At 48.3% G+C, this 288,358-nt stretch overlaps 1 protein-coding gene and 3 pseudogenes across 1 annotated transcript; 3 read left to right on the top strand and 1 right to left on the bottom strand.

The window, feature by feature from the left end:
- The first annotated feature begins 54,106 nt into the window (after positions 1–54,106).
- Positions 54,107–227,185, top strand: LOC146209879 (solute carrier family 41 member 3-like). The gene is made up of 10 exons (XM_084581421.1): positions 54,107–54,415; positions 106,608–106,715; positions 124,589–124,660; positions 127,802–127,946; positions 131,260–131,406; positions 154,660–154,795; positions 156,231–156,304; positions 187,598–187,878; positions 223,079–223,266; positions 227,062–227,185. Exons 1-10 carry the CDS (start codon positions 54,107–54,109, stop codon positions 227,183–227,185), a joined length of 1,584 nt encoding a protein of 527 aa, XP_084437547.1.
- Positions 92,358–93,277, top strand: LOC146209881 (uncharacterized; annotated as a pseudogene).
- On the bottom strand, positions 107,734–122,835 carry LOC146209880 (uncharacterized; annotated as a pseudogene).
- A 43,658-nt stretch (positions 227,186–270,843) lies between the features above and the next one.
- Positions 270,844–274,838, top strand: LOC146209878 (uncharacterized; annotated as a pseudogene).
- The last annotated feature ends 13,520 nt before the right edge of the window (positions 274,839–288,358 follow it).

The following is a 288,358-nucleotide window of genomic DNA, read 5'->3' as shown; positions in this document are numbered from 1 at the left end:
ATGCCCTTCATTCTGTACTTTATCTTGGCAGCCTCGTCCATAGACTGGTCGACACGCTTGCATAAATCCATGACGTCTTCAGTGTAACTTGTGAAGGTTTCCTTTTCATGCTGAACTCGTACGCGCAAGACTTCTTCAGCGCGTACTTTCCGCTCTGTGGGAGACCGAAAACGTCCGTGAACATTGCCTTGAAGTTAGGCCGAGATGGCATGCCGGCCTCATGATTTCGATACCATAGGTTAGCAATGTCACTCAGGTAGAAGATTACGCTGTTGACCTTCATGCGGTCATCCCAGTTGTTATGACGACTCACCCGCTCGTACGAGGCCAACCACTCTTCAACTTCCTGGTCGCAATGCCCGCTGAATACTACAGGGTCTCGCTGCCGAATGGCACCGGAGCATGAGATGGAATGCGAAGGGGCTGCAACTGGCCGTTGGCCTACGTCGTTTGTCGCCATCTGTATTGCATGGCTGCGGAGCTCCACGGGGTTTATTGGGGGTTATTTGGAGGACTGGAGACGGCGCCCGGTGACATTTATATATATATATATATATATATATATATATATATATATATATATATATATATATATATATATATATATATATATATATATATATATATATATTGAAGGCTTCGCCTTCAAAAAACGGGTCCGCGAGCGATGGTCTCGACCGACGAGTGACAAATCCAGTCTCTTAAAAACACCGGCTTATTCCGGATAAACAAAAAAAGCACAACAGAGAAACATAAGGCGCTACTGCGCTGAGAACAGGCTGTTCATGCGCGTGACAATAGAACAACGGAAAGCGGCAAGAATGTCAGGGCCTTACCGCGGCGAAACAACACACACTGCGGAGCGAATAAAACGAGCAATGGGGCCAAAGCGCTAATGGCGAGACATGAAAGATTGCCCCTCGCGGCACAGCAACTCACAGAAATACGCCTAGGCTGTTCCTGCAGGCACTGCTTCCATCTTCGCGTCGGCGATCTTTTCTCGGTCGTCCGTGCACACCCTGCTGGCCCATGACGCTCGCCGGTTGTCCCGCGCCGGCCTTTCCGCCGGCGCAAAAAAGCCCCGCGCCTCGCTTCTGACGCGCTTATCTACCCTCGTCTGTCGCCGCTAACATCACGCCCCCCCAAGATTATCTGCTTGCTCATGCGCACTCGCGCTGCTCGTGCAAACACAATACAAATAGAAAGACGCGCGCGCGGTTTAAAACACCTAAAGGGGCTGCGGAGCCCCACACTCCCCCCTCTCAAGACGGGACACCTCCCGAGATTTATAACAACGAAGCAAAGAAGGGCACTGGGAGGAGTACAAAAACAATGCTGGTTCTGACGAGCTGCCCGCTTGAAGGAATCCGCTGGATTGGTGGCATTCATCAGACGATGGTCCAGGTGGTTCACATCTGGTAGACCCGAGTGCCGTTACATACTTTCTGGCCGCTCGTAGTACTTTAGTACTTTCTCAGGTCGGCGACGTTGACTGGTCCGATCTCCCGGCCACCCTGCACATGACGAAGCATGTAACCCAGCCGCGAAAGACGCTTTATTACTACAAAAGGACCAGTCCATCAAGGAGCGAGAGCGGCGGCAAATCCTTTTGTGGCATCACTTAGCGGGTGCGAGCGGCGGAGTACTTTATCCCCAACGTCGAACTGCAAAGGACGCCTGCCCTTGTACTGGCCGCAGTGCTCCAGGCGGGCGAGGTCCAAATTCTCCCTGGCCTCCTTTAGAGTTCCAGCGAGACGACTGGAGAGATCCTGGGTGAACCTGGAATAACTGGGAGCCTGTAAATCAGAGTCATGGGTAAGGGCATATTCAATGGGAAATCGAAGCTCACGGCCAAGAAGAATAGCTGCCGGCGTAAAACCAGTCGACCGGTTTACTGTGGTTCTTGTGGCGAAAGCCATCTCCTGCACTCGCAAATCCCAGTCTTTGTGACGTTCCGTGAAAGCCACGAGCATGTTTTTCAGGTTTCTGTTGACCCGCTCTGTGATGTTGGCCTGAGGATGGTAGGGCGTAGTCTTTTTGTGCTGCACGCCAAGAGCTTTGCAGGTGTCAGTAAATATCCTGCCTGTGAAATATGTCGCATTATCAGTGATTAGCTGCGCCGGGAAGCCGAACCGAGTGAATGCGTCTAGGAGTTTATCCCAGACTACTTTTAAATCCAGTTTACGCAGTGGGTATAATTCAATCCATTTAGAAAAATGATCAATGACCACTAGCAAGTAGCGATTTCCTTTCACAGATCTAGGATAAGGGCCCATTACGTCGCAGGCAACAATTTCCCACGGGTAACGGCTCTCCACAGGTTGCAAGAAGCCCGGTGGTTTACCTCCCCTTGCCTTCGCTGTCTGGCATGTAAGACAAGTACGGACGTATGCCACGACATCCTTTCTCATGCGGGGCCAAGTCACGATGCGACCCAACTTTTCATATGTTTTCTTGCCATCACTGTGGCCTGCAAGGCGTGTGTCGTGAAAATACTCTAAAAAGAGCTTGCGCAGGCTCCTTGGTATAACAACACGAAATGGGGACTCGCCACCATCTGTGTCTGCAGCGGGTATAAATCTCAGGAGAAGTCCATTCTCTGCTTCCAGGTAGCAGTCATAGCTGCCGGTAGGCGCTGTGCTTCCTGCAGGGTTGGCGCTGTCCAGGCTCTTTCGTATTTGGATGCACTGAGGATCGCTTAGCTGAGCTTGGAGCAGCTGTTGACGGGAAACCAGCGTTCCCCAGGCATTAGCGGCTTCTACGATCACCAGGACTTGCGGAGCTTGCTCGCCATCTGCAGGTAACGGAGCTCGGGACAGGGCGTCGGCTGCCTTGTTGAAGGTGCCTTTCTTGTACTCCACCCTGTAATTATATTTCTGAAGAGCGAGCGCCCAGCGGGCTAGGCGGCCGGCTGGGTTCTGCAGCTTTGACAACCAAGACAGTGCCTGATGATCTGTCTCAATTGTAAACTCAGCCCCATCCAAATACATGTCAAACGTTTTTAGCGCCAATACAATTGCCAAGCACTCTTTCTCTGTTACCGTGTAGTTTCGTTCCGGCGATGAGAGAGTGCAACTTGCAAATGCCAAGGTGCAAAGCTTCCCTTCGTGATCCTGAAGTAAAACAGCACCTATTCCAGACTCACTCACATCAGTCTGCACTGTAAAGGGCCGGTTTAGGTCTGGGAGCAGCAGACGAGCAGTATCGGCGATAGCTGTTGACAGCGCCCGAAACGATTCCTGCTCCGTGTCTGTCCAGGACCAACGGGCGCCTTTCCGGAGAAGCTGATGAAGGGGTCTTGCCAGGTCCGCACAGTTTGGAATAAAGTGGCGGTAGAAACCGACCATGCCCAAGAATCGCTGCAGGCTCTTGACGTTTGTTGGTGATGGCAGCTGCAATATGGCCTGCAGTTTCTCCTCGTCAGGTCGGACTGTGCCCTGTTCAACAATAAAACCAAGCAGGTTGATTCTGCGTGAAACCAACTGCACTTTGCGTGGTATAATGGTGATGCCTGCGTCATTCATTCGTTGCAAATCAGTGGGTAAATGGATCAGATGCTCATCTAGGCTTTCTGAAAACACCATGACGTCGTCCATGTATGCCATTGCATAGTTGAATTTCGCGTCTCCGAGCACTATACACATCACGCGCTGAAAGGTAGCAGGCGAATTGCATAAACCGAAAGGCAGTCGAACAAACTCGAATAAGTCCCGATGGCAAGTGAATTCAGTTTTTTCGATGTCACTCTGGGCAATAGGTATCAGCAGAAAACCCCTGCTACAGTCTAGAGTAGTGAAGAATTTCGCTGATCCAAGCGTATACATAACAGAGTCGACTGACGGAAAAGGGTACGAATCTCTGACTGTTACAGCGTTCAGCCGCCGATAGTCGACGCATAAGCGTGCTGTGCCGTCTTTCTTAGGTGCAAGAACCACGGGAAAAGCCCAAGGGCTCTTTGAGGGTCTTACTGCACCGGTAGCCACCATTTCATCCAGAGCGGCATCCAGGAGTCCTCGCTTGTGGACGCTCAACGGCCTGGGGTTGAAACAGATCGGGCGGGAGCTGCCGATGTCAATCCTGTGCGTCAGCACGTTAGCTTTTCCAGGAGCCTCTGTGAACATGGTAGCGAAGGGCTCGAGTGTCTCCTGGATTCTGGATCTCTCCGTTTGTCACCCTGTGAAAGAGTGCAGGACAGTGAGAACACCACTTTCTGCCACTCTGACTGAGGGGGGATCTGCGACCAGAAGATTTGAGTGACGCTCTGTTATCTTTGTAATGAACTTCAGTGGTTCTGCATTAATGCCGTATCTGTAGCTGCCTGAATGTAGGTCGACAATGATTCCTGCCTTCGAGATGAAGTTACGGCCCAAAATTACCGGACAAGAGAGTCCGCGAAGATGCAGAAAGCGCTGCCTTATTTTGCGACCATTCACGGTAACTGTTAGATGTGCTGCAAAGGTTGCTGACGCTATCTATGGCGATGCCATCTGAAGCTTTGTAGTCACTTCTCGACTCTGCAAATGTCTTGAATCGCATGCTCGCTTGACCTTACCGCCAAAAACAGAAACAGTGGAACCTGTATCCAGTAGAGCGGGAACTTCTATCCCCGCTATTTTGACAGCCACCAATGGTGCATTATCAGGACGGGCATCCTGGAGGCGGAAAGTGGACGGCAAATCACTTACCGGTTGGTACTTGATGTCCTCGGGCCGTGATTCGCGTTCTAAGGGGCCGCCAATCACCTCTGGTGCCGGGGCTGTCTGGGCTAGAGGAGACGACTTCTCTCCTCGTCCCTTACGTCGCTTAGGCTGATGTCTGCAGCAGCCCCATACCCTGGCCGCCGGGTGATGAGATGACCAAAACATCAGGCTCTGTGTTGGGCACGCTCCTTCGCCCGCATTGTAACAGGCAGCAGCCAGAAGAGGCCCGGTCCAGCCTGCCACAGCCGACAGTCTGCCAGTCACCGGAGGAGGCCTGCCACCCCTTGCGCTCGGCCACTCACCGTAGGAGGCCCGGTCCGGCCTGCCACCCCTTGCGCTCGGCCACTCATCGGAGGAGGCCCAGTCCGGCCTGCCATCCCTTGCGCTCGGCCACTCATCGGAGGAGGCTGAGTCCGGCCTACCACCCCTTGCGCTGGGCCACTCATCGGAGGAGGCCTAGTCCGGCCTGCCATCCCTTGCGCTGGTCCACTCATCGGAGGAGGCCCAGTCCGGCCTGCCACCCCTTGCGCTCGCCCACTCATCGGAGGAGGCCCAGTTCGGCCTGCCACCCCTTGCGCTCGGCCACTCATCGGAGGAGGCCCGGTCCGGCCTGCCACCCCTTGCGCTCGGTCACTCATCGGAGGAGGCACAGTCCGGCCTGCCACCCCTTGCGCTCGGTCACTCATCGGAGGAGGCCCAGTCCGGCCTGCCACCCCTTGCGCTCGGCCACTCACCGGAGGAGGCCCAGTCCGGCCTGCCACCCCTTGCGCTCGGTCAATCACCGGAGGAGGCCCAGTCCGGCCTGCCACCCCTTGCGCTCGGTCAATCACCGGAGGAGGCCCAGTCCGGCCTGCCACCCCTTGCACTCGGTCAATCACCGGAGGAGGCCCAGTCCGGCCTGCCACCCCTGCGCTCGGTCAATCACCGGAGGAGGCCCAGTCCGGCCTGCCACCCCTCGCGCTCGGTCAATCACCGGAGGAGGCCCAGTCCGGCCTGCCACCCCCTGCAGTCAGCCAGTCAGCGGAGGAGGCCCGGTTCGGCCTGCCACCCCCTGCAGTCTGTCAGTCAGCGGAGGAGGCCCAGTCCGGCCTGCCACCCCTCGCGCTCGGTCAATCACCGGAGGAGGCCCAGTCCGGCCTGCCACCCCCTGCAGTCAGCCAGTCAGCGGAGGAGGCCCGGTTCGGCCTGCCACCCCCTGCAGTCTGTCAGTCAGCGGAGGAGGCCCGGTCCGGCCTGCCACCCCCTGCAGTCGGCCAGTCACTGGAGGAGGCCCGATCCGGCCTGCCACCCCCTGCAGTCTGCCAGTCACTGGAGGAGGCTCGGTCCGGCCTGCCACCTCCTGCAGTCGGCCAGTCATAGGAGGAGGCGCACCAGGGATTGCGACCTCGTGCAAGTCGCCTGTCCCCATACGGCAGCTGGGAGCCATCACGCTGCGGGCTGCCAATGATCCGAGCCATGCACAGGATGGCTCGAGGCAGGTCTCGGCTGGGGGAGGTGGCTTGTAGTTGAGCTCCGCCAGAAAAGATGCCTCGATGCGGGAGGCCTCCCTGGCCATGTCCTCGAAGTCCATGAGCTGGCGGCGCCGGAGGTATGGCTGGCACCTCGGATGGCACCGATGTATGGCATGAGCCACCTTCTCTGGTTCCGGAGCTCCAGGATCTGCCCGCTCGTGCAGCTCTTGAAAGCTGCGCAAAAACTCGAGCAAACCCTCGTGTTCGCCTTGCGTCCTGGCACAAAGCTCATCCTTGATGCGGATGACGTAGTCAGGCGGCAAAAACTCTTCCCGAAAATGATGTACAAAGTCCTGTTGTGTTGTGAATGGCCGCTGCCTACGCCTCCAGGTTGCTGCGGAACCTACTAAAGCTACAGGAATCACACGTGTGACCAGAGCACTGTCCGAAATTGCCATTGCCATCTGATAGTCATCGAGTTCATGTAGAAAATCGCAAACGGATTTCTTGTCGGCGTATCCTTCAAACCTCGGCACGGGCAAATTTAGCTGCAGATTGTTATCGCGATACAAGGGAGTGGGCGTTAACGAAACTGGCTCGTTTCCCATCATTTCTCTAAATTGTGCCTTTGACGCAAGTAGCTGGGACAGTAGGCCAATAATTCCGCTTTGAAAATCCGACGGTCCACTTTTCTGGTCTCCTAATTGCTCATGCATAGAACCCGCATGGGTGGGAGGTGGAAATTCAGCTTTCAACTGGGTGCTTCCGCCAGGTAAGTTGAGATCATCAGCCATAGCTACGCATGAAAACATGGAATGTTCTCATTAAAGTTGCGACACTCTCGCGGGGCAAACCAAAGCTTGAGCAAAAATCACGTTGGGAGCCAGATGAAGGCCTCGCCTTCAAAAAACGGGTCCGCGAGCCATTGTCTCGCCCGACGAGTGACAAATCCAGTCTCTTAAAAACACCGATTTATTCCGGATAAACAAAAAAAGCAAAACAGAGAAACATAAGGCGCTACTGCGCTGAGAACAGGCTGTTCATGCTCGCGACAATAGAACAACGGAAAGCGGCAAGAATGTCAGGGCCTTACCGCGGCGAAACAACACACACTGCGGAGCGAATAAAACGAGCAATGGGGCCAAAGCGCTAACGGCGACAAAAGAAAGATTCCCCGTCGCGGCACAGCTACTCACAGAAGTACGCCTAGGCTGTTCCTGCAGGCACTGCTTCCATCTTCGCGTCGGTGATCTTCTCTCGGTCGTCCGTGCACACCCTGCTGGCCCATGACGCTCGCCGGTTGCCCCGAGCCGGCCTTTCCGCCGGCGCAGAAAAGCCCCGCGCCTCGCTTCTGCGCGCTTATCTACCCTCGTCTGTCGCCGCTAACATCACTCCCCCCAAGATTACCTGCTTGCTCATGCGCACTCGCGCTGCCCGTGCAAACACAATACAAATAGAAAGACGCGCGCGCGGTTTAAAACACCTAAAGGGGCTGCGGAGCCCCACAATATATATATATATATATATATATATATATATATATATATATATATATATATATATATATATATATATATATATATATATATATTGCCACGTGCCTAGCGCCGCGCGACAGCCGTGTTTGGTGCCGACGACGACGAGGCGGTTGTTGTTGGCTCGAGCGGCGCGCTGGTGCTGGACTCTGTGATCGGAACGACAAGCCGACCTTATTCTCTGGTCCTCGACTACGTGTACCTTCACGGCTCCCTGTGACTTCAGTCGTGACACTGGTGGAGGTGCCATCGATGATCCCTTCTCCTGCGGACGATCCTACGCGGCCGCCTCTCGTGACCACTCCTGTTCATCGTACCAGCCGATGGCTCCGAGGCTTGGCCCCCGAGGCCTTCGCTCTTGACAAAGAGACCCTAGCTGTGGCAACGACACCGCCCGCCCGTACCATGACTGTCCCCCACCCCTTCGTCCTGTCTCATCCTTCAGACCCCACGTACCCCTAAACCATTTCACGGTGAGCAGTTTGAAGACGCCGAGGACTGGCTAGCTCACTACGAAAGGGTCGCGACGTTTACCGGCTGGGAGGACGCTGCGAAAATGCGGAACGTCTACTTCAGCCTTGAAGACGCTTCTGTGACATGGTTCGAGAAACGCGAGGCCACATTCTCTACGTGGCCGGCCTTCTGAAGTCAGCTCCTCGGTGCGTACGCCAACAGTGACCGCCGAGAGAATGCCGAGCGTGCCCTGACCTCTCGAGTTCAGCATCAGAAGAGGGGGTCGCAATGTACGTTGAAGACGTCATGCGCCTTTGCCATCCCGCCGACCCGTCCATGAGTGAGGAGAAGATGGTGCGGCACCTGATGCATGGCGTCAAAGAACAGCTTTTTTCCGGCCTCGTGCGGAACCCGCCCACCACCGCCGCGGCGTTTCTGGCTGAAGCTGTGACCATGGAGAAACTGCTACAGCAGCGATGCAGCCAGTACGGTAAGCCGCTTAATTCCATTTCCACACTACCGCCGTCTGACCGAACCGACTACAATCCCGGGGCAGATATGAGCTCCCTTCGCGACCTCATTCGCACCGTGGTTCGCGAGGAGCTCCAGCAACTTCATGGATCATTTACTCCTGACGCGGCTTCCCTGGCCAGCATCATCCGTGAGGAGGTCCAGAACGCACTCACGCCACCAAAAAGTACAGTCGTTCCACCACCACCCACGGGCCTCACCCAGCGGATGACTTATGCTGATGTCACACGCCGCCCAGCCCTGCTACCTACCCCTCCGCCTTACATGCCGCCACAGGTCGCTGTGCACGCTGCGGAACCGCTGCCCCTTTGGGCAGATCGGCGCCAGGCGCCCCGGAAGACTGATCTCTGGCGCGCTCCAGATAACCGCCCTCTCTGCTACCACTGTGGCGAGTCAGGTTACCTCTACCGGCAGTGCCCTTACCGCCAGATGGGCCTTAGAGGATTTTTCCCCGACAGCCCTCGTCCACGGCCTGGTCAGCGGCCTCAGGACATCGGCGAGTACGTCACCCGCCAGCGTAGTCTGCCACATGCTCCTCGTCGCTCTTCGCCCTCTGGGCCACGGTATACCGCTGGACGCCATGGTTCCTCGAGCCCTCATCGGGAAAACTAGCTCCGGCGACCTTTGGGGGCTAGGCCGCCGCACACCGATTCGCCGTAAAGCTTTCACCGCCGCACCGGTCGACTCGCCCCGACGTCGAACGCCGAATTCCTATCCAGTTTTCGCCGCACAGACCAGATCGCCCCGACGTCGTCCGCATCACCGACCAGTTATCACCGCCGTGTCTCTTAAATCGCCCCGACGCAGACCACACAACTGCCGCCCAGCTTCCGCCGCCGCACCGCTTGCTTCACGCCAACCTGACGTCGACATTGAATTGTCCCGACTCCTACCACCCAACTGCCGTCCAGCTTCCGCCGCCACACCGCTCACTTCACTCCGAACCGACGTCGACAGGCCCTGGTCTTGGCCAGGTCTCCCTGGAGATCCCTGTTATCGTCGACACGAAGGAGGTCAGCGCTTTAGTTGATACGGGAGCCGATTATTCGGTCCTTAGCGGGCGGCATACAAGGACACTGAAAAAGGTGATGTCGCCATGGAACGGACCAGACATACGGACGGCAGGCGGACATGTGGTTGCACCACTGGGTATGTGTACAGCCCGGGTTACGGTGCGAGGCTGCACATTTGTTGCGACTTTTCTTGTTCTACGCGGATGCTCTCGTGATGTTATTCTTGGCATCGACTTCCTTCGTGAGCACGGTGCCACTATAGATCTACCGAACCGCTTGGTGACGTTTTCCGCCAAACTGGCCACTGAAAAGCATGAGTACCGCGGGTCCCACTCCACGCTGCGAGTCGCCGATGATAGCCTCACAGTGCCACCACGCGCCAGCATCCTCGCCAGAGTTACTTGTGACAAGCCACATCACGGCCTCCGGGTTGTTGAGCCTAATGTCTCCCTCTCACTCGCCTTGGGAGTTTCTGTGGCAAGAGGTCTGTTTCCTTCGTGAAAGAGAGACGGAGGTACTTGTCACCAATTTCTCCAATGAACATCGACATCTGTTCCGTGGCACTGTCATCGCTTACGTCGACCATTTGCACGAAGTCGCCGAATGTTTTCCTTCAGAGGAAGCTACGCCTAGCACTGAACCGGATGATGCCGTACACGCTGTCGACATCAATTCTATCATTTCCTTCGTTGAAAAGAGGCAAATTCAAGATCTGTTGCTGGAGTTTCGTGTGTGCTTCACGTCTTCATCTAAAGTGCAGCAAACGTCGGTCAATAAACACCGGATTATCACGCATGAAGGCACTCGACCCATCCATCAGCAGCCCTATCGTGTGTCTCCTCGGGAGAGAGACGCTATCCAACAGCAAGTGAAGGAGATGCTCACCGATGGCGTCATTCAACCTTCAAGCAGCCCATGGTCGTCGCCTGTAGTCCTCGTTAAAAAGAAGGACGGAACACTTCGTTTCTGCGTTGACTGTCGGAAACTTAACAGTATGACAAAGAAGGACGTCTATCCGTGCCACGGATTGACGACTCTCTCGACTGACTTCGCCGAGCAGAGTACTTCTCCTCCATTGACCTCAGGAGTGGTTATTGGCAAATTGAAGTTGATGAGAGGGACCGTGAAAAAACTGCCTTCGCAACACCAGATGGGCTCTATGACTTCCGCGTCCTCCCATTCGGGCTCTGCTGTGCTCCTGACACCTTCCAGCGGATGATGCACACTGTGCTCACAGGTCTTAAGTGGCAGACATGCCTTGTTTATAACGACGACGTGATATTTTTTTCACCGACGTTCACGGAACACCTGCGTCGCCTGAGAACTGTTCTCGAAGCCGTCTGATCTGCCAACCTTGCTCTCAAGCCTCAAAGGGGCCACTTCGGGTTCACCGAATTGAAGTTTCTTGGGCACATCGTGAATGCTGACGGCATCCGAGCTGACCCTGAGAAACTTGCTGCCGTTGCTGCCTTTCCCGTCCCCGCCCACAAAAAAACACTCCGACGGTTTTTGGGGCTGTGCTCCTATTATCGTCGCTTTATCAAAAACTTTGCACAGATGGCCAGCCCTCTGACTCTCCTGACTCGAGATGACGCATCATTTTCCTGGGGCGCCGAGCAGCAGATGGCTTTCGACGAGTTACGACGCCGGCTCCAGCCACCACCGATCCTGGCACATTTCGACGATGATGCCGACACAGAGTTACACACGGATGCGAGCAACGTCGGCCTTGGTGCCGTTCTAGTTCAGCACCAAGACGGGGTCGAGAAAGTAATTGCCTACACCAGCCGTCACTTTCCCGTGCTGAGTGTAACTATTCCACCACTGACAAAGGATGTTTGGAGGTAGTATGGGCCGCTGCCAAGTTCCGCCCGTACCTTTATGGCCGACCGTTTCGTGTCATCACTGACCAGCACTCGTTGTGTTGGCTGAAAAACTTAAATGATCCTTGTGGCCGCTTAGCACGTTGGGCATTGCGCCTGCAAGAGTTCGATTTCGATGTTATTTATAAGTCTGGCCGGAAGCACACCGATGCTGATAGCCTGTCCCACGCGCCCGTCGGCCCTCCTTCGTCAGATGCCACCGACGACGATAGCTTCCTCGGAGCAGTGACTACGTCCGATCTCGCCTCCAAACAGCGTGCCGACGGCGAGCTGCGACTGATTATTGACCATCTTGAAGGTGGGCATCCTACAATACCCCGGTACCTTGCTCGGGGGTTGTCGTCGTATTGCCTCCGCAATGGGGTGCTTTATAAGAAGAATTCTATGTCGAGTGCGCAAACATACCTGCTAGTCATACCGGCTGATCTAAGGCACGAAACCCTCCTGGCCTACCACGACGAACCAACTTCAGGGCATCTTGGCTTTACACGCACCCTAAACCGAGTCCGGCAGAACTATTACTGGCCACATCTTTCTCCGAGCGTTAGACGTTACGTACAGACTTGTCGACAATGCCAGCGGCGAAAAAACCCACGCTCAAGCCATCCGGTATGTTACAATCTATTGAACCACCCCTCACACCCTTCGAGGAAGTGGGCATGGACATTTTAGGCCCATTTCCTTTATCCTCGAACGGACACAAGTGGACCGTAGTCGCCACAGACTACTTAACACGCTACGCTGAAACGAAGGCCCTTGCCCGAGGTACTGCCGGAGAAGCTGCTGGATTCTTTATGAACGACATTGTGCTCAGACACTGTGCACCGTCGACCATCATTACTGACAGAGGAAAGGCGTTTACAGCTCGGCTACTGCAGGAGACCTTAACTCTCAGCCATACCGAGCATCGCACAACAACAGCGTATCACCCTCAGACAAATGGATTAACGGAACGACGAAACAAAGCTTTGGCGGACATGATCTCAATGTACATCGACGTCGAACATAAAATGTGCGACGAGATCCTGCCGTATGTCACCTTCGCCTACAATACGGCGCTTAGGAAACCACGAACTATACGCCGTTCCGTCTCGTATATGGCAGAGAAGCCCGCACGATGTTGTACGCGATGCTCCCGTGCGGGGAAGAAGCGGTCGAACCCGATACCGCCCATTTCGCAGAACAGGCCGAGCAAGCCCGTCAGCTGGCCCGCTTGCACATCAAGGAGCAGCATGCCACCGACGCTCGACACTATAACCTCCGGCACAGGGAAGTCCACTACGAACCAGGGGTCCAAGTGTGGGTGTGGACCCCCGTGCGCCACAAAGGCTTGAGCGAGAAACTACTCCACCGCTATTTCGGACCCTATAGAGTCCTGCGCCGCTTAAACAGCGTTAATTACGAAGTCATTCCTGATGGAACTGTGACCGTCAGTGTTCGACGCCAGCGGCCTGAAATTGTGCATGTGGTGCGCCTAAAGCCGCACTTTTCGCGTGACTGAGCGCTTCCTGCAAGTGAAACCTTGCGTTATTGTACAGGTCACCTCACGCCTAATTTTTTTTCTCCTCTCACCTTGTCATCGGGACGATGTTTTCTTTCACGGGAGGGGGGGGGGCGGAATAATGCCACGTGCCTATCGCCGCGCGACAGCCGTGTTTGGTGCCGACGACGACGAAGCGGTTGTTGTTGGCACGAGCGGCGCGCTGGTGCTGGATCGGAACGACAAGCCGACCTTATTCTCTGGTCCTCGGCTACGTGTACCTTCACGGCGCCCTGTGACTTCAGTCGTGACAATATATATATATATATATATATATAAGATACACCAAAATGAAATCTTGGCCACATCAATAGTAGTTGAAAATGAAGACCAACTTGTGAAACAATTTATTGACGTTTCGGCTGTGGAACAGCCTTCGTCAGAATGTTGCATTCTGACGAAGGCTCTTCCACAGCCGAAACGTCAATAAATTGCTTCACACGTTGGTCTTCATTTTTCACTATATATTTATATATATATATATATATATATATATATATAGAGAGAGAGAGAGAGTAATTGCAATTTTTAGACATTTGGTAATTAAAGGAGCCAACAGTCTACTAGTCCTAGGCATACTTTCGTGATATTATCTTTCTTTAGGAAGGGTGATTCTTGGCAATACCAACAACACAGCATAAAACAAGAAAAAATAGTGAAAAAAATATCCCCACAGTTTGCCTTGGTCGTGTAGACTGCAGGCTCCTTGAATTTCTATAATAACGAGCACCTCATTTCCCCTATATGGTGTTACGGGGATGTATTTAATATATCTTGCGGTGTGATTGGCGAAACTCGGCGCAAAGTCTTCAGGGGCCGTGCAGCATCCACACTCTCAGCGTCGTCTTCTAGAACACTTCGTCGTCAACGCGTTCCTCGGTTATCGTCTTCGTCTCTGAACGCACCACTTCATCGGTCACACGATTGCCGGTGACACTATACCCTCGGCAAACGACAACATCCTGGTGCGTATTAGGTGTGCGATGCAGAGGAGGAATAGTATGGCTTGAGGTGGGCCACATTCACTATTTAGGAAGTGGCTGTAGCGGACGGGGACTTTGGACGGAACGGTGTAAACTCAAATATTACGTCGATCACTGGGCGTAATACACGATAAGGACCTGTGTAGCACGGCAGAAGGGTTTCACGCAACCCCACATGGCGGGAACGCAGCAACGCAGCCAGAGCAAGATCAGAGAAATGGGAAGATACTGAACATCAGGGTGGTGAACGTTGTAGCGACGTTTCTGTGCTTCTTGAGGGACAGACAGCTTGTGACGAGAAATGTGGTGTGCGGCATCGGCTCGGGCGATGGTATCGCGGGCATACGTTGTGACGCGGCCAGCTGCGGGAAGCAAAGTGTCGAAAGGCAGTGAGGGGTCCATTTCAAAGGTAAGATAGAATGGTGAGTACCCAGCAGTGTCATGGCGTGAAAAGGTATTTGCGAATGTGACAAATGGCAGACTAATGTCCAAGTCGCGGTGACTGTCAGATACATACATAGCGAGCATGTGTGTGAGCCTGTGGGCAAGGCGTTCCGTAAGGCCGTTCGTCTGAGGGTGATACGCCTAGGGAAACTTGTGCCGAACGGTGCAAAAACGAAGTATTTCGGCAACCAAGGTAATTGCAACCCACTCCAGTATTTCCTGCCAAGAAAACCCTATGACCCGTGTGCTGTGCGTTGTCAGTGCACGGTAAATAACCCCAGGTAGTTGAAATTTCCGGAATCCTGCACTATGGCATCTCTCATAGCCTGAGGTGCTTTGGAACGTTAAACCCCACAAACCAAACCAAAACTACTATGACCAGTCAAAATAGCATTAATAGTATGGCGCTGGAAGATGAGCCCCCCAGGTTGGAAGGTGTCCCACATGTTACTGGGGATGAACAAAGGGCGATTCCTAGTAGCTCCAGGACGAATGAAGCGGCTGGGCTAAAGCCAAAAGGACGCTCAGTTGTGGATGTGTCAAGAAGCGACCGGAAAGTCCGATGTGGCAAGGAGATATATCACATAGCGACATGGAATGTAAGATCTATGACCCAAGGTAAACTGTATGTCGTCAAGCGAGAAATGGACAGATTGAACATTGATACCTTGGGTATCAGCGAGCTCAACTGGACTGGAATGGGAGAATTTAATTCCGGCGACCTATGTCTTCTATTGTGGGCATGAATCCAGGAGAAGGAGCGGGGTCGCTCTCATAGTAAACAGAAGAATGGGCAAAGCAGTGCTAGGGTACAGCCCCAAAAAGAATGAATGATTTCACTTTGGATCCGGTCTTGGTGAGCCAAATGAAGCTGGGCAGAGGCAAGGAGAGTTTTGTCAAGAAAACAACCTGACCGTAGCGAATACTCATTTTAAACAGCACAAGAGGCGCCTGTACACATGGACTTCACCAGACGGTCTGTACAGGAATCAGATTGATTATATTCTTTGCCGGCAGAGATATAGAAGCGCTATACAAGCAGTAAAAACAATGCCTGGGGCCGATTGCGGCAGCGATCATCAGCTTCTTGTTGCCAAATTTAAGCTTCGATTGTGGAAAACGCAGAAAACTAGAAGGCCTTTCAGGTATGATCTGGATCAAATTCCATCAGAATATACTGTGGAAGTGAGGAATTGATTTCAAGAATTAGATCTAGAAGACAGAGAGCCTGAAGAGATCTGGACTGATGTTCGTGATATAATACAAGAAGTTGCTACTAAGTAGTTCCAAAGCAAAAGAAATGCAAGAAATCAAACTGGTTATCTGAAGAAGCTTTGCAAATCGCTGAGGAAAGGAGGATGGCAAAAGTTATGGGAGAAAGGGAAATATACAAGGTTCTCAATCCGGATTTTCAGAAAATACCAAGAAGAGATAAGAATGCCTTCCTGAACATACAGTGCCAAGCAGTTGAGGACAACAGCCAATTGAGGAACACAAGAGCTCTGTATAAGACAAAGATATCAAAAGAAGCTTCTGTGCTGAGCTGGGCGTGATAAAGGACAAACAAGGCAGGGACCTCACTAAAGTCTCAGAAATAAAGAATATGTGGCAGGAATACTCAAAAGAACTATACAAGAAGGACCCGGACATGCTAGCCGAACATAAGACGGTTGTGATTACTGATCTCGAGCAGGGTATCCTGAAGAGTGAAGTTGAATGGGCCTTAGCCAGCCTAGCTAAGAACAAAGCTTGCGGAATAGATGGCATTCCAGCTGAGGTGCTTCAAAACCTCAACCATGACGACGCTGTTAACGTTCTGTATACATTATGTCAGCAAATTTGGACAAACCTGCAGTGGCCACAGGACTGGAGGAGGTCAGTTTACATTCCCATCTCAAAGAAGGGCAGTGCCGAAGATTGTTCCAACTACCGCACTATCGCGCTTATTTCGCATGCTACCAAGGTGATGTTGAAAATCCTCCAAGGTAGGCTGCAGCAGTATGTGGATCGGGAGCTGCCGGACGTGCAAGCTGGGTTTCGCAAGGGGAGAGGAACTAGAGACCAGATCGCCAACCTTCTCTGGATCATAGAAAAAGCTAGAGAGTTCCAGAAACCCATCTACTTCTGATTCATTGATTATGCGAGTGTTTCGCTGCGTAGATCACGCAGATTGTGGCAAGCTCTCCAAGAGATGGGAGTTCTAATTAACCTCATCTGTCTCCTCAAGAACCTGTATGAAGGGCAAGAGGTCACAGTCGGAACTGGGTATGCTCTTACTGATGGGTTTCCGATTAAGAAAGGAGTGAGAGAAGGCTGCATACTGTCACCCTGCCTATTTAACCTATATGCTGAGTGCATCATGAGGAAGGCCAGTCTGTACGAGTCTTCAGCTGAAGTGAAGGTTGCTGGGAAACGTATCAGCATCCTTAGATATGCGGATTATACAACTTTAATGGCAGAAAGTGAAGTGGAACGCAAGAGACTTCTGATGCGCGTACAAGGAGACAGTGATAAGTGTGGGCTTTAAATGAGCATTAAAAAAAGATCATGGCGTCTTTCCTACCAAGTCCTGGAGTATCAAGGGACAAGATGTGGGAGCTGACAGATTTTCTCTTCTTGTGCTCCAAGATTAGCCCGGAAGGAACCTGCAGCCATGAAATTAGGAGATGCCTGCTTCTGAGAAAGAGAGCCATGGCTAGCCTTGACAGCCTAGTAAAGAGCAGAGACATTACACTGTCAACCAAGATCCGTATAACTCGTGCTATGGCCTTTCCAGTCGTGATGCATCCATGCGAGAGTTAGACTTCGAAGAAGGCTGATCGCCGAAGAAATGACGCGTTTAAATTGTGATGCTGGCGGAGACTCGTGAGAGTACCATGGACGGCAAGAAGATCAAATCAGTCGATATTGTCGACCATAAACCCTGACTGCTCATTTGAGGGTCAAATTCTAAAGTTAAAGCTCAGCTAATTTGCTCATCTGATGAGAAGAGAGGAGTCGCTGGAGAAAGATTTGATGTTGGGAAAGGTTGAGGGTCACCGGAGAAGGGGTAGCCTGCGAACGCGATGGTTGGATGGCATCCTCAAGGAGCTGCAGATGAAGTTAGGTGATGTTAGGAAGATAGCGGGAGACCGGAAAGCGTGGAGTGATATGGTCCATATGGTCACGAAGAGTCGGATACGACTGAACGACTGAACTGAACTGAACTGGGAAAGAAAACAGCGAGCATGGTCAATAAGTAGGGGACGGGGAGCACCATGGTGAAGTATGACGTCGTGCGTAATGAAGTCGGCAACGTCAGTGGCGCAGCTAGTTAGAATGGCGCGAGTGATCACGTACCGCATGGAATAATCGGTGACCACAGCGATCTATTTGTTTCTTGACAAGGACTCCGGAAAAGAGCCCAGTAGGCCAAGTCCAACACGAGAAAACAGCTCAGTCGGGATAGCAATCGGTTCCAGGTGTGCAGGAGGCAGAACAGGGGGTTTCTTCTGGCATTGACAGAGGTCGCAAGCGGCTACATAACTCCGCTGACCTCTTCATAAAGACGACTGTCTTCATAACGTTGGACGGAGTGCTAGAGTTCAGGCCAGAAGAATCACCGGCACACGCGGTCGTAGGTGCGTGAGAGGCCATATGACCAGCTGTAGGGACATTATGCATTTGTTCGAGAATGGCAGAGCGTAGGTGTTGGGGAACGACCAGCAAATGCACAGCGCCATCAGGTCGCATGTTGCGACGGTACAGCGTGTTCCCATACAGGCAGAACTTGGCGAGGGAAGAGTCACGGCTATCTGTGCGGAGGTGGTCGATGAGAGACCAAGGGTTTGGGTCCAAACGCTGTTCGTCAGCGATCTGGGAAAAGTCGGATATAGAGAAGACACAGGGTTTGTAGGGGAAGGGGGATTGCCGGGATAGCGTGACAGACAGTCTGCATCACGGAGGAGCTCACCGAATGTGTGTACAACCGAAAAGGTATACTCCTGCAAGTGCAGTGCTCAGCGGCTCAGCGGTCGAGGCGGCCAGTAAGATCCTTGAGGGAAGACAGCCAACATAAGGCGTGGTGGTCGATAAAAACAATGAAGGGCCGGCTAAATAAGTAGGGTCAGATTTTTCCAATGGCCCAAACGAGAGCCAGGCACTCGCGTTCCGTAATAGAATAGTTCTGTTCCGCTGAAGACAGGAGCCGACAGGACTACGCAATCACGCAGTGCTGACCGCGTTATCGCTGTGCAAGAATGGCACCAATACCGTGACCACTGGCGTCGGTGCGGAGTTTCGTCGGGGCAGACGGGTTGAAATGGGCCAATACAGGAGGATTGGTGAGAACAGCGATGAGGCTGGAGAATGCGGCAGCCTGCTCTGGTCCTCAAGAGAAAGGAACAGCTTTCTTCAGCAGATTGCTGAGAGGGGGAGCAACGGCGGCAAAATTTGGGCAAGCCGGCGAAATTAAGAGCACAGTCTTATAAAACTGCGGACATCACAGGGTGAACGGGGAGATGGAAAAGCAGTGCAGCGCGAACTTTGTCGGGAACAGGTTGAACACTGGTGGCATTCGCCAAATGGCCAAGCACTGTAAGTTCTCGGTGACCAAAACTGCACTTCTTTGAGTTCAGTTGAAGTTCGTCATGGGGGAAAAGTGCCAAGATGGAAGAAAGGCGACGGAGGTGGCTTTCAAATGAGGGCGAGAAGACAATCACGTCATCTAAATAATAGAAACAAGTCGTCCTTTTCAAGTAAGGAGTCCATAATTCGTTCAAACGTGGCAGGGGCGTTACAAAGTCCAAAAGGCATAACCATAAATTGGTAAAGTCCATCGGGTGTGACGAAAGCTGTCTTCTCACGGTCTTGTTCGTCAACAGAGATTTGCCAGTAGCTGCAACCAAGGTCGATGGAGGAAAAGTAGAGGGCTGCATGCAAACAATCCAAGGCCACGTCTATTTGCGGAAGCGGGTAGACATCCTTCTTTGTAATATTGTTCAGATGTCGATAGTCGACGCAAAAGCGCCAACTGTTGTCTTTCTTTCTAACGAGCACGGCAGGAGATGACCAGGGGCTGTTCAAAAGTTCGATGATATCGTTTTTCAACATCTTGTCGACCTCCTGCTGGATGACTTGGCGCTCAGGAAGGGACACACGATAAGTAACGCAGAAATCTGGGCGAGTTGGTGGATGTTTATGATGTAAAAAATAGCGCGAAAAACACATGGACAGAAAGGGCGACGCAGGCAAGCGCTACAGTGTTATCGAGCGCTTGTCTGCGTCGCTCTTTCTGTCCTTGTGTTTTTCGCGAAATTGTTTACACCATGAACACATGATAAGGCCTCCGATGTACAGGTCTTGCATCGCCGGTGTCAATGTGGGGAGTCACAATTGATGTTTGGCCCAAAGAACCGGCTGCAAAGTTATATATGTCGAGATGGAAGCTTGGACGAGTTGATGACGGTTTTCTTGCCGCGTAGCGCTAAACAGACACGGACACAGCGAGACACACGAGACGGGCGCTAACTTACAGCTGAACTTTTATTGCATGAAAGAAGGCAATATAAGCACTTTCTTAACAATGAAGAGGAGACATAAAACGATTGAAAATACAAGGAAGCAAGCAAACAGTGTTATGGTCGAGCGACATTCACAGATTGGCAGAGAGGAATAGCATTTCTTTGTCAGATAAAAACACTGAGGCGGCACTGACGCACCTTTCTTCTTTTTGGGATAGTATATGGAACACTTCTTCGATTTCCCTGGTGAGCTGATCTTTGTGGCTGTCAATGACAGAAGAGCTTTTAAAACCAGGATGATAATCAAGACACTTTTTTTATTTACCATCTTTTTCTTTTTTATGGATGTGACCAGCCAGATGCCCTCTTACACATTTCATGACATCATTGTTATGTTCCTGTAACATATCACTGAGGCATCTGCCTGTCTGCCCTATGTATTTCCGGCCGCATTTTAGTGGGATAGAATAGATTATATTATTCTTACATGTGACATACCGGTCTTTGTGCTTCTTTTTACAACCTGTGGCTTTATTAGGACGATGACTCACGCGACTACATAGGTTTAATAACTTGTTTGGAGCGGAGAACACCAATTGTACTTTCGCACGGCTCATTATCCTCTTAATATCATTGAAAAGTTTGTGGCGGTAAGAAATAGCTGTCAATTTTTTTTGGTCTCTCTTTTTGTTCCCTGGTGTCGGCTAACTAGGTTCGATTTTTCTGAACTCAGACACGGTATGTTTCAGCAACCTCTGAGCAACAGATACCAGAAGATACGGCGGGTAACCTGCTCCCTTTAGCCTGTTACACTGATTAACAAACCTACGTGCGTGACAATGTGTACAAGACGTTTTGAGTGCATTGGAGAAGCATATGTTTGCGAGAGCCTGTTTCACTACCTTCGAATAAGCCGAATGGAATGGACGGACCGGTTTTTTGCACCGTGGAACAGCAGCTGTGACGTGCCTGAAGGTGCATCTTTATGTCCACCAGAAATTGAATAGTTATAATTGAATAGTTAGACCTGCTGGCATCTCATGAGTTAGGATTAAAGATAAGAGCGTGCTAAAGTATTCTAATATTTATTGTGCAGTCGGATGAAAGTTCTGTTGAGCTACATTCGCCAAGACTAAATAGTCGTCCACATACCGAAATATTTTAACCACAGAGAAACTTTCTAGAATTTGAGCTGTCTGTCCGCAGAAGCCAGAAAGATGTCGCTTAAAATTGGCGCGATGCAAGAGCTTATCGGAACTCCGGGTTTTGAAGGTTTGTGGTTCCATCCCAGGAGCAAAACGTCGAGGACAGGTACGTTTTAAGCAGTTCAAGGAACCCTCGAACCGAAACCCCTGAGGCGTTTTGGAAGACTGTGGAACCATTACGATCTATGCACTGTTCTACGTACAAAAGTAACTAGTCTTGGGGGATAGAATAATATAAATCTTTGACGTCAGTAAAAAAGGCAAGTAACCCATCAGTTCTAGTTTCATCATCATCATCACCATCAGCCTGATTATACCCACTGCAGGGCGAAGGCCACTCCCATAATTCTCCACTTAACCCGGTTCTGCGCTAGCTGCATCCACTTGACCCCTGCGAACTTCTTAATATCATCCGCCCACCTAACTTTCTGCCGCCCCCTGCTACGCTTTCCTTCCCTTGGAATCTAGTTTGTTACCCTCAGCGACCATCGGTTATCCTCTCTTCGCACTACATGGCCTGCCCATGTCCATTTCTTCCTTTAATTTCTACTAGAATGTCGGTAACTTGAGATATTTCTCCGACCCACTCTGCACGCTTTCTATCTCTTAATGTTACCCCTACCATTTTTCGTTCCATAACCCTCTGGGTTGTCCTCAACTTAAGCAGAACTCTCTTGGTTAGCTTCCAAGTTTCAGCCCCATAGGTGAGTACAGGCAAGATGCAACTGTTGTATACTTTCCTCTTGAGCGGTACCGGTAAGCTGCTAGTCATAATCTGCGAGTGCTTGCCAAATGCACTCCATCCCAATCTTATTCTTCTTGTTATTTCCTTTTCATGGTCCGGATCTGCGGTTACTACCTGTCCTAAGTCGACATATTCGCCTACTACTTCCAGTATTTCGCTACCTAATGTAAACTGCTGTTCCTTCCCGAGGCTGTTGAACATTACCTTAGTCTTCTGCATATTGATTTTCAAGCCTACCTTTCTACTTTTCCTGTCTAGGTCATCAATCATTATTTGCAGTTCATCCCCCCAGTTGCTTAGTTCTAGTTTTGAGATATTTAACTGTGTCATAGGACATGATCATGTTATTAGGCCTGCACAGTGTCTGGCGATCCAGAATGGGTTTAAGGCATGCAGACGTTGATGCGAGGAAAATACGGCAGTATTTTCTCGAAGCCGTTGCGAGTGTTATTGAAGTTCTCAAGACACAAGACGAAGTTCCTGAGTGGCTTCCGAGAATGGAAGTGTTGCTGGAAATGACTGATTTGTAATGAATCACGCAGCCCAAATCACGTGGTTTTAACCAATGTAGTGTATTTGTCGCATAATATTTACTCTCTTTGTGTGTGTGTGTGTGTGTGTGTGTGTGTGTGTGTGTGTGTGTGTGTGTGTGTGTGTGTGTGTGTGTGTGATGTTCTATATGTGTAAGATCTGATAATAAATTAGGCAATAAAGAAAAAAAATTCAGTGGGGCAATGGATTGACACTGCTTACCTGAACGCTGATCGAATGAAGAACCTGTTCGAATCTTGTAGGTATAACTTTTTTTGCCCTTTTTTTTTAAACGCGACGTTAAAAAACCTAAAAGATCATTCCCGGGGGCTATTCCCCTTTAGGTGGCATTATGTGATGTGCGCAATTCTTAATAGCCGCAAAGCAGCCGTGAACAGAACAGCGAGGTGACGGTATGACAACGGTAACGCTATTCAATTAGCTTCACCGTAATCGTTTCCTGCCTTCAGTGAGTGTACGTTACCTTTAGGTTGCGTTCAGAGACACCTCTCGGTAACAATCGTCGTTTAACCCGCTCAGAGGCAACTAGTGAGGAGAAAGAAGTTGCGGGACCCTACCCTTGAGGAGACCGAATTACGCGTCCCCATGTTGTTTGCGAACCGGGCTTCGCACTCTTCCAGCACCGTGGCGCCACCAACTCGCACAGCAGAAGGCGGCGATAGAACGCAAGACAACGCTGCAGCTGTACAGTGCCCACAAGTTTGCTGTATATATCAAAGGAGATGATATATGACAACACCAAGGGAAGCGTCCTCCTCTTCGAAGCGCGTGCCGGAGCGTTACGAAGTCACCAGCGACTATACACCAGTATCGTCGCTAGTTTGGCCAATGCCCGCAGTACAAGCTGCCGTGAGCCGTAGCTGCGGAATCGAGACGGAGAGAACCGAGCATGTTGCGCTCCGGTGCACCAGTCTCACCCCGCGATATTAAGAGGGCGTGACGCTGCCACAGGCGCTTGGATTCGCAACGGCAGAGGGCCAGCCGGATTTCGCTGCCGTATCCAGTATCAAAACTAGGTTCAAAACTGGTGGCACATGACCGCAGCTAGACCACGAACGCCTGGTGACAACAGTGGCACATGACGTGAAAAAGTAAACAGGAGTGAGGACGAAAAGCCTGCTCCCCACTGTGACTGCGCGGTCATTTTTTCTTTTATATGTGTGATTTTAAACTGACACATTCGTTGTGACCGCCCAATACGAGGGACGAGCCCCATCCCCTTTACCATCATTCGCTAGCCAGCCAAAGCCGGCGCTGTATGCTGGCAGTGCAAGTTTTAATGGACGCGGAGCGTACGCGCTACTGTAAGTATATGTGGGATGGATAAGAGGCCGACTAACAGTGCGGAACGTTCGTATGAGTTGTCTTCTTTCTATACAAGTGCGGATGGTGTATCTATTTCTACTCCTGCTCGGGTGCCTTCTACGAGTGCGTACGGTGCATAAACGTTGGTCCTCGCTGGCGGAGTCGGCCAAGTCTGAAGCCGACAAGGCGGAGATAAAGGCTAGGCGAGCAGAGCCGATAAGAGTTAGGCGGCGCGAAAAGGACAATATAGGGACACGAGAGGCGGAGGCAATGCGATAGAAGTGTAGCAGGGACGCGGATTATAGTGAGACCCAGGCGAAGGCAAAGCGACGCAAGCGGGCCGAAGAGGCTGACTACTGAGCTACAAACTTGTACATGTGCAAATAACAGTGCTTTGTCTTGAGTAGTGGGCCACTATGTGGCTTAAGAGCAGGAGAAACAAATGAGGATGCAATGCCGGCGGGGTCAGGTAAAGCTATTGCGTACCACTGTTAAAAGCAGAGCTTAAGCGTCCTACCAATTTTTTCTGCTCAGCTATCAAATTCCCGGTCATAAAATGTTCTTAACAAGACGCTTGCTTCACAAATTCTTAAATATGCCCATGTATTACCTCAGTAATACTCATTAAAATACAATACTATGGCAGAAAGTTGTCTGAAAGGCTAGCCGACATAGATATAAAGCCCCGCTTTAACAAAGCAATAAGAACAGGACTGCGTCGCCTGTGAATAGTTTGTTTGCCTGGAAATACAGGAGATCTCAGTTCTATCTATTTCTCTCCGTCTATTCTAGAAAACTCACTGGAATGCTTAGCAGGTTTGTAATACTTAGATTCCGCGCAAACGTTGTACATAGTTATGTACCTCATTGTACCTCATAGCCATGGCGCATAACAAACACGTAATTTGGGGTGACTTAGCACTTTCGAAAGAACATCTCAGCTCATCTTAATTATACTCGCAGAGCTGCGATATGGTCACCGTGTTTATTGTCGTTGTCTAGCTTTTGTTTTTCGGCGAAAGTGTGTCTCAATGGTAAAAAGCCTTCCCTCTGAATTAACACAATGTTTCGTATACATAATAAATATATTGAGATTGATGTTTACTTTTTTACGCTACCTGGAGGATGGTTTCAAGTTTTACGATATAAGGTCATGTAGTCATGAGCTTTCAGGTGACGATGGCTCCAGAAGGCGTGCTCTTTTGGGAGTCAGACGGTCTTTTTGGCAAGTGCTCGTAGTAAGCGAGATATCTTTGCTCTGTGAAGTATTTTCATATATGTCCTTACGCATATTACGTGCCAGTGTAATGCGTATTCTTAACTGTTCGATTTTATGCGACCGTGTTATTGAAGCCAAGTTAATGATGTAAATTAATTTTTGCGGGCGACGACGTGCATTACGAAGACTTGCAATATTTGTCATGCCACAGATGTTTCGGCCCGAAAAAGGGCATTGCACAGGGGACCACTGAGGGTGGACAAGCGAAGGGTGCGCGCCAATGAATCTTTTCTCCAATGTTGTGTTGCGCTTCAAGGCTTACATCACTTCCTTCTCTGCTTAAATGCAGGTTCCAGCACGCAGATCTCTGCCTCATCGTTCTTGACATGGATGACATCTTCTCATCAGTTGCGTTTCTTTAGAATGAAATGTTTGCCTTTGTCCCACTCAGTGAGGTCAGTTTTTGAAATATCCTTTAGACCTACATTTCAAAGTCTGTAATTACTGCTTGTGGTTAGGTTGCGGATACCAAATAGCAACGATGCGCCGCAAAGAATCCATTATTGTCGCCAGAACAATAAAAAGAAAACGGAGAAACACGTTTCGGGTCTCGTAGGAGTGAGGCGACAGCTAGAATATTTGAATAATACACGTCCATATCACCCTCGTGGCATCAAGCGAGCTAAAGCAAAACGTGTGAGAATGAAGAACCCGGTGCAACCTAATCGGTGTCCCGGAACTGTTCGCAAGATTCCGTGCAACAATTAGGAAGCTGCATATATCAGCGAATAGGCAATTTTGCCACATGTTTGAAGCAGCATCAGAAGACCGTCGCCAATGGTCGGATGAAAGAAAACTCCTAGGCGCAATTAACATAGCGACACTGCGGAGAATAGCATTGATTGGGACAACGCCTCAGTCATCCCGACTACATTTTGAGCCACTGCGCATTCAAATGACGACATATGTTTTTAACGAGACGCGTGGCAATCTTCCAGAAATTCAAGCACATAAGCCATTTTCTTTGTCCATCCGCTTTCATTGTGAACAAGAGACCCCTAGGGGCCCCTAAACGTCAATGTTTGTTTTTTCTTGTTATTGTTTTGTCGAGTGCTCTTTTTCCTATTATATTGCCGTCTCGCCAGATGGAGTTCCGTCAAACACTGGGTTATCCATTATGCTATCTGTTCTTGGTTTGATAACTAGAAGTAGTGGCTATGAACAACATATGTGAGATCCACGTCTAGAAAAAAGCCAGACATCAGGCCGCCTCCGACTGTCTTTTATCCCCGTCTGTTCCCTGCGACTATCAACATAAGATAGCATTCAGTATCTTTCGCGCGCCCCCATTCCCAAATTTTGTATTCCTCCTCCTCGGTAAGACAGAAGACGAATACGGGTTGCTGGCAGGTACTTCTTTTCGCTTCTGTTTCTATTTTGGATTTTATATTAATTGCCGGGCGCCTTAGATCCATGTTACTTTAATTGCATAGATAAGACATGGGGGACTCTCTGAGTGGCCTCCTTCCTGGCGGTCCGTGAATTCGGATCGATTTTTCCCCGTTCTGGTTTCTGGCTGCTGGTGGGCTGGGCCTATCGGCTGCTTGTTTGGCCATGACCGACCGGGCTACACCAGGCGGGCCACCGCCTCCATGCGGCATGTCCTCATGTCGGGAGGCTTCTAAAATCGTTGTGGACCAGACCTCCCACCATCCCGATGTCGTTGCACCTCCTGGTGAGCTCCCGGAGCCGGCCCCTGCCTCCCCATTTGCCAGTCCCCATTTAGAATAGTTTTCAGCAGTCGAGAATGAATGAATGAGTCTATTTCCGTCAAAGTGACGGGGTTCTAGCACCCTTTGTATAGTGGCAGATAACGAGTATTTAGAAAAACAATGCATATGTGACACACAAAAAAACACCAGTTGTACAATATTTATGCAAACTTCACTTTGCGTTAAAAATGTCTTTATTGTTTTCTTGCTCACATATACAAAGGAAATATTATAATCGTTTAGACAGTTGAGAATTTCTGAGATCGCATCTATACCCTTTGGCTAAGGTAAACAAATAAAAATTGCGAACAGAAACAAAGCCTAAATTACGGAATAGAGGACTTGTGTGCGCGCTAGCTTCCTAATTGGTAATGTGTCGTGCAGCCTTTTTCCGCAATACATGCATCTGATTTGGACTAGTTTATGTGGTATTGCCCTATACAAGAAAACAATAATTTATTTCAGAAAGAAACAGACTATTGCATATATATAGCTTGACTGCAAGTGGAAGAAAAACCTAAATTTAGCCAGCATGCCAAACACTCTCGCCAGACTAGGAGTTATATAGTTTACATACTTATTCCATGTCATATTTTTATGAAAGTCCACACCAAGTGTTTTTATCGAAGCCATTACCTCTGTGATCGTATTATCAAGAATAATATCTGCGCACAACGTTGTACCTGATGTTCTTGCAGTTAAAAGAATTGCTTATCTCGTGGTAACGTTTATTTCTAATGAATGTTTTACACTTCAAGCACGCAAGTGAATTCGTGTTTCGTTTATATCTGGTACAATATTTCGGCGATTAGAACTGCGAAAGAAGAGCGTCGAGTCATATGCGTGTATTTTGCATTCTAAGACGACTGATCGTTGTTATGTAATTATTATGAAAATTTAAAGAAGAAAACCTGAAATGCTACCTTGTGGAACACCTGCTTGTACCCATTGGAATGTTGACAGATTTTCTTTTATACTAATAGCTTGTATGCGGTTTTCTAGGTATGAAGTTATTAAAGCTATTGTAGTGCCTCTTATGCCACATAATTTCAGTTTCTTTAGTCAGGTTAAGTGGTTCAATCTGAGACTGTTCCTTGGGCCTTCTCCTGCGGTCAACTGCGGACTCGGAGTCGCCGCAATACAAACACTTGGAGCTTGGCGCAGGCGCTGATGCCATGACGGTGCATAAGCAAATCGCTGCGGCTATTCTGGACAAGGATAGCAAGATTAGTCCTGCAACAAGGGCAGTCCTCTTGCCTCTGGTCTGTGCCATGCAGCTGCGCACTTCGTATGTGTGGACGCCGAGTTGTATCATTCCCAAGTGCTTCGGATCTCTTTGGCTACTCGACAGAAATAAGTGGGTGCCCTCCAAATGCGGCTTCCTGAAGTGCTCCCTCATGACAGCGCGGCTCGTGCGCACCTTTGCGACGTGAGGCGGCCCCCCAAGATCCCTCGGACATTTGCTTCAGCATCTCATCTACAGAGGGCGCAGCCTAGACACTCTTGATACGTCCTCTAACTCTTTTGAGTCCCCTACGTCCGGAGGCTTTTGCCCAAATCACCAGCCGCACCAGAGACCACGTCGACAGCGAGGTGGTGGCTCTGCTCAAGGTCCAGATTGATCCAGAAGCAGAAGGAATCAGATTGTTACAATCCAGGCGGCATCCCGTCGCGCACTCACTGTTAACTCCACGGACTCTGATGACCTCGATTTTCTGAATTCCAGCATTTCGCGGATAGAGGCCACGGCAACCTCCGGCAATGTCCGTGTTAAGTTGCCGGGCCGTTGTGGAGGAGGGGAGCACTCCAAAACAGCCGGCTCCTTTCTCCTGTTTGTCTTTTCTTTCTGATTAACTTTGTTGTCAAGAGTTTTTTATGGGGACGCGTCCGGGCGCCCGTTGAACTTTAAATACGCGAGGAAGAGAGTATCTGTGCGTCGTCTCCACAGTGGGAAAGGGCGAACGATTGGTGGGAGGCACGCGGTGCTCGCGAGGAACCAATCTCGGAGGTGCCGATGTTGCATTGGCTATTTAAAATGTGGCTTTGTCATTCTGATTGGCTCGAAGAAGCTCTTTTCCTCCGATTGGCCACGAGGTTGGTCAGCAGGATGTTGAAAATGTATACTTAAGAGGGGTGTTTGGGCGCGTAAGGGGACAGACGGAGAACAGACTGACTGCCGACTTACGACTGGTGGCAGGAAGCCGCGAACTGGGTACTCGCGAAAGCAAAATGTGTTTTTGACCCGTTCAATAAAGTGCCCGTAGCGCTCGAAAAGTTGTCCCGTCTGTTTCCTACAACGTGTCCCCGGATCAACGGACCATCCGGAACACCACATCATCCTTATATAAGGAAGTTAACTGGCGCAGTCGAGTAGGATGATCCGGCGGATCTCTGCGGAGCGGACAAGGACATCGGCGCTACGGGGCACGAGCTCAGGAGGACGACACCCTGAAGAGAGGTCCTGCAGTCACGGTTTGGACGGCGGCAACATCCTGGTGAGCGGCCTCGCAGCTACAGCTGAACACCACAAAGCCTGGGCGTTCGCTGGAAACAAGAAACGTCTTCGAGAAGGCCTCTGTAGCTCGAAGAAGCGAAGAGGTGGAGCTTGGAAGGAGACCACCAGACCCTGGCGGAGCAACGACCAGGTGAAGACTGAAGTTGTGGTGCCCCGTGGATCGATGCCACCGACAGCAAAGAATCGGCGAAAGTAGAGGCTTCAGAAACCAAGGCTTCATTCACGACAGCGCGGCGAGCGGTAGGATGCCGAGAAAGTGAGTGGAGCGCTGCGACAACGAGGCGACATCCCAGCGAGAGGCCTCAGAAGAAAAGGTGTCACGACAGCGCCGACAACTGAGTGAGTTTCTCCGCTCTCACTTTACTTGCCTCAGCGTATGCGCATAAGCCGCAGGGTTGATGTAAAGCGCCTCGCAATGGGTGCATTTTGTTGGTGGGCGGAATATGACGGTGCACACGACGCTTGATATGCGCCGATGTCAGAGACTGAGCGAGCTAAGGAAAAGGAGAGAAGCGAAGCGCATATCCGCAATCTGCTGCGGCAGTTAGCCATAGCCGATGAAGAGCTCAGGCAGGAAAGGATACAGTTTGAAGAAGAGCACTCACGGAGAGCGGCGCGTGAGCTACCGGTGCAGATTTAGGCAAACAGTAGCGTAAATTGCCCTGATCAAACGCTGATTGAGTCAGTTGGTGAGGTTGGCAGCAGCAGGGGCATTAAGTTCGTTCTTGCAGAGAACGTATAAAAGGAATGCCAGATTCCTGCAGAAAGTGCTGTTATTTCCAGTTATCCGGAGAGCGCAGTTGATGTTTGCGGCGAGGAGCCTCGGGTTGTGGAAACAACCGGTGTTGAGAGAAACAGGCAGTATCCTATCTCTGAGGCAGAGGTGTGCTCTACGGAGGCGCCTGCAAAAGTGACCGCTATTGATCGAAATGTGGAGGTCGAGTCTTGCGAAGTAGCCGAATGTGCTCACCATGCTAATGACGCGAATGAGAGCAAAGACGCGAAATGCTTGGTTGGCGCGAGCGCTGAACTTGTGTTCCCAAGAGGAGCGGCAGTATGCCAGGCAGGATGTGCCGAGACTGGCACAGTAAAAACAGTAATCGCGATATCGGTAGTAACATCCGAGAAGCCAGCAGGCGCACAGCTGGATATACGGGGCGATCCTGACCCACAAAACACGGGTTCATGTCAAGATGTAGATGAGCGGAGTCCGAGGCATGCTCTGAGCGATGGCAACGGAAATTGCGTCCCACGCTTTGAAAACAGCAGAGTAGCATTGCGCAGGTAGCCATGGAACACGACCAGTGTTGGGACCTCGTTGCGCATCTGCGCAAAAGATGAATCGCTAAGGCGGAGCCTCCTGAGAGTGAGCCCGTTGAGCCAGGCTAGATAGCCCCAGAGACAAATTTTGGGTGCATTCTTGTTCGCGCTTTCGCGGAAGCGTGTGCGCCGAGTAAACAATCAGCTCGCGTTTTCTGCGATGCAGGAGAACAGCAGGGTGCGTGCAGGGTGAAAGCAGGGTGCGTGCGATTATCTTGCACGCTGCGGCTCGTCTGTGTCGTGCGAGAAGTCAAGGCATTTGATCCCGGTGGTAAGCGCTGTGCGCTGAATGGTGGCGGCCTTACCCCCTCTGCCACTGCCAGTTCGTGACAGGCGTAAAGGTCTCCTGTGGCTCGACCACGCGCTGAGGCAGTGACTGAGAGTGGAGGAACGTTGATTATTGATAGACTTGGAACAGGGAGTGGATAGGCATTCCTGTGCAGGACATGTGTATTGTGTGAACCTCTGCTCTCTGTGCTTGATCATGCTGTGTTTATTGCTTGGTTTGATTTTGTGCATGCCAAGCTGTGTCGAATTGTATGCCGTATGGTTTATTTACTGTTTGCAAACGCGCACGGAATACTTTCGTTCGGGGGCACACGTCGTGTCCGATACTATTTAGGTTCGTTTTTTTTTTGCTGCTGTTCTTTCTTTAGAGCTGTGATTGTGAATTGTGCTGTACCCCTGTAAGCGGCGATTTAATGTGTCAGCCGGTGCAGTAAGGCACGGAGTTGTATGGCGCTTCAGTAGCAATTTTTCAGATTTGTACTTCAGACCCCATGGTCACGTCGATGGGCGAAGCTTTGTTTTACGCTTTTGCTCTGTATGCCCAAGGTGTTTCCCATGTAGCGCGGGACAAGTGTTGTGCGAACAGCAAGTGTACGCACAGCATTCTTATTGGGAAGGTGTTAAGTTGCCGGGCCGTTGTGGAGGAGGGAAGCACTCCAAAACAGCCGGCTCGTTTCTTTTCTGTGTCTTTTCTTTCTGATTGTTAACTTTGTTGTCAGGAGTTTTTTATGAGGACACATCCGGGCGCCTGTTGAACTTGAAATACGCGAGGAAAAGTTATTTGACCGGGAGTTCGGGGCTGAGACCTTGGGAGGTGGTGGTCGGACTGTGAGACAGAGTAGGCATCATGGCGCCCGACACGGGAATTATGACTCTCGGGGAAAAGAACCTACGCCGCATCTGCCGCTCTTACCACGTAAGGGGCCTACAAATGCGCACGCCGCAGTGACCTTTGTCCTATGCGACCGGAGGAGTATGCTGGTTACTGTTGCAGACGCGAGGGATACCCAGGGTCGTCTTAGGGGTAGCACACGTTGTTTCAGATTCAAAGACAGATCCGTACAAGTCAGGCGTGCCGGCGACGCAGAGACTGCGGAGAGCGAAACCATCTCCGTGTCGTCGTTTAACCTGCCAGCTCAGACCAATAACGGGCGAAGGTTTATGACTTCCCTGCTGAGCGCATTACCAATGGGACGGCACCGACGCAACCGTAAGATGTGAAAACAAAGCATGAAAACGGACGGTCGCTCGGGAAGCGCGACGTTTACACACAAGCGGTCTCGTGTTTCTGGCTGCGCGAGCCGGGGGTGCCGTTTCTAATGCGATGCCTTCGTAGTATTCGAGCGGAAAGGCGCGCACCGCGCCGTCGAGCTGTCGACTCTCGCGTCAACATAAATATCCCCGCGGCGGTCTCGCCGAGCCGGCCAAGACGCGGGAGAACAGTAGGGCACATCCGGTGCTGTCGGTTCTAAAGTTGACTGAAACATCGCCGCAGCACACGGCGCTCGTGTTGATGAGCGTGGTAGCAATAAATTTTCTTTTTCCCGCTCTGCTGACGGCCAGCGGGGTCCTGACACTACCCTCGTATTTCTTGCTGCCCTGTGTGCCCTTGCGCGTGTATGCATTGCTGGTGAAAGTGAAAGTGGCGTTCTTGTGTCTTTGCTAATTTGTTTTGTCTCGTCCCTCATTTTGAGAGAGTATCTGTGCGTCGTCTCCACAGGGGGAAAGGGCGAAGCCCTGTGTGCCCTTGCACGTGTATGCATTGCTGGTGAAAGTGAAAGGGCATTCATGTGTCTTTGCTAATTTGTTTTGTCTCGCCCCTGATTTTGAGACAGTATCTGTGCGTCGTCTCCAAAGGGGGAAATGGCGAACGATTGGTAGGAGGCACGCGGTGCTCGCGAGGGACCAATCTCGGAGGTGCCGATGTTGCATTGGCTATTTGAAATGTGGCTTTGTCATTCTGATTGGCTCTAAGAAGCTCTTTTCCTCCGATTGGCCACAAGGTTGGTCACCAGGATGTTGAAAATGTATACTTAAGAGGGGTGTTTGGGCGCGTAAGGGGATAGACGGAGAATAGACTGACTGCCGACTTACGACTGGTGGCAGGATGCCGCGAACTGGGTACTCGCGAAAGCAAAATGTGTTTTTGACCCGTTCAATAAAGTGCCCGTAGCGCTCAAAAAGTTGTCCCGTCTGTTTCCTGCAACGTGTTCCCGGATCAACGGATCATCTGGAACACCACTTCATCCATTTATAACAAAGTTAGCTGTTCGAATCCCCAAGAAGCAGAAGAAGCACGACGACGACGATGAGCTCATCTCGGTGCGTAACCATGGGAACCGCACTCTTTATTTGGACCCCTCATCCTGTAAGGTCAGGCTCTCTTCTCAACGTTTCGCACAGTTCATGTACATGGCAAGTCGAGTAATCATCGGGTGGACTTCCTTCTATCGAGGTGCGCGATGACCTGCATGTTCCTCTATGCACATTTTGTGCGCAGTATGCGCATGCTTTGAATGAGTGCAAGCTAAGGATTGATCCTTCGAAGGCGCGTTGCACCCGCTGTGTGGCACCACATGCCTTGGCGCCTCGCCAGAACTTCATGAGGGACCCCAACATTAAGTGTGCCCCTTATTCTACTGCCGGTCGCCTATCGAATCATCATGCAGGACGTGAGTCGTGCTCTATTTTGCAGAACGTTCGGGCAAGATCCGCACCCAAACTAAGTATGGACCGTGCAAGGAACATATCCAGAGGGAAGATGGCACACAATAAGACGACGCGCCAGTCCGCAGCCTCCAGAATCACAATCTGGCAATGAAACTGCCGCAGTATTAGTCGAAAAAAAAGGCATCACTACACTTCAACATTTAGAACCATGCAACTAGTCCGGATGCCGCAGCCCTTCAGAAAACAGGATCCTCCCCAACTTTGACAGGATACGAGACCATCTCCCTATCTGCACGCACTGCGGTTTTCATCAAAAACACTCTCACGGCCATTGACCATACACTCAGCGACCAAATTATTGAGCATACGCCCAGTGAAAGCCTCGCGCCTATACCAGACGCCCAGAGCCTCTTCAAAGCGAACATTTACGACCCATCCCGAGCCACGGGCCACAGCTTCCTTACATTCCTGGCCGACATCAAACGCATATCTGGGTCACATACATTATTAGTAGGCAATTTCAAAGCCGGACACATCACCTGAGGATCCTTAAATATACACCCAAAAGTATACGCCTGCACAATGTCTTTGTGCAACACCCCCTCACCTTCATTATGGTCCCCGACGCTGTTACCCGAATCGCCACTAGCACAACTAGAGAAACCACCCTCACCTTACGCTGATCAACATAAGCCTACTTATTTCCTACAAACTACTACCAGACACACTGGGCAGCGGTCGTTGCATTATTAAAACTCAACTGCAACATGACACCAAGCCATTCACACCCACGAGTTAGTATCTCACAAATTGAAATGAATTTTGTGAGCAACTATTGCGGCAGCTACTCCCAAGGACATGCATCCCCCATGAAAGCCTGGGTAGATAAGATCCAGTCAGCACTCAACCGCACCACTAAACCCACCAAAACACTCCGCAAGCATCCCAAATTTATCCTCACCTTGTGCATCTTTGGGGTTAAGGCGAAGCCTCGTTAACAGATGGAAAAGACTAGACACAACAGAAAACTCCGCCTCCAGATCGCACACATTGTCACTGAGGCTGTAGGGTACGCTGGCAATTTGGCCAACTTCAACCGGCGAGACCTGCGCAACAGCCTTTGGGTACCTTAGGCACACGAAAAACCTAAAATATCGTCTGAACCTTACACGGCCCCACCACCACCAAACAACAGACAGCCATCAACACGCATCGCCTGATTCACACTGAAGTACAAGGCACAGACATCCTCCAGTATCTCACACAGCAATACATTTTATGTCCCCTCCCCTCTCTCCACGCCACTATCTCCTCGCCCCCTTAAACCGAGACTGGATGAGAATATAATCAACGCGGAGGTATGGGCCACTCTCGCCCACATATTTCATAACAGCTGCCGGGGGCTCAACAAATTACGATCTCTTTCGTAACCTCGATAATACCTCACGCTCCCAACTCACAGTTTACTACAATCAACACTGAAGGGAGTGAACTTTACCAACATCTTGGAAACATGCCGCAATCAGCTTCATTCCTATGCCCGATACTCGAATTGGCACTAGCACAACTAGAAAAACCACTCCTCACCCGACATACGCCTACTCATTTCCTGAAACCTACTACCAGACACATTGGGCAGTGGTCGTTTAATTATTAAAACTCAAATGCAACATGACCCCAAACAATTTACACCAAGACTTAGTATCTCTCAAAATGAAATAAATTTCGTGAGTAATTAGCTGCCGCTACTCCCAAGGACATCAATCCCCCGTGGAAGACTGGGTAGATAAGATCCAGTCTGCACTCAAACGCACCACTAAACACATCCAAAACACTCCGCAAGCGTCCCAAATTTATCCTCACCTTCTCCATCTTTGGTATCAAGGCGAAACCTCGTTAAGAGATGGAAAATACTTGGCAGAACAGAAACCTCCGCCTCCAGATCGCGCTCATTGTCACCAAGGCCATAGGACACGCATCCAAATTGGCCAACTTCAACAGGCGAGACTTGTGCAACAGCCTTCAGGGTACCTTATGCACACGAAAACCCTGAAATATCCTCTGAACCTAAACCGAACCCACCACCACCAAACAACAGACATCCATCAACACGCATCGCTTCATGCACACTGAGGCACAGACATCCTTCAATATATCACACAGCAATACATTTTGCGTCCCCTCCCAACCCCCTCCACGCCACTATCCCCTCGCCCACCTAAACCGAGACTAGATGAGAAGATAATCACCGTGGAGGTATGGGCCTACCTCGCCCACATAATTCGTAACACTGTTCCCGGGCCTGAACAAATTACAATCTCTTTCGTAACTTCGATAATACCTCACTCTCCCAACTCAGTGTACTACAAACAACACTGGAGGGAGTGAACTTTACCAGCATCTTGGAAACACGCCACAATCAGCTTCATTCTTAAGCCCGGGAAATGCCTTTCTTTAGATAACCTACGCCTCATTTCTCTCACAAGCTGCCTCGGCAAACTCCAGTTCAGTCGTTCAGTAGTGTCCGACTCTTCGTGACCCTATGGACCATGTCACGCCACGCTTTCCGGTCTCTCACAATGTTCCTAACATCACATAACGTCATCTGCAGTGCGTCACAGTCAGGGTTTATGGTCGACAATATCGACTGATTTGATCTTCAGGCAGTCCAAGGAACTCTCAAGAGTCTTCGCCAGCGCCACAATTCAAACGCGTCAATTCTTCGGCGGTCAACCTTTTTCACAGTCCAACTCTCGCATCCATACATCACAACTGGAAAGACCATAGCACGAGTTATACGGATCTTGGTTGGTCTCTGCTCTTTACTAGGCGGTCAAGGCTAACCATTTCTTTCTTTCCCAGAAGCAGGCGTCTCCTAATGTCATGGCTGCAGTCTCCTTCCGAGGTGATCTTGGAGCCCAAGAAGAGAAAATCTGTCACAGCTCCCACTTCTTGTCCATTGATGCTCCAAGAATTGATAGGGCAAGACGCCATGATCTTTGTCTTTTTAATGTTCAGTTTAAGCCCAAACTTCTCACTCTCTTCTTGTACGCGCATCAAAAGTCTCTTGAGTTCCACTTCACTTTCTGCCATTAAAGTGGTATCATTCGCATATCTAAGGTTGTTGATACGTTTTCCAGCAATCTTCACTCCAGCTGAAGGCTCGTCCAGACCGGCCGTCCTCATGATGCACTCTGCATATAGGTTAAATAGGCAGAGCGACAGTATGCAGCCTTGCCTCACTCCTTTCTCAATTGGAAACCAATCAGTAAGACCATGCCCAGTTCTGACTGTGGCCTCTTGTCCTACACAGGTACTATGAACGTGTAATCCTTACACGTCTTTAGCCAGAATTCGAATCTACAGCCTTTTGCTCACACTTAAATTGACTTCCGCCCGCATCTCTGCATCTCCGCACTCATCTCTGCTGATATTCTTTTATGATGAACAAACGTGTCCGATACGAGCACGGCATCTAGGTCATGTTTTCTACTCAGAATCTATTCTCTCTTTGCAGGTGAGGCACCTGTTGAAGTTTGATCCGTACAAAGACATGATGGCCACGGCTCATTTGGCACTGTGCATGGTATAAATGCTGGTGTGCTTTACCTTATTGTCTTTCTCGGCGGCTGCTGTGACCAGGTCTCACGATGACCCACTGCCCCGAGTGAACAGCTTGGCAGCTGTGCACTGTGCCGTCCCGGACCCAAAGCATAAGATCATTGAGCAGGCCCTCCTCCTTGCGTCCCAGATGCAGACAAAGGGCGTCTGTTTGACAGCCTGGAAGTTCCACGACATTGATCGCAGCACGGTCATTACTACGTTGGGAGGCACAGCGAAATACGTCGCATTTGTTTGGCAGATGGATCCCACTTTCACAGAGGGCTCCAAGCATTGAGATACGCAGTTCGCCTCTGAATCTGGCAGCGCCAAATTTAAGGCGCAAAATTATTATCTGAAGTGCATGGCCAATTAGGGGCCAAATCACTGGCTCCTTCCTGTTGTCATTAGTACGAACTCACTAGATAGTACTTAGTATTAGTATTTACTAGAAAGGCCAGCACGAAACCGACGTCCGTCAACGTCATACCGCACTCACCTCTGTAATCCTAAGTAAATCTTAGTGTGCTCAACACATCAACTCTCAGTCTGAAAACCTCGAATACACAAAAGTTGAAAAGACCCTTGAATTTCACCGCTAGGATGCATATAAGAGCCCTAGATTTGCAGGCTATTGTCGACACTGAAAATATGCAGGATGATTAGAGGCGCAAAATTCAGAGAATGAAAAAGGCTGCACAATAATAAACAGTGGCTTTTCAGTTGTTGCCGCTGACAGTGATGTTAAATGTCGTGCGCCCGCTAAATACACATTAGAAAGTAAATGAAAGACAGTGCTTATGGCATCACTTCCTCAAGGTTGACAGGACAGATTTTCCACCAAGCGTAGCAGATTTGTCGATAGGTTTAGGCTTTGCAACCACTCCCGGATATTACAAGTTCTAATCATGTACAAATCGCTAAAGAAAACGGAAAGGTGTATCTATTATTGTTCAAGAAAAAATAATAATGTAGTACGAATTGATGCCTATGAAGAGTTACTCGGGAACTGTTGAATGTAATGCTAGCGTGAGAATTTACTTTCACCTGATTATACAAGATGAGATACAAAATTTTAGACGTTTTAGCATAGCACGACTGGTTATTGTATGAGAAAGCAAGTTGTGAAAGGGCCTATTCAGAGCGTTGGAAATAGTTTTGGAAACCTTCAACGAAAAACAGTCAACGTAAAGTCTAGGTCTAACTCCATCCACTCACATTAACATTCACTCACATTAACATTCACGAGATAGCTTATCAGAGTCGCTGGTAACTCGATTGCGACTATTGGTCCTTCTCAATTGCATTTCCAGCAGCTGCTGCTGCTGCTGTTTAGCTTGTTTTTTTTGTGACACTTTCTCTGCTTATCAATATATCTGCATGTAAAGATAAGTGTTTATTTCGATTTCTAAATATATCTTTGCTGCGCTACCTCTTGAAGCGCATTCTGACGACAGATGTGAGCGTTCGTATATAGAGCGATGCCAGCTGAACTTAACTGAAGTTGTTTACAGCGCGATTCTTGTGAGCCCATTCGGCAGGTGAGCCGTGTCGTGTGTCGTTGCCGGTGCAACCAAGCGAGAGAGAGTCGCGAGCCAAAGAGCATTTCTCAGGAGGGAGATAGCAGCCACGAGCTTTGCGCCACTCGCTCAATGGACACCCTAGACAGCCTGTCACGCCGTGTGGGCCTCACCGAGGCCGGTATCCCCGCTCTCTCTCTGGATCCCCGCTACCTCTCCCTCCCTTATTGTTCTTTTTCTCTTTACGGAAAAAATAGCTAATTAGTACCTATCAAATATAGGGTTAGGAATGAGGAATCGTCAGAAGCACCTTTCGCAGCGCCCAGCGACCGCTACTCAACAGTAATGACTAGGCGAACGAAAGTATGAGAGCGACTCAGCAGGGCCATGCACTTCACACAGACGGTACAGTGAAGAAACGGGTGCTTCCGTACTAAAGTTTGCAGATATTGATACAGAAGCGGCTGTATAGAGATGCACATACCTTACGCGAATATAACTTCGAGATCTGATGACAATTATTTAATTGGTTTTATTCTGAAAAATGATTAGAAAAAAGGGAGAAATAAAGTGGAATTAATTCAAAATTTATCGTCACCAGACAATTTATATTTTTGTGTCGCGGTGTTCCTAGCCGACGGAACTGCCGACGGGCATGGCTACAACAGGGGACCATGCAACAGCGGTTGGTAACCATTTTGCTTGTTGCATGAGATGCCATGATTTTCGGTATAATGTCCAGTCATTACATGAAAATATTGTAGTGCCCGAAGAATAAGCAAGATCACTTCGACGAAGACGACACTGCTGTTGTGATTTGCACGCGTGCTGGTTCCGCTGCTGATGTGCTTCACTGTGCCGTTGCCCTGTTACGCCCAGGTCTGTGCTGCCGTCGTTTTCCTGTGCGTCAGGACCCTACATTGGGGAAGGTCCTGGGTATTGATTCTCATGCAGTGCACACCAACACACAATTCGAGCCCAGTATTAAATCCTGACCGCCGGAGTTTCTTGAAGTCCGGAGAGGCAGGATTGTCGGAAGGCGAGGGAGGGTAGTGACAGAGAGTGGGAGGTGGAGCCTTTGTGTCTAAATCTGTGAATAGGTAGATTAGCAAAATACAGTGATGTTTGCGAGTTACACATAGGTAACATAGTATATAAGAGAAATGCGCATCAACTTAGACAGGACACAGGAAGAAACACATACAACAGTACAAAAGTTCACGTGAACTGTTGTATGTGTTTCTTCTTGTGTCCTGTCTAAGTTGTTGCGCATTTCCTGTGTCCTGTCTAAGTTGCTGCGCATTTTTCTTATATACTATGCAAAAACCAACTAGCCCGACAACAAGCTCTTCTGAGCATAGGTAACAATGCGTCGGCAGTATCGTTCAACTTTCCCCTCAATCTTGGTACCACGACCTTTCCGGTCAGTCGTTCTACAAATGAGCTAACCAGGGGTCAGCAGATCAGATGGTCGGGCAAGAGGAAATTTTATCTATAACTCGAATTGAGAACGCACGTAGAATATTTTATTGAAGTGGAGCCGATTTGTATTAAGGGGGCAATTACAGATCTGTTTTGTGAAGAACTTAAAGAACTACAATGAGTATGAGCTTCCCACTAATAATAGGCTGAACTTTTTAGACATGAAACTAAAAATTTCTTACTACCATGTTTGTTGCCATATCGCCGTGGTATAGGAAGAGCATTCTGTCTTTCCTGTCAACTTATTGTAAGGTCAGTATCGCCAAGACATGCCTACAACCGCACTGCAAAGATCATGTGTGAATTGGACCAACGCCAGTTTCTTCGCACAAGTGAATAGGCTCTCTGCAGAAGGATACCCCGAGAAGATTGTGTCTAGTTTTCCTGAGTCCTCGCTGGCCGAATGTAGACTACGAAAGAACAGGCTCACCGATGCTGGTCTAGCAGAAATAAAGAGCACAGCGTGTAACCGTACTTGCACAACGTTTCGCACAGTCTAAAGACAATTACGAGTGAACCGGGCATTATTTTGGTTTTTTTTTTTTTCGGACAAGAATGAACAGCGGATTGTGCAAACGAGAGATCAACAATAGATGCAAGAGGCTGCCACAATAAGCTCAAGACGTTTATCGACTTTTGCGTTAGTGCTGTTTACAGGATCCCTGCGTCATGTCGTCATTTTTTACATCGGTGAGAGGGGATGCTGCATCAACGATCGACTACGTCAACATGCAAAAAATATAGAAAACAGGTCAATCGGAAACAACTTTGGAATGCAATGCGCAGAGTCTAAAGACTGCGAAGCGCATCTCAATGATACCACCTTCATCGCCTGATATAAAAATGAAACTTGCTTTCCGATTTCTCAGGCTTCCAATATAGAAAAGTTAGGAGGCAGCTGCATCAGCCGCCTGTCGATAACTTTGTTTCCTAAAGAGTATGAGTATCTAAATTAGTGACATTGCACCATTTCAAGCTGTAATGTGGTTTTGCGGTTCCTTTTTTGGCGTTTTCTCATGCTTTCTTTATACGCTGCCTCACTAGTAGCAATAAACCATTTAGTTGCTTGTCCGCGCATGCGGGTGTCCTTAACGTGCCCCGTTTTGTTTCTCGCACCATAGCCTAGACGGTTTGTGCGGATATATAACAGAGCCACAGGCGAAGTATATTGATAATTATGAAACAGAGGTGCGCAGGAATTTGACATCCCGCTGGTAATGACAGAAATATAATAAAAATCTTAGATGCGACGCAAAGCAGGAATGGGTGAATATCTTAAAAGCATTGAGCATAGTACGGAATATGTGCCAAAATATTTGTATATAGTGTATAAGCAGCGCATCCTGCCTTAGAGTACATAGAGCGCTAACGTCTTCAAGAAATGGGATATGCCAGGCCTTGGAAAATAACTGTCCGGTGAGCCTACTATCGGTTGTCTGGAAGTTATTTGCTAAACTATTAGGTAACAATGCAAGACAACCTTAAAACCCTATTGGAGAGCAGGCCATGCTAACATTAATCAGATAATAAGAATTATGCAGAATACTAACGACACTTTTTGTATAGCGTCTCAGATTAGAAATAAATAAGAGAATTTAGGCCTGTCGAAAGCTGAGGATATTATTCGAGCATTACGGAACCAGGGTCTTGGATAAAGGCTAATGAAGATATTGTGCAAAACGAATTCGCTACGAATGCAGTGTAGAAAACTAGCCCAACAATGAATTCTCGTATGTAACTTAGGCAAGGAATTCTCAAGTATGACAAAAGACCTAGACAAGGAGCGATGAACTATTGTTATGAAAATAAAGTTATGATAATAATAATAATGTTATAATGATGATAATATTCATCATCATCAGCCGGACTATCCCTACTTGAGTGCATGGCGAAAGCCTCTCCTATTTTCCTCCAATTAACCTGGTTCTGTGCTAGCTGCATCCACTTGACCGCTATGAATTTCTTAATCTCCTTCACTAAACTATTTTTAATTTAAATATTTTTTGCCTCAGGGCATAATGGAGGAGGAGGAGGAGGAGGAAAGGCAGGGAGGTTAACCAGTAAAAGAAACCGGTTTGCTACCCTGCACTGGGGGAACGGGATGAGTGGATATAGAGGTTGTGAGAGAGGGATAGTTGAAGTTAGTACAGTCACGTAACAGACATGCCCCATCACATCACGTCACAGTCATATCATAGCGAACTCGTAGTCCTTCGATTAGGCGTGTGCTTTTCATAAAGCGGAGCAGGGCCTGGGAGGCCTTCACCGCAGACGATCGCCTTGGCCAGGGACCTAAAATCTTAATTTCAGTCAATGGGCGTCCATCTAGATGTTCCAGCATACGGCACAGACACTGCATTTCCTCACTGTATATTGGGCACTCACAAAGAATGTGGCCTATAGACTCGTCGCATTCACAGTTTGTACATGCAGGGCTGTTTGCCATGCCTATCATAAAAGAATACGAGTTTGTGAATGCTACACCCACCCACAGGCGGCACAGCAGTTTCTTCGCGTCAAGGGGTAGGCCAGGTGGAAGGCGTAGCTTCAGGTCAGGATGCAAGGATTTTAAGTGGCAGTTCGCAAACTGGCCAGGATTCCACAAGGAGAATGTGTATTTCTGCTCAAGTGCGCAAAGCCTGCCCGCTGCGTCTGCCCTGGAAAACGGAATCAACACACAATCGCCATCTTGGTGGGCTGTTCGCGCGACCTCGCCCGCCCGAAGATTGCCCGCTATGCCGCTGTGTCCTGGAAGCCATTGGAAGATGATGGCATGTCCTCTATTAATTGCACAGTGATGAATTTGTCGTATTTCCGCAACGACTTGTTCATGGGCTCCGCGGCGAAGAGCCGCTTTTAAGCCTTGCAGGGCTGCTTTTGAATTTGTGAAAATAGACCACCGCTGGGGGCTCTGCGGACTGATACGCCTAATTGCGACACGAAGAGCGGTTAGCTCTGCAGCTGTTGAAGAAGTCTTGTGAATTGTCATAACTCTTATTTCTGTATTAATTGAGGGTATGGCCATGAAGCCTGAAGAACTCACTGCATTCACTGAACCATCGGTGTAGACCTGCAAACGATTTGCATGGTGCCCATGGAAGTATTCAAGAGTGATTTGTTTTAGTTCTGTCGGCGATAGCTCGACCTTCTTCCTGATGCCGGGTATTGAAAGAAGCACGTGCGATTTATGCAGGCTCCATAGTGGAGAGGACGGTCTAGATGCGGATGTAAACTCGGACGGCAATATAGCGCGATGCTCATCAACGGTCTCTGTAAACGATGTACGCGGCCTGATAACAGGAAGACTGGCCAAATGATGGCAGGGAACCCGAGAGATGTGTCGGAAATGTGCCCTCAGGACGTCAACGTTTAGGTAGGTAGATATGGGATGCTCAGGGCATAAGAGAATATGTAAAAAATAAAGAGGGTAATAAATGAGAGAAAAAAAGGTTAGCTGTTCTAATAAAGTTCAAGAGAGAGCGATGATAAGGCCATTGAGCCCATGCAATGTATGAAGATGAGTTGTTCGGGGAAAGGCTCACTGCTGTCAGGTGCCGAATTCTCGTCGGTTTCAGTGCCGGGCAAACCCACAAGTGGTGAATATCTGCCTCGTGATGTGGTGACTTGCAGACTGGATATTCTGGACGGTGATGTAAATATTGATATTGAGGATATGTTCGTGTCACCGCAGGTATGAGGGCAACCCCGACCCGGATCCTCCGTAGCGCAACCTCCTCAGCGCAGGTAAGACCACTGGGAACGGTTACCGCACACGGTGGGACAAGAGCTCGTGTGCGACGCCGGAGGTGCTCCTTTCTTGTGAGAAGCAGAGTGGCATCATCCATATTGGGGAAGCGTGTCATTGATGCAGTTAGAGTCGCCTGCCGGGTTACAGAATCTGCAGAGGTTTGCGAACTGAGAAAGTTACGCGGGACCTACTGAACTCGAATTATCTGCGAAATGCGAGCCGCCAGACGATGTATAATCTGGCAGATTTCTGGGCTGCGACTGACGCGTCGGAGCAGACGTATTGCTTGTAGGGCGTCGGTGCGGATGACAATTTTAGCTGTAGGTAGTAGGGTCGTGACAGAGAAAGAGCGAAGAGCCTTTTGGACAGCAACCAGCTCAGCACAGAAAGAAGGAGGTTCTGCAAATTGATATCTGGATGTTCTATTAAGCGCCGGCTTACAAGGACAATGAATTCCAGTTGTCGTTTCACATCCGTCAATTCGGGCATCTACATAGGCAATTATTGAGCCTTGGGGCAGTTTGGTGTCTTGCTCTGCGATCCTTTCAAGAAGGAATAATGCCGCATAAGATGCCGTTGGTCTATGAAGATCAGTGGGTTTGTTTTCGCTCAGCTGAACAAAATTCCAAGGGGGAAGAACTGGTGATGTCGACGGCAATGTGGTGTACGATGTAGGCTCGGAGTGCTCGGGGTGAGGGCAAAAGGGTCGCCTTAAAGCTATGAGCATCACGGCGTTGCTGTACTAGTTAATCTAATGTGTTGAGCTGAGTGTTCTCTTGTAGTGCCACGACCGGTGTGATGAGGGGGAGACAAGTACTGGTTCTCATAGCCTCTCTATTTACTGCTTCTAGATGATGCTATTGAGCTTTTGTCAAGTGCTGAAACTGTTCTTGATTAATGATGCGTGGCTGCCGAACCGCTGCCACCAAATGCCGTGCGACGTGGGAGCGAGCGCCACCGGATTTAGGAGCAATACGTCTTATTAGGCTCAAGGTCTGCATCGCCTGCTTTTTAGCCTGAGAAAGCCAGGCAGTTCCCTTTTCCGACTGATGAATCGATAATCCAAAAAATTTCAATACCCCACTTTCGTGAAGGGGGATTCCAGATAGTTGGAGACGGATCGGCTTCGCTTCGAGTTTACGGCGACCCTAGCGGTTGGCGACCGACGTGAACATAGGCCGACAGTTTTAACATAGTTGGCAGTAATATCCAAGGCTGGCTACAAGGTTGCCGCTTGAGTAAACATGTCATGGTGTATACTCCACATCGTAATATTATCAGCATAGTCAAAAAGTTGACCTCAGGGACATTATGTAAGTGCCAAGCAAAGGGAATGAAGGCAATATTAAACAGCGTTGGTGACAGTACCGAGCCCTGGGGTACACTGCTAAAAAGGACAAATGATCCGACGGAATCGCCATTAAGCCGTATTGCAAATATTCTGTTTTCAAGGAAGGATTTTACGAAACGGCGTACCCTAAGAGGGAAATGCAGCGTGTCAATACAATTCAAAATGGCTTCGTGGCTAATGTTATCACACGCCTTTTTGACATCCATCGCGAGAATGGTGCGCACATTGCGGCTGCGGGTTGACGACGGAACTTGCGAGACCAAAACAGCCAGCCCATCTTCAGTGCCTATGGATAGACGGAAGGCAATTTGTGCGGGGTGGTAAAGACAGTCCTGCTCCAGCCACCAGGACAATCGTGTGGCTAGCATCTTTTCAGTCAGCTTGCACAGTGTTGATGTTGGAGATATCGGCTGAAAGTTGCCGAGATCCATCGGTGGCTTCCCTTGCTTTTGAAATGGGGTCACAATGGATAACTTCCAGGTCTCGGGCAGGGAGCCGTCTAGCCATACCTTGTTAATATGTCCAGAAGTTGAGGTAGTACAGCGTTACTCAGGTTCTTGTACACTTCATATGGAATGGCATCCAGACCGGGTGATGTCTTCTGTTTTTGGCCTCATCTATTGTGGCAAGCAACTCAGGCATAGAGAAAATACTGGCAATATCATCGGTGTCGTGTGCTGTTGAAGTTTTCCTATGTGTGCTGGAATTCCTACAACGTTAGAAATGGTAGTAGAGGGAGGCAACACATCATAATTTAAAAAGAACTTCCGTGCCGCTTCTGTGGCGAAATCATCCGGAGACAAGTTAGCTGCGAAGCATGCGGTAGTCGCTGCGTCGGGACGACGGCAACCTTGTTCCATTGCCCGGAAAGTTCGCCAGAGAGATGCATTTGATAAATTGGTATTAAACTGCTCACACCAAGTATACCACTGCCGTCGTGCTAGATCCCGTTCATACTTGGGAGCTTTAGCTGTAATATGGTTAACCCTTGTACGTGCCTGAGCTGATGTAGGGTCTCGTGAAGCTGCTAGCTCGGCTTGTCGGCGAGCATTCCACAAGATGAGCAGACCGATATGAGGAGCCTGTCGATCGCATCTGTCCATGTACTAGTTGTAGCCTTGTCTAACGCGCATTTTATGCGGCCAACAAGCAGTGGTGACGACTCCACAGGCAGATCTTGCAGAATAGTGCTAGCCCAGTTGACTACCGTGCAGTTACGGCGTAGCCGGCGGGCCCGTGATAGATAAACACCAATAATGATTGGGTGATGTTCACTCCCCCAGCAATCAGGTTCAATGCGCCACGAGGGAGTGCCAGGGCCAGACCACCACGTCAAATCAGGAGCATATGTGGCAGTGCTGCTGTTGCAAAAAATCCGCGTTGCTGTGCCGGGATTGTTCAGAAGAGTAAATAACCATAGCCTTCTTTACACACTATGTGCCTGGCAACTCCGCGCTCCGCGGCCGTCGCCGCCGCTCCTCCTCCGTTGACAAGTTACGCCGCTGGCTGCTGAGAGATGGCGACAGCGACGTAGGGTCACCCTCGCCAGGCGAGTGTCGGGTGCGCCGTGTTGCAAAGCGGTCCGAATAGCCGCGCGCTGCCGCTTTCTCGCTGTTCCGTGGACTCTTTTGCAGTGTGCAAGGTCATGCTTCTACTTTTCTCTGGCTTCGTGTGCTGCAGGAATACAGCATTGCACCAAGTGGTAAGTGTGAGGTTTGCTTTGTCCTTCCGGCGATCGCTGCGTAGTGTTCAGCTGTTTTGAGGCTTGTAAAAATAGTGACAGCACCAAGCACTGTGTTTATTGAGCGTCAATACTGCAATAGTAATGTTAGATGTGCACTTGTGCTTTCTGGACTGCAATGGTAATTGCTTCCCTGCCTAGCTCGTCTGCGTAGTGTGTTAGATCTGCTCCTGCGAAGTTGTTTGTTCAGTATACGCTAATTACAAAATTTAGAATTGCTTAGAATTGGCACGCCGAATCTTTTGTTTTGCATTCTATGTTTTGTTGGGCAAGTTGGAGAAGTTATATCATAGTCGTCAGCTTTGCAGAGGCGACATCGGTAGGTTGGTGCGCCCCCGGGCGCTGCTTCTTGTTGTAATGGAAAAGGGCAGGATTTGCGCATGTGGCCAGGGCCGAGGCAACTGCAGCAGTAAAAAAACACTGGGCTTGTACGGGCGAGGCCGTAAAATGGAGCCGTAATAGTACAAGCAGGCTGGTAGCGTTGGTGGGCCTTGAAGGGTGACAATGCAAGAGCGCCCCCTTTACCATGTAACGTGCTTGAATCACTCGGTGTGTAGTACAGTACAAATAACGCTGAAGGGCAGCCTGGTCTTCAATGATGTCAACATTGTAGACAACGCAGCGTTGTAAGTCTGACCCCTCAGCCAAGTACACCTGTACTGGCACCGATATCTCACTGGTAACTGTAATACACCGTAGCGTTTGCAGACGTTCTACAGCAGCCAAAGTCGGGAGCCACAGAGCAACGGTGTTGGATTTCATTCTGGCCGTAAAGCCGCGAAAGAGACATTTTTTTGTATTTTATTCGTCCTCTCGACCTGAGAGAAAAAATAAAAAATACAGGGAGCCCGGACCACCAAAAGCTTTGCCAGGCTAAACCCAATTAAAAATCTTGCCTGTACTCACCTATGGTGCTGAAACGTGGAGGCTAACCAAGAGAGTTCCACTTAAGTTGAGGACAACCCAGAGGGCTATGGAACGAAAAATGGTAGGGGTAACATTAAGAGATAGAAAGCGTGCAGAGTGGGTCAGAGATAGTGGAAATTAAGAAGAAGAAATGGACATGGGCAGGACATGTAGTGCGAAGAGAGGATAACCAATGGTCGCTGAGGGTAACAAACTGGATTCCAAGGGAAGGAAAGCGTAGCAGGGGGCGGCAGAATGTTAGGTGGGCGGATGAGATTAAGAAGTTCGCAGGGGTCAAGTGGATGCAGCTAGCACAGAACCGGGTTAAGTGGAGAAATATGGGAGAGGCCGTCGCCCTGCAGTGGGTATAATCAGGCTGATGATGATGATGATGATGAAAAGGGAGCAGAAGCTCGAGATAAAAATACATTTTTTAAAAAGCGTAAGAAAGTACTTAAAAAAAAGAAAAAAAAACGAGGTCCATGTTGCGAGGTGGTCCACGCTGGCTTAAGAAGAATAAAAATAAGAAACCAGAAGGTGGCATCCCGACCTGCAAATGGAAAAAACTCAGGAACCAGAACCAGAAAAGCAGGGAACAGCAGCAAAACAACAGCCATACGAAAGGACAAATAACATACGGAGAGAACGTACAAAACGCAAAACATAAGAAAAAAGGGAGACCGAGGTAGAATAGTAAACAGGACAGTCCCCAACAATGAAATAAAAATCGTGTGAAAAATGCGGAATTGCAGCCTCCTACGACATTGCATTCGTGGGTCTACCTTTTCGCAAAGAGAGCAACAATACTAAATTAAAGAGCAGAAGAATCAAACAAAAATTGAGAAAGTGACGACACCACAGACAAGAGGGAGGGGATGAGAAAGAATTGTAAAACGTAGACAAAACATTAAGAGAAAAAAGCTATTAAATCTAGTCTGATGCGAAAAGTCGTCCGTCACTAAACCAGATTATATTAACCGCGAAGTGCAGAGGTAAGAGAAAGAATGAAGGAACATACATAAAAAACTACTGTACCAATATACCAGACTCATGTGACAGCCGCCGCTGAGAGGGCAAAAAGGTATCATAGCACAGAGGAATAAAAAAAAAATGACTCCACTCATTTCATAGCAGTATGCATGCTGCCCATGCGGACCTGGCTCTGTAGGCAAGAGTGACTGCAGTCACGGGGACATCCAGAAAAACTGAAAGGCACTCATAAGCACTCTTCTCAACACAGAAGCACGGAGCCCTCCCCTGTGTAGAGCATGGTAGGGCGTCTTCAGGATCCTCCGACGAGACCCTCGCCCCCACTACCGTCAGGATCAAGCACAGGATCAGCAGGTCATCCACTGATGCTTGTAAAGAGACATGCATTAAGGTTCGCCTGTACAATCCTGTGAAACTCTTGGTTGCCAGATATTTGATTGTTACTTTGTAGCTCACTGCGTTTGAGGTAGCCAGATCAGCATGGTCAATCGTTAAGCAGGAGCGCTTGCCCTGAGAGCAGCCGCTGGCAGGGCAGGAACCAGATGCAGCGTCAGCCGAAGGACGCTTTTCAGATGCACGAACGCCCGGCGACACGGATAGCGGAGCCGATGACAGGTCCATAGGAGTGCGCGGCTCTTCGTGCAGTGCGGGTGGAGGTCGATCCAGGATTATAGGCTGAGCAGGCATAGCCGCGTTCCGCCCAGAGGGCAAATCGCTCACTGCTTGGCGTACATGTGCGGAAGGCGGGACAGGCTCTTTAGGGGGTGAAGAGGTAGCACGAATCTGCACGTCTGGCCCATGCTCAGGAAGTGCAGGTAGTGCCGTTGAGGCCTGTGGCGTCGACGAATCTAGCTCCGCCAGCGAGTCACCGAGGGCGCTAGGCCTAGCCTCGGTGCACAGTTCAGCTGCAGAAATTACTGTGTGGCATTTGGTGTAATCCACGCAACCAGATGGTAACTGGACGTCTGGAGCCTCCTCGGATGGTGTGAGTGAAGATCTGCTGCTTAGCGAACGGATTTACGCGGCTGGCGAGATGTTTCACAAGGGCGATGAGAAGCCACCATATCAAGGACACTCCTCCCCTGCTACGCTTACCTCTCCATGGAACCCTTTTGGTTATCGTTAGAGACCATCGGTTGTCTTCTCTATGTCCAATTTTGTCTTGATTTCAGCTAGAATGTCAGTAACTTGGGATATTTCTCTGATCCCTCTGCACGCTTATCCCTTAACGATACACCTACCATTGTTCGTTCCATAGCCCTCTGCGTTATTTTCACCTTAAGTAGAATCTTTTTCTTTAACCTCCATGTTTCAGCCCCATAAGCGAGTATACAGTTGGGATGGAACCATTATACATTTTCCTCTTGATTGATATAGGTAAGCTGCTAGTCATAATGTACCTTAATGTAATATTCGAAACTTATTGTAACATTCAGCGGTCTTGAAAAGAAACAGCCGTTTTGGATTGCCCGCAGAGCGTTAGAAGTCGTAAGGGTACATCGATTTATGCTTTGTAATGACTGCCTAACCACACCGCGTGACAGATATAACCATGATAATAAACAAAAAAAGATACTCGTAGTACACGTAATCGGTACCCTCATGATATAGGTGGTATTTTGACAGTACAATTCAAAATATTTGTCGCAATGGCACTCACGTAGAGAACACAAACAATGAGACCAACAAAAAAAAAAGAAATTCAGAACAACACTGCGAGGCATAAAAAGGAAAATGATAGATACAACTTGAGAGGTGAGATGAGGGCAATACGGATGAGGGAATAAACGCGCGTGGCGATGTTATACTGGAAATGAAGAATAAATGGGCATGAATACGGCAAGCAATGGGAAGGTAAAAGAGCCAGCGGTTACGTGTAAGGGATTCGGAGGGGAGAGAGAAATTCCGCTGAACGGATGAGAGTAGATAAGTAGTCGGCATGCAGCTTGCCAAATTAATATTGATTTGAGGGAGGAAGCAACTTTACTAGGCTATTATAGAAACGTTGGGAAGAATTGCGGCAATGATGTTGATGACGCTGCGTTTCAGCTTGATGGTAATAATGTTTCTTTATTACTATCGAAATCAAATTGTGTAATTCAACCTTATCGCTATCAAACCTATTGCAATACATTGTGCAGAATTTGGTCATATGAACTGAATTTTTCGATTTTGAATCCCCGTTGTTGGGCCTGGAAGAAATTCGATGATGCTAACTAGTGCGCTCGTAAGAAAGTAAGTAATGCCGTGCACTTGCGAACGTGGCAGAAAAAGTGGAAGAAGAAGAGGAGGCGCGCCTCCTGTCAAGACGGAATCGCCTGCAGAAGGAAGCAGCATAGCCCTCGGGTAAGGGAGTTCTCTTGACAGCGGGTCCTTACGTAAAGAAAAAAAGAAAGCAGCAGATGGTCGCCAACGCCTAAAGTAAGGGCATTTATTGCTTTACCATAGATTATCAGATGGCGTCGTAACAGAAGGTGGATATGTGCGAGGATGCTGTGCAAGTTTATGGATGAATGAAGCTTTTTTGATATGTCATCGAAATAGTTTAACAGAGTAGCAGAGCGCCAAGAGTCGGGAATGGCAGAACACTTGTATTACGCTCTTTACTGGACAGTGTCATCAAATCATGGGATGCGGTCAGATAGCAGACGGTACAAAGGATCTTTTTATTCTGCTTATATGGAGTGAAAAGGAAGGAACGCATTGATCCTGTTGATGGAGAAGCGGAATAAGTGCGCTCGGACAAATAAGATTAAGCCCTTCGGCTCAGTAGAAATGGCCGGTGCCTTTAAATGATCCAGAAAGAAACCTTAAGAGACGATAACAAGTATCTGTCGCTCCGGCTTCTTGCTTTATGTTCAAGAGAGACCACCCACTGATTGGATTGGATTGGAAAACATTTATTTCGTCGCTCAAGCAGGTCGATGGAGAGACGTACTAGATGGCCGCTAGTCCATGGCTGGCGGCGACCTTATTAGCCCGCTCGATGGCCCGTAGTTGAATCTGCGTGTCCGAGCTGAACAGCACGGCTTCCCACTGCTCGGGAGAAGGAAGCTGTATTATTTCCACCGCAGGTCGATCATTTGCGCAGTTCCAGAGAATATGATCGTATGTCGCTCTTTCGCCGCATTTACTGCAGGTTGGATTGTACTGGCCTGGGTACATCAGGGCAAGCACCGCCGGATTTAGAAGAGAGCGTGTTTGTAGTCGGCGCCAGGTAACTTCCTTTGCCTTTGTTAAAGATTTGTGGGGGGCGGATATGTGCGCCTTTCCAGCCTGAAGTGATGGGTAATGTCATGAAAAGAAATTAACCCGTCCTTCGTGAAATTCGGGTCGGAGGGCGCGCTCACTGCCCGGTCGACGAAACCTCGGGCTTGCGCGTGAGCCGCCTCGTTTCCCGGATTAGACGAGTGGGCCGGGACCCAGATTAGTTCAATTTCCCTAACCGGAGTAGGGGTGCTTTGGAGGATGCGGAGGGAGGTAGACGTGATGCGACCCCTCGCGAAATTGCGAATGGCTGTTTTAGAATCACCGAATATAATATCGGCGGACGTGTTTGCAATAGCTAAGGCTATGGCCGCTTCCTCCGCCGTCTCGGAGGAGGTGGATGCGATTGATGCGGCCTCCAACGAAGAACCGTTCCCATTCACAGCGGCCAGTGCGAACGCTTGTATCTGGGTGTGCCGATATTCCACCGCGTCCACGTATGCTGCATTGACGTGTCGGCCGTACTTGGCATGTAGGGCGCGAGCCCTCGCTATGCGTCGGCCTTCGTGGTGCGCGGGGTGCATATTCTTGGGCAAGGGTTTAATGAATAGAGCTGTCCTAATGTGTGTAGGTAAGTGTGTTTTCGCGTCCTTCTCTGGAAGTTGTTCGCACATGTGTAGTCTGTACAGGATGGACCTTCCCGCGTTCGTGCGAGTGAGTCGTCCGAGCTGGGAGACAAGGTGTGCCTCGCACAGCTCCGAAAGTGTGTTGTGAACCCCAAGGGCCACTAACCTTTCCGTAGACGTGCTGTGCGGGAGCCCAAGGGCAGCCTTGTAGGCCTGTCGGATTAGGCTCTCGACCTTCATTCTTTCCGCGAATTGCAGTTTCAGGTACGGGAGAGAGTAGACAATTTTGCTCAGTACGAAAGCCTGGTCTAATCGACAGAGATCTTTTTCTTTCATTCCTTTTCTTTTGTTGGCGATTCGTCTGATAAGTCGTACAGTCTGATTCACCGTGGCAGTGAGTCTGTTGAATGTTTCGGTGTTTTTGCGATTGTTTTGTATGTACATTCCCAGTATGCGCATGGTTTGAACCTCCCTGACTGGTTGGCCTCTCAAACATACGTTCAGGGCGATCGGAGGGGCCTGGTTTGCATTTCTTCCTCGCGGCTTGTCCCTGAAAACCAGCAGTTCTGATTTTGCGTGCGAGCATTCAAGGCCCGCTCCCGACGCGTAGGTATCGACTATGTCGACTGCCTGCTGTAGCGTATCCTCTATTTGGCCGTCATTCCCCGTGGTTACCCACAGGGTGATGTCGTCCGCGTGGAAGGTGTGCTGCAGCCCCGGCAGGGCAGCGAGCTTTGGGGGAAGTGTAATGAGTGCAAGATTAAATAGGAAAGGCGAGAGCACCGAGCCTCGTGGTGTGCCCCGGCTTCCCAGAGGAATGGGATCTGATTTAAGGCTACCTAGAGTGAGCTCTGCTGTCCGCTCTGATAGGAATGATCGGACATAATTGAATATCCATTCACCAGGGTCCAATTGAGAGAGATTCGTGAGGATATCTTCGTCTGTGGACACCTGAACCGCGCAGTAAGGGAAGGGAGAAAGGTGGGTACGAGTGGAAAGAGAGAAAGAGGAGCCGTAGTGGAGGGCTATGGAGTAAACAAGTGTGACAGATACTGCGCCTTTCCCTTCCTGTAAACCAATTATTATTATTGTTATTATGATATCTTCGTTCGCGCCTCTCCGCCAAAATATTCAGCATGCATTGGATAGGGACTAAGTTCATGCTCGCTTTGAATTATTTTTGCTTATGCTATAGTTATTCACGACATATAGAAATCAAACAGCCCAATAACGTTACTTTCATGTCTCCTGCATTCATCCAACCGCTTCTACCCCACTGACATCCAGTTCGTTTTTTTTTTACAGCGCGTATGATAAGCAAAGCCAGCCCGTCATCTTCACCCCCGCTAAGCACGGACGAGAGCCACATGTCGAAGAACGACGAAGAGCGGGCTATGGTGACGTGCACTGCCACGCCCTCCTCTCTGGTCTCGACACCACCGCGTTCCGATTCACGCTCACCTCTCACTGACGCCTGCGTCGGCACCGCTGGCGTGGACAGTGGCATCGACCCTACACTGGGCGCCCACCTCACCACCACCACAGCGCAGGTATTCGTGCCATTCCTGCTGGCTGGTATTGGATCTACCTTTGCCGGAGTATTGCTCGACATGGTCAAGGTACGCACTCTCTGAACAAGAGCTTGCAAGGTTCATACACCACCCGCTGTCGAGTGGCGCTTTGTCGCCGCGCTGACAAAACAAACGAGGAGCAAAAATGCGACTGATTGCGGTGCTGCTTTTAACAAAGTTTTGGTACTTTGTGGCAAAGCAGCTTTTTCTCGCCTTTTGCGGCTAAGACGGCTCCACTGATTAAATGAAATGAAGAGCCTTATTAGAGGAAAACGAGGACAATATTGCGGGTAGATGATCCATGCCACTGCCATCAAAACAGTGTTGGCCGGGTTCTCCGATTGCGTTTTCGCCTACGTCTCTGAGTAAGGACAGCCGCTGCTCTGACGTGAATGCCTAAGGTTAAATTGGTTTGGTTTGCAGTGTTTAAAGTTCCAAACCGACTCAGGTTATGAGATGCCATGATGGAGAAACCTGGAAATTGAGACACCTTTGGGTTCTTTAACGTGCACTGACTTCGCAGAGCACGTGGACGCCACTATGTTTCGCCTCCACAAATACGTAGACGGCGGGGGTCAGTTTCGAACCCGGGTACAGTGGTGCAGTAGTTGGGCATTGTAACGACTGCGCCATCGTGGTGGATCGTAATGGGTAAATTGAGAAAACATTCCTTGTACAGTTGATCGCCGATAAATCGAATTGGAATATACCGAATCATTGCAACCATCAGAAATCCTTTTGGAACTCCCATAGAAAAGCGTATAGTCGTGTTCTGGTTTATCGAACTATCCCTCACTGGAAGATTTAAAGCATCCTGCGGGGCTGAGAAAGCGGAAATAGAGAAAGGGGTGCAATAAAGGAGGTCTATGGAATGATTTAGACAGCCTGGGGACTGCACATTAAAGGTCCCCAAATGATCAAAATTACTCCGAAGCCCTCCACTACAGCACTTCCTTCGCGCCTTCCACCCTCCTCTCGCAGCGCGGGTCAGGTGTCCACTGAATGAGTGTGAATATGTGAACCAATTATTATTCTTCGCTGTTCTTAAGTTCCCCTATGATTGTTTTTAGTGTGCGTAGCTCGGTCGGCTATCTATACGGTGAACGTCCAGTTCGCTTGAAAGTAACCTTCTGTTTGGCATGCAATTGTTTTCGGAGCGACGCTGCGGTGATGCGAAAATCAGGATTCAAAGCGCTGGTAGTCGTGCACCAGACTCTAAATACCCAAATGTGCGTTCAGGAAAGGAAATCCAGTATCTGTCACAATTTCGCTTTGGACACATGACCACAAGGAAAGAGACGAATATGGAATGAAAGGCGGGTTTTACATCCCAAAGCCACTCAAGCTATGAGAGATGCCAAAGAAATAGGAGCTGCAGCGAAGGGCTGTAGAGTAATTTCGACCATCTGGGGATCTTTAACGAGCACGAACATCGCACAGCGTACGGACGCCTCTCCATGACGCCTCCAATGAAACGCCGCCGTCAGCGGTGAGGTTCGAGCACAAGTACTCCGGGTCTGCATCCGGGCGTCTTAACCACTGAGCTGCCGGTGCGGGGTACAAACTACATCCAACTGCAAAAGAAGGTACAGAAAATTTTCCGTTGTTAAGCTAAAATTTCTGTGTGGCTTTTGAAAAATCACGTTACACCATAAATTTCTTTAGTAACATCTGACAGTTGTGTTACTACAGAGGAGTGGTACGGATGACAGAAAAATATACAAAACAATCTACAGTGCTGCAGGGAAGTAGTACAGAACTACAGAAAACTTCGACATCCACGTCAGAACTGCAGAATATTTATTCAATTTATGACGGCGTACCGTAAATTTTTCAACTGGGCAAGTTATAAAATATGTATCCGGCAAATCACATTTTCAGCTTTCTTAGGGACCGTTACTGCTGCATCGAAATACCTCGCGGGCCGTGCGGCAAAAATGCAAAACATTTTGAATTGGTTTATAGGAAAGAAGTGCGCAGTATCTGTCACGCTTCTGCGTGGACAACTGCACCTCATCGTAAGGGAAGGGTTAAGGTGAGACTGAAAGCCGAAATAAAGAGACGTCATATTGGAGGGCTGAAGAATAATTTCCACCACTTTAGAATCTAACTGCTCCGTCACAGTGGCGCAGGAGTCAAGACATTAGGTCGTGGGTTAAGATGCCCGCCTACGTGCAAGAGTACCCAAGCTCGAACGCGACCGCCGCAGGCCGCATCTCGATCGAGACCAAGCGAAGCGAAGAGGCATCCTTGTGCTGTGAGATGCCAGTGCGCGTTTTCCATGTGGTCGAGATTAATCTGCAGCCTTCTATTAAGGCTCCTCTTTCTCTGTTTCCACTTTCACTCCCACTTTCCTAACTGCGCGCTTCAAGTCATCATCATCATTATCAGCCTGACTAGACCCAATGCAGGGCGAATGACTCTCCCATATTTCTCCAATTAACCCGGTTCTCTGCTAGCTGCATCCACTTAACCCTTTCGAACTTTTTGACTTTATCCGCCAACCTAACTTTCTGCCGCCCCCTGCTACGCTTTCATTCCCTTGAAATCCAGTTTGTTACCCTAAGCGACCATCGGTTACCCTCTCTTCGCGCTACATGTCCTGCCCATGCCCATTTCTTGTTCTTAATTTCCACTAGAATGGCAGTAACTTGAGTTATTTTTTGTCGCACTCTGCACTCTTCCTATTTCCTAATGTTACCCCTACCATTTCTCGTTCCATAGCCCTCCGAGTTGTCCTCAACTTAAGTAGAACCCTCTTGGTTAGCAACCGTATTTCAGCCCCATAGATGAGTACAGGTAAGATGCAACTGTTGTATACTTTTCTCTTGAACGATACCGGCAAGCTGCTAGTCATAATCTACGAGTGCTTGCCAAATGCGCTCCATACCAATCTTATTCTTCTTGCTATTTACTTTTCATGGTCCGGATCTGCGATTACTATCTGTCCTAAGTAGACATATTCGCCTACTACTTCCAGTGCTTCGTTACCTAACGTAAATTGCTGTTCCTTCCCGAGGCTGTTGAACATTGCCTTAGTCTTCTGCATATTGATTTTTAAGCCTACCTTTCTACTTTTCCAGTCTAGGTCACCAATCATTATTTGCAGTCCATCCCCCGAGCTACTTAGCAAGGCAATTGTCATCAGCAAATCGCAGATTACTGAGGTATTCTCCATCTACCCTTATCCCTAACTGCTCCCATTCCAAGTTTCTGAATACTGCCTCTAAGCAAGCTGTGAATCGCACTAGGTAGATCTTGTCTCCTTGCCTAACACCTTTCTTTATGGGAATTTCGTTACTTTCTTTATGCAGAACTATGGTTGCTGTGCAGGCACTATATATATCTTCCAGCACTTTCACGTACGGCATGTCTACACCCTGATTTCGCAATGCCTGTATCACCGCCTAGGTTTCAACTGAGTCAAATGCTTTTTCGTAATCAATGAATGCTATGTATAAGGGCTGGTTATATTCCGAGCATTTTTCTATCATCTGGTTGATGGTATGGGTACGACCGATAGTAGAGTACAGTTTCCGAAAACCTGCTTGATCCTTTGCTTGATTGCAGGATAAGGTTGTTCTGATTCTTTTAGCGATTGCCTTAGCAAATACCTTGTACGTAACAGACAGTTAGCTGATTGGTCTGTACTTTTTAATGTCTTTAGAGTCCTCTTTCTTATGAATGAGGATAATGTTTGCCTGCTTCCGTGGTTCCGGTATTGTCGATGGCACCAGGCACTGCGTATACAGGGTGGCCAGTTTTTCTACCACGATATCCCAACCGTCCTTCAACAAATCTGTAGTTACCTGATCCTCTCCAGCTGATTTCCCCCTTTTCATAGCTTCTAATGCTTTATTGACCTCATTCTTTGTCTCTGGCGGAACGTCTGACTGTTCTTCGTTACCGCCAATCTCATTACGGTCCGGACTACTTTGGCTACTTAAAGATCTGTATAGAACTCCTCGGCTACTTTGACTATCTTGTCCATATTAGTGATGACGTTGCCCGACGTGTCCCTTATCGCATATATACGGATATCCTTCATTTCAGAGGCATGTGAGCATTGTTTTGAAGACGGACTTAGTATCAAGGGCTGGAAACACGTTGTAAAGTGGCAAAACGTGCCAATTCATTGCCGGACTTGGGTGCTCGATATAACCGGTGCTGTCTCTATTCTATGCCGGTGTTTCGGAGAGGACCTCAAATGCAAGAAACACAAACGTGGAGTGCCGCGAACATCACTCATAAGGCTTGCTTCAATGGTGACTGATATAAGTCTGCATCCGCAATGCGCCTTCCTCAAGCGACTCTTGCGACCCTCATTTCGACTTAGCCGCTGCCAGTTTCCTGCTCGACTGAGCACTGACACTTGATGATCAGTTAATGTGGCGCTATGCTCTATGAACTGGCAACATGAAGCTATGCAGAATGAAATAGCAAATATTTGATTAAGGTCTGTCTTAAAGGTAGCTGAAATGGTTTTCAAGTTGCATAACATTCGGTGGTTTGAAAGAAGGGGTTTTGGTAACCATGTGTGCAAATTGTTTCTTAATTCTATCTATAAGAAAAAGCGAAATCGCATGAAAACGCGTCCCGGTCACGCCTGGCCCCAGCCAGGATTCCGAAACTGGCGAACAGGCGAATGGGACGCAATCTCGGTAAAGCCGGTCAGGCGGGTAGGCCCGCCTCGCGATTTGCACGTTTGCTATCACGCTCTTTAATGATAAACGGATCAGTACAATGTGGTCGACATTACTATGGAGCCTTTCACTACGATGCCCCTTGCACTCTTTCAGTCCGCTTTCTCTTCCATCTTCTACCCTTCCTTTAGCCGCGGTTTCTTAATGCACTGTCTTATGGTATTATTCTTTTTCCGATATACCAATTCATCATCACTCATTATCAGCCTGACTATACCCACTGCAGGGTGAAGGCCTCCCCCTATTGCTCCAATTAACCCGGTCCTGTGCTAGCTGTATCCACTTGACCCCTGAAAATTTCTTAACCTCATCCACCCACCTACACCACATGTCCTGCCCATGCAAATATCTTCTTGATTTCCACTAGAATGTCAGTAACGTTAGTAATTTATTTGACCCACTCTGCACGCTTCCTATCTCCTAACGTTACGCCTACCAATTTTCGTTCCATAGCCCTCTGCGTTGATATACCGACAAATTCCGTTTTTACAGCACCGAGAAATTATTGCCCACGCGAAACCCGCCTACATAGTCATAAAACGCTTACACATTAATAGGTGTTTCGAGGGACGCTGAAAAAGCCTCCGCCGTCCCGCAGGACAGGCTTCATTATTGGATTAACCGGACAATAGGATGACCTCGCTCTTGTGGTACCGATAATGATTCAGCTACGACGCGATGCGACTGGCATCTTGATGAGCGCCATGGTTGCTTGCGTAGGCGCACTGCGTAATCGCTACGGCACGTCAGACAACGCCAGGATGGCGAATGAGCCGGCCGCTTCTTTTTTTTTTTTTTTTTTTGAGAAGTAGCAGGGAGTAGGAGGAAGCTAGAAGAAAAAGTGTAAGCACGTCTCCCTATACTGTGTTGGAACGGAGAGAAGACACAGTAAACGTGAACACTTTGCCTAATGTGTGTGTTCCTAATATTAACCAAATCAAAATTTTAGCGCAACAAAATAAACAAAATATCGACCAGCAGATAAATCGAATTAAACCGAGCTTTAATTCTAACTCTGTGGGAGCTTAGTTGAAACCTTCGTAACTCTTTGTGGAAATGCGAGGAGCAGCGGCAATTGCGCCGTCGTGGGCACCGGCAGATCAGAACCGGACCCAATTGTTTCCGTACACCAAACTCGCTCCGCTCACTGGAAATTTAATGAACGGCTCTTTCAGTATTGGCCATAAAATCTTCGATGATTAATGAGCAGCCATGCATCGCTGCTGGTGCTTCCTGTCACTGTTGTCAATTGTGGTGGCGAAATCATTAGGCTATATAACGGACGGGAGGTATTGTTTGATCATTCTGTACGAAGTGAGCCTTCAAGCACTATGTGAGTATCCCTCGTTTGGGACCCCAGTAGTTGTGGCCGCCGCCCGGGCACGCACGACTGTCTTGTTGGTACTGTAAGTCGTGGCCGCCGAGTACGGTCGCCTCCCAGTCGTACCGGGTTGGGTTTAAGATGAGGGAATAGCCAGGTTGGAAGGGCAGGCCCATATCATGTGATAGATGTTCAAAGACACCGCTCCACAATGTGGGCAGCTTGCCGAGGAAGGAGGGGTCACAACACTTTAGGGCTGCCGGGCACATCGATGTATTGGTGAGGAGGCGAAGAAGGAGCCACTCATCCGCCTTCTTGAGGCCTTTACATGGGTGGGGGTAATGTCGATGTCTGTCTTGATAGTATGATGTGATATCTTTGAAGGTACATATCAGATTAAAATTGGTTTCCTGATCGTGTGGGGAGGAGATAACAGCCCGATGAGAGAGCGCGCGGGCGGCTGCATCTGCTGCCTAGTTTCCTGCCAACTCTTGAGGAGCAGGGACGCATATAAGGTAAGTTTTGCGGGGTCCGTATCTCGTATGCAATTTATGTTGACATGATGGTTAGAAAGGGAGTCTAGCCTTGCTTGAAGTACCGACAGGCCCCTCGCGAGTCGGTGATTACGTATTTTGAATTAAAATTTGATACCTCGAGAGCAATGGCGACCTCTTCTGCTTGTGTTGCACTGGGGGCTCTGAAGGTGAGGCCGTTAACGATGTTGCTGTTGAGAACTACCGGGGCCGTATAACATCCTCCACGTAGTATATACTTAATCTGTTGCCATAATGTCGGGCTAGGGTTTCCGCTCGTGTCAGGCGCCGACCATTGTGATTTTCGTGTGACATGATGGCTGGAAGAGATCGCACAAGGAATGAGCGTCTCCACAGTTCTGGGATGCAAGACGCGTATTTATCACAGTGGTGTGTTGGATATGGAGTTGAGCAAGAAGACGATGACCTGAGTACGTTTGTGAGAAACGCGTGTACTGGTTTTTAGGTGGGCCTCCCGGAGCTCTGAGAAAGTATTAACCGTCCCAAGGGCCTTAAGACGGCTGCTTGAAGTAGTGATGGCGAGGTCAAGGGCACGCGTAATAATTTTGCGAAGAATGACCTCAAGCGAATCCTCCTCCTATTTTCGTAAGTGGAGATAAGGAGCGGATTAGAGAATTAGACTGGTCACGAAGGCGTTTGCCAGCAGCAAGGCATCGCCACTTCGTAACTTCCCGAGTTTGTTGGAAACCCGATGAACCATGCGGCCCACCTGATCCCCCATCTTACGGAATTTGGCCAGTGTGCTATCTGGCCATCTGTGATTGTGGATGTAGGCTGAGTAGCCGTATCATGTTAGCTTCACGTATTGGATCACTGTCGAGTGAAAGAGAGGTTTCAGCTGTACGCTTTTACAAGGGGTGGATGTTCACAAATTCCGATTTTTGAAGAAAGGCTGGTTTCAATGTCTCGTGTGCTGCCCCGGATGTCCCACAGGGTGATGTCATCGGCATACAGGGCGTGCTGCACACCGCCAGCACCATCCAGCTGGGCCGGCAGGAGCATCATAGGCAGATTGAAGAGGAGCTCTGAAAGTACCGCGGCTTGAGCGATTTCCCACTTGGAGAGTGGGTGCGGGCCGTACTCTCTATCTTGGATGCGAATGTAGGAGTGTTGATTCGTTAGAAATCGGTGTATGTATCGGAATGTGTTGAGGCCACAGCCAATCTGGCATGGGATTGGGAGTATTATCACTTGTGTTACATTGTTGAAAGCCCCCTTAAGATCTGAGATTTTTACTACCCGATCACGGGGCGGGCATTCGAGTGGGTCAAGGACTTCCCGGTGTAGTTGCAGAAGTACATTCTGTGGTACCTGAGTGGGCGAAATCCGAACATGGTGCCCGCAAGGGCATGTTTGTGTTCAAGATATGCAGATAACCGAACCGTCACCATCGTCTCCCTTTGTTTGTCCGCAGAGGAGGTAAGATAGATGGGGCCGAGGTTATCTGTTTCAATTGGTTTGCTTAATGTAGGCATAAAGGTTACGAGAGCCGTTTTCTTGGGGCTCTGCCCGCGGTAAATCACGTTGATGTAGACGAGGAGGGAATTGTATGCCGAGTCGGGCAGGTTCGTCAAAAGCTTAATGGTAGACTGATCCCTTTCCGCGGTAATGCCCCTTTTCATTTTGGAGAGAGCAGCCCACAAATCATGGAATTGGAAAGGTTTATCCAGCTCCGTGTTCTCTTTGCCTGCATAAGAGTGTAAAGATCCCAAGGAGGTCTTAAGCCGCACACATACACTGGTGCTAGAGTTTCTGTGCCAGTTGAGCCGTAGAAGAACGGCTGATTAGGCCGTTTGGTGAGCCATGATGGACAGTAATATACGTGCGCAACAGAAGAGACAAAGAGAAGTGTCGTTGTCCACTTCTCTTTGTCTCGTCTCTGTTGCGCACGTATATTACTGTCCAGTTGAGCCGTTTTGCAAGGGAAACCATGCATGGCTCGCTGCAGATCTTTTTGTTTCGATTGTGTTTGCATTGGGTCGATGAGGGCTCGAAATAGACGCCATGTGTTGCGGCTAGACATTTCTCGCGCGGCCGCGTTGTATCGGCCTACCCAGTTGGAATCGCTGAGATGGGCCCCGTACTCGTTGGCTTTCTGGGTGAGCTCGGAAATTCGAGCTTTAAGCTTTCTATATGTGTTTCTGACGCAGCCAATGGCGGACAAGGTTGCGATGAGCTTCCGAGAGGTGTAGGAGGTGGTTGACTTCTTCCGCGCTCGCCTCTCGCGCTCGCAAGCTAAGGTTTGTCAGCAACTGTATGGACCATGCTGGGTAACCCTGCTCGATAATGAATGTGTTATCAAGCGAGCTAAATGTTGCCTAAACTTCGTCTAATTTGTGATAAGGGCTTGAGTTATGGGACGATTGAGACGGCATGTGCGCAGTATAATGTTGAGGATGCAATGGTAGCTACCCAGAGTTTCCTCGGGGTTGAGCCAGTCTGCGTGTCTTATGTTGCGAGTGAAGGACAAGTATGGGCACGTATCCCGTGTCACGGAGTTTCCTAGCCGGGCTGCGCGGACGGGGTGCGTGTGGAGGGGGAGGCCCAATGCGGACGCAAGCTCCGCCAGCTTGTGTCGCGCGACTGCTCATTGCAGTTGACTACAAGCGTTAAAATCGCCCACAATTATGAGGGGATCGCAACCAGCTGCTTTTATCGCGCGGCTGAAGAGATCCGCGAAAATCACTCACTTGAGTTTGCTAGTGCAGTACATATTTAGTAAATGCAATGACGGGTACCTGCGACGGAGTGGCAGGATGGTCAGCGTTACATAGGAATACGCGAGCTGGGGTTAGAGGTCCACTAATTTAGCGGCGTATGCTTTGTGTACAAGAAAACTAGGTGCTGGATCTTGTTCGAACGTCAAATAAAATTAAAATATGGCGCCCAGACCTGGCTCCTGAAGGGCAACCGCTGCTGGTAGAGGCCCGAAGGTTTCAAGGTAGAGGTGGTAATCGCTTAGTGCGGTCCCAGAAGCCTCAACAATTTCATTGTGTTATTGAGGCTGAATGACCACATTGGAGGAGGAAGTGAATCTTTGATTAAGGTGTTTTGCCATGAATAAATATTTTAGGGGAGGAGGAGAAGTGGCTGCACCAGAGCCGTGCCACTAAATGGGTGGTGGCAGAGGTAGCGGGGCAGCTGTCCTCATTGTTCGAATCAATGATAAGATGGCTGAAGTTTGAAGGATGGTATGCATCCCTAATGGGCCCCGACCGACGGAGGAGGCGGCGGTTGTCCGAGATTTGTTTTGTATCTCGCGTCCAGCATGGAGACGATGAGCGAGGGGAAGGGGATGGAAGAAGGAGGCGACCACAGCCAAGCTGCTCACCTGTGTTTTGCCGTGTTTGCCCACTGAGGAACGGGCGCCGGCAGTGCCGTCACTCTTGAGAGGCGTGAAGTGGTAGAGGTCCCCGCCGTTGATATAACCGACGGGGGACGAGGTGGCAGCGTTTTGGTACCGTTAGCGTGACCACCACCCGGCGTTCCTTCATTGGCCCTCGAGTTTAGATGGCTCAGCTGCTTGCTAGGTCACTGGGTTACTGGCGTCTCATGGTGTTTGGCCTTGATGCAAGGAACCTTGAGCTGACGGAGTTTTACCCTGCAGTCATGGGAGTTCGTAGCATGGGCTTGCCCCAAACTGCACAGGATGAAGTGCATTCTTGAGGCGCATTTGACCCCGTCGACAGTCGGCACCGTCCGGTGACACCGGCAACACGTTTTGTCGGCTGGGCAGGGGAATGTGTCCGCTCGGTGGCGCACAGTGGCGCATCGCGCGCAGGCCGATCTGGTTCTCTGGTAAGCCCTCAAAGGACGCCTCTGATATGCAGTGCACAAATCGCGGCACCACTTTGCACACGAAGGTGAGCGCCACAACGGTTGATTTTCCAAGCTTGCGGATATCGGCAAACTATCCAGCATGCCACTGAAGGTCGTTTTGCAGATGCTCTGGTCTCGTAGTTAGCAGCAGTAATGACGCCGTGGCACACATCACCAGTGAGTTTCAACTGGCCGTACATGGGGAGCCGGCCCTTTGATGACTTGAGTTCGAAATTTTGCAAGAGCTTGTCCACGACGTGCGGTTCTCTGGCGTCTGTTACGATGAAGCTTTGCTGAGCCGACTGAGCGATGCTGCGGCCTGGGTGTCGAGGTGGCCGCAAGTGCTGCTCCCAGCTCGCCATGGTGGTAGACATCCTTGAGAGCGACGGTCACCCGGAGCTCCAGGATGATAACGATGTCTTCGGGGTGAAGCCACTGAAGCGGCTTTGGTTTCCAAACGGGTCCAGTCTTGAATGGGGGCCCGTCCTAAAGCGCTGCAGCGTTTTTTCGTGTTGAGCGGCCTGCTATCATATCGTACGCTTTCTTAGAGTGGGCGCTCCGCTTGCGGGAGCGGCGTTCGACTAACGAAGAGCCTGTCGTTCTCGATGGGTGCAGAATACGGGCTAGGTGTTATTGAAGTTGCAGGAATATTAGCCCAGGCCATGCCGACTGGGTCGTAGCCACGTTGAGGCTCTTAAGAAGCCATCTTGCTGCGGTCGGGCGACTCACACGGATGGGCGTCGGCGTACCCGCTAGGACCTTCGCCGTCGCTATGGTACGTAAGTGAAGATCGGCCCTGAAAAGCCTCAAAATAGTTCCACCTGGGTGCGAGTAGTTTCCACCATGTAGATTTCGGCTTTACGAAGACAGTTGCAAGTGTTTTGATGAGGTTCCGGTAGAAATTTTGTTGCTACAGCCAAACGTTGGTGGAGCCGATGTACTACACGTCCTCGCGCACCGCGCGCTCACAGGATGGGGAGAATAGACGCGTAGGAGAAGCAGGCGTACACTATGTGATAGGCGTCCAAATATGCCGCCCTACAGTGTGGGCAGCTACCACTAAAGGACGGATAAAAATGAGTCTCCTAGGAGTCTCTTAAGTGGAGAATGGCGAAAGTCTGCCTTCCCATCCTATCATGTGCCTCTCGTCGTTTGCCTCTTATCGGCGTTCGTTGCAGAGCTAAATATCATTATACTATATCGTTTACAGGAAAGAAAAGGGGCCGTAACTGCCACACTTTCTCCGGAAAATGTTTGGATGGTACACCATTGCTGCTGTCTGGTGGCATTCCTTTGCTTGTGTTTAAGTGTGGGATTGCAGATGGCAGGAACGCTTAAGAATAACACACCTCGCGGAATCTCTTGATCCCGCTGCGGTGGCGCAGTGGTAAACGCCTAACTGCTGTGCCGGAGCACCCGGGTTTGATCCCGACCGCAGGCGGCTGCGTTTCGATGGAGCGAAACAAAGTGCTGTCCGTGTGCTGTGCGTTGTCAGTGCGCGTTAAAGATCCCCAGGAGGTCGAAATTGCTCCGGAGTCCTTCCCTGTGGCACCCATTTCTCTCTTATCACTTTCACTCCCGCCCTTGTCTTTCCCGTACGGCATGGTTCAAGCGTCCACAGAAACAAGATACGACGCCTTCCTGTTCATGCGAACCAATTATAGTTATTATTACTATTATTGTAGCGTAAAGCAACACTATGTGGGTCAGAGCCAAGTTTCACGTGCGTGGGCGCCGCCCGTTATGCGCATGCGCGAAAGCCGCTAAATTCGAAGTTGTTGTGGCTGTAGGAAGAAAGAAAAGAAAATGCACGGGCCTGCTACTAGCTTTGTAGCTGAGCCACCTCAGCTCCTTCTTTCCCGTACGGCATGGTTCAAGCGTCCACAGAAACAAGATACGACGCCTTCCTGTTCATGCGAACCAATTATAGTTATTATTACTATTATTGTAGCGTAAAGCAACACTATGTGGGTCAGAGCCAAGTTTCACGTGCGTGGGCGCCGCCCGTTATGCGCATGCGCGAAAGCCGCTAAATTCGAAGTTGTTGTGGCTGTAGGAAGAAACAAAAGAAAATGCACGGGCCTGCTACTAGCTCTGTAGCTGAGCCACCTCTGCTGCCTCATGCGGACAGAAGAGAAAATAGACAAGAAAGAAAAGAGAGGAGGGAGGGAAAGACGCGCGCCGCAACAACAGCTGTCGTCCACAACCACTGAAGCCGTGGCTGGTTGAATATACGGCCTACAACAGAAAACATCAGTACAGGCTAGCCCCCGCCGCAAGCGGCGGTGACCTACATGGCCCAGCCTCATCAGGGCGAAGATCCGAAGCAACTAACCAGAAGTATCATGCCAATCACTATTGAATCGTTACTTAAAAATAAATTAAGAAGCCTTGTCTTCCACCGGGGAATCAAACTTCCGTCCCTTGAGTCCTCAGTGCAGCGCTTTACTACTTCACGGAACGCGAAACGCTCTTCACAATTCCTCTTGTCTACAGTGAGAATGATAGTTGGATTCCGCAAAGTGACAGATACTGCGCCTTCTCTTTCCAGTAGATGAATGATAAAACACAGTGAACATAAATAACTTCGATGAAATCCTTGTTGTCACAAGATGCTTTCCCAGAGCAGCTGTGAGAGAGGCCCGGAAAACTGAATCTTCCCAAAACGAGAAGAACGTCTAGCAAACACTCGTCTCCAGAAAGGTCAACGACGTGCTATGGCCGCCGCTTAACAACAGCAACAGTAGCCGGAGGAAAGACAGGAAGATGATTGGTTTGGTTGGTTTATGGGGTTTAACTTCCCAAAGAGACTCAGGCCATGAGAGATGCCGTAGTGGAAGATTCCGGAAATTTCGATCACCTGGGGCTCTTTAAAGTGCACTGACATCGTACAGTACACGGGCGCCTTGCTTTTCGCCTCCATGGAAAGGCGGCCGCCAAGGCCGGGATTCGATCCCGGGTCCTTGCGAGCAGAATCTGAGCGCCGGAAAGAGGACGACGAGGATTAAGAAAGTGATTCAAGAGGAGGACGACAAAACACTTAATGATGCAAGGGTATTCGGGGTTCCCTGGCCACCTGGGTCCCAGCACGACCCCGCCGCATTCAAACATTCATGTTCAATCTGTCCATGAAGTCGGCAGCCAGGCGAACTGCGATCCTTTGGTTCGCCGGGTCCTTTGATTCTAAGACTCGTCGGTGCACTAAACGCATGACAAAACTAGGTGAAAGTGCAAACTCAGCACCAAGCATAACCGTAACTCTAAACTACGTATATCTAGGTGTAGCAGAGCTAAGCCTCTGTCAGCTGCTTATTTTTATCTCGCCAAGTGTGACAGACCTCGCGCACTATTCGCGCGCGCACGATCCTAGTAGGCCTTAAAAGTTCCAAGAACACGGCAGAATCAGCAGTGGAGAAATGAGAAAGCCGGAGCGTTGCTGCTGCACACGGTGCTTCGAGTGCTCCTTGTCAAATGCAACCAGTATTTCGTTGGTGCCAGCCGGGGTGGCGCAGCAGTTACGGCACTCAGTTACTGTTCTCAAGGATGCGGGATCGAATCCCGGCCTCGGCGACCGTTTTCGGTGGAGGCGAAAAGCAAGGCGTCCATGTGCTGTGCGCTGTCATTGCACTGTAAAGAATCCCAGGTGGTGCAAAATTACGGAGTCCTCCACTGTGGCGTTTCTCATAGCCTAAGTCGCTTTGGCACGTTAATCCCAGAAAACAAATAAAACGAAATCGGATCAACGTTCGCTGGGTTCCAAAATTAGTTTACAGGAAAGGAAAGGCACAGTATCTGCCTCTCGCGGAATCGTGCTGACTCATCTTATTGACAATCTCAACGACGCGAGATTTTCTCCACGAGCCTAGAAAAGCTTTCGCCTTAACTCTTTTAGGGCTCCTGGGAACATCATAGTATTAGTGGTAAGGCGGAGAAGGAGCCTGGCTTTCCCCATCTAGAGAACTTTACATGGGAGAGAGAGGGAAAGGCAATGACTCTTTTGACAGCATAATATCTTTCAAAGTATAGACCGGAGTAGAATCGGATCCCAGATTTCGTTCACTGCCATTGCGAAAGAACGTTAATTACCATTATCGAAACTACGCGTTGACTGATGCTTCTTCACGGGGTGAGCTCGGAAGAAGCTCCGCTAACCTCGCTGCGTCCTCCGGGAGGAAATCAGTTTCGAACACTTCAGCCTGCAAAGTTGGTTCGCGATTTAGTTTGAGCATTGTTGGAAATTGCGGAGTTCAATGATGAGTTCACCCCGCGAGAGTGTGTTAGAACTTAGGCAATTCAATGGTGAGTTGACCCAAGAAAGAGGGCAGCTCGATCCCAGAGAGGGGAGCAGATTCTGGACTGAAGCAGTCGTCGAGTTGTTGACAGGCGTGTGAAGCTCTGGTGCCGTGTACGCGGCCTGTAAACAATTCGTAGGTACTGTAGCCCATGTCCTTTTTAAGTTGTCGAAGCATGTGAGCAAAAGTGCGTTCCATTGTCATTTACAACTTCGCATATAGTAGTTGTACCAAAAATTCAGGAACCAGAAAAACGTGTTTTGGCGAGGTCTTATCATCCAATAAGACTCACCAACGTAAACTGCAAAATATTTAGGAAGGTTCTAGCCAAAAGAATGCAAGGTGCCATTGTCATGTTGGTAGAGCCACACCGAGCGTGAGGTACCATGGGCCAATCCATCACTACTAACGTACACACTGCGAGTAGTATATTAGCTTGATGTGACGTGCTTGGAGAAAAAGTGCCCATGATACCGCTAATCTTGCGAGGGCTTTTTGTCGCGTGCCGCACGACGTTCTTTTTTAAGCGGTAGTCTTTATTGGCTCATCGTCAGCAGACATGGATCGACAAAAAATGTCCCGCTTTTCCCCCTTTTCATTTGGTCGATCGAGTTGTGAGGTCACAGGCTGCGAATTTCAAGCGAGACCAATTTTACTTAGGCGAGTAGTCGCTGAGGTTTGTTGTGGTAGTACCCAAAGTGAGTTTCGGTTCACTTAGTTAATTACCCAAACAGGCTAATTCACAAACCAGTACTAATGACTAACTAGTCACTAACTAGTACTAAGTAATAATTACCTAGTCAATAACTCCTTTTAATTAGTCATTAGTCATGACTAAATTAGCCATCAGTAATGACAAACGACTGACAATGATGCCATCACATGGTGACGTTATCGGACGGCACGTCATGACCGGATGAGACGTCATTAGGACGTCAAATTCGCCCATGTCTAATAAGCGGAAGTGATAATGGCATCCGGTCATGACGTCATGACAGGTGAAGACGTCACCAGGAGATGCAGACCCATATGCTATGCCACACCTTTCCTCAACAGCAAGAAAGCTGAACGTGACAAAATCGACACAATTAGTTAATGTGCCAAGCGAGCACTAGGTCTTACCACATCCACCTCGGCGGAGAAGGTGGAAAAAATGGGGATACGCAAAACATGGCAAGAGCTAATTGAGGCGGTCCCCATCGCACAGATAGAAAGATTAATTGAAACGGAGACAGGGACGACCATCGTTGAATAGATTGGCCTTCAACCAGACAGAGACACACTTGGGAGAACCTCTTAAACATAATAAAAACGTAGAGAACATAGAGAGCAATTGCAAAAAGAATGACACACAAGGCAGCCGAAGACGTAGCATATGTCAACGCATCGTGCGGAAGGCATGGCGCGGCAGTCTCAGTGGTAGTAGAAGAGAATGGCGTACCCAAAAGTACGGTCTCGACAAGCACTCGGGACACGAGCATAGCTGAGGAGGCTGCAATAGCGCTCGCTTGCGTTGGCACGCAGGCAAAGTAGTTATTAGCGACAGCAAAATGGCTATTGGGAATTGCGAAAAGGAAGAGTTTTGGAGGCCAAAAGGATCCTCCTTGCTAACCCATTAATCGAACAATCTTTATCATATGGATAACCGCACGTGAATCTGTCCCTGGCAACGAAGCTGCACACCTGTTAGCCCGAGGTCTTTACAATGGAACAGCCCGACTGCAGGGGAATAAAATTTTGTGCCATAACATACAATGAAATAACCTAATTCTACAAATGAAACCGAAATAGCTACCCTACCCCGGATCGGTCTCTCTCTCTAACAATGAGACGCGCATTTAGAGGCGGTTACAAGCTGGAAACTACACCTGCGCGGTCTGGATCTTCTTGACACACACCGGGGTGGAAGAAGATTCGAAATGCAAACATTGCGGCTAAAATGGCACACTAGATCACATTATTTGAGAATGCACCGACTTCCCAGGCACCAGCATGAACATTAATAGTAGAAAGGAAAAACTTTATTCAGCCCAATGGTATTTTGAGGCGAGTTTTGGGGCGTTGTCCGAGCTCCTGGGAGGTTTGGCTGCGGAGCGGCGACCCCGCCGTTCAGCAGCAGGCCATCCGCCTGGGGGCTGAGGCCGTGAAGAACTTCTGTACCTTCACTAGTCCTTAGTCTGCGGGGCTCCTCCCGACACCGCCCCCCCCCCCCCCCCCCCCCCTGGCCTGCGTGCCGGTGGCGGGAAACAGAGGGCCCTTTAGGTGGAAAACAAAAGTTTGTATTCATTCATTCACGCATATATGAAGCTGATCCCGCTGGGTGTTCGATCCAGGCGTCCGTGCGGCGCCTTTCACTTGGCGCTTTCTCGAATGATGCATCACAGGGCATATAGAAATAGACGCGGTACAGCAGGCATCAGCGGCGTTTAAAATTGGTTGACAAGAAAAGACGCAGTATTTGTCACAATTCTGCGCGGACACCTTAAACTCAACAGCCAAATAAAGCACTGGTCAATGACAAACGGTCTGGCAGTCAATGCCTAAGCAGCGCAGTGGGGAAGGCTTCTGCCTTGAAGCACTTTAAGTGTGTAAAAGTGCCCCTTGAATTTTTCCATTCTACACCATTACAATGTGGCTTGCCTAACAGCGGAGGGTGTTAGAATGGCATATTCTAATTGCACAGCGAGAATCATTGTAAATGGAGACCTCACTTAAAGAACCTACTTAACATCGTCAGTTAGATAGCGATGCCTTCTGTCGCCCCTGCTCTTCGCTGCCTACCTATAGATCCGCTTTGCTTAGCTATTCTCAAAAGAGAACGCAGAACAGGTTTCATGTTGCAGGCTCTACTTGTTAAAGCCTTAGCATATGCACCTGAAATTGCTGTATTTTGCTTAAGCAAATAAAGCGTAATTGCAATGGCAGCTGTTGTTCAGAACTATTGCAGATCCACTAGTGCACAAATAAAGTGGAATAAAACTTCTGGGTTTTGGCATGCAGACTGGGACGAACACCAGATTACTGTTCCCAACTTCAATGGGTAAACACTTCTGCAATGTAACTTGTGCCACTTGAGTAATATCGGAATCCAGACCACTACTGGAACGAGCAGGCGACGAAGGCAAAGTAAAAGGCCAGCGCATGGCGGGGAGGGCTACCAAAGATTTCACGCGCCACCGTCTGCACCGTTTTTCTTATATATAAAATATGGTACGTGATGGGTGTGTTGTGTGCGTCAGGGTGCAATATCCTAATAATTAATCGAGTGTTTGCCGTCTTCATATGCGTCTCTACTTGGCAAAGGTTAAGTCGAACAAACTTGTTTATAAATGTGAAAAAAGGAGGGCTTGGTCCAGTGCAGTTATTCTTGCGACAGGTTGTATCCTGCTTTATTTTCCTTCGGGATCAAAATATGTATTAAGGACAGTTATTAAATTACGGTTGGTTCATCTTCTGCCTGAATTTGTTTGCTCGTCTGAAACTATGAGTGGTGCAATGAGGGGACACCTGCGACAAGTGGCACTCTCTTGCAGGAGTTACACGTGCTGTTCTCCATAGATTACCTGAGTATTGTCACGAGGAAAAATATATACAGGCCCAATATTTGGCCGTGTTGTCAATGCACTTGTAAAATGCAGAGCAGAACATTGCCAGATGGTTTGTGCATGCTGGGATACTTCTAGTACCGATGTACCGTTTGCTCCACTGCGGAGGCCCAGGGGGAGATGTTCTCAAGAGAGTGAAACGAATGCCAATCTTAGTAAAAACCTTTTTCTTCAAATGTAACACTGATACATTATCATAAAAAGCTGGATGCATGACAATGACATTTTTGTCCCTTGGTCGACCAACTGCTTTATCTGTAAAAGCCCGAAACAATTGAACACACGTTTTTTGAATGCTGGGAGGCTATTTGTTATAGGATATCCTTCAAAGGATAATAAAGGAAGTTTCCGTTACACCCTTATGGCGTCAGGTCTTCAAACAGATGACATGCATTTTGATGCTAATATAAACATGGGCCTCCACAGTTTGTGGAAAACGAGAATGCAGTATAAAAGCGCAGATATCAAAGTGCGGTCTGTATGCGAGCACTTCATTGAAAGTGTCGTATAAGATCCAGAAAAACGCACTGAATACATCTTGTCCAGCCAACATTGATAGGAGTGCTTGAACTGGTGCTGTTGAAAACCTTTTGTACCTGTCACGTGAGTAAATATGTTGCTGCCGTGTTTTTCCATTTTATTTTTTACCTCTTCTATGCCAAAGTCGATAATAAAGAAAAAAAATAACTTTGCTGTAACGGTAGCATGCTTGTCTCGCAATCAAAATGCCAGGAGATCAAAATCTGGTATGCTAGGAGTTCTATTATTACTTTTGTTTTTATAATTCATTGTGGACTTTTGTGTTATAATGTTCAACGACAACAGCACTACACCGGCGTTTCGGCGACACGTAGCAAAATATAGCTGGCGGGAACCAAAGAAATGATTTTTCATAGTATACAACTCTAGCTTGCTAAAATTCCTTGACTACGAAAACCATTCACTAAAATTCGACGTATGAGCTTGCATATTATTCTTTTTGTTGTTCTGGAAAATTTGTTACTTATCGCTTTTGAAATGTAAGCGTGCGAATATATATACGCTGTGTTCTTGTATAGCGACCTACTTCTGAAGCTGCACTTAAAGTTGTAATGGCAATATCAATCTATAACTGATTTTGCTTTCAGCGCACTTCCTCACGGTCTTGCAGCGCCTGTGTAGTGTGGAACATGACTAATGCGCAAGATAGTGCTATAGATTTCCTTTATACTAGAATTTTATCTCACGTTTATAGAAATAGAAGCCATACGAAGTCAAAAAATCGGCAAACTTTCTCGTCAAGAGTTTCCTATCTTTACGGGCAGTATTTATTGAGGCATGCACTGCGATGAACGGAACTCGGCGCATAGACTACATGGCCGTTCAGCATCCGAACCGTCTGCGTCGCCATCTTCTACAACAACACTTCCTCGTTCACGTGTTCCTCGGTCGTCGTCGTCAGATACGAACACACAACTTCGTCGGTTACGCAGTCCTAGGTAACACTATTCCCCTCGGCAAAAGGCAGCGTCCCTGTGCGCGTTTGGCGTGCGATGGGGTGTGGGATAATAGGGCTTGATAAGAGCTACAAAAAGTAGGTGACTGGGCGGAACGGTGTAAACTCGTAGATTACGTCGATCACAGGGCGTAAATGTCACGATATGGGAGAGAGAGGGTCCGTGGACGAAAGGCCGCTGCCAATGTCTCCCCGCACTCTGGTGGGAAGAGGGACAAACACCTCTACCTGTGTGTTAAATATAATGCAGGACCAGGTGGCTAACAGGCGATATTTCCACGCCTGATCAGCGAAGAATATACAACACAGAACAATTTGGAAGGGAAAAATTACAGAAAGAGTTCCCAAGATGACAGTGTAGCGAGTGCTTAGCTGTTCGGGGTGGCAGGGTCCGATCCGAGGTGAGCGTCGTGCTGTCGTCGTCGGCTCGCCTGAGACATTCCTCGCTCGGCCGGACACCTTGCGACGAGCAGACGCTCCCTGGCTGACGCACCACACACACGCGTGGTTAGCGAGCACACCACCACTTTCAGAGTCTCGATCCCGACTGAAGTCTGGCCAGACGCATTCACCGTACGCCAGTAGCATCCCCCTCCCCTGCCACCGTCTGCAGGCAGCCCGGGGCCCCGAACGGACGAAGCAGCGGCTGCGGTAAAACGTAAACTCTCCGGCCGAAACGTCTCGCCCCGCGCCGCCGGCTGCCCTCGCAGACGCTCGCATTCCGGGAAGCACTGCTTTCCCAGGGTCGGGAGCCAGATAGTGAGGGTTTGGGGACGGAACTTTGGTTCAACAACCGCGTCTGGCGGTCGCAACACGGACGAATTCTGCTTCAGTAATATACGATAAGGATCTGTGTAGTGCGACAGAAGTTTTTCACGCAACCCCACATGGCAGGAACGGAGCCAGAGCAAGACCAGAAATCTGGGGAGATAGTGAACATCAGGGTGGTGAACGTTGTAGCGACGTTTTAGTGCTTCTTGAGAGACAGACAGCTTGTGACGAGCAATGTGGCGTGCGGCATCGGCTCGGGCGATGCAATCGCTAGCTTAAGTAGTGACAGGGCCAGTTGCGGGAAGCGAAGTGTCGAGGGGTGGTAAGGGGTGACTTCCAAACAGAAGATAGAATGGAGAGTACGCAGCAGTATTGTGACGTGAAGAGTTGCATGCGAAGGTGACAAATCACAGGCTAATGTCCCAGTGGCAGTAACCGTCGAATGCATACCTGGCTTGCATGTTGTTGCAGATTCAGGCAACAATCTGCAAACAGAACGATGAGAAGAAGGAAGACGATGATTGGAAGCGGGAGCGCGTGAAAGAAAGACTGAACGCCTTGTTGTTACATCTACAAACGTGAGTACAGCCGGGTTTTAAACGCAGTGTCGAGGTGGCCTGGTGTGTGCCCTGCTTCTACACATATCGATAAGTGTACGGTAAAGACATTCCGTAAGGCCGTCCGTCTGAGGGTGTAGGCCGTGGGGAGCTTTTGACGAACGGAGCACGAACGATTATTACGTCAATAACTCGGGAAAGGAAATTGCGTCCACGGTCGGTAGGTAGTTGATGGGAAGCACCATGGTGGAGTACGAAGACGTGCAAAATGAATTCAGCAGCGTCAGTAGCGCAGCTGGTTGGAATGCCGCGAGTGATCACGTCCTGCATGGCATAATCGGTGATCACAGAGATTCAATTGTTTCCTCACGAGACCTCCGGGAAAGGCCCTTGTAGGTCAAGACGAACACGCGAAAATGGCTATGTCGTGATGGTATTCGGATGTAGGCGCGCAGGAGGCAAAACAGAGGGTTTCCTCCCAAGTTGACAGAGGTCACAAGCGGCTACATAAGGTTGGACGGATCCAGAGTCCAGGCCAAACGAAACGCCGGCGCACGCGGTCGCATGTGCGTGAGAGGTCAAGATGACCATCTCTAGGGACACCAAGCATTTGTTCGAGAACGACAGAGCGTAGACGTTGGGGAGCGACCAGCAAATGCACAACGCCATCAAGTCGCATGTTGCCGTGGTAGAGCGTGGTCCTATGCAGGAAGAACAGAGCAAGGGAAGAGTCACAGCATTCTGTGCGGAGGCTTTCAATGATAGAAGTGAGCGTTGAGTCCAAGCGCTGTTCGTTATCGATGTAGAATAAGACGGATACAGAAAGACACGGGGTCCGGCGCATGGTTTTTAGGGGACGGGGGATCAACGGGATGACGTGAGAGGCAGTCTGCATCCAGGTGGAGCCGACCGGATTTCTGTACAACGAAAAAGCTGAGTTCATGGAAGCGTTGCGCTCAGTGACCGAGGTGGCCAGCAGGACCCTTGAGGAGGACAACCAACACAAGGCCCAATACACTATAGAGCTGCAAAAGACGACGACACAAGAGAAGAGATACGAACGCCATGAGCGCTAACTTTCAACAAATTTTATTCTCCTGAAGCATCACATTTATAAGCCAGAAGACAGGAATCACATGTGCCAACAGTATCAATTCCTTGGAAAAACGAGCGCTTTATCTGAAAGGAAAATAAACGGTGTTATTACACATGCGCATCCTGAAATATTTATTTATCGTTTCGCCTTCAATAATTTCGCGCGTTACCCTTTCTCTGCTTTTTTCTATTACCGCACTTTTATCAAAGAAAGGCTTGCAGGTTCTTGACTTGCATGCGAGAATGTGATAAACCAGCGATTCGCCTTGCCCGTTTCTGACGTTGCGAGCGTGTTCCATTAGGCGCTCGTTCGGAAATCTCCCCTTCTGGCCGATATAGTATTTCCCGCAATACAAGGGAATTTTATACACAACAGCTTCATCGCACGTGACCTAGGGCTGGTTTGTGGGGTTTAACGTCCCAAAGCGGCTCAGACTATTAGAGACGCCGTAGTGGAGGACTGTGGAAATTTCGACCACCTGGGGTTACACGTGACGTAGGGCGTCTGGTGCCTAGTTGCGCATCCACGCGCTTTGTTGGTGTTGGTTCCTCTCAGCTTGCATAACTTTGCAAGTTTTTTCGGCGCCGAGAGCACGACGGTTGCATTCGCTCGCTGACCAATATTTTTCAAATTGTGTTAAATCTTGTGTAGATATGGTAACCCCACAATGTTTTTCCGTTCATGAGGAACCCAGATTTGGGTGGCAGATTTTCTGGTCTCATTTGCTTAACAAGTTTTTCGGCAACAGACTCCTGAACATGGACGGTGTACCCGACATTATTCAGCCTTTTGGGCTGCTCTTGAAAACCATCGTTTATAATGTGCAGATTAGATTTCTGGAGAGCATTTTCAAAACAGAAACTGGCGATACCTCTTCTTACAAGTTTTGAATGAGCGGAGTGATATGGCAGCATCGGCAGGTTGCTACGCAGCTGGTAGGCCCAGCACATGTGATGAGCGTCGAAGGTGAAGTTATAATCTAAACATCTTATAGTGTTATTAATGGGCAATTTGAATTTAAAACAAGCGGTCTAAAATGTTTTTCATGATAGTTTAAATACTATGAGCCTTTGGATCAAATGAGCCGTGGTCACACTTAACAAGAATAAAAAAGTCATCCACAAATCTAAAGACTGATTACGTCCAAGCTGTCTAGGTGGCTGGAAACATCCTTGTCAAGTGTGGCAAAAACATATTACTCAGAATCGGTGCTATGCAAGACCCGATGCATATCTCTTCTTTCTGAAGGTAGGGTTTTCCTTCCCAATTAATTAACTTTGACTGCAAGTAAATAGCTAAAAATTCTAAAAACCTGCTCGCCGCCATACCCGCCGAGCTCTAGAAAGCAACACACCCGAACTCATCTATGCACTCCTCTACACAGCACAGTATCTTGTCGTTCGGCAGCGAGTAATAAGATCGTTAGCATCCACAGAAAATGAAACAATGCTGTTATAGCACCCGCCGACGCTATAAAGCGGAGGCGCTGGAATCAGCGCTACCAGCCCGTGTTAGAGGAAAATAAAGATGTACAGCGCTTGCTCGGAGCGGAAGCACGGCACGGGCTGTTCAGAATGAGAAGCCTGCCACGCTGGTCGTCTTGCTCCACTGCCACCCTGCAAATTCGCACCAGTGGTGACTCCGGCCAAAGAATTGACAGACTCCAGCAACCTACTGCCCACAGGCGACCTTCCGCCTGACGCTACTTTGCCGCTCTAGAGCTCCGCCTACCAACATTCTGGCCCAAGTGTCCCAAGATCTGGTTCGCCCAAGTGTAAGCCATCTTCTATCTGCACCACATCACCTCGGAGGCATCTCGGTTTTGTCATTTACTTTCCAACCTGCCTCCTGAAGTCGCTCCAGAGGTGGCGGACATTATCGCTGGACCCTTGGGCGATGCCCCGTACCAGCGACTAAATTAGGGCCTTCTGTACCGCACCACGGCGTCCGAGAGTGCGCGCCTACAGCAGCTGCTCATCTACGAAAAGCTTGGAGACCGCCGCCACTCCCAGATACTCACTAGCATGCGGCAGCTCCGGGGCGAAAATAACGCCGACTCGAATGGCGCACTGTTGAGGCAGCTCTTCCTTCAATGCTTGCCGCAGTTCACCCGCCTCATCTTGGCTGCTGCGGGGGACTTGACCCTTGACCGCCTCGTCCAGCTCGCTGATTGAGTCCACGACGCGACTTCTCCTTCCGGGGCTGTCTTCTCTTCTCCTCCGGAGACCTTCGTCATTTCACGGTTAGAGGCCCGGATCGATCAGCTGGCCGCTTCTATTGATGCCCTTCGGACGCCCTCTCATGCCCAGTACGGTTTCTCCTCAACACCTCGCCGCCGTTCGTCTTCGCCGAGGGGTCCGCACTCCTCCAATCCTCGCAGTCCGCGTCTCTACTGGTATCACCGAACTTTCCAGCACCCCGCCCGCCAGTGCACTCCACCATGCAACTGGTCGGGAAACGCGGAGCGAGATCACTGAAGGCGGCGTGTGACCTCGCTCTTCAACCTGGCCGCCTTTTCGTAGTCATGGGCCGCATTTCTGGCCTGCGCTTCCTCGTAGACACTGATGCCGAAGTCAGCGTACTGTCTTCCTCCAAGGCAGAACGTGCTTCCAAGTCACATGAACCTATTCTCCGTGCGGCCAACTCAACCTCCATCGCAAAGTATGGTCTTGGATCCCTCACTCTCAACATTGGCCTGCGGCGCACATTTCGATGGGTCTTCATGGTCGCTGATGTACATCAACCCATCCTCGGATCCGACTTCCTGACGTACTTTGATCTGTACGTCAGCATGCGTCGCCATCGACTCATCGACAGCACGACGTGCTTTCCACTGGCATCCGAACTGTGATTCCGTCATGCCCGTACGCCCAGTCCTCGCAGAGTTTCCCGAGGTCACGAGGCCTTGTAATCTCCATCAGCCACCCAAGCACGGTATAAACCACCACATTGTCACGCGTGGTCCACCTGTCGCAGCTCGTCCGCGCCGCCTCTTCGGTAAGCGTCTGGCTATTGCAAAACGGGAATGCGACCACATGCTCCAGCTGGGTGTTATTCGCCCTTCATCCAGCGCTTGGGCCTCACCACTCCATCTGGTGCCCAAGAAAGAACCGGGTGACTGGCGTCCGTGCGGCGACTACCTGGCTCTCAACGCTCACACTGTCCACGACAGCTGTCCCCTTCCACATATCCAAGACTTTACTGGACATCTGGAATGGTGCAAGATCTTTAGTAAAGTGGACCTTGTCAAGGCGTACCACCAAATTCCTGTTGAGCCGGCCGATATTCCGAAGACGGCCATCACTACGCCCTTCGGACTGTGAGTACGTGCGCATGCCATTTGGGCTACGCAACGCAGCTCAAAATTTCCAAAGATTCATTGCTGAAGTGACGCGTGGACTCCCGGCGGTATTTGCCTACATCGACGACATCTTCGTCGCACGTCGTTCTGCACAAGATCACGAGCATCAGCTCCGGGAACTCTTTCAACGCCTCCAAGAGTTTGGCTTGGTCGTCATTGCCCAGAAATGTGTTTTCGGCTCTTCTGAGCATGAGCTCTTGGGCCACCACATATCGGCGCTGGGAATTCGTTCATTGCTTCTCACGTGCAGGCTGTTAAGGAATTTCCAGCACCCACTACCCTACGCAAGCTCCGTGAGTTCCTAGGCCTAGTAAAGGTTTCATGGCGCTTTATTCCGCACTGCGCCGAGCTTCTTCACCCCCTGACCTCCGCACCACCAAGTCCTCATCCTCCGCGATTTCCTGGTCTCCCGAAGCTCAGGCCGCTTTCACGTCTGCAAAACAAGCCCTCGCCGATTCAGTCGTCTTTATCCACCCTAGGACTTCCGCGCCCACTCGCATTATAGTGGATGCTTCTAGCGTGGCCATTGGTGCGGTTCTCTAGCAGCAGATCGACTGCGAGAGGCACCCACTGACTTTCTTCTCTCGGAAGCTCCAGCCTGCCGAGACTCACTACAGCGTATTTGGCCGTGAGCTGCTTGCCATCTACTCCACCATCCAGCACTATCGCCACTTCTTGGAGAACCAGCCATTTTTTGTTCTCACGGACCATAAGCCTCTGGTGTTTGTGTTCCGTTCGAACTATTCGAAGTACGTCACCCGTGAACGTCGTCAGCTGGCCTGCATATCGGAGTTCACAACCAATATTCGACATATCAAAGGCACCGACAACGAGGCTGCTGACGCACTTTCACGCATTACCGCCATCGGCGCGTCTCCACCTGTTGTAGACTAACAATCTCTGGCCCGGGCGCAGCTTGAAGACCCTGGGCTGCAAGCTCAGCGTGCCCACCCCCGAGCCCTCCGTCGTGCCCCGTGCCTCATCCGTTTGTACCCGGATCGCTCTGGTGCGAGATATCACCGGCTCTACCGCGACTGTTCATTCCGGAGGCCTTTCGTCGTGCCATTTTCCATTCCCTCCACGAGATCTGCCATCCTAGCAGGCGAGCCACGCAGCGCCTCGTTACCCAGCGGTACGTCTGGCCGAACATTAACACCGACGTTCACCAGTGGGCCCGCTCGTGCCTTGCATGCCAGTCCTGCAAAGTGACACGCCTTACCAAGGCTCCCTCTCAGTCTTTCCTGCCGCCTGGATCGCGCTTTGACCATATTCATCTTGACCTGGATGGACCGCTTCCCCCCTCTCAGGGCTACAAGTATATTCTGACGATGGTTGACCGCTTCACCCGTTGGCCTGAAGCCCTGCCAATTCCGAACATTACTGCGCAAACAGTTGCCAGAGCTTTCGTTTCAGCGTGGGTTTCACGCTTCGGCTGCCCCAGCATCGTTACCACGGATCGAGGCCGCCAGTTCGAATGTGCCCTCTTCACGTCGCTCACTTTGCTACTCGGCACTAAACACTGTCGCACCACATCATACCATCCCTGTGCCAATGGCATGGTCAAGCGGCTCCATCGCCATCTCAAGCCTGCCCTCACGGCACACCTGGAACGCGAGCACTGGGTCGACCACCTCCCTATGGTGCTCCTAGGCCTACGTGCCGTCCTGCGTCATGACCTTGGCTGTTCGGCGGCCGAACTCGTCTTCGGTACATCCCTGCAGCTTCCCGGAGACTTGTTCGTACCTTCGGCTCCCTCGTCCAGCCCCTGCAATACCTTCATCACCTACAAGACTGTCTTCAGCATCTGCGCCCAGTGCCGCCTCGCTCATCTGCCCATCAATCTTTGTGCACCCAGACCTTGCTTCCTCGACGCATGTGTTTCTCAGGCGAGACGCTGTAAAGGCGCCTCTTACCCCCTCATATGACGGCACGTATCGCGTCCTTAACAGGACGACAAAGTCAGCGACAATCCTGCTGGATGGTCGTGAAGAGGTCGTCTTTCCAGATCGCCTCAAACCCGCGTACCTCGAGACACCTCCTCAGGAGCTCCCTTCAGATATTCCCGGCTTACCTGCAGACCTGCTTGCCGCCGTGGCACCTCTATCTCTACCCTGCCGGCGCGTACAATTCGCCGGTCCGTCTAGGCGGGGAGGCCGATAGCGCCCGCCGACGCTATAAAGCGGAGGCGCTGAGGTCAGCGTTACCAGCCCGTTTTAAAGGAAAATAAAGATGTACAGCGCGTGCTCGGAGCGCAAGCATGGCACGGGCTGCTCAGAATGAGAAGCCTGCCACGCTGGTCATCTTGCTCCGCTGCGACCCTGCAAATTCGCAACACTGTCATCAAAGCGCGACCGAACGATGTCTAAAATTTCGTCAGATTTTTAGCCATAAAGCGGTCGTCAAGCGGCAAAAGGTTAAGTTTGCTTTTTAAGTACATTGAAATTGTTGTTTGCTAAGCGCCAGGTTCAGAAATGATCACCCTGATTGCTTTTTCCGGTTTATGGGTTTTTGTACTGAATAACAAGCCTGAACAACCTTTTCGTGCGTCGCATTTCGTGCATCGCCGGACTGCTTGTAAAACCAGGTTGTTTGGAGGATTCGTCCCATCGGCTGGTCACGCCATGAGCGCTTGCAAGCTTGCCAAGTCCGATTGGCACAGGTAAGCCCGGCTTTACAGGGAGTGCCTCAAGGCTCAACCCCTCTCGAAAGGCGAAAGTCAGGCAGTCTGGCGAACTCTTCGTGAATTCCAGCGTATCACTGCTCAAGCTACCAAATGCTTGTGAGTTGAACACCTGCTACAACTACGGGACGACCTTTCGAGCAAGACGAAGACTTCCCGGAGCACCGTACATACCCTGGAGGCCCTGGATCTACCGGATGAGGGGTCAAGGGATCTATCGTTAGGACCAAACTTTGCTGTGGAGCCCAAGCCGTCAGCGGCACAACTACTTGCGATGGTACTTCCAAGTATCGCAGCGTGCAACGCTACTGGAACACGACCGCTGCATTTCAGAAGGAGTCGACGTTTTGCAAGGTTCATAGCCAAGATCGTACAAGCTACCTCTCAAGCGCGTCGAGTCCTTCATCAAGAAACAGGACCTGGTCGTGGTGTCTGCTGACAAAGAAGGTGGTTTAGCGATTCTATCCTGTGAACTTTACATGTGCAAGGATAACGAAGTCGTGCCTTGTATTTACCTGCAACAACGAAATAATGACGTCAAAAGTAAAAGCTAAAACGAAGAAGCTATTCAACAAGTTAAACCTTACCAAGCTAGCTAAAAAAATAGGCGATGCACAAAAACCTTTTCTAGGCCTCTTTTTCAGTGTAAAAACCTATAAACCGTAAAAATAAATCAGGGTGATCATTTCTGAAACTGGCATATGGCAAAAAACAGTTTTAATATACTCACAAAGTCAACTTAATCTTTTGTCGCTTGATGACCCTTTTAGAGTTAGAAAATCTGACAAAATTTTAGACTTTGTTCGGTCGCGCTCTGATGACAGCATTGTTGCATTTTCTGTGGATGTTAAGGACCTATATTACTCGCTGCCGAACGACAAGGTGCTTGCTGTGTAGAGCAGTGCATAGATGAGTTCGAGTGTGCTGCTTTCTAGAACTCGGCGGGTGAGTCGGCGAGCAGTTGTTTTAGACATTTTAGCTATTTACTTGCAGTCAGCGTTCATAAACTGGGAAGAAAAAGCCTACCTTCAGAAAGAAGGGATATGCATAGCACCGATTCTGAGTTCTCTGGTTATATTTAAACTGCACAAAGGTATTTTCAGCTACCTAGAAGGCTTGGACGTAATCTAATCAAAGTCTTTAGATTTGTTGATTACTTTTTATTTCTTGTAATGTGAGACTACGGCTCACTTCAGCCAAAGGCTCATAGTATTTTAACTATCAGGAGAAAACATTTTAAACCGCTTGTTTTAACATGCGAATTACCCATAATAACTCCTTTAGGTTTTTAGATATCAACTTCACCTTTCACGCTCATCACATATGCTGGGTCTACCAGCCACGTAGCATCAAGCCGATTCTGCCATATCACTCCGCTCATTCGAAACTTGTAAAATGAGGTATTGTCAATTTATGTTTTCAAAATTCTCTCCAGAAATCTGGGTCCTCCTGAACGCAAAAACATTGTGGGGTTACCATATCTACACAAGATTTAACACAATTTGAAAAGTATTGGTCAGCGAGCGAATGCAACCGTCGTGTTCTCGGCGCCGAAAAAACTTGCAACGTTGTGCAAACTGAGAGAAACCAACACCAACAAAGCTCGTGGATGCGCAACTAGGCACCAGAAGCCCTATGTCACGTGTAACCGCAGGTAATCGAAATTTCCGCAGTCCTCCACTACGGCGTCTCTTATAGCCTGAGTCGCTTTGGGACGGTAAACCCCACTAACCAGCCCTATGTCATGTGCGATGAAGGTGTTGTATAAAATTCCCTTGTATTGCGGGAAATACTATATCGGCAAGACGGGGAGATTTCCGAACGAGCGCCTAATGGAACACGCTCGCAACGTCAGAAACGGGCAAGGCGGATCGCTGGTTGATCGCATTCTCGCATGCAAATAAAAAACCTGTAAGCCTTTCTTTGATAAACGTGTGGTAATAGGAAAAAGTAGAGAAAGGGTAACGCGCGAAATCATTGAAGCCGAAAAGATAAATAGGTCAGGATGCGCGTGTGTAAGCGCACCTTCCATTCTCTTCTCAGATAAAGAGCTTGTTTTTCTAAGGAACTGATACTATTCGAACATGCGTTTCCGGTTTTCTGGCGTATAAATGTGATGCTTCAGGAGAATAACATTTGTTGGAGGTTAGCGCTCGTGGTGTTCGTCTCTCGTCTCTTGTGTCCTCGTCTTTTGCTGCTCTATAGTGCATTGAAACTATGTACCAACAAGCTCCAAAAGCCACGCAAAACAAGGCTTGGTGGTTTGTAATAACAGTGAATGATCGACCAGACAACTAGAGTCAGAATTTTTCAATAGCCCAGTCAAGAGTCAGGCACTCCCGTTCCGTAATAAAACAGTTCTGTTCCGCTGACGACAGGAGGCGGCTGGCGTACACAATCACGGAGTGTTGGCCGCGTTGTCACTGTACAAGAATGGCACCAATCCCGCGGCCACTGGCGTCGGTGCGAAGTTCCGTCGGGCCCAGACCGGTTGAAATGGGCCGACACCGGAGGATTGGTGAGAACAGGGGTAAGGCCGGAGAATGCGTTATAGTCTATTCTGGACCTCAAGAGAAAGGAACGCCTTTCTTGAGCAGATTGGCGCGAGTTAGAGCGACAGCTGCGAAGTTCGCGGGACAAACCGGCGAAAAGTAAGATCACAGTCCTATAAAACTGCGGGCATGACGGCGTCAACGGGGAGTTGGAAAATCACTGAGAGCGCGACCTTTTTCGGGATCGGGTTTCATTCCTGTGAGAGTTCAGTTGAAGTCCCACCCGGCGAAAAAGTGCCAAAATTAACGAGACGCGACAGAGGTAACTTTCAAACGAGAGCGAGAAAACAATAATGACATCCAAATAACATGACCTAGTCGTCCACTCAAAGCCGCGGAGTAAGGAGTCTATCATCCATTCAAACGTAGCAAGGGCGTGGGGTGTTATAAATCCAAAATGCATCTAAATTCGTGAAGTCCAGCGGGTGTAACACAAGCTTTCTTCTCGCGGTCTCGGTGAACAGAGATTTGCCAGTAGCCGCTACAGTATTTTAAACACAAATGAGTGTAAAGCCCATGTTAATTTCTTCGTTAAGAATATAAACCTTTTTACGTTATATAGCAAGGTTAAAAAAAGCCTATATATTTCATTCCTATTCCGGAATCCATTAAATGACCATCTTGTATAGGCAAAATGCGCTTGCGTACCAACTAACGATATATCTTCTAACATTCCAACATTCATCAGAAACCTTTCTCGCTGGTGTATATAGCCTACTGAAGATTAATGGCACAAAGTAATAAATGACTGCCAGTTTATTATCGTTGTGTGGTGTCAATGGCCTAGTTCTCAATTTTACACACCGTACGAAGTATTAATTATTTGTGTGCTACACGCTCTCATCTGACGGTGTTATCGCAAGAGAAACAGCGCCCAGTCTAAAGACGGTGTGTGTGGATTCTATGGCACAGAAAGCAAGCACCCACATCGAGCCAGTGGTAACCCGACACCAAGACCCGTGCAAGATGTTGACGCGAGTTCTGTTAAAACGAAACCATCTTATTACATGCTGTTAAAATCTGGCCGATGGCGGCGTAACTAAAGTTAAAATGTGAGAGCGTGTTAAAATGTGAGAGAGAAAAGCACTATTTTAAAACAAGTCCACAACTAGACGTACAAATATAACATATGACTGCTATGTGTAACGTTTACCTGCTGGGGTGCAACGCGCTGCTGAACCGAATGTCGAGCAATAGCTCTGTTGATATGAGACATAAGGCTGGTTTCAGTGTCTATTTTATTGATGTCGTTCCCATTGTAACGATTACAAACAGAACCTTGAGATCGCTGTAGTAAATTGCAGCGGGTTCTAGTGGTATATCGCAGTCGTCGCTTTGTTAGTAGCCATTGTTGGCGGCTCTCGCGTGAGCGTGAGCAGCGTTTCGTCGGGCCGACGGCCCGACGCCTCTAGGCGTTTTTCACTTCGTATCTGTGAACGGTAAGAAGATGGTGAACTTTTTTAGACTTACGAATGAAAATCTGTTAACAGCGGATTCAGTTTATTAGTGAAAGTCGATGGAGTAGGTTACTTTCTGTAGCGTTGAGGTTTTCCGGGTAAAATGTGGCGTCGATGCTGGAGCTCATGTGAAGCGCGTCCGCTCAATTTGGCCCCCTAACGATCAGTCGACCGGAGCCACGACACCGACTCAAGAGAATAGAACACGTGATGAGAACGCTACCAACCACTCACAGAAGACACTCGACAGCGGAGGATGGCTCATTGCGAAATACCACAACTCGAGGCTAACTGTTGTTCCGGAGGCCGGGACCGAAGCGACGGACAACCCCCCCCCCCCCCCCCCCCTTCCCCGAGACAGCCCAAACAAAAGGAGAATCCTATTCGTAGAGACAAGCTACCTTCACTGACGAAACCCAATTTCAGTCATTATTAGACCGAAGAATGGACTTGACATCAACCAGCTGAGCACGCATCAGATGGCTCCGGCTATAACCAGAGCATGTGGAAACACAGACATCTGCAACGAAGGCAGCCTACTTATACGGCTGTTCAACGGATATAACATCGCCCTAATCAACACGCCAAGCAAGGAAACTGCCAACTACATTTCGGTGCAAAAGACTGCGCTGTGACGGCTTATGTTGCCGCGCCGGACAATTCATGCAAATGATTGATCCACGGACTGGACGTCGGGACAACACGTACCGAATCGCTATCCCATCTTAGTGTATGTACCCAAGGAGTGAAAATCCTTTATGCAAGAATGCTTGGAAAATCTCAAAACGCCGTCATGACATTAGAAGGTGACATCGTCCCCCGCTACATTTATTACTACGGCGGCAAGACGCGTTCTACCTCTGTTGTACATTGCGGCAAGTTTGCTATATATGCTTCAATCCTGGGCATAGGGCGGACGTATGTCCGACACTTGACACCATTGTCTGCTCAAACTGCGGTGAGCCAGTCATCGAGGACGGTCATTCGTGTGTGTCCAGGTGCGCTGTGCAAGGAAGCGCATCCCACAGTGGCAAAGGAGTGAAAGGAACGCTTAAAAAAACCGAGGAGTCCACGGATCAGAAAGAAAGAAGAGACCGACAGCGGAGTAAAGGGTGATGGCGGCACGGGCGGACGCGGATGGGCTCGAAAGCGTGGGTTCAGCTCAGATTCTACTTCGCCATCCGGATCCAGATCGGCTTCGCGCTCGAGATCAAGGACCAGGTAGCCCAGGTGAGACAAAAAGAAGCAGCAGCAGAAGACGAAGAAGGAGGAACAGAGTAATTGGAGCTGGGCAGGCAGCTTTTCTCTACTTGTCCCACTGCTGCGAAGAACACGAACGCGCTGACACATTTCAGTAAAAACGCTAACGAAGTGCTGGAAGTGCGAGAAACCATTTAGACACTCAGGGCGGACAATGCTGAACTGAGACAGAAACTTACCGAACTTGTAGAAGAGCTCAAGGCTCATAGAAAAGGGGAGACCGACACCAACGCATGAACAGATGAAACGCAGCTAGCCACCTTAATGCGGCAAGAATTCGCAGCTGCCATGGCAGCCATGAAGAACTCACTAGCGAATCTTAGTAACCTCATTTCTAACATCCAAGCAGAGGCACGAAGAGATACAGAACGCCTAGTACAATTCATGGACATGAAATCCAGAGGCAAACACTAATAGGCCACTGGCCGAACATGGCGAGGAACCGTAAGAGGTAGGTTAAGTTGGAAACCCTGGAAATCTGGCAGTGGAACTGCGGAATCCGCAAAAAGGGGAGTCTTCTTAAACAACCCATCATAAATTGCACAGTACCACCAGATAATCACCCTACAGGAAACCGGCTGCTATCCCTATATCATCATCATCATCATAATCATCATCATCATCATCATCATCAGCCGGATGATACCCACTGAAGGGCCAAGGCCTCTCCCATATTTCTCCACTTAACCCGGTTCTTTGCTAGCTGCACCCACTTGACCCCTGCGAACTTCCTAATCTCATCCGCCCACCTAACTTTCTGCCGCCCCCTGCTACGCTTTCCTTCCCTTGTAATCCAGTTTGTTACCCTCAGCGACCTGCCCATGTCCATTTCTTCTTCTTAATTTCTACTAGAATGTCGGTAACTTGAGTTATTTCTCTGACCCACTCTGCACGCTCTCTATATCTTAATGTTACCCCTACCATTTTTCGTTCCATAGCCCTCTGGGTTGTCCTCAACTTAAGTAGAACTTTCTTGGTTAGCCTCCACGTTTCAGCCCCATATGTGAGTACAGGCAAGATGCAACTGTTGTATACTTTCCTCTTGAGCGATACCGGTAAGCTGCTTGTCGTAATCTGCGAGTGCTTGCCAAATGCGCTCCATCCCAATCTTATTCTTCTTGTTATTTCCTTTTCATGGTCTGGATCTGCGGTTACTACCTGTCCTAAGTAGACATATTCGCCTACTACTTCTAGTATTTCGCTACCTAATGTAAACTGCTGTTCCTTCCCGAGGCTGTTGAACATTACCTTAGTCTTCTGTATATTGATTTTCAAGCCTACCTTTCTACTTTTTCTGTCTAGGTCATCAATCATTATTTGCAGTTCATCCCCCGAGTTGCTTAGCAAGGCAAAGTCATCAGCAAATCGCAGATTACTGAGGTATTCTCCATCTACCCTTATCCCTAACTGCTCCTATTCCAAGTCTCTGAATACTTCCTCTAAACATGCTGTGAATAGTACTGGGGAGATTGTGTCTCCTTGCCTAACGCCTATTTTTATGGGATTTTTGTTGCTTTCTTTATGCAAAACTATGGTTGCTGTGCAGCCACTATATATATCTTCCAGCACTTTCACGTACGGCTCGTCTACCCCCTGATTTCGCAATGCCTGCATCACCGCCGAGGTTTCAACTGAGTCAAATGCTTTTTCGTAATCAATGAATGCTATGTATAAGGGCTAGTTATATTCCGAGCATTTTTCTATCACCTGATTGATGGTATGGATATGATCGATAGTAGAGTACCGTTTCCGAAACCCTGCTTTATCCTTTGCTTGATTGAAGTGTAAGGTTGTCCTGATTCTGTTAGCGATTACCTTAGTAAATACCTTATACGTAACAGACAGTAAGCTGATAATTTTTAAAGTCCTTGGAGTCCCCTTTCTTGTGAATGAGGATAATATTTGCATTCTTCCATGGTTCCGGTACCGTCGATGACACCAGGCTATCCCTATATACCGGGCTACTAAGCATATGGAGGGGCAGAGGGAACGCAAGGTCGGTATACGCTGGTTGCCAAAACTGTCATCGCAATCAGACACGATATCGACGGACATTCACTCCATTTTTATCCATGTCATTACCCAAAAGAGAAGCCAAAAAAGCATCTTCCTGCTTAACGTATACAGCCCGCCCAGCAAAAGGAATGGTAGCTTCAGCTATCTGCTTTGCAAGGCAGAACAAGCAGCAAGCAAGAGGGGTCTTCTCATCCAGGGGGACTTTAATGCATGGTATAAAAGATGGGTCTATGTCATAGAAACTCAGAAGGCAAGGATCTAGCCAGAGAAGCTGATCGTAGAAGGTTCAGCCTAAACACAGATCACATCCAGCCAACGCGAGTGGGAAATGGCATCAACCGCGATTCGTGCCAATACTTAGCGTTCGTCAAAGGAATAAGACAGGCAAATAGGGAAACCGCCGGGGAGACGCTAAGAAGTGACCGCTGCATCTTGCGCATCCAGATAGAAACCCTTCCGATCAGGAAACAATATGACCGGGCTAGACTCACACACTGGGAAGCCTATAGAAACACGAGGGTGGAGTCTGAAGAAACAGAGATCACGAACATCAAGGACTGGGTCGAGGGTATCAACTCGAACTGAAAAAAAGTGAGTAGGAAGGTCGCTCTCACCACCAACACTCCCACGTGAATGAACATTTCTTACACCTCTGGGATGCTAGACGGCGGTTGCTAAGAAGATGGAAAAGGCAGAAACACAATAGAAAGCTCAAGCATAAGATCACCGAGGTCACAAAACAAGCCGAAAAATAAGCGACGGAGTTCTCAAAAGGGAACTGGGACCAGAAATTTAGCGAGCTACAGGAGAACCTAGGCTAGGCTAAGACGTAGGCCTTGCTGAGGGATCTATCTCATAGACCCAAGTAAGACCAAATGTGAAAAGCATAAAACAATCCAAAGGATCGCGCACCAATTCCAAGGTACAGACCGGGAACTGCTAGAGAACATCAAGCAGCGATACACCGGCGACGAAACGGACGCCGACTTCAGCTCGCTATAGACTGGCAAACTAATCCTGTTCTCGACGAACCCATTACCATAGAAGAAGTCAGACACGCTGTCACGTCTGCCACGAAAAACACCACCCCAGGCAAGGATGGCATTACCAACGCCACGATAGGGAACCTGGATGAGAATTCAATCAATAGATTTACTGAATTCATCAACACACTCTAGGAGCAGGGGACCATCCCGAAAGACTGGTCTCAGGCAGAAATAGTAATAAATCAAGCAAAACTTCCAGCTTGGAAAATATACGACTCATTTTGTTAACGTCATGTTTGGGAAAAGTAAACAAAATTATTGTTCTTCAGAGGTTGCCACCTGAAGGACAAAGACCTCATGCAGCACACTATGTTCGGATTCCGAAAACACCTGTAAACAGAGGACATCCTCCTGCAGATCAAGGAGGGTGTGCTTAACACTGTCCCGCAATACGGAGAAAACATCTTGCTCGCGCTCGACCCTAAAACGGCATTCGACAATGTCAGTCACAGGGCAGTGCTAGACGGGCTCTGCAACTTAGATTGCGGGCAAATAATACACAGCTATGTGAAAGCCTTACTGTGTACCAGAACAGCCACCATTGGAATTAGAGGCATCAGGACAGACACCTTCCACACCCCACAAAAAGGGAACACCTCAAGGCTCAGTGATATCCCTATGCTCTTTAACATTGTTATGATTGGCTTAGTAAAGAAACTCGAAAAATTAGAGGAGCTAGGCATGCTGTCTACGCTGATGACGTCACGATGTGGGTGACCAGGGGATCCTTAGAAGAAAAACAAGACTGTCTGCAGAGAACAGCGGACACTGTCAACGCATACGCCCGACATTGCAGACCGTAATGTTACTGGAGAAATCAGAGGTGCTCAGAGTGCACAGAAGAGGGTACGATCTGCAAAACTCCATAGACGTCTACAGAAGAAGATCCCGGAAGTGTCGCAAATAAAACTCCTAAGCATGCGAATGCAAAGCAACTGCCATATCGATCAAACAATCAGGCAGCTAGCAAATACCACAACGCAGATCACGCGAAATTTTGCAAGAATCTCCAACAGAAGACGAGGCATGCCCCAGGAGGAAACATGTAGGCTAGTACAGGCCCTCGTTGTAAGTCGCAATGTATATTGTGTCCCCTACCAAATTGCGCTCGAACAGGACCAGGAACAACTGGACACAATCTTGAGGAAAGGCTACAAATGCACTCTTGGATTACTGGTAAACACCACGACGGAACAATTCGCTAAACTAGGTCTAAACAACACAGTGCAAGAGTACATCGAGGTCCACCTTCTCGAGCAGAAAATAAGACTCATGCAGACGCAAACGGGAAGGAATACGCTGAATATACTGGGCATGAGAGATGCTTGCACAGAAATAATTAGGACAGGGAGCATACCGAAGGAGACAAGAGAGATCACTAGGGTCAATCTGATTCCGAAAAAAAATGCATCCGAAAATACACAAGGCCAGAAAAGAAGCAAGATTGGAAGCACACGAAAGAAGCTTCGCAGGGAACAAAACATATTGTACGTCCGAGGCGACCACATACAAAGAATAATACGGAGCGGTAGCCAGCGCTGTTGATCAGCAGCTTAGCGAAATCAACTGCGCCTTTATCAAGATCAAAAACATTCTTGAGGTAGGCCTATCACCCACCCACCAGGGCGAGGAGGCTACTACGCAAATAATTACGAACTGGCAAGAAACATGCAGAAGGTATAGCAGCGGACGCATATCCACTGTACATATCCGCATACGCAGGGCAAGAAAATCACCTTTTCGAGATGCTTTATAGCGTGAACACCAGGCCATGAGACTGTCAAAGGTAACCAACGCGTCGACGCCAATGCCCGAGCATACGACAGCCGGGAGGCGCACAACGACGGGGAACTGGACGCAGTCACTAGACGCTATGGAGCCATCCTTGAACATCAAAGAGCCTTAAGGAGGATCTATCCACCTCCCCGCGAAGACCTTAATAGAGACCGGTCGGTTGCCTGAAGACAGCTACATCCTAACACATACTCTAACCTGAGTCTACTCAGTAAAATGCATCCCACAACATATGAGAATAAATGCCCACTATGCGGAGAGCCCCCTACACTCTACCATGTTACATGAGCGTGTCAAAAAACAAACGTAGCGCCAATAAACACCACACCAACACCGGAGCAGTGGGAGGCTGCGCTGTCCTGCTCGACGCCTGATGGCCAGCTCAAACTGATCGACAGTGCTTTCGAGACGGCAAAGGCTACTGGAGCCCTGGACGGAAGGCCCCAACCACGCCGGCAGAATTCCCTTTTTCTAAATAACGTTTTTCTTTCATTCATTCATCGCAGTCGTCATTCGTACCTATCGTACTAGTAAAATTGTAGATTAGTAGAAAGGAAAGGAACCGTATCTGTCGCTTTTAGGCGGACACTCATAAGGCGTTGTAAGGCAAACAGAAAGAAGGAACGGAAAGCAGAACGGAAGAAGTAAAAGCCATAGTGGAGGGCTCCGAAATAATTTCGGTGATCTGCGGTGACGGTGGCGAAAATAACTTAACGAAAATGTTTAGGAGTTTGTAGCGGCAGTTGAAGTCCTCAGTCCGGAAACCCATTGGCGTAGGCTTCTCTCCACTCTCTTTCGACGAGTCCTTTTTGACTCCTTGCGTCCGAGCCGGTCAGAGCTGCGTTCCACCCCTCCTGCGTTGGCTGGTTAATAATGATAATCTGATTTCGTTGGCAGGGTTGCACCATATGGTACAGGTCCGCCTTCTCTCCGCAGAATTTGCATTGTGAGTCAAATGACTCTAGATCTATTGAGTGTAGCCTTCATGGGCTGTTAAATGTGTCGGTCTGTAGGGTTCGGAGGTGTACTTCTTCCCCTTTGTCTAGTGCTTTAGCCGGTGTAGGGTAGACCTGGCGAGATAATCTTACGTGCTGAAGTATTTCAGTGTAAGTTAGAAGTGGTGTAGGAGGTTCCACAAGATCCGTATTGGGTGCCCGGAGGAGAAATGCTATCGCTGGCCAGCGGTCCGATACCCGAACACGGTAAGATTAGAGTACTTGGTCTCCTTATCCACAAACATCGACGGGCTGCTGCAACACTAGGAAAACTGCGCAAGGTGGGGGACCAGGTGGGCCGGATGGTGCGCCGGGTTTCCAACAAACGTGGGGGTTACGGTGCACAGACGCTTTGCGGCTGGCGCATGCACTCCTGACCAGTCGAGTACTGACTCCTCACCTCCACCTGCGCAGGTTTGATGAGACCGCCCTCGAAGGGATTTTCAGAAAGATGTATAAGCGTGCCCTCGATCTCCCGATCAACACATCCAACCAGCGTCTTATGAGCCTGAGGATGATAAACACATTCGCGGAGCTCCGGGAGGCGCACTTGACCAATCAATACGCAAGGCTTTCAAAAAACGCGTCGGGACGCCGCCTATTAGCCAGGCTACACGTCCACCACGCAACACCACGGCCGGTCTCGAGAGAAAGAGCGCTTCTCTTCTCTTACGGCCTCTCCAATGGGGTCTGTTTCCACCGCCCGCCGCGGCTCGGTGGGGTCTCCACCGCCCCACTGCTGCTAACTGCTGCTCCTCCGCTACAGCCGTTCACGCGCAAGGGAAACGCGCGCTCGCTTTTAGCTTCGCCCGCGTCAGTTGCAACCGGCAGGTCCTGACATTTCGCCCCTTATGGTTTATACAAAGTCCGTCATCAACATCGAACATTTATCGTGTACGAGGAATAAAATACAGTCAATAATCAGCTCACGCGCGCGCTCCATCATCAGTGCGGCCGTGCACGGTCGAATGAAGCTTCGGGTACACTTCAACATTTTTTACACCTAAGTTTTGTACAAAAATACATGTACCAGGCTATGCAATCTGCCTGTGAAGGCTTTAAGCAGGTGTAGCGCGACCTGATGTGAGTGCGTGGTGAACTGTTGGGTGGAGATTCCGCCAACCGCTACCGTTTTCGTTTAGATCAGAAGAGGCACCGGCAAAAATTCATGGCGCGTCTCAGATTCAGAGTAAATAACAAAAATTTACTCATATAGTAAAAATTTCACTTGTCTAGTGGAGTGGGCTGTTCTAGCTTCGTTCAAAACATATCAGTTGGTTTAAAGACCGAAGATGTATATGTAGTCTCGCGACTACATTTAATCAAAGAAATGGGCATAAACAGTTAAGCAGAATCGAAAAGAGTGGCAAACAATAAAAAATTGTCCTTCAAAGTTACACATTGCACTATTATTCATCAATTCATCGAAATGCGACCTGCGTCTAGAAAATTCAGGCCCAAATCTTAATGCACGGCTTGTGCATATAAGGAGTTGGCCTCTCGGTCTTCTCTGTCACTTTCCTGGCATAATTAATTGAGAAGAATTCTGAGAAATGTTTCAAATATCAAAGAAGCGGACCTAATAACAACCTGTTGTCAATTCCTTTCGGGCAACTCCATAATATGGAGTTTTCATAATAAGCATAATATCATGTAAAGTTTCATTAAAACAATGTTAATTTGCAAAATTAAAATAATGTTTATAATACCCCACATTGCACAGTATATGAATTGTAATAACATTTAAAACTCAACCCTACAACGTTTACTTTGACTGTTATACTAATACTTTATATCATGCAAGCATTTTGCAATTTACATTACATTTTTATGAAATTATTTTCATCTTCGGGGCTACATGAATGGTTTCGCATCTAGCGCTGAAAGACAGTTTTCCTGTTGCAGACAAGATGCTGTCATGTTAGCCTTGAAGAAGGTTCGATGTGATCACTGCTCATTCAGTTTTCTTTTGGTTCCTATTCTTGTACAGGCTTGGGGAAAATTCGGATTAAAATGAAAAAAAGTAGCTACCGTGCCTCAATGTATGCCATGCTTGTCGAACGTTTGCTGAACGACAGTGTTTTTTATATCCGTTCACGTGTGGTACGTTGACGACATGCCGCTGCAGCATCTACCTTCTGTGCTCTTTAATTTCGGGGCTGCCCTCACCACGAAACTCGCGAGCGACAGCGCGAAACCAGGCAAAAGCCACCCGCCGCCGCTGAAGCAGACACGGAGCGAACAGTGAGCAGGTCGCGCCCCTTGCGGTGGCGAAGAGCGTAACTCAAGGAGAAAAGTTCCCATTGTTGACGCGGCGATTGAGAAGGCCGTAAGAAGGAGCGCGCGCTCTCTCCCTCGAGACCGGCCGTGGCAACATTTACGGAAGAGCGCGTACGCATTCCTGAAATCTGGAGATACGCCCTGCACGTACGCCCTCTTCCGGCCAACATGACACGTGACGACCACAGTGGAAGGCGCCTTGCGCGGGCGGAGGCACTGGCCCGTCACTATGGGAACAAACACGGAATATTATACGTGGACGCCTCCGGCCCTCACCATGGGGGGCGGTACACAGTCGCAGTCGTCCGAGCTCAAGACATAACACATACGGAAGAAGTTGCCATCGCGTTAGCCACCGCAGACAAGGACTCGCGAGTCATCATCACCGATTCGAGAGGGGCCCGCAGAAATATTAAACAGGTGTACAATCCTCTCTTTGCGCACCGCATCCTTCAAAACAATGACTACCTCGGGCCCCCCCGCGTCTCGAACGATTGTATGGGCTCCAGCTCACATGGGCCTCGAAGGCAATGAAACGGCAGACGCCGCCGCCCGCGCGCTCACTCTCCGGGCACCGCCTTCAGACCCTTTTGATGCGGATCCCGAACCCAATCCGGCTGTCACTTTTCGAGAAATTACTGAATTATTTCAATTCGGCCATGCAATTTATTCTAAGCATTGTAAGTGCCTTACAAAGGTGGATAAACGCGCACTCTTCTGCCATTACACTAAACCGCTGCTGTGCCCGCAGTTTCAAAACAATTTGATCCTGCCTGTACAGGAAAATGCCCGCACTGTGCGGAGAACTCTGCGGACATCTTCCACATGGTGTGGGCATGCCAGTCAACCCCGAACCTCCCCCGCAAACCCAACCCCACCCGGGAGGACTGGGAGGCAGCCCTGCTCGGCTGCTCCGACTTGGCAAGCCAGAAGGCCCTGGCCCACCGAGCCCGAGCCGCGGCGGTCGCCAATGGGCTCCTGTAACGAGGAGCCTACCTAGTGTTTGCGTGAGGCTGCCCCGGCTACCTCAAGCTTTCCCCAAATAAAATTTCACACACACACACACACACACACACACACACACACACACACACACACACACACACACACACACACACACACACACACACACACACACACACACACACACACACACACACACACACACACACACACACACACACACACACACACACACACACACACACACACACACACACACACACACACACACACACACACACACACACACACACACACACACACACACACACACACACACACACACACACACACACACACACACACACACACACGGGCTGAGGTGTGTGCGCTCTCGTTCCCTGGGATGCCCTGGTGACCTGGTACCCAACTAAGTGTTTGTGTTGGTTGTAGCCACGGGTGTAACTACCTTGCAGGAATTTAGTTGCTAGCAGTGCAATTCTGCCTCGAGGTAATTGCGATATGCTGTCTGTGCATCTGTAAGAATGTATTGCATCTAGGGCAATCGCCAATTCTTCCCCAGCCAGTGTGTCTTGGCTGAGCAATATTAGTCCGTCCCCTGCTCGATTTTAGTGCAGCACCGCGGCGGCCGCCATTCCCTGTTCAAGACCCCCGGCATCGACTTGGAGCATGCCCTAGCATCCACCGTAGTGCCTTTTTATAGCTTCCGCTCGTAGTTGGCGTCTTGACTGGTGAAAATAGGGTTGCATATTCCTCGGTAATAAAGTTCCTTTGAATTGTGCTCTTCATGAGAATGGGATGTCGCTTTTAGGGCATAGCTGTCGTTGGCAATTGATGCTCAAGTCCTTCAAGACTTGTCGGCTAGCCAGAGTCGTTGAGAGTCGTACCACCTGCGCTGTGAGCTTTGCCTCTATCAGCTCGTCTACCGTGTTGTGCATGCCCAGTCGTAAAAGCCGGTCCGTCGATGTTGTAGGAGGGAGGCCCTTCTTGTGGGCTGTTGTGATTATGACATACAGGTTCTTGATGTCAAACTTCCTGAAACGGAGGTAGGGTGCTGCATAGACGATGCGGCTCAGAACGAAATGCTGCACCAGTCGGAGAGTATTTTCTCCCATTTCTGATTTCCGCGTCGTTTTCCTGGCGATCATCCCGGCGACTTGCTCGCTCATGAAGCGGAGTTTCTGCACGGCGAGGAGGTCGTTGCTCTTGCTTGTATATACAGACCCAGTATCTTGAGGGTCTGAACTTCCTTGATGGGTGAGTTGTCAACGTGGATGTCGATCGTGGCCTGATTGTTGTGCTGGCGGAACACTAGGAATTCACATTTTTTGGAGGTTAGGCCACACGCTCGTGCATAATTCTGAACTGTTATTGCCGCTGTTTGTAGTTGTTCTTCAGTAATTACCATACTCACCGTGGTTGTCCAGATGGTTATATCGTCAGCGTAGGCGTATCGCATACCATGTATTAGATTTGGAGGGGCGGGATACTTTGCTGTGCAATGTTGAGCAGAAAGGGGGATAATACTGCCCCTTGCGGAGTGCCTCTCGCGCTCATCTTCACTTGCGTATTTCGTTTGGTGCCGATGCTGATGTGGACGGTTCTGTCTATAAGGAAATCGTAGTTTTACGAGTAAACACGCTCGCCACAGTTCGTGCACTGGAGGTTTGTGGAGTGCTTGACGTATTCAAACGCCTCTTTGAGGTCGAGGGTATAGAAGTGCTCGATCACTGTGTCTGCGTGTTGGATCAATGACTTCGCGTTTGAGTTGCAGAAGCATATCATGGGTGGACAGATGTGGTCTGAATCCAAACATTGTGTATGGCAGCAGCTCGTTGTTCTCTAGATAGTTGGAGAGACGCGCGTGGACTTCCTTTTCAGTGAGTTTGCCTGCGCACGCCGTGAGTGATATAGGGCGTAGGTTTTCAATGCTGTCTTTTTTTGCCGGATTTGGGGATAAAGTGTACAGTCGTGAGCAAAAGTGGAGAGACCACGCTAACTGCTACGATTGCTTTTTTGATGTATAATAATGTGCCAAAGAAAATTGCTTGGGCAAGGAGGCAAGTATATTATGCATGGTACCTAATGCACTTTTCAGAAATAACTCTTTCACTGTCAGAAAAAGCTGGCGGGTAGTTTTCTCAAAGCACATGGTCTCTTCACTTTTGCTCACGACTGTACATTGGCTGTTTCCCATGCCTGTGGAATGATGCCAATGCGCCAGAATTTGTTAACGTAATCGGTAAGTTGCTGCAGTGCCTTCGTGCCGAGGTTGGTTAGAAGTCCGACCGTAATTTTGTCTTGTCTTGGGGTTGTACCTCGGCGCATATCTGCTAGTGCTACTATGATTTCTTCTCAAGTGAAGTCTTTATCTAGATCTTCGTTCGGTTCCCCCCGGTATTCTGGATTTGAGGGTTCTGCGTCTCTCCAAATGCAGATATAGAGACGTGGGAGTTCATCCACGAGTTAGTTACCCGTGCCTTGAAATCCGTGTAAGGCTCGATGCAAATTTCTATGTTGTGCACCCTTAGATTTCGGTGGATCATTTAGGCATCGGAGAAGGTTCCACGTAAGCCTGATGTCTGGCCATCCTTTGATGGATTAGCACCTTTTTAGCCAATTGGTGCGAGTGAGGTTCCATGCGTATTGGTCTGCTTGAGTAGTTAGCTCCACTATTCGAATTCTAAGTTTTCGATTGTGCCTTTGTTACTCCCACTGTTTTATGAGATTACGTCTAGCTTGCCAAAGGTGTACAAGATGGTTGTGAACAGGTGGGTGGTCCTCCGTAGTGGGAAGGGTTTTTGTGAGGGATATCTTATCAGCGCATCAGCAGCGGCATTCAAATCCGGCGGCGGAGTGGTTGCTCCTGGCCCTACGGGGCTGGGACTGGTAGGTTACCGCCACTTAATTACGGCGGGGGCTAGCCTGCCACACCTTTGTAGGCCGTCATTGCACCCGCCACCGCTTAGGTGGTGGATGACGGTTGTTGCGACGCGCATCTTTCGTTTCCTCTTCTTTTTCTTTATTGCTTCTCTATTTTCATTGCTGCCGGCACGAGGCAGCGTAAGTCACTCAGCTACAGAGCCAGTAGCAGGCCAGTGCATTTTCGTTTACTTCTTCCTACAGTCGCAAAAACAAAAACAACAATCCGACGGCGGCGGCAGCGTTTCCATGGAGCTGTCATGCAAAAACGTTTTTCTGCTGTGCGAAATTAGCGCACATCAAAGAGCTCCAGGTGATTGAAAACATTCCTGACCAAACCGCTATAGCACGTTTCTCACTTTTATATTGTCACGTTACTGATGACGAGGAAGGATTGTGCTGATCTGGCAGAAGAAGAGAAGAAAGCGTTGGTGCCTTGGGGCTAGTAGGCTTCACCTTGTCCCATTGCCATATCACTGTAAACACCCCCTTGTTTGTTTCACTGTAACAATATATTATTATTTATTTATGCTGTAAGCCTTTTGACAGTCTCATATAGGAGTGGGTAATAAAGTCACAATATTACAGACAGTTTACAATACATTCTAGAAAACAAAAAAAGAAAACAGCGAAACAACAGAATGGAAAGGAACATTGAACAACAAGGAACATTAAGCATTTTGCTTAATACCGATGATGTATGCACATGAAACACACTCAACACACTTCATGATTTGTTTGACCTATTCACATAGATGCCTCTGCTCACATCGTTGCAGTTTTCTGGGCACAAATATTGTAACCTGCGCTAACCGTGCCATTTCAGGAGGGGGAAGAAGACGAAGTTTGTGAGGAGTGCACGTGGTTATCGACCGCCACTGCTTTGCCTGGTAAAGCGCCTGTTCTCTGCTTACTGTGCCTCAGTGCCTCAGTGCCCCAACCCCGTCCTTTGACCCTGTCCTTCTGGACTGCCGTCCTGGTAGCGATAGAACCCGTGACATTCCGGTGGAGACGCGGGGCAAATGCAGCACAGCCCCTCAACACCCGCTACTCTGAGTACGCCCCCAAGTCTCAGCCGCCGCCCCTTCGACGGGGAGGTCGAGATACGTGCCAGCCGGCGACTTCAAGGGATTGCTCCTGAATTTGGTCTGTTGCCGAACTCCGGCTCTTCACGACTTACAATGGCCCGGAGTACCACGACCCAGTGTCAACAGACGGACTCGTTTCTCGCGCCGTTCGTGATGTACCTACTGATGGCTCCTCGAGCGGCTGCCACGTTCCATGGCAATGCCTCCGAAGATGTGGAGGATTGGCTGGAACAGTACGAACGTGTGGCCCGCCACAATGGCTGGAATGCCGAAAACTGTCTTCAGAATTTGTATTTCTGCCTGGACAGTACGGCTCGGCACTGGTTCGAAAGCCACGAGGCCTCCCTTACATCCTGGGACACCTGTAAGGAAGAGCTGGACGGACGTTCGCCAATCAGTATCGGCGACGGCGACAGGATCGGCGAGCAGAAGAGCTTCTGCAAACAAGAGTACAACGACGCGTGGAGTAGTGTAACCCGCGCTAACTGTGTCAGTTCTGGAGGGGGAAGAAGACGAAGTTCGTGACGAGTGCGCGTGGTTCTGGGACCGCCGCTGCTTTTGCCCGGTCAAGCGCCTGCTCTCTGCTTCCTGTGCCTCAGTGCCCCAACCCCGTCCTTTGACCCTGTCCTTCTGGACTGCCGTCCAGGTAGCGATAGAATCTGTGAGAATATTTCCACCTTGCTGTTGAATGCATCTGCAGATGTGGAGGAGACAATGTCGAGTGGCAGATTATGCCAAGCTTCTATGAAGGAAGGAAAGAAGGAATGTTTAAACGTGTTACAGCGAGTGATAAATGGCCTGATCGTCCTGTCGTGGTTTGTTCTGGCTGAATGTTGGTTTTAAGTATTATTGTTTGTTGATATTAATACGGTCATGATAGAGAAGGTAAAAAAGTTTTAAAGAAGCAATGTGTCGCCGGCTGTTCAAAGTTGGGACGCCTGCTCTGTTGTGCAACGCGGTTGCTGAGACATGTCGCGGGTACTGCGAAAAAATAAACCGAAGGGCGTGTTTTGCATAGATTTTAATTGATTGTTAAGGTTGACTTGATGCGGATACCAAATTATACTGCCGTACGCAGGGATTGGTCGTGCGAGACACTTATAACTTGCTAGCTTTACTTTAGCTGGCGTTCGTGCAAGTTTCCTCCGAAGGAATGTAAGCTGTCTATACGCCTTAATGCACGTTTCGCTGATGTGTACATCGCATTTCATTGTGTTTGTGATGGTAATCTCTAAATATTTAACTGTGTCGACTTATGCTACTTGTACTCCGATTAAATCATAAGTAAACTTTAAGAACACCCGTTTTCGGGTTATACTCTAGGAAGCGTTTTTTTCCTGTTTATATCCATTCCCCATTCTTGCACCACCTGGAAATGTTAGTTAAGGAAGAATTGAGGCGTATCTGGTTGCTAATAGTGCGCACTGTAGAGTAGATGACGCAGTCATCTGCAAACATACCTACCATTATATAAAGTTCCCCTACCATTTTTCGTTCCATAGCCCTCTGGGTTGTAACCAACTTAAGTGGAACTCTCTTGGTTAGCCTCCACGTTTCAGCACCATAGGTTAGTACAGGAAAGATGCAACTGCTGTATACTTTCCTCTTGAGCGATACCGGTAAGCTGCTAGTCATAATCTGCGAGTGCTTTCCAAATGCGCTCCATCCCAACCTTGTTCTTCTTGTTATTTCCTTTTCATGGTCCAGATCTGCGGTTAGTAGCTGTCCTAAGTAGACATATTCAACTACTACTTCCAGTACTTCGCTACCTAAAGTAAACTGCTGTTCCTTCCCGAGTCTGTTGAACATTACCTTAGTCTTTTGCATATTGATTTTTAAACCTACCTTTCTATTTTTCCTGTCTAGGTCATCATTCATCATTTGCAGTTCATACCCCGAGTTGCCTAGCAAGGCAATGTCATCAGCAAATCGCAGATTACTGAGGTATTCTCCATCTACACTTATCCGTAACTGCTCAAATTCTAAGTCTCTGAATACTTCCTCTAAGCAAGCTATGAATAGTACTGGGGAGATTGTGTCTCCTTGCCTAACACCTTTCTTTATGGGAAATGTGTTACTTTCTTTATGCAGAACTATGGTTGCTGTGCAGCCACTATATATATCTTCCAGCACTTTCACGTACGGCTCGTCTACCCCCTGATTTCGCAATGCCTACATTACCGCCGAGGTTTCAACTGAGTCAAATGCTTTTTCGTAATCAATGAATGCTATGTATAAGGGCTGGTTGTATTCCGAGCATTTTTCTATGACCTGATTGATTGTATGGATATGATCGATAGTAGAGTACTGTTTCCGAAAACCTGCTTGATCCTTTGCTTGGTTGCAGTCTAAGGTTGTCGTGATTCTATTAGCGATTACCTTAGTAAATACCTTATACGTAACAGACAATAGCTGATTGGTCTGTAATTTTTAAGGTCCTTAGAGTCCCCTTTCTTATGAATGAGGATAATATTTGCATTCTTCCATGATTACGGTACCATCGATGACAGCAGGCAGTGCATATACAGGGTGGCCAGCTTTTCTACCACGATATCCCCCCCTCTTTCAGCAAATCTGTAATTATCTGACTCTCTCCAGCTGATTTCACCCTTTTCGTAGTTTTTGATGCTTTCTTGACATCGTCCTTCGTCACTGGAGGAACGTCTGACCGTTTTTCCCTACCGCCAATTTCATTACGGTCCTGACTACTTTGGCTACTGTAGAGATCTGTAACATTGAGATAGGAAGCGTGCAGAGTGGGTCAGATAAATAACTCAAGTTACCGAAATTCTAGTGGAAATTAAGAAGAAGAAATGGGCATGCCCAGGACATGTAGTGCGAAGAGAGGATAACCGATGGCTGCTTAGGGTAACAAACTGGATTCCAAGGGAAGGAAAGCGTAGCAGGGGGCGGCAGAAAGTTAGGTGGGCCCTGCAGTGGGTATAGTCAGGCTGATGATGATGATAATATTAGGTTCGACATGAGAATGAATTTCATTAACAAATAATAAGAGGAGAACGGGACCCAGCACTGACCCCAGTGGAACCCCGGAGTAGACATCTAGTTCTTCAGATTCACATTCACCTATTTTAACATACTGTGCGCGGTTTGAACGATACGCATGCTATCCAGTCTATTACACAAAGGTCGATACCTCTAGCCTTAAGCCGGTTAATTATTTTCGAATGGGGCCCCCTGTCAAAGGCCTTGGAGAAGTCTATAAATATTGCGTCAGCTTGAAGTCTAGAGTTAATTACTGTAGCAATCATGCGTTATTTCGAGAAGTTGGGTTTTTGTAGAAGGACCTCTGCGAAAACCATGCTGTTTGGAGTAAAGTAGATTGTTGTCCTCTAAGTAGGTGGTAACTGCCTTTCATATTATATGCTCCATCATTTTTCAGATGCAACTAGTGAGGGAAATCTGCCTGTTAACATGTAGTTTGTTGCCTGCTTTTTGGATCGGAAGAACTTTTGCACAGAGCCGGTCGGTTGGCAGCGTGGCTGTTTGCAGTGACGCTATGAAAATTGTATGAAGAAAAGTGCTAAACTGCTCAGCGTAGCGACGGAGGAAAGCATTTAAAATGTCGTCAGAACCTGGCGATTGTGTAATGTTGAGTTGTAGCAGCAAGTTAAATATCCCTTGCAGAGTTATTTCTACTGGAGGCATCGATAGTGCAGGATCTCTCACAGGTTCACGTTCTGCAATTGCGGGTGTGCGTGTAAAAGCGGACTCAAAGTATCTATTAAATGTGTTGGCGACCCTATGTGCCTCGTCGATTACAGCTCCATTAACCTCAGTCTATGTCACCTTGTTTTCAGACCCGTATAGGTAGCGCCAAATTTTTGTGGGGCCTGTGACATAAACGTTACAAGTGTCGTTGAAAAGAAAACGTTTCTTGCCTGAAAAACAAACGCCTTCCCTTTATGGGATGGTTCAGTTGTCCGCCGAAAAATGTGTCAGATACTACACCTTTCCTTACCTGAACAAATATAACAATTGAAAAGGATCGTATAGAAGTAGAGCTGCCGGTTTAAGAGTTTGTCCATTCTGCAGATCGATTTTTTATTTGGCTGGCGGGAAACTTGTTTAGATTATAGCTGAATCCCAACAGCATTCATTCGCAGTCGCCGCCGTGACCCACTCCTTGGTGTCGTCGAAGGCGGAAGGGGGATTGCGAGCAGTTGCGTGCTTGTATTTATTCTCAGGCAGCAGGTTTGGCGGCGCATATTTGATAGAGAATGCTGTCGTGCGAGGGCAAGGTTGAGTGTTTTTTATTCTTTGGCCTTCACTACAATGCGGCGGAAGCAGATGTAATAAAATATTTCGCTCTAACTTTATGCGGCATAGCGCCAAAACAAGACATGCCTGGATGCGGCTTCTATTTTGCGTAAGCCCCACTATGTTCCCTTCTACATATTTCGCACATAGTTTGGCACTTGGTTATTACTGCAAGTGAAAGATGCTAGCCTCGTGTCTTCTGAATTTACTTCCTGCTGGATAGTTTAGGGATTACATTGCAGAATATAGAGGTGCCAACGCGATGTGAGAATTGCTGCGCTGAAAGTTTAAATAGATAAAGTATAGTTACAAAGTGTGGGGAACGTCCTGTTTTGCTAACGGGCTCTATTTTAAAGCTGCTAAATATTTACCTGCGTTAACCAGCGCAGTTCTCATTGCCCATTTTAAGGTGAAAGCGTTTAATGCCTCATCGTTGTCGACAGATGGTTGTCCGCAGAGGTGTCACGCTTTCGAGAGCGGCAGTTAAGAATAAATAATGAACCTTGTCTCCACCGGGAATCACACCTCCATCCCTTCGATCCCTAGCCCATGGATGGATGGATGGAATATAGGAGCGTCCCCTTTGAAACTGTGTGGTAGCAGTCACCATCATGCTCATTTTTTCCCCAGCGCTTTACCAACTGCGCCACGCCCCGGATCGTGAAACAATCTTCATAATTCACCTTGTCTACCTTGAGGATGATAGCGGGATTCCGCGAGTGACAGATACTGTTCGTTCCGTTTTTTGTAAACTAATTATAGAACGTCGGGGAAATTTGATGCCTTCAATGAAATGCTCGTTGTATTCGGCAAGGGGCACGAGATGTTGGTTGGTTGGTTGGTGGGGTTTAACGTCCCAAAGCAACTCAGGCTATGAGAGATGTACCGCCACGACAGGTCATGACGTCACCAGGTGATTCATGCATATACGAAGCTGACCCCGCGAGCATTTGATCGAGGCGCCCGTGCTACGCCTTTCATTTGCCGCTGCCTCGCACGCCGCACCACACAGCAAAGAGAAGCAGACCCAGATTTCTAGGAGGCGTTAGTAAAGCAGGAATCAGTGGCATTTCAAATTGATTTACAGAACAAAAAAGGCGCAGTATCTGTCACAATCTCTGCGGATACATGTACCATGCCGTAAAAGAAGGAAGGAGAGTGGGAGTGAAAGAAGAGTGTGAGATGGAGGTGCCATAATGAAGGGCTACGATTCACCCCGCTCTAATGGCTTTCACCTCATCGCACTTTGGTGGTCCAAAGTGCCCTCTAGAATTTTTTCTGCCCCCTTGTGCGAATATATTTCCAACTATTTCCCTTCACTTCTCTTCACTCCAGGGATGGGAGGTGTACGTGCGCGTGCGTGAGCTGTTCATCCTCATACCGCCCTTGCTGGGACTCAATGGCAACCTGGAGCAGACGCTGGTCGCCAGGCTGAGCACGCAGGTGACGTGCAACCCGAGCTAGCCGCTCTCAAATTTGCTTCTATGTCAGTCTGAGGTGATCTCTAGTTATTCTGTGCGTAAATGCAGCCGAAAATGGCGCCCTTTGATTTTATATGCTGAGCGGTTGAGCTCTATTTTAGACCCTCACCGTGTAAAGGCTCCCGAGTTAATACCTAGTAGTATTGATTGCCCACTTTTCTTTTAATGCGAGGTAAATGTTGTCCAGGATTCGAAGTCCTGTGTCTGGTGCATTTGGAATCTATCGCGAAAAAAAAAGGATGGAAGTGTAAACATCATTGGGTGAAAACCTATGAAGCACGAAGAGCGCTTATTAAGTAAGGAAGTGACCGTTATAATAAATAAACTGGCTTGCATACCAAAGTGTGAGAGCAGAGTTGAGAAAACTAGTTATGAAATCGAACATTAACATGAAATATTTCAGACTGTACGGCAAATTTATAGAAATAGCTATACGGATTAAAAGACACGTGTCAGCACAAAGAATCTCAAACTGGAAGCACAAGGAACGGAATATATTGTGCAGCAGGCCGCTATTACATATGCCTGAAAAGCACGGAAATAAATCATGGTTGTTTGATGCGGCCCCTTCGCACAGAGGTTTGGTCAAATAGGTGACAGAGAAGAACCTTCTGGCGGTAAATATCGTCAGCATTGAGGAGTTGTTACGTCAGGCATACCACCTAATCGTTGAGATTTTCATTCTAGTTACGTAGTCGACATTACTAAATTTAAGAATTTTTAAACTGCCGAATGTGATCTCTTTTTCTATCTAGCTACCAATTTTCTTTGCCTCTGCTTTTCACTATTCATATTCTTCTCTACAAATTCTCTTCTCGTACCGCCTAAAGTGTAAGTTTTTTTTTTCCTGATGTGTTGTTGCTATGCAATGTATTTGTTGCCACTCCTCTCTGTAATGCTGTGGGGCCCTGAGGGCATTTAAATAAATAAATAAACAAACAGTGGAGGCCAGACTCCGTTCCTAAATAATAAAAATTAGTTCACAGGAAGGGAAAGGTGCTGTATGTGTATCCTTGTTTTGGTGGATCCAGGTAGAACGAGAGGAAGATGATGGCTGCACGGTATGAAACAGCACTGAATAAGGGCAGAGGAGGGATGCCTCAGTTCGCAGGTTGAGCCAACGTTTCGACAAGTCGACTTGTTGTCTCGACCTGCGACTGAGGGTTCCCCCCTCTACCTATGTTTGGTGCTCTTTCATACACTTGTTCCCGTAGACACCTGAACGGCGCTGTAAGGAAAGACTGCAAGTGTAAGTGAGAGAAAATAGACACATGGGGTCGCTCCGTTCTTGTGGTGCAGTGGGTAAAATTCCGTACTACTGTGCTGGAGTTCCTGGGTTTGATCGCAACCGCCGGCGGCTGATTTTCGGTGGTAACGAAACAAAGAGGTATCCGTCATCGACGCGGACGATGTGACCGTTTGGACTGGCCGTGAAGGCGAAATTCGAGACAACCTCCAAGCAACGACAGAACTGGTCAGTGCCTATGCCGCTTCTCGCGGCCTTACCTGTGCCCCTGAAAAATCAGATATTCTTACCATTGACAGCCGGCGACATCCCCCTTACAGTGCCACCTCGCCAAATGATAGAAGTGAAGCCGGAGATCAAGATTCTCGGCCTCGTTATCCCCAACGGCCACTCCCATTCCTCTACCCTCAATTATTTAGTCAACACTACTTATCAAATTATACGAATGCTTCAACGAGTTAAACATCGAAACTACGACATTAGGGAGCGAGACGCACTCCATTCATTATAGACCGCATTACCTACAGCACGCCATACTTTCTGCTTCGTAAGCAGGAGCTCAATCGGTGGAACACTCTTGTCAGAAAAGCGGTCAAGTCAGCCCTGGGGCTTTCCCAATGCACGTCTACTGACCGCTTACTCCAACTTGGCGTTCATAACACCATTGAAGAGTTGCATGAAGCACATCGCCTGGCACAACTTGTCCGCTTAGCGGCCTCGTCCACTGGAAGACATGTTCTTCAAACTCTCAATATTGCCCCGCCCTATACCACCCAAAACCGTGAAGATCTGCCACAGAATATCTACCGAGCCATTGCCGTCAAACCTCTCCCTAAGCACATGCATGCAGAATATCACCAAGACGCCGACAGGCAAGAGCCACTGACCTCTCTCGAATATGGGACAGCCAACCGAATACTCTGTACGTAGATGCTGCTGGCCCCGTTAACGGACACATGGCCATTACCGCGACATCTCCAGCGAGCACTCTTCTCAACTATGCCTCTCTTCGCACCACCGAACCGAGTATTGCCGAAGAAGCAGCCATCGCTTTCGCCGCCGCCACTAATGCACAAGCTACACTCATGTCAGATTTCCGCACCGCCTGCCGTAACTATCTTCGCGGACGCATCGGTGGCGCCAGTCGCCGAATCCTTGTCGCTACTCCGAAAAGGATGAGTGTGATCTGGATTCGGGGACACCAGTCGATGTCCGGCAATGAAGCTGCCCATCGACACGCGCGCGCGCTCCTTCCCCGAGCCTCCGCTCTCCCGGTCCACACGTATGCCTCTCCGTTCCTTACATATACAGAACTGCTTGAACACTACCGGCTGTATCGCCGTACAATACCTCCGTCTTCTCCCACCCTGTCTGCTCAAGAAGCAGCAACTTACCGCCGCCTGCAAACTAATCCCTTTATTACACCTTTTCTCTTAAACCTTTCGTACCTCTCCGTTTATTCCCCCGACTGCCCACATTGCGGTGAGCGGGCAACGCTCTACCACACGGTTTGGGCGTGCCAAGTTACCCCTTCTTTAAGCCCTCTCGCCCACACCTGCATGGAAGATTGGGAGGCCGCCTTGCAGGACCCCTGCCCCGAGTGCCAGCAATGGCTGGCTCGCCGCGCGGTTACTGCAGCCACGGCCAACGGGACCCTGGACTGAGGGTCCCCCCCCCCCCCCCCTCGCTGACTAAATAAATAAAGATGTTTTGTCCTCCTCTTCCGTATGCTGCGCGAAGTCAGCGCAGGTTAAAGCTTCACGAATAGTCGAAATTACTCCGTAAACCTTCATTACGGGTCCTTTTTCTCTCTTTCCACTTTCCCTCTCAGTTTCTTCCCTTTCCTAATGGCGCGGGTCAGGTGTCCACAGAAACAAATGTGACATATACTGAGTCTTTCCCTCCCTGTGAACCAATAAGTTTTGTTATTACTATTAGAAATGGGGCCACAACGTAGCATCAGGCAAAGCAGCGAGCGGTTCAACCATTTCAGCGCCATCCGTCGGCCGCCCAACACTTCCTCCCGCGGGCGTGTCTCGGCGTGTCCGTACCACGCGCCGAATGTGTGCGCGTGCGTGTGTGTGCGAACGCTGGCCAAGGCCGGTGCTCGAGAGAGAGTGCGTCGCCTTCGCCCGTCAGCTGGAGGTGGAGGAGACTTCTGTCGCGCCACTGACGATTGAGTCATCTTGTCTTAGTCGGACATGAGACAGAGACTACTTTAGATGTCGTAGAGACTACGCCAGACACAAGCTGTGCGAGCGTGTCAGTTTTCTTATCGGGCAAGCTCCTCTGCCCGTTCCTATGAGATGTTGAATTAAACGTTTGTTTGTTAGAAGACGCCTTGTCTTTGCTGGGACCGTTGATGCCGTCCGCCGAGTCACGGCGCCGCCAGGCCAACACTACCGAGGGGCTGCGACCCGCATGTAACAACTGGTGGCAGCAGAGCGATACCCAGGCGCAAGGCAAAATCTAACTGGCATCAGCGGTGGGATGAGCCACGCGAGCCACTCATAATATAACATCTGGTGATCAGCGATGGGACGACTAAGCCGTGACCGTGGATGGAGAGATTAGCCAGGCCTTACCGAGGTGCAACATCTGGTAGGAAGAGCTGAGATGTCCGATGCGTGACCCGTGCAACAAGCAGCTCAGCGGAAAGCTGGGAGCAGTGCAACGAGTCCTGTGTGATGACTGGTTGCCTGCAGCGGAACGACTGCGCTGGATTCTTGGCTGCGAGGTTTGGTGCTGCGGGACTTTCTTCTACCGAGTTTTGCCAGGCTTTTGTTAGGCAGTAAACGGAGTGGTAATTATGTTGTCGTTGTTGCTGGGTTAATTGCAGCAAGGCAATAGTGGGCAGTAGAGAAGGCAGCACTCGGAACAGCCATAGATTTGAATTTGAAGTCGTTGCGCAAGCCGAAATTGCTGGAGCTTGCGAAGGAGTTGGATCTGAATTTCTCAGACAAACGCAGAACACCAGAAGTGCTAAAGGCTATTCTTGCGTTGGAAGCGGTTGATGAGTTTTCGGAATGCCTTGAGATCATTGACGATCGTCAAGAGAAAGAGGAACGTGAATGTAGCGAACGTCGCGAGGAGCGCGAAAGGGTAGAGCCGACACCACCGAGATTTTAACAATGCCTTTGCATCACCTTCTCTCCCATCAGCGAACGTCATGACAAGCGGATGAGCGATAAAGGATCAGCCACTGAATGCGCGTACAGGCTTGGGTAAAAGGACGAGATGACATCATGTGACACTCAGATTCGCGCTCGCACCTTCATTTGCTGGTACTTTATCGCCATCCGCCTGTGGTGACGTAGGCTGCTGGGGAGCGCAGGCATTGCCAAGATCTCGGTGGCGATGGTAGAGCGCCAAGAGCACGAGGAGGAAGAAAAGCGGTTTGCCCGCATAGAGAAACTGATGCAGCTGAAGATTTAATCATATGGAATGAGCGTGGAAAAGCCTAAAGCTTTCAATGCCATTCAGTGTAATGGTTTGAAACCGCGAGACCGTTCGAAACCGTTCCTCATCGTCGAGGATATGGCAGAGTATTTGGCAGACTTCGAGAATGTCTGCAGAAGTAAATATGTCAAGCGAGATAGTTGGGCGCAGAAGTTGGTAGCTCTTCTTTCCGCTGAAGCGTCGAAAGAAGTCAAGCGATTGTCTGGCGACCGCTTGAAAAATTACGATCAACTAAAAGAGTCATTGCTGATACGATATCAGATAACGCCTCATGATCTTCGGAAGGGGTATGAGAGCTAGAAAAACAATTTGACGTATCAGTTGAAAGCCGCTGTAATCGAATGGCTGGACAGTGCGCAGGTCTCGGAGCAAATTGAAATAGAGACCTTGCGCTGGAGTTTGAAGTAGGGTGGCGCCGCCTCATGGCATCCAAGATAAGCCTGACTGGGTAGTACAACAGCGGCTCTGCCTATGCTGCAGCGCATATCTCGCAAGCTTTCTACGTCTATTCGTGCTTCTTTTTGCCTCTTCGTGAGGGTGAAAAGAGTCGTCATGTATCATGGACATCATTGTGAACCAAGCCTAACAATAAAAAAAAAAAAAAGCGCTGCGGCGGCCTTCCGGCAAAATGTTCAAAGCATGCGGCATTGACCTTGCCATATACCATCCGTCCTAAAACATCGTCACCGCTACTATTTTCGCTTTCGTCGTAGGGTAACACGGACAAGTTAACAATTTCATAGTTCAACTTTCCTTTCAAGCTTCACGAAAGGGGGCTAAGGTGCAATTGGTACGGGCGGTCATGCGCATGCATGCACTGGTTAGAGAAACGCCGTTCGCTCTAAGCTGGCCTCTCCGCCGGCTCAGAGCTGAAATATATAGAGCACAGTTATATACACGTGTTTATTTGTATATAACCGTCCGTTATGATACTTTTTTCGTTGAGAACTGCACGTGCGTACGTCAAGCAACGAAAGGTAAGGACGATAAACTTGAAAACGTTTGCTACCTCGATGAAAGCAGTCATTCACTTGTAAGAGACAACAGTAATAGACGTCATTTGGGGCATATTTATAATTACTAAGCAGCCCACAATGGCAATTTGGTCATGCACTGCGCGTTCTTGATCTGATATAGCGGCTGATTCTAATATGCAAAATCCCCACTGCACCCAACAGGCAAAGGCTTTGGCTCGAGAGCTTCAATCACTTAAATCTGTGGCTATTAGTAGTTGAGCAGGGAAACGAGGTCAGCGTGCCTTCTGATATCTGCACCTATAACGACGAACACAAGCGCCTGCCGCTGCCGCTTTTCAATAGAGGCGAAAAGCAAGGCGCCCGTGTGCTGCGCGATGTCAGTGTACGTTAAGGAACCCTAGGTGGTCGAAATTTCGGGAGTCCTCCACTACGGCGTCTCTCAAAGCCTGAGCAGCTTTGGGACGTTAGACCACAAAAACAAAACCAAACCAAGCCAAACAAGCGCCTGCCGTGGCGTAATTTGAACGTTTCTACAGTCCCAGGTTCAGCTTTCTGTGGGACTTTCCAGTACGGGTACTGTATTTCCAAACATCACGAGTGCGTAAAAGCAAAACACACTTTCAAGCTCGCATGCATACATTGAACGCAAAGACCAACGGCCCATGCTCAGCCGGCTCAAGGTGCCCATGGGAAGGACTATTGATGCCTCGAACGGGTTGTTTACGCTGCCTATCCGTGTTGCGGTTTCATGTATTCACGTGCTTCAGCTCAGTTGTGTGTAAATTGCTTTCGTAGAACTCCACGAATTCGCGTGACACACGCCTGGCTATATCGACTAAGCACGCCGAGACTTCGCCTCCGATTGCTGCATGTCGTGTAATGCCTGACCGTTGGATTACTTGTCTGTGTTTACGTCGTGACAGCCCTAAAAGTTTTTTCAGCGCCCTAAATTCGTTGTAATTCATACATAATAGAAATTAAAGTGGTGGATCCATACTGACTCCATCCGTTTGAATGCAGACGCCTAGGATTTGTATTACCCAACGCCTAGGGGGCGCTTTTTAGCACCGCGGCGCCCCATGGGCAGCGCAAGGTTCCTATTGCACCAGATAGGGAGACACAGCTTGGGGAAGCGGTCGAGCGAGCGAGCCTACCGAGCCTCCAACAGAAGAGTATCGGGTTACCTTGTCGAGCCACTGGTAGCTGAGACGATTAGCGCAGGCTCCATCGGCGAGAAGTCGGCAGGAATGACGTCCAGTGAGGTTAACTGCGCGCCGACCCAAGTAGCTGTAGCTGATCTGGTTCCATCCAATGTGCGGGAAACTGGCTGTAACTGAACCGACTCTCGAGTCAGAAGCAGAAGCTTGCGGACAGCGTGGCGGAGATGGAAACGAGCTAGCAAGTGAAATAACTGCGGTTTTGAAAATCAGCTGTGTGCTATAGCAGGGCACGCAGAAAAACGAAGTGCCGATTAAGGAAACAGCGCAGCCCACGAGTTGTGATCAGCCAGGGCAGACCCATGATGAGTGCGCGTCCGCTGTAGAGAGCCGCACTTGCGAAGGCGACAGCGAGCGACCAGAGCGAAGCCTGCCTCATTCATGCCCGGACACCACGCCAGGTTGTGCTCGCGAATGAAACCCCAGTGCGGACGTGGCACACATTGCTCTCACGCAATCCGAAGCGCCCCAGCTGTCGAAAGAGCTCGAGCGCCGTTAGCGCTGAAAGAGGCGACGCACAGAGCGGCGAGCCGCCAGATCAAATTCCTAGCAGGGGGACTGACGTGCGCGGTTGTCGTTGCTCGAACTTGACTGAAAGTGAGTCATGCGCTGCTGGCCGCGATGCAGACGCGGCACCGCACTTTAACTACTCAGACGACGCCGGTGCCCTACTAGCGCCAGTTACCGCTAGCGTGCCAGAGCTTGCGCCGAAAGAAAGCAGGAAGCTAGTATTCAAGTGCTGCCTACGAAAAACGCGGAAAGGCAGGCGCGAGAAAAAATGCTGCCGTGGTAAGATGAGGAAGCCCGTGCAAAGAAAATGCGTGACCGGTGCACAACCCGTAAGGAGAGGGATAGGTCGTTCCGAAAAGCGAGTGACTCATCCTCGCGTGTTTCTTCGCACAGAAAAAAAAAAGGATAAGGTTGTTCCGAGAAACGGACAGCCGGATCTTCATTGAAAAGGGGAGTCTCAACGGTAACGCCGATGGCTTAAATCGAAGCCCCTAACGTGAGAATAAGCCAGTTTTCACTTGCTGGTGTCTTCCTTCCTGACATAGGATTTTGAACATATTGTATTGATTATGTTTGTTTGAAAATGATGTTTTTTGAACGTGGAATTTTCAAATTTCTGGACGCGCTCCAAGTGCTGCATGAGCTACCCCTTGATGCAAATGGGTGTACAAGAGGGAAATAGTCTGGCATACCTTAGTGAAGTTTATTGGCGTGCTTGCTGGCAGACCGGTTGAGTTTTCTGTGTGGCTGTGACGTTGTGGGTGCATCAGAAAACTCTCCCGAAGACAATTTGCAAAGTGTCTTGAGAACCAGAACGTACCAAGGAAGTCTTCTGGCTGACTGGGCTCAAGAGAAGCCGAGTCGGACGACCCCGGCTAGCAGCAACATCCCAATCTCTCCGCACACCGGATGCAGTCCCCTGCCCTCGGGATCTCCCTTCCTCGGCGGAGCAGTCTGTTACGTTTCGCCACCGACAAGTGCGACAGCTGACGCGGCCACAACATAGCATGAGGCAAAGCAGCGAGCGGTTCGGCCATTTCAGCGCCGTCCGGTCCGCCGCCTAACGCTTCCTCCAGTGGGCGTGCGTGTCTGTGCAAACGCTGGCCAAGCCTGGTGCTCGAGAGAGTGTGCGTCGCCCTCGCCCGTCTGCTGTAGATGGAGATTTCTGGTGCGCCACCAACGAATGCGTCATCTCGTCTTGGACATGAAGTCGCTCCCTTTCCTTCTGAACTGACAAGCGCATAAAAAGAAGCGGCAGACTCCACTGAGACAGACTACTTGAGACGTCGTAGAGACGACGACAGACACCTGCTGTGCGAGCGTGTCAGGTTTCTCTCCGGGCAAGCTTCTCTGCCCGTTCCTACGAGATGTTGAATGAAACGTTTGTTTGCTAGAAGACGCCTTGTCTTTGCTGGAACCGTTGATGCCGTCCGCCAAGTCACGGAGCCAACAGGCCAACGCCACCGAGGGACCGCCACCCGAATGTAACAACTGGTGGCAGCGGAGCGATACCAAGGTGCAAGCCAAAATCTAACAACTCTGCGTCAGCGGTGAGATGAGCAACGCGAGCAGCTCATAATGTAACAAGGGCGGCAGAGTCATTTCGACTAACTGGGGATCAGCACATGGACGCCCCTTCATTTCGCCTCCATAGAAACGCAGCCGCTGGCGGTCTCAATCGAACCCGCCTACTCGGGCACAGTAGCCGGTCATCTTAGCCACTGCACAACCACGGCGGGGCACTCTGTTCCGCAATGTATTGTGGTGGCAGCGAAAAGGTTTATTAAAAGATAGAGTTACATGGAGGTTTCTCTCAGGTGAGGCTTAGTGCCCTTTCCCACATAAACACTAGGCGGAGTCCCAAGTATGGGGCCGCAGTGGCTTCCGCTGCCGCCATTGCTCGTTGGACCAACGCCTTTTTGGCTTTCAGGTCGGAGCAGGCAATAAGGGTCGCCTCCCAGTCCTCCCGGGTGAGGTTTGAGCCAAGTGCAAAGACAGGGTTGGAGGGGCACGCCCACAACATGTCGAAGAGGTCCGGGGACATTTCCCGTCCCGGAGAAGGCATTGGAAAAGTGTTTCAGTGACGCCGGGCACATCATGGTGTTCGTATGGAGGCTAAGGAACACGCGATTCTCCGCTCTCATTAACGTTTTACACGGGTGGGGGTAAGGCTTGTGTCTGTTTTGGTACAGCTGAGTAATTTGTCTGCAAGTGTAGGCTGGTGTAAATTCTTCCTCTGAGGAGGAAGGAGACGAGGTTGCCCGGCTAGAAAGCGCGCAGGTGGCTGCATCTGCTGCCTCGTTTCCTCCTAGCCCCGGGTGGGCTAGGAGCGGCAGGATGGACTTCATACGTACGAATTGTTTTGCAGTAGTTGGTAAGCCAGGTCCGAGCTGCTTATTAATAGCCGGTAGGCCAGGTACGGGATCCAGCTCTATTGAACGTTCCTACACACCCCTCGAGTGTTGGTTATGATGTTTTGAAATCAGCGTGTGTTGCTGCTAGCGCGATGACGACCTCTTCTGCTTGTTTTACGTTTCGGGCTTTAAACTCGAGCCCGTTCACCATTTTGGACTCGTGGATCACTGTCGCCGTGTATCACACGCCTTGATGAGGGCCGGATGCGTCCACATAGTACACTCCCGGTTTCTCTTTGTAGTGGTGAGATAAGGTCTCTGCCCTGACCATGTGCCTACCCTCGTGGTCATCCTTGGCCATGTCAGTGGGGAGTGGTTTTATGTGCAGGGCTTATCCCCACTCCTGTGGAAGTCTTACTCTTTCCTCAGTTAGAGTCGCGTGTTCTATGTCTAGATGGGGTAACAGGCGACTTCCCTACGGTGTCTGCGATAATCACGTTTATTGGATTGTGCGATGGGCTTCTCTCAGCTCCTCGAACGAGTTTGTCATACCCCAGGCCTTGAAGTCTCGCTATTTTGCGCGTGATCACCTCGAGGATGTTCTCATCGTGTTTTTTGAGGTGAAGATAGGGGGTCGAGTACAGAGTTCTGCTTGTTGCAAAGGCATTGGCCCGTCATAGAGCATCTTTGCTTCTCAGTCCCCCTTTCTTGTTTGAAACTTTGCGGACCATTCGGCCAACTTGGTCTGCCTCCTTTTTTAACTTGTCAAGCGTCGTCGTCGCTAGCTTACGCTGGTGAATGAAGAGAACCAGGACTGTAATTTTCTCTCTCTCTCGGGTATCGGTTCTGATCCAAGTCACAATTCTATCTTCTCGGTGTATTTTTTTGGGGAACGAATATGGACGAATTCGGATTTTCCGGAGAGAAATGAAGGTAGCATTTTTTTCGCGTACTCATTCACAGCGGTGGCTGCCTCCTGCAAGATGGCCTTCATTTCTCCCAGAGGGCCCTGCGTGGACCATATGGAGATGTCGTCCGCGTACAGCGCGTACTGCACACCCGAGACTTTCTCCAGGTGGACTGGGAGATTCTTGATTGCCATGTTGAAAGCAAAGTAATGTCCCGTAGGTTATATGCTTGATATGAGCCTGCCTCTTCTAGATTTGAAGTGCCCTCTGGAATAGACGAGTGGTGGATAGAGGGAATGTAAAAATGGAGGGAGAGCTTTTAGTTGGTGTACCTGAGCCAAGGGTTTACGTTTTTGTAGCGACAGCTAGATTACGCCAGCCGCTTCGCCTCTTAACCATGAATCGCACTTTCATCGTGATCACACCTTGGCCGGGGTCGCACTGACTTTGAGCCGTTGCCTGGTAACCGCCACAGCTGGCGGCGCCTCTTGGCTGGTTCCTTCAAGAAAAAAAAAACTCGACCGGGAATCGAACCTCCATCCCCAGGATCCCCAGCCGAGCGCTTTACCAACTGCGCCACGCCGGGGATCGTGAGCAGTGGATATTAATTTTTTTTCTTTATTTCCGGACCGAGGACGTACAGAAAGAAGACATGTGACATCAATAACATGACAAAATAAAAGATCAAGCATTGACTTAAAGCTTCAGCCTTCCTTAGCTGAAGTTGTCGGATTAAAAATCCCTCATATGTGACAACCCTTCAAAACTAACCATTCTGGCTCTAGTCTTAAAGCTTTCTGTTCGTCCACATATGCCCGTATGCTCTCTCTAAAGAGCTGTCTCGCTGAACGTGCATCGACGTCACCGTGCTCTACAGCCATTCTGCTTTTCCATATGCTGTGGAGAGCCAGTAGCATCAAAAGATCCAACGGTGTATCATTGTTCGCTCCTACAGGCAAGAATCGAATACCAAGTGGGCTTATGGGTAGTTCCTTTTTAAGCGTCCTCTGGAGCACGTCCCATAAAAATGCGGCATCCCAGCATTCGAGAAACACGTGTTCAATCGTCTCCTCTTTCCTGCATATTATGCAGTGGACACCCCAGGGTACAAAAAGCCCTTTCTGTTCCTTCCATTTCTTTACCTCCAATGTTCCAGTGTGCAGCTTAAAAAAGAACGTTTTCACCCCTGCCGGCACCATCATCCTCTTCACTCTTTTAAGAACATTTTTGCCCCCTGTGGACGAGTACACAGCTCTGTACAACGGTTCTGGAAGCACCACATCGCACAAGTCTTTATACAGTTTTTTTCCGGTTTACACTCCACAAATAGTCTAAAGTAAACCGCACCATCAAGAACATGTACGCTAAGACCACTTCCCTTAGATACCCGTGGACACCTCCTGACATGCGGTCAGAAGAAACGAAAATTCCCGGGAGAGCTTGACCCAGGCGTAACTGACAGACCGTACGAAGAAATGGATTTTTCACATTCCTCAAAAACATGAAACGATTGACTAACTGGCGCAGAAACAGATGTGCCAAACCAAGCCCGCCGTCCTTCACCCGGCGGAAGAGATTTGTCCGACTTGTCCGTTCCCACGAAGACCCCCACACAAAGACGGCAAAGATACGATGCATCTTTTGGACATTAGCTCTTGAACAATATAACACTTGAAGCACATATCAAACTTTTGTCACTAAAAACAAATTACAAATCGTGGCCTTAGCAAACACCGACCACTGCCATTCATTCCATTTGTCCACTCTATCTTTCAATTTACCGACTTGGTTTTTCCAGTATGGGTCACTGTCCCGATACGATTCAAGAGGGGCACCAATGTAGCTGACAGGGTTGGTAACAAATTTCATGTTAGCAAAAATGCCTGGGGTCGCTGGCCAGTCACCGTGCCAGAAGCCCAGGCACTTGCCCCAGTTAACAGCACTGCCGCTTACAGCGCAAAAATCTTTTACAGTTTTCACAACTTCTACGATGCTTTCGTAGTCTACACAAAACATCGCGACATCATCGGCATAAGCCAAAAGCTTCACTTCTGCTTGATGCAGCTTGAAGCCCCGCATTTTCTCATGCCTGATAATGCTTAAACCTAATGGTTCAAGATAGATACAAAAGAGAAGAGGTGAAAGGGGGCAACCTTGACGAACTGAGCGTTGGACAGCAACACTGTCACCGACAGATTTGTTCACAATTAGTCTAGTTGTACAAGCACTGTAAGCCATAGCCACTCCTTCTCTGATGACGCATCCGACCTTGACATTGTCTAATATACACAAAAGCAAGTCGTGGGGCACTCTATCAAAAGCCTTTTCAAGATCTATTTGGAGCATTGCTACTCCAAGTCCACCAGCATCGCAACATTCAAGAATTGCCCTCGCGATGTGAATGTTCGTAAAAATGGACCTGTCTTTAATACCGCATGTTTGGTGGTCTCCAGCAATATCTTTAATACCTGTTTGCAGTCTTTTAGCTAGTATTTTCATAAAAATTTTATAGTCGACATTGGTTAAACTAATCGGCCGGTAAGAGGTAACACTGCGTAATTGACCTCGGTCCTCCGTTTTGGGAATTAGCACAGTATGAGAAGATGCAAAGGACGGCGGCAGCGCATTAAGCTCATATGCTTCATTATACACTTTTTCCAGTACCGGCGAGAGAAAATCCTTGAAAGCTTTATAAAATGCGGCGCTAAGTCCATCAGGGCCAGGCGATTTGCCGGGGTTCAAATTCCCAACAGCGCATTTCACTTCGTCCTCCGTGATGGGGTTCTCTAGCACACGTGTCGTCTTTTCGTCGAGTTGTGGCATTAAAGGTAAATAAACTCTCTTGAAACTCTCGATATCAACTGCACACCGTGCGAACTGCTGACGATAATGCTCGAAGAAAGCTTGCTGGATTTCTTTCTTTTCATTGGTAATGGTCCCTTGGTACTCAATTTCATCTATCTGATTCCTTTGAGCGTGCCACTTTTCTGTGCCTAACGCCCTTTTTGTCGGACCTTCCCTCCTTATCAGCCGTTCGGCTCTAGCTCTGACAAGGGCACCGCGATATCGGTCAGCGTCGAGTAGTTCAAGCTTGCCCTTAAGGGCTCGTATGTCGTCTATGAACAAACCGGGGTTATTGCTTTCCACATCGATTAGACGCGGTAGATTCACGTGAAGGGACATTTCTTCGGCCCTTTCTTGTCTGGCTATAGCACTCGATCTTTCCAATGCTGTCATTTTGACATTCTGTTTAAAAACCTCCCATTTAGCCCCTAACTTTGTTACGCCTTTGTCATTCATATTTGCTATATGCCTTTCAACGTCGGCTTGGAAACTGTCATCAGATAATAATTTTGAGTTTAACTTCCACATTTGCCAGTCAAATCTTTGACATTTAGTTTTGTTCCCAGCGATAGTGACGGTGACCAAGCAGTGATCGCTGAACGATACAGGCTTAACGTGGTATTCGTGGCATACAGGCACCAAATCAAGAGATATGTACATCCTATCGAGTCGAGCGTGGCTAGAAGCCTGGAAATGAGTGAACTGAGCAGCTCGTCCACCCTCCAGACATCCAGCCACATCAACAAGGTTAGACTCATTTACCAATTCTGCGAGAACACAGGAGCTGCCATCACTATGCGGCCTTCTACTCGTTTTATCTGATGCGGAGAGTACACAATTGAAGTCTCCCATTATCACAGTTAGCCTTTCAGAGTTGCAATACTGACGAATACCTTCAAAGAAATCGCGCCTTTCGCCCACGCTGTTCGGTGCATAAACACAAATGATGCGCCATTCGTATGAATACAGCACGAGATCGCAAACAACGAAGCGGCCATACGCACAAGTCGTGACAGCTTGAATTGTGACACCAAGGCACTGACGCACAAACAGCACACAACCAGCCGCTGCTCCAACTGCATGACTTACAACGGCATTGTATCTTGAAGTAAAAAGGCTAACCATTCTCCCGGTTTCTTCTTCACCATCAACTTTAGTTTCCTGAATCGCGATGACGTCTAGCTCCAGCTCGCTAACCAAACGAAACAGTTGATTTTGCTTGCGCCTTGCTGCGAGCCCTCGAATATTAATAGTCGCGAATCTAATGGGTTTGTCTAGACAAATCATTGGTGATGAACGAATACCCGGGAGCATGGTCATACCTTTAGTGATGTCTGTGGCTGAGCACCCCTCCATGGTGGCAGGTGTTAAGTCTGAGGTGGGAGCGGTGCAGCCCCCCCTCTTTTCTCTAACAAGTTCGACCTAGTCCGATAGGACGCCCGCCGTACCGCCGTGGAAGTCTTTGTCGGCGGTCCTTCGACGTCTGCGTTCTCGTGACCTGGTGTTCGGTCCTCCGTGTCGTTGTGTGTCCACTTCGCTACCGCTGCCGAGTTCGCTGCCTCAGATTCGACCATGCTGTCTGTCTCGTGAATGAATACTGTGTTGTGACTGACCTCCGTGTCCCCAGATGAGTTGCTGCTGCTGGCCACCTTAGCGGCCGCGACGCCGACGGAACACGCTTGCAAATTCTTGACACCCTGCTCCTTGACCTCGTCCGCGTTTGGGGAGGAGGGAGTGACCGTTGTTTCTGCTAAGGTGGTGCCTGTCTCCTTAGCTGCTTCTTCCGCATCCGCCTCGTCCATGAGGTGTTCCGACATGTCGTCGTTCCTCACGGGCCCTGCGACGTTTGCATACGTCTTTACACACTGCGGTACCTCGTGGCCGAAACGACGACAACGAGCGCAGCGCGGAACCTGGCACTCCTTCCGGATGTGACCCGTCGTCTTGCAGCGAAGGCACAGGGGAGCCCTGCCCGGAACGACGACGAGCGCTGGCTCACCGGCAACTCGCAGCTGGTGTGGGATGTCGTCAATTTTCACCCCTGTCTTCAGCTTTAGGGACACGGTGCGCGTAGTTGAGCCTTTGTCGGTGACGCCTTGTGCGCGCCACCTTTCCCTTGCGATGTCAGACACCGTCCCATACGGCAACAGTGCGGCTCGCACGTCTTCGTCAGGAACGCCATGCAACAGCCAGTGAATCTTTAACCGGACGCCCTGGTCGTTGGGGTCGACGATTACACAGCGATGGTCCTTCACTTTCGCACCACTGACAGCGAGCAGCTTACGTGTGGCCTCGGCGTCTTTAAACGTCACTGCCCAAACGTGGTTCATTTGGTACGCCCCCAGGGCGACCACCTCTGGGAGCAATCCAAGACGAACCAACGCGTCCCTGAAGTCTTCAGCTCGGTACGGTCGAGCCTTCACATCACCATGCATGAAAATAGTATTAAGCACAATGCGCCCGGTTGGCAAACTTGGCAGAATCACCTGATACTAGTCAGCCGAAGCGTCAAAAAACCTGTTTCCGCGGCCGGCCTGGGCCGCAAACGCCGCTCCGCCGGAGCTCATGCTTCTGCGTCCGTACACGCCGGTGGCCGGAAGTAGAAGTTTCTTCTCTAGCGTGAGGATCACAGTATCACGTCTGCGAAACCGAAGTACTTAATGACTAACTAGTCACTAACTAGTACTAATCTGTCATTAGTCATGAATGAATAGTCATAAGTAATGACAATGACTAGCTATGACGTCATCACATGATGACTCCATCAGCTGCGGCGTCATGCACGATTGTGACGTATTTATGACGTCACATCCGGTCGTGTCTACTATCCAGAAGTGATATATCAATGACGTCACGACTGGTGACCACGTCACAAGGCGAAGTTAACCCCACACGTTACTTGCGTCGTTTTATCCGCGCTCACATTTAAAACACGAAACGTAACACAGGCAGAGGAGGTCCCTATCAGCACCTTCGTCATGTTTCACTCAAGAAGGCAAAATCAACGACGCACCGAATTTTCTCAGTGACAGGGCACTTAAAAGCCGCTACTTCATAACGGACTCGCGAGGGGCGTATAGGGACGTTCAACAGGGCTGGGTCCCGCACCTGGTCTACCGGCTACTACAAAATAGCTCGGACCTGACCTACCGACTACTGCAAAACAGCTCGTATGTAGGAAGTCCATTCCGGCGCTTTCAAAGTCTGGGCTCCGGCTCACTCGCGGCTAGGAGGAAAAGAGGTAGAGAGAGAGAGAGAGGCCGCCGCCCGCGCGCTCTCTAACCGGGCAACCTCCTCAAAAGAAGAGGATTTCTCACCAGCCTACACATTCAGACAGATAACTCAGCTGTAACAATACAGACACAATCTTTACCCCCATGATGTGCCCGGCGTTACATAAACACTTTTACACTACTTTCTCTGGGGAGTGCCCGCACTGTGGAGAAATGTCCTCGGAGTTCTCCCATGGAGTGAGCGTGCCCCTCCAACTCTGCCCTTACACCTAACCAAAACTTCACGCGGGAGGACTGGGAGGTGACCCTAATCGCCTGCTCCGGCCTGAAAGCCCAAAAAGCGTTGGTCAAAAGTTTAATGGCGGCAACGGAAGCCACTTTGCTTTAACCGACGTCTCAGCGCTGCTGCGCTCAGCAAGCTGAGTGCGTCCCCAACGTACAGCCCTGCGAGAAAATATTGTTAAATCTAATGAATGTCTTGTTGAAAAATGAGAAGATGCAGTGCTGTCTAGCTTGCCAGTAGACATCTTAAACATGGCATGGAGGTAGCGACAGAGGAGCGAATTCAAGATTGAAGGGAAAGAGTATATTCCTTTCTGGAGGATTTAGGTATAATTTGCAGGGAGTGGCGCTTTAACGCTTACTGACTTTGTGCATTACATTCAGCATGTTCATTGAAGCTATTGAGAACATTTGACAGTGTAAAGTCGTAGAGAAAAGAAGTGTTTACTCACATCATCACATATATTGGATAAAACGAATGTCAGTCCAAACTTCACTCCGAATTAACTATATCAGGTTAGATAGCGGAAGTTTTACTTGACAAGGAAAAAATAAACAACGATCTGTGGGAACAGAATCGACGTAATTTTTAGAAGCCAGGATCTTAATGATTTTCTCACTGCTTCCAAAACTCAGTGAATAACAGGATTTGGAGCACTGCCTGCTCAAACCTCCTAGCCACTTAGTGCGTAGCTCAGTTGACAAAAGCGATTTACCCAGATAGCTGCACTGTTTTAGGACCAACAGCATTACTTGAAAGTGTTTGTGAAGTGTAAGCAAGAAGTACGCTTTGCTTTCTATGCAGGCAAATTTGGGCAATCTCAACAGGGTCGCTGACCAGCTACCCATGATATCTGCAAACATTGCCCTGTTACAAGTAAGTATGCAACATTTATTTCGCTTCATTTGTGATTCTAAGCTAGTAAACGAAAAAAGCACTCCCGGGCATAGGCAGTAGAATTGCTGTTACAATTCAGTCGCTGCGATGCAGGTGATTGTTTTATGCACAGTAAATTTGTTCTCCCATCGTGCACTGCGTTTTTATACTTCTTTATGCACAACGCCTGTCGTTCAGCAGGGCAAGAGGAGCACAGTGGAGGTTAATTGCAGAAACAGTGCCACTTCTGCCAGCTGCAAACTATCGCTAGTTTGACTGCAACCAAGTTTCGCAAGGTTAGCAAGGGACCGATCGAGCTCATCGGCGGGAAATCTCATCGGCAATATCGCATGTGCGGAGTAAGCCAGGTCATGTCCGTTTCAATCGTTGACATGTGGATTCATAAAACACTAAGATCTCTTGAAAATGACGCTATCGCAAGAAGGATGCACTTATACGTTAAAGGACTCCCAACGTCCTGTGTACGCCTTTGTAACAAAGTTCTGCATGGGTTAATAGGAAAGGCGCAGTATCCGACTCGACCATATGCACCTGAACCGCAAGGTACAGGAAGCAAATAAAGTAAGATCAAACGATGAATGAGAGAAAGAGGGGTAGTATTGAAGGGCTCTAGAATAATGTGGGCCACATGGGAATTTTTAACGCTCACCGACAACGCACAGCGCATGGAGGCCTTTGTAGATCACTGCCATTGTAACGCGACCACCGTGGTCGGGTTCGAACCTGGGTACTCCGATTCAGTAGCTTAACCACTGAACCATGACAGCGGGCTTTGCATGTTTTTTTTTCTGGGACGTATACTCCGAGTGAGACCAAATAGCATCGTTCTAGTGTATAATTCAGTAGCAAGTCTAGGTTTCATAGCCTGTAGTCGTGCCGAAGTTCATGCTGTTGTTGTCAACTTTAGGTCATTGTTTTTGGCTTACATACACGCCCTCTAGTCCAGTGCATAATCTCCAGACTTCTGTATTTTGCCGCCATTTTCCGGCCGCTATGCAGTTTTGTTGCTTTTATCTTTATACAAGACTCTTCAGACAAACAGTTAACTATATTATATATATTTCGATGGGAAATGCCTCCGTAATATAATACTGAAATAATCAAGCACAGTTTAAAAAAATGAAGGTAGCCTGAAACAGTTAATACCAGACAAGAAGAAACCATAGGTTTCAGCAAGAGTCAGCTGTATGAACTAATGTACAAGGAGAGTAATGTAACTGATACGAGTAAGATAGTTGTAGTAGGCAAAAAGGTCCAAAAAGATTTTATATTAGTCGAGGTAATATGGTAAAGACCAGTGTAGGCAGCGCGCGCGCACGCACACACACACACACACACACACACACACACACACACACACACACACACACACACACACACACACACACACACACACACACACACACACACACACACACACACACACACACACACACACACACACACACACACACACACACACACACACACACACACACACACACACACACACACACACACACACACACACACACACACACACACACACACACACACACACACACACACACACACACACACACACACACACACACACACACACACACACAAACACACACACACACACACACACACACACACACTCACACACACACACACACACACACACACACACACACACACACACACACACACACACACACACACACACACACACACACACACACACACACGCGCGCGCTATATATATATATATATATATATATATATATATATATATATATATATATATATATATATATATATATATATATATACACACTCTTCCAAGCAGCTTTCCAGAAACCACTTCACTTAGTTTAAATCTGAGACGTCATGCAGATATTGCGTAACAGAGCCGTATGATCAAATACTGAGTTACCTACAGCGGCTGTAGCGCCACTATAATCTCTACAACAGACAGCACAAATATACATGTAAGGAAGGCTGTCGGGCATACAGACACGCTCTCTTAGTGCGGTCTTTTGACCCCATTTTTAGTAGAGGTGTTCATGCACTTTGATTACGAAGACTTACGCATTAGAGTTGAAGGCCGATATGTTACTGATCGCCTATCCGGCTAATATGTTGCGTTGCTAAGAAGCTCTAGGGATCAGTAGCAAATCCTGATCAACGATCTAGACCCCAACACAAAGTAGTGAGTTACCAAATAGTACGCAGGAAGCTAAAGTAATGTTCTGAAGCCTCGTAAAGGAAGAGATTGTCAACGTTAGCAAGTCTCTTCAAGATGCAAGGCAAGTATTGTTACTTGCGCAGATCTCGAACATGCCAGTAAAAAAAACAAAAACAAAACAAAAGCTTTAATAAGAATGGGATGGAGCACATTTGGCAGGTTCTTTCAAGTCATCAATGGGAATTTACTAGTATCGCTGAACAATAATGTATAGACTTTCTGCATTTGACCGGCACTCACCTGTGGGGGTGAAACAAAGAGGCTGTCCAAAAGGGTAGAACTGAAATCGAGCGTAACTTGGTGAGCTACCCAAAACAGAGAAATTTGTAGGTGTTACGTTAAAAGGTAGGAAGGGAACAAAGTAGTTCAAGGAAAAACGCGAATTAGTGGCATCCGGTTTGAAATGAAGAAAATGAAATAGGCATCGCCTGGGCCTGTAATTACAAATGTAGGCAACACATGGTAGGTAATGTTATCTGACAAGATTCGATGGTGAAACCGAGAGCAGTAAGGATTGACGGCAAGTTAGGTTGCGAATAATATTAGGAAGTTTGCGTGGACAAGTGGTCTGAGCTGGCACAGAACCGGTTCAGAGTTACTCGAGAGGCTGTTACACTGAAGCGGTTGTAGACATGCTCATGATGATTTTACGCTAGTGCTGACGTTATATAATCGTCAAGTAATTCCAGATTACCTCGGTGACTGTTAAGAGGGGACGAACTCGCAGTTCGCCCATATTTAGCGAAAACACTATTTGAAACTCATTCTCTCCAGTCCTTTCACTATGGTCCTGGCTCGGTATTCGGAGTGCACCGCTGTGATTCGAGTTCTAGCTTGAAGACGTGCGATCAAATTAAGAAAGCAACAACTTTCATCCTATGAGACTAATAAATGGTGATTTCTTGCAGTGCCAGTCGACGGTCGCAACCATGGTGGCCTGCACGCTGGCGCTGCTCAAAGGACTGACGCTGGGCCACGGCATGAATCTGGCAAATGTCGGAGTCTTATTCGCGGGTGCGCTGGCAGCTGTCAACACCGCCAGCCTCTTTCTCAGTTGGGTGCATTCGCACTGTTTCGGTTGGGATACGCGATGGAAAAGACAAGCGAGGATAGATAGAGACATATCTAGGTTTACAGTGATGCTGACTATTATAACTAAAACATTCACGCGAGCTTTGAAGTTGCAGCTGTTGCCATCTTTTCCTGCTGGCCGAAGATATGATGAGCTCGGGTCAGAATCAGCTTTGACATGAAGGGCCGAGTGTGAACCTACTCAATGTGTGTTAGCTTCTAGGCAGTGGGCATCATTTATGCAGGGACATCTTTTATTAACGACTACATGACAGCCTCAGCTAAACGAAAGTTAATCGGAGTAATCTATGCCGCCGGGTAGATCGTTTTCTTGGCCCTGATGATAAAGGACAGCGAGCGGGAATCGACGATGTGGTAGAGCCCACTAACTTTGCATCAGCTTAGAGAAATAGTAGTGGTTGAAGAAGCGTAAACGCCATGCCTTGATATGAAAGAGCACTGAACAAGGATGGGTTGTGGGGGGGGGGGGGGGGGGGAGGGCTCAGTTAGCAAGTTGAGCCAACTAATCGACAAGTGGACTTGCCTTCCTCTGGGCAGCACGATGATCACTGGAGTGGGCTTAAACACGCTTTTGCTTCAAAGAGGAGGGAGGAGGGTGGGAAGAAGAGAGTAGGTCAAGAAGTGGAAAAATGTTTCTTCGGTACATATCATCAAGCCTAGTAACGGTGATTCCGTGGCCTGAAGAAAGTAAGAACGGCAGCAGTGTGAAAAACTACAGTGCGGGTTGATGGAGTGAATGATGCAGCCTATTAAAACATCCATTAAAGTAGCGGCTTTTAAGTGCCCTGTCATTGAGGAAATTCGGTGTCGTCGTTGATTTTGCTTTCCTGAGTGAAACATGACGAAGAGCCGATCGCAGGTGGTAGTTGGTAGGTGGAATGGCCGCCATTGATTGGTAGGAGCGTTACATGCCGTCATGGTAACAAATAAAACTGCGACGTTGCAGGAAAGTTCTGAGGATCGCTTTTGAGACAAGCGGGTTAAACAGGAATTGACCCCCCCCCCCCCCCCGGGCCCCTTGAATGCAGAATCAGGCAGGCGACCACTAGGTCATGCATTCATCAATATTATTGCGTAATACTCTTAAAGTCTGACAGTAAAGGGCATATATCGTCGTTGTAATGTGACCCTTGGTTAGAATCCCCGTTCTCCTTAAAGTACACCGCCTGCTTTATTGGTCTGAGAGCGAAAAATACTGGAATGCCTCTGGCGGGTGGTAACTGGCTGGTGACATGTGCGGCCACCGATTCTTTAACACTTTGAGAGTGGAAACCACTATCATGGCTTTGACAGGTGGTAACTTGCCGGTGACATACTCTTTATCATTTTGAGAGCGAACAGCACTCACGTCAAGTGTAGATTGCATTATCTTCACCACGGCCTACGCATCATTCCTCGGAATTACAATATACGTGTTTCATTCTTATTCGACGCAATATAAAATGCCCATCTGTGTTCTTGATTCCCGAAAAATTAAGTATTTTACACTGTTGAATGAATAAATATGCAAGAATCCATTCAGCGGAGTACACCGAGCGAGGAAAATGTGGGTGTTTTCATTAAACTTTTCAGGAAAGCCATAGATATTGTAATCTAAATTGCAACGGATAAATAATGACCGAAAGAGGAGAAGCAGAAAGGTAGGCCTAAATATTAATATGCAGAAGACTAAGCTAATGTTCAATAGCCTGTGAAAGGTAAAGCGCTAGAAGTGGTAGGCGAATATGTCTGCTTAGGACAGGTAGTAAGCGCAGATTCCGACCACGAAAAGAAAATAATAGAATAAGATTGGGACGGAGCGCATTTCGAACATACTTGCACATTATTACAAGCAGCTAACCTGCATCGCTTAAGAGAAAAGCATATAACAGTTGCATCTTACTTGTACTCACATATGGGGCTGAAACGTGGTGGCAAACGAAAAGTTTTCTACTTAAGTTGAGGACAACGCAGCTCTCTGCGTGTAACGTTGAGAAATGGAATCGTGCAGAGTGGGTAAGGGAAATACTGATATTGTAGTCAAAATCAAGAAAACATTGGGCATGGGCAGGACATGTATTTCGAGGAAACGATAACCTATGGACTCAAAGAGTAACCAATCGGATTCCAAAGGAAGGACAGCGTAGCAGGGGCGCGAGAAGATTAGGGTTTAGAAGAGGCTAAGAAGTTCGCAGTGAATAAGCGATGCAGCTAGCACAGGACCAGATTAATTGGAGGAAAATTGGAGAGGCCTTCGCCCTGCAGTATAGTATAGTCCGGTTGATGCTGAAATCGAAATTACATCGCCGTCGTCATAGCTGTTATCCGGGCACCAAACAATCCTCTGCTCATCGGGTCCTTTAGGCGTATTAACTAACGAGGCTGTTGAGGGGAATCGGTTTGTTCATATTCGACTTTCGGAAGGCGTACCTTCATATAGGTTTTGAAAAAGTTGTTACTTCTGGCTTCGTTGTGCGTTGGAGTTATAATTCTCACCTGTTTAGGAGAAAAACGGGAGGCGAACCATTGGGCGGAAAGGCAAATACAATGGGGCAGCTTTTGTCTTCTTAAGTATATTTCATTTGATTAAAGAGACTTAAATATTCGCATAAAATAATGACTTTGTTCAGAATTGAATATTTTGGTGAGTACCACTTTATCTTCATAAAGAAAGCATTCCACAATACAAAACGGAACAAGACCATGATGGAACAAGAGCACGTAAACAAAGATTTATTGCTCTTTTGGAGCGCATATATATATACACAATTTGGTCAGGAACAAGAAAGGAGGAAAAGAAACAATAAATGTTCTACAGTTCAATGCTTCCTGAAAGGCATTTACGACGGAATTAATGCGCGCATGTTGGTGTTTGTCGGTCTTGTTCGTTGTGCCGCGTCCGCTCTTGTTATTCAATGAAGCAACCAGCGCAAATTTCAACTCTCCTTCACATGACTATTTTATAAATTTTATACAGAAGCATTGCTGTATTTCTCATTGGGGCTTATTTTTTGTCTCTCCTGGACACCGCTCTTGTGATATAGAATGCATGCAACATGTTGTCCCTAAGCATAATCTTGCTGGGCTTTGTAGCTTAAGGGAGCCATGTAGCCGCAGCAAAGGCGAAATGTCCATTTATTTAAAAAGTGAATGCTCACAGTGCAGTTCGCAAGGGCACGAGGTTATTATAGAATGGCCTACTGGGCTATTTTAGGAGCAGCCAGTAAGTCCTCCTCTCTGTGGTTCTAGACCGGGAACGACCAGGCGCTCATAGCAGACGCGTCTTGCGGCGCAGGCCTAGTGATGTCCGCCGTGGTGGTGCTGTCGGCCAAGTGCCGCAAGAATCCTGGCCACATTGCACCGGCCATCGCTGCCTCTTTCGGTGACCTGACTACGCTGTTCCTGCTGACATCCTACGCCTCTTTCCTGATGCGACATCCGTGTAGGTCACCCTCCCTGTTCTTATTTGCCCACAAGCGCTGGTGTTTGAGGAAAAAGCTCCCTGCCAGACATGATCCGAACTGTTTCAAGAATCATGCCTAACAGAGAAATCGCGCGCTGTCAGTCCTGTGGCGTGATATAAACTGCGACATCAGCTTGGTCGTAGATTGTTTCGAATCTTGCCATAATGAGTAACGCACCGAATATGTTTTCGTGAATAGATGCTGTTTTAAGATGCCAGCATCTAGATGATACGATTTGATGAAGAGCTGCGCCAACGCAGCCAGCTACTTCCACGCCACAGGTTTGCCGCGTTACCCTTGCTCTGGGGATGGCGTGAATGGATGCTGGTGCCGCTTAACAGCAGGGCTCGTAAATCTAACAAAGGTACAATCGACGTCAGGGCGGCAGAAAAACGCCAGAAATATTTTTCAAAATGACGACGAAATCTAGGCGTTCAAACACACCCAATATACGCGTCAGAAACACAGCTTGAGCTTGAATATCAAGCCCATCTCTTTCAGGCACTGTTTGTCTGGATTGAAAACAATCGTTTTGTGTAAATAACATGGCCACGCATCAAAAAATTCGAGATATTTTTTTCCAGAAAGCACCGGAAAGATTAATTTTTATCAAGCGCAAATTTTACTGTCGACTGTCAAAATAGTTAGAAAGTATAGTAATATTAGCATACAATGATTTATGAAACTATTGCAATATTTAACGCATATTCATGTTTTATATAAATAATGCTAAGAATGTGAGAAATCCAGAAAATGAGTAAAACCTTTGCACAGGAGAAAAATCAGTCAGCTGCAAAACGGCTGAAGCCGTGTAATGAAGCTCACTAGTTTGCGAACTATACATATTGTTGCTTTCACTACCAAGCGCACAAACATCACTAATTACGAAATGAAGCTTGCTAAATTCGCCTGAAATGAATAACATGAAAACTAATGTCAGTGGCAATATTATACTGCATACTTCATAGTGAATGAACCGAACAGAGTGAGCAAAACAATTACGACTGCCTCTCTTGGCCTCAAAATTATCTGGAGCCATTCGCCACAGCTTCACTCACCTCCTGAGTAGCCTAATTCCACTTGGGCTCCATTCTTTTTGTGCGATTACGTTGTTTAAATATACTAAAGGTTGTGTAGTTTCATTTGATACAAACGCTCTATTGGTGGCAGAAATTTATTGCAGAGATATTGCAATGAATAACATGAAAACTAATGTCAGTGGCAATATTATACTGCATACTTCATAGTGAATGAACCGAACAGAGTGAGCAAAACAATTACGACTGCCTCTCTTGGCCTCAAAATTATCTGGAGCCATTCGCCACAGCTTCACTCACCTCCTGAGTAGCCTAATTCCACTTGGGCTCCATTCTTTTTGTGCGATTACGTTGTTTAAATATACTAAAGGTTGTGTAGTTTCATTTGATACAAACGCTCTATTGGTGGCAGAAATTTATTGCAGAGATTATTTTATTTAGTTTGAAATTGAAGTAAAGCGGAAATTAACTTCTATCGCTGTTTAGAAACGCCCTCAAGATGTGGATATAAACGCAGTGATTACATCTGCAGACCTCGCTTTACGAGGAAGGAGGTGTAATTTAACTGCCAACATTTTTTATCTTTTGTGCTTTACAGTGTTTTTAGAATTACACAAATCTAGGCTTCTTATAAGAAGCTAGGTTTTCGCGGTAAAGAATACAACCGTTTCTAGAAGTCCGGTCAGGGCAGACTAACTTATGCTTTATTTATGCTGAGCCTTATCAATAGCACCGTGACTTATGAACCTGCGTCAGGCATTCCCGCGGCTTGTTGGTAGGCTCCTCTGAAGTGAAATGCTTTTGTTGGGTCTTAAGCTATTTCATCTCGCAATCATGCCGTGAATTTCCCTAAGCCCTCCTAGTGCGTTTAAACAAAACTCGCAGTCAACATGGCTCTGGCTTGGTGCTTTGCATCCTGATCATTGTTTTGTTGTTGCTGTTCGAAAAAAGTGCTATTATTTGCTGCGCCCTTGGAGATGACTGTTAGGAATTGAGGGGAAGGAAAATTTGGGAAGGGAGGTGTCATGGTAGATGCTCGAACTGCACGCGGTAAGGTAGTCACGTTGTGGAGGAAGGGTGCTCACAGGGAGCACTGAAGCAATTCAAGGGTCCGTTATGGCATGGCCGTTGGAAGGGAAGAGGCACCTGTTCATATATATGACTGAATTGATTGCACGGTGAAAGTATTCTACACAAGCACTAAACAAGCAGTTGCAACGCTATGGATGGCGCTGCTCGGCGCGCAAGCACAGGCACACACAGCGGAGCTCTTATTGATGAGGCACTGGAATTCAAGAATGCCAGATCATTATGCAATGCGTTTACCTGAACATATGCCTACATGTCTACATCTCTGCATGTGGAACCTTAAAAAGCATCACTCTTGAGGATAATGAAATCGGATTGGCTGCCACAGCCACAACACAGGAGAAAGCGCTTTGTCATCCTAGAATTTTAGTAGATGTTCGCAGTCCCATATCGGGCATACAGTTAAGTCAACGGAAGTCCTACTCACAGAAAAGTGGAAATGTTAGAGCGAGATGAACATCAGTAGGTTCCTAAGAATGACCTTGATGCTTGGCGGTAGCTGTTTCAGTCTCCCTTACGTTTGTGTTTACTTTTACGTCTGAATTATTTTTAACTTTAACATATATCTGTTTATGCATATGTGTGAGTTATTTTCTTATATATTTACTAACGAACATTTGCGGTGTTTAAGGTCTGTCCTTGAACAATTAGTAAGTTTACGATTGTAAACATCTCTTGTAAACAAGGGTATTGTTTAAGAATACTGTCACGTCATATCGAAATGCAGTGCCAGCTAACCTACCATGTTATGTTGTAAGAGAGGGTTGTTCTCCATTTGTGCAGCTAATCCTAGGTTGCGGCAAATAAGGCTGAGTTTTGCGATGACTATCATAAGCAGTACGGAAAAAAGATGAGGTAATCAAAAGTTTCAGTACGAGCATAGAATCGTCTGTAGGGCATGGCATGTATTTAGAAAATTTAACATTCCACGAGTAGCTAATTCTATTAGAAGATGGAGAGAGCGTTCGTCTGTGAAAGTAGGAGCGAAGTGTCTGAAAGAGAGCCCTATTGCAATTTTTCTGTCGGGACAATAGCATATGACAGAACTGTTAACCTGGCGTTTAGGGCATTCGTCGCTAGTTAGACGTGTGATATATTGTCCGGTAAGATTCTAGTGCAGATTTAGCGAGTGCACTAGCCTCTTTGCTCCCAGGTATTTCCCGTGCGCTGGAAGCCAGTGGGAGGTAATCTAGATGTTCGCCCCACCTATGGGCATAAAAGATAGTTTCGATGATTAGCACACTTGGAAGAGCATGCCAATATCGTAGTAAGCTGATGAGAGCCACCTTGGAGTTTCATGCGACAAAAAGGAAGCTTTGTGGTCGGAGAAATAGACTGATATAAGTTCGACTTGGTACACCAATGCTTGATTCTCAAAGACGAGATCTATACAAGTGCCTCGCGAGGTTGTCACAGCCGTGGGACGCGTTACGAGCGAGAGGAACGGGATGTTCTCCCGCATAAGTGTGAAGAAATTCCTGTTTGTCTTTATGTCAAAATTAAAGTCCCCCACTACTAACATCGGTGTCGGCTCGGGCGGTGCACATATACAGATCCGCCGCCACCGATGGCTCTCTGATTGCCACCGCACAGGGGTTGCTTTGGAGCAGGAGCGAAGAAAGGAATTAAGTTCGAGCCGGCGCTTTGACAACCGGAGACTCGCAGGAAGCGGGGGGAGGGGGGCGGCGTGTACACCCAGCGGCAAACGATGGGGGCAGAAGCGCGCGCAGCAAGCGGACAACGCGATAAAGGAGGAGGGAAGAGATAGCAGCGACTGACTGATGCTGCTGACGCCGATAGTGAGTCAACCCCAGCTGCGGAGTTGGTTTCAGGGACAACGCCGCCGATGCCGACGCAAACAATATGATACCCTCGCTTCCGCAGCGCCAAGAACCAGGTCTAGCCGTGGGAAGGTGGTCACGTATTCGTCGACGTGCCGGGGCCTACGTGAAATAACCGGCGCGTCGGCAACTGAAGAGCACCCTATCCGCCACACAGGAACAGGCCCCCCCCCCCCTCCTCTTTCTGCATGGCGGCGACGGTGTTCTATGCAGTCACGTTATCTTGACTCTCTAGCGGCGTCAGCGGCATCCAGCGGTATCAGTCGGTCGCTGCTAGCGCTGGGGGGATGAAAGGGGGGCGGAGCTGGTTACGAGGCCGACGCCGACGCGAAACCCAGGAACGGACGCCAAAGAGCTGCGCTCTAAAATGGGACCTTGGGGATGGAGCAGTTCATGTAACAGAATGGTACGGCGGGCATGTTCAAAACAGGGACCTTGGAAATACGCTTATTCTACAACTTGTGGTTAGACGAATTGAGCGAATGTGTAAGGCGTAGTGGCCTGATCTGAGGGGAGATAATGGAGCTATCTCTAAAGATTGGTAATCTTGTGGTTCCTGTAAAAAAAATTGCCAACAATTACGTTACTCTTGATTGTGAGATTTGAACCAGCTCATCAGCTGTGTGAGCTTTTCTTTAGATTGAGGCGAAAAATTCCAGCAAGACATGTACAATAGAGGCTTTAAAAAAGTTAGCGCCATCTAGTGAAAGAGACAGAAACTGTGCGCGGCGGCCATGTTTTGTTCAGTCCGCCCGCGCCTCCTTACGAGTACGCTGTCAACATGCGCCTTCGATGAACCCGTGCTTGCACCGCACGGTGCATTGGAATGATCACAAGCGATTGTTTCATTTTTTAACATCACAGCAGTCGCTGCTAGTACCAAGCTTTATTCGGAATGATGCCAGCCTGTTGCTGCGTACTCTTCTGCAGCAAGCGCACCGTCGTAGATGCGCACGGAAACAAGGTATACGCGTGTATGCGACCGCTCGTTTGCAATTCTAATCGGCTTTATAAGTGTCACTTGCATCATGTAAAGCATTACTGCACGTCCCTCTGTCTGGGAGCTAGCTCACAGAACGTGCTATCACCTAAAACAGCAAGGTTGTTTTGCGTGCTATAGAACCTTGTTAACTTGAAGGATAAGCTTATGCTTCGATGCAGGACACGGGAGAAGGAGCAATGCATGCATACCGAACGCTCTAGTTCAAATACGTTCTTTGAAACGTTTTGTACGTAGGTTGTATTTACCATTGTGTATTTGATTTAAGACAAAGGTATGATTACCGAAAGAACTTTTCACAGTCGTACGAAATTGTAGTGCTAGTACGTTCGAAGTGCGTGTTTCACGCCGCAAAAGCGGCTGCCAAACCCATGGCGTCTAGTAATGCAGGAAAAGATGACATCCCTCTAGAGTGTTATAATATGCTCACGTCTAGCCCGTTTCGAAAGATGTTATCACGTAATAATGCATGCGAAACCCGGTCCGAGTCCAGAGCGCGCAGCTCAGGTTTTCATTCTGTGTCTTCATACCTGCCAGTGCGGCCGATAAAATAACGAAGTTTGCTTTTCACTTTTGTGCGTTTTATCGAGTCTCCCGATGGTTCGCTAATTGACAACCACCTGAAATTCAGTTGATTTTGTAAATATGCCGATTTCCTGTTTATTCCCTCTGTCAGATAGCAGGCATTTGAAGCGTTAACCTCATATGAAACTGCTGTCATGGGAAGCTTCGAGGAACTCGGAGGAAGAGAAACTCGGCTGAAACGAAAAGAAATTTGAAAAGTCAACTCACATTACTGCGAAGTGTCAGTGCTTGGTGCGACTGGCTGTGTTTTTAAAGTCAGTTTTTTATTATATAATACTGTTATAAAACATTAGGGGGACACCTAAGCTCCGCCGTTAAGGGTATGACGTAATAGCGTCTCTCTCTCTCTCTCTCACATACACACACGTTTTCTTTCTTCCCTTTTTGAATTTTTAGCTTTAATTTATTTTATATTTCGATTATTTGTTTATTTTATTAATTGTTTTATATTTTTATACACTAATACTCAGGGCCAGCAACAATCGCCTTTCCATTCTGAGCAATTTGACACCTTTGAACACATTCTTCAATTATTTCAATTAATCAGTTACACATTCTAAATTTTCTTCATTAGCATCACCAAGTACTGGTTTTTCCTTCTGAGCGTTTTGTCACCTTTAAACTCTCAATTTACAATTTTTTTCTTGATTTATTTCAACAATTTGTCAATTAATTACAAATACTTTATTATCTCATCATCGCCTAATGCACACCAATCAATCCTCACTCACTGAAAGTAGAAATTACCTTGACACATTTTTCTTCTTTTTTTTACGCAGCCCTCGATTAATACCGAGATCCGTGCCAATAACTGCGTCGACGGCATAGGCCGGAAAGTGCTAAGCGCCATTCCGACTTACGTCAAATTACGCCCGATTCTTTCATCTCAAAACAAATTGCATGGTAGCAGTGGGATGAGCGACGGTGATGCGCAAACCAAGCAAAGTCGCGATCGTCTCTCATAGTCGTTAAAGTAAATAGCAAAGGCACACAGACAAAAAAAAAAAATCTGCACAATACAAAACTCTTGATACGGATGACGCTACGCGTATCGACGAGGGGCCCATGCACGACTTGTCGAGCAGTTTGTAACCGCTACGCCTCGGCTGTCAAAATATGCTTCTTGGCTTCGCTAACAGACACCGCCAGGGACAGAAGAGAGGTCCAAGCACAGCACACTAGAATACAACATGAAAAGCGCGGACAGAACGGCGGGCGCTGACGGACGGACACGAAGCGAACCAAAGCGAACGGACGGAGCGAACAAAATATGGCTGCCAGCGCTAGTTCAGCGTGCCGTTCATTGTCGCCAGACTTACATTTGTAAACCCTCTATTACAAACAACTACTAGGCAGGCGGTTCGTAGTGGTGAACGGCGGCGGCTGCTATCGATTTCGGCTCGGATGGTGCACATATCGACATCCTCTGCCACCGATCCGGCGCCCTGATTGCCGCCACACAGGGGTGGCGTTGCAGGAGGAGCGAAAAGAGAAATTAGGTTATCTGGAGGCCGCGGGAGGCAGCGCGTGGTCCCATAAAAACGTTGCACAGCGAAGCGATAGCACAACATGACTGGTCACAATACTAACACGGGGCCCAGTTGGTTTGTCATAATGGGGATTTATGCGCTACTTGCTAGACAGGGGACAGGCGAAGGACCACACACGAGATGATATTGGTGATGATGAAATGCGGCTGATCTGCCGCAGTTCACTCTCTTCCGTTAAGACCGCAAACATGCACTAGGGGGGAGGCGTTTTGATAGCGGCGAGCAATCATTTATCATGCACTAATATAAACAATTCATCCGATCTCAAAATAATCTTGCTGATTTGCCGAGCAGCACCACACTCAGTGTTGCTGGGTGTCTGCTACAGACCACCGCACAAGTCACACAATTTTGGCCATCAGCTAAACTAACTAAGCAGTATCCCAATGCTCACATTAACCTTTTCGGGGATTTCAATTACCCGGCGATAAACTAGATGGAATAACCTGGCTAATTCTATAGATAACCGAGCTGACACTAAGGTCTTGATAGATATTTCTCCTAATTTTGATCTTAGCCAACTAGTATTAGAACCTACGCATGTAATAAATGAATCGGCAAACGTCCTAGATTTATTACTAACAAGTCATCGCGAAAGTTTTTCGCCCATTACTTACGGGCAATTAGTCACCATAAAGTAATCCGCACAGAATTTAATTTTATTCCGACTCCGCTCTACAATCCAGGAAAAACTATCCGTTTATATGATGAAGGAACTTGCAAAGTACTACGCAACGAGCTCAGCACCTATTTCCCATCTTATAAAGCAGCCTCTGATAGCCAATCTCTCCAGAAAAACTGTTCATTATTCCGACAAAAGCTTAACTTCTTCGCAGACAAATATATCCCGAAAACTACATTCCATGATAATCATAGCCAGCCGTGGTTGACAAAATACCTAAACAAAACTTGAGAACAAGAAGAAGCGCCTTTTCCAGGCAACTAGAAAGAATCCTAGTACTTGCGCACGGGATAAATATTATGCCACCGAAAACTCGTACATATCAGCAATCAAAAACGCTAATCGATCCTTCTGTCATGATGACTTGACCAAAATCCTAAAAGCTGCCCCAAAAAGGTTCTGTCAAAGCTTAAACCCAAATAACACGCGGTCAATACACTCAATAATGACCCAGGAGAACCATTTAGTGATACTGAATGTGCTAACATCTTTCCAACTGAATTTTCTTCTGTTTTCATCAGTGAGCCTGATTTGCCCTTACCCACTCTGCCTACTATCATTGCTCATATCATACCTATCACGAATATTTCTGTTAACAGAATACTGTGTGTAATAGATAAAATTAAACTTTCGTCATCAGCAGGCACTGGTGAAATAAACTCTACACTTTTAAAGAACGCCAAGCATGTTTCTGCTGAATGTTTATCACTACTGTTTGCTCAGTCTCTTTCCACAGGCACCATACCAGATGATTGGAGGAAGGGAAAGGTCGTTCCAGTATAGAAATCCGGTAACAAAGATTCACCATTACATTATCGTCCTATCTCTCTCACTAGTGTACAATGCAAAATCATGGAGCACATTATCTACTCTGAAATCATGCAGTTTCTGGATACTAACAATTTCCTTCACCCTGCGCAACATGGATTTCGTAAAACCTATTCCTGCATAACACAATTCGCAGTATTTATTCAGGACCTAGACGCAAACCTTGACCTGAACATTCAGACTGGCGCCATATAGATTTTGCTAAAGCATTCGATAAACTTTCCCATCGACGCTTACTGCTCAAAGTTTCACAATTTAATCTGCACCCTAACATCTTAAAATGGATCCAAAAATTCCTTGCGTATCTCTCCCAGACAGTTTCTATTAATAACCAGTCTTCTAATTCCATTCCCGTACCTTCAGACGTACCCCAGGGCTCTATCCTAGGTTCTCTCCTCTTGTTAATATATATAATTGACATACCAGAGCTCCTGTCATGTAATATCCGTCTATTTGCTGACGACTGCGTGATCTACCGCTCCATAAAAACATCTCTGCCCAAAATGCCCTTCAGGATGATCTTAACCGCGTTGAAAAATGGTGCGATGATTGGCTAATGACCCAAACAAATGCAAACTCATTTCGTTTCACCGTAAACATCAACCGTTTTCTTTCTCTTGCTAATACTTCAATAGACCTCATCCACTCATATAAATACCTGGGTATCATTTTAAGCCATGAGGTATCTTGGCGCGAACACGTTACTAACATACCTTCTTCTGCTAATAAAACTCTCGGATTTCTCATGCACCATTTACGTCATGTATCTACAGATGTAAGATTACTCGCCTACAACACACTGGTCAGACCTAAACTTGAATACGCATCCCCTATTTGGAGCCCCCATCAAAGATATCTCATCAATGCACTTGAAGCCATCCAAAATCGCGCAGCCCGTTTCATTCACTCCCAGTACTCATACGAAGTCAGTGTATCATCCTTGAAAGCTCAGCCTAATTTACGAAGTATTTCTTGCCGTCGCCGCACCTCCACACTATCTCTTTTCCACAAATTCTATTACAACTCACTACGCCAAGAACCGTACATCTGCGTACCTTCGCCACGCATATCTCATCGCACCGGCCACACACTTCAAATATCTCGCCCACGTGCCTCTTCCTTTATTCCACGAGCCGCGTCAGACTGGAACGACCCACTCCGTCGCTGACATCATCCTTCAACGCCAACATTGAAATCATGTGAAAATCTGCGAAAAGTGTAACATTCGATGTTTATCTACCCCACCCCTTATGTAATAGGGCCTTTTAGGGTAAACAATTAGGTTAAATAAGCGCAAAGTTACAACTGTTTATTCCTATAGACAAAACACGTACATTAGCATTCTTGTCAAATCGCAAATCCAGCACCATTCATGCGCATGATCACGCATGTTATCACGTCGCCCTCAACTCCGCATCTGCACACCTATCTAAAATGGCGAGAGTTGGGCCTGCTTCGTTATTCACAGTGATTTCACCGCGCTAACACATGAATAAATTTTTCCTTCATGTGCTAGCGCGGTGAAATCACTATCATATCTCCTCCATTGTGGGAGCCACAGATCATGTACTGACAAATGTATATTTTTATGTGGACTCAATTAAAAAGGCTTCGACAATTTCCTTTCACTTCTTTTTTTTTTTTTTTTGCTTGCGTACAGTTTTGTCCTGTGAAATAATAGTTTGCAGCCTGCTTTGCGCCGCCAACAATGCTGCACAAGATTTCCCGGTTGGCTGATTTTTCCGCAGTCGTTATGATGCTCCAGGTGCCTCTTGTTAACACATTTCTTCGTTTGTCCTATGTACTGTTTTTTGCACGAAATTGGGATCGTATAAATGACTTCTATTTGACAAGGTGTGAACCTTCCTGATCAGCAATTTCACCTTCCTTCCTCTTGCTACGTTTGTCGTGCTCGCTTACTGCATTAAAGAGGCTTATAAACGTTTTTGGTATTCTAAACGTTACCTTCACATTATGTTTGTTTGCCACCTTCTTTAATCCATGCGACACTTTACGGATATACTGAATTACAACACAGCGTTCTCTGCTGCCCTCTTCCCTATGCATCGCTCTTTTCCTTGTCACGGGTTTTAGCAGTTTTTCTACTACAGATGCAATCACACTGTCTGGAAAACCACTGACTTTCATACGGGTTATTTGCATGCCGATGCTCTCTGTCATCATGCCATCGCAGGAGGAGGAGGAGGAAGAACATTTATTTCCGCCGAATATGGTGCAGCAGCCACCTACAGGTCCACAAGCAGGCGTACGGGGAGGCAGTCTGTCGCACTGCGGCCAGAGGACACCCGGCCTCGTCTAGGAGAAGAGGTCTTAAGCCTCGGCCGCCAGGCGGACGGCGAATCGCTGCGTTTTTTCGTCGGAGCTTCTTAGCGTGGTCTCCCATTCATCGCTAGTTTTAATCGCGTTGCGCCCTGGGGCACGAACGCATCTCCATATTATATGATCTAATGTTGCCACATGGCCGCAAAATTTACAAATTTCGGTTTCTGCACCGTCCCTCTTCCGCCCTCTGGCACCTGTTCAACTCCTCCACAGGGGCGAAAAGAAATTTCGAGCTTGGAGTCTTCTCCAGTCGTACGATTCCTTCTTACTCAGGGATCTAACCGGTGGCGGATATATATTTCGGTTTCTCTCTATTCCTATGGCGATCCCAGTGTCTAATAGGGCGACCGAGGTTACGTCGCCTTCTTTCCCGATCGCTGCATCGGTGTAGGCGACCGATCCCGGCGGGAGTTCGTCTAGTTTATTAGCGAGGTGCTTAGCTCTGCTTTTCCTCCTCCCCTCGTCGTGTACGGGGTGCGTGTTCTTCGGTATGGGCGAGACGTATAGATGCTTTCTGATTTCTCGATCTTTGCTTTCTCTGACACTTTCGCCTTCCCCGGGCGCTAGTAGGTTTACCCAGTCCAGGATTTGCCTACCCGCCGCCGTTCCCGCGAGTCGCTCTCTCTGGGACAGCCTGACCGCCGCAGCCAGCGCTTTCCACTTATTATGCAACCCCATTTTCTCTAGAATGTCGTTAGAAGTAGTTATGGGGAGTCCTAGAGCGCACTTCGTGCATCTCTTAATTATGGTGCTTAATTTGTGTTCTTCGATCTTGTTGATATTTAGGAATGGAGTCGCGTAGCACATTCTGCTCGTGACAAAAGCTTGTACGAGTCTGAGTCTACTAGCCTCCGTGAGACCACTCCTTCTGTTGGACGTCTTCTTAAATACTCTGACTACGAGCTCCGCCTGATCTTTTAATTTCTTAATCAGGCTTTTGTTACTACCCCTGCGGTTGATAATCATACCTAATATTATAATTTCATTTACTTTCGGGACTTCGTTTCCGTTGACTTTAATTTTGATATCTGGAGTTATCTTCCCACTACTGCTAGTCACTACCAGGAGCTCCGATTTTTCTGCGAACAGCATAGACCTACGTCCTCTGCGTTATTGATGATTATATCGGCTGCCTCTTGGAGCCTGGATGTAATGTACGAGTCGTTCCCTTCGCACATCCAGAGGGTCACATCGTCCGCGTAGATGCTTATTTTTAAGTCATGGAGATGGCCAAGCTTACTGGGGAGCTTCCTCATTACGATGTTAAAAAGGAAAGGTGAGAGCATAGCCCCCTGCGGAGTGCCTCTGTTACCCAGCGGGAACTCCTCCGAACATAAGCCCTGAAAGCTGATGATCGCCTTCCTGTCTCGCAGGAATGATCTAATGTAGTTGTAGGCTCTTTCGCCTACTCTAAGCTCAGCGAGCCCGTCGAGAATGGCGCCGTGGCTGACGTTGTCAAAAGCTTTTTTAAGGTCTAAGCCTAGAATAGCTTTCGTATTTTTTTTCCTGAAGTCTCTGACAACATCGTTATGTTGTCGGAGCATGGTATCTTGCGTACAAAGGCCGGGCCTGAATCCGACCAATTCAGCCGGCCACACATCATTCTCTTCGGTGTATTTGGTTAGCCTCCTCTGAATAACTTTCTCAAGTAGTTTGCCTACGCAGGATGTTAGTGATATTGGGCGGAGATTCTCCAAGCCCGGTGGTTTTCCCTGCTTGTGGATTAGGGTGACCTTAGCCCTCTTCCACTCTTGGGGTACTTGACCACTCTCCCACACCTGATTTAAATATTTGGTTAGGGCATTGATCGATTCGTCGTCCAGATTTGCGAGCATCTTGTTATTAACGAGGTCCGGCCCGGGGGCTGAGCGTCTTTTTAGGCCGTGCAGCTCCGCTCTGACCTCTGCCACTGTTATGGACGCGTCAAGCTCGCTGTTCGCCGGTCCGTTGTAATCTCTGTAATGCGCTGTGGCGGGGGGAGCTACGTACGTGGACTTCAGCTTGTCAATAAGCTGTTTGTCCGTACCCTTAAAGTTATACCTCGCCTTGACCTGTTCTATGTTGGCGGCCGTTTTGGACTTACTGGGTTCTATCAGGAACCTGAGCAGTTGCAAGGTCTTGGCCCCATTCATGGTGCCCTCCATCTCGTCGCATTTGTTATCCCAACGTTGCGACTCGAGTTTCCGGGCGTATTTTTCTATTTTGACGTTGTGTCTGGCTATCTCTCTCCTGAGATTGCGGTTCCACTTTTGCTTTTTGAGCTTCTTCGTTAGCTCTTCTTCTTAAAGTTGTTCTGCAACATCCACGAGTGGGCAACGCTCCTTTTAACAAGCTTGGACTGGCTGGAATCGAATCTCATGAGTTTTTTTTTTCGTTTTTGACATGATACCACATGTGTGCATGGGGGTCTCCTGTATGTGTTGGCGGTGCGAAACAGGCTGCAAACCATTATTTCACAGGACTGAAATTGTAGGCAAGCAAAAAGAATGAATTGCAAGTGAAATCGTAAAAGCCGTTTTAATTTAGTCAACAGAAAAAGATACATGTGTTAGTGCATCATGTGTGGCTCTCACAAAGGAGGAGTGAAATATGATACGGTCCATCTAAAACAACGCACGTAAAAACACAAAGAGCAGGACGGACAAGAGCGCTGCAGCGGTGCAGATGCGGAGTTGGTGTGGACGTGATGTGATCACGCGCATGAATGATGCTGGATTTGTGATTTGACAAGAATGCTGTATGTATATAAGTACGTGTTTTGTCTATAGGAATAAAAAGTTGTAAGTTTGGGCTTGGGTCGTGTGTGATCCTTCACCTGTCACCTGTCTAGCAAGTAGCGCAGCATTCCCCATTATAGCTGACTGATGCCGCTGATTTAAGTGAACGTGGATCTGTGTTTCGGCTTGGGATGCACGCACCATGATCTGCTGATGCCGAGCCGGCGTTTGGGCGGGCAACCGGAGTACACCGTTGCAAACACGCTGTGCACAGAGGGGTGAGCTGTAGTGGCAGGAGCACGCGCAGCAATGGGAGAACAAGCGCGTTTGCCGCCACAGAGAAAGAGGGACGAGGTGGGGAAGAGTGTACAACCAGCGGCGAATAGGGGCGGCAGACGCGCGCGCAACAACCGGAGAACACCAGGGAAGGGGGGGGGGGGGGGATACATGCAGCGGCAAGACGATGGTCAATGTCGACGACGACGCGAAACGAAGGAACGGGCGCCTAAATAAAGGCCCCGCAAGGAGTAACTCGTTTCTCATAGTGCTTCCACGTAGTCTTATTGCACAGCTTGCTAAACGGATTGTTATAAAAGATCTAGGATTTTTTATATTTCTGGGCACTTTAACAACAAGGGAGAAACAAATATAGATGTTATCGAAAAAACTCAATCCTAATATATTAGCCTACCAGCCCTTTTTAGAATATAGTGTAGCGGGACGAAATATATTTAGAAAATCGATTTATGCGCCTTTCGTAGGCATGCAATAGAAGATGAGTTTGGGGCTCGAATTCGGTCAGCGCACGGTGACATCTAAACTGCGATGCTGCGGCTCTTCGGTTTTTCAAAGGGGCGGCATTCATGGACGATCTCATTCAATTATTACACAGTTCCATTAAATGAGAAGACCGAATGTGTTTTCCACGGTGCCTTATACAACGTGGCCTCATATGTCATTCTGCTATCGTGCCGCCGACTTTCAGGCATAAAACTAATACGTCCAGAAGGGGCGAAAAGTATGCCTCCGTGAACGCTTGCGCGGAACGCGAGTCCTTCCTGGGGGCGAGCTTTTGGCATATCGACTTTCGGAACAAGTCCCGGAGCATCTGCATGTAGGTATCCCAAATGATGAGCTCGCCCTCATTGGTCTCGATCCTCATCCCTGCCATACCCTTCAGGTAAATCGCACAGACCACCTTAAGGACAGTGTCCCCCCTGTTGTGTGTGCTAAAGATCTCGTATTCATTACGAGCCGTTCGTTCACGTCGACACCATCCGTTGTCCACAACGTCTCCAGGTCGTGTGTAGCGCGGTGATCGGTGATAACCACGGAGGCGTCAGGTGTCTGGGCAGGAACCCCTCCGAGAGGCATGGTGGAACGACTTGGCAGACGTGGGTCCGCCCCCGAAATCCGTCTTAGGTTTTTAAATAACCATGCACCTCCAGGGTAATGCAACGAGAAGTAATATATATATATAAGCAGATCAATCAAGGGGAAATGAGGGTGCTCGTTATATATATATATGTATGTGCGTGAAGGAAAGAAGCCAACAGTCGGCGAGGCCAAGGAAGCATTGGGGATTGCACTTTTTTTTTTTTACTTCTGTAATCACATAAATTAGTAATGTAATCTGTTTAGGGGAAACATAATTAAACACAAAGTAGAAAAAAAAATAACGTGCCGATGGTAGGAACCGAACCCACGACCTCTGAATATCGCGTCCGGTGCTCTTCCAACTCAGCTACATCGGCCGCACATCCCCCCTGCTACTTTCTTGGGTATTAATGTTAATTGTATACGAACCTTGAGCACCGGACGCGATATTCGGAGGTCGTGGGTTCGGTTCCCCCCATCGGCACGTTGTGTTTCCTTCTACTTGGGGTTTATTTATCTTTCCCCTAAACAGATTACATTACTAATTTATGTGATCACCGAAGTCAAAATTAAAAAAAGAAAAAGACAAAGTACAATACCAAATGCTTTCCTTGGCCTATATATATATATATATATACCCTTATTACCCTTATTATATATATATAATACCCTATACCCTTATTACCCTTACCCTTATTATATATATATATATATATATATATATATATATATATATATATATATATATATATATATATATATATATATATATATACATATATATAATAAGGGTACCAAAGGTATTTATACAGGCAGAGACGGCCAATGAGCATTGAAATAATAGCTTAGTGTTCCAACACATGTCGTATCCGTTCAGGAGTGCGTGTTGTCGGGCTAATTGCTTCTGTAGATTTAAGAAGAAATTAGTGCTAATACTTGTACGGGGATATAAGAAAAAACACACGACGATTGACAAGCGCTGGTACCAACTGTTCATTGGAGTGTGAACACTAGAAATATAAAGAAAGCAATGATCGTGGACAGACAGTACAGGCTCACGCGTCACGCAAGTGCAATCAATTATGGGAAAAAAGAATTAGGAAAGGCACATTCCGCGTCATAAATATGCAAAGACGCGTCACTCGCACAGCAATCAGATAATGTTTTACCATGGAAGGCCTCTAGCACAAGCCGAGCTTTTTCATTGGCGCTCCTGCCTAACGGTTGGTAGTAGCGGTAAAATAACCGGCTGCACCGTTGAGCCCCTTTAAGCAACAGCTTATAAAGCTCGTTGGGTCTGAAAGCCATCGGCGTCGTAGTAGTAGTAATAATAGTGGTTGTAGTATTATTAGTGGTAGTAGTAGGCAACGCGAGTCGGAAAAAATCGGGGTCTGCGTAAAAAAATTGCATCGTGGTAATTTGTGGTTTTAATGATGCATGATTCAATAGTGTGTAATAGGCAATGATGTGTAAATGGAATAAAAAAAATGTAAAACGAGAGGTTCTAAGTTTCCAAAATGCTCAGAATGAAACACCACTGGTTGATTATGCTAATTAAGAAAATATAGAGTGCGTAATTGATCAATTAATAAATAACTGAAAAATAACAAATGCTTTTAAAGGATGTCAAGCTGCTCAGAAAGGAAAGCGAGTGCTAAATGTCGGTGTATAAAAAAAGAAGCGGAACAGCATCATCCGTGAGGGTGAAACGGTTTCGCTTCATACCCATCATTGCTTTACCGGCAGAACTTAACTGTCCCTATTTTTTTTCTTTTTTTTTTGGAGGGGGGGAGGAGGATGGGGGAGGTGTATGATGCATTGGCTGATGAATTTCTCCAACAACATATTCACTGTTTCCGTTTTAATTTACCCTGCCCTTGATTTGCAAGCTCATTTCATACGCGCGCGTATCGTAATTCCTCTCGGTCCAATTTTAGACATTCTGCGCAACCCGCCGTTGCATCTTGCCATAACCGCTCTCTCATAGGCATATCGGTTTCACAGGGATTTAATGCAATGTCGCTTAGCAGCTCCGTGCGGCAGGAATTCCGGCGTCGTCTTCGTTGTTGGCCGTGAGCGAAAAATCCTGATTGAACAATAAAGTTCAGGATGGTTGAATTGTTCAAATCGGAGTTCAATTTTTTGACGAAGCTCCTCGAACCAAAGCAATGCAATTGATGCGGAAAAGAAAACAGTGTCACGTTTGAGCTGTGGTGGGAGCAGTATCTAGGACTTTCGGGCAGCGAGGCAGACACGCTGCACACAGTTCACGAAGGCTTATTGGTTTGAGCTGAATAAAGAAGACCTACTGAATGCGCGATGCGAACGGTGCTCGGCAGTCGAGTTCTGCTCTTTCGAAGCTTAATTAAGCGGCCTAATATAACACCCCTCCCCCCCTCCCCTCCTCTACGAAAACTTGTGAAGATGGATTGGATCGCGGCGATGACACATCTCGTAGCGTGTACAATGGTAAATGGGTGAAACGCGATAAATCGAGCACTTACAACTTGAGATGAATTTTACACTTCATAAAACATGCGCTTCTGTAAATGGTCAAATATTAATGTATGCGGCCTTGAAAAATACTGCTATTAAATATATATACTATGCGCTTGAAGTACCACCTTTTGTTCAATAAATCACGTACATGACGGTAATAGTATCAAATACTTTCCACTCGTGATATATAAAATAACATTAAAAATTACGCGCCACAAAAATATGCAGCCATGCACAAAATAAGCCAACTATGACGTACTTGTGCAGTAACCAACATATTTTGTTTCCTGTATCTAAACGCTCGTGGTAACGATTGTGAGAAAATTCATCATGATCCACCGAAATAGTTTCCAGTGCATGCAAATATAAGAAAAGAATAACAAGCAGCTTGTTAATCCGAAATGAACACGAACAATACGCCATCAGTTGTAGTGATTTTTATGCTGGGCGACTACATACTATATTCACTGCGTTTTTTACAGCTTTCAAACATGTGCCCAAGTAAAAGCTTGCCGGAGCTGTCTCGTCATGTGTGTCATAGTGGATTTGTATTGGTTGCTGTTTATGCGACTATGCAAACGCCGTGGGAAGACGATTCATGACACGATGACGGCATAACAACACACGGCCAGCAGACGACGCTATCGTCTCCCCTCACGGATGTTTATGAATTTCGCCGGCGGCGCTCAGGCGAGCGAGTTGTCGAAATTCCTTCTCTCTGGACTGTCGGAAACCGGTCTCGCTACAGCTTCCACAGTGCCGCCCTCCCCCCACCCCCCTCCAAACAAAAAAAAGCAATAAAAAGAAAGCTTTTTTTTTCTTAAAATATTGGAAAAATTTTCAATATATGAAAAATCTACATTATTTAAGATGTACGGTCGAAAAAAACAGTCCTTTCTTCCTAGCTGTTTGCTGCTCGTGCTTATGCTGCGCCACTTTTACCTGGCAACAAAATGACATAAACGACAGTTTTCATGGTTCTAGGAGTTTGCTGCCACATGTGTTGCAAACTATTTTGCCGCATGAGGGAGGGACTGGTCAAAGTCCGTCTGTGTACACCAGGAATAGACTCATGGGACATGCATGGAGGCTGGTGTTCATTTATTCTTTCTGCTTAAGGTCTCTAGTTTGCTGAGAAGCGCTGGAAATGACGGCATATGCGAGTGAACAAAGTTCTGGTCTTGTTTCCGTCATTGTTTTCACCAGCGCGTCTTCCTTTGGCTCATACATTTTTCAGTTGTAATTTTCTTTTGTCACCGTCATTTCTAGGTTGTGTATCGCCCGCGGGCACAAATTCTGGATAAAAATAAGTTATCTTTTTGTTTTTGCTTAGATAGTCCACACCCACTGTAGAGCCCGCAGGGACGAATTTAGATTGGAAACATATTTTGGAGATTGTGAACAAGCAGTGAACAAGCATTTTTTAGTGAAGAACTTAAACCGTACGTTTTGTTACCCGCTTTTGCTCTCTGTCCTGGAACCCGTCAAAATCACTTTGCCAGGGACCTGAACGCTTCCGAGTAGGCGCCTCGTCTTTTCAGAGCCTGGCGACCATTTTTGACTGTGGCATCAGCCCTGGCGTTACATCTACGTTTATGCGCCCCCTTAATTTTAACTGATTTTTAACCATTAGGTTGTGTGCGTATGCCCAGAAATATAAACACTGATAAGCAGCCATTCTGCGCTATCGTAGCAATATTCGCTTGCATATGATTACGGATCAGAGCTTATTTCGCTATGGTATATAGCACGGTAACATGTTGTAGGCGCCAGCTCAGGGCATGTCCTCTCCACTCCCCTCCGCTTGTTTTTTCCTGTTTGGTCCCAGCCGGCATTTGCAAACGATCTGACAAAATCATACACTGTTCGCACACGTAAATATTCCACGCACATGTATAATCGACACACGTAAACTTTCAGCTTATAAATATGTATAATTCGAGGACAACATAGTTCCCAGATTACGGCATTGCTTTCTATTCTTTGAGTAATACTCTTGTTTGAGCGAGTTGGTTCATCTTTGAATGGTTACGTATACTTGCGCGAAGAAAACGGGACACAAAAAAGGCACATATACGACATGTACGGAGTGCAACTTCCAACTGGTTTTAATTTTGAAAAGGCCGATACATTTATACCGGCACTGTTCAAACACAAGGAAGATAAACGTACTGCCCACGTAGCGTCCCGCCGCCAAATGTTCCGCCAGATAGCAAACGTGTAAAACTGATATCCTTCAATATACAGGAATCGAATACAAGAACAGGCTACGACACAGATAAAAGGGAAGATGAAGCATGAAGTGAACGATGAACATATAATATTTCTTAGCAAAAGCAGTGTCAAGGAAATAAAAAAACAAAAAAAAAGAAAAATCGGACAATGTAAAATTTGCTCATCGTAGCAAAAGCAGTGTTAAAAAGTAAGAAATAACTAGATGCCGAAAGGCCAGAACAAGGCAAACACGCTGGAAAAGGCTTATCTAACTAAACAGCAAACGAAGGCTAGGTCAACAACCAACCAAATCTAAGGTGAGGCAAACAAGAAAAGAATTCACACGTGTCCATCTAAGAATGTTACCTATCTCTTTGTCTAGCAGTACGGCAGAAGCAGTGCTAATGCATTTGTCACCAGAGTTAGTAATATAAAAGGCCTCTATTATTTCTCTACTAAGTTTAGTTTGAGCATGTGCAAGGATCGAGGTACTGCTGAACGAAGGCTTGCATATATGAGTCGCGACATGCTCTGGCAGGCAGCGTCTTTCACTGTTTTGCACTGTCCTTTCATGTTCCCGCAGTCTGTCGTTGACACATTTTCCCGTTTGTTCAATGCATACACAACCACAAGTTAGAGGAATGCTGTACACTACGTTGGTGGCGCAACTGACATATCTTTTTTCATGCTTTTTCTCACATGACTCCCGCTTCCTGGACAGGCCAGTGCGAATACTAGATAGACGACTGGGAGCTGAGAAAAGAACCTTTACATCATGTCTCTGGCCTATCTTCTTTAAGTTGTGTGAAATTTTGTGGAGATACGGAATAACCTTCATGCGTTGTCTGGCAACGTGCGTCTCGAAGGCTTCTTGTCTCCTGCTTTTACCTTCTGTAGAAGACTCACAGTGCCACTCGTGATGACATCGTAGGGGTAGCCTGCTTTCTCGAGACGGGCGACCTGATTTCCGAAGCTGTTTTTCATGAGGTGCGGACCACTTTTGAAGAGCGCTGCTCGAAGAAGAGCTGTAACTATGCCACGTTTTATCAATTTAGAATGGGCACTCTCATACGGAAGGAGACTTTTCTTTGTGCGTTGGTTGTATTTGTAGCACAAAAGGCATTTGGAATCACCAAATATGATCTGTATGTCGAAGAGCTGGATGCAGACGTCTTGAGGGAGTTCCTAGGTAAACTTCAGGCCTTTGGATTCAATAGTAAAAAAATTGACGATCTCAGACACCAAATCATCAAGATTGCATCCTGACAGAGCATCTAGCATAACTAGGTAGTCATCAACGTACCTCAGGATTTTGAGTACTACCGTACCTGTCAGGTTTTTCTTGATCCGGTTGTCCATGGAAGACAGGTATATGTGACATAGTACCTGTGCAACTGCAGATCCAATGCAAATTCGATCTTTCTGCACATAAGATATGCCATCGAAGGAAATCACAGTCGACTGCAGGCAGAATTCCAGGAGAGTGATGAAGTTGTCCGTGCTGATTCCGGAGGAGTTTTGAAAGCTTATATAATCCAATTATCCAATTTTAAAGCTTAATCAATCTTTTCTACCTTGCTAGTTTTTCCTGTGATATATTTCTATGAATGGGGTGTGCATGTCCCCACGCGTTTCAGCACGTTTCATTCCCTGTGTTTGTCCGGCAGCACAGAAATAATTTTCCAGAAACTCACCTCCCGCAAACTTTTGTCCCTGACGGTACTTGCAGGCAGGGCGCATTTCTGGGTGATAATCTCTTGTTTTTATCCGTGCTCTCTCTACAATTGTTGTGACTTCAAATTGCACAAATTCGTATCTAAAGCAAGCAAGCAGAAATAAGTATTCGTCTTAATTAAGCATTTTTAAGGCATATGCTAATCTTTTGTTGTCAACGGATATTTCTTACTTTGTGAAACCTCGATGTTGAAATAAAGTTCGTCCCTTTTTCACTTAAGTTTGTGTAAAGAAAAAGCTAGCCTTTTTTCCGTGTCTCCTCCTTCTCAGTTTGGAGCGAACTGAGGGCAACACGCGCAAAAAGGCCACTTTTTCAATTAAGTGAACTCTCAGTTCTGTTCAATTTGCTTTAATGTTTCTTTGCCAGCTTAAAGCTCATTGTAGTTTTCAATTAATAATTTACGTGGCAAGAAGCACTCGCGGTATTTTGCACTTGCTTCTTGCTAAATTGTTCTTATTTATGATGAGTTAAAAATCTTTTTCTTTGCAGTTCATTATATACATTCAAATTTCTTACATTTTTTCTTAGAGGTTTCAGACACTAAATTTTAAATCTATCAAAAGCATGTTATGAATTTTCTCTGGAAGTAAAGTGCACCTACAGCCAAGTACTGGACGCAACAAACCTTCGATGTATCTTTAATCTCCGCTTCAATGAGTCGTTAAATGCTCTGTCCCCAATTAATCAGGCATTGAGCTGGGAACGATAGTATTCAATACTGACAACTCACAACACAGCAGCGTGACTTAATATTGACGGCTCAACGATCGACGACATCGGCCAGCCGCTGCATCGGCTTGCGGTGAGTTGGTCGGGAGGCGCCGCCGCTGATGCCACTTCTCGCCCACGAGACTACGACCTGACTACTTTCCCATTTAATTTATTAGAAATGAAAATAAGCGAGACAAGACGACATTTCATACGCTTCCACTTTGACAAGATGTGAGAAAATGCTCAGCGAAAGAAGGAAAAACAGAAATGTAGAATGTTGACACAGAAATATTTCAGTAGGCTGAGCATTTATCATAGTTATTTATCTAAGGCTAAATTGTGCAGCCAAAACAAAATAACACACAAATTATGTTGTGCTGATACGTTCTAAGTGTTATTTCCTATTTGGAAGCAGTCACCTATCAATTTTAGAAGCACAGTTTTTTTTTTTAAATTTATTTAAAGGCACCAAACTCCATGGCTTTTTTTTTTATTGTTGCCTGTTTTCCAAGCCTTGAGAAAAATGATAAAGAAGAGTTCCAAAATTTTCTGTTTTTGCTTTTCTGGTCCTCTCTCCTCTACCGGTGGCATGGCCTTCACTTTGCGCGCCGCCTGTAGTTACCTCTGAACATCAACACCGTGAATAGAGATGAGAGCTTTAACTTTATATTGTGGGCATCTCGGTAGAGAAGGTTTTAACGACAGAGAATTTTATTATTCCTTTTACTCTTCTTTTTCTCTTTCTTTGTTCAAACCTAATCAGCCTGATGATGTAATTTCAAATTTTTGGGGTCAGCTAATCTAGTCTTGCGCTTTGTTATCACATTTGCCCTTGGCGCCGTAAACATCCGTCATCATTATTACCGGTCGTCAATAGGACATGCCTTGAAATTACGACGCACTGCTGTGCGGCTGTGCTCCCCATTCGCTGCAGTGCGCCTTGAGCTGATTTGCAGTGGAGCGGCTAGCTTCTCTCTCTCTCTCCATGCTGACAAGTGCAGCGTCCATTGCGGTACAACGCAGACCTGACACCGGCTGTGATCGTGGGCTGCGTGGTGCTGCTGCCAGTGTGGGTGGCCCTGGCCAGCCGCAACAGCGTGTCCAGGGAGGTGCTGCGTGTCGGCTGGCTGCCCATTATCATCGCTCTCACGGTCTCCAGGTATGCCTGAAATAACCAAGGAAACGAAAAGAAGCAGCTGCTGACGATATGCCTAATCCAGCTGGCTGTGCTAGCATGTGCGCAGGGCTAGGAGCCCACCGGTGCGCGCATTATGTCGAAGCTTGGGTGGAAAAGATTCCATCCCGGTCTGTTCAAATTCTTTTGTCTCAATTTAGTAAAGACGAGATATTCTGCATACGAATAAAATCTGTCGCAGGCTTTTCTTGTCATCATGCATGCGAAACGAAAACACAAATGCTCACCCTTCAGAGTCTGGTCAAGGTTCCTATTATACGTGCAGGTGTACATTCAGGATAATCGTAATTCTGCGTGCGTTTCGGAGGTCTATACGTAGGCCGTTTAACCGGCTGGCTTGGAGATTAGAATCATTTTTAAGCAAAGTCGACGCAAAAGAAGTGACATCCGCATATGAAGAATGCTACCGAAGGGGCTGTTGTTAAACGCATTGGACACCGTTAAATCCGCGGCAATAATGCTAGTGATGCTTCGATTCAATGTGACGGCGTGGTGAAAACCACCTGATTAGTGAACGGCAAGCTTTAGAAGTCTGATTTGTGTGCTGGACATGTTAGACGTATCCTGTTGCTCTATGTTCAGACTATATACATACTCTATGTACTCTCATCTATTTGCTCCCTCGCAAGGCGTTTAAGAAGTTCTAGTAAATATGACGCAGTTGTGACCGAGTATCATTGTTCTTTATATTCCGCCAAACAAAACTGTTTACCTTTCTTACCCACTTGTGATTTTTATCTTAAGGAAATTAAGGGCTGACTCTTATCTTCTTTAAGCATGTAAACAACGCATACGTACTTTTGACCTGCCCATCTCCACTAGCCATTGTAACCTTTGGAACCTTTTCAGAGGGATTAGGTTCTTATCAACGTTCCTATTGGTTCTTACTTCATTAGGCTATTGTTGCAGAAGCGTAGAGCAATAATGAAACGAATTTTTACGATGAAAAGCATCGGCCTCTTTAATGGTGTGATGGGCTAGGGGGTTTGTGGATAACTTGGCACAAACCTTCTCTACATTCCCGATGTAGATAAGCCTTGCAGTTCCAATCAATTGTACGAGCCAAAAGTGAAGGGTGGTAAGGCGGCCGGTTGCGTTGGAATTATACTGGCAGAAGCCAAATGTGCCGCATTCTTTTGTGCTCAGCCGCGCTCACTGCCGGTCCCTGCGATACCACGTGACATCAAGCGCACCAAAGTTTCTACAGCGGAAGCAATAACGGTAGAGTTACGGCTCACGTTGGTGCGCGGCCAACTTAACGCTTGCAAGAAAGAGACTGCCCTACATCGATAGTTGGCAAGAGGGACATCATATCGGTCTTGTTTTGCGACGTTTGCACGTGTTGAAATGATAAAGACCATCACCCTGACATAGTGTGCGCGGGCCTTTCTCTTTTCAGCTTCGGAGGATACATCTTGGACTTCGCAGTGGAGAAATTTCCGCCAATCGCTTTGCACATGTCTTCCGTCAACGGTGAGAACAGCCAAAAGCAATGAGACGCCGTTCGTGGACTCATATGTGATGCTTTTTCCGTCGAAAAACACAATTCGCGTTTGACCGGCAGTTATGTTTTCCCAGCCGTTGACTGCTCTTCACGCTCGCTAAACATACGATTTCGACTTCAAAGTAGTCATTACTTGTACCGAGAAAGAGCAGCGAGAATGGGGGACTTGGCAAAAAAGGTTTCGTACTTTGCAGCGCTGCTCCTGGTCATCGTAGTAGAATATTACCTCTGATACCGAGCTACATTTTCTAAGGCGCCATACGGCCACCGTCTTAACAAGTTAAAGGCGCACCTTCCACAATCGAGACTGAAGGGAACCTACTCGTACGCTCTCAAAGGCGTCGTCGTCTGTAAATGCACATAGCGCTAGATTCCAGCGCTCCTCTCCTGCTTCTCTCCCTCTCAGCGGCGCCATTTATAATACTTGAACTTTACTAATAGCCCTCATGGATTTCGGCAGAGTGGCCCTGAACACCAGTTCGAGCAACCGCGCGCAAAAAGAAGGCCTCCTTTAGCCTAATACAAACCAAAGAACAACGTAAATAATAATGTAAACATGGCAAGACAAGGCAAAACAAAGCGTTTTGGCACAATAGACAGGTCCCACCTACTGGTCTGCCTATGCGCCGGTTTTCAGCAAGTTGCGCCGCCGCCATGTTAGTTGCAGTCGGCTGGTCAGAGCGCGCACATACAATTGTACTGCAATCTCGCAATGTCCGCTCAATACGAACGCATCACTTATTTTTCATACTTATCGACGAGAAAAATTCGTCATTTCATTATTTTAAAAAATTACATTGGTTGTTACATGCAAGGCAAACGTTCTAAAGGCCTTCTGTTCTTTTAAGAAATGGCTTGTACCGCTCGTTCAGTCCGTCGGTGTAGTCGGCACCACGTGTCAGAAATCGCGGGCTAAGTAGAAAGGTTACATCAGGGTAATTGCGTGGTCCAAGTGATTGATGGTTGTTTGCAGTGCAATAGTCAATGACTTATGAGTGAAAAAAAATCATTGCAATGACCTGGTTAATTGATGAAATGAAAACAAAAAATGAAAATGATCAGAAAAAGGGGCTTCAAGGGTATCAAAATGCTCAGAATAAAGAGCCAATGCCCGTAGATGGCAATTAAGAAAGGTTATGGTCTGTAATCGATTGAATAGTTAAATGAAATATTTGAAATACAAAATTTGAAAAGATGATGCAAAGGTGTCGAAATGCCCAAAATGAAAGGACAATGCTTTATGATGCAATTAAAATTTAAAAAGTGTAATTGTTCAATTATCTTATTGAAATACTTAAAGCAAATATATAAAAAAGGGAGTGAAAGGTCTGAGAATGCTCAGGATTAAATTTCAACGCTTCGTGACTCCAATAAAGATAATGATTAATGTGTAATTATTCATTCATTATTTGATATAATTGAAGAAAATGAAAAATGCGTTCGAAGGTTTCAAACTGCTCTCAATGAAAAGCCAATGTTGGCCGATGCCAGAGTAATGGTGGATAAGAATAAATATCGAAAAACATAAGAATAAAAGTAAAGAGAAAAAGAAAATAAACACCGAATTAAAAGTAAAAACTTTTTTATTGCACTTGAAACACCAGCCTTAACGGTATTAGTCCTCTAATTTTTACTTCCGCAGTTAACAACTGATACGCGGTGGGTATCGTTTCATATGAGCGACGTATGAATAGATTTATACGCACAATTATATTTTTGGGTTGCTGCTTTAGTCCGCGTGCTTTGCGATGGATGTAACGTTATGTAAGCTTAGTGATTGACATTAGCGATACACTTAATGTTGGCAACAGATTTTTATCGCGGTGCCGAGTCGTTCGTGTCCTAATAGTATTTACCTGGATTACGAACGTAACTAATATTTTATAACTGATCTTGGCCGCTAGATATCTACTGATTCTTAATTCGTACAGTAGGTGAGGCCTTTTAATTGCATTCAGAGGACATCGCAAAGAGAGAGGTTTCAGAGATAGCGAAACCTCGAGGATGATTAGTTAATACTTACATGTTCTTAGATTGAGTTCCGGCTAAGCTGGTGGAAATCAGTCACGTGAAGGACGTTGATAGGAAATATTAGCCTAGATGTTCCATTGCGATAAAAAATGCGAAAACTCTGATGTCTACGCGCTGTGTTGTGTGCGTGTTTTCAGCGCGCTTGTATACATCGGATAGTAACAAAAATACAGTAGAGTCGTCCACGATGGAATCATGAGACACTATACTCTTTTTCTTACCATGCAGGTCTACCATATTAAAAATAAACGCGATGGACCTCATTTGAAGCGACGTCTCTCGCAGCATTTTTTTATTCAGGAAAAAAAGAGGGGGATACATGGGCTCCGCCATTGAGTGCATGACGCGATAGGTTTCGCGCACGCAGATGGTATCATTTCACTTGTTTAACTTTATATTTTTACACTTTACCCACCTATACCTATCAGCAGAAAACATTGGCTTTCAATTCTCAGCAGTTTGACACCTTTGAATGCATTCTAACTTGTCATTTTTTATCTTGAAATTATTACTCGATCAATTACACACTCTAAATTGACACCTTTGACCCTCTCTTTCCTAATTTCTTATTTTTGATTTTTTTCAAACTACATATCAATTTTTTATTCTAAATTTTTCTAATTAACATCACAAAGGACTGAGCATTTAACAGCTTGGAACCCACCTATTCCAAATGTCCATTTTTGATTATTTTAATTCATTAAGCTATCAAATATACAAACTTTCTTAATTTTTCATCATCAAGTATTGCCTTTTTATTTGAATATTTTGAAACCTTTGAAGCTTCCTGTTACCATTTTTTCTCTTTCAAATTATTGAAATGTACTAATAATTCCATTAATACTCAGAATGTATCTGAATACCCCTCCCCCTAGCATTGCCTTTTCTGAGCATTTTGACTGCATTGAACCTCTTTTTTCAACTCTTTTTCCATTCATCAAATTATAAATTGAATAACTACGTGCTCTAAATTTTGTTAATTAGTTTAATCAAGCATTGGATTTTCATTGCGAGCATTTTGCCACCTTTGAAATATAATACTTATAAGGATATTGAAACTGGCCGGTGGGATCTGTCTCTTGGGAAAGAAGTATAGAGACGTTGTCTATATATAAAGAGTTAAATTTCTGTCATCGCTCAGTGCTAAAAATAACTTACCAAATAAACTGTGCAAGGAGGGAAAGCAACCTCTTCTTCACGGGCGCACTCAGCCACTTTATTGATATGTGCACCTCTGCGGCGGATTAGCTTTTCTGAAGTAAGACGCTGCAAATGCACATCTGGCCGCTGGCTGCTGCAGTTTATTGAGCGGAGAGTAAATAAACGAGTGCATTCGGGTCAATAAACCTCGCAGCTTTGTGTGCGAAAAATGTTGGACAGGAGATCAGTGCGTCAGTGTGCCGTCGGTTCACAAAATTTGGGCGGTACTTTGTTAATCGCTTCGTTGTATCTTATGGATAACTATGCGTGTTTCGGGAGGCAACGTCTTAAAGGGAGCACTTCGTTGTTGCGTTCAATCTCATTTTGTTTCTGGAGCAGTTTAACCATTTTGCATATATACAAAACCTACAGTAAAGGGTACGTGTTTCGCGGAATAGAGGCCAGACAGCGATTTGGATCAACTGACTGAATGTTCATTGACCCAGTATTCAATACATGATACGGCTAGACACCGTTATTACGCAGAGGGGGGAGAATATAGCAGTTTTTGTTTTTTGGTTTAAGACGTGTAAAGAAGCAGTTTTGATTATGTCAGGAGTTGCTGTAAAATAGGCAAGCATTTTTGCTGCGACAGTCCACTTGTCATTCTGATTTTTTTTGCTATCTTTTGATTGTAAGGTATGATGTCACAATAGTCGTGGTGAAATTATATATGGAGCAGCTTACCAGGAAACCACAAAAAAAGGAAGACGGAGCAAGCGCGCTCGGCTCGATAATTAATGGCAAACTAACTAGCCTAATTACTAATACCAAACCAACTAGCCCATTTTTCCGTTTTACCATTGCAAAAACACACCCATATTACTGCCGAAAACGCTTATGCCGCTTTGGTGAGCCAGCGTTGAAGTGAACAAGCGAACGAATGACTAAGTATGACGGTGCTTATGACACACGCTGCTTTCGACTTTGGAAAGGTACCGCAGCGCTGGACACAACATTTATGGAGCATGGTTCCAACGAGGGGACCGAGCATGCAGTGGCATTGGCAGGGGGACTCGCACTTCGCATTCTGAACGACCCTTCCTCCGAATCGTAGATTTCATCCCTCGTTTCTGGTGCTCTGTATTTGGACCTCCCTAAAAAATGAAATGAAACCGTATCTTGGCCTGTCTAAGGGCACGTGTTAGCGCAAACCCACAACTAATGCGATGCTTTATATCCGGCGGGGCGAGCAGATGCCAATCGCTTACAATGTGTCCTGAAAGAAGGCAGGCAGAGAAAATAAGTCAACAAGTAGCTCAGCCGAATTCTTAATTTGGGCTAAACGGACAGGTGTTTGGTAAGCTGTTCTCTGTTGCCAACAAATACCTATTTAGCTCCGCAATTTCGGCGCTTCGCAACCGATTGAGTCTCAAACAATGAGATATGAAGCAAAAAGAAATGAACCGGCATGCGAATAAATAATGCGGCTGGTTCATGTTAGGGAAATCCTCAACGATGAAAAGGTGCCGAGAGTAGCCCCAAAAAGAGTGCTTTGCAGTAGCTTTGCAGTTTTAATGCTCCGATGATAAGCACAAGGTTCCCCATGTGGCGCATGCCGGTCAATTACTGAAGCTTCGGCATAATATTGCTACGGTGTGCAACATTACAAAGACGACAACGCTGAAGGTGTTGCGTTGGTGTGCACTGGTTTCTCCGGAGGTTTTCCTGACTTTGAGGTGAAACTCCTGCAACTGGGGAACGCTTCGTTATGATATACGCCATTTAGCCACCCCTATCTCGCTCTAATGTTGCGCAGCGTTTTTCGAAATTCTCCAAAGCCCTATAGACCATGTTTCGATGAAGGCGACATGTTAAAAATAGCCGTGTGCCGCGCAATTTGGCGACACGTTAAAAATGATTACAAGGTGTAGATATGTACCGCACAAAGGCCGGCAGTTACGCGATGAAAACCAGGCCAATTCGTAAAGCAATAAGACGACGCTTTATTTCCAGCTCGGAAATATATACAGGAAAATAAAGGAGAGAAGGGAAAGAGACACCATCGACGCATGCACGGAGAGGCACGTATGGCCACGAAGGGGTTATCTTAGCAGTGTTATGTGCAGCATTCTTTTACTCTAATAGCAGCAGCGTTCAACTGGCTTTCTGGTTCTTGCGGACTGACGTAGCTAAGGAACAAGACCGGGAAGACCGTGAGCTTATTCTGCTGCCCCCAAGGTCGTAAAAGGCGAGTCTGCAGAACTTAATATTTTTCTGCTTCCGTTGGTGTCTGACGGGCGTTTTCAAGTCTGGCCGACATGACGTCGAACGACTCGGTCCTCAGTAGCCGCAGTGACAAGACGGGCACCGCTCGTCAATTACACTTTGCCCGGTGTCCACTTTTCTGCTCACATAGACGTCATCTCCCAGGTCGAAGTACCAACTGGAGGAATCAGCCGCTGGAGTCTTGGGCATTTCGTGGTTCCCGAGAGGAAAACACATATCTAGTCTCATACGCAAACGGTATCCCAGAAGTTCGAACGGGAAAAACCCGGAAGCCTGTGGTAAATTTCTGTAGTTGCAAAGAATTCTTGCCAGAGCAGTTGCCAATTCCACACCACGCATTTTCTTATAGACCTCCTTAGTAGTTCTCACGGCCCGTTCTGCGAAACAATTACTTTAAAGGTGATAGACGGAGTACAATTATGGTCGATTTAATTTTTCAGCAAAAATAGAGGAAACTGGCTCCGTAAAAGGTACGCCGTTATCCGTAACTGTGGCGCGGAGCAATCAAAACCTGCTAAACAAGCTTCGCATGCAATCGGCAGTGGCAGTAGCGTTTGCTCGATATACTGGAATAGCTTCTATCCAAAGGCTGTGTGCGTCGATACTTACCAGCAGCATAGGCATGCAGCCATGACGAACTCTCTAGCGGAAACGGCTAGCTGACGGGGTTCGTGAAGGTGGCATGGGCAAAGCCTGCACACAGATTCGACAGTCTGAGACCATTCTACAAATGTCTTGATCTAGACTAGGCCACCAAAAACATCCCCTCGCCCATGTCTTCACGGTAGACTCACCCTGATGAGATTTCTGCAGTATCTTCGATAGTTTCTCACGCGACGCACTTGGTACCGCCCCACAATGCACCCAGTACAGCAGTATCTTCTCCACAGACAAATCATGTCGCATTTTCTGGAATTTCGCCATTTCCCTGCTATCACCTTCTACGACGGAGGGCCACCCGTAAGTGATGTACCTGCATATCACTGGCAAAAAAAAAAGAAAAAAAAAACTCGTCAGCTGCTGCTAGTGCTTGAAGTTCTTGGTGGGAATCCACTGACCGGTCCCATTAGTACATGGTAAGTACCGTTTGCGACAGATCTTCGGTTTCTGCTTGAGGCTCCTGCAGCGATTGAAGCAAGCGACTTAGAGCGTCAGAAATTGGCATCTGTTTGCTAGGTTTACAGAGAAGCTTGTACTTGTATTAGCGAAAGCGCGTAGGGCTGAATTCGGGCGGCAGCCATGAAAAAACTTTGACTATCCTGTCTGAGGAGACCCAACAAGAGGCGGAGGCATGTTACAAGCGTGAACTCACGTCCCAACAGTTAATCGTGGAACCGTGCCACGCCAAATACGAGGGCTAAAGCTTCTCGCTCAGTTTGGGAGTGATCTCAGCTGAAATGACCGTCCGTGATTGAAAAACGATTGGCCGGTCTTCGCCATGTATTCGGTCGAAACGGGCAGCACCGAGACTATAAGGCGAAGCTTCGCATTTCAACGTAAACTCCTGATGCGGATTGAAGTACGTTAGCACTGGGGTTGAGCACAAAACATCCTTGGCCTTCTGAAATGCTACTTATTCGTTTTCGCTCCAACCGCATTTTGCACCGTCTTCAAGAAGGCTGTGCAAGGGTGGAAGCATAATGGAAGCAATTGGCAAAAACGTATTGCACAAGGTAACCAATCCCAGAGAGGATCCAACTCATCAACATTTCGCAATAAATATGCTAGCCTGATTTTATGCATGTGCTTCTCGAAGAAGTGTAGTCCTTCAGCATAATTAAGATGCCCAAGACACGCCACTGATTGTTCACCAAACTTGCACTTGTCGGAATGAAGTTTGACACCGTTCTAGGGGAAACGCTGTAGCGCAGTTAGCAGGTTTACGTTTTCAGCGGCGGTGCTCTCGGCTATCAGGAAATCATCTAGATAAAGCCGAGTCCCTGTTAGTCATTGCAGCACCAATTCAATTTTCCGTTCGGATATCGCTGGAACTGATGCGATACCAAACTTTAATCTATTGTAGGAAAAGAGCCCCTTTGAAGTGTTTATCAATGCTAACTTCGGCGAGTCATCTAGCTCGACCTGTCTGTAAACATCGCGAAGGTCTAAAATACTGATTTATTTTTCTTCACGTATGTTTGTAAAGATGTCTATAACAGGCAAGGAGTACTGCTCAATATTGCACACAAAGTTTATTGCAACCTTTAATTCCCCGCAAGTATGCATTGTTCCCTCCTTTTTTTCAAAATTGTCACGATGGGCGTTGCCCATACTGGATATATTATAGCCGCTCAGACTAATCTTTCAAACACCTCAGACACTTTATGGCATCATCATCATCATCAGCCTGACTATACCCAATTAGGGGCGAATGCCTCTCCCATATTAACCCAATTAACCCAGTACTTTGCTAGCTGTATCCACTACCCCTGCAAACTTCGTAACCTTATCCGCCCACCTAACTTTCTGCCGCCCCCTGCTACGCCTCCTTTCCCTTGGAATTCATTTTGTTACCCTAAGCGACCATCGGGTATCCTCTCTGCGCACTACATGTCTTGCCCATGCCCATTAGTTCTTGATTTCCACTAGAATATCAGCAACTTGAGCTATTCTGCGACCCACTGCACGCTTACTATATCTTAATGTTACCCATGCCATTTTTCGTTCCATAGCCCTCTGCGTTTTCGTCAACTTAAGTAGAACCCTCTTTGTTAGCCTCCACGTTTCAGCTCCATGGGTGAGTACAGGTAAGATTCAAGTGTTGTGCACTTTCCTCGTGAGCGATACCGGTAAGCTGCTAGTCATCATCTGCGAGTGCTTGCCAAATGCGCTCCATCCCAATCTTATTCTCCTTATTTTCCTCTCACGGTCCGGATCTGCGGTTACTATCTGTCCTAAATAAACATATTCGTTTTACTACTGCCAGCGTTTCACTACCTCAAAATGCCGTTCCTTCACGAGGCTGTTCAATGTAAACTTAGTCTTCTGCATAGTGATTTTCAAACCTACCTGTCTACGTTTCCGGTTTAGGTATTCAATCATTATTTGCTTTTCATCTCCAAAGTTACTTAGCAAGGCGATGTCATCAGCAAATCGCAGAATACTGAGGTATTCTCCATATGTCCTTATCCCTAATTGCTCCCATTCGAAGTCTCTGAACACATCTTCAAAGCAAGCTCTGAATAGTACTGGGGAGATCGTGTCTCGTTGCCTAACATTTTCCTTTAAAATACTTTGGTTCCTTTCTTTTCGCAGAACTATGATTGCTGCGCAGTCACTATATATATATATATTGTGAAAGAAGGCTAGGTTCAGACGGCAAGGCCAGCGATGCCTTGTCTAGTGTTTTAATCCGATGACAAAACCGAGGCGCGTGCCGGAGCCGGCGCCGCGGGACGATGATGATGGTATGTACAAATGAAAGAGGAAGATCATGGCATGTAAAAATCAAAGAACATCCACGGAAGGCTCACACAATCTGCCCCGGGGGTCGGAAGCGGCCAGGCTGGCCGCTCCTAACTAACCGATGCATCGCGGCGCACAAACAGTTTCAAACGAGACACGTGAACAATTTCAGTTCCACGGTGGCGTCGATCGGCTGAGGGATCAACAGGCGTCACTTTGTAGTTCACTGGGGAAGTTTGGCTGATGACCTCATAGGGACCTACGCAGCGGTGGTGAAATTTGTCACTAAGGCCAGGGGTGCGCAATGGTGTATAAAGCAGTACTTCGTCACCAGGACGAAACGAGACCACGCGATGTGTAGAATCATAGCGAGTCTTGCGGTCTTTCTGGCACGCTGCTGTGTTGAGGCGGGCGAGATGACGGCGGCTGGCCACACGAGGTAAAAATTGGGTAGGTACTGACGTGGAGTAGTCGGGCGTAGGGAAGAAGGAAGTGTCGAGTATTATAGTTAGAGGACGGCCATAAACAAGAAAAAATTGAGAGTAACCGGTAGTTCGCTGTACTGCTCTATTATAGGAAAATGTGACGATTGATAGAATGGTGTCCCAATTTTGATGATCTGGTGTGATGTACATGGATATCATATCCGACAAGGTGCGATGAAATCGCTTAGTCACCCCGTTAGTCTGAGGATGGTAGCTTGAGGTTGTCTTATGAAGGGTGGATGACGCGTGAAGAACTTCGGCAACGACTTTCGATAAGAAGGCTGTACCGCGGTCATTTAGGAGCACCCGAGGAGCGCCATGACGCAATACAATTGATCGCAAAAAGAAATTTGCTACTTCTGCAGCGTAACCAGTCGGTACAGGTGCTGTCTCAGCGTAGCATGTGAGGTGGTCGACAGCCGTTATAATCCAATGGTTACCCCTATCGGAGAGAGGCAGGGGACCATATAAGTTGATGCCGATTACGTCGAATGGCGTGGCTGGACATGGAAGAGTTGTAGAAGGCCAGCGAGCCAAAAAGTCAGCCGTTTGCAACGTTGGCACAGAGGGCAGGATGCGACGTATTTGGCAACGTTGAAAAGATAAGCCAGGCCAAAAGAATCGTTTTCTCAAGCGGTCGTAGGTTTTGTCAAAACCAAGGTGATCTGCAGTAGCGTCATCGTGGAGAGCCGCCAGTATACGTGGGCGAAGCACACGCGCCACGACTGGGATCCAGCGAGTTCCGTCAGGGCAATACACGTAGCGGAGTAGGATGTCATCTTCGAGCTTGAAATTGCAAAGCTGTCGGCGAAGCCTAGCATTGGGCGGGTCCGAAGCGCCGATAAGGCGGTATTTATGGGACGGCAGTAGGCATCGGCTAATTGCTGTGAGCGGAGAGCGTGCTTGTTCTCCGAGTCGTCAAACTGTTATGATATACGTCGGGCAAAGAGATAGTCGGCTCTGGTCAGAAGTGGAAATGCATTGGGAAGAGAAACAGCAAGATGATTCCGAAAGTGGACAGCGAGAAAGAGCGTCGGCGTCTTGGTGTTGGCAACCAGATTTATAAGTGACGTCGAAAAGGTATTCTTGCACGCTCAGAATCCAGCCGCCATGTCGGTCTGTCAAATTTTTCAGTGAGGACAACCAACAAAGAGTATGGTGATCGGTCACAACTGTGAAGTGCCAACGTTATAGGTAAGGGCGAAAGTGTTGGACAGCCCAGACGACGGCAAGACGCTCCTGCTCGGTAATGGTGTAGTGTTTCTCAGCTGGAGTCAGAGTCCGACTGGCAAAGGCAATCACTTTCTCACGCAGTGTTGCATCACGCTGCAGAAATACAGCGCCAAGACCATAGCCACTGGCATCGGCGTGCAGGATGGTTGGAGCGCTGTCACTAAAGTGGCCAAGAACAGGGTCTGATGTGAGGGCGTGCTTTATGTCATTAAAAGCAGTTTCGCACTGTCCAGTCCACACGAAAGAGCTGCGTGTGTTAAGTAGCCCATGAAGTGGTGCAGCAATAGTTGCAAATTGCCTTATAAAACGCCGGAAAGAAGACGCGAGGCCGAGGAGAATTAGCAAATCTGTAGTCCGTTGCGGAAGAGCAAAGTTCGAGACCGCGATTATTTTTTCAGAATCAGGACGAATGCTGTCATGGTTGACCAGATGTCCCAATATTCTGAATTCCTTCTTATGCAAAGTGGCACTTCTTGGTGTTGAGCTGAAGGCCTGCCGAAGCGAGACAGATGAGGACTTTATTCAGGCGCGTGAGATGGTTATTAAACGTTGCCGAAAAGATAACAATGTTGTCCAAGTAACACAAACAGGTTCTCCATTTTAGGCCACGAAGTACAGTGTCCATCATTCTTTCAAATGTCGCTGGTGTGTTACAAAGTCCGAAAGGCATAACATTAAATTCGTAAAGGCCATCGTGTGTTGCGAAAGCGGTTTTTCCTTTGTCGTCCTCGTGGGTAAGTATTTACCAATAACCTGAGCGGAGGTCCAAGGTCGAGAAATATTCGGCGCCTTGTACAGAGTCAAGGACGTCATCAATTCGCGGCATCGGATATACATCTTCGCGCGTAATTTTGTTGAGTGCACGGTAATCAACACAAAAGCGTACCCCGAGCCGTCCTTTCTTTAACTAGCACTACTGGGGAGAACCATGGACTTGTTGAGGGACGAATAGTATTGCGATGGAGCATGTCATTTACACTTTCTTCAATTACTTTTCGTTCAGAGAGGGAAACCCGATAAGGCCGTCGGCGAACGATAGAGTTACCTTCAGTAATGATGTGATGGTGCGCAACACTAGTCCGTCCCAGTGATGGGGAAGTGGCATCAAAAATTGCTTGGTGGTGTCGAAGCAATGTCAGCAGTTATTGGCGTTGGTTCGGCGTGAGTTTAGGATTAATAGTCTTTGTGAGAACAGAAAGAGAGACGTCTGACGAAACACGTTGCTGAGGCTGAGGGGCGGTGAGCACCATCAGGCAAAAATGTAGAATATCCACCATGCAATGCAGAGAAGTTCCTTTTGGGAGCACGAGGGATTCAAGTAAAGTGTTAGCGGCCGCTACTGTTACTGAGCCGTGGTGGCACCGGACAAGACTTGACGGGTACGCAATGCCGCGTGCAAGATGACTATATGACGGCGCTCTGAGTAAGTCCCGTAAGTGATGTGGTCAGAAACAACAGTAAGCAGTTTTTCGCACTGAGAAGGCAAAACAGTATCAGCGGCGACAACGAGCGGATGATGCCGTTCAGAAAAGTCCCATGAAAAATCGCTGTCTGTCATATAGATAACACGGTCACCACAAGAAATTAACGCTGAAGCGGTTGACAAAAAAATCCCATCCAAAAATCATCAGACGCGTACAAGGTGAGAGCACAGCAAACTGCACATGATGGCGGATGCCGTCGATAACAACTCGTACGGTGCACTTCGCTTAAAGACGCGAAGGAGCGTCATTAGCTCCACGGAGTTCAAGCCTATCATATTGTCACGTAGTGATGACGAGGTCGACGACACAATTGAAGGGTCGATGATTGCACTAAAGGAACTGTTTATTTGGGCTGACTTGCGCCCGCAAAAGAACTAAGCAACTAGGCGGCGGCGATAGAAACAAACGTGCTCGTCGATCGTCGAACAAAGAATGCCCGTCACACTCGGCAACGCTCAATTGAAAGGCTGCACAGAACAATCTAGATAACGTCGCAAACACCTACCAGCACGGGCTGGGACATTGTGGAAAGACACCCAAGTGGCCGGAACCTTCGAGACAGATCTCGGTGCATCTTGCGCTACAACAAAACTAATAAAGGTGTGACTCGCGACAGCATTAACAAAGATTACGGAACTGATACGCGGTCCAGAATCAGAGTGATAAGCCTGTATGCCGGCGGCTGTTAAAAAACAACAAATACTGTTTTGAAGGTTTCGCGGCATTACTCCCCCCTTAAAAAAACATTGCCTCGATGTTCCAGAACAGAGAAACTTAAACATAAACACTGCAAAGTTTAAACAACACAGATTCTTTAACGCGCGTAATATGGATTCAGTCGCACAACATATACAATTTCTGGGCGTGCGCGTCGCCGTTGTGATGCTGACGTTCCGTCGGGAATGACTTCATAGTCCAGTGGTCCGACGCGGCGAAGGATTGTGTATGGTCCAAAGTATCGACGCAACAACTTTTCACTTAATCCGCGACGGCGAATTGGTGTCCAAACCCACACTTGGTCTCCTGGATTGTACTCTGCGTGGCGTCGTCGTAAATTGTATCGTCGGCTGTCGGTGCGCTGTTGGTCTTTAATATGCAGCCGTGCGAGTCGTCGAGCTTCCTCTGCACGCTGCAGGTAGGCGGCGACGTCAAGGTTGTCCTCGTTGGTTACGTGTGGCAGCATTGCGTCCAGCGTCGTCGTGGGCTCCCTGCCGTACACAAGCTTAAACGGGGTCGCTCTGGTCGTCTCCTGGACTGCCGTGTTATACGCGAAGATCACGTACGGCAAGATGGCGTCCCAGGTCTTGTGTTCGGCGTCGACGTACATAGCGATCATGTCCGCGATCGTTTTGTTCAGGCGCTCCGTAAGGCCATTGGTCTGGGGATGGTACGCAGTTGTTCGTCGATGGCTTGTGTGACTGTATTCCAGGATGGCTTGCGTCAACTCTGCCGTAAACGCCGTTCCCCTGTCCGTGATGAGCACTTCTGGGGCGCCGTGTCGCAAGAGAATTTGTTCGACAAAAAATTTGCCGACTTCTGCCGCGGTACCATTTGGTAGTGCTCTTGCTTCGGCGTAACGGGTAAGGTAGTCAGTGGCCACGATGATCCACTTGTTACCCATAGACGAAGATGGAAAGGGGCCGAGGAGATCCATCCCAATTTGTTGAAAGGGCAGGATTGGGGGCGGAATCGGGTTTAGTAGTCCCGCTGGTCTGATCGGCGGCGTCTTGCGTCGTTGGCACTCACGACACGTCTTCACGTAGTGGGATACTTCGGCAGGCAGTCGCGGCCAGTAATACTTCTCCTGGATTCGACGCAACGTGCGCGCAAATCCGAGGTGGCCTGCTGTGGGCTCATCGTGCAACGCCTGCAGAATTTCTTGCCGAAGGGTTTTAGGCACTACGAGAAGCTGCGCGGTCTTGTTGGGTGCAAAGTTCTTCACGAGGAGGCCATTGCTTAACGGGAAGGATGATAAATGTCGCCTGAACACACCAGGAGGGGAAGCGGTCGTTCCTTCCAAGTAATCGGCTAGCGCTTTCAGCTCAGGGTCTGATCGCTGTTGTTCTGCGAAACTGATGGCGCTTACCGGTCCCAAAAAGGCGTCGTCGTCATCGTCCTTCGGGGGAGAATCGACGGGAGCGCGGGATAAGCAGTCTGCGTCGGAATGCTTCCTGCCCGACTTATATACTACAGTCATGTCAAATTCTTGAAGTCGTAGGCTCCATCTGGCAAGGCGGCCGGAAGGATCTTTCAAATTAGCCAGCCAGCAGAGCGCGTGATGGTCGCTTACCAACTTGAATGGTCGGCCGTATAGGTGTGGACGAAACTTAGAAGTAGCCCAGATGATCGCAAGGCACTCCTTCTCGGTCGTCGAGTAATTGACTTCGGCTTTTGTGAGAGACCTGCTAGCGTAGGCGATTACTTTTTCCTGTCCGGCAGTCTTCTGGACGAGAATGGCTCCTAGGCCTACGGTGCTCGCGTCGGTGTGAATTTCGGTCTCTGCGTTTTCATCGAAGCGGCCAAGTACAGGAGGGCATTGCAGGCGGCGCTTAAGTTCGTCTTCTCCTTGCGGCGCTTCCCATTTAAAAGGTACGTCAGCCTTTGTAAGCTGCGTCAACGGTTCGGCGATCCGCGAAAAGTTCTGACAAATCGTCGATAATAAGTGCACAGCCCAAGGAATCGGCGCACAGCTTTCTTGCCGGCAGGCGGTGGGAATTGTGCGATTGCAGCTGTTTTCTCCGGGTCTGGGCGAATACCGTCCTTGCTAACGATGTGACCTAGGAATCGGAGTTCTTCGTAGGCGAAGTGACACTTCTCTGCTTTTAGCGTTAGCCCCGATGACTTGATGGCTTCCAGCACTGTCTGTAGTCGTTTTAGGTGGTCTTCAAAGTTTGACGAGAAGACAACAACGTCGTCCAAATATACCAAACAAATTTGCCACTTCAAGCCTGCCAGGACTGCGTCCATTACTCGTTGAAACGTGGCTGGTGCGGAGCAGAGGCTAAATGGCATCACCTTAAATTCATAAAGGCCGTCCGGTGTGATGAATGCGGTCTTCTCGCGATCTCTTTCGTCGACCTCAATTTGCCAATATCCGCTCTTCAGGTCCATCGATGAGAAGTACCTTGCATTGCAGAGCCGGTCGAGAGTGTCGTCGATGCGGGGAAGTGGGTAGACATCCTTCTTCGTTATGCTATTCAAGCGGCGGTAATCAACGCAGAAGCGAAGTGTGCTGTCTTTCTTCTTGACCAAAACGACTGGTGCCACCCAGGGGCTGTTCGATGGCTGGATTACGTCATCACGGAGCATTTCCTCAACTTGATCGCGAATGGCCTGGAGTTCTCGCGGCGATACACGATAAGGGTTTTGACGCAGAGGTCGGGCGTGTTCGTCCGTTATTATGCGATGCTTGGCCACTGGTGTTTGTCCTACCTTCGATGACGATGAGAAGCACTCCCCGTAGCTTCGAAGCAGACTGAGAATCTGGTCTTTCCTGTTGTGGGTCAATGCCGGGTTGATGTCAAATGTGGGCTGACGGAATAGGTCCGGTGCGTCTTCCAGCGTTTGGTCGTGTAGGGTGAATACATCTTTGAGGTCCGCTAATTCGTCGAGAATGGCGATCGTTGTGCCCTTGTTGAGATGCCGGTATTCTTCGGTGACCAGAACCTGAGCTTGACATCTCCGGAATTTCGTGATGCCTCTTGCGATGCCGACACCTCGTTCTAAGAGCAATTGGATATTTCCTTCGACGATGCCTTCAGCGGTTTCGACGTTGGCGCTACCTACGCAGACTGCGATACTTGATCGGGGCGGCACGGTCAATTTTCCGTCGAGGACGTTTAGAGCGATGCGTTGCGTCGAAGTCGTCGTAGCAGGTATGGCTTTGTCTGCAGAGAGCTTGATGAGCTTGGATCGGAGGTCGATGATAGCCCTATTTTCATTTAGGAAGTCCATGCCTAAAATCACGTCGCGGGAGCACTGCTGCAAGACCACAAAGCTGGTGGGGTAAGTGCGCCCATTTACGGTTCTTCTTGCTGTGCATCGTCCCGATGGAGTAATCAGGTTGCCACCTGTTGTGCGAATCAGCGGGCCATCCCAAGCGGTGGTAACTTTTCTTAGCTGAGAGGCTAACGGTCCACTAATGACTGAATAGTCAGCTCCGGTGTCTACTAGGGCAGTGACTCTGCGAGCGTCGACATCAACTTCAAGGTCACTTGTTCGCGTCCTTGCATTGCACGTGGGCCTTAGTGTCCGATCTCGGCTCCGTCGTTTCTGCAGGTCATGGCCGGGGCATACCGTTGTTACTTCGCTATGCGGCGGTGTCTTCTTGCACCTTAGTCGTGTTGTCGTCGATGACGTCGTGTGGAACGGCGGTGAAACGGCTGCGTCGTCATTAGTGGTCGTCGGCGGCGGAGGATCTTCGTCTTTTCGCCGTTGAGCAACCTCACCTGCAAAGGTTGGTGCCTTTAGTTTCCCCTACGGGGGCTTGGGGACCTTCCGCGCACACTATCATCATAGTTACGTCTTGGCGACGCAAAGCGGGCTCTGTACGGCGATGGAGACCTGAATCGATGGCTTGGTGGCGCAATGTCACCGCTACGCAGATAGTTGTCGATTTCTTGCGGTCGTTCACCTGGGCGTGGTCGTGGAGCGTCGACTGTAAATCCGCGGAGACCGATTCGTCGGTACGGGCAGTGCCGCAGAATGTGGCCGGCCTCACCGCAGTGGAAGCATAATGGCCGGTTGTTCGCTGTCCTCCATGCGTCGCACTTCCTGGGGCTTGTTGGTCGTTGGTAGGCTTGGCTGGTGGGAGCCAAGGGCCGGTTTTCAGGAACAGGCCGGTAGCGGCGAGGGCTCGGAAAGTCATCACGTCGGGGCGGAGGGCGACGTAATGCGCCAGCGTAGTTCATCGCTGTTGCCTCTCGTGCTGGAACAGTCGCAACCGTCGCTTCAGGAACAACCAGCGCCTGCTGGACTTCTTCACGGACGACGTCCGCGAGCGTCGCCACCTGGGGTTGTTGCGATGATGGCTGCATTCGGCGGAGCTCTTCTCGCACGATCTCCCGGATGAGGTCACGAAGGTTCTCTCCACTTGCAGATCCGCTGGGGTAGTGGCTTGAGTAGTCTGGCTGAAGTGGCCGCTCGTAGTGGCGCATCCGTGTGTACAACGTCTTCTCGATGGCAGACGCTTCCGTTTCAAATTCCGCCACTGTTTTTGGTGGATTTCGGACAAGATTTCCAAAAAGCGATTCTTTGACGTCTCGCATTAAAAGTTTGACTCTCTCACCTTCAGTCATGTTAGGATCGGCGCGGCGAAAGAGGCGCTTCATCTCCTCAACGTACGCAGGACAGACTCGTTAGGAAGTTGCAGTCTTGACTGAAGGAGGGTCTGAGCTCTTTCCTTTCGGACGATGCTTGAAAAGGCAGTCAGAAACGCTTTCTTGAAAGTCTCCCAATCCTTCATAGTTGCCTCATGATTTTCGAACCAAACTCGGGCATGTCCTTGAAGAACAGAGTAGACTTGCCTAAGTCTCTCGGAGTCATTCCAGCCGCTGAAATCTGCCACACGGTCGAAAAGGTCCATCCAATCTCCCGCATCTTCATCCGGTAGCCCATGGAAGCAGGGGGGCTCCCGGGGTTGGAAGAAAACAACCGGTGCTGTAGGCTGGGCCATTGTCAGCGTCGATGCCTTCCGCGATAGAATGGGGTCAGGCAGCAGACCGTGTTCGGCTTGTAGGCCTTGAAGTCGGCGGCTGGCTCGGTGACCTGTAGGCTGGTCTTCCAGGGCGACAGGAACACGGCTTGGGTCTTCCTTTGGATGGATCAAAGGTAGCACCTCCACCAGATGTCACGTAGTGGTGACGATGTCGACGACACAATTGAAGGGTCGATGATTGCACTGAAGAAACTGTTTATTTGGGCTGACTTGCGCCCGCAAAAGAACTAAGCAACTCTGCGGCGGCGATAGAAACAAACGTGCTCGTCGATCGTCGAACAAAGAATGCCCGTCACACTCGGCAACGCTCAATTTAAAGGCTGCACAGAACAATCTAGATAACGTCGCAAACAGCTACCAGCACGCGCTGGAACATTGTGGAAAGACACCCAAGTGGCCGGAACCTTCGAGACAGATCTCGGTGCATCTTGCGCTACAACAAAACTGATAAAGGTGTGACTCGCGACATCGAGCATTAACAAAGATTACGGAACTGATACGCGGTCCAGAATCAGAGTGACAAGCCTGTATGCCGGCGGCTGTTAAAAAACAACAAATACTGTTTTGAAGGTTTCGCGGCAATATGGTGTTGTCACTTTTCGCAAACGGTAGCACAAAACAGCGTGATTGGCAGAAATCGCAGCCCCTGTATCAATCAAAGCTTCGACCGGTAAACCTTCAGCGATAACAGCAATCGCGTTATACGGGCGATCAAGAGGACTTTTAGTAAGTTCGCAAAGTGCACGTTTACCTCAGGAAACTGCAACACCTAGTTTTCCGGATGGCGGACAGGGAGAGCTGTTGGGGGCGAGAGGTGAAACGGAGCGTCGGTATGGGGATGGGGACCGGCGTCGGGATAAATGGCTCCCACGAGGCTCAGACAAAGATACTGGAGGTGCGGAGGATCGTCGAGATGGGCTTGGAATAGACCGGCGTTGATAATATGAGCTTGAAGGCATGTCACTTTTGAAGGTGTCGTAACCACGGCCCTCGTTCTGAAGGCGACGACGACAGAAGCGGGATATATGTCCTCTAATACCACAGTAATAGCCGACTGGTCGGGAGGGACGCCAAGGTGATTAATAGGGTGGTGTAGGTTGAGCCATCGCCATTGCATTGACGTGATTGTAGGTTAATGCCGATCGAGGCGGGGCAACCAAAAAAGGGGGGGGGATGCAGCGACGTGCGCGTAGGTCGGCGCTGGGCGGGTTGTAGGAGGTTCGGATGCCATAGGGTGGGTGATAGTTGCTAACTCTTCTTTAATAATGTTGCGGATAACGGCATCATTAGAAGGTGCGGAAGAAAGATCGCACCCGTGTCGACAGAAAGGATTGAGGACTTGGAGCTCCTCGCGCATGATTGCTCGAATCATTGCCCGCAGATCAAGGTCGGCAGAGGTCGGACCAGTTGCGAAGCCGGGCTGTAATCGAGAGGACTGCAGCTTGTCGAGGTGTTGGCAGGTCGTAATAATTGAATAAACACTTGAAGGATTCTGGGCAACTCAGGTGTGATAAGCCATAGAATTGATCCCTTTTAAGACGTGGTGTACACGTTCAGGTTCCATCATGGGGGGACTAATACGCCGGCAAAGTGCAAGTACGGCGTCTGTGTAAGACGCATATGATTCATCCGGACCTTGAAGGCGGAAAGCAAGCTTGTGTTTTGCGATCTCAGTCCGAACTGCCGTATCGGCGAAGTATTGTCGGAACTGTTGTTTGAAAGTGGTCCAGTTAGGAGATTGGGGTTCACGATTAATGAACCAGTTTCTGGCGACGTCAATGAGATAGAACGAAATGTTGAGAAATTTTAAAGCATCGTCCCACCGGTTATAGGCACTACAGCGTTCATATGTGTCGAGCTGATCATCCACGTCTTCTTCGCGACGACCAGCGAACAGCGGCGGGTCGCGTTGACGTTTTGACAGAGTCGGAGGCGTCAGTGCAGCCGAGGTAGAGGGTCCGGCCGGGTCGAGATTGCTCTCTGTGAACATGACTATAGTGGCAGTTGCTAAACGGCTACCGGAACGTAGCTCCAGCGAGAGGCAAGGCCCAAGGCAGCAAGGCGATCGAATTTCACCTCCACCACTTGTGAAAAAAGGGTAGGTTGCGGCGGCAAGGTCGTGGCGGCAAGGCCAGCGATGCCTTGTCTACCGTTTTAATCCGATGACAAAACCCAGGCGCGTGCCGGAGCCGGCGCCGCGGGACGATGATGATGGTATGTACAAATGAAAGAGGAAGATAATGGCATGTACAAATTAAAGAACATCCACGGAAGGCTCACACAATATATATATATATATATATATATATATATATATATATATATATATATATATATTGTGTGAGCTTTCCCTTTCCGTGGATGTTCTTTAATTTGTACATGTCATGATCTGCCTGTTTCATTTGTACATACCATATATGTATATATATATATATATATTATAATTCCAGCACTTCACGTACGTCTCGTCTACACCCTGATTTCGAAATGTCTGCATGACCGCCGAGGTTTCTGCTGAGTCAAATGGTTTTTAGTAATTAATGAGTGCTATGTATAAGAGCTGGTTATATTCCGAGCATTTTCTGTCACCTAGTTGATGGTATGATAGGATCAAAAGTAGAGTATCCCTTTCCGAAAACCTGCTTGATCTTTTTCTTGGTTGCAGTCTAAAGTTGTCCTGATTTTATTAGTGATTACCTAGGTAAATACCTAAGACGTAACAAAGTAAGCTGATTGGTCTGTAACTTTTCAAGTCATTGGCGTCCCTTTTTTATAAATAGTATAATGTTTGCGTCGCTTGATGGTTCCGGTACCGTCCAAGAGTCCAGACACTGCGTATACAAGTGGCCAGTTTCTTTAACAGGATATCCCTTCCGTCCTTCAACAAAGCTATAGTTATCTGATCATCTCCAGCTGCTTTCCAATTTTGCATAGTTTCTAAATGCTTCCTTAACTATGTCCTTCGTCACTGGCGGAACGTCTTACTGCATTTCCCTATCGCCAATCTCATCGTTGTCTTGACCTTTTTGGCTACTGTAGAGATCAGTATACAACTGTTCGGCTAGTTTGACTGTCTTGTCCATATTCGTGATGACATTGCCCGCCTTGTCCCTTAGCGCATACATCTGATTTTTGCCTATGCCCAATTTCTTCTTTATCGCTATAAGGCTTCCCCCGTTCTTTACAGCATGCTCCATTTCTTCCATATTATAATTTTTTATATCAGACACTTTTCGCTTATTGATCAGCTTTGATATCTCTGCCAATTCTATCTTGTCTGTTTGATTGGTAGCTTTCATGCGTTCGCGTTTTCAATCAAATCTTTTGTCTCCAGAGACAGCTTACCGGTATTCTCTCTAACTATCCTACCGCCTACTTCTACAGCGCACTGAATATTGATATCTCTGAAATTATTGCTCACTGCTTCTAGGCTAATGTTGTCATCATCGGTTAGAGCTAAATAAATATCTATTCTCTAGCGAGATTCTGAACTCTTCTGCCCTCCCCTTCTCCGCTAACTCATTGATTGACTTCTTCCTTACAAGTAAATTTAGTTTCTTCTTCAGATTCATACTAATTTGATACCTTACCATTCTGTTTTTACTGCATCGCACTTTCCCGATTACCGCTATATGCTGCATAATGGTCGAGTTAGAACACATTATGAAGTCAATTTCGTTTTTAGGATCCCCGTTAGGATGTCCACTTCCGGTTATTCCGTTCGCTGAAGAAGGTGTTCGTGATTTTTTTGCGTTCTGCAAACTCAACAAGTAACTCCCCCTGGTATACCCAGAATCAATCCATAGTTACCCACTGCCTGGTTTTCCCCCACCTTAGAACTGAAGTCGCCCATTAGTACAGTAAGCTGCGTCTTTGTTTATTCATTGGTCATTCTACATTTTCGTAGAAGCTTTCAACTGACTGGTCATCATGACTACATGCAGGTGCGCAGACCTGTACAACCTTCAGTTTATATAGCTTATTGAGCTTAATTACGAAGCTTGCCGCCCTCTCATTATTATACCCCTCTTAATGTGCCACCCTCTCATTAATGTAGGACATTTTATGTACGATGTGCAAAATGAATTTCCCTTGCCTTGAAGAACTTGGGCTTTGCTCCGGTATTGACGCGATGTCGGGCTGGCGGATATTTCGTGAGAGAAACGCCCTCGATAAAAAGGTCGGAGTGTTGCTCGACGAGTGTCAGCACGTCCTACTAGGCTTGTTTTCACGCAGCAGGCTTCGAATACACGTTCTGAAGCTGAGTGCTTTCGTCTGTTAATTTTTTCAACAGGTAACCACCGAAAAGACTAAAGACATTGCAGTCTAAAATTGCCACACTGCACGACACTGTGATGCCTTCATAAGAAACTGGCATTGTGAGTGTACCTAGAGGCGGCAACTTTCTGAAATGGCATGAACGCTGTACTTCCAACTTTTGCAGCTGCGGTCATCTCTGGGAGTGGCATTTGTATATGCATTTGGGAATGATGCAAACAGAGGAGAAGATGTTGATATCCATCATTTTTTCGATGCCATTCCACGCAAACAATTTTCTGATGGCGGGTATGAGAGAGAGCGTAGTAGTCAAGGAGCGGATTTGTGATGCGCTGCTATCACTCTCTTCGGGTTCTGTCCTATATGCGGTTACTGGTAGTACCTTGTTTGTTTTATTTGCCGCATACATTCTTGCTAAATGTCCTGGCCGTGCACACTTTAAACATTTGGGCCTGATTACGCCACAAGCCTTGGTCTTGTGACCATGCTTTCCGGAACATTTGCATTGCTGTATGACCTGCGACTTCGCGCATGACTCGTATTGACTCGGAAGATTTACCAATCTCGCTTGTTCCTCTTCCGTAAAAATACCTTGCGGATAACGTTCCGCCCTCTCTGAGGCAAGGGCAAGAGCCTCGGCGTCTTCAAGATTGAGATCTTTCGTCACTAGTAGCTACTTCTGTACATTCTTGGATCTGACGCCGCACACAACACGGTCCCTTATCATTCTGTTCAGCATAGTTCCAAAATTGCAACTGCGTGCCATCTGCCAATTGCCACTCTGAATGCTGGTACAGATTCCCCTTATTGCTGCCCTCGATAGAAGAACTTGAAACTTTCAGCAATTTCATTCGGCACCGGATCGTTGTGGCTGTTTAACGTCGGCACAACTCCTTTGCAGGTCATGGCGTTAGGAATTCGCGGTGCTACCTTCCCGTTCAAAATTTATATTGTCCGTTTTCCAAGCGGCGCTACGAGCAGGGGTCGAATTACGGACTCCGCTCACAAGTTTGTGAGTGGGACGTCAAAATCACGGGCCCGTGACGCAGCCTTGAGACGTCAATCGTGACGAAGTACGAAATCGTCCAACTACTTGTGATTTAGAGCATGGCTCTGCCCCGGTACTTCCAAATACAAGGCAAACGCTGTAACCACTACGTTGCCCAAGACTGGCCAGGGACCGTCTGCTAACGTTTTGTAACACGATGCAATAAATATGCAATAAATAAAACAAAGGTTTATTTTGAAAAGATACTATATTTAATACTGAATAACATTAAGCCTAAGGAGAAGCGTTCTTTGTTTTGTATATATACTTGCTAATAGGTAATTTTGCTTGGGGCGAGGGTGCGCCAGCGAAGTCATGGCGTGCACATTGTGGTCTGCAAGCAAACCGCTGATTCCGCGATAAAGTGCTGTTAATTTTTTTTTAGCGTCGTCTGAAATCGAAGTACTGTGCGAGTGCCGTAAGCATGCTAAAAATCTAATATAGATCAGTCAACGTTCAGGGCCTGCAGCGATAAAGTTTCATGGAGCGCTTGACACAAAAATGGACAAAGACAACTTGCGGATGTGTCTTCGGTCGGCGCCTACTAGTATCAAAGAGAAAAGTGCTGAAAGTGAAACGTGCAGTCTGTGTGGGTCTATTTGTTTCTTTTAGAAAATACAAGACGACTGCGAAGCTTTTAGCTTAGGCCAAAATGAAGCTCTGTGGTTGCAAGATTATCTGTTTGTATGTAGCTGGATAGTTAGGAAAGAACATGACCATGGGAATGCTTTCATCCCTGCCGGGACTGAACCCGAAGCCTTCATTCACGGCAGTGCCACCGTGACAGGCCTTTCGATGTAGCGTCCATTGTAGAGTGTGAGGCATTTTTTTTCAGCGTTCTCTACGACTGGGTTGCTTTGTTTTAGAGCGATACCTTCTGCCCACTCACCATTTGTTGATGCATATGTGATGTTTTGCACCAGTTTGTATACCTATTTTTTCTTAAGCGAGCACTAAAACAAGCAATGTTATGCATTAAAGTTGTCAGCTTTATTCTTGATATGATGTATTGTGCCCCGCCGGGGTGGTGCAGTGGTAAGACGCCCGACTACTGTGCCGGAGTTCCCGGGATCGAATCCCGACCACGGCGGCTGCGTTTCGATGGAGGCGAAACGAATTGGCGTCCGTGTGCTGTGCGATGTCAGCGCACGTTAAAGAACCCCAGGTGGTCGAAATTTCCGGAGTCCTCCACTACGGCGTCTCTCATAGCCTGAGTTGCTTTGGGACGTTAAACCACACAAACCAAACCAATATGATGCATTCTATAGCATTAAGTAAATGCGTTCTGTGTATTCTAACAGTATATGCAGGCCTGTAGTCCTGAAAGGCTCAGTAATGAAGACTGCCCTATGCAAAAACTGCATATCGCATTACTTGTGTCATATTTCTGCGCCGTTAAGTGCCATACTTTGTTTCCTTCTTCTGAAACGTGTCAAACCTATGACTGCACCGCGCAAGCCTATAATCATTAGGCAACTATTCGTTTGTGTCTTGCCTCTGTGCGTCAGTTTTATGCACAATACCTTTCTTGTTCCTGAAGTGTGCTAGACCTGCGGTCAGTACTGCGCCAGCTTAGTCTTTAAACAATTATTCTTTTGTGTCCCCTCTGTGTAGCACAATTTTGCAGCACCTGTTAATGACTGCCGATTGCGGGCAGTTGGTTTCGCTGCTGCATATTCAAGCGTGTGAAATGCTGCAGTAAAATAAATGTGCGCAGTGGATACACGTGCTCCTAAAAAACTTCTGTGACTTTTCCATTCCGATAGGCATCGCAATTGCTGCCTCGTTGTTAAACACTTTAAATGTGTACTCAAACACATTTACACACAAAAACACCAAATGCACGGTTAACTTGACATATGAGGCGTTTTAACGCATTATTCTAGAAGATGCATCTTTACCACAACAGGTTTCTTGGCACAGACATGAAACGAGAAGAAGCTGCACTTGGCAGCTTGTGATGAGTTGGTCAGCTACGTTTGGCATGTCACTGCTGATTGCTGTGCTGGGATCGACGTCGCAGCTGTGCCAGCCTCTGGTGGAAGGTTCTGTGGAACAGGCTCGCGTGATTCTGTATGGCTTTTCCCTAGATGTGTGCATGACACCAGTGATCCCACTTTCATGTAGCCGGTACACAGATGTGACCCTTTATTGTCCACGCCAGCTGCACCCTTCTCGTCTTTAGGCAGGAAGACATCCAAAGAAGCTATGCGACACGGCCATACTAGACGCTCTGGCTGGTAAAGGAGCGTCTAGTATTTTTGCAAGAACCGGAAGCGGCTTTTCAGCAGGCCGATGCAGTTATACGCCATTAATCTTGTGGAGGTGTATGCCTTGTTTTATAACCCTTCTGGAGAGGCCGGACTGTGGTTCCATGGCACTGCCAGCCTTGTCTCCAACAGGGGCTCCTTTCACCAGCATAACCGAAAATGGCACGCTGTTAACTACATTTTTCGTCGTTGTCAACCTCAACAGCGTCATAAATTTTAACAGCCTTGCTGAAACAGTGAAAGAGTCGCATCAAGTAGCTCATTGGCAGGTTTTGCTGACTATGATATTCATGCGCGTACAAACAATGAATGATTGAACGTTTCAGCAACACTGCTGTAAGGCAGCATTGCACTTTATATCGGTATAAATGATGCCCCATTCCTACTCAATACCGGCCTCAAACACACACATTCCCATCTTCGTTTCTTACCTAGGCATTTCAACAATGTACTACGTGTCTTATGTTTCAGCTTAGAAGTTAAGAACGGCAATACACGTGAGGCATGTGGAGCCTACTGTAACTTATCTCGCAAAGAGCAGCGCGGCTCTTAGTTGAAGGCCTGCCACGCCCTCTGTGCAGCCGAAAATGCCGCTACAAAAAAGCATCATGCCAAGATCCCAGGCAGGGAGGTTCACGGCCCAAAACATGTTGGCATCTCTTATCTGAAAACAGACGTCACAAGGCCGTGGAAGCCCGATGTGCCGTCGACAAAGCCAACGACGCCGGGTATGCTGCCGAGACGAAAGAAGCCTTTTTTCGCCGCCGTCCTAGTTGCACGCTGCACACGCTTTCGAACTGTCGGCTGCGCAAGGCCAATGTTCACCTCGTTGCCAGTAGCGGCTTGGAAGCCACTAGCAGTTCGGAAAAAGTGCAGTGCACACATTGTCTGCCGCCGCACAGACAGCGCACTCGGCCGCACACACCTATCTCAGTTCATCGCGTTGCACAGTCACTGTACTATATTCTTCTCGAGTAGCAACATGCATCGAAACATCTCGCCCGGCACGCCAGTCTTCGCGCGATTTGAAGGTTATCGCGCGAGCGTTGACCGAGAACATGAACAGCGCAAAGGCCCAGAATTCTCTGCCAAGGCGAAGGGGGGCATCAGGTCAGCTTCCCTCACTCTTTTTGCTGTTCCTTCTGAAGCCGTCACTCCCTGCTGAGCTATCAGTTTATTTTTTATTCTGCGAAAAGGCAGTTATCGCAGTGCGCACGACGTATTCTATGTATTATCTGAAATTGGACACTTTACCGCAACAAATGGAAAGCTTAGAATAGAGAGAAAGGGCGTTGAGTTTGTCGCGGGGGTGATGGTTGTTGTATGGGAGAGCGGACGAAGGAGAAAAGAGTGCGAAATCATGGTTTTCCCTTTTCTAAAACCGGCCGCCAGGTGCCTGGAGTGCTAGGCTGGTCAACGCTCGCACGATAACCTTCAAATCGCGCTCGACTGTACACCATCCTTCGCCGATGATCGCATCGGGGCGCAGCCGCTATCGCCTCACGTATAGAGAAAGAGATTGGTAAAGATCTGACACTCGGCGAAAACTACACCCCAGGAAATGACGCGCGACTTGTTGCGCTGCCGCCGATTGATGGATGGCGGTACCAGCGCGCACATGCCCGGACGCGCGCGCGACGGCACTCGCTGCAGCGGTAGCATAGAGACAGAGATGTGTAAAGAGGGACACTCTCATAGGGCCCAGCGGCCCATATGACTGTAGCGCACCAAGCGGCCGGCGGCAACTACTTCCGGTCTTGGTGAAAGGCATTCAAGAAGGACTTTGATGATGATGGACTGATTTTTTATGGCGCAAGAGCATCTTTGGCCAAAGAGCGCCAAAACACAAGGTGAAGTGACAGCTGAAGTACATAAAATGTCCGAGGTGAGGTGTTTAATGAAGTACTTAAATACGATGGTGTATAGGGCCTAAAAGTTTTTCCGGAGTGTGTAGTCTAAAAGCAGTGGTGTATAGGGCCTAAAAACATTGAGTTAAGGTGTTTAGTGGTCTGAGTAAAACTGAAAGGGTGAGACGTACGTGTTAAAAGAATAAGTTGCCTCAGCAACAATTTTCAAGAAGGACTTTCTGTTGGGCTAGTTGGTCCAGCATTTTTCAAAAATGGACGAAGCGCTAACGACACATTCACATGAAAGAAGACACGGACGAGCGCTCACTGACAACTGATCTTTTATTGAAGGGAAACACACATTATATAGACCAACGCCGTGTTTACAAACAAAGGGGGCGCTCGCGGCGTCGCAGCCGACTGGGGGTGAAAAATAGGGTTAGCGCCCATAGGAATACATGGAACCGAAATATTTCTAAGCAGTTTTCTCATTTCACAGGGCACCTGTGATGTCGTTATTCAGTACAAAGCAAATATGAACATCCTAGAACAGATCACGAAAGTAGGAAATCTCATTAACGAGGCGAAGTATTTTTAAAATACCGCGAAACGTATGGCGGTGCAAGTTGGGAGGGCGACCCGTAGAAATACATGTAAACACAACTTACCGGAACATTTTTCTCATTTCAAAGAGCATCAGAAGTGGTGGCTGGTCATTAAACGTTGACCAGCGCTTTGAAGAAGTGTGTGATAAAGCAGGGTGCGTCATTACGGAGGCAGTCTACTTTTAAAACTCCCCGAATAACCTGCGTTATGAATCCAGACACCGCCAAAAGGCAAGCTGGGTGTAGCGAATCGCGCAGTTTTGCTTACAGTCTGATATGCTGCCGCTTAGGGTAAATAAGCTTGACAATACTGTCACTCCAGTGATACGTGCTAGACAGAATTACATTTAAAAAGCAGTTGTCAAACGCCATACGACAATATGAACTGAACGAGATTCGCGCATTGCAGCAGACGACAGCGTATCTGGCGATACCCACCGCGGCCGCCTCCAGCTCCGGAGCGTCTGCTAGCGACAGCGCCGGTGGTGCATTGCCGTGTGCAACTGTGCGCGGTCAGTTTATCGTGCTGTGAACTGTCCCGCAAGTCGTCAGACTTGCAGTACTTGCAAGGGAATGTAGTGTGCCATGCAACATGATGTCAGGGCGAGATACAAGACGTTCACCAAAAAATGAGAAGGGTTCAACGCTGCTGAACCGAGTAAATTGTTGCGGTAAGTTGTGTTTACATGTGTTTCTATGGGTCGCCCTCCCAACTCGCACCCGCATACGTTTCGCGGTGTTTTAAAAATACTTCGCCTCATTAATGAAATTTGATACTTTCGTGATCTGTTTTAGGATGTTCATGGTTGCTCTGTACTGAATACGACATCACAGATGACCCGTGAAATTAGAAAACTGCTTTGGAGTATTTCGCTTCCATGTATTCCTATGGGTGTTAACCCTACTTTTCACCCCCAGTCGGACCACGTTGGCGATAGAAGCGCCACCGCATCGTGCTTACGTCACAGATCGGTGTTGGTCTAACACCGATCTGTGATCTTATTCGCCACCGATCTTATTCGCCACCGCATCGTGCTTACGTCACAGATCGGTGTTGGTCTATAGACCAACACCGATCTGTGACGTAAGCACGATGCGGTGGCGCTTCTATCGCCAGCGTGGTCCGACTGGGGGTGAAAAGTAGGGTTAACACCCATAGGAATACATGGAAGCGAAATACTCCAAAGCAGTTTTCTAATTTCACGGGTCATCTGTGATGTTGTTATTCGGTACAGAGCAACCATGAACATCCTGGAAAAGATCACGAAAGTATGAGATCTCATTAACGAGGCGAAGTATTTTTAAAACACCGCGAAACGTATGCGGGTGCGAGTTGGGAGGGCGACCTTTAGAAACACATGTAAACACAACTTACCGCAACATTTTACTCAGTTCAACAGCGTTGAACCCTTCTCATTTTTTAGTGAACGTCTTGTATCACGCCCCGACATCATGTTGCATGGCATACAACATTCCCTTGCAAGTGCTGCAAGTCTGGCGACTTGCGGGACGGTTCACAGCACGATAAACTGACCGCGCACAATTGCAGACAGCAATGCACCACCGGCGCTGTCTCTAGCAGACGCTCCGGAGCTGGAGGCGGCCGCGGTGGGTATCGCTGTCGTCTGCTGCAATGCGCGAATCTCGTTCGGTTCATATTGTTAAATGGCGTTTGACAACTGTTTTTTACATGTAATTCTGTCTAGCACGTATCACTGGAGCGACAGTATTATCAAGCTTATTTACCCTATGCGGCAGCATATCAGACTGTAAGCAAAGCTGCGCGATTCGCTATACCCAGCTTGCCTCTTGGCGGTGTCTGGATTCATAACACAGGTTATTCGGGGAGTTTTAAAAGTAGACTGCCTCCGTAACGTACCATACTTTATCACACTTCTTCAAAGCGCTGGTCAACGTTTAACGACCAGTCACCACTTCTGATGCTCTGCGAAATGAGAAAAATGTTCCGGTAAGTTCTGTTTACATGTATTTCTACGGGTCGCCCTCCCAACTCACACCCCCCTACGTTTCGCGGTGTTTTAAAAATGCTTAGCCTCGGTAATGAGATTTCATACTTTCACTATCTGTTCTAGGATGTTCATGGTTGCTCTGTACCAAATAACGACATCATAGGCGCTCTCTGAAATGAGAAAACTGAAATGAAATCTTTCGCTTCCATGTATTCCTATGGGCGCTAAGCCTATTTTTCACCACCAGTCGGCTGCGGCGCCGCGAGTGCCCCCTTTGTTTGTAAACAAGGTGTTGGTCTATAGGCACACCGCGGCGATAAGGCAGCAAAGGTCAAAAGGTGAAAGGACCAAAAAAGCGATAAAGGGCAACAGGCTTAAAAGTGATAAAAAGAGTTATGATCGATGGTTCGGAAAGAACAAACTGATCTATGACACGTGCTGTATAGGGCCCGATGTAACATGAAGACAATCATAAAAATTGGTAAAAAAACTGACAATCACAACAAAAAATCTTTTCAGACAAACGCTAAAATGAAAATACCACAAGCGGTATAATAAAGATATTAGTTGTTCAACTAATCAGGCATGCGCATCTTAATGCGATTCTAAAATTTATGCACGAAAATGCAACCGCGCCTTTCTAGAAAACAGAACTCACTCTGATACAGCACTTTGGACGGTTCGCTAACGCAATCTAGACCTTTACTTTTTATGAAGATGGCTTCTTTTAGCTCTCGATCTACATATTCTCGACTTTTATCCAGTACGGAAGTTTCTTTTAGGATAGGCACGCATTTGCATTTCCAATCTGCCGATTCATTGCAAGAAGTGCAAATGCGTGCCTATCCTAAAAGAAACTTCCGTACTGGATAAAAATTGAGATTGTCAAGAATCAATAAAATCAGTATCCTAATTAATCAATAATTAGGATATAGGGAGAAAAATGAGCATGATAGCTACGGCTACCATCCCATTTCAAAGGGGACGCTCCTATATTCCATCCATCCATCCATCCATCCATCCATCCATCCATCCATCCATCCATCCATCCATCCATCCATCCATCCATCCATCCATCCATCCATCCATCCATCCATCCATCCATCCATCCGTCCGTCCGTCCGTCCGTCCGTCCGTCCGTCCGTCCGTCCATCCATCCATCCATCCATCCATCCATCCATCCATCCATCCATCCATCCATCTATCCATCCATCCATCCATCCATCCATCCATCCATCCATCCATCCATCCATCCATCCATCCATCCATCCATCCAACCTGCAATTAAGTTGGACATGTGAACTTAACCGGAAAGATCTAAAATGTGAATTCTTACTGAGAAATGCGATTGGACATAGATATCTTAATTACAGTCAGTAGATTAGTGTCTTGATGAATCCGCAGGTAGTACCGCGGCAAAAGGTGACCTGCCACGCGATTTGTCTGCTCACCCTCTCACAGCACTGGGCGGCAACCTGGCGGCCGTGTTCTGCTGCAGCTTGTCGAGCCATCTGAATCGCATGTCAAACCGGGGCTGCCTGCCCTCGGGCGAGCAGCTGTGCGTGGGTCCCCTGCAAATGTACTACCAGGGTGGAGACATGGCCGCTGTCGCCTTTGCTCTGCTCGGCGTCGTGATTCCGGGCCAGACGCTTTTCGCTGTGCTCTCCAAGGCGCTGCGCTTCGGCCGCGTCTCCATGAGCGTCGCTTACTTCGCCTTCTACATCGGCGCCTCGCTCGCGCAGGCAGGTACCACGAGACCCATAAGGGCGAATGAGAGTTGATAGGTGAAAAACAAATCGAAAAAACGTGTTAGTAAATTAACATGCAACCGCAGTGGGGAACACATGCTATGCTGAGATTTTGTTTCTTCACTTACCGTTTTTTTGTTCGCGACGTTAAACCCATTATCTAGCATCGCGACGTGCAGCGGATTGTCGTTCACTGCCACAAATACACATTATTCGAGGGCACAGGGACCCTTCATTTCTTCCGCCCTAGTTGGCAGCACTGCGATGTCAATAAGGCGCCTCACAGAGGACGAGGTCAAAGTGACGCCGAAACTTTCATTGCCGCGAATTATTCAAATCTTTTTTATACCTTTAATAGCTCATCCGTGGCCTCAGCACAAAGCGTGTGCGTGATTCCGTAGGATATCAGCAGGGTTCTGGTATATATATATATATATATATATATATATATATATATATATATATATATATATATATATATATATATATATATATATATATATATATATATATATACCAGAACCCTGCTGATATCCTACGGAATCACGCACACGCTTTGTGCTGAGGCCACGGATGAGCTATTAAAGGTATAAAAAAGATTTGAATAATTCGCGGCAATGAAAGTTTCGGCGTCACTTTGACCTCGTCCTCTGTGAGGCGCCTTATTGACATCGCAGTGCTGCCAACTAGGGCGGAAGAAATGAAGGGTCCCTGTGCCCTCGAATAATGTGTATTTGTGGCAGTGAACGACAATCCGCTAAATATATATATATTTATATATATATAAATATATATATGTATTTGCCGATAGTGAGAGAAACTCTCTCCCTCTCTCTTTCTATCTTTTTTCGTTTTCCCCCTCATTTTTTCTTGCTCTGCAGTTACGTTTCTCCTGCTCCTTTTCCTTTCTCTCACCCTCTCTCCCCTTTCTAGCTTTCTCTTTTTCCTCTTTAGAAGGAGTGAGAGACTCAAGAAAGAGACAGTAGATAGATAATTCTCTCGCTCTTTTCTCTCCCTTTCTGTGTATAGCGGTAGAGACTGAAAGAAAAGAGAGTTTGTATTTTTTTCTCTGCCTCCTCAGAGGGAGACGTAAGATGACTTAATTGCTCCCTTGATATTTGTGGTTAACAGCCGCTGGCACTCGGCCTTATCACTGTGATGGTAGCGCGCGGAACAATTTTTTCTTTGTTCATACTCCTCGAGAGGCGCGGGGTGTACTATACCGTCCGTGCCACACGTGCCACGTTTTCTACTTCCCAGGTAGCACAGAATGTGGGGCCTATGTAGGCAAATAGAGCTGGGCAACCATCATAAAACCTGTATCGGTACCCGATGAGGCAAACGTGGACAACCCGTTTAGGCTTGCCCCGGCTACTAGGGTGCCGTAGCGGCGTTTCTCGGGCTACTGCAGATCACATTCCTGTGTCCAGACCGCAAGGGTTCCTTGTTGGATATTTGAGGGCAATCGAATCTAAATGTGGCGTCTTTATGGGAAAGCCCTCATAGATTCAAAATGAGGCCGCCCAAATTAAATCTCTGTGGGACCTACATCGGCCGTAGTGGGTAAAAAAAGAACGGGCATGCCCACAAGCTTCCCCACTGGGCCACTTGTAGGTTACTTGAGGGCATGTGGAATATAAATGAGAGCTCAATTCGGGAAAGCCCTCGCGAAGCTCAAAAGAGGCAGCCCTAGCTAAACCGCGTTAGGTCCAATATCGGTCTAAATGGGGCTTTTGGAGAATTCGAAGGCCCACGCAACAGCAAGCGGGCTCTATAGTTCAAAAATAACACCAAGCCCAATTGGCGCCGCCCACACAAAACCGCTGTAGGTCCCACATCGACTAATGGGGCTAGAAGGCGGGAGTGCCCGCATGATCGGTCAGGCACTTTTCCAAAGTGAGGCGCTCGCATCACATTGCAAGAATCGAAAGTGCAAATCGCCATACACCTCGAAGCTAAGCGCGTGGAGGGGAAGACTTTTAAAGCGAGAGCCTCGTTGCCGAAAATCTCCTTAACACTTTGAACTTGTACTTCTGCAAGAGCTTTGGTATTTACCGCTGGCAGTATGTTTTCGCAAGTTTCGGTATTGGCACTGTCAGCCGACTTATCAGCCCGACCAAATGCCATTCCAGGGCGAAGGCCTCTTCAATATTCCTCCAAGTGGCATGGTACAGTGCAAGCTGTATACACTGGAACCCTGTAAACGTCTTAACCTCATCCGCCCGTCATTCTGCCGCTCCCCGCTGCACTTTCATTCACTTGCAATCCATTTTATATATGTGATTAACTTCAGAGCCGTTTGGAAAATTACAGAAGGAAGTGAGAGGGAGGCATGAGAATGTATATATAAATATATATAAATTCCGCTTTGTACTTATTGCTTTTTATTCAAATAATCACCACAAGACAAGTTCCTGTAAATGTCAACAGTGTAAACATAAAAAATACGTTTGCCTTGCACTCGTGGACTGTTCGCTCCTTTAAATGCTTTAATAACGAGTCCGTCATCACCCTTTCAATTGTCTGCTTAATAGCTTGCGAGGGTCTCGGTTCTGGCAGCCTAGAGGTCGCAAAGGTAGCGTAGAGGGCTGTAGTCCAGCTGCCGCCCTATCTAATGATCACGTGCTACTTGACGCTCGCGGTATAATAGGTTGTTTCACATCCGCCGCTATGGATGAGGATGGCGCTGGTGCATATCACATGTTTAAAATCGGTTAGTGAACATATATACCCAAGAAAGCGGAAGGGGGACAGCCGTCCATGTAGCTCAGTTGGAAGAGCACTCGACGCGACATTCTGAGGTCGTCGGTGCGACTGCCACCATCGGCGCGTTGTTTTTCCCTCCGCTTTGCATTTAATGCTCTTTATTACAATATTCACCATAAGACAAATTCCTGTAAATGTCAACAGTGTAAACAAAAAAAAAAGGTTTGTCCTGCACACGTAGGCTGTTCGCTCCTTTAAATATATATATGCAGGATATTGAATATTTAGGGGCTGGGATATAAAAAATTCCTATGCAAAATCTACTACCCCATTCGAGCTGAAATAACGTTCACAAAGTAGCAAAATATAGTCTACGTTATCTGATAAGTGATTCAGCATCGGTACTTGCCTAGATTTCTCGAAATCGAGAAAAAACTGCTCTCGGTGGCGTGCACAATTTTCGGAGAAGAGAGTCGAAAAGATATTTTAACATGATGCGTCATCTGTCGAGCAGTGAGACAAGCTCCATCCCGGCCGTTGGCGCGCTTCCCTCGCTGCCCGACAGATGACGCACCATGTTAAAATAGCTTTTCGACTCTCTTCTGCGAAAATTGTGCATGCCGCAGAGAGCAGTTTTTCTCGATTTCGGAAAATCTAGGCAAGTACCGATGTTGAATCACTTATCCGATAACGTAGACTATATTTTACTACTTTGTGAACGTTATTTCAGCTCGAATGGTGTAGTAGATTTTGGATAGGAATGTTTTAAATCCCAGCGCCCAAACATTGAAAACCCTGTATATATATTTTTACGAGGTTTATTTACACAGATGTTAGAATGCGCTGGAGATTAGCACACCAGAGCGGGCAACACCAGCTTCCTCTTCCTCTTCTGCTTATCCCGCCAAGCCTCCTCTTCCTCCAATACAGGACCGCGGGAGTGCGTGACACTGCCCCCTTCGTAGGCGACGCCCACCGGGAGGGTCAAGGTTCGTCACGTTGACAGAAGGGCTTCATGCGGGCCCCGTGGACTACTTGAGTCTTCTGAGAAGGACAACCTTGGGTAGTTAGGAGAGTTGACTGCGCTGTTCCAGTACAACAGAAGGACCGGTATAGTGGTGCAACAGTTTCTGGGACAAGCCGCGCTTACGCAACGGCATCCAAAGCCACACCAAATCACCAGGGGTATAATTACCATCTCGATGACGCTTGTTGTAGCATTGCTTGTAGCGTTCTTGGGAGGCAAGTGTGCGAAGTCTAGAGAGTCGACGAGCTTCTTCAGGCAAAGAGAGACTATGCGCGAGTGAACTTTCAGCAGGGAGTGAGAAAGGTAAAACCGTGCACAGAGTAGTTCGTGGAGGTCGTTCGAAAGAAGGAAAAACGGACTGTAGCCTGTCGTGTCGTGCCTAGCAGTGTTAAATGCGTACGTTATAAACGGAAGGACTTCATCCCAGTTTTTGTGGCGGGAGTCGACATACATTGCGAGCATATTGCTAAGCGTACGATTGGTGCGCTCGGTAAGACCGTTTGTGTGTGGGTGGTAAGGAGTTGAATGGCGAAAATGGTATGAGTAGAGGCGAAGAAGTTCCTCTACAACTTCTGCCGTAAACTGTCGCCCACGGTCGCTTATTAACACGCGACGAGGCCCATGTCGAATAATGATAGACCGTAGGAGGAAAGCCGAGACATCAGAAGCAGTGGCTGACGGTATGGCACCAGTTTCACAGTACCGCGTAAGGTAATCTACGCACACGATTACCCAGCGGTTTCCGTCGGAGGATTGGGGAAATGGTCCTAGGAGGTCAATTCCCGCCTGTTCGAATGGGGTTCTTGGTGGCGTTATAGGCTGAAGATGGCCTTGCGGAGAGGAGGTTGGGTGCTTGAAACGCTGGAACGGTAGGCAGCTGGCCCCATAACGTTGAGTAGTTTGACGCATCTTTGGCCAATAAAAACGTTCCTTAATCCTGTGCAATATCCTGGCGAAACGCAAGTGTCCAGCTGTGGCATCGTCGTGCATTACCCGAAGAACCGGACACCTAAGACTTGTAGGAACTACCAGAAGAAACTGCGCACCTACTGACGAGTAGTTCTTTCTGTATAGTAGACTCTCACGAATACAGAATAAGGGCGGAGGGTTCCGGGAACTTGATGCATCAAAAAGCGGTGCCAACTCCTTGTCGTTCCGCTGCGCAATCTTGAATTCACCAACATCGGGGAAGCTTGGAGAGATGGTAGCCATATATTCATCCAAGATCTCATTGTCGCAATCAGTAGTTTCAAGCCGCAACCGTGACAGGCAGTCAGCATCGCCGTGCTTACGAACCCTCTTAAAAGACACAGTAAAATTTAATTCTTGTAGGCGCGAAGCCCACCGCGCAAGGCGTCTACAGGGGTAACGAAGGTTTACAAACCAACATAAGGAACGATGGTCCGTCAAAATTTTAAATGCACATCCATAAAGATATGGCCTAAACCGCTGCACACCGCAAAACAACAGCTAAGCATTCCTTTTCAGTTACTGGGTAATTACGCTCAACCTTGCTCAAAGAACGGCTTGCATATGAAACGACATGTTCATTGCCATTGCGGCGCTGTACGAGCACAGCACCAACTCCAACTGCGCTGGCGTCAGTGTGAAGTTCTGTTGGAGCCTATGGGCAGAAGTAGCGTAGTACAGGCCCAGATGTCAAAATATATTTTAACTGACGAAAGGCGGAGTGACAATCAGCAGTCCACTTGAAAGGCACATCTTTTTGCAGAAGACAAGTAAGGGGATATAATAGGTCAGCAAACTTCGGAACAAAACGCCGGAAATAGGAGCAAAGCCCCCCAAACTCCTCAGCTGTTTTAACGATTTCGGCGGTTTAAAACAAGTGACAGCTTCGATCTTTTTCGGATCAGGCCTGATTTCATCCTTGTCAACGAGATGTCCAAGTACCACAGTCTCGCGTTCTCCAAAACGACATTTCTTGGAGATGAGTACCAAACCAGCTTTCTCAATAGATTCCAAGACAATCTCTAATCGACTGTTAAGCAGTCCCGAATATCACTTCATCGTCCAAATAACACATACAAATGTGCCACTTTAGTCCGCGCAAAACTGTATCCACGAGTCTTTCGAACGTGGCTGTAGCGTTACATAATCCAAACGACATCACATTAAATTCATACAGCCCATATGGGGTGTTGAATGCCGTCATTTCATTATCTTCTGGGTGCATGGGCATCTGCCAATAGCCTGATCGCAGGTCAACTCAGGAAAAATAGGAGGCAGAATGTAAACAATCAATGGCGTCATCAATAAGTGGCAGGGGATACACGTTCTTCTTGGTAACAGTATTCAGCCGTCGATAATCAACACAAAATCGCCATGTGCCATCTTTCTTTTTGACTAGTATCACAGGGGCAGCCCACGAACTAGATGATTCCTGAATGATGCCCTTATGCAGCATATCACGAACTTGTTCTTCGATTGTTTGGCGCTCTGATGGGGATACACGATAAGGTTTCTGACGGATTGGATCACCAGTCGGAGTATTGATTCGGTGCTGAGTACGGGAAATAGGAATCCGTGGTGGTGAGTCCCGAGAGAAATCGAAGCCTCAGTATGTTTCGGCAGAACTTCTACTAAACTGTAACGGTCACTTGTTGGCAGGGACTTGTTAATCATGGCAAGAAATGTTTTCTTATCTACTTCTGAGCATGCGGTAGGCTGGGAATTGTCTGTGCTGAGCACTGCCACTGATTTAAAAGCGTCGTCGTAAAAGGGGCAAGTTTTAGACCACGTGGTAATACAACAGGCTCGTTAGAGCAGTTAGTCGTCCACAAAGAAGAATGGCCATTCATGACTGAGATGACGCAGCGGGGAATAAGAATGATTTCTTCGCGCAGTTGAGGGTGAGTGGTTCAACCACAGCATCGAACTCATTGTTGGCACAGCTTGAACTAACAACTTGTATATACTCTGCTGACATTGCAGGAATAACTGCCCTCCGAAGCCGAAAGCGTGCTGGGATAGGTCCACGAATTTTTGCACAAAGCAGAATCAATTCGAGTGCTCACAGAAATGTCTCCGTTACGAAAGTCGAGAGTGGCCCCATATTGTTCCATAAAATCGAGTTCAAGAATTACGTCATGCGTTAATCGAGCAAGTACTGCAAATTCAGTTCGGAATGTGTGGCCGGCGATAGCAAGATTCACGAAACAGACTCCAAGTGGGTTAAGCGGTTCGCCACCAACACCACACAATGCCGCCGCCCTATCCCAACCAAACATAATTTCACGACCAAGGCAGTTTTAAAAGCGATGCTTATAATAGAAATCGTTGCACCTGTGTCCAACAACGCCATTGTACGTACACCGTCCACAAACACTTCAATTCGATTCTTTAACATCGAAACGGGCAGAGGCATAGGTAAGCTAGAATAATTTGCGACCTCACCTCCATTGGCCGCACTCACTAGTTTCCCGGAGGTGGCGACCGTCCTCGCGGAGAAGGGGAGCGTCGTAGGCGCCGAGATGGTGGTGTCAGGCCGCGGTCAGAGGCCGGGGATTCGTTTCGGTTCAGCACCACTCTGCGTTCTTGTCGGCTCGCTGTTGCTCTGTACTCATTCCGGACAGGGGGTCTTCTGTATGAATCCTCATTGTTTGCAGGAAACCTTGCACGGGAGTTCGCTCACTGTCGGCGATACTGCTGGTATGGACGGCGATTGCGGCAAAAACGCGAAATGTGGCCGATCATTCCACAGGCATAGAACACTGGCGGCTCACGTTCAATCGATGTAAGGCTCATCGTCGCTTGGATTAAACGCATCGTGTTCTGGATGCAGTCGATGAGGAGGACGAGAGTGCGCACTGTTGTGGGCGTTGATGGTTGGAGGTTGCATGTTCGGGCGATGAGCTGCGGAGCATCGGATGTCCGAAGGAATTGTTACAGAGGGAGCATAACCGGTAGAAGATTGGGTATTGTCTTCCGAACAGCTACCACTGTAGACTGGTCTGACGTGGCCCCCAATATTTTGATGCCTCCGAAGCTCCGCGTGGACGATCTGTCGAATTGTATCTGCCATACTCGTCGCTTCAGACACATCCACACTGGCGACCGTTGTAACATTAGGCATCCGACCAAACTTCGGAATGATACGGCGTCGCTGTTACATCAGCGGTAGTATTCAAATCCTCCTTGAAGATGAGAAAGCTGTACACATCTTGCGCTATTCCATTGAGGAGGTGGCCCACTTTGTCTTCCTCTGTTATCCGAGCATCAACTATTCTGCATTGCTTGAGGACTTCTATATAAGTTGTGCAGGTCTCCCCAGGTACTCTCATTCCCGAATCCCACTCTCATTTCGTCCACGAAGCGATCCCAGGTGGTAAGGGATGCTTCATGATTGTCAAACCATGTTAGTGCACCTTCTTCAAATAAGAATTCCGCATTCGCCAGCTTGGTATTCGCATCCCAGCGGTTGTATTTGCTCACCCTATTGTAGGGGGCAAGCCAGTCATCCACGTTTTCCTAGGCTTCCCAGAAAAGTGTCGGGGTTCCCGATAAGGCTGTGGGGTGGTCGGTCGTGCTGCTGGCATGGGCAGCGTTTAAACATCTGCTTGCGCCATCTCCGTCCGTAGGGGGGTAGCTTAGCAATTCTGCTTCGGCGGTGTAGGAGAGGTTCCGTGGTGATCTTTACCCCGCACCTCCATCACACTTGTTACGAGGTTTATTTACACAGATGTTAGGATGCGCTGGATATTAGCACACCAGAGCGGGCAGCACCAGCTTTCGCTTCCTCTTCTACTTATCGCGCCAAGCCGCCTCTTCCTCCAATACAGCACCGCGGGAGTGCGTGACATTATATATATATATATATTGTTAGATGGGGGTTTATTGATCAGATCAGCAGGACTGGGCAGATCAGCGGCGAGCTCAGCAACAGCGAACAGCGTCAGGTCCAACACGCGCAGCGATCACGATGCCAGTGCCTAGAATGTTCCCCGTGTACTTCTTCCTCTTCACAATTACCCGCGGGACGAAGAGGAGACATTCTGGCGACTTACGGCATGAGCAAGACGGCAGGGTTGTAATATGTTTAAGGCGCTGGACGTGAACAATCTCGCGTCCGCGCCGGCGTAGATCATGAGACGGCGGAAGAGGTTCCACCACATAATTAACCGGAGAGGTGCGCTCCAGAACTCGGTATGGGCCATGGTATTTAGCAAGAAATTTTGAAGACAGTCCAGGAGCATTGAAAAGTATCCACAGTCACACAAGAGCGCCAGACGAGAAGTCCGGTGTCGTGGGTTGGTTGTCGTGGTTGGAGTTATGGCGGTATTGGGTGTTAGCCGTGAATGCGCGGGCAATTTGTCGACAGTCTTCCGCATGCTGGACTGCTTGAGACGCAGGAGTATACTTTGCTATGTCTGGCTGATACGGGAGTATGGTGTCGATTGTAGCAAAGGGGTGCCGGCCGTAGAGGAGAAAAAAAAGGAGAGAAGCCAGTAGCAGACTGCTTTGCGGTATTGTAAGTGTAAGTGACATACGGAAGGACGAGATCCCAATTTGAGTGGTTAGAGGAGACGTACATAGAGAGCATGTCGCCAAGGGTACGATTAAAACGCTCAGTGAGGCCATTAGTCTAGGGATGATAGGCAGAGGTTGTTCTATGAATAATTTTGCACTTGGCGAGCAAAGCTTTCACAACGTCACTCAAGAAGACGCGTCCTCTGTCGCTGAGCAGCTCTCGAGGTGCGCCGTGGCGAACAACAAATCGCTGCAAAATGAAGGGAGCTACTTCTGACTCTGTGGCAGATGGAAGTGCGGCGGTTTCTGCATACCTCGTCAGATGATCAACGGCTACAATAGCCCAGCGGTTGCCGGCTGCAGGATAGGGAAGCGGCCCATACAAATCAATGCCGACGCGGTCGAAAGGGCGTGGTGGGTTGGGTAATGGTAGCAACTCTCCAGAGGAACGTTGAGGAGATGGCTTGCGACGTTGACAGGTGAGGCATGAGCGAACGTACTTGAGTACAGAGGTGTACATGCCCCGCCAGTAGTAACGCAGCCGGAGACGAGTGTATGTCTTGAAGACACCCGCGTGACCGGATTGTGGGTCAGCGTGGAAATAGTCGCATATTTGCGAACGTAGCTGCCGGGGAATAACTAGCAACCACTTGCGGCCATCTGCGGCGGTAGAGGAGGAATTATCACGAATGGCGAAGTGGGAAGCATGGTGGCGGAGAGCACGCGATGGAGAAGCAGCTGTTGCATCGGAGATAAAATCTAGGAGAGAAATTATCCAAGGATCTTGCCGCTGCGCTGACGGCATATTATTGATGTGAAGCGGTGGCGGGGAAACGTCGGGAGAGGAAATGCTCGCGACCTCAGCTGTAAGCGGGCAGCGGGAAAGGGCATCGGCGTCGTGATGCTTGCGGCCCGAGCGGTAAACAACGCGAACATCATATTCCTGAAGACGAAGAGCCCATCTTGCCAGTCTGCCGGACGGGTCCTTCAGTGAGGAAAGCCAGCAAAACGCATGGTGGTCCGTCACTACGTTAAAATTGCGGCCATAGAGGTAAGGGCGGAATTTAGTAAGAGCCCAAATAATCGCTAAGCACTGTTTTTCTGTGACAGAGTAATTGGATTCAGCCTTCGTGAGTGTTCGGCTGGCACAGGCGACCACGTATTCAGTATAACCTGATTTGCGCTGAGCGAGCACAGCGCCGAGACCCTCAGTAGGCGCTGTGGAATTGAAGTGACGTAGGACAGGTGGTGCCGTGAGGATCCGGCGTAAAGTAGTGAAGGCATCGTCGCACATTGGCGACCACGACGAAAGGACGGAACTGCAGGACAGAAAGTCTGTCAAGGGAGCAGCAAGTGAAGCAAAATTTCTAATAAAGCGGCGAAAGTAAGAGCACAGCCCGAGGAAGGTATACGTATATCTTTGATGGATGTCGGTTTGGGAAAGGCTGCTACGGCACGAAGTCTAGCAGGATCTGGAGATACACCTTCTTTGGAGACAACGTGGCCAAGAATGGTGAGCTGGCGGGCGGCAAAACGACATTTTTTTCAAATTCAGCTGCAGTTCGGCATCAGATAGGCAGGTCAAAACGTGCTTCAGACGGTAGAGGTGTGTATCAAAGTCAGGAGAAAACACGACAATGTCGTCGAGGTAGCAGAGGCACGTCTTCCACTTTTGGCCGCGCAAAATAGTGTCCATCATCCGCTCAAATGTTGCCGGAGCATTACAAATGCCAAACGGCATAATCGTAAATTCGTACAAGCCGTCGGGAGTTACAAAGGCAGTTTTGGGGCGATCAGCCGCTTCTAGGGGAACTTGCCAATAGCCGGAACGTAAATCTAGGGAAGAAAAGAGCTCGGCGCCTTGCAAACAATCGAGAACGTCGTCAATGCGTGGGAGAGGGTAGACGTCCTTTCGCGTAATCTTATTCAGGCGGCGATAATCGACACAGAAGCGGATAGAACCATCTTTCTTTTTGACGAGGACAACAGGTGACGCCCAAGGGCTGCTTTAGGGCTGAATCACGCCATTCTGAATCATTAGGTTGACTTGCTCTTCGATAGCCTGGTGTTCGGTTGCAGACACACGATAGAGGCGCTGTCGCAGTGGTGCGTGGGTGCCGGTGTCGATGCGATGAGTGACTGTAGCAGTTTGACCCAAACAACTTTGATGAGAATCGAAGGAGGAGAGAAACTGATGTAGTAGGTTTAAAAGCAGAATGCACTGCGCTGGAGGAAGATCGGCGTCGATGGAGCGGAGGAGCAAGTCTGTAGAGGGAGCAGCGGGCGCAGGTGAAGGGGGGCTGAGTGCAGACACGGCAGAGTGCGACGCGTCGTCAGGTTCCTCAGAGATCAGAAGAGATGCGATTGGCTGGATAGTGCCGAGGCATTCACCGTGGCGCAAAGCAGTAGGGGAGTTAAATGGGTTAGAGACCCATAACATGGAAAGGCCAGCGGAAATAGCGAGCACAGCGTAGGGCACTGGAAGACACTTGCGGCGCAGGAAAGTATGGGCTGGTGTGAAGGGAACGGTCTCATCGCTAACAGCGGTACAAGCGACAAGAACAGGCACAGAAGAGCAGGGAGGAAGGTCAATATCTTCGGCGACGAGGGCTTTAGCACAGGAATTTCGTGGATCAGCATCTGGTAAGGCATCGAGCAAAGTCGAGAATCCCACTTCAGCTGGAGCACAATCGATAATAGCAGCTTGACGCGACAGGAAATCCCAGCCTAAAATAACAGCATGTGAGCAACTTGGCAGCACGACGAACTCAATGGTATAAAGGCAATGCTGGATAACTATTCGAGCGGTGCACGCTGCTAAGGGCTTGATATGCTTAACGCTGGCCGTTCGCAGCGAAAGTCCCGCAATTGGCGTCTTCACTTGCTTTAAAGAGCTACATAGTTTTGCGTCCATAACCGAAATCGCAGCACCAGTGTCAATTAGAGCCATGCCAGCAACGCCCTCGACGAAAACTTCAATAAGGTTGGCCGGCGACAGATGAGGACTTTGAAAGATCGACGGGGTCGCAGTTCTCGCCTCAGGAACTGCAGCCTCTAGTTTTCCTCACATGAAGCGGTCTGTCGACGTCGCATCGGAGAGATAGAGCGGCGTCGAGGCGACGGTGAACGGCGGTCGGTCATGGCTGAGCGGTCTGGGGAGAAATGACGGCTGGCTGGAGGCTCAGTAGGCGCGGAATACTGAGGCGCCGAAGACTAGTATTCAGAACCATGAGTAGGTGGTGAGGACACTGGGAGACGGTTTCGACAATAACGAGAAATATGTCCAGCCAGTCCGCAAGTATAACAAATTGGGCTGTTATCTGTCGTGCGCCAGGCATTGAGCGGTCTTGGGGCCGGTCTATTAAACTGCGCAGGTTCTCGAGCAGGACGAGGAGGCGGCTGAACGTAGGCAGGTTGCGGCGGAGCATACGTAGGTTGTGGTCGGGCAGCAACAGCTGCATATGTCAAGGGGGCTGCGACAGGCATAGATTGAGGGGCTGGAGAAAGAGATTCAGCTACTTGTTCCTGAATAATCTGGCGCAAACTGGGAGCTAGATGTGAGGAAGGCTCTTCATGGCAGGACATAAGGGAGAGCTGTCGAGCAGCTTCTTTCCGAATGAAGCTCTTGATCTGTGGCAGCAGCACAGAATGTTCAGCTGCATCTGTCAGGCCAGAAAGCGACTCAGAGTGCATGGTGTTCGCGCGAGTTATGGCCCTTTGTTTGCGCAGTTCATCATAACTTTGACACAGTGTGACCACTTCTGCGACGGTGCGGATACCTCGAGCATTCAGTATCTGGAAGGCGTCGTCATCAATGCCTTGCACAATGTACGTAATCTTGTCGACCTCTGATGATCTGTGCGTGAAGATCTGTGCGTTCACGCGCTTACACAAGTCGACGACGTCCTCGATATAACTTGTGAAATTCTCACCAACCTGCTGAGACCGCGCACGCAAGCGCTGTTCAGCGCGGAGTTTCCTCACGGCCAGACGGCCGAAAACTTCAGCGAAGCTAGCTTTGAACACGGACCATGATGGAATGTCCGCTTCATGGTTGCGAAACCATAGATTTGCTACGCCGGTAAGATAGAATATCACGTTGCTTATCTTCGTTTCCGCGTCCCATTTGTTATAAGCGCTCACTCGCTCATAGGATGTGAGCCAGTCCTCGACGTCATGGTCGTCAATGCCGCTGAAGATGGCGGGGTCTCGCTAGCGGAGGGAGCCGGGGCAGATAATGGCCAAGCCAACTTGTACGGCTTGGTGGTTAACGTATTCAGGCATCGCAGGAGATGGTAATGTGCGGCTGCGGAGTTCCAGGGCGAGAGGATAGATCTCACCTCGCACCTCCACCAAATGTAAGATGGGGGTTTATTGATCAGATCAGCAGGACTCGGTCAGCAGGACAGGGCAGATCAGCAGCGAGCACAGCAACAGCGAACACCCTCAGGTCCATATATATATATATATATATATATATATATATATATATATATATATATATATATATATATATATATATATATATATATATATATATATTCTAGTGTGGTAATCTTCATCTTCATAGCCATGGCCATGCATCGCGTGCTGGTGCGCTCGAGGATGAAGCAGTTGGTCGCTGCCTTGCTGATTCGCCACGCCTGACGCTCCGCTGCGAGCTCCTCCTGTGCGGCTATATCCATCTGGGCTTACTGAATAAACACACCCCTACAATTGGTGGAGGTGCTGGGTGCGTTCCCATCCACCTTGGAACTCAGAAGCCGCACACTGCCCTCTGCCTCCACCATGCCGGACGAGACCACCTCGACATCGCCGCCCATACCAATCACGGTACTGTGTTCTGGCGTTCTACGGCAGCGTGATCCATGCCTCTTCAGTGGCACGGCTAACCAAGACGTCGACGACTGGTTGTCGGCGCATGAACATGTCAGCAGTTGCAACAGATGGGACGACACTATTACGGTAAGCAGCGTTAAATTTTACCTTACCGACGTGGCGAACCTCTGGTTTCGCAACCATGAGGCAGACCTGCCATCTTGGTCTGCATTTAAGAATTTTGCGGAAGTGTTCGGCCGTCCTGTAGTTCGCAAGCTCCGAGCAGAACAATGCTTGCGTGAGCGCACTCAGCATGCCGAAGAGTCATTCACAAGTTATATAGAGGGCATCGTTGACCTGTGCAAACGTGTCGACCCACTAATGTCCGAAGCGGCTAAGATCGGACACATCTTGAAAGGTATCTCCGAGGACGCGTGTCAGACGCTCTGGGTGAAAAATCCTGGCACCGTCAGTGACGTGATTAAACTTTGCCAGAGCTGCGACGAGCTTCGAAAACAGAGCGCTTCTACCCGGCTATCCGGCGTTAGCGACGACGGATCGCCGGGTTTTAGGACCTGTCAAGCTGTTTCCGCAGCTTTTTTCCTCGAACCTGTCCGTTTACAACTGTACTTTGCAAACGGAAAATAAAGCACTTACTAACTTACTTACACCATCTCTACACCAGCCCTGGACGGTTCTACTTCTTCAGAGGACAGCCCTTTGATTCAACAGATCAAATCCTTCGTTTGCGAAGAGGTCGCCCGCCAGCTATCCCCGGTCCCTCAATTACAAAGACACTTGTCGCCTTGTTCCTGACACGGCTCCATCCTTGGCCCCTACCATACGGCGTGTCGCGCAAGACCATATCGCTGATGTCCTTCCGCCCAGCCCCGTGCTGCTGCCCAGCCCCGTGCTGCCGCCCAGCCCTGTGCAGGCGCAAGTAACGGCACCATTGACATACGCCCAAGTTACAGCCAGGCCACTAATGCCAACCGCACCTGCTTCCTACCAGGCCGCCCCTTCCAACAATCCTTCGCCTTTGTCTAAGGCTGTGTTTCATGTCCCTATTCCAAGGGTACGCCAACGCCCTACGGACCCTTGGCGTACCGCGGACAACCGGTCAATCTGCTACTCTTGCGGGCTGCCGGGCCATGTAGCCCGCCTTTGCCGCCAACGCCTTCCACCTTCTTGCCCTAACCCCTGGAACTACTCGTACGACACCGACCAGCCCTCGCCGAGAACTTAACCCGGTTCCGACTTCGTTTCTCAGGACAATCAAACGTATACCCCTCGCCGATCATCTTCCCCTCGTCGCCGTTCACCATTCCCGCTTCCCCTACGTTCTATCGGCACTGTTGAGGGAAACTAACAGTCGCAGTTCCCGGGGCAAGAACTGCGCTTGGTTCGAACTCTTCAAGTCCTACTCCCGGTCATTCATCCAAAGCGCTCGTCCGGCAAGCCAACCACTTCTCCATTCGTGACGGTCTTCTCTATCGCCGCAATTATTTTCTTGATGGACGGAAGTGGCTTCTAGTCATCTCACGACATCTCCGCGCCGAAATTTGTGCTGCGTACCATGGTGACCCACTGTGTGCCCACGGTGGCGTATTGAAAACCTACACGCGCTTACGCCTGCGATTTTATTGGCGTGGAATGTATCGCTTCGTACGACATTTTTTGCGCGCTTGCGAATCTTGTCAACGCCGAAAAACTCCACAGAAGTTCGCTGTTCCGTTGCAGCCGTTACCCAGCCCAGCTCGTCCGTTTGGCCGCATTGGCATAGATCTCTATAGCCCTCTCTACTACCTCCGCTGGAAACCAGTGGATTATCGTGGCAGTAGACCATCTTACTCGCTACACTGAAACATCACCATTACCCTCTGCCTCCGCAAGATGCGTTGCTTTGTTCGTTCTCAACTACCTGATTCTTCGCCACGGGACTCCGAAGGAACTGCTCAGTGACCGCGGACGCGTTTTCTTGTCCGAAGTTCTTGAGACCCTACTGAAAGAATCCCGCATCGTTCACCGCACCGCAACTTCTTACCACCCTCAGACGAATGACCTGACCGAGCGCTTCAACTGTACTCTGAGTGACATGCTGGCCATGTACGTCAACGACGCTCATTCCAACTGGGACCAGGTTCTCGTCTTCGTAACCTACGCGTACAATACTGCGATACAGACCACCACTGGATTCTCTCCCTTCTTTCTACTTTACGGGAGCGAGTCAACCTGTATAATGGACGCGCTCTTTCCCTACCGCCCTGATGTCTCTGAATCGACGCCACTCTCGGACGCCGCCCAGTACGCAGAATGCCATCAGCCGCCCGTTCGCTTACAACGGAAAACCAGTGGCAACAAAAACACCACCGCGACACCGGCGAGACTTCTGCATATGCACCTAACCACCTGGTGTGGCACTGGGTCCCTGCCACAACCACTGGCCTTTCATAGAAGCTTCTTGCTCGGTATCACGGTCCATGCCGAGTCGTCCAACAAACATCTCCTGTCAACTACGTAGTTGAGCCTGTTACGCCATCTGCGGACTTGCGTTGCCGTGGACGCGAAACAGTTTATATGAACCGAATCAAGCCATACTACGGTGCGTCGGTTCTGTCGGCTCCATAAGTCGCCAGGATGGCTCCTTTCTTCACGGGGGAAAATGTAGTGTGGAAATCTTGGTCTTCATAGCCACTACCATGCATTGTGTGCTGGCGCGCTCGAGGACGAATAAGTTGGTCGCTGCCTTGCTGATTCGCCACGCTTGACGCTCCGCTGCGCGTTCCTCCTGAGCGGCTATATCCATCTGGGCTTACTGAATAAACACACCCCTACAATTGGTGGAGGTGCTGGGTACGTTCCCATACACCCTGGAACTCGGAAGCCGCACATCGCCCTCTGCCTCCACCATGCCGGACGAGACCACCTCGACATCGCCGCCCATACCAATCACGGTATGGGCGGGCCAACGCACTAACTGCCGCACAACAGATATTGCTCCTCGCGTGGCAGCCACTCACGCGAATACGCCAAGGCCGTTCCTGCAGGAACGCCTTCCATCTTCGTGTCGCCAGTTTTCTCTCCGTCGTCCGTGCACACCCCATTGTCCCGTGACGCTCGGAGGCAGCCCTATGGCCTCCCCGGCGGGGCGTAATGCCTCGCGCCTTGCTTCCGGTGCGCTTATCTACCATCGTCTCTTCGCTGCTAACATCACGCCCCCAGGATCAGCTGCTCGCTCACGCGCACTCACGCTGCCCACGCAAACACAATATAAAAAGGAAAACGCGCGCGTGGTTTAAAACGCTTCAAGGGGCTGCGGAGCCCCACACCCCCCCCCCCCCCCCATCTCGAGGCGGGGCACCTCCCGAGGCGTCAAACAATGAAAGTAAGAAGGAGATGGGAAGGGGTACAAAACAATGCTGATGCTGACCGGGTGCCCGCTTGAAGGCATCCGCTGGGTTGGATACATTCATCAGGCGATGTTCCAAGTGGCTGACGTCTGGTAGACCGAGTGCCTCTACGTACTTTTTGAGGTTTTGCGACGTTGACTGGTCCGGTCTCCCGGCCACCCTGCACATGAAGCATGCAAGCGAGCCGCGAAAGACGTTTTACTACCACGGAAGGGTTAATGTTTTACTACCACATTCCACCGAGGAGCGAGAGAGGCGGCAAACCCTTCTGCGGCATCACTTAGTGGGTGCGAGCGGCGGAGTGCTTTATTCCCAACCTCGAACTGCAAAGGACGCGGGCCCTTGTTGTACTGGCCGCGGTACTCCATGCGAGCAAGGTCAAAGTTCTCCCTGGCCTCCTTTAGTGTTGCAGCGAGACAACTGGAGAATTCCTGGGTGAATCTGGAGTAACTGGGAGTCCCTAGTTTAGAGTCATGGGTAAGCGCATGTTCAATAGGGAATCGAAGCTCACGACCAAGAAGTATAGCTACTGGCGTAAACCCAGTCGACCGGTTTACTCTGGTCCCTGTAGGAAGGCCACCTCCTGCACACGGCAATCCCAGTCTTCGTGAAGCCACAAGCATGGTTTTCATGTTTTGGTTGACCCGTTCCGTTATGTTAGCCGGATGGTAGTAGAGAGTAGTCTTTTTATGCTGTACCCCGAGAGCTTTGCAGGTGTCAGCAAATACCCTGCCCATTAAATACGTGGCATTATCAGGGATAAGCTGCGCCGGGAAGCCGAACCTAGTGAATGGGTCTAGGAGCTTATTGCAGATTACCTTAGAGTCGAGTTTACGCAGCGGCTATAATTCTACCCATTTAGAAAAATGGTCAGTGACCACTAGCAAGTAGCTGTTTCTTTTTACTGATCTAGGATAAGGGCACATTACGTCACAGGCAACACTATCCCATGGGTAACGGCTCTCCACAGGTTGCAAGAAGCCTGGTTGTTTCCCTCCCCTCGGCTTCGCTGTTTGGCATGTAGGACAAATACGAATGTATGACGGGACATCCTTTCTCATGAGTGGCCATGTGACAATACTACACAACTTGTAATACGTTTTCTTACCATCGCTATGACCGGCGAGGCGTATGTCGTGGTAGTACTATAGGAAGGCCTTGCGAAGGCTCTCAGGAACAACGACCCTAAAGGGGGACTCACTACCGTCTGCATCCGCGGCAGGTATATACCGCAGTAGTAGGCCATCAGCTGCTTCCAGGTAGCTGTCGTAGTTGCCTGCTGGTACTGTGCTGGGCCTGCTCAGAAGCTAACGTGTCTGGATGCACTGGTCATCAGTGCGCTGGGCGCTCAGGGGCTGTTGTCTAGAGATTAATGTTCCCCAGGTATCTGCAGGCTCTGCTACACCCCGGAGTGCAGCTGTTGGCTCCCCTTTTACTGGAAGTGGAGCTTTGGACAGGCCGTCTGCTACTTTATTGAAGGTTTCCTTGAGGTATTCCATCCTCTAATGGTATTTTTGGATAGCAAGAGCCCAGCGGGCCAGGCGGCCGACTGTGTTTCGCAACTTTGAGAGCCATGACAACGCCTGGTGATCTCTTTGAATGGTGAACTCAGCCCAATCCAAGTACATCTCAAAATTCTTTAGTGCGAACAATATCGCTAGACACTCCTTCTTTGTCCCGCTATAGTTGCGCTCTGGTCCCGTAAAGGTGTGACTCGAAAAAGCCAAAGGGCAAAGCTTCCCTTCATGCTCCCGGAGCAGTACCGCACCTATGCCGTACTCACGTGCATCCGTTTGCACCATGAATTGCAGGTTTAGGTCGGAAAGCCGTAGTCGTGCCGTATCCGCGATGGCTGCGGATAGTGCTTGAAATGATCTATCTTCAGTGTCCGTCCAAGACCAACAGGCACCTTTCGGAAGAAGCTGATGCAGGGGTCGTGCTAGGTCGGCGTAGTTCGGGATGAAGTGTCGGTAGAATCCTGCCACGCCAAAAAAGCGCGGAAGGCTTTTGACGTCTGCTGGCGGTGGGAACTTCCGTATGCCTAGAGTTTTTCTTCATCTTGGGGGACTGTGCCTTGCTCCACTATGAAACCAAGGAGGTTGATTCTGTTTGCCACCAACTGGACCTTGTTGGGGTTGATGGTGATACCTTCATACTGCATTTGCTGAATAACATTGGCTAGATGAATAAGATGTTCTTCTAGACTCTACGAGAACCCTACTACATCATCCACGTAGGCCATGGTATAGTAAAAATCATAAACTCAGCATCCCCGAGCACAATATTCATTACTCGCTGAAAAGTAGCAGGTGAATTACACAAACCGCAGGGTAGCCTTATAAACTCGAACAATCCTCGATGGCAAGTAAAAGCAGTGTTCTCAATATCACGATGGTCAATCGGGATCTGTAGAAAGCCTCCGCTGCAGTCAAGAGTAGTGAAAAACTTTGCTGACGCAAGTAAATACGTGACCGAGTCAACTGATGGAAAGGGGTAGCAGTCTGAAACTGTTGCGGCGTTTAGCCGCCGATAGTCGACGCACAACCGTGCTGTGCCGTCTTTCTTAGGTAGTTGATGGGGGATGTTTGCTTGACAATACGGTAGAGCCCTGATACTTGCTCAGAAGTTTGGATGAAAGGCCGGGACTGGAGGAAGGCACCCATAGCTAGACCAAATAGTCTGTACGGTAAGTAGGTAGCAGTGCAGATTGATCTCGGGTGGTTTTCTGCTGTTGCTGGGCGTGAGAAGTGAAGGGTCGGGCAAGCTGCCGGCATTCTTCGGCATAAGTTGCAGCTTGTGAAACAGTCGTGAATTCGGAATAATCCGGTCGGTAAGGGAGAATGGTGTCCATGGTACAAGAGGGCTCACGGCCGTAGAGAAGGAAGTATGGCGAGAACCCTGTGGTTGCTTGAGTGACAGAGTTATAAGCGAATGTGACGAATGGAAGAACGCGGTCCCAGTTGGAGTGGTCGGAAGCGACATACATTGCCAGCATGTCGCCCATGGTGCGGTTCAAACGCTCAACCATTCCATTTGTTTGCGGATGGTACGCGGAGGTGGCGCGATGAACGATTTTGCATTCTCTATGAACAGCTTCAACAACTTCAGAAAGGAAGGTGGGACCTCTGTCACTCAGCAATTCTTTGGGAGCCCCGTGGCGAAGAATGATGTGATGGAGGATGAAGGAGGCAATGTCTTGGGCTGTAGCAGATGGCAAAGACGCCGTTTCGGCGTAGCGTGTGAGATGATCAATTGCGACGATGATCCAGCGATTGCCTGTTGATGTGCTAGGAAACGGGCCGTACAGGTCGATTCCAACGTGCTCGAAGGACTGAGCTGGGCAGGTCAGCGGCTGCAGAGGAGCGGCGGGCTGGCGAGGTGGGTGTTTTCGGCGCTGACACTCCTGGCAGGAATGGACGAACCGACGAACATAACGGTACATCCCACGCCAGTTGTACCGTTGTCGCAGGCGAGTGAAGGTTTTCAATAAGCTTGCGTGGACACACTGGGGATTGTCGTGGTAATGGGAGCAAATCATAGATCGCAGATGGGTCGGAATTACAAGCAGCCACTTTCTACCATCCGGAAGGTAATTCCTACGGTAGACGAGCTCGTCTCTGATGGCGAAATGGTGAGACTGGCGACGGAGAGCGTGGCAGGGAGGTCGTGTAGCGCATCCAGATAAAACATCCAGGAGTGTAGCGATCCATGCGTCTTTGCGTAGCTCGGAAGTCATATCGGTGGGCATGTCGGTGGGATGTAGAACGGATATAGCAGGAGTGGCCTCAGACGGCAATGGGGAACGTGAGAGAGCATCAGCATCGGCATGTTTACGGTCAGAGCGATAGTTGACGTTAATATCGTATTCTTGGAGCCTGAGAGCCCAACGGGCCAGTCGACCAGAAGGATCTTTCAGAGAAGACAGCCAGCAGAGGGAGTGATGATCGGTGACGACATCAAAAGAACGGCCATACAAGTAGGGGCGAAATTTTGCTATTGACCAGATGATAGCGAGACACTCTTTCTCGGTGACGGAATAGTTTGCTCCAGCTTTTGTTAGGGTCCGACTGGCGTAAGCGACAACGTCCTCATCAAAGCAGCCAGACTTCCGCTGAGCAAGCACTGCGCCGAGGCCGACGCCGCTGGCATCAGTGTGGATTTCCGTGGGAGAAGAAGGGTCGAAATGACGCAGGATTGGCGGAGTCGTCAGAAGGTGGCGGAGTGTCGCGAAGACATCATCACAGTGTGGAGACCAGGCTGAAAGATCGTGGCTGAACAGAAGCTTGGTGAGAGGGTTGATGACTGTGGCGAAATTGCGAACGAAGCGGCGGAAGTACGAGCAGAGGCCGACGAAGCTGCGGAGTTCTTTCACATTAGTTGGCTTGGGAAATTCTGACACAGCGCGCAGTTTTGCTGGATCGGGAAGAACGCCATCCTTGGAGACGACATGCCCGAGAATTGTTAGCTGTCGTGCTCCGAAACGACACTTCTTTAAATTTAATTGGAGGCCAGCGTCGGTCAGGCATCGCAGAACTGTCTCAAGGAGCTGGAGGTGAGATGAAAAATCTGGGGAAAACATGACAACGTTGTCCATGTAACAAAGGCAAGTGTGTCATTTGTGCCCTCTGAGTAGGTTGTCAATCATACGTTCGACTGTGGCAGGGGCATTGCATAGTCCGAATGGCATGACATTAAACTCATCGAGCCCATCGGGTGTGACGAAAGCGGTTTTTGGGCGATCGGCCTCTGCCATCGGCACCTGCCAATAGCCGGAACGCAGGTCTATTGAAGAAAAGAACTCAGCTCCCTTCAGGCAGTCAAGGGCGTCGTCGATACGAGGGAGAGGATAAACGTCCTTGTGCGTAATCTTGTTCGGTCGGTGGTAGTCCGTACAGAATCGAATGAAACCATCTTTTTTCTTGACCAGGACGACTGGAGACGCCCAAGGGCTGTGCGACGGTTGGATCACGTCGCGCTGGAGCATGTCAGTCACCTGTTCGTCAATAATGCGGTGCTCGGCGGCTGAAACACGGTACGGACGCTGGCGCAAAGGGGCATGCGTGCCGGTATCAATGCGGTGAGTAACGGCAGCTGTGCGCCCCAACGAAGGTCGCTGGGAGTCGAACAAAGCAGCGAAACGTTGTAGGATGGCGACAAGCTGGGCTCGTTGTAAGGGCGTCAGGCCAGCGTCGATGGACCGGTGGAAAACTTCGAGGGAAGATGGAGTGGCGACAGGAAGAGGCGTTATGACGCTAAAGTGAAGGCCGGCAGTGTTATCGACGAAGGGATAGGTGGGCGTGGAATCGAGCAAAGCAACGCTACCCAGTGACTGGCCACGGAGCAAAGTAGTTGGGCAGGGGCACGTGTTACAAACAAAAATAGCACTTGAGCTGCAAAAAATTGTTAGTACAGCATGGGGCAGCAACGCGGATTTTTGGTCAGTGCATCGTAACGAGGGTGTGTAGATAACAGTGGCGTCGGAAAGAGCAGCAAAATAAAGAGGCACAAGCACTGAGAAGAAAGGCGGAACGTCGGTGTCCTCTGCGACGTGCACGGTAGCGGCAGCAGCAGCGGACGCGTCGAAAGAAGTGTCACTGAGGGGTGATACTCAAGTTGAGCACGGGCGCAGTCTATTATGGCGTTATGATTGGAGAGGAAGTCCCAACCAAGGATGACGTCGTGTGATGAGCGGGCGAGGACGAGTAATTCTATTGTGTATTGAACGTCGTCGATGACAAGGCGGGCGGTGCAGGCGGCTAATGGTCGAATGTCCTGAGTGCTGGCGATGCGAAGAGAAACGGCAGGAAGCGGCGTCATTACCTTTTTGAGTTTGCGACCGAGGGTGTAATTAGGAACTGATACGGCTGCGCCAGTGTCTACAAGTGCTTCGACAGGAACTCCCTCAATGAATATGGTAATAATGTTGGCTGGTACTGAAACAGGTCAGATGGCGCAGTTCTTACCTCCGGCACTGCGGCCGTTAGTTTTCCGTGTGACCGGCTGATTGGCGGCGGAGCATCGGAGAACGGGAACGACGGTCAGGTGAAGGCGAGCGGTGGGATCGGCGATCGTAACTTGAAGAGGACTGCGGAGGAGGCTCAGGGAACACGGGCGAGGGGGACGGGTAAGATTGTACATCGGCTCACGTGTACAGTCGTAGGGACGAGGGCCACGATTGCGGCACAAACGAGCCACATGGCCGGCGACTTCACAGGCGTAGCAAATGGGTCGGTTGTCTTGTGTGCGCCAGGGGTTGGAAGGCTGTGGCTGTAATCGACGGCGGAGAACCGTACGATAAGGGGGGATTGTAGGCTGCTGAGGTTGCTGATGTCCCTGGGGCTCGTATAGGAGGGGAAGCCGGCTGTATACAGGGGCTACAGGGGGTGGTGGCCGCACCAAAACATCAGCGTACGTGAGAGGAGCCGCCACCAGGGGCTGCTGAGGAGGTGAAGGCCGAACCTCAGCGACCTGCTCTTGTATAACACGCTAAGGATGGGATTGAGCGGCGGCGCAGGTGCAGGTGCTGGGGGGCAGGTAGACAAAGAAAGCTGGCTTGCGACTTCCTCACGAACAAACTGTTGAATCTGCTGAAGGAGTGACTGCTGATCCAGGGCACCGTCCCCGGAGGGGGCCAAGCTGGAAAGGGTGGCCTGCTGAAGGCTAGCACGTCGTGTGGAAAGCCGCCTTTTGCGCAGCTCATCGAAGCTTTGGCAGAAGCTGATAACATCGGACACAGTTTGGGGACTTTTGGCGACGAGCATATGGAAGGCGTCATCGTCAATACCTTGCATAATGTGCCCGATCTTCTCGGCGTTGCTCATGGTAGGGTTGACGCGCTTGCAGAGGTCGACGACATCTTCTATGAAACTGGTGAAGTTATCGCCGATTTGTTGTGCCCGACTTTGCAAGCGTTGCTCGGCGCGAAGCTTACGTATAGCGGGACGGCCAAAAACTTCGGTCAAGCTGGCCTTGAGAGCAGCCCAGGTAGGGATGTCACTCTCATGGTTGCGAAACCATAGATTGGCCACGTCGCTCAAATAAAAAATGACGTTTGTGAGCTGCACGTTGTCGTCCCACTTGTTGTACGCACTTACGCGTTCCTACAACGCCAACCAGTCTTCTACATCCGTGTCATCGGTGCCGCTGAAGATGGCTGGGTCGCGCTGACGCGCTGCACCGGGACAGATGACAGGCGATGGGGTTGGCGGTTGGTTGGCGGTCTCACGCATCGCGGAGGTGGTAGGCAACGCTTGGCTGCGAAGCTCCAGGTTCAGGGGATGACTGTCACCTCCACCACTTTTAATCGGAGTCCTTAAACAGGGCGCTACGCCGCCAACAGTCAATGAAACGTTCTGCGATCAGTCGTTGCACTTCTGTAAGCGCACGCCCGAGCGTCGGAGAGAGAGCTTAGTTGTCGTTTTCTTTCCTGACCGTCACACGCGTTGAACATGGTTGTCGTTCTCTTCAAAGCATCAGGCGCTGAACATATCAGAGCCCAATACCTGTTTTACATAAGTACTGATCCACAAATGTTCCCAGTTCTCTGTTTATTGAAACAAAGTCTGCTTTGTTGTAATTTATGGATTTTGGCGCTGGTGTAGAACAATTTACAGATCCTTCAAGAGAGAAAAGAACAATACGGAGGTCACTGAGACATGGGAGAAAAGTGGGTGAATGAACTTCGGGTGAAAAAGTCAGAATTAGGCCTATGATATTGGAATTAGTTGTAGTGATGAGTGTTGATTGCGTTATAATTTGTGAAAAGTTTAAATCAGCTCTGTCGGAAGCTGCCTCACATATGGAGCGAAAGTTACGGGATCTCCCCGCTCCTCCGAGAATGGTGCCACATGATTATTCTAGGCAGCGACGGGCCAGCGCGCGTCCTTGACAATGGGCCGCAGCGCAGCTAGCCGAGAGTATAAAAAGACCACAGCACGCCCGCGGCAGTGTGCTTTGGGGAGATGTAGTCCCTCAAGAAACTCTCGCGGCTGCTCGCTCTGGAAACGCGTTATCTTTCTCAACCGAGTACGCGATCAACTCATCGTTTCTCCCTCTTGTACGGCCGCCGCTACCGTTCAACTTTGCGATTGTGACGCCTCATAGTAGAAAGCCGTGAGAATTTCTTTTTGCCGCAGACTGTCGGTTAATTGAATATTGTTTTCGCCTTGTTTAAACCTTCATATGGCTTAGTATTTTCGCTGTGTTTGCTGTATAAGTCTTGCCTCTACTTGCTATTTGTGGAATATTTGCTTTGTTATCTTTATAGTCTTCTTTTATAGCAGTGCTTTGTTAATTATCGGTTTTCCCTCTTGTCAGTTACTGAGTTCTATTTTTTCACTATCGTGTCTTGGCGTTTTTTTTTTGTTCTAATATTATGCAGTATAAATTTGATTTCTGTATATAAATATCCAATTATTTGCAAGAAAAAGCGACTTTTTAAAACCTATTTCTCAATCACACCCCGACACGCGTACTCAACAGATTGACCGGCCAAACGTTTAACTGCGTCATCAAACTTCATAGAGGTACGGCGGGTAACCGCAAATGGGATTCCGCGCCTCTGTTGACCGTAAAGGCGTGGGTTTGTGACAAGCGCACATGTTTAGAAATTCTGCGCTTTTAGGTGACTGGTCTGAAGCAAATAAAATGGGGCGGACCAAGTTATTTCAGGACAAAGTCACCTAGGCAGAATGTAGGGCAATTTGGGAATCTGACGACGATGTTGTTTAATAAATCATGAAGATCGACGCAAAATGAAGAAGGGGCAGGAGGAGGACGGTAGCATGTGTAGAAAACGAAGTCATGGTTTTTAATGCTATTACATGCCCACACTATTTCTTAGGAGGAGGTAACAGGAATATTAAAAATGTAAATGTGGTCTACAATGGCAGTTACGACACCTCCGCCAGATTTGTGCGCGCGATCACATTGACATAGGTTAAAAGATTTTTCGCAGTTAAAAATTTCATTGTTACCAAACCTTTGCGTTAAGCCATGTCTTGGTAAATATGCAAGCATCGGCGTTGCCAGTGTAGATCAGCGAGCGTAGGACATCTGGTTTTTTTCGATAGGATCCGGATGTTTGAAAAAAGAAAGCAAATTTTACTTAAAAAATTACAAGCATAGGATAATTGTTATGACAAAGGTGCGGCATTTTCCTCAGATGAGGGTTCGGCTGTGTTGACTTGTGCAGACGCATCATTAGGATTATCACTTTAACTTTCACAGCCAATATCCATCGAACAAAGGTAGACATAGAATTTCTTGTTGATAAATAGCTTGTTGTATCGAATTGAATGTGCTACGCACTGGCTGCTCCAAAGTTATGGAGATTTTTCCGTGTTGCGCGAATAGCCGGGGAGAAGTCCGCGCAAACTGATGCCCGAAAATTTCAATGTCGACCTATCGGAAGAAGTGCTCTCTTTGACTTAAAGCTCGAAAACTTGGCCATCACCGGACGATACTTTTTTGGAACAAACTTGCCCAACCTATGTGCACTGGTGTTGGCTTCGTCACCTTGCTGCATGTTTAATGATGAACCAACGTCCCGAACGTTTTCATCGGATTCCACCGAATCAGACTTCTGATTAAGAAAACCGTAAAATAGCATTTTTTTGCGCCTTGACCTGTCTTCGAGTTTGTCTAAACGTCTACGATGAGCGGTCGTTTCAGTATGAATAGCGTCCGATACGGCATGAGAACATCGTCATCAGAGTAGGAATGTGGAGCAGCGATGTTAGCTGCAACAGCCGTTAGTCGTTCACGAGCCCATTCGCTGTTCGAGATTATTGCATTTCCCTTATTTCGCTTGCCTGGGACAGCGCTTCTGAGTGATTTCTGTCCATTTCGCTATTTAGTGCATTCAAAAAGGCGACAACTTCGCTATTACTGTTGGTGAGGTCATACTCAGTTTAGTTTAATATCCCCACCCAAACGAAGCAACTTCAAAATATGGAGACATGCAGTACCAGTACTAAACAAAGAATTGGCATGGAAAGAGGAGCAGGTTCACATCGTTTGTGCGCTTACAGAATAACAAAGGACTCGGACCAACCTGCAATAGAAAGCAGTTTTGGCGCGTCCGCATGGCTGCTGCTCTCTCATGCCCACGGGGGAGCCAGGCGTGCAGTGATCGGGGATATGATGCGGGGACCTGACACTTCCGTCGATGCGGCTGACGATACCAAACATGTGAGCAACATGAACTGACACGCTTCAGGTGGTGGCGCCGGGCAGCGCTGATCCGTCAACGGCGATGCTGCGGAAGACGGCACAACTGGGCGTCACTCGTGTGTGTGTACAGGCGAACTGCGCATCTGCTGCACACAAGCGATATTAGCGAGATGCAATCACGTCGGAAATTGATGGATCGGCAGGCTAGTATTATTCGAATTAGAAAGCGGAAGTTTGGAAGTTGGGCGTGACTGTATGGCTTCTGCTCTCTCATGTCCACTCTGGGTCATAGTTCATCCTTTCTTCTCGATTTCCGCTACAATGTTATTAACTCGAGCGAATTTTCCTATCCACTCTTCAAGCTTCTTATTTCTTAAAGTTACACCAACTATTTTCCATTCCGTGACTCTTAGCGCTGCCCTCGACTTTAGTGGAATCTCCTTCGTAAGCCTCCACGTTTTAGCCCCATTGGTGAGTACCGGTAAGATGCAACTGTAATATATCTGCATCCTGAGCGATACCGATAAGCCGCTACTCAATTTCCGGATACTTACCAAATGCGCTCTATCCCAAAGATACTCTAGTTTCCCTTTCATGGTAGGGATCTGCTGTTACTGCCTGTTCTACGCAGGCATATTCACCTACCAATTCAAGTACTTCGCTACCTATGGTAATCTACTGCTCCCTTTCGAGGCTGTTGGGCTTTCCCGTGCTCTTTTGCATATTATTTTAGACCTATAGGCTATGAGAAAGGTATCCCTTTCTTATTTTCCTGCCAGGAGCATCACCTACAATTAGGAATTCATCCTAGTAAGCTAATGTCATCAGCGAATTGGAGATTACTGAGGTTATCGCCATCTACCCTTATCCTAGCTGCTCCAATTACAAGTCTCTAAATACGTCCTCTAAGAAAGCTGTGGATGGTGCTGGGGAGATCATGTCTTCTTGCGTAACACCTTCCTTTATGAGAAATTTATTACTTTCGTTATGCAGAACTATGGTTGCCGTACAGCCGTTATAGATACTTACCATTGCTCTCATCTAGGGCTCATCTACACACCCTATTACGCAATGACTGCTGAGATTTTGATTGAGTGAAATGCTTTCCTAATCAATGCATGCTGTACAGAGCGGCTGGTCATATTGCGTAGCATTTTTATCACCTGATTGATAGTAGCAGCCTAGAACTAGAACATAACAATTTCAAACTACTGTGCGGGAGAGAATGAGAGGATATGAATAATAGAGCAGGCAGAAGTCTAGCGTAGCTGCAAGTGCTGAAAGTAAATCGCACAGCATCTTAGGCTACAGATAAAAGTGACAAAGTCACCAACTTTTCCATGAATAAAGAATAGCGAGCACAGAATCCTTGCGGAATCACCCGCATCATTCCTCGCTTTACAATCAAAGCAATGAGGCAGCATGACGAGTGCTGTTGGCAGCAACGGATAAGGTCACAATACTTTGCTGCAGTGCACGTACCGGTGCGGACAAGAGTAAACGGATAATGCAATTTCCTTCTAAATATTTTCACACGTTGCATAATTGGAACTTACAGACGCGGTTTGTGTGAACCGGTAGTAGATGCCCGTACACATTCACTTGACCAAATGCTGTTTTCCTATCTCCAATACAGAAGGCGGGATTTTATTTCGAGCGAAAAAACGGGCCCTGCTTACTTAGCTCCGTCCCAGTACGTCACTAATTTCTGTTGGAAGCGTCCGGTTAAGCTCCGCCACGAGACTGCAAGTATGAAATGATATTGTAAATATATGACTACGCTTGAAACTGACAACATTCAGTGGTTGGACGGCGCGGACGTTCAGCGCTGCATATTTAGGAATTTGAGACAGAAATTTCAAACCACTCTAATGAGTCTTGACGCACAGGTGCGCTAATAAAACTAAGAAAGGGCAGCGCAACAAGCGCAAGCTAGCCACTAAAGGTCATGTTAATCTTCAGCAATACGAATGAAAATGAAATGAAAAAAAAAAAAAAACGAAACCAAGGGTGAAGTGTCACAATACAATAAAAAGCATATTACAGAAGTCACATCCCCCTCCCCCCTATTTCTGCTCTGATAGAAACAGTTTTTCTAAGTCCTCTTTCTGCTCTGATAGAAACAGTTTTTCTTAGTCAACGCAACGGAAGTATCGCTCATGAAACCACATTCAGTTTCGATCAAAATCCTCCGATATCACACATGACCTAGTCTTTTTTTATCTAGTTTCATTGAGTTTTTTGAAATATTATGCCTTCAGCAGTGCGCTGGCAGTTTGACACTTCACTTACGAGACGCTGTTGTTATACTATTAAAACTTCTCATTCATGCTCGTCTGACCCAAATAGGCAACAGCGCAAAAGAAAGAAGACTGTCAAGGCGCCCGTGTGCTGTGCGATGTCAGTGCACGTTAAAGAACCCCAGGTGGTCGAAAGTTCTAGAGCCCTCCACTACGGCGTCTGTCATAGCCTGAGTCGCTTTGGGACGTGAAACCCCCCAAACCAAACCGAACTTTTTACACAGAACTCCACGTTCCTGCGTTTTACGCCTCAGGACCATACCTTGGCCGCGGTAAAGTTTTGCGCTCAAGCTTTGCAGCTTTTTTGATGAAGGAAATATGATCGGCACTTAGTGCCTTTCTACCACGTTTTTCAGTCTGTATGAAGAATATGAGCATACAGCGAATCTATAGGCATTATGTTTTCTTTGATTTCCTTTTTTGCTTTCCCTTTCAAAGCAGCCTTCCCGCATTTCTCAGCACCTCATCAACCAGTACGAGGACCTGGCTTGAAAACGCAGCCGTCTTCAGAGCTGCCGGAGTATTGATGTTTTATTCATCTTATGCTGGCACGGTTTCTTAATGGCAAGCTTGAAGCATGCATTAATGCGCATAATCAGCTTTGACTTTTCTGGCTTATAAAGAAGCAAGCCTGTAGAACATTTGAGAACCTATCCCAATAGAAATGTCCAGAAACAGAAGGCAGCCATATGCCAATGTCCAGAAACTGTAGTTGTTAAGTGCGTGAACGCTACACCGGGATGAGCCTTCTCAAAAGCAACCAGTTCTTTTTTTCATAACCGCATTATCCAACGAGCTGCGATAACGAAACCATCTCACACATGAGATGTGAGAGGCTTTTTCAGTGGGCTTGATCGAAAATGAAGATGTCTATGTTAGCAATCTTTTTCTTTCCGTTCACTGCGAATGAAAAATGCTTCTGTGGGAACAGAAATGGAGGGTGATGCGACGACTATCATATCATTTTTAGGATGATATTGTGATTCACATATTGAGGCAACGAGAAAGGGATGATCGTGGAAAAATGGAGAGGAAGAACTGTCGGCTGATGCTGGGGGCTCAAGCAAGCGGACTCAAGCTTCCAACGCTTCTCATACGAGCAACAAAACCTCAGTCGCAACGTCTTGGAGGAGGTGCTGGGTGCCGATTTGCAGATACCTCAAAGACGGAACCCCTGCTTGAACCGGGCCGAAGTCGCCGTCTTGCTGGCCTAGCACCATCTGTACCTACGATGTCTCTCGACGGCGACGATCTGAGGACCAGGCCTAGCAACTCTGGCAACATTATCGGGAGCCTCGTTCATTCACAGGCTCATCCGACGACGATGTGGATGAGTGGCTGACCCACTACTAGCGGCTGAGCCGTTATAATATGTGGGACTCTTCCGCTCAGTTGGCCAACGTGGTCTTCGTGCTTTCCGACACGGCGTTAACGTGGAACGACAGCCACCAGGATAATTTCACGACATGGGACCGCCGCTTTGTTGCAGAGATTAAGAAGTTCTTCGGCGACTCTGATGTTACGAAGTAGCGGGCTGAACAAGCACTTTCTCAGAGAGCTCAGCTTCCTGGCGAGACTTGCACGAAGTATATCGAGGAAGTGTTAAAGCTGTGCAAACTTTTATCTCCTCGCATGACCGAAGACGATAAAGTTGGACACCTACTAAAACGGTTCCCGGAAGTCATCTATATATTCCTAATCGGCAAATCAAGCCTCGACGCCTTTGCTGAAGACGTTCAGTGAACACAACTAGCGTTTAGATCTTGTGCTGGTCTGCTTGCGTAAAGCAGGTCTCGTGATGCACTGAAAGAAATGCCGCTTTGGAGCTCGTAAAGCGCTTTTTCTCGGACACTTCGTGGGTAAAGACGGTGTAAGACCTGATCCCGCCAAGACTCAAGCGGTCGCGTCCTTCCAGCCGCCTCAATCCGTGAAACAGCTGCGGAGATTCCTAGGCTTATGCTCGTACTTTCGCCGCTTTATTAATCGTTTTGCGGACATTACGTACCCTCTCACAAGCTTCGAGTAGACGTCTGACTGCGACTCCGCCTTCCGCCAACTAAAATTTCTCCTCACGCCGCATCCCGTGCTCCGACACTTCGATTCCTCAGCTCCCGCAAAGGTTCATACTTACGCGATTGGTGTTGGAACCGGCGCAGGTCTTGTTCAGCGCTCCGATGGCAAGGAGTACGTTGTTGCCTACGCCAGTCGATCACTTGCATTGCAGTCGATCAGTGGGCATTGATCTACTCGGCCCCCTACCGCTATCATATAATGGCAATCGTTGGATTGTCGTTTGGGTTGACCACTTGACTCGGTATTGCGAGACGGCAGCCCTACCCGCGGCCACTGTTTCTTATGCGTCCTGTTTTCTTCTTCGGGCAAGATTGCTCCGCCACGGACCCCCATGCGTTATTATTAGCGACCGTGTTCGCAAGTTCACCGCCAACGGTGTGGGGCAGTTGCTCCGTTTGTGTGCCTGTCATTTTTGCCATTCATCGCCTTATCATCCTCAGACGAACGGCCTATATCTGAACGCACGAGCCACAGTATCATGAACGTGCTGCCTATGTACGGTGATTCCAAGCACAAGAACTGGGATGGCGTCCTACCATTTATCACGTATGCTTTGAAGACCTCCCGCCATGACACTACTGGCTTCAGCACATTCTTTTTGCTTTACACTCGTTTCCCACGATACCCCCTGGACACCATTCTTCCCTTTCCTGCCGGTATTGATGAAGATTCCTTTGTGAAGTCGCCGCAAGCCACTTGCTAACGGCCACATAGCTCCTCCACTAAGACCCAGTAAGAGTACTCCCGACAATAAACTTTTTTCTCTCTCTCTCTGCCGCGGAGACACTCTGCCTTGCTGAGGAAGCCCGACGCCTTGCCCGCCTTCGTATTCTTGCGTCTCAGGAGCGCTCAAAAGCAGGCTATGACACTCACTGCCGGCACGTCATTATCAACTTGGGGATTTGGTCTTGCAGTGGCTGCCTGTCAGAAGGCGGGGCTTGTTCCAAAAGCTGCTGTGCCACTCTAGTGTATCCTTTGTCGCCCTTGCCCAACTCAGCGAGCTCAATTACCGCATCGCTTGCCTCACGACCAGCGGCCGTCGTTCCGCGAAAAGTGAAGCCGTACACATTGCTTGCCTTAAGCGCTTTTCATTATGCGACGACTTTTAACTCGCCCCTGGGCTTCGGCTGCGAAGTGTGACGCCTAGATTGAGACGACGACGAGAAAGGGATGATCGTGGAAAAGCGGAGAGGACAAACTTTCGGCTAGTGCTGGGGGCTCTAGCAAGCGGACACAAGCTTCCGACGCTTATCATATGGGCAAAAAAAAAAAAAAAACCGCGCTCGTAGCAATATTTTCTTTTGCTTTAGCTTTTGTATCCTTGTTTTCTTTATTCTATGCTCACTTATGCTGGTGAAGATGAAAATGAAGCGTAGTTTCCAGTTCGCGCTTCCTGCGATTCTTTCGTCTGTGTCATTACTTAGTATTTTGTTAGCACACCAATACGTCAATCTGAAAGATTAACATCTATCCGAGTGTAAACCATCGTCACTGAAATTGAAAATTTTCCTCGTGTTCATTTTTAGACTAAGAGAAAACAATACCTAAATGCTGTTCTATTTTTACAATGTTGTGATAATGTTTGGGAGGTATTCTGAGATACGGTTCAACCATAACCGCAACTTGAAAATCCTTGAGACAAGCCTGTAGGCAAACCGTAAAATGAGCCACTGCACCGCTCACGGAGCGAAATATATGCCATCTTCATGTGCTTTGCTTTGAAGTTGTCGCCATTACGGCCCGCGGCAGTTACAGAGCGCTTGCTCGATGTTGTGTGTTGAAATTAAAACATCTTCGAGAATAAAATTGCGTTTTAATGAGACATGGTTAATCTAGTGTCAAAGAAAATAAGTCGTCGTCGATGGGCGTCGCAGCTGCTGACCCAGAGTGAAAACGCCGATTGGTGCTATCCATTCTGAACGAATAATCATCGAATTGGCACGAGAAGTTTTTTTTTGGGAGGTTCTTGTAAGGAAAGACATTGAGTTACTGGGAATTGGGTTGGGTTTGGTGGTGATAGGTGTCAAACCAAGGATTGTCAAATAATATAATGGTTACGTTACTCTTGGGCCCGAAGGCTCGTTGGCTCAAGCGTAATAAAGGTGGACTTTTAAGTTTAAGATGGTAACGGGAATAGATAATATATTCCCGCTTTGGTCTTAATATCAAATCTTAAACCTCAGGCATCTTCATTATATTAAACATATTACACGTGACGCATCCCACTGCATTCAGAGACGAATGCCCATGATGCGGGAGGACCGCTACCCAGTGCCATTTAACGTGGGAATGCAGTGCACATCAAATACAAACACATCCAAAACGAAATGAAAGGTAGTAGGAGGCTTCGCTGGTCAGCTCTGACCCCGAGGCTCAGCTTTACCTGGTCACAAAAGCTCGCAAGCTGACGAAAATCAGTGGGGCCCTGGACTGGAGGCGCCAACCGCCCATCAGCCTCGACTGAAGAGGTGCAGTTAAAAGGTCCCCAAGCACTTCACTCACTCACTCACTCACTCACTCACTCACTCACTCACTCACTCACTCACTCACTCACTCACTCACTCACTCACTCACTCACTCACTCACTCACTCACTCACTCACTCACTCCACAGCGGTAATGGAGTCCTTTCGAAGAAATAAACGTTTTGTCAAGACAGCATTATGGTGTAACCGCTTTAGTGCCCTTTGCGCCTATTCAGCTTTTAGGAAAGCTGCAAAGCAAGCAGATTCCGTTTATTCTACATCGCGGGCATCTTACCAATGCGGTTCGAAACTTGATCGTTAGGAAGAGAAACTCAAAATCATTTTGCAAAATGAAAACGTGGGCATTTCTCGTTAATCGCTGTTTCACCTGCCTCATATATTTTGGCAGCATTTCCTCAAATGCACCATTTCCCACATGCATTTTTGTCGTCTGCCCCCGTTCGCCTGTATTTGCATGCTTGGATTAGTGATGACAACCTTTAAAAAATAACGAAAAAAAAATGCGTTTCATTGCATTCACTGATCATTCGACCCCTCTGGTGCTTGGCACTAAACCAAGTCCCTCATCGCGGAGTGCATCAGTCATAATGGATTTCTTACCGTCTGAGGGTTCGCGGGTCTTCATAGCAAATGCATTGATTACGTAATTTGATAATGTCTTCCTTCGCGGATGAGTTTCGAGATGTTCTTTCCTGGCCCCCCGGTTCCGGCGCAGGTAATAGCGTTGCTGTACATGGCCAGATTGGTGGTCTATCTGCTGTGGAGCTGGAGCATCGATCCCGACAATGCAGCCATCCCGTGTCTCACAGGCTGCGGCGACTTCCTGGGCACGGGATTCCTCACACTCGCCTATGTTCTGCTCGCCTACATGGGCGACAAATCGGCTGTCGAGGAGGAAGAACTGTACTGGAATAGTGCCCAGTTCGCCACTCCAGCTACGGCGCCTTCTCCCACGCATCTGTCTTGGCCCGTCTTGGTCTCCTACGTCGCTATGCATCTGGGCAATACCACGACATCCACGCCGTAGCAAGCGTACAGGCACCTTTTTAGAGACGTTTTTGAAAGTGAAATAATGGGGTCTCTACGTGAAGTTTGAAAAGAGATTATCAAAACGCCTACAAATGGACAGCCAACGTCGTGTGTTTTTTTTAATCAGCCATAAATTGACAAGGATATATCAGAAGGGCAAGATGACATCTGATCCCATCAGTTAGTTTTAGAGTTGTTGTTATTGCTTATATAAGCAGATAAATGTGCATAAAATCATTGCACTTTATTCTGTACTCTGCGAATAACATGCGCGTCCAGAAGGGGTCTTTTTACGCTTGGATGGGCTGGACACGTAAATGTGTTCTGTTTGTGTTAATGCGTAGTGTTAAAGCTCGCTTTAAAAATGCAGACTGAGCACGCTGCTACCCTTGCATTGTGTTGCAGGTGTTTCATCTGCAAGTAAAACGCTAACAATCTTTGAAGTCGCATGTGTAATGCATTGTACGTTTTACTCCGGCCACAACATTTTATAGGTAATGCTGAGAACGAGAGCAACATATTATATTTGGTGAAGCTCCAAAAAAATATGCGGTGCAGTCTGTGGTGCGCCTGGATTATTGCACTACTAGAATGCAAGCTTGCTGTCCCATTTGCTCTTGGCACAAATTAAAGATTGTGAGAAAACTTAGTTTTAGTGAGTTGTACGTCTGTTCTATCGCGCAGGACCGCAAGTAGCATGATGTGTTAACTGAAGTAACACACATATTTCATGTTGGTTACATCGACTTGCCTCACAAAGATATAATTATTACAAGATAGGCTTCTGGTAGTGGCTAGAAATGCGTTAACAGTTGTACCCCTAGTAGGTCACGCATCAACTACTGCGATGTCTGAGCGTCGATATTAAGGTCGCTGCAGATTATGAGGAGAGCGTCTGTACTTCCGGTGTCAGCGTTCTCGCCTGTCGCTTCCGAAGGCGGTCGGGTTCTCGTCGAAAGCTTCCTCAGCGAGCGGCATAAGTTCTCGTGGAAGGTTCTGCCGATGACGACGTCTTTATGTGAGTTCATAGTGTCTTAGAAAAATAGGTCTCAGTTACCCGTGGGATAAGCCAAAGTCAAAATGATTGTTCATACACGAGTGTACAGGGATGATGATTATTATTATTAATATGGTGATGATGATAATGTTGGCTAGTCCCTTTGTATCGGGTGGACACCAGGTTGGTTTCCCATCCGCAAAAAAAAAACAATTGTCGAAAGACACAGCAACTAAGAAGCTCACACAATGCGCACTTCACCCGGTCACACACCCACGACCCTGCCTAACAACAAGAACACCCCCACACACTACCCATGGAGGGATGGATGGACGGACGGACGCACGGATGGACGGATGGATGGATGGATGGATGGATGGATGGATGGATGGATGGATGGATGGGTGGATGGATGGATGGATGGATGGATGGATGGATGGATGAATGGATGGATGGATGGATGGATGGATGGATGGATGGATGGATGGATGGATGGACGGACGGACGGACGGACGGACGGAAGGAAGGACGGATGAATGGATGGATGGATGGATGGATGGATGGATGGATGGATGGATGGAGGGACGGACGGACGGATGGACGGACGGACGGACGGATGGGTGGATGGATGGATGGATGGATGGATCAGGAAAAGTTGAAGCCGAGTCCACGCCCCTCTAGTTTAGCCTTTAATCCTTGCAGGTACAGCATGAACAACAAAGGTGACAGGGACATCCTTGTCTAAGCCCCCTCTTCACCTCTACAGGCTTCGACACCTTTTTTTCATTTTATTAGCACCTGGTTTTTCATATAAATATCTTTTAAAAGATTGGCTACTCCAATTTCCACCCCTAACACATCCAGAATACTCGATGAGTCTTCTTGAAGTACACTGTCATAGGCTCCTTTGATATCCAGAAGAGCTAACCATAGGGGTCTGTGTTCCTTTCCTGCTACCTCGATACACTGTGTCAATGAGAACAGATTGTCCTCTAACCTCCTTTGTTTCCGAAAATAATTCTGCAGCTCTCCCAGCACCTCCTTGCTCTCTACTCATGCCTGTAGTCTGTCCTTTATAATCTGCGTTACCATCCTGTAGACCACTGAGTTGAACAAATTGCGTCATCTGGTAGGGTTAACGCGATACATATACAACTTTAGTGCGCGTTACTGCACCAGGTGGCGCCACTAGGCCATTCTTGGCAGCGGGCAAGAATTTTCAAGAGATACCAAGTCTTGTGCCATCAAAATGCATTTAAGGAGGTAGTACTACAAAGGGACTGCTCACAGTTTAACACTTATTCATCTGCCATTATTTTGACGCGGCACCTACAATAACACACAAAGTTTTAGAGCGCAACTCTTTAGCGCGCGTTCCTGCGTTTCGCGTCGTCGTGGCGTCGACCTCGCAACCAGCTCCACCCCCTCTGAGGCCCCCAGCTCAGCCGCCCTCTTCCTCCGTGGCGTCGACCGCGCTCGTTCGTCGGACTACATACATAGGAATGAATGGTGAGTATTCAAAACATTTAACATTATGAATTAAGATCATTTGTTGTTACATGGAAATAAAAATAAAAGGAATGGATTGATGTTTATTGCCGGTGCTTTGTCATGCTTTGCTGTAAAAAATGTATGGTAAGTAACAATGAATGTGTACAGAAAAATTCAAATAACACAGGAGGTTGGAAAAGGTACTGAAACAAGAGCTATGAGGTGTATTGCAACAGAGGAGCGAAAACGACTCGGTGGAAAGACAGGGGGTGAGCGGTGAGAGAAGAAGTGGCGCTACTGAACGCGACCAAGAATAAGTCACAGAGATGCTTCAGAAGGAGGTCATTCAGGAATCGTTCAGCCCTCGGGGTGCTCCCGTTCTTGCCAGTGAGAGGGACAGCATATGGCGATTTTACGTTGACTACCACTGATTAAATGTCATCCCTAAAGAGGACGCATACCATTTCCCTCGCATTTACGACGCCGTAGACTGCCTCTCTGGGGCTTCTTGTTTTTCATGTGTAGATCTGCGATCAGGTTACTGGCAAATCCCCGTGCATCCGGCAGACAAAGAAAAAACGGAGTTTGTAACTTCCAATGGACCTTTTGAATTTATTTTGATGTTATTTCGACTTTGCAGTGCACCTGCAACGTTTGAGAGATTTATGGGTACGATACTGCGCGGAATGAAATGGGACATAAGTCCTTACTATCTTGATGACGGGGTCGTATTTGGCAAACGTTCAATAGGCATAACGATCGCTTAGCGCACGTATTACACTTTACGTAACGCAGGACTAGTCCAAAATAGCAGTAAGTGCCGCTTTAGTGAGCGTCAAGCGTTGGTGCTATGCCAGACCCCCAGAAAACGGTAGCTGTGGAGTCATTTCAAGCACCATGGGCAGTCAAAGAGGTGCCTTGTGTTTTTCGGGGTTACGTTCCTATTTCTGGCGGTTTATTCCCTCTTTTACCGACATCGCCTACCCGCTGTCGTGCCTTCTTCACAAAGGAGTCTCGTTTGAATAGACTCGATGCCTCATTCCGTCAGCTGAAGTTCCTACTGACATCACATCCTGTCCTCCGTCATTTCGACTTACCCAAACAGAAATTCATACCGATGCTAGGGGTGTTATTATAGTTCAGCTTAGAGATAATAACTAGCACGCTATTGCATACGCGAGCCGCTCCCTCAGCAAGTCAGAGCACAAGTACACCGTCATCGGAAAAGAGTGCCTCGCTGTGATATTTGCTGTGCGGGGGTTCCGATCGTACTTGTGTGGTCGCCCATTCACGATTTGCGACTGAGAAGCGACAGCTTCGATCAATACGTTTCAGCCATCATCCCAGAGTTTCCTGGCGTTGAGGCGTTTTAGCAAGGCAAATATACAGTTGTACAGCCTGTGTTTGCAACCGCACGCAACCAGGGGCTAAAGGTCGTTTCTGCATCAGCGACGGTATCTTATAGAAAAACAACTACTCTACTATGGGCCCTCGATACCTGCTCGTTGGTGCACAAGCTCTGCGCTTCCCTTTTTTACTTTTGATGCATGACGACCCCACATCCAGACCTCTGGGATTGGCTCGCATGCTCCGTCCAGCTCAAGAACGGGTTTAGTGGCCGAGAATGCGTTCCATGACAGAACGATACGTGCCCTAGCTTCATGCAGTGTCAGCGTCATAAACGCCCTACCTCCGCTCCACCTGGCCGACTTCCCCCGTGGCGCCTACCAGTAGTCCTGCCGAACAGGTAAGAATTAATCTGCTTGGACCTTTTCGCAAATCTCCAAACAGAAGTCGGTATATCGTAATATGTGCAGACTGCCTTATTCGTTATTGTACTATCGGCTACCGCGCATCAAGTGTCGTGTTCCTCCGAAATCTGTTCTCTTGCGGCATGCACCACCACGAGTAGTAATCAGTGACCGAAGCCACCATTCACTGCCGATATCGGTGAGGAGCTCCTACGTCCTATGCCCAGTCATCGCCAGACACTCAACCTCGTATCACCCACAGACAAATGGTTTGAAAGAACACATAAACAGGACACTAGCCAACATGTCTGCCATGTATGTGGACCCTGGTCATAAGAACTGGACATCATACAGCTTTAGATCACATACGATTTCAGCCCTGCTACTCATGAAACTACCGGATACAATACATTCTACCTATTGTACGCCCGCCCACCGCGCTACACCCTCGACACAATCCTGCCGTTTTATACTAGGACAATGTGGATGTCGCCGCGATCCTGTCCTTGGCTGAAAAAGCATGGCGGATTTCCCGCTTGCTATCCATTGCATCACGAGAGCGTCTCAAAGACCGCTAAGATGGCCAACGCTGGCATGATATGGTCTGGCTTTGGCGTCCATGCAGTCTGGCACCGGGACTTGCACCAAAAGCTACTGGCCCACTGCGATGGCCCTTATGAGCTCGTGGCCAGAACTAGTGATATCACGTATGAAATTGCGCATAGTAACTCAACTGGCCGCAGCTTTGCGAAAACTCAACTCTCGCAAGTCACTCGCCTGAAGCCATGCCAACCGGGGGACAGCATAACTGGCCCACTCGGCTTCGGCAGCGCAGGAAGAAAATGTAACGGAGGAGCGAAGACGACGTAGCGGAAGGATAAGGGGTGGAAGTGGTGCTGTTGAACGCGACCAAGATCTCACTTCGCTCGTCTGGCGTGACTATAGTCCTGATTGAAGGTTTCATGCCATAACAATAATATTTTTTAATTTACGTGGTTTATAATTCTTCAGGCTGGAATTTTTCACGGACAAAAACATCGTACAGGTACTTTGTTCCAATACGGCCGAAGTGGCCGCGACTTGATGGAGGCTTATGGAGACGTTGCCAATGTGGTATGTAGTGTCAGTGCTCTTAAAGATTCCAGGAGGTGAACACTACGGTGATTCTTTGTTTCGATTTCACCTGATCCTGTCTGACATGAAAAGGTTGTCCGTAGTTATTACTGCCTTCTTGAGTTAATTGGAGCAATATTTAATCTCAGTGAGAAAGCAATAAATGTCCTATAAGCGCACAAGTCAATCACGGAGTGTGCAGCGGGAAATAGATGGCCCTGGTTTGGCAAGCAGTATTTGGTTGTTGCGATGGCCGGGAATTCCTTGTTTAGCGGATTAGGTGGGGGGACGAAACCACATTGTGTCCAGGAAGGAGGCGACGCTGACTCACGAAGACCCTGTGAAATGCGAGGGGAAAGTGAGATGAACTTATCGGTTCTCCTGGATCCCGGCTGGGCTACTGCTCAACGGGTGTTTATGCCTGGCTGCGTGCTGTGCTGCTGCCTCTGGCTGCAGCATTTCGTCCTGTCGAGTGAGTGAGTGAAAAAAGTTTATTTCCGATATGGCGATTACATATTGAGGGACGAGGAGTGGTACCCTCAGTCCAGGGTCCCAACAGCCCTCGCACCTGCTTCAGCCCGGTGAACGAGCAGACGCTGGTCCTCCAGGTCGGTTGCGCGAAGGGCATTCTCCCAGTGCGCCTCACTTGGCGTGAGTATACGAGGGGCCGCTTGAATAGCTTGGCCGGCCCAGACAGTGTGGTAGAGGGTTGCTAGAGACCCACAGAGTCGGCACTCAGGACGATAGAGAGTTGGATGGATACGGTGTAGACGAGTGAGGCAGGGGAAAGTCTGAGTTTGGAGAATTCGTAGAGAGACCGCCTCGGTCCGCAAGAGGCGGCGGTGAGGTCGCGGGAAGGCGCAACGTGTCGCGCGGTAGTGTTCAAGGATCTCCCGTCCGTGCACACCCTGCTGGCCAATGACGCTCACCGCCTGCCCCGCGCCGGCCTCACCGCCGGGGCAAAAAAGGCCCCGCACCTTGCTTCCGACACGCTTATCTACCCTCGTCTGTCGCCGCTAACATCCCGCCCCCCCAAGATTATCTGCTCGCTCATGCGCACTCGTGCTGCCCGTGCAAGCACAATACAAATAGGAAGACGCGCCCGCAGTTTAAACCACAAAGGAGCTGCGGAGCCCCACAAAATATGGCTCTGATGTATGTGGCAAAGCTTCGCTTGAACTACATTCTCACTGATAAATCTCGTTGCGTCTGGAACACTGATACCGATGTCCCTGAGAAGGACCACAAGCACTCCTCCAAGTGCATCACCCGACAGTCTATTGCGTCCTCTCTTTGACTTTTTAAAACTAAGCACGAAAAGCTATCCATATTGAATGTTAGCGCTAGAAGTATTATAAAAAAATATCCTGACTTCCTCTATCTTACTCGCACTCCCCATCGGCTGCGAGCATCAAGAAAACGTGGCTTCACAATGACGTCCATGAATACGAATTCTCTCCCAAAGGCTACGTGAGAGTACGAGCAGTTCGACACACCCAGAAAAGGCGGATGCGTCGCTCTTATTTGATCCAACAACGTTCATTGTTATGAATGCCACAGCAGCAACTGAATCCATCGGTGCAAAAATTTTCCTAAACACTCACTTGTACTATGCATTCTTTATCGACCAGCTAGTTCATCTGTGAATGTATAGCGCATTCTTAATGATTATTCGGACATACAAACACTCAAGCTGTCTAATTGTAGTTTGATGGGCGATTTCAACGCTCCAGACATTCGGTAGCCAACATTTACTTTCTGTGGTAAGGATGCGTCCATTTGTCGGGTATTGCTGAGCGTTTCTTGATTTTTAAATCTAGAGCAAATAGTTAAGTGGGAGAGAGAGAGAGAAATAACATTTATTGGCACCCATCAAAAGATTGGCGAAGATCCGAGGCACAGCTCTGTCCAAGCCATGTCCTCCCCCTGAGCCGTTGACCTGGATCTCTTGGATCTGAGCTGCGGCTAGGGCGAGACGGATGACTTCACGTTGCCCTTTTTCGTCCTGTTTGAGAAGTAGTGGAAAACGTTTTGCGGGCCAGTTGGTTCATTCCAGATAAAAGGTAAAACTGCGCAAGTGAAACAGCACAAGTGAGGAAGGAACAAAAAAAAATGACAACGCGGGCGCAGACTTCCAGCTGTTCATTCATGACTGAAAGCGCATGCTATATACGTCAGGAACCAAGGCGCACAACCACTGCTACCATTCAAAGAGGACGCGGTAAAAGGTAAAAAATAAAAACAAATGCTATCGTAATTAGTTGTTAGTTTATAGGCAAACATCTCACCATTGCGCAAGGCAAGATAAAGGGCAGAGCACCTAAACATCAAGTCCCAAGAAGCATCACATGAAAACAAATAAAGAGCTACAGTCAGACTGAGTAAAGTTGGCTGACAATGAGTAAAGAAAAATGCTAAGGCTGTAAAACATTGTGTAGATGTATAAAAAAACAAGGGTGCGCGAAGGTATTAATAAACCTGAAAAGTAAAGGTGAACTCTGAAAACAGAGAAGAAACCCTGCAAGGTACGAGACCAATTCCAAATGAAAAAAACAAGGAACAGATATTGAGGTGAATACTAAAACCAGGCGAAAGAATCGCGTGAAAAAATGAAAGAATGCCCTAAAAAAATTATGGAACCGTAAAACACAGTCAAGCTTCCACCAGCAAGTTCAACGCCACCGCTCCGCAAGTTATCCAGACCATATGATCACAGCAGCATGTAAAAGCTTGTTGCAGAAACTAAACAGGGCGCAAAAAAAAAGGATGAGAATGTGTGTGCCGAACCTGCATTATGTCAGGATGGTCTCGGTACCGATTAAGCTGAGTAAGGTCTGCCCTTTAGCGACTACAGAAAAAAAAAAATCAAGCCTCAGTGTAACAAAAATCACGAAAATAAAGGTCACCAAGTGTACTTCAGGTGTGGTAGACAAAGTTCCCCTCACACGGGGCAAGTTTTACATCGGGCGCACTGGTAGATGTATTAACGAAGGGGCCCGTGAACATAACTCGGCAATAATTAGCATCACTGGAGGACATCTAGCACCCCATTGTAAGAACTGTGAAGGCAAGAGCAAGAAAAAGCAATGTACCTTGCACAATAATTTGCCGCAAAACCATGTATTTGTTTAAATCAAAAGAAAAGAGAGAAAGAGAGATCGCTGAAGCTTTCCACATTTTAAAAACAAGGTGAGAGATGTGTCAGCACTCCGTCTATTTCGCTCTCCTTGAATGAAATCGCGTTTTTGGAAGGCCACTTGTAAATTTTCTGAAGTCGTCCTTGTCCCACTTTTGGTTGTAAACTGTTTTTCAGGTTTTGAAATGAAGTTTGTCACACGGTTTTATGTTCACCTTTACAACTGTTCCTTGTTATTCTGTCCCGTGATTGTTTCAGACCTTTTTGTCCTTTTACACCTTTTCTTTTACCTGGCTTTATTGTTCACTTCGATATCTGCTCCTTGTTTTTCCATTTTGGCATTGTTCTCTTACGTTATAAGGCTCTTTCCATGCTTTTAAACTTAACTTTTAATTTACAGCTCTGTTAATACCTTCACAGTACCGTTGTTGTTCTGCAGGGCTAACACTCTGTTTTACAGCTTTACCGTTTTTTTCCGAATCTATCATCTGCATTGTCACTCATTTTTACTCAGTCTGGTTGTAGCCTTTTGTTCCCCGTGATGCTTCTTCGATGCTTATTTTTCACGTGATGCTTCGATTCCCGCCTCTATTCCTTCTATAGCGTGGGCTTTCGGTCATCGTTAATACTTGGAAGTCTGCGCCCTTATTTTTTTTCCTTCCTCTCTTCTCCTGTTTTATTAGCGCAGTTTTACCTTTTATCAGCAAATAGTTAACGGAGTGACTCCTTGTTTGTCTTGGTTTTCATGCGTTCCATTATTCATCAGTGCCAATTTGATATTGTTGCTGGAATTTCGGACCACAAGGATGTTGTTGTTCCTTTCACTTGTCCTGTTTTTCTATGGCTGTCGACTTTCACTTCGTCTCCTGATTTCACTCACTCTGGTGATGTCGCTATCACTGAATCTTGCTGTTTTTCTTCAAACATTTCATATGCTTAGCCACACCGATGACATTGACGAATTAGTTACTTTGAAACCTTTGTCACTAACATCACGCAACGTTCTGTTCCCCTAAAAACGAAGAAAAAAGCCCCTCAAAGTGACTCGGATGACTCGTTATATGCACATATGCCACGACACGTTCAACACCTGAGGCGCATTTGTTTTTATCGGATCCAGAAAGTGTTGTCAAGTTTAGCTGGGGAAAGGAAGAACATCGTGTATTAATCAAATCAAGAAAGATCGTTCTTTTTTCTTTATCGAGCTTGTATATAATTTAAAAGCTAATTCTAATACATTTTGGGGCTCTCTTTTGCCAGCAGAGTCTACATAATCGTCTGCAATAGTCAGTGAGACAACAACTAAAAGGTAGCGATTTGAACACCGGCTTTCAATCATTGTTTTTGTAAAACACCCAAAAAGTTCCATCTTTTGACCTTCCTACTATGGCAGCCTCGATTACTAATAACACGATGGATGGGCACGATGTACCTGACCAACTACTGCAGTTGGAAAAAATCGACCAGTTGTGATGGTATGCACAGTTCTTTTCTCGTTCTTTATTCATTTTGGTCTAAACACCATTTCTCAAAAGCGGTTCAACACTAGCATTGTTCCATCAGCATTGAAGATGGCCAGACATCCATTATTCAGATCTGGTAAGAAGCAGATTTCATCTGATTACGTACCTATTTCGTTAACATCATATTCATGTAAGATGCTGGACCACGTACTTCATAAACGAGGAATGGAATTTCTGGAATTGAATTCCTTATTTGCCAGCTTCTGGATCTGGTGTAACACCTGGCAAATGAAAATAAGCTATTGTTGTGACCGGGGTTCCGGCCGAGGTATGCGCAGACTCCAGCAGCTGGAAATAGAGGCGTACCTACCGGACGCCGGCGAGCGACCGCCACCAAAGGAGCGAAGCGGCGGTGACGGCAGCGGAGTGACGCTTTGTTTCCAGCTGCAGCGGCCAACCCTTCCCGCCTTTCGGGCATTAACCCCCTTCGCACCTACGGCGGCAACTGCGGGAAACCTGGACGCCGGCAAGCGACCGCCGTCAAGGGCAGTGAGGCGGTGTCGACGGTGGCGGAGTGACCTTTGCTTCCGGCTGCGGCGATCAACCCTTCCCGCCTCCCCTCCTTCGGGATAGAGACAAGTTGCCTTTTGGGCCTTAATCTCCTTGGCGCCACGGCGGTGACAACAGGGAACCTATCCTTGTGCTGAATGGACAAGAGGCGCGTCGCCGAGCAGCATTGACCCCGCTCGCCGAATTCTCGAGGAAAGCGGATGACCTCCTTGGAATTACGCGGCGGAAATGACCGCCGCGAGCGGGCGACTTCGCGGGATGTTTTTGGCTTGGTGCAGAATATCCACCACCAGCAAAAGATCGTCATCGACATCGGAGAAGTTTGCCCTCACCAGCGAAAGATGTGAGAGGAGGTTCGAGCGCCACCCTCGGTAGTGGGCGACAACTCTAGTGATCTCTTGTGCCCCAGTGATTGGACTTCACCGAGCGAACCTTGTTTCCCCAGCTAGGGAACTGGGGACAACCGACGGTATTTATGCGGTGAAAATTGTCTCCACAAATAGCTCTGTTTTCCTCTCTTGACCTTTACATATGCCATCATGTAAAATGTTGTATAAAACACCTTTCTTTGCCTCTCCTCCCTGACTGCTTCTGCACCTTCATCGCGGCTCCTCATGGTTCGACTGCGGTGAAGCCAAGGCGTCCGACCCCCGGCTACATCACTATACTAAGGTGTGGTAACCTCATATTCCAAGGGTGCGTTCCTCTGGCTGTTAAATTTTCATTTCAATGACTTATTCTTGAAGATTAATACTGAGAGAAAGAAGATGGATTACGCGCTATTAAAGATCACTGAATGATGTTAGAGGGGGGGGGGGGAGAGAGGGGAAGCTTCAGTGCGCAGATCGAGCCAACGTTTCGACAAGTGGAGTTGTCTTCTGGGCAGAGTGATCATCACTGGCAGGGGTTTAAGTATGCGTTTGGTTCCGAAGAAGAAAAGCGGGAGACGGGGATAGTGTGTGAGAAGAAAGTAGGCCAAGGAGTGAAAAAATTAACTTAAAAAATGTTTCTTCAGTATGTATTTCTCAGCCTGGACCCGGTGATCCTGTGGCCTGAAACAAAAGCAGCAGTACCAAGAAACACAAAAATGTGGGGTAAATGATCAGTAAGCACTTCAAGCAATCATCCACGAGGCATTGTAGTTTTTCCTGGTACTGCTGCTTTTTTTTAGGCCACAGGATCACCGGGTCCAGGCTGAGAAATACATACTGAAGAAAAATTTTACTATTATTATTATTATTATTATTATTTGTTTCTTTTTATCCCTTAACCTACTTTCTTCTCACCCGCCCTATCCAGCCCACTCCTTGACCTTCTCTCTTCTAACCCACCCTGCCCCTCCCCAGCTTTTGTTGCGTAAGCAACACTAATGGTATATTCGACTGGTAGTCTTGATGCTCGGCTCGGAGCTTCAGATCCTCCTCTGACTCCTAGCCACAGTTGGAGGAACGCCGAACAAGCCGAATGCAAGATGCGCTCTCGGAGCAGCAAATAGACGAAAAAAAAAAGCAATGAACTTCCTGTCCAACGATTAAATTAACAAAGCCACGAGAGAGGACCGCCGAATCCAGCCAGAGCCACTTTTGTGGAGAAAATGGCGGCGGAGTGGTCGCGGATTGAGTCGCGGTTCCTGCGACGCAGTAGCTGCATTTGCGGTAACACGGTCTCTAGAAGCAACAAAACTGCTGGTGATGCAGCGACGCCTGCGCAAGAGCTGCTTTGCCTGGTGATGGCTGATAAGATTACCTCTGATAGTTCATAGTTCGGTGAGAGTACACCTTGACCTTTGTTTTCGCTTTGCCCGCCATATGAGCATGTTCGGTGTGCCGTAAGGACAGCGTACCGCCTGGGCGTCCGATGCCTGCTGGCTGTGTAAGTATATCCTGTCTTTATAATTCAATCGATAATGTTAGCGTCGGTCGTGTAAACGCTGTGCTGTAATAGTGACCGCTCGAGCAATATGGATATGGGTGAGCCGTGCGTGGTGCACTCTTATTGCGCGTGATGCCATAGTTTGTTGATGAAGTTGCAGGCATTATTATCATTATATAATTTCCTGAGTTTGGACTGAGCTGTTGTAAAATGTTTTACAGAATCGCCAAATTCGTAGACAAAAGATCATAGGTTGCGGATACGGAGAACTGGAAAAAAAACGTATTCTGGAAAACTAGGTTACTGGAAAATTGGAACAATGAGAGAACATGCATTCCTCATGAACTGCATCAGTTGTCAGCTGACAGGGCCTGCATCTTGCAAACGTTAGCCCATTCCTGCACAGTACCGTGTGCTGCGAACCTTCAGCCCGGTCGAATGTGTCAAAACGAGTTGTGGACTTTATCTCCGTGCGTAGTGCGATCACTTTAGCACTGCATTGCAGGCTGACGAGGCGCTCATTTGACACTTTAGTTAAGAGTGTGCATAGTGACAATATTGAGGCCATGTCAGCGGCGTGCATCTTTGGCTTAGATTATGCATTCTCGTGACTCTTCAACCAAGCATGCATACATTATGTGTTAAGTGAAATTGACTAAGTGCCTCAGGTTTAACTGGTCGAACGAGAACTGGAAAGTAAACTTTATTGCATGTCTCGTACATAACGCTACGACCCTTCATAATTTGCTTGGGTGCTAGCATGTTTTTAGTGCGTAGGACTACTAGCTGCAATCACGGATTTCGCCGGTGTCTGTCTGAAGCCGCTCACTCTCTTCGTGAACTTGAAGTGCATGGAGAAAGAGGAGATGGCCACGCGCGCGTATCGCGGCTCACCATTGAGGAGGTGGAGCGGCCGCAGAGCTGTAGTAGAAGCCGCTCTCTCTTTCTGTCCATCCATCTCTCCATGAACTTGAAGACGAGGAAGGGAAAGTGGCGACGCCCGCATCCCGCGACTTAGCACTGAGGGGGCGGAGCGATCGCATGAAGTAAGAAAGTGAGAGAGGGGCGTGTCTGTTGCGGACGTGGCGGCCGTCTTTGGGAAGCGTTGCACAAGCGTGTGTGCATTTGCTTCGCGTCGCAATGGATGAAGCCGGGCCATCTGGCACTGCGGCGCAGGTTCGCCGTGCTCGACGTGCTGAAGTACAACGTTTACGAAGGCAAAACCGGAAAGCCGGAGGCTCATAAATCGACAGTTAAGTCTGTGGTATTCTCCCAGAAAAGAAGTATTCACCGCGGGTCCGCTGTCACGGGAGAGATTCCGAAGGGGCGGCCAAGGTCAAGTGGCAGCTTGACGCGAGTTTATTTATGACGGTCGCGCAGGCGCCCGCTCTTCGGAAGTGGTATAGGAACACGTGAAAACGGGCGACGCCGTCGGTTCGGTCCGTTCTGATTCTCGGAAAAGTCGCGGTCGACCGTGCCGCGAAGGAGGCAAACCAGAGCAGTGAAAAAGCACAGCGTAAGCGCAGTGGCTGGGAGTTAGGCGCTAACTGCTCTGTCTCTCGGTATGAGGGAAAGTGCGCGGAGGCCATAAATCGCGGCGAAACATAGGCTGGGCAGAATGCGCGGCGGATGGAGCTGCTGTTGGTATCTTCTCGGGAAGACGCCGGGATATACGTCCCTTTGAAACCGCGGCCGCGCGCAGCCGACCAAGGGCAGCGATCGGAGTGTTTGGGATTTAGGTTCGTGCGTTTTGTGTTTTGGAAGCGCTACCATCGGCGCTGCTTGTCTTTGTGACTGCTGGCCACCTCCTGTGTGAGCTGAGGGAAGATATTGGAGAGAGTGTAAATCGCAGATGTGTGTGGTAATGCATGAAAGGTATAACGGGGATAAGCAGTGCAACGCACCTACTTCGTTTTTATTAACTATTCAAAGCGGCCATATTAGTTAATTTTAATTTTTTTTGCACTTTGTATACAAAAACCTAGTTGCACAGAAACATCTATACTACGTGCATGTAGCCTTAGTCTGGTGATGTTGAGAGCTGAAACTTGTGAAAATTGTCAGAGTTATTTCAAGTTTCATCTTCAGAACAGGTACCATTGAAATCTTCATACCTGCACCAATGTTCAAGCATTTCTTTTAATTGGCTACCCCGGCAGAACTTGAGGGAGTGACTTCGAAATCCCAGAGCAAGACTCACACACCTCGGAGCCCACAACAGAGCCTCCAGATAAGCCCACAATAGAGCCTTGATATGATCCCACAACAGAGCTCATGGTAGACCCTGTCGCAGAGCCTGTAGCAGAGTTAACAGCAGAATGCAACCTTGGTTCACAGCAGCGATGCGGCGGTGTCACTAATGTGAGTAAGCTTCATGCACACGAACATGTTTAAGCAAAAGTAAAATATTCTGGAGCGCTTTCCCACTTCCCGCAGAAATCCTTTTATGACATTTGCAATCATGTAGATGTGTCTCAAAGTTAAACTTGGCATGGGTCAACGTTTAGAACGAGAAACATTAGTGCTGCAGCAGATGTTCATATTGTCACGTAGGGGTGACAAGGTCGACGACACAAATGAAGGGGTCGATGATTGCACTAAAGAAACTCTTTATTTGGGCTGACTTGCGCCCGCAAAAGAACTAAGCAACTCGGCGGCGGCGATAGAAACAAACGTGCTCGTCGATCGTCGAACAAAGATTGCCCATCACACTCGTCAACGCTCAATTTAAAGGCTGCCCAGAACAATTTAGATAACGTCACATACAGCTACCAGCACGGGCTGGAACATTGTGGAAAGACACCCGAGTGGCCGGAACCTTCGAAAATGATCTCGGTGCATCTTGCGCTACAACGAAACTGATAAAGGTGTGACTCGCGACATCGAGCATTAACCAACAAAGATTACGGAACTGATACGCGGTCCAGAATACGCGGCTGTTAAGAAACAACAAATACAGTTTTGAAGGTTTCGCGGCATTACTCCCCCCTTAAAAAAACATCGCCTCGATGTTCCAAAACAAAGAAACCTAAACATAAACACTGCAAAGTTTAAACACCACAGATCCTTTGACGCGCGTAATATGGGTTCAGTCGTACAACATGTACAATTTCTGGGCGTTCGCGTCGCCGTTGTGATGCTGACGGTCCGTCGGGAATGACTTCATAGTCCAGTGGTCCGACGCGGCGAATGATTTTGTACGGCCCAAAGTATCGAGGCAACAATTTTTCACTTAATCCGCGACGGCGAATTGGTGTCCAAACCCACACTTGGTCTCCTGGATTGTACTCTGCGTTGCGTCGTCGTAAATTGTATCGTCGGCTGTCGGTGCGCTGTTGGTCTTTAATACGCAGCCGTGCGAGTCTTCGGTCTTCCTCTGCACGCTGCAGGTAGGCGGCGACGTCAAGGTTGTCCTCGCTGGTTACGTGCGGCAGCATTTTGTTGAGCGGCGTCGTGGGCTCCCTGCCGTACACAAGCTTAAACGGGGTCGCTCTGGTCGTCTCCTGGACTTCCGTGTTATACACGAAGATCACGTACGGCAAGATGGCGTCCCAGGTCTTGTGTTCAGCGTCGACGTACATGGCGATCATGTCCGCGATAGTTTTATTCAGGCACTCCGTAAGGCCATTGGTCTGAGGATGGTGCGCAGTTGTTCGTCGATGGCTTGTATGACTGTAATCCAGGATAGCTTGCGCCAACCCTGCCGTAAACGCCGTTCCTCTGTCCGTGATGAGCACTTCTGGGGTGCCATGTCGCAAGAGAATTTGTTCGACAAAAAATTTGGCGACTTCTGCTGCGGTACAATTTGGTAGTGCTCTTGCTTCGGCGTAACTGGTAAGGTAGTCAGTGGCCATGATGATCCACTTGTTCCCCATAGACGAAGATGGAAAGGGGCCGAGGAGATACATCCCAATTTGTTGAAAGGGCAGGATTGGGGGCAGAGTCGGGTTTAGTAGTCCTGCTGGTCTGATCGGCGGCGTCTTGCGTCGTTGGGACTCACGACACGTCTTCACGTAGTGGGCAACTTCGGCAGGCAGTCGCGGCCAGTAATACTTCGCCTGGATTCGACGCAACGTGCGCGGAAATCCTAGATTGCCTGCTGTGGGCGCATCGTGCAACGCCTGCATAATTTCCTGCCGGAGGTTTTTAGGCACTACAAGAAACTGCGCGGTCTTGTTGGTTGCAAAGTTCCTCTTCACTAGGAGGCCATTGCTTAACGCGAACGTTGATAAATGTCGCCTGAACACACCAGGAGGGGCAGTGTTCTTTCCTACTAAATATTCGGCTAGCGCTTTAAGCTCAGGATCTGATCGCTGTTGTCCTGCGAAACTGCTGGCGCTTACCGGTCCCAAAAAGGCGTCGTCGTCATCGTCCTTCGGGGAAGCGTCGACGGGAGCGCGTGATAGGCAGTCTGCGTCGGAGTGCTTTCGGCCCGTCTTATAGACTGCAGTCAAGTCAAATTCTTGAAGTCGTAGGCTCCATCTGACAAGGCGGCCGAAGGGATCTTTCAAATTAGCCAGACACCAGAGCACATGATGGTCGCTAACAACCTTGAATGGTCGGCCGTATAGGTGTGGACGAAACTTAGAAGTAGCCCAGATGATCGCAAGGCACTCCTTCTTGGTCGTCGAGTAATTGACTTCGGCTTTTCTGAGGGACCTGGTAGCGTAGGCGATCACTTTTTCCTGTCCCTCACTCTTCTGGACGAGAATGGCTCCTAGGCCCACACTGCTCGCGTCGGTGTGAATTTCGGTCTCGGCGTTTTCATAAAAGTGGCCGAGTACAGGAGGACATTGCAGGCGGCGCTTAAGTTCGTCGAAGGCTTCTCCTTGGGGCTATTCCCATTTAAAAGGTACGTCAGCCTTTGTAAGCTGTGTCAACGGTTCGGCGATTCGCGAAACGTTTCTGACAAATCGTCGATAATAAGCGCACAGCCCAAGGAATCGGCGCATAGCTTTCTTGTCGGCAGGTAGTGGGAATTGTGCGATTGCAGCTGTTCTCTCCGGGTCTGGGTGAATCCCGTCCTTGCTAACGGTGTGACCTAGGAACCGGAGTTCTTCGTAGGCGAAGTGACACTTCTCTGCTTTTAGCGTTAGTCCCGACGACTTGATGGCTTCCAGCACTGTCTGTAGTCGTTTTAGGTGGTCTTCAAAGTTTGACGAGAAGACAACAACATCGTCCAAATATACCAAATAAATTCGTCACTTCAAGCCTGCCAGGACTGTGTCCATTACTCGTTGAAATGTGGCTGGTGCGGAGCAGAGGCCAAATGGCATCACCTTGAACTGAAAAAGACCGTCCGGTTTTATGAATGCGGTCTTCTCGCGATCTATTTCGTCGACCTCAATTTGCCAATATCCGCTTTTCAGGTCCATCGATGAGAAGTACCTTGCATTGCAGAGCTGGTCGAGAGTGTCGTCGATGGGGGAACGGGTAGACATCCTTCTTCGTTATGCTATTTAAGCGGCGGTAATCAACGCTGAAGCGAAGTGTGCTGTCTTTCTTCTTCACCAAAACGACTTGTGGCGCCCAGGGGCTGTTCGATGGCTGGATTACGTCATCACGCAGCATTTCTTCAACTTGATCGCGAAAGGCCTGGCTTTCTCACGGCGATACACGATAATTGTTTGGGGCAGAGGTCGGGCGTGTTCGTCCGTAATTATGCGGTGCTTGGCCAGTGGTGTTTGTCGTACCTTCGATGACGATGAGAAGAGCTCCCTGTAGCTTCGAAGCAGACTGAGAATCTGGTCTTTCCTGTTGTGGGTCAATGCCGGGTTGATGTCAAATGTGGGCTGACGGAATTGGTCCGGTGCGTCTTCCAGCGTTTGGTCGTGGAGGGCGAATACATTTTTGAGGTCCGCTAATTCGTCGAGAAAAGCGATAGTCGTGCCCTTGTTGAGATGCCGGTATTCTTTGGTGAAGTTTGTTACCAGATTCTGAGCTTGACCTCGCTGGAATTTCGTGATGCCTCTTTTGATGCCGACACCTCGTTCTAAGAGCAATTGGATATTTCCTTCGACGATGCCTTCAGCGGCTTCGATGTTTGCGCTACCTACGCAGACTGCGATGCTTGATCGGGGCGGGACGGTCAATTCTTCATCGAGGACGTTTAGAGTGATGTGTTGCATCGACGTAGTCGTAGCTGGAATGGCTTTGTCTGCAGAGAGCTTGATTAGCTTGGATCGCAGGTCGATGATAGCCCTATGTTCATCTAGGAAGTCCATGCCTAAAATCACGTCGCGGGAGCACTGCTGCAAGACCAGAAAGCTGGTGGGGTAAGTACGCCTATTTACGGTTATTCTGGAAGTGGATCGTCCCGATGGAGTAATCAGGTTGCCACCTGCGGTGCGAATCAGCGGGCCATCCCAAGCGGTGGTAACTTTTCTGAGCTGAGAGGCTAACGGTCCACTAATGACTGAATAGTCAGCTCCTGTGTCTACTAGGGCAGTGAATCTGCGACCGTCGATATCAAGTTGAAGGTCACTTGTTCGCGTCCTCGCATTGTACGTGGGCCTTAGTGTCCGATCTCGGCTCCGTCATTTCTTCAGGTCATGGCCGGGGCATACCGTTGTTAGTTCGCTGGGTGGCGGTGTCTGCTTGCTGTCTGGTCGCAATGTCTTCGATGACGTCGTGTGGAGCGGCGGTGAAATGGCTACGTCGTCGTTAGTGGTCGTCTGCGGCGGAGGATGTTCGTGTTTTCGCCGTTGAGCAACCTCACCTGCAAAGGTTGCTCTGTTTAGTTTCCCCTGCGTGGGCTTGGGGACCTTCCGCGCAAACTCTCATCATAGGTACGGCCTGGCGACGCAAAGCGGGCCCTGTACGGTGATGGAGGTCTTAACCGACGGCTTGGTGGCGCAATCTGACCGCTACGCAGATAGTTGTCAATTTCTTGCGGTTGTTCACCTGGGCGTGGTCATGAAGCGTCGACTGCAAATTCGCGGAGACCGATTCGTCGGTACGGGCAGTGGCGTAGAATATGGCCGGCCTCACCGCAGTGGAAGCATAATGGTCGGTTGTTTGCAGTCCTCCAGGCGTCGCACTTCCTGGGGTTTGGGTGTCGTTGGTAGGCTTGGCGGGCGGAGGCCAAGGGGCGGTTTTCAGGAACATGACGGTAGCGGCGAGGGCTCGGAAAGACATCACGTCGGGGCGCAGGGCGACGTAATGCACCAGCGTAGTTCATCGCTGTTGCCTCTTGTGCTGGAACAGTCGCAGCCGTCGCTTGAGGAACGCCCAGCGCCTGCTGGACTTCTTCACTGACGACGTCCGTGAGCGTCGCCACCTGGCGTTGTTGTGATGATGGCATCAATCGGCGGAGCTCCTCTCGCACGATCTCCCGGATGAGGTCCCGATGGTTCTCTCCACTTGCAGATGCGCTGGGGTTGTGGCTTGAGTAGTCTGGCTGAACTGGTCACTCGTAGTTGCGCATCCGGATGTACAGCGTCTTCTCGATAGCAGACGCTTCCGTTTAAAATTCCGCCACGGTTTTTGGCGGATTTCGGACAAGATTTGCAAAAAAACGATTCTTTGACGTCTCGCATTAAAAATTTGACTCTCTCACCCTCGGTCATGTTAGGGTCGGCGAGGCGAAAGAGGCGCTTCATCTCTTCAACGTACGCCAGGACAGGCTCGTTAGGAAGTTGAAGTCTTGTCTGAAGGAGGGCCTGGGCTCTTTCCTTTCGGACGACGCTTGAAAAGGCGTCAAAAACGCTTCCTTGATAATGCCCCAATCCTTTATAGCTGCCTCATGATTTTCAAACCAAACTCGGGCATGTCCTTCAAGAACAAAGTAGACCTGCCTGAGTTTCGCAGCGTCGTTCCAGCCGTTGAAGTCTGCCACACGGTCTAAAAGGTCCGTCCAGTCTGCAGCATCTTCATCCGGTTGTCCGTGGAAGCAGGAGGGCTCACGGGGTTGGAGGAAAACAACCGGTGCTGTAGTAGGCTGGGCCATTATCAGCGTCGATGCCTTCCGAGATCGAATGGGGTCAGGCAGCAGACCGTGTACGGGTTGTAGGCCTTGAAGTCGGCGGCTGGCTGGGTGACCTGTAGGCCGGTCTTCCAGGGCGACAGGAACACGGCTTGGGTCTTCGCTTGAAGGATCAAAGGCAGCACCTCCACCAGATGTCACGTAGGGGTGACAAGGTCGACGACACAAATGAAGGAGTCGATGATTGCACTAAAGAAACTCTTTATTTGGGCTGACTTGCGCCCGCAAAAGAACTAAGCAACTCGGCGGCGGCGATGGAAACAAACGTGCTCGTCGATCGTCGAACAAAGAATGCCCATCACACTCGTCAACGCTCAATTTAAAGGCTGCACAGAACAATGTAGATAACGTCGCAAACAGCTACCAGCACGGGCCGGGACATTGTGGAAAGACACGCGAGTGGCCGGAACCTTCGAAACAGACCTCGGTGCGTCTTGCGCTACAACAAAACTGATAAAGGTGTGACTCGCGACATCGAGCATTAACAGACAAAGATTACGGAACTGATACGCGGTCCAGAATCAGAGTGATAAGCCTGTATGCCGGCGGCTGTTAAAAAACAACTAATGCAGTTTTGAAGGTTTCGCGGCAATTTTTCCATGACAATTGCTTATAAAAGCAGAATGTTAAAACAACAGGAAGGAGAATAAGAAAAGAAATTAACCTTCAAGATGTGCCTTGCAACTTTTTTGGATTGGACAAAAGCCATCTTCTTTGAAACGACTTGTGCAATGCGTAGTTTTACCCTGTGTGGTGCAGGGGCTGAGCTGGGTTTGACAGGAACGAGTTGAGGTGGATATATAATGGAGAACTGGTAATGGTGGCATAAATATTGATCCCTCAGGGGAGTAGGTGCATGAGAAGTCTTTCTAAATAGAGCGTTCAAGATAGGTTAAAAAGTTTCCGCTATGTGTAGTGCCAAGCATAGCGGCTTTTTCATTGAATATAGCACTTCATCAAATGTTTGTCTTGGAATGAGAACTGTGATACTGATTTGCAGTAAAATTGGTGGTCTAGTTACACTTTGGAAGTTTGCTTCGTAATAATTAAATATAGCGTTAAGCGGGGATCCAGGCACTGGTAGCGGGCACTGGTAGCGAGCAGGACCGGAGCAGGGGTGGCTTAACTTGCAGTCAGCTAGTCCGCAAAATCACTTTCTCTTCCTCCTTCTCGGTGATCTGCCCAATTAATGGGAACCTCTTCTTTACAATCTTGCCCCCGCAGAAAAGAGGAGCCATCCTGGCGACTCAAGGAGACGAAAGGAATGCGGGATCGTAGTAAGGCTTCAAACGGTCGACGTGAACAATCTCACGCCCACGGCGGCGAAGGTCGGTGGATGCGGCGAGCGGTTCAATTAGGTAATTGACTGGAGAAGTCTGTTGGAGCACTAGGTAGGGTCCGTGGTACTTGGAAATAAACTTGCTGCTCAGGCCGGGTGGTGTCGATGGGACCCAGAGCCATACGTGAGCACCGGGAGAGAATTGATGCACAGGGTGGCTGCTGTCGCTGTGCGCTTTCTTCTGGGCTTGCTCGTCCAAAGTACGCGAGCGAGCCAGCTTGCGACATTCTTCAGCGTGCCTGGCAGCTGCTGAAAGTGATGTGTACTCTGACATATCAGGACGGTAGGGGAGGATGGTGTCGAGTGGAGACGAAGGTTCACGCCCGTACAGCAGAAAAAATGGTGAGAATCCGGTAGTTGCTTGAACGGCGGTGTTATATGCATAGGTTACAAATGGGAGAATCTTGTCGCAATCGGAGGGGTCGGAGGCGATGTACTTGGACATCATGTCACCTAGTGTGCGATTGAAGCGCTCTGTCAGTCCGTTGGTTTGAGGGTGGTACGCGCTGGATGTCTGGTGGGTGGTTTGGCATTCGCGTAGGAGCGCTTCGACAACCTCGGATAGGAAAGGTTTGCCTCGATCACTTAGAAGTTCTCGGGGGCACCGTGCCGCAGAATGAAATGATGAAGAAGAAAGGACGCGATAGTGGGTCCCGTGGCATCCTGAAGTGCTGCCGTCTCCGCATAGCGAGTAAGGTGATCGACGGCCACGATTACCCAACGATTTCCTGCAGGTGTGTACGGTAGATGCCCATACAAATCGATGCCAACACGATCGAATGGTCGATATGGGCACGGAAGGTGCTGTAGTGGAGCCAGCTGATGGAGAGGAGGCGGCTTGGGACGTTGGCAATCGATGCACAAACGCACATACTTACTGACGAAGGTATACATACCGCGCCAGTAAAAGCGCTGTCGCAACCGTTCATAAGTCTTAAATACACCCACATGGCCACACTGCGGATCGTTGTGGTGAGATGCGCAGATATCACTTCGGAGGTGGCGAGGTACGACGAGCAGCCACTTACGGCCATCTGGCATATAGTTGCGTCGATAGAGAAGATGGTCAAGAAGGGCGAAATGCTGTGCTTGACGACGAAGGGCGCGAGGAGCCGGTTAAAGTGGCGAGTTCGTAAGAAGATCGATTAGTGATGTAAGCCACGGATCCTTGCGCTGTTCTGATGGCATGTCGTTGATGGACAAAGAAGACAAGGCGGAGCTGGAGGCAGGGGACAACAACAACAACAACAACGGAGCGTCAGGCGACACTGGCGAGCGGGATAAAGTGTCTGCGTCGGAGTGCTCACGCCCTGTACGATAGATGACTCGAATATCATACTTTTGTAGTCTAAGCGACCAGCGGGCGAGACGGCCGGTGGGGTCTTTTAGTGAAGACAACCAACATAAAGCGTGGTGGTCCGTAACAACATCGAATGGGCGCCCATACAAGTATGGCCGAAATTTCTGAAGCGCCCAAACAATTGCCAAGCATTCCGTTTCTGTCACCGAGTAGTTGGTCTCGGCCTTGGTCAGCGTTCGACTTGCGTACGCCACAACGTATTCATCAACACCGGGTTTTCGTTGGGCAAGAACAGCGCCGAGGCCGGCGTCGCTGGCATCGGTGTGCACTTCGGTAGGAGCAGCCGGATCGAAATGGCGCAATACGGAGGGTGAGGTAAGTATCTTGCGCAATTTCGTAAAAGCAGCATCGCAAGCCGGCGACCAGGCAGAAAGATCTTTGTGAGCGCTGAGAAGTCGCGTCAGAGGGGCAATGATGGTCGCAAAGTTCCGAACGAAACGCCTAAAATAGGAGCATAAGCCTATAAAGCTGCGTAATTGCTTGATAGATGTTGGCTTCGGGAACTCAGCGACAGGTCGAAGTTTAGATGGATCAGGGAGGATGCCATCTTCGGACACTAAATGCCCTAAAATAGTGAGTTGGCGAGCGGCGAAATGGCACTTTTTCAGATTGAGCTGTAGACCGGCGTTGCTAAGGCATTGCAAGACGGTTTCAAGGCGAGTTAGGTGGATCGCGAAGTCGGATGAAAATACAACAATATCATCCAAGTAGCAGAGACATGTGTGCCACTTCAAACCGCGGAGAATATTGTCCATCATGCGTTCAAATGTGGCGGGCGCATTACACAGGCCAAATGGCATCACGTTGAACTCATAGAGCCCGTCGGAGGTGACAAAAGCTGTCTTGGGGTGATCGTCCTCAGCCATCGGAACATGCCAGTAGCCAGAACGTAAATCGATTGAAGAGAAAATTCCGCTCCATGCAAAGTGTCCAGCGCGTCGTCTATGCGTGGTAGCGGATAGACGTCCTTTCGTGTGATTGCGTTAAGGCGTCGGTAGTCCACACAGAACCGAATAGACCCGTCTTTCTTCTTGACTAAAACGACCGGGGACGCCCAAGGGCTACTGGAAGGCTGAATTACACCCCTACTGAGCATCTCGTCGACTTGTTCATCAATAATGCGGCGCTCTGAGGTTGATACACGATAAGGGCGTTGGCGTAATGGGGCGTGCGTACCAGTATAGATGTGGTGAGAAACAGTTGACGTACGACCCAAGGATAGCTGCTGGATGTCAAAGGAAGCTTGGAATCGGTTCAGTAAGTCGAGGAGCTTGGCGCGTTGATCTGGAGCGAGAGCACTGTCGATGGCTTTGTCGAAGGTAGCCAGAGGCGGTGAAGAAGACGAGGAACGAGGTGGGCTAAGGGCACTGATGTTGTGGGATATTGTGTCGGCACAGGTGGAGAAAACCGGTGGGATGGTCACAAAATTTTCTGATCGAACAGGCTCAGCATGCCCAAAGCACTCGCCACGTTGCAACGTGAGTGGATAGAACGAATCGTTAGTAATGGCTAGTTCGGTGCGTCCGCTGCAAACACTAAGGACGGCGCAGGGCAGGGGAAGACAGCGTCGCGAGACGAAGAGGGAAGATGGGGTGAAGAGCACTGTACAGTCTTGAAGAGATGGGACAGTTTATAGGCACAATCGCAGCAGATGACGGCGGGATATCAGTAGCATCCGCAACGTGGCATTTGGCTTCCCCAAGAACGTTAGCGGCAGTCGGTGCGGTGCACAGCGGAAAAAACTCTACTTCGGCACGAGCGCAATGAATTACGGCGCGATTGCGACACAAGAAGTCCCATCCTAAAATAATGTCATGAGAGCAGTCACGGAGAACGATAAAACTGATGACGTAGAGAACGTTCTGAATGGTGACTCGAGCCGTGCAGGTACCGATCGGTTCGATGTGCTGAGCAGTGGCGGTGTGCAATGAAACCCCAGAATATGGCAGAACAACTTTTCGTAACAAGCGGCACAGTCTAACGTCAATAACCGAAACAGCAGCACCAGTATCTACAAGCGCAAGAGTACAAACATTTTCAATGGTAACTTCTATTAAATTGTTCGGTGGCGAAGCAGGACTTTCACTGTTCGACGAAAGCGCAGTTCTTGCCTGCGGAACTGCGTCTAGTGGTTTTCCGGCATTGGCGAGGTAGAACGGCGGCGCATCGGCGACGGAGAGCGACGGCGCAAAGAGGTTGAGCGGTTGTCATAGGTTGAGCGGTTGTCATGCGAGAAGTGGTCAAAGTGAGAGGAGGGCTGAGGTGGCGCACGGGGTGGGGACGGCGGCTGTGCGTAGGCAGCCGGGCTCTGATCGAAAGTGTACGGTGTCGGACGACGGCGGCACAGGCGTGCAACATGGCCAGGGAGACCACATGCAAAGCAAATTGGCCGATTGTCAGATGTGCGCCAAGGGCGTAGAATAGGTGGCGCACGACGCTGAGTGAAAAATGCGCGCTGAGGCGGACCATACGATGGCAAAGGCGTAGGAGGGGGTAGTCTTGCGGCAACCTCAGCATAGGACAGTGGTGTAGGTCCGGACGTCGGAACAGCGTCGGCATGAATGAGCGAAGCTGTCAGTGGTGTGGAATGAGGAGTAGGTTGTCGATGGGGCGGAAGTGCGTCGGCAACTTGTTCCTGAATAACCTGGCGTATGGTCGGAGCCAGGTGTGAGCTGGAATGCGGAACGTTTGAAATTAGCGATAATTGACGTGCAACTTCTTCCCGTACGAAGTCTTTAATTTCTTGAATTAGTGTGGAGCTGACAGGGGCGTCAGACATAGCCGCGATCGTGGCTTCAGGTTGTCGAGGGACGATGCGTTGCCGACGAAATTCGTCGTAGCTTTGACACATCGGGACAACTTCACTTACAGTACGGGGCTCTTTTGCCATCAGAATGTTGAATACGCCTTCGTGGATGCCCATCATGATGTGGCGAATCTTCTCGGCTTCAGTCATTGATGCGCTTACACGATGACACAAATCTAAAACGTCTTCGATGTAGCTGGTAAAGGTTTCTCCTGTCTGCTGCCTTCACTCGCGCAAACGGTGTTCGACGCGAAGCTTGCGGACCGCAGGTCGACCGAAGACATCAACAAATCGGGATTTGAACGAGGCCCAAGTTGGAATGTCAGCCTCGTGATTTGTGAACCATAACTTTGCTACTTGGGTCAGGTAGAAGATCACGTTGTTAAGTTTTAGGACGTCATCCCACTTATTGTGGGTGCTTACGAGTTCATACGAAGAAAGCCAGTCCTCGACGTCCTGATCGTCGGTACCGCTGAAGACCGGTGGGTCCCGCTTGCGAAGCACCCCGGAGCATGGAATAGAAGGGGCCGAGGTAGCGGGGCCGGTGGTGTTAGAGCTGGAGTCGGTCATTGAGGTAGGAATTCGGCGGCTGCGGAGCTCCAGAGCGAATAAACGGAAGAGAAATCCCGCGACCTCCACCAAGTGTTAAGCGGGGATCCAGGCACTGGTAGCGGGCACTGGTAGCGAGCAGGACCGGAGCAGGGGTGGCTTAACTTGCAGTCAGCTAGTCCGCAAAATCACTTTCTCTTCCCCCTTCTCGGTGATCTGCCCAATTAATGGGAACCTCTTCTTTACAATAGTAATATTTATCTGCTTACCTTTATTCGCAGCACCTTGGACACCTGGAGAGACCAAGCTGCTGCTAGACTACTACGGAAGAGCAAAATCGCGAAGTGCTATCATCTGTCATCTCCAGCTTCGCCCTTGAATCAAGAATCCGTAGCACACCGTCTCCTGAGCCTCCATACATTGCTGGACCTCGACATGGTCACGCCTCGTAAAGAAAAGGCGAGCGGCAGAACATTGAGAGAATGAAACACATGTGCTTATTTTTATTGCGAAAGCAATACTACTCTAGGTATGGAGCCTTTAGCGTAACGCGGCGGCAGCCGCGTGCGTCTTACCCACGTGATGCTGTGACCTCACACCTCAGGTGACACTAGGGTGTGGGCTGGCAGGAGCTGCCAACTTGGGTCTCTCATATCACATGGGACGGTTATGGCAGAATCAGCCTGCTAACACCCTGTCATTCACGTTACCCCTATAGGCCACTAAGGCACGTTCATACGTCTTAGTTAAAGTGGGGCTGTATATGTGGGCTGAGGACGAAGGAAAAGAAAAGAAAAACGCTCGCACACTCGCAGCTAATGCTGTCGCTCAATATTCGGTTCAGCAGCTTTGAACCCTTCTAATTGTTTTGAAGCGATGCGCCGACTTGACCGTGAACGTGAAGCCAGAAGAAAAGAACGTGAAAAGAAGCGAGACAACCGCCACAAGCAACTCTTACAGGCAGATGCCGAGCACATGAGTATGCTTAAGCTTCTGGTAGGAGGTGAAAGTGCTTGAGTCGCATTTTGTGTTTTTGAAAGCGCACAGGGTGTGGTGCAGTTTAAACTTCCTGTCTCTGCACGGTTTAATCCATGCTGCAAGGAAGGCAATTTGCTTATGTAAAGTTCGAACACCTGCTTCTAAAACATTCAGTAGGACTGTTCAGCGCAACCAAGCAGTGTGCTAATAAGTCTAGTAATTTTTACTTCACTGTACTGTTACATTGTAGGTGTAATAGGGCGTTTATTGACGCTCAGATGGAGAGCTGTGAGGAGAGGACCTTGCAACGGCGAGCCCAGCGTACTACTTCTTCGTCTTCGTCGCACAATGCACTGGTGCATGTCGATGGCTGAAGTGCTGACTATCACAGTACATTTCCCCCCCGGGTAAAAAAAGGAGCCATCCTGGCGACTTATGGCGCGGAAAGCACAGCGGGGTCATAGAATGGCTTCAATCGGTTCACGTGAACTGTTTCACGACCACGGCGACGCAAGTCCGCAGAGGGCGTGACGGGCTCAACTACGTAGTTGACTGCAGATGTTTGCTGGAGGACCCTATATGGCCCGTGGTAGCGAGCAAGAAATTTCTTTGAAAGGCCAGGGGTTGTGGAGGGCACCCAGAGCCACACCAGAGAGTTCGGGAGATATGACGAAGCTTCGCCGGTATCACGGAGGTATTTTTGTTGCCACTGATTTTCTGTTGTGAGAGAGCGGGCGAGCTGACGGCATTCTTCTGCGTACGCGACGGCATCGGATAGCGGGGAAGATTCGGAAACGTCAGGGCGGTAAGGAAAAACTGTGTCCATAGTACAGGGTGGCTCGCGCCCGTAAAGGAGAAAGAATGGAGAGAATCCAGTAGTGGTCTGTGCCGCGGTGTTATATGCGTAAGTAACAAACGGTAGAACTTGGTCCCAGTTGGAATGGTCGGTGTTCACGTACATAGCCAGCATGTCACCGAGAGTGCGGTTGAAACGTTCTGTCAGTCCATTCGTGTGAGGGTGGTACGAGGTAGCGGTGCGGTGTAAGATGCGGCATTCTTTCAGGAGAACCTCAAGAGCGTCTGATAAGAAAACGCGTCCGCGGTCACTGAGCAGTTCGCGAGGGGCACCATGGCGAAGAACCAGGTTTTTAAGAATAAAGGCAGCCACGTCGCGTGCGGAAGCAGAGGGCAATGATGATGTCTCAGTGTAGCGGGTCAGAGGATCCACTGCCACGATAATCCAGCGGTTGCCAGCTGAAGTTGTAGGAAGGGGACCGTATAGATCTGTGCCGACACGATCAAACGGACGGGCAGGACAGGGCAACGGCTGCAACGAAGCAGGAGACTTGATAGGAGTTTTTCGGCGTTGGCAAGACTGGCAAGAGCGGACAAAATGGCGGACAAAGCGGTACATTCCACGCCAGAAGAAGCGTAGACGCAAGCGCGTGTAGGTTTTCAACAATCCGCCGTGGGCGCACTACGGATCAGTATGGAAAGCAACACAAATTTCGGCGCGGAGATGACGGGGGATGACTAAAAGCCACTTCCTTCCGTTGGCGGAAGTGCCGGAAACGATCCCATCCAATCTGGAACTGCGAAGCCGTACACTACCCTCTACGACCGCCATGCAAGACGAGTCCACTTCGACGCTGCCGGCCGTTCCACCCACGATCATGTGTTCTGGCGTTGTGCGCCAGCGTGACCCTTGCCTTTTCAGTGGCACGACCGACCAAGATGTCGACGACTGGCTGTCATCGTATGAAAGAGTAAGCAGCTACAACAAGTGGGATGACTCATACAAGCTCAGTAACGTCATATTCTATCTGACGGACGTGGCGAACCTCTGGTTTCGCGACCATGAGGCTGACCTGTCATCTTGGTCGACATTTAAAAAGAATTTCGCGGAAGTGTTCGGCCGCCCGGCAGTGCGTAAGCTTCGTGCCGAACAACGTTTACACGATCGTGTTCAGCGCGCTGATGAGACCTTTACCTGCTACATAGAAGACATCGTATATCTCTGCAAACGAGTCGACCCGGCCATGCCGGAAGCGAACAAAATCCGCTACATCCTCGAGGGCATTTCTGAGGACGCCTTCCAGATGCTGGTAGCGAAAGATCCCACCAGCGTTAGTGAACTCGGGAAGCTTTGCCAGAGCTACGACGAGCTCCGCAAGCGGCGCGCTTCTAGGCGCCGCTCCAGTGTGTGCGACGAAGGCGTACCCGCGTTAGCCCTGGGTGGTTCGCCAACTTCTGAAGGGAGCCCGCTGAATCAACAGATCAAAGATTTTATTCGTGAAGAGGTCGCACGTGAAATATCACTCCTTCCCCATTTTCAAGAGTCGGGCCGCCTCGTTCCTGAACTGGCTCCATCCTTGGCCCCTACTATACGCCGTGTCGTGCAAGAACACGTCGCTGATGTCTTGCCGTCCAACCCCGTGCTGCCGCCTGTGACGGCACCTCTCACGTATGCCCAAGTAATGGCTAGGCCACCACCTTCGCCCACCTCTGGCTCCTGTGTGCAGGTCCCTGCCTACCGTTCACCGCCGCATGCTGAGCCTTCGTTCCAAGCCCCATCCTCAAGGTTCCGCCCACATCCTATAAAACCTTGGCGTACTACGGACAATCTTCCGATTTGCTATGCCTGCGGTCGGCCGGGCCATGTTGCACGCCTTTGTCGCCAGCGCCTCCAACCTTCACAGCCTGACATTCGACTTTGCCCGTGCGATACCGACTCACGCTCGCAAATGATTCCGCCCGGTTCTCAATTTGTCTCACAAGATCGCCAAACCTATGCCACTCGTCGATCACATTCTCCTCGGCGCCGATCGCTTTCTCCAATGCTGCGACGTTCTACCAGCACCGTTGAGGGAAACTAACAGTCGCCGTTCCGGGCGCAAGAACTGCGCTTGTTTCGAATTCCTCAAGTCCTCCTTGTCGTCCCGCTAATGTTATCAAAGTTTCTGTAGAAGGCGCCACAGTTCTCGCTATCGTCGATACCGGTGCAGCCGTCTCCGTCATCAGTGAAGCGCTCTGCCGTCGAATTCGCAAAGTGACCACTCCGATTTCCGACTTTTCGCTCCGCACCGCCTCATCACAGCACATTCACCCCTCCGCATCTTGCACAGCCCGTGTGCTCATTCAAGACGTCTTGTACCCCATCGAGTTTATTGTTCTGCCGAACTGCTCGCATGATATCATCCTCGGATACGATTTTCTATCGACTCATCAAGCCGTTATTGACTGTGCTCGTGCGCAAATTGCCTTCACCCCCCTCTGTGATGCCCCCTTCTGTGACACCCCGCACCTCCACCAATTGTAATAGGGTGTTTATTGACGCTCAGATGGAGAGCTGTGGGGAGAGGACCTTGCAACGGCGAGCCCAGCGTACTTCTTCGTCTTCGTCGCACAACGCACTGGTGCATGTCGGTGGCTGAAGTGCTGACTATCACAGTACATAGGCTATATAGTTCAGTACGACCTGCATTCAAGAGCGCTAATTTTAGCTCTTGTTCAGGTGTTATCACATGTTTATGTGTTTATATGGTTTCATATTTATATTTAAAGTTAACTTGCAAGCTTGTATATTTCATTCCTCAAATGTTTTCTTGTAAATAAATTGTTTCCTACTTTTCAAAAGAGTTGCCTTTATTCAGTCCACATTTTTAGTTTATTTTTTTTCCGCTTGTTTCCTCTTGTGTGTGAAGTAGATGCACCATTGCCAATAGCTTCACTGTACCGATGCCATTTCACATCTGTGCAGCAAGTATTTTGCAGCGGAAAGTAAGTTGTTTTGAGAACAGTCACAAATAATAGACACTATAACTGCATTGCTTAGAATGAAACTGCCAGGCACAATTTATTGAGCAGAATTTGTTAACGAACATTGTGAAGAAAAATTTAAAGAGCGGAAGAATCTGTTAATGACCATTGTGAAGACAAATGTAAACAGCGGAACACAACAGCTGTAGCAAAAACTGCATTTGGAAAAGGAATAAAGTTATATCTGAATGATTGGGAAATGAAAATGCAGTTTGTACAAAGTAATCTAAGCCATAGTTTGTAGTACAGTTGCAAACAAGGAAATCATTGCTTAGTTTTCATTGTTGTGCGGCACCCTCCTTTTACCCCGTCATAGGGAAATGTCAGCTAGCTTGTCTCGTTTCAGCTCCCCCAGGTGACGCAGCACGCTTTCACGTGTAGTCTGACCTGCTCTACATGGATCATGGTCCACTTCATTTTGCTTCGAAAGCTGGGGAAAGTAACGCTTTTGTTACCATCTGTTGCTCTGTTTTGCTACCATCTCTTCTCTGTCAGCAAGTTGAACATCTACATAGTCTCCTGCATCAATGCAAACATTGTGAAGGACACAGCATCCTATAATAAGTTGCGTTATCTTGTCAGCAGTGGTTAGCTCAACGTATCTGAGTTGCCGAAACCTCTGTTGTAGCAGCCCAAATTTATTTTCTGTTTTCACCCTCGTGGCTGCATGGCGGTGGTTGTAAGCAATTTTTGCTTCAGTCAGATTACCATAGTCCTTATATGGGTTGCGCAGCTGCTCCCTGACAGGGTAAGTCGCATTACTAGCAGAGGATATTCGTTTACTTCACAAATCTTTGGAAGATAATTAGTGATTGAGGATAATCCGAGCACCCTAGCATCATGAACTTTGCCGGACGTCCCAGTGAATGCATCTTCAAATCTTGCTTTTGCATCATATATGCCTTGCATTGTGAGAGACACCTGGTCATGTCGGCTTACATATATCGACCGCGGTTTGTTATTTGGGCAGCTCATGTTTATGTAGGTGCCATCCACTCGTTCTATCACGATGGGGAAGCCAGCAACCTGCAAAAGGAAGAAGACAAAACTATACTGTCTGGTACTGCACGTGCAAATATCTTTCATACATAGTGTAATTGCTGAGCTCACAAGAAACATTGCACAGTAGTGTTCCATCAGTGGTGGTCTAGGAAATGCTAGAGAGTTGGGTCTTTAATCAGGTATGAGAAGATTGAACTATGCACTAAACAAAACTATGCAAGATTTGGAGCTACTTCAACCTTCATCAGCTGTGAAGTCGCTACTGTTGCCAGTTTTGCATGGTGCTACTCAATAGAACAAGGTACATACTTCTTCAAAATCATTAGCGATGGCATCCTTGTCAGTTCCGATATTGATGAATTGTAGTGCTATATCACACAAAAATTGAAGAACTCTGTCTATCACTACCATCTGAGTTGATTCTGCCATATTAAAGAGCACAGCAACCTCTCATGGATGCTTTCTTACCTGTATGGCTGAAAAAAAGGTAGTAATGCCAATGTTATACCACTTTCTCGAGTACGCCGATGCATTGCAAGTGTTGCACAGAAATAAGATTACTTTGATGCGATTGTAATTATAAAGCAGTGTTACTCAAGCATATTGCAATCTTTATGAATCAACGCAAAAGTAACTCCTAGAGACCAGAGAGTGAGCTGTTTAACTGAGCTGGATTTAGAAAGCATTGCCAACGGATTAAAATACTAATCCCAGCAGTATTTTTAAACATTACAAACCAAAACGATAATGCAGCAGGAAAGTCAGCTACAGGCTGCTGCGTCCCGACGGTGGCTTCACGGGACATCTGGCCAAGTGCCTTTCCAAGAGGCCACAGTGAACGACTTCCTGTGCCACGCATTTTCTTCGGTCCTCGTTTCGACGTGTATCGGGAATTTATGACTGTCTGCGCCTTCTCCGCCCAAAAAGAGAAACACACAGAGCAGTTGGCGCCGATCTCACAAGAACTGCGTTTACGCTGTGCTGTCTAACTGCTCTGTTTTCGTCACTTCGCGCCGCGGCCGAGACGCAACTCCGGGGCCATTAGCCGTGAAGCGAAACGGAAGGAGCCGGCGGCGCAGCCCTTTTCAATGGTTTCGGATACCACCTCCGAGGAGCGGCCGCTTCCGCCACGGTCATAAATTTTAACCCGCGCCAAGCTGCCCTTTGACCCTGGGCGTTCCTCTGGACTCTCTCCCGCAGTTACGTCATGTGACGTGCGTTCCTAGGGACTTTGTGTGGGGACCTGGGGAACTTTTTCGCTGGATATACAGAGCTCCATCTTATGCGAGCTCTCTCTCACTGTGAACCTGGAACATGTAACCTCTTGTACATAGTCTCTTCCTCTTCTCCTCCCAACTAAGCCTCTGACTTCTTCGAGCACGGCACCAACACCGGAGGAGCCGATGGCGTCGCTAACCAAGTCCCAACAAGGCAAATAATGCTATAACAATGGTTTCGGGCAGTAATTAAGCTCAAACGCGATTTGAATGCCTTGTCTTGCATTCAAATTGCACAGAGCAGGATCGCAGTTGCATGACGAATTTTCATGCTGAAGATAATTTAGAAAACGTACCAAAGAAACGAAAGACAATGCTCCTCTGCCGTCTTGGCCGGTGAGACACCGTGATTTCTGCTTGAAGGATAGGATCTGGAGTTGCCAAATTTGTTGACAAGCTCGTAGCAAGCCTTGCGGGGCAGGCGAAAATTCCTGCGAAACTGATAACAATGTAAATTAGGGTAAGCAATGTTTATTGCACTACTGGCGCTTACCTCTGATTAGGAATAATTCTGCACCATCGTTTCCGCATAACTTGACGCTTTGGGCATTTTAGCCTGCACAGTGAACAATTTGGCAAACTTCGCTGTATGCAAATCGGTGTCCTCTTCGTCGGAACTGCTATCGGTGCTATCGTTTGACGCTAACAAGAACACTAATGGCTTTACTAACGCCTCTATGCGCTTACGCGTTGAGATGATCAGGCAAAACTGCCACTCAGCAGAATCAAAAGCGATAGCCAGTGAGGAGGTAACACGATCAGTTCGCGCCAAATTACGCAGCTGTCTACAGTCGAAGCTCGCCTTGGCTTGGCGTGGATCCCTACACCAGAAGATGTGGCTGTCACATGATTAGATCCCCTACCGCGTTTTCGTTGCTTCGTTGGGAAAGTGAGAGCGACTTGGAGGCCTCTGGGACAGAGCACTCCGGCCAGAGGCGCTCGAAAATAACCTCCCGAATGCACTTCGATTGCTTTTTTTCAACCAACCGAATAGGGAACCCAACCTCAAGTTTGGCTGCACGACTGCAGCGCGCGCTCCTCCGCAAGCGGCAAAAATTTTGAAGCATCGGTTGGGCACGGCGCTGATGCGGCGCTCGACCGAATGTGTTTTGTCGGCTTCGTGAACTGCTCGCATCACTGGCGTTACCTCTCCTTGTGAGTGCTCGCGCAGGCCCGCCGCCGTGGTTTTGCAGGCGTGCAAACTGGTGTCACAGCTGAGTTTAAAACATGGCTGGGGTGGTTCTGCGACGCTCGAAATGTGGGGAAGTGTATCCTTGTATTGTTGGTTGTCACAACAGCTCGCCTGTAGACTTTCGTGTCTTTTCGGCTTCTGCACGCGGAAGCAACTTGCTGTGCGCGCGCTCGCGTTCTTTGTCGCTCGCGTTGTTGAAAGTAGCTTGCGTGCGCGCGCGCGCGCGCCTTAACTGTAGTTTACTCGCTTTGCGCGCGTTTTTGGCGCGCTTGGATTTCCGCGCTGGAACAAAGCTGTCTTGCGCGCGCGCTCGCGCTCCTGCTTCTACTTTTCAAGCTCGTGCTTGGAAGAAGGGGCGTTTGAAGCAAGTGTGCAGGAATGTACACGCTGCGGCGTGGTTTTGAGAAAATCGCTGATAGCGGTGGCTATTTTCGCGGTGCAAATGTCAAAACGGGAGAGCTGTTAGTCAACCATGTGCATTCTGTTGAGCAGATTGTAGAAGACAACGCTGGTATCGTGAAGGCTAAGCGTGGGCCCCAGGTCAGCGACCCCATCGCGTACGACGTGGGATTTGAGGCAAGCATTTCTTTTTTATTATACCCATTTCGATAAGGCCCAGATGCTCTCTAAAAAGGGCTTCAGATTTTTGCCGTTGGGTTTGCCGAATTGTTGTGCCTGGCTTGTGCAGGGCTCATCTTCGTGGGAGTTTATGAAACCGCACACAGCAGCAACATGCTTGCAGCGCCCCTGAATTCCTCCCTTGTACGTACGCAATTGCCACGAGAAATCGAAAGCTGGCGCTTCTCAGGGCATGTCCATGCTAGCTGCAAAGAAGCATGTAGTATAACACAGACGGGCCGGGCCGTTTGCTTCATTTCGAACCGACGAAGTAAGCTGCAAAACAAACAAAAGAGAACAAGGATGCTGTCTCGAAACTCATTCTCAGACGCAGATTGTTTCTTCTTTAGAAAGCAGACAGTGAAGCTCCAAGGCAGGTTATATATAATGACCTGTAAGCAAGGATATAATTGAGTGAACATGTTTGTTTAGTTTTGTAGTGTATAACGTACACCTTAGTGAGACAAGGCTACGAGGTGCGCTGTATTGGAAACCTGTAAAAATTTCACATCCCCCCCCCCCCCTTTTCCGTGGTTATTTAACGGGCACGTATATTTCTAAAGACCCCCTTGCAGCTCACCTCCAGCGATCGGCGGCCGGGATCAAACCCGCGTCGCCATGACCAGCAGTCCCTAACGCGTGAGCCACTGCGGCGGGGCGAGTGATTGAATAAAACAGTTATATACCAATATAAAAGCTATACGAACAATGAAGTAATAACCACGCAGCGAAAATTTGTTTTCCTAGATATTGTCCAGAACTGTCTCATTTACTCTGTGGAATTGAAATTACTCTATCAATTGCGGGACCAGTTATTAGGAGCTGAATGCGATTCATGAAAATTAACACTCGAAAATATCTGATTTGCAGCAGAAGCGTTGATGATTCTTTGTATAGATGTGAATGCACATTCTATTCAGGTGGAAGCTACGTATAAAATGTTCGGAGGAGTATGCAATTGCACGACCATCGGCATCACAATTAACATATCGGCATATACCGACAAGCGCGCCTAAGATGCGAACGAACCCACGTATCTTTTATTAAGTTCATAGGTACCAACTAGATTACATCTGCAAGCTCTTCAGAAATTAAACCAAACAGCGCATCGAATGATTGTATGCGCCTTACAAATCTGGGCCTAAATGAAATGGGTATAATATTGTCGCGCGCCTTCGTAGAACGTTGACGGAAGATGAAAAAGAACCGTCGGGTAGATCGGTGAAGAAGAAAGAAAAACAGTCCTTGCCAAATTGGTTTCCGTCAAAACTGTTCCATCTGGAACGCGCACGCTGACCTAGACAGCCGAGTTCTCTTAGCGCGGCGCCAAAATATGCACGCTGCCTTGATGACACTAGGTATAGCCAGAGCCTATGATAGCGTTGAACATAACATTCTATTGCAAAAATAAAATCTCTCCAGTTTCCAAATTATTTAGTAGGCTGTATATCTGAATTCCTCCAGAACCGAGAGTTTTACTGTGCATTAAATGGCGTTCATTCTGGCAGATATAAGCAAGCCAGGGGAGTGCCACAATGAGCAGTCCTCTCACCAGTCCTTTTCAACATACTACTCAGCTAAATAGCAGTTAATCATGACGTTCGCACTTACGTATATGCAGATGATACTGCGTTTTTTGCAACTGCATCGGATATCCAATCGCTTTATCTCCGCTTGCAAACGTACCTAAACTCTATTGAGAATTGCTTGTGTGGATTGCGTCTCACATTAAATGTGAACAAACGCGCAGTCCTCATATTCAATACAAAAGATTCTGTAAGTCTATCTGTATTGTATCAGCAGCAAATAATATCACAGGTTAAATCATTAAAGTATTTAGGGGTCACTTATGATGATAATCTTTCATGGCAGCCCCACATTAACCATATTGCTACGCAAGGGGCTCGGGCCGTGTTGGCATGTTGCGCAGATTTAGTCGTCCCGGTCTGGAATGCGGAGAGATGTGCTTTTAATGGTTTATGTTATGTATGGGCGTCCAGTTTTAGAGTTCGGTTCAGTCTTCTTTTCTGGTTTAGCAGCTTATAAAATTCGACCGCTTGTTCTCTAGGAGCGAGAAGCGCTTCGGTTGTGCCTCGGACTTCCAAATTTTGTTGCCAACAATGTGCTCTAGCTTGAAGCCCGGATTCCTCCCTAGATATAGAGTACAAATTCTAACTTTTCAGACGTACCTAAGGATATATGAATCAGAGTTTCACCGATCTATGTCTATTTTTTGCTGTCAACCGACCTCCTTTTTTAGTGTCCATTGGCCTAAATTTCCCACCCCGCAGGTTGTTATGGTCAAAAATTTGCTGGACCCTTTAAATGTTTCCCTTCCTAGAATTTTATCCAAACAAACCATCAGTTCATCCGTTGAAATTGTCTTTGACGACATATTCCCGAATAATGCTAAAGACTTATCATCCGTTATTCTAAACGGATTATTAGAAGATCATTTAAGAAGCCTTTCTGCTTGTTTAGTAGTAGCTACTGATGCATCTCAATGTAATGAAAAGGCGGATGTGGGTGTACATTGTCCGCATTTAGACTGGTCTTTTTCTGTCCGGCTTCCGGACTTTACCCCAATTTTTTGGCGGTGGTACTTGCTATACCGAAATTAGACTCCTCTTTTTCAAAAGTGGCTGTAATTTCCGACTCTCTCTCATTGTGTTCATCCCTCTCTTCGTCGATGGATTCTGCAATAGTAAAAATCTTTGTCTCCCTGATCCCTAGACATTTGAAAATTGTACATATGGTATGGGTACCAGGCCACAGCAATGTGACTTTAAATGAATATGCTGACAGTTTGGCAAAAGAGTCCCTCCATTGACACGTATTATCTATCCTTCCGGCGACAGCGTACATCACTGCAGCGAGGTTTTGGAGAATGAAATATGAAAAATTGACATCTTTTAAGATCTGATGACTACCTGCATCTAAATTATTCTTGGAATAAAAAGTTATGTCATTTACGGCAAGTTGAGATTTCTCTAACAAGGCTGCGATGCCGTATCCCACCTTTAAATTTCAATCTTTACAGGTCTGGTTTGGCACTGTCTCCCGTCTGCGCATTTTGCAGAGAACAAGAAATATTAGATCACTTTTTATTGTTTTGCCATCGCTTCAATACGTTGAGAAGACAGTTGATGGAAAAGCCATTGCAACAGCTTAGCCTTAGTTTAAGCAGCTCGACACTGTTATCATTTGGCGCCACCATCCTTAGGCTCAGTCACAGGTCTGTTTTTACCGCCATGAAAAATTTTTTACTGGAATCAAATTGTTTGCCTTGCTAAATATTTAAACATCACTTGTTCTACAATTACAGTGTCAATCTCCCGTGAGTGTTACCACTTTTCATTTTATATTTCCCTTATTTCCTGTTTTGTTTCCTTTCCTCTACTCCTCAAATCATTTTTTTTTCATATGCAAGTGTACTTCAAAAACATCTTTTTTTGCTACCCAATTCTTGGCCGATCCCCCTCTGTGGGTATATGCCATAAGTTATTTGGACAGCAACAACAACGACAACGTTTGTACACTTCGTCGCAGTCTTGTTTGGATTGATCGCTGTAAATAAACCCTCCATGCGTACAAAGCACGTAACATCTTGGTGAGAGGTGCTTGGGTGGCGCCCACGGAGCGTTTCATCTACCGAAGAAGCCGTAGACTTGCTGGCTTACCACCAATGCCATCAGACATGACTGTAGACGGCAGTACCGAGCAGCCAGGATCATCCACTGCGAATTACTGGCCCCATTATCGGGAGCCGCGTACATTCTCTGGAAAACCTGAGGAGGACGTTGATGGGTGGCTGAAACACTTCGAAAGAGTGAGTAAAGACAATCGCTGGAACGCCGCTACTAAGCTGGCTAACGTGGTGTTCTTCCTTGCCGCCAGTGCCTTTGACTGTTTCTATAATCACGAGGATTCATTAAGTACAAGGGCTATCTTTACAAGCGAGATCAAGAAAAATTTTGGGGATGAACCAGCAAAGAAGGAGCGCGCTGAACAAACTTTGCTTCACCGGGCGCAAGTACCCGGAGAAACCTGTACTGCGTATATCGAAGCCATCTTAAAGCTATGCAAGTTCGTCAACCCCACCATGCTTGAAGAAGACAAAGTCGGCCACCTCCTGAAAGGAATAGCGGAAGACGTTTATAATTTTCTTATTAGCGAAGAGAACCTGAGCACCACCGTTGATGTGATAAAACATTTTAGAACATTTCAGGCTCTCAAGCTGCGACGAATTACACCTAAATTCGGAAGACTGGCCAATGTCACCTCTGTAGCCAGTGTGGAAGCCTGTTCTTCAGTTTCCATGGCTGATATGATACGAGAGATTGTACGCGAGGAATTGTCAAGATCTAGGGACACCATCTGTGGTGAAGAATATGTGCGACAGAGTTGTGCACCACAGACAAATGTTGCCGCCCTGCCCACTCCGTGGGTTCAATCTAGCGGCGCTCGCATATGGACGATCAGCGCAGCTGTACTCAACGTTATGACCACCAGCAGACGGAGAGGAGGCCCGCCTACTCTGAAAATGTGGTTCGTCAGCAGCGAGAGCCTCGCTACAACCAACGTCGCGACTTTGTGAGGGAGGACTCTTATGCTGATCGCTGGCGCCCTCAACCTGTGTGCTACAGGTGTGGCATCGCGAGGCATATCGCTATATACTGCCGCCGCAGTTTTCCAACTGTCCAAGACTACCGACCTCACGCGAACATTCACGGACGGCTGCACACCGAACAACAGCGATCCCCGACTATGTCTACTTGGGACACATACCATTCGACGTATTTGCGGAATTCATCTCCTGCATCTGATCGTAGTGTGACGCCGTCACCCCAGCGCCCGCGCAGGTCACCTTCCCCTCGACGTCGTTCTTCCCCTACGCCTCAGGGAAACTAGGAGGCGCGGCCGATGGAGGTGAGGCCGGCGGCGAGTCGATGACGTCGATACCTCTACCTGTGTTTATTTTAAAAAACAAATCGAAAATATTTGTTGATGGTGTGAAAACAATGGCTCTTGTGGACACTGGTGCTACAGTATCTGTTATGAGTTTTAAGAACCGTTTAGGTAGGAAAGTAATGTTCAGTGGGGACAGTGCAGTGTTATTCCATGGTGTCGGTTGTGAACGTTTAGTTCCCCCTGGTGTGTGTGCTTCGAATGTTGTTATTGGCGGCCTCAAGTTTAGAGTAGAATTTGCAGTGCTGCCTCGGTAAACGCATGATGTGATTCTTGGGATTGACTTTCTGCACGAGTGTGGTGCAACTTTAGACTCTGGTACGGGAGAGATTGCTTTGAATCCTTCACTACTTTCGGTTCTTGTGGATGACTAGACACCTGATTTTGGAGTATTTTCTGTGGAAGAAGACACAATTTTGCCATCTTTATCTGCAGCATTCGTGCGGGGTTTTTCTATTCGCAACCAGTGCGAATCTTTTGAAGCTATAGTACAACCTACGAGATTCATCTGCTCTAAAAAGAGTATCCTTGTGCCTCGTTGCGTCGTTCCCGTGGCTAGGGGCCGCCCTGAGCTGTGGGCAGTGAACCACTTCGAAGAGCCAACTGTGTTGCCTCGGGGCCTAAACCTCGCCCGGTTCGAGGAAGGCATATCCGGTTCCGTAGCGGCGTTAAACGGCTCTGTCACTGAGCAGCAGGTGCGACCAGGCATGGAGACCCAAGTTACGGCTATAATTATGTCTTTTTCTACAACTGAGCTTCGTATTCTAGTGGAACTACTACTGAAACACGTGACAATGTTCTACTTTGCCAAGGATGACTCATTGCCACTGCCTACCAGTTGTATTCATCACACGATCAATACCGGGTCTGCACCTCCAATACGTCAGAAGCCCTATTGAGTCTCAGCAACTGAATGTAAATAATAGATGAGCAAGTTCAAAACATGCTAAAGCGCGGCTCTATTCGAGAATCTTCTAGTGCTTGGGCAGCTCCAGTTATCCTTGTTGGAAAGAAAGATGACACATGGAGGTTTTGTGTTGACTACCGCCTTTTAAATACAGTCAAGAAGAAAGATGTCTACCTGCTTCCACGTATAGATGGCGCAATTGACTGTCTGCACTCAGCTTCATACTTTTTTCTATTCACTTGAGATCCGGTTACTGGCAAATTCTCATGCACATTGCAGATAAAGAAAAAACGGCATTCGTAACACCAGACAGACTTTATGAATTTAACGTTATGCCTTTTGGATTAGGTAATGCATCTGTCACATTCGAGTGGTTCATGGATACAATTCTCCGTGGACCAAAGTGGCAAATTTGTTTATGTTATCTGGACGACGTTGTAATTTTTGGCAAAACATTTAGTGAGCACAACAGCTGTCTGGATATCGTACTTGATTGCATGAAACGAGCTGGTTTTGTACTGAATGCAAAAAAAATGTCATTTTGGTGATCGTGAAACAATTGTCTTCGGTCACTTTGTTGACAAAGAAGGTGTTCGACCAGAACCCAAGAAAATTTAAGCTGTAAAAAGTTTTACCGTGCCCAAATCAGTAAAAGAGCAGCAGAGCTTTTTGGGGCTATGCTCGTACGTTCGACGCTTTATACCAAGGTTGCAGACATCGCTTACGCACTTACGTGTCTACTGCATAAAAATGCAACATTCAATATGACCAGCGAATGTAACTCAGCTTTCCGTCATCTGAAGTTTCTTTTGTCCTCGGGCCCAATCTTCCGCCACTTCTGCCCATCAGCTCCAATTGAAGTACACACTGACGCAACTTGTATCGGTATCAGCGCTGTACTTATACTATGCCATGGAAGCGATCAGCACGTGATAGCGTATGCCAGCCGCTCGTTGAGTAAATGTGAAAGAAATTACACGGTTGCGGAGAAAGAATGTCTTGCCGTTGTTTTCGCTGTACAGCGCTTTCGTTCCTATCTGTACGGAAATGCATTCACGATTGTGACCGACCACCATTCCCTTTGCTGGCCCGTGAGTCTTCGTGACCCCTGTGGGTGCCTACAAGAGTTTAATTTTATTGTGGTGCATAAAGGCGGCCATAAACACTCAGATGCTGATTGTCTTTCGCGTTTGCTGCTTCAAACGACTGATAACGACTCAGACAATTTCGATGAATATTTGGCTCCAATTTCACAAACCTTCGCCGATCTCCCAGTTTTCCGAACCGAGCAACGCAAAGACAAAAAATTAACCTCTCTGTTTGATTCCGCCAACGATCCTATGAAGAACACATTTAGCATTCGCGAAATAGTGCTTTACAAGAAAAGTTGGGGAGCACGTATGCTTCTTGTCGTTCCGGAAAGCCTAGGCATCACAGTTCTAGAAATGATGCATGATGACGCCCCGTCTGGTCACCTGGGAATGGCCCGAACACTCCACCGCACACAGCAGCGATTTTACTGGCCGAAAATGCGTTCAACGATAAAGCGATATGTAGCCAGCTGTGTGCAATGCCAGTGATTTAAGCTGTTGACTTCAAGCCCACATGGAAAACTGCAACCAGTCACACCTCCAACAGCCCCGTTTGAGCAAGTTGGCATTGACCTTCTTGATGATGATGATGTTGGATTTTAATGGCGCAAGGGCGGCTCAGGCCAAAGAGCGCCAAACACAAGATTAACGGCGTACTCAGGTTTATGTAATGGGATAGTGTTGATGTTTCATGAAGGGATAAAAAACAATGGTGTATAGGGCCTAAAATTCATTTGCGATGTATAATGAGCTCGGAAAAAAAGTATATGTACATTCTTTAAACGATCTCATCCGTCCTCTCAAGGAGGAGCCGGCTGAGACCCACGTCGATAAGAAATTCCATGTAAAAAGCCTACTTGTGATAAAAATTTAAGCACCTGTTTTAAAGGAAACATTGGGTTGTCACCAATAAAAATGGATGGGTGTGCAGGTATTTGATGAGTGTACAAGTAGTAAGCCGATCACCACATCTCGAACAGTGTGGTGCACAAGTGTTAGTTAAAAGATATGTATGTGTTGTGTATGTGTGCCCAATTCTCAGCCGGTACAGAGCTACTTCTTTAAATCTGCTTTGTTTTTCTGTGGTGTACCTGTATATGCTTGGCTTTATTGTGTGTAGTTTGTTTTCTGTTGCTGCGTGCCATTCCTCTTGCCATTGTTGTCGAATTATGCTCTTCTTGTGTGGTTTGAGGTCCTGATATGATACGTTGTCAATGTCTGTAGTGTTTCGAAGGGCAGCTGATGCAGAAAGTCTATCAGCTGCCTCGTTACCTGGTATACAGCGGTGGCCTGGCACTCAACACAGTGTAATCTTAAGTTCTAGGTTATGGGCAGACATAAGGGTGTTATAGAGAGAATTCAGGGCTGGGTCCGTATTATGCCACTTCCAAAAGGATAGGGACGTTAAAAACACTGATGGAGTCTGTAAAGATGAATGATGTCTGTATTTTATTTTCTATAATGTGTCTCACCGCTAGCAGGATTCCATGGCATTCAGCGGTAAATAAACTTGTGTGTCTGTTCAGTGTTTCTGAAAGTGAAAATTTCGGTCCATGTGCTGCACAGGACACCTGAGCAGACTTTGAAGCATCATTGTAATATTCATCAGAAGTGTACTTCGCCTGAAGTGACATGAAGTGCTGCTGTATGGCAATAGGGGATGCGTGCTTCCCTACCTCAAGAAACGACAGGTAACAATTAACAGCGTGTATTTTCCAAGGAGGAAATAGGTCATTCATGGAAGTTGTATGAAGACTGGTGCCCGGAATGTCCAGATGTTCAACATGCGTGGCAACTCTGATTGGGTATGGTGGCGTTAGTGATGGTTTTCTTGAGAAAAGTTCTGTACTGGTTGTATCAAGCAGGAGCCGGCGACATGGATGATCCAGTTGGCATAGTACTTTCATAGCATACGTTAGGGAAGTAAATTGTCTTCTTCGTGGCAGTGACCATCGGTTTGCCTCGACATAAAGGCTAGAAATTGGGCTAGTTCGAAAAGCGCCTGTGGCGATTCGAAGGTCGTGGTGGTGAACGGGATCGAGCAATTTTAGCGCAGAGGATGATGCTGACCCATAGACCATCGAGCAATAGTCAATGCGTGATAGAACTACACTATTCAGAAGGCTTAGAAGGCAGTCGCGGTCTGTGCCCCATGACCGATGAGAGAGAATTTTTAGCAGATTCATTGCTTTGAGACACTTCAGTCGCAATTGTTTTATGTGGGCAATGAGGGAAAGTTTTTCGTCAACAACTACGCCAACAAATTTATGTTCCATTTTAAAGGCAAGGCTCTGACCATTCAGTGTAATGTTGGGGTCAGGCCTGATGCCAAGCTGCTTAGAGAAAAGTACACGAACACTCTTTTCAGAGATAAATTTAAACCCATTGTCATCAGCCCACCTGGACAATTTGTTTACACCTAGCTGAATCTGTCGTTCACAGATGACCAAGTTGCAAGATTTGAAGCTTATCTGGATGTCATCAACATATACAGAACAAATAGTTTTTGGCAGCACGCTTTTTATAGAGTTGATTTTGACTATGAAAAGTGCGCAACTGAGAACACCACCATGAGGGACACCATTTTCCTGTATGTACTGCTTTGAATATGCATTTCCAACACGAACTTTGAAGGCTCGTTCAGACAAGTAGCTCCCTGTAACAGGTTCCCTGTGATGCCAAGAGAGAAGAGGTCGCGGATGACACCATAGCGCCAAGTGGTATCATATGCTTTTTCAAGATCGAAAAAGACAGATAAACAATGTTGTTTATGTACAAAAGCATCCCTTGCATAAGATTCAAAGGCAATGAGCTCATCAGCTGTTGACCGCCCAGCTCCAAAAACCAGCTTGGTTTTGATGAGGAAGACCATTGTATTCAAGGAAATGGAGAAGGCGACGATTTATCATTTTCTCAAAAAGCTTGCATAAACAGCTGGTTAGTGTGCAGCAAGTGTGGGCTCTTTCCCGGGTTTCAATATTGGGATGATGATCGCTTCCTTCCATGCTTTAGGAAAGCGTCCTGTGGCCCGTACTTAACTAAACATGCAGAGTAGGGTTTCAAGAGTGTCCACATGCAGGTGCCTGAGTATTCCATATGTGATCCTGTCAGGACCTGGTGCTGTGTTACCACATGTGTCTAGTGCAATCTTCAGCTCCCGCGGGGTGAATGGGATATTGTATCCGCCTGTGGATGGTCTTTTATCATGTATGTACTTCCTCTCCTCTGTTGCCTTTTGCCACAAAAAGGAATCTGTATAATGTGCTGAGCTGAATATGTATTCAAAGTGTTTACCTAGTGTGTCTGCTTGATGTTCCAGAGAGTCACCACTGGTGCTGACAAGGGGCGTTGGGATTGTGCTATATCCTTTGAGTGCTCTTATCCTGTTGTGAACTTTGTGTGCATCAGAATAAGAGTTCACAGAAGAGAGGAATGATGACCAGCTTTCTCGCTTGAAGATGCGTCGAACACGCCTGCCATTTGCGTTTGCACGCTTAAAGCCTTTTAGGTTTTCGGCTGTAGGCTATCGGCGTAGTTTCGACCATGCCCTGTAGTGAGTTTCGCGAGCAGTCTTACATTCTGCATTCCACCAGGGTCTTCGTTCATTTCGTGGCTTACCTGACGTCATTGGAATGTGTTTTTCTGTTGCCTCTATAATGTGCAGCGTGATCAAGCGCTGAATTTCATAAATGCCTAAGTCAGTAATTGATGAACAAGTCAAGGATGAGTGTTCCCTGAACATCTCCCAGTTGGCTGCATATTCTTTAAACTTTCTACGATTAGACGCATTTTCATTTTTATTACCTGCATATTTTACAGAGATCGGAAAATGATCACTTCCATACAGATTGTTAAATACAGCCCACTCTGTAGCTGCTAAGAGCATTGGGGAGGCAATAGCTAAATCTATGGATCTGTATGTGTTATGTAATATGTTGTAGTATGTTGGCTATTTTGTGTTAAGTAGGCATGATCCAGAGGACAATAAGAATTTTTCGATTAGCACACCTCGGTAGTCCGTTCTTGTACATCCCCATAATGGATGGAGTGCATAAAAGTCTCCGACCAGCAGCCATGGTTCTTAGAGTTGATCAATTAGCTTTTCAAAAATTTCACTAGATAACCTATAATCTGGAGGAATGTACACTGTTGTTATTTTACCAAAAATTAAGGCTTGTATTGTCACTGCTGGCCTCTAGGTCTGTATTAAATGAGATTCTTGGGCATGGGATTGATTTTTGAGTTACAATGGCAACACCGCCAGAGGGGTGAGTGCTGCCTTGCCTATCTTTCCTGAATACGAGATACTGCTTGAGGAAACTTGTGTCTGCTGGTTCTAAGTGGGTTTCTTGCATACAAAATTTGTTTAGCGGGTGCTCGGCAACGATTTCATATACATCATCCAGATTATTTAGTAGTCCCCGACAGTTCCAATAAACGATACTCTCAGTAGCTATTTTTGTAAGTGCGGGATGTGGATGAGAGAGAGACTCGCCGCCTTTATCAGGGGGCTTAACTGGCGTATGTTCTTTCAATTTGAAGCGGTCCGGTAGGCATCGCCTCTCAATGGCGGACTCCCTAGGCGCCACTGACGCTGCGGAGTCTACGCTCACCTCCATCGCCTTTGGTGAAGGCGTGGAGGCAGGAGGTTTTTCCAGAGGAACCAAGTTCCTCTCAGATATCTTTGGTGTCCCGGGCGTCTGGGAGAAAGGGACCTCCGGGATTGCAAAGATTGGGGCAGCCGGTGGCTGCTTAGTCAGAAGTCGTGGTGGGAGCAAGTCAGCAGCATTGCACTGCGTGCCCACCGTTACTAGACGCGGCCTGGCCCCTCTACGGGCTTCTTCAGCATAGGGAGCAGAGGAGAAAACTCTATGTTACTTCCGCGCCTCTCCGTATGATATATTCTCGGTTACCTTCAGATTGATTGTGCTGATAGCGCCTGTGCCGCGTCTGAAACATTGTCTGTCCTTGACGTCACTAGTCACCTGAGTGCTTGCTATATAAAGACGCTGTTTGCGTGAAATAAAGGGGTTGCTGTTATCGTGCCGGGATCGGGGCAAGTCTCAGTTCCTTCCTGCCCGCTGCCCGGCCGCGCTCGGCGTCCGGCCAGGGACCGAACGCGAAATTGTGTCAGAAGTGGGATCCTCTGGCGTTTGATAGGCGTTGCCTTAACTTCGTCAACGGGCGCCATGTCAGAGGACAACGCAGCCAAGCCCTCTCACGGCATGTTCGCGGTTCCAGCTCCGCCAAGGTTTCACTTCGACCGGACGTCCGAATGGCCTTGTTGGATCCAACTCTTTGATGACTACCGCTTCGCGCAGGTCCGGACGCTACTTTATACGATGGGCAGGCAAGCAAGAGAAATCTTCTCTACTTTTTCATTACCCGAAGAAGACCAGAAGCAATACGAAGTCGTCAAAAAGAAGTTCGACGAGCACTTCGTCGCCGCAAGGGACCTTGTTTATGAGAGCGCGTGCTTTCACCGTCGCACTCAAGTACCTGTAGAGTCCGTCGACCAATTCGTTACCGCGTTGCACACGATGGCAGACCGGTGCGACTACAAGGAAAAGGAACGCATGATTCGCGACAGGTTCGTGGTCGGCCTCAGGGACGCTAAGCTCTCTGAGTCGCTTCAAATGGATGTGAATTTGACTCTCGCCAGCGCTTTGGCAAAAGCGCGTTTAAAGGAGACCGTCCAACGACAGCAGCTGCAACTGCGAGAAACCGGCGACGAACCCTTCGTAACGGCGACCGGCAATCTTGATGCGGTCGGCAAGCAAGGGCAGCCCAGAAAGTATTCTTCAGGACAGCACTCGGACAGCTCGTCAAATAACTATTCATCTGGAATACAAGGTCCGCGTCCCAGGGTCCAGTCCTATCGACCGGGCACCCCCGGGTCGTGCCCCAACTGCGGTCAAGGAACGCACCCCAGAGCCTCGTGCCCGGCAAAAGCAGCCAAATGCAACTACTGCGGTTGTTCCGGACACTTCGCAGCTGTATGTCGAAAAAAGGCTGCACGTAATGGAAAGAAGGTACAGCTTTCTTCTCTCCATATGGACAAGGGGGCGTACTTCATTGGCGTGGTGAACGAGGAGTACTCTAATTCTCGGTATGTACAGGTCGTCATTAACGGCACTCCGGCGTTCGCTAAAGTTGATTCCGGTGCCGAAGTTTCTGTTGTGCCCTCGACGTTTCCCGGTTTACCTACCAGGCTAGAAAAGTGCGACCTAATCCTAACAGGCCCGTCGAATGAGCCACTGAATGTTTTGGAAAAGTTTCATGCCACTATCCAGTGGAAACAAAACACTGTACAGCAAATTGTGTACGTGGTCTCACCATTACGCTCCGTACTTTTGGGTCTCCCAGCGCTTGAGGCTCTGGGAGTTATTAAATTTGCGGACTCGGTCAGTAGCGCAACAGCTGTCGAAGCTTCCTACCCGCAGCTTTTCAGTGGTCTAGGAGCGATAAAAGGAGAATACAAAATTAGACTAAAGCCGAACTCGACGCCTTTTGCAATTCATGTTGCGCGTCGCATATCCTTACCCTTGCGTGACCGAGTTAAGCAAGAGCTCGAGGGTATGGAGCGAGATGGCGTGATCCGCAAAGTAGAAGAACCAACAGAATGGTGTGCAGGAATTGTGCCAGTACTCAAACCATCTGAAGCGGTTCGTATTTGCGTGGACTTGACTCAATTAAACAAAAGTGTACTTCGCGAACTCTATGTCATGCCGACTGTGGATGACAGCCTCGGTCTTTTAGGTGGTGCGTCTGTGTTTTCGAAGTTGGACGCCAACTCTGGCTTCTTTCAGATTAAGTTGTTGCCCGAATGCTAGTTGTTAACTACGCTCATAACGCCAGTTGGGCGATACTGTTTTCAAAGACTGCCGTTTGGAATAACGTCGGCAGCCGAGATCTTTCAGAAGAAAATTTCGCAGATACTTGAAGGAATCCCAGGCGTGATAAACCTGATGAATGATGTGCTCATTTGTGGTACAACATGACGAACGCCTGCGTCTAACTTTAGATCGTCTCGCCAGTGCCGGTGTTACGCTAAACAAAGAAGTGTTCCTTTGGGGTAATTGAGATAAAATTTCTTGGCTGTGTGCTTAGTAAAGATGGCATCAAGCCGGATCCTGAAAAAGTTCGTGCTATCAAAGAACTGGCGACGCCGGCTAACGTGTCTGACGTTCGACGGCTGCTCGGTATGGCTAATCATCTGGCAAGGTTCATACCAGATTTGGCTTCGAAAACGGCGCCTTTACGTCACTTGCTTTTGAGGGGTTCCGAATGGACGTGGGGACCAGCCCAAGAGCAAGCGCTGTCGTACGTCAAAGACGTTATCTCTTCGAAGCGCGTCATGGCTAACTATGATGTAAAGTACCCTACAATTCTTTCCGCTGACGCGTCATCATTCGGTTTGGGGGCCGTATTGATACGAGTTCAACTAAACAATGAAAAAAGACCTGTTGCATTTGCGTCACGCTCGTTGACGCCTGCCGAAACCAGATGCTCTCAGATTGAGAAGAAAGCGTTGGCAATGACTTGGGCGGCAGAACGATTCGAAGGGTACATCAAATGTCTTGAAATTTTGTTTGAAACCGACCACAAACCACATGTAACGTTGTTGGGAAAATCACCTTTAGATGTTTTGCCTCCTCGTATTCAGCGCTTTCGCATGAGACTTATGCGGTTCAGCCTTGCGGTTGTGCATGTCCCAGGTAAAAGCCTCGTTACTGCAGATGTATTGTCTAAAGCCCCGATTCAGGGAAACCAAATTGATGCTCATGCGCTGAGTATTGGCGAAGTCGCCAAATTCGTTTCGGGCTGTTTGACAAATGCCGTCGTGGCTAGCCTTTTTGAACGAGTCAAAGCTGAACATGCAGCCGATGAATTCTGTCAAGCTCTCACAAAATTCAGCCTGGAAGGCTGGCCCAAGTTCTCATCGCTGTCGATGGTCTTGCGTCCATACTGGCAGGAAAGAGCAACGCTGACAGTCACTGAAGGCGTGCTACTCAAAGGTGTTCGGCTGGTGATTCCACAAAAATTACGCGCAGAGGTCTTGACGCGCTTGCACGAGAGTCACCAAGGAATCGAGAAATGCAGAGCTCGAGCCAAAGAGTCCGTATGGTGGCTTGGGTTGAGTTGCCAGCTGAGAGCTTTGGTAACTGATTGCTCAGTGTGCGCGGAACACAGGCAACAAAAGTCGGAACCAATGATTCCGACAACCACTCCACAGCGTCCTTGGCAAAAGCTAAGTGTTGATCTCTGCCATATTGAGGGAAAATGGTATTTGGTGGTAGTAGACTATTTTTCTAGATACCGAGAGGTAGCCTTGCTATCTTCGACAAAAAGTGTCACCGTCATTATGCACCTCAAAAGTTTCTTTGCAAGACGTGGCATACCAGAGGTTGTCATCTCGGATAATGGAGCACAATTTCTATCTCAGGAATTCCAGTAGTTTGCTCGCGACTATGGCTTCCGCACTGTGACGACGAGCCCCAGATACCCTCAGGCAAATGCGGAAGTAGAAAGGATGGTCCAAACAATTAAACGGCTGATTATAAAAGCTAAGGACCCCTATCTTTCGCTGCTAGCGTACAGGGACACCCCAGGGCCACTGGGAAAAAGCCCTGCAGAGCTTCTGATGGGCAGGCGGCTACGCACAACAGTCCCTGTCCCTTCCAATAGCCTTCTGCCCCAGAAGGTGAGCCTGAAAAAGTTCAGAGATCGCGATGTAACCATCCGACAGCGGCAGCGTAGGTACTTCAATAGTCGTCATAGGGCTCTTCCGCTGCCAGTCCTCAAACCAGGAGCGGAAGTATGGGTGACAGACTGCAAACTGAAAGCGCGAGTCTTACGTCCTGCACAACGTCCGAGGTCGTATGTAGTTAGAACTTCTACGGGTGTAGTTTTAGAAAGAAACAGGAAATTCCTGGTTCGCTTTGTTTCCCAGCAGAATGACTGCGAGGAAGAAGGAGGTAGCTATGAGTTTCCGCAGGCATATGATAGTCGGGTAGAAATGGAACAGGAAACTAATCCATCTAAACCGAAGGCACCTGCCGATCTATCTAATACCCCCTTGCCACAAACTAGCCCTCCTGAATATAGAACACGATTTGGCCGTCATGTCCGACCGCCAGACCGATATGGGTTCAGTAACTGACTTATTTTGTTTTGAGCATTGGTAGCATCCATTAAAAAAGTGTTCATCCTTTGTTGGTGGCAGTGCTAAGTTTGTTGCAAATGCCAGCGTATCTTTTCAGAGAAAAGGGGAGATGTGCTGATAGCGCCTGTGCCGCGTCTGAAACATTGTCTGTCCGTGACGTCACTGGTCACATGAGTGCTTGCTATATAAAGATGCTGTTTGCGTGAAATAAAGGGGTTGTTGTTATCGTGCCTGGATCGGGGCAAGTCTCAGTTCCTTCCTGCCCGCTGCCCGGCCGCGCTCGGCGTCCGGCAAGGAACCAAACGCTACACGGCCGCGCTCGGCGTCCGGCCAGGGACCGAACGCGACATTGATCACTTCCTTTTCGGCCTGAAAGGCCACAAAGGACCGTGAGTATGCAGGGTGCGTGCCCTCAAAGTTCACACATTTGAAGTCAGTTGCACTGCAATTATCAGTTTCATGGTCATGGGCGCTGCCTTTTGCACAGGTAAGGCATCCTCGGCATGTCTGGCTACCATGCCCGTACCGCTGACACTTGAAGCACCTGAGGGGGCTTGGTATGTACGGACTAACTTTGCATCGGATGAATTCCACATTGATAAATTCAGGAAGTGCGCTTCGGTTGAAAGTGAGAGCAAAGTGTTTCGTTTTTATTTCTTCATTCTTTCACCTGATTGTTATTCTTCGTGCTGCTGTTACACCTTGGTTCTGTAGGCCCCCAAGGAGATCTGATTTTGTTTCATTTAGGAGGTCTCGCTCAGAAACCACTTCCTGGCAGCTGTTAAGACTGCGGTGGGGCAATACCTGAACGTCAAGGTAAGCTAATGTCTTTGTTATGAGGAGTTTGCCAGACTGGCTTTTGTCTGATACATCTATTAGCAAGTCACCAGATCGTAGTTTTTTCGCTTTATAGTTAGCCCCAATGATGGCCTTCGGCGAGCTGGCTATCAGAAAGTCTGATAGCTCATTTACAAGTTTAGACTGTGATAATGAGCGCAGGACAAGAAACTTTGGGAAGTTCTCAGTTGGTGCCGTGATTTTTTGTGTCACGTCGGTGCGACTCCTTTTCGGAGGTCGATTATGTTTTTTTTTTATTATTGTTTTTCCATGCATTATGGGTAGTCTAAGGGTTCCTAACATACTGTCGCCTCTGTTTCACCCTTATATGCAGAGGAATGTCTCGGAGCCTCTCACCTGGTAAACAGGTGGGGAGCCCGTCGGCCGAGGCTTGACCACGACCTCGACCGCCACCGTTCACGGTTTCTTCCCTCCACCTTTCAACCTATCGCTACTGTATGAAATGCAGCTTCGGTATGGGGGCTCAGGGTCCGTGGGGGCGTCAAGCACCAACACCTCATTACACAAGGTGCCCCTGCGGGGGGCATTGACCTTCTTGGACCTTTCCCATGGTCCTCTAAACGAAACCGATGGATTCTTGTGTGCGTTGATTATTTAACCCGCTATTGTGAAACAGCCGCGATAACATCCGCTACTGCGTCTGAAGTATCTAATTTCTTATTTCGATTCGTCATTCTTCGGCACGGCTCTCCTGCAGTCATCATTAGTGACCGTGGACGCCAATTCACAGCGAACATTGTCGAAGAACTTCTTCGCCTTAGCGCCTGCAGTTTTAGCCACTCCACGTCATATCATCCCCAAACGAACGGTGTGGCAGAACGAACTAATAGGACGCTTACCACCACGTTGGCCATGTACATCGCTGCAGACCATAAGGACTGGGATGGCGTTCTACCGTTCATTGCTCAGGCATATAACACAGCGCAACATGAGACAAAAGGCTACAGTCCCTTCTACCTTCTCTATGCTCGTACGCCTCGCTGTGGCCTCGACACCATACTGCCATTTTTCATTCATGACGAACCTTCTCTTTCTACCACACTCTGCAGAGCTGAAGAAGCCCGCCAGCTGGCCAGAGTTCGTGTCTTATCTTCACAAGACGTTCTAAGAACCGCTACGATGACCAACACCAACAAGTTTTTTATGTTCCTGGTGACTATGCGTGGTTGTGGACACCTATCCGTAAGCGTGGTCTTTGTCAAAATCTGGTGTCACACTACACCGGATCGTTTGTTGCGTTAGAACGCATCAGTGACCTGACTTACGTCATAGCACGCATAACTGCGAATGGCCGACGGTCACGGCAGTCTCAGGTGCTGCATGTAACCCGCCTCAAGCGATTTCATTCCAGAGGTTCTCTGTAACTCGCCCGACGGGCATCGTCTGCGAGGAGGGAAATGTCACGCGCCTTCGTAGAACGTCGACGGGAGATGAAGGTGAACGGTCGTGTAGATCGGTGAAGAAGAGAGAAGAACAAGGGCAGAGGGACGTTAGTACGCTTCGCCGCAGTCCTGTTAGGACCGATCCCTGTAATTAAACCCCCGTGCGTACAAAGCACGTAACCAATATAATAAAAATATAATAAAAATGAAATACTTGCCTCGAATCCCACGTCGTACACGATGTGGTCACTGACCTGCGACATCACACATAGCATTCACGATGACAGCGTTGTCTTCTACAATCTGCTCAACAGAATGCACATGGCTGACTAACAGCTCTCCCTTTTTGACATTTGCGCTGCGAAAATAGCCACCGCTGTCGGCTATTTTCTTAATATCACGTCGAAGCGTGTACGCTGTTGCACACTCGCTTCAAACACCACTTCGTCCAAGCGCGAGTTTTAAAAGTAGAAGCAGGAGCGCGCGCGCAAGACAGCTTTCTTTCTACATAGAAATCCAAGCGCGCCAAAAGCGCTCGCTAAGCGAGTAGACTGCGTTCAGGGCTCGCGCGCGCAAGCAGCTTTCAACAACGCGAGCGACAAAAAACCGGAGCACGCGCAAAGCGAGTTGCTTCCGCGTGCAGAAGCCGCAAAGACACGAAAATCTACAGGTGAGCTATTCACTCTACCCGACCAATCACAGGGCGTTGGCCGGAGAGAGCGCTATTCACTGGCGCCCACAGCGCCACCCTGCGATGTTTGGGCCCCCTATACGACCACCTGTTTTTGAGCTCTCTAGGGCGCTCGAAAACGACCAGTTGAAAATACTTGAAGATACCATAAGCCAGCCAGTTCGCCTCTCCTTTAACAGCGCGACGGCCGTGGTCACACTCTGACCATGAGCCGTTGTATAGAAACCGCCGCAGCTTTCGGCGCGCCTAAGGAGCGTCGGCCGCGGAGCAGCTGCCGCTCGCTTCGCTAGTTGTGCTTACACGCGATAGAGGAGAGGAGATATCGCAGTGTCTATATATACGGTTCAGCGTAGTATGGCGATGAGTCGGCTATATTGAAACAATTGATACTTCGGCGTCGGAACGAAACAAGAGGAAGACAGCACGCCGAAGAGAGCAAATAGCGTAACGGACGGCTAGACTAGCGTCGTAATGACGGCGCGGCTAGACGAGCTCGCTTAGCCTCAGACACTAAATTCGTGACGATGGTCGAAGACTAATCACAAGCGAATCCTAATGTTCCGCAGCACCATTTGACGGACCAGAGTTAACCACCAGCCAATTTTCTTCTTCGGAAGCAAAAACGTATTTAAACATCTGCCAGTGATTATCACTCTGCCTAGACTAAGACAAGTCCATTGCCGAAACGTTACCTCGACCTGCGAATTGAGGCTTTTCCTCTCTTCCCCCTCTACCCTTATTCAGTGCTTATGCTTGCCCAGGATTTCCGGGTATGCTAGGGTCAGTTTCGAATGGCGGCCTGTCCAGCGGAAGCAGAGATTTTTAGCACACCCCCCTGCGTCACAGGTCTGACCGCTGCTGTGGTCAGTTTCTCCGCAGCTGCTGGTGAATGAGGGATGGGGTTTTATAAGACTAATCATGAGAGGTTGCGACCAATTACCCCACCAGGGTGGCGACTCCTTTTCTGGTGACGGAGTGTGTTGCCGGAGGTGTTAACCGGCATCAGGTCGCACCCCAAACCTGTTTATGCAATTCCATGGACACGCGGATTTTTTTTTTTTAACCGGTGGACAATTGTGCGGCATCGAGATTCGAGCCACGGTTCTCTAGCATGCGAGGCAGATGTTCTACCTGTACGCCACTGCTACACCATCCATGATTATCCTACAAAATTTCAAATAAACCCATGAAAATAAAACAAGACAGCCCGAGGAAGCTACGTAGACCTTTGATGGATGTCGGTTTGGGAAAGGCTGCTAGAGCACGATAATTGGCAGGGTCTGGAGACACACCTTTTTTTGAGGCAAAGTGGTCGAGAATAGTGAGCTCGCGGGCGGCAAAACGACATTTGTTTTTCAAATCCAGCTGCCTTTCGACATCAGAGAGGTAGGTAAAAATGTATTTCAAACAGTAGAGGTGGGTGTCAAAGTCGAGGGAAAAGACGACGATGTCATCGAGGTAGCATAGGCATGTCTTCCAATGGCATTGCAAAATGATGTCCATCATCCGCTCAAATGTTTCAGACGCCAAACGCAGCCACCTACTATAGGCGGCCGTATGGACGAATGCCATACCTTATATCTACTCGATGGACAGTGCTGTTTTGGAACTTCTTAGATTCTGAGCTGGTCATGCCGGATGAGCAAGCTTTCCTGCGGAAATGACCCTCATTTGACGGGAGGGTGGGGATTGTAGATAGATAGATGGACTTATTGAAAGGAAAAGCAGAGAGGTCGGCCGGAATAATTCAAATCTGGCCTGCTACTTTGAATTTGCATTTTCGTGATAGCACTCACCCAAAGTGCCCTTAGCTTCTTTTTTTTGAGCCACTTCTCACCAACTTCCCTACCCCTCGCCCCCTTTTGTTCTCTTTCATTCGCTCAAATGACTGAGGTTGTCGTCGTTCACACGTTGTGAAAGGTCAGCGAACCACCTCCCAGCCGACTTTGTTCATGCAGCATAGCAGGGGATCCCTTGGGCTCTGTCTAATGGGCAGTATTTAAGATACATGTACCATCAATACTATATTTAAATACATTTTGTGCATCGGTATCAGGTATCGAGTGCTGAAAATGAAAGTATCGGAGCATCGGCATCAAAAATATATTTTTGGTGTATCGAGTGTATTAATGATACTCGATACTTGTCAAAATATTGAAGCCACTGTGTGTCCGACATTTGGTTGATAAGGCTCCCTCAGGCGCTAGTGCAAGCCGGGAGGCACCTTTGCTTGCAGTGAATCCTGATTTCCCTCCTGCTCAAAGTCTCTTTCAAAAGCCCCGACTCCTTAGCCTCCATCTATCCGTGTTCCCTTTCTATAAAATTAAAGGAGGCAATGACAAGTAGGGGCTCACAAGGTTGTTTACTTGGGAGCACCGAGTGCGTACTACGAAGCCGCTAAGCCGTTAACTGACATGCAGAAGCAAAGAACAAAATCGACAAAGAAACACCAAATAAGACAAACAGGCCGTAGGCACCACGCGCACTTCATACCTAGCTGCTCTACCACCCTTTGCAATCCGCCTCTTTGTCTGTCTCTGAGGCATGCGATTCATGTCAAGCAGCATGCTTAGTCTGCGGACGAAGTTAGTAACTTATACACTACCCTAGCTCTCCAGACCCTTGAGCTTCCCACGTCGGCTATGCTTGGCGGCAAGAACACGAGCTTCTAAGGCCTCAGTCGGGCACGATGCGGTCGCTGTTCTTTTAGTTTACAGGTTTTGATTCGAAACAAACACGTTTCTTTGTAACTGCGCCGGGAAAAGGCTTCCACTAGGTTTTTTCTGTAAAAACTGTTACGTCTAAAATATTAAGGAATACGCTGCTTAAAAGCTGTGTACTGCACTTTTCCAGCACATAAGTTTGAATAAGAAGTCCAGGGCCAAAAATATTTTGCCAAAAACATTTCTGCGATACGTGAATAAAACTTGTTAAGATACCCTTGCTTCATAAAGCAATAAACTGTCAAACTGTTTTTGAAATGCGCGGATTGAATGACGTCCTATTAGCCACTCTCTCTTAAAGAGAACAATTTTTTATTTATCGGAACTAGACTAAGTTATCAAGAGAGGGTAGTTAATCTTGACTTTGTTAACTACCTTCAAGATCTTCAAGTCGACACGGCGATGCTTCACTCTTATCTTCTAGTAAAGGGCTCCTTCATGAAATGTAACAGTGCGGCGTGCTCGACTAATTATATCGAGAGGCTTTTCTTATTTGCCTCGCTTACAGAATACCCAGATCGCAGGGCTATTTCGGAACTAACAAAAACATTCAAACATTTTATTTTTGTTATCCTCTAGCTTTTAACACAGAATGCGAGCTTCAAAAGACTGCTTTCGCATTAATATCAAAATACCCGTTCGATTCCCTAAGCTCACGCAGCACTGAGGTTTATAGCAAAAAGAAAACCTAGGGTAACTAACGTGTAGTATATGAAATGGAAAGCCACAAAAGAAGTTCCTGATTTATTTTCATGTAGACCAGTGCTCACAGGGTGGTTCGTATGAAGAACACTAGCTTAAAGAAATTGTTCGCTAGGCTGCTTGTGGAAATTTTGTATCCATAGCCAATTGAATGTGTATTTTTGACAAGGCCAGCGGCCCAGACAGCGGGGAATCAACAAATCCATGCTCTCGAATTTGTTTAAGCTTTTTCAGAGAAACAAAAACTGAGATATAGGTACCAGTGAAAGTTCTACAAAGCATGATACAATTTCTCAGCTTCACTAATATATTGATACGTGGCAAGGAATACAACAACTGATGAAGCGTGAATGTGCCGTCGAGCACCACCTTCTCGTAGCACCAACGACCGTTGCTACAGCCTACCGCTTCTTCTTCTGTCTTTTCGTTATTCATCATCGTCTCCCTCAATGTTCAGAACATAGGTAATATTACCCCCCTAACAAAAGCTGTCCCGGTGCGTAGTAGGTCGGTGAACTACGGCAGCAGTAGTACGGCTTCGTGCGGGCGACATGAACGATCTCGGTACGCGGCATAGCGAACTGTCGTGACGGATGCACAGGTGTGATCTCGTATGTCACTCCCGTGACATACGAGATCAAGGCAAGCAAGGCGAGAGCGCCCGGAGAGTAGTGGGCATCCCGATGGCGAGAATCATGGCGGCGTTCTTGAGAGTTTTGCGAAGAAGCCAGTCTCCGGCGAGCAATAACACGGGCGGCGTCAGCTCGGGATATGGCTTCACGAACATAGGAAATGACATTAGCGGTGGTAGGCAGTACACTGTCAAAGGGAAGTGCAGGGTCGTGGCTGAGCAGAAGATAGAAGGGCGAGTAGCCCGTTTTATCGTGACGGGAGGAATTATGCGCGAACGTTAAAAACAGCAGAGTAATATCCCAGTCATGGTGATCGTCCGATACATACATTGACAGCATGTCCGTTAACGTGCAGATGAGGCGTTAGGTGAGACCGTTAGTATGTGGATGGTAAGCGGTGGTGAAATAGTGCCTATTGGAGAAGTACTGGAGAATTGCGCTACTAATCGAGCAGGAAAGCAACGTCCACGATCAGTGAGCAGCTGGCGTGGAGCCCCATGGAGTAGGATGACGCCATGGAGAAGAAACGCAGCCATGTCAGTTGCACAGCTGTTTGGTATTGCTCTTGTGACAGCGTAGCGCGTAGTATACTCGGTGGCCACCGCAATCCATTTATTCCCCGAAGCAGATAGTGGGAAAGGTCCGAGGAGATCAAGGCCAATTCGGGAAAACGGGCCTTTTGGAATGTCAATCGGCTGCAGGGATCCAGAAGGCACAACCAGGGGCTTTTTCGGTCACTGACACCGGTCACAAGAAGACACGTAACGACGAACGGAGCGGTAGAGGCCTGGCCAAAAGAAGCGATGGCGTACGCTGTCGTACGTACGAGATACGCCAAGGTGGCCCGCAGTGGGCTCGTCGTGCAGATGCTGAAGAGCGGTGGCACGTTGGGGTTCGGGAACTCGAGCAGAAGTTCGGCGCTATCTGGTCGCATATTATGCCTGTATAAAGTGCCATTGTGGTGCACAAGGTAAAGGTAGCGTCAGGTTGATTAGTGCTGAGGCGATTGATAATGCTGCAAAGCCTGAGATCTAAGCGCTGCTAATGGCGAATGTTTGAAAGGTCAGAGATGGACAACACACATGTGTCATTGTCACACTCACTTTCAGGCGGTGGATATACCGGGTTGCGGGACAGGCAATTGGCATCAGTGTGTAGCCGGCCGGACTTGCGAACGACAGAAAAAGTGTATTCCTGAAAACGCAGCGCCCAACGCCCCAGGCGACCAGTAGGGTCCTTCAAAGTAGAAAGCCAACATAAGGCGTGGTGGTCGGTGATAACGGAGAACGGGCGGCCAAACAAGGGCGAAACTTTGTAATAGCCCACACGAGGGCTGAACACTCACGTTCTGTGATCGAATAATTCCGCTCAGCCGCAGAAAGGAGGCATCTGGAATAAGCAATGACGTGAGTGCGACCCGTCTGCTGTTGAGCGAGAATGACACCAGTACCGTGACCACTGGCATGTATGTGAACCTCCGTTGGTGCCATGACTTTGAAGAGTACCAGGACGGGCGGTTTGGTGAGGGTCGCTATGAGCACAAAAAAGGCTTGAGATCGTTCTTGGTCCAAGCGAAAGGGAACATCGTTCTTCAGAAGAATGGTGAGAGGACGAACCGTCTCCCGCAAAGTTGGAGACAAAGAGCCGAATATAGGAGCAAAGCTCAAGAAAACTGCGCACGTCACTGGTACAGCGTGGTGTAGGAAATGCACTTACAGCACGAATTTTGCCTGGGTTGGATTGAACGCAAGGGCGTCGACCATGTGTCCGAGCGCCTTGAGATCACGTCAACCGAAGCTACGCTTCTTCTAGTTCAGCTGAAGGCCACCGCTTCGGAAGACTCCGAGAATGCCATCAAGGCAGTGGAAACGGCTCTCGAATGTAGAAGAAAATACAAGGACGTCTTCGAGATAGCACGAGCACGTCGTCCATTTCAAGCCAAGCAGGAGAGTCCTTTATGCGCTCGAATGTTGTGGGCGCATTACACAAGGCGAAGGCGATCTTCTCTCGGTACCGTTTCGTCAACTGCGATCTGCCATAACCGGAACGAAGATGAATGGAAGAGAAATAGCTGGCACCGAGCAAGCAGTCGAGGGCATCATCTATCCTGGGGAGTGGATAAACATTTTTTTTATTTTGTTCAGGTATCTATAATCTACGCAAACCCTCCAAGTGTTGTCCTTCTTTTTAATAAGCACTACAGGCGACGTCTAAGGGCTGATTGAAGGCTCTACAATGTTTTTTGCTAGCATCTTGTTTACTTCATCTTGTATGACGCGGCGTTCAGAAGTGGCGACTCGGTAAGGTCTTCTGTCAATTGGGCTGGCGTCTTCGGTATCAATTCGATGTGTAACGAGGGACGTTTGTCCCAAGGGGTGGTCACCAAGATCGAAAATATCGCTTTACGAAGTCAGAAGGCTCGGAAGTGCTGTAGCACGATGAGGGCGCAAGTTAGTTGCAACCATTCCTGATATGCGGGCCTCTGGAGTTGGAGTAGAACAGCGGCCACTGTGACGTCTGACAGTGAGGTCAGTTCGGCGAGAGTAATGCCCTCAGGAAGAACGTGCACAAGAAGGCCGAAGTTTAAGACTGGAATATAACCGTTGTTTTTCTTTTACGTGCACGATATTATGAGGGATAGCGATTCTACGCTGCATAGTCACGTCGGTTATGGGGCAAACAACGTAGCCGCCATCAGGAACGGAGGGGAAAGGCGACATGAGCACATACACTGCAGCTTCTGGTGGCAGGCGAGTAAATGTAGCGGAGCGGAGACAAAGTTTGCTTGCCAGGACAGAGTGGTAGGTCTTGATGAACCAGTGCAGAATATTATTCAATTATTGCGGAACGTGCAGCTAAATAGTCGAGTCCTAATATAATGTCTTGAGAGCAACTGGTGAGGACTGTAAATAGCGCAGGGATGTGGCCGACGGCAATGGTAATTCTCGCAGTACACATACCAGTGACAGTAACTGTGTTGCCATCAGCAACGCGAACTGTAGACGAGGAAACGGGTGTGAGGCCGTTCTTGAGGCGTCGACACAGCGAGGAACCGAGAACAGAAATGTGGGTGTCAGTTTCAATAAGGGCAGAAACGGAGACTCCGTCGACAAGAATATCAATGAGGTTACGTCTGGATGCGGTGGTCAGTTCCGAGTTGACAGTCCGGGTCGGTAATGCAGCGTCACTCCAGGGCACTGCATTCGCTATTTTCCCGAATAAGTGCCGGCGTATGAAGGCGAGGGGCTACGACGAGGTACCGGTGAACGGGATCGACGAGCCTGTGGGGATTGTGGTTGCCCGGCCAAAGCCGCCCAGAAATTCAGCCGGACGACAAACTTCTTCGGCGAAAGCCTCCTTCACAAAAAACGGATACTGCTCTCCATGGCACCCATGCACTGGAGGCGAGCCGTGCCAAGGGGAGAGAAGCGACGTGTTTGAACAGGAGTTGAGCATCCAGACAGCTCTTTTTTCAGCCACTTGCAGCCCCGTGCAATCTAGAATGTGAAGTACACAGAACAGATACAGCCCAAAGACGTGGTATGTTTGTGTCTAGAAGCATTATTGCTTTAAAAACTTGCAAACTTTACTTTTCATGTTGCAGATGTCTCGATATGGAACACACCGGGGCCAACATCGTTAGCAGGAACAGGTTATAAAGTTTACTTTTGTTCTCAAGAACAGCTGATCTGATTTATTTATTTTTTACAGCAAGCCGCCCACATGCTGCGCCTACAAATCAAGATGTGATTCTGCAGCGAGGTACCGTTTCAGCCATGTCTTTTTTTTTTATGCTGTCCATCTAGGCCATTCCATGCAGCGTATATTAAGGCAGCTAACGCTTTTTTTTTCTACAGTTTCAGAAGCTAGTTCTGCGGAGCTTTCAAATCCTCCATCTCATGATGGAGCAGCAGAGGGACTTGTTCGAGAAATCAACAGCAATGAAGACACCCGAGGATGGTGGGCATTCGATTGTGCTGTTGCAGCTAATTGAAGATTTGGAGGCATTCAAAGGGTTTGACCGAAACATCAACGAGGTTAAAGATGAGATGGTGAGATTTTGCTTTTAATGCGCAGTTATTTTAAACATCGGACTGCTGAGAAATTCCTTTAGCTGTCCGTGCTTTACTTGAGTGAACAAATTGAAAAGAATTATGGTAAAGTAAGCTGCTACCAAAAAAAAAGGTCACTTGTTTAGTAGAGGTAGCTAATGCTCAGGTGAAAATGAAACTTTTACTTGCATATTTTAGGTCAGCAACACCCATGAGATTATTTCATGTGAAGTTGTTTAAATATGAAAATAAATGCAATTAAGTGCTTTTAAATATGAGCCTTGTGCATTCTGTTAAAGTAAGATTGGTACCCAGCCAATGAGTTAAGTTTACTTCATATGGGCCATATTTAGGTGTAATTTGATTTCATGGTGTTATCTAATGCGTCTTGTTTCAGATTTTTCTGTAGCATGAAAAAATAAGACATGTTGAAGTAATGAAATCGGAAGTTAAGTTTGTATTTCTGATTAGTTAATTTAGCATTGCAAATACGCTTTGGTAGTGGTAGCACTCTTAATATTTTTACTGGTATTTCACAAATCATCTCACATTAGAAGTGAACTGGTGGCTTGAGTTTCCAGAAATATTTAATGTTAGCCATGGCCAAAACTATTTTCTTACTTTTTTTCAGCGTTCAGAGTGAAGGAGCCTTGGAGGTGCAAATCTAATGATTGCCACAAGAAAGCTTTTGAACTATGTGATGACTGACAATGTGGCAAAACATTACAGCTGGTTAGGGAACAAAGGAAAAGTTCTGCAACCTAAATCTGACACTACTCATTATACGTAAGTAACTTCATGCATTGCAGATTGCGTATATATATATATATATATATAGGTCACTACTCTGATCAATGTATCTCAATTGTAGAAAAACTTTAAGGGCAACTCAGGGGGTTTTTGAATATTTCGAGTTTCAAGCCCCATCACAATCCCTAAAATAAACTCTGTCTGGCATAAAAAAAGTTTTTCAAAACACTAAGTAGAAGTATTTTAAAAGATGCATAATGATGAAACTGGAAGGAGGTTTCAGCCAATCTGTGATGTCGTGACAACTCAACTATGATGTCACGGGTGCGGCCATAAAAACAATTGTGCGTACAGTAATTAGCTAAACTGGCAATTGCAAGTGACAGCTGGAGTCACTACATGTCTGAAATGAACGAAGGCAAGCTCAAATGTTTATCCAGCCGCAAACGCAGAACGAATATAGATCGTCGTGCATTTAGCTACATCACGCGCCAAAGATTGTTCTTATAAATCGCCCCGATTGGTGCCACGATTTGGCAATTCTAAAAATTTAATTGCGCTGCAACAAAACATTGTATTGCTGCGAAATTCGGCACAGGTGACCCGAGAACGCAAAAGAACGCACTATTATAGTTTCAGTAAAGTTCGGGGAGGTTGAAAAATGCTAGAGTTGCGCTGTAATGCATTAAATGCATAAAAAGTAATCATTTTAAAGGTATTAATTTCAATTGGCACCGTACATGTTCTTATAGTGATGTATCTCTGGCAAAAAACAGTTTTGAAGCGAAAGCTTCACTACCCGTGTCAGACCGCAGCTTCGCGTGCTTGGCGCATGCACGTGATATCACAGCCAAGGCCAGCTGCGCAGCCCCCCCGCCAAGCTATGCCAGCGTTACCTAGCAACGCTTAAGAGGTGTGCGACTCCTCCGCATTAAAAAAACAATTGCCTCACCGGAAATCTCCATCCCTTGAATTTCCAGCCGAACGTTTTACCACTGTGCCACGCTCTGGATCGTGAAACGCACTTCATAATTGCGCTTGTCTACACTGAGTCAATGGCTTGGCGCAACATTTAAATGTCTCAAATTGTAAATTAGTTAGGTCAATTAGGGTGACGTCGATATGTATCAAATACTGAATAGTTATAAGCTGACGTTAATTAAGACGAGCCGAAAAAGGGCATAGTAAGCGATTGGCACGCAATTTGAAAGTACCAAATACTAAAATAGCTATTTAGGTCAGTCGATTAGGGTGACGTCAAGGATGTGACGTCAATGTCATAACGGAAGTAAAGCCGGAAAATGGCATAGAAAGATATTGGCACGCAATTTGAAAGTACAAAATACTAAAATAGTTAATTAGGCCAGTCGATTAGGGTGACGTCAAGGATGTTACGTAAATGTCACAACGAAAGTAAAGCCGAAAAATGGCATAGGAAGACATTTGAAGGAAAGAAGCCACAGTCGCCGAGGCCAAGGAAAGCATTGGGGATTGTACTTTGTTCGCCACTAACATATATCAGCCAGTCCAGCGGTGGCGCTCTTGTTTTCTGAGGCGCAGATGATCCGCCTCATTACAAACATGACGTATGTATTTTTTCTGTAAAAGCTGGCAGCCCCACAGCTGCCAGACCTTGTTGCTTGAATCCCGTCATGACATGTGATTTGCGGCACACAGCGAAGAACAGAGGGAAACGGAGGTGGCGCCGATAAAATTCTCGCTTCCTT

Source organism: Amblyomma maculatum, chromosome 1 (genome assembly GCF_055883805.1).
Source record: "Amblyomma maculatum isolate TAMU_Amacu chromosome 1, ASM5588380v1, whole genome shotgun sequence".
NCBI lineage: Eukaryota > Metazoa > Arthropoda > Arachnida > Ixodida > Ixodidae > Amblyomma > Amblyomma maculatum.
Note: the sequence above shows the minus strand (reverse complement) of the source record. Positions and strands in the feature narration are given on the sequence as shown.

Excerpts from the sequence above, each read along its gene's own strand:
- LOC146209879 (XM_084581421.1), top strand. The coding sequence starts at position 54,107 with ATGATAAGCAAAGCCAGCCCGTCATCTTCACCCCCGCTAAGCACGGAC. Across the intron at positions 54,416-106,607 it reads TATTGCTCGACATGGTCAAG|GGATGGGAGGTGTACGTGCG; the intron begins GTACGCACTCTC and ends TCTTCACTCCAG. Across the intron at positions 154,796-156,230 it reads ATCGCTCTCACGGTCTCCAG|CTTCGGAGGATACATCTTGG; the intron begins GTATGCCTGAAA and ends TTCTCTTTTCAG.